Source organism: Thamnophis sirtalis, unplaced genomic scaffold, assembly GCF_051295495.1.
Source record: "Thamnophis sirtalis isolate CommonGarterSnake01/CBP01778 unplaced genomic scaffold, rThaSir2_p1.2 scaffold_5, whole genome shotgun sequence".
Lineage (NCBI taxonomy): Eukaryota > Metazoa > Chordata > Lepidosauria > Squamata > Natricidae > Thamnophis > Thamnophis sirtalis.
In genome coordinates this window covers 10201967-10416993 of record NW_028261385.1, presented here as the reverse complement: position 1 = coordinate 10416993, position 215027 = coordinate 10201967, and the positions used below count along the sequence as shown (strand labels likewise).

The window sequence follows — 215027 nt, the reverse complement described above, 5'->3', positions numbered from 1 at the left end:
AGGGGATCGCGTGGTCCCAGGACACTGCAACCGTCATAAATATGAGTCAGTTGCCAAGTGTCTGAATTTTGATCGTATGACCACAGGGACGCTGCAATGGTCGTAAGAGTGAATAACAATCATAAGTCAGTTTTTTTCAGTGCTGTTGTAACTTTAGACAGTCACTAAATGACTCAGTGGCTAAGACGTAGAGATTGTCGATCAGAAAGGTCGGCAGTTTGGCCGTTCGAATCCCTTGTGCTGCGTAATGGAGTGAGCTCCCGTTACTTGTCCCAGCTTCTGCCAACCTGGCAGTTCGAAAGCACGTAAAAATGCAAGTAGAAAAATAGGCACCACCTTTGGTGGGAAGGTAATAACGTTCCGTGCGCCTTCGATGCTTAGTCATGGCCACGGAGACGTCTTCGGACAGCGCTGGCTCTTCGGCTTTGAAAAGGAGAATGAGTACCGCCCCCTAGAGTTGGGAACGACTAGCACATATGTGCTAGTGTTAAGTTTAAAACCGTGTTAAGTTTAGGACTCCCTGTATTAAATGCATTTGCAAAAGGTCTCGTTTCTGTTCATTTGGAGCTGAAACAACACATTTCAGAATCACGATGAATAATCGTCTGAGCCAAAGGCCGCATCTGGAGTAAACCCCAACCTGTTTGTAAACTTGCTTCCAAAGCACAAAATTATCTATTTCTCTTCCTCCCTACCCACCCTGGGCCTCAGCGTGCAAAGACCATGTTCTAATGCTGCATATTCCAGCTAGATCAGATACCTGCTCCATCTTTTGCATCTGGTCTATCTTACCCTCGCGATAGGCACATTTATATCCCATTTACACTAATGGGATTCACACATGGGTATCGAGGTGAGCAAAATATAACTCAGCTCTGTCATTCTTTACGGCGCTCAGACCGAATTTCTGAAAGTCTCTTTGCTGATGATCCCCAGAAAGGGGAATCAGCTCTTGATGACATGAAACTGCCTCTCCCCAGTTATATCACCCTCTTCCAAATGCTTGCAGGCACAAATGGGATTCTTTTTTTAAGTGCAGGGAGAGGATTAGTTTTTGGGTCTACAGTTGTCTACGACCAACCAATCAATCACTCACTCAGAATAGAGCTGAAAGGGACCTTGGAGGTCTTCTAGTCCAACCCCCTACTCAAGCAGGAGATCCTATACCATTTCAATTTTAATGGTTGGAATGGAATGGATTGGAATGGAATAGAATAGAAAATAGAAAAAAAATAGAAAAAAATAGAAAAAAATAGAAAAAAATAGAAAAAAATAGAAAATAGAAAATAGAAAATAGAAAATAGAAAATAGAAAATAGAAAATAGAAAATAGAAAATAGAAAATAGAAAATAGAAAATAGAAAATAGAAAATAGAAAATAATAGAAAATAGAAAATAGAAAATAGAAAATAGAAAATAGAAAATAGAAAATAGAAAATAGAAAATAGAAAATAGAAAATAGAAAATAGAAAATAGAAAATAGAAAATAGAAAATAGAAAATAGAAAATAGAAAATAGAATAGAATAGAATAGAAAATAGAAAATAGGAATATAGAATAGAAAATAGAACAGAATAGAAAATAGAAAATAGAAAATAGAATAGAATAGAATAGAAAATAGAAAATAAAAAATAGAATAGGAATATAGAATAGAATAGGAATATAGAATAGAAAATAGAATAGAATGGAAAATAGAAAATAGAAAATAAATAAATAGAAAATGAAAATAATAGAAAATAGAAAATAGAAAATAGAAAATAGAAAATAGAAAATAGAAAATAGAAAATAGAAAATAGAAAATAGAAAATAGAAAATAGAAAATAGAAAATAGAAAATAGAAAATAGAAAATAGAAAATAGAAAATAGAAAGTAGAAAGTAGAAAGTAGAAAGTAGAAAGTAGAAAGTAGAAAGTAGAAAGTAGAAAGTAGAAAATAGAAAATAGAAAATAGAAAACAGAAAACAGAAAATAATAGAAAACAGAAAACAGAAAACAGAAAACAGAAAACAGAAAACAGAAAATAGAAAATAGAAAATAGAAAATAGAAAATAGAATAGGAATATATAATAGAAAATAGAATAGAATAGAACAAATAGAATAAGCTGTAAAGGAACCTTGGAGGTCTGCAAAGTCAATAGGGAAGCCAAAATCACTGAACAACCATGAAAAGAAAGGTTGTAAAATGGGGCAAAACTCACTTTACAACTCTCGCTTAGCAACAGAAATCCTGGGCTCAAATTGTGGCCATAAGTCGATTATCTGTATTATTAACCCACAGCTAACCTCTAGCAAGAGCGCCTTCTACCCATGTTCCACTGTCTCACTGCTGTGTTATCACAAATCTTCCTCTCCAAACAGCCTAATATCTGTTGAGCGTTTTTCTCCGATTGAGTAATAAAACCTGCCCGTCATTCAGAATTAAGGCATACGTACATTCTGCGATGATAACAAAATAAAAATCGCAACGATAGCGATGGGAACTCGGCCGCCAATCCAAATGCCAGACGGGAGAAGAAGAACATGTATCTTTTATGCATCGTTAGCGGCATAATATCTCTCTGTATGATTTGCTTTGTTATTATCCATATTACAGAACTGCCCAGAAGCTACATAGAGTTGATACAGCACAAGACATAATTGTTTCAGCCTAGAAACAAGTTATTAATCTTGACACCTGCATTTGGGGTAAATAACAATTAGGACCTGATGAGATTTTTAATTACGACTTCAAACGCTATTTACACCAGCCATTGTTTGGTATATATGTGCTTGCTTTTTTTCTCCCTTTCGCTTTTTAATTGGATGTTTTTAATTGTTGAACAGAGATGTTGTGCTTGTACTGTTGTGCTCTGGGCTCTTTTAAGGGAAAGGATGGTCGATGCCAACAAAATAAAAATGAGGCAGTAATGAAATTAATCAGCTAAATATCATAGCCCTGCTACTTAAAGCAAATGTAGTGGATTAACAATATTTAAAAACTATCCAAGCATTAAAGCAATGCTTTACCCCAGCCCTAATTAAAGCATAATTTTGCTTCCTTTTTTAAGAGTACACCATAAAGCAAAGATTCCCAGAATCTTTGAAAAATAAAAATAGCTTATTGGGGCTTTATTGATGGTTTCTGTATTTTCAATCAGTTCAACAGGAGAAAGGTTTGTGACCGAAGTCGGCGTTATATGTCGTCCTTGACTTATGTTCACAAGTAAGTCCAAGATTTCTGTTGCAAAACAAGACAACGCTTAAGTGAATTTTGCCTCGTTTTCCAACCTGGATTGCCACAGTTGTTAAGTGAATCACTGCCGTTCTTCAGTTCGTAGCATGGTTGTTAAGCAAATCTGTCTTCCCCATTGACCTTGTCTGAAGGTTGCAAAGAGAGATCATGTGACCTCGGGACCCTGCAACCGTCATAAATACATGCCAGTTGCCAAGCATCTGAATTTTGATCCCATGACCCTGGGAATTCTGCAATCACGTTTTTTTCAGTGCTATTATAACTTTGGACAGTCACTAAACAAATGGTTGTAAATTGAGGACTATCTGCAATTTGGGACTTTTTCTAACCATTTTGGGATTACCAGATGGCAAGGCAAACCCAGAATATTCCTAGCTTAACCAGCATGTGTATGTGTATATGTAATGTATATAGTATGTACTAGCTGTTTTCCCCATGCTTCATGACAAAACTATGTGATTGGGCTATGCAGGAGAAATTCAGTTCATAATCCGTTGGCTCAGCGGTGGTCGGTGATTGAAACACATAAGGGAATATCACTCCCATTACCTTGAGTTCGGAAGCAGTTCTATAGGTGGAAGGTGTAAACATTGTGGTGAGGTATTGACATTTAATACTATAAGGAGCCCCAGACCGCTCCTGAGTGAAGGAGTGGAACGTCCGCCAGTTTGAACTGAGGTAACGGAAAGTGAGGCAACTGGCAGTTGGAACAGAGTTCTTTTTAGATGGGGAGGGGGAGTAGACTGTCTAACTTCTTAGCATCAGAGGGTATAAATAACATGTTTCCCAAAGATAAGACCTCCCCAGATAATAAGCCCAATCAGGCTTTTCAGTGCATGTGCTAAAATAAGCCCTCCCCCAAAAATAAGCCCTCCTGAAAATGTTGCAACCATGAGGTGACCACACACACCGCACCTCAAAAATAAGACCTCCCCAAAAATAAGGTCAAGTGCTTCTTTCAGGGGTCAAAAGAAAATAAGACCATGTCTTATTTTCAGGGAAATACGGTATCCAGAGCCGAAGAAGCTTCTTTGTTGAGAAGCGAAATGTCTTCAAAGAAAAAGAAAAAAAGTCCAGTTGCCTCTTGAAAAAGCACCTCTGGGACAGGTTAATGGAAGTTTTTTGGGAGTAGGTCACCCTGGTCTTGGGGTAATTTATGATTGGCTGTCATGTGCAAATCCAGAAAGTGGGATAAGGCAGGAATCCACTTCAGACAAATGCTGCTTTTAACCAGACAGGCAGGGCGGCTGCTGCAAACACTCCCAGCGGCCACCAGGGGCAGCTCAGAGCGTTAGAAAACCAGCGCTGCTGCCCCCTGGCGGCCACCCATAATATTGTAGGGACAGCGAATTTTTGGGGGGGGTATTTTACTTCAAGGTTAACGTTCCAAAGTTTCAAAAGATAGGATAAACATCGAATTAGACGTTTAGAATTGTTTATCGGCTTTATTTGCTGTGTAAAATAAAGCCCGCCCGTCCCCCAGCCTTGCAGAACAAAGAACCCCGTGAGCCTTTTCGCTCGTTTTATGAGGTAGAAATGGAGCCTCCATCCATCCTAGCGTCCTCCTGGCGGGGTCGGAAGTGTCAGAAACGAAGACCCAGGTTGATGGGGGACAATATGCCGACTCTGTAAACCCGTCAGAGGCGGCTATAAAGCACCGCGAAGGGATTATATAAATGCTATTGTTATTGTAGACCATCGTAGCCCGAGGGCGCCAGGTTGGAGATGGAGCGGAGGCGCGAGGCTACGGTCACGCCCTCTTTTTGGCGTGCATGGGGAGGGGGCGTGGCTTCCACGGCCCGGCCGGCCCGCGTCGGTGACGTTCCGTCCGCCCCGCCCCCGCCACGTTCCGGGCGCGCCCCGCGCGTGCGCAGAGCCTAAGCCGGTGACGGCGGCGGCGGCGGCGCTGGCGCTGCCGGGATGGCGTTCACACTGTACTCGTTGCTGCAGGCCGCGCTGCTCTTCGTCAACGCCATTGCGGTGCTGCACGAGGAGCGCTTCCTCCGCAGGAGTGAGTCGGCTGCAAAGCCCCCTGGGAGGGGAGGGAGGGAGGGGGTTCCTCCGAGCGGGGCGACTGGGGTGGGGAATGCCGGAAGTCCTCGAGTTACGACCACAATGGAGCCCCCAGGTTTATGTTGCTAAGACATGGATTCAGGGAGTCTTTGCCCCGTTTTGTGACCTGCTGTTAAGTGAATCGTTGCATTTGTTTGGTGAGTCACATGGTAAGCTGAGTGTGGCTCCCTCATTGACTTCGCTGGCCAGAAGGTCACAAACGGGGATGACATAAGCCGGGGACACTGCAACCGTCGTAAATATGAGTCAGTGGCCAAGCCTCTGAATTTGGATCATGTGACCATGGGGATTCCAGGGTCATGTGATTTCCCCTTCTGACAAGCAAAGGCCATGATGGGGAAGCCAGAGTCACTTAACAGCTGGGTTGCTAACTTATGAGCTGCAGTTGTTCAGTGAATCACTGCAGTTGCTAAGTGAGTAGCATGGTCGTAAAGTGAATCTGGCTTCCCCATGGACTTTGCTTGCCAGAAGGTCGCAAACGGGGATGACATAAGCCCAGGACACTGCAACCGTCGTAAATATGAGTCAGTGGCCAAGCCTCTGAATTTGGATCATGTGACCATGGGGATTCCAGGGTCATGTGATTCCCCTTCTGACAAGCAAAGGCCATGATGGGGAAGCCAGAGTCACTGAACAGCTGGGATGCTAACTTATGAGCTGCAGTTGTTCAGTGAATCACTGCAGTTGCTAAGTGAGTAGCACGGTCGTAAAGTGAATCTGGCTCCCCCATGGACTTTGCTTGCCAGAAGGTCGCAAACGGGGATGACATAAGCCCGGGACACTGCAACCGTCGTAAATATGAGTCAGTGGCCAAGCCTCTGAATTTGGATCATGTGACCATGGGGATTCTGGGCTCGTGTGATCCCCTTTTGCAATCTTCTGACAAGCAAAAGTTGATAGGGAAGCCAGATTCACTTACGGTAACCCTGTTATACCAACTTAACCCCTGTATGTGGAATATGCATAATGGTTATCCTTTGAGACCTGAATATCTGTATTATGTAAGAACTCTTTTAACACTTAAAATGATTCCTAGGTAGGGTAATGAAACAACTACCAGAAAACCACCAAGGAATCCACCCTGAGCTGCAAATATTCTCGTCTGTTGGTGCAAGCTACAACGTTGTGCAAACTGAATGTTGTGCAAACAGCTGAACTGTTTGGCGACAGTCTCTCACTACTGCACCTGCACTCTCTGAACTTTCAGGTTGCCAAGCAACCACATTTTGACCACATGACCGGAGTTCTGAAGCGACTGTGTGAGGACCAGTTGTAAATCACTTTTTTCGCTATAATTAAATGAAGGATGTGTAAGTCGTGGAATAGTTGTATTGGCTAGTTCCCACTAACACGCAGTCCTCGAATTAGCAATAGTTAGCAATAGTTAGACTTATATACCGCTTCATAGGGCTTTCAGCCCTCTCTAAGCGGTTCACAGAGTCAGCATATTGCCCCCAACAATCCGGGTCCTCATTTTACCCACCTCGGAAGGATGGAAGGCTGAGTCAACCTTGAGCCGGTGAGATTTGAACAGCTGAACTGCTGAACTGCAGTCAGCTGAAGTAGCCTGCAGTGCTGCATTTAACCACTGCGCCACTTCGGCTCATTTTGTGACCGCTCAAAGTTATAACAGCACTGAAAAAAGTGACTTACCACTGTTTTTCACACTTGTGACCATTGCAGCATCCCCATGGCCACGGGATCAAAATTCAGACGCTTGACTCATATTTATGACGGTTTCTCTTGACTTGGGGTCGTATGAACTACCTTTTGCGACCTTCTCCCAAGCAAAACCAATGGGGGAACCAGATTCACTTAAGCAACCATGTTACCGACTTAACAACTGCAGTGATTCACTTAACAAACGGTGGCAAGAAAGGTTGGGAAAATGGGACAAAATCTACTTAACAAATGTCTCACTTAGCAACAGAAAGGTTGGGCTCAATTGCAACCGTAAGTCAAGGACTACCTGTATCTTTAAGTTTGTAGTCAGGTTCAATTCCCATCCATTTTCTGGGATGCTGTAGAGATGTGGTAGAACTGGAGTCCATGTCATCATGTTGACTGGTGGTGATGGCTGTGACTTAGTCCAGAGGCTTCCCAAGAGCACTAAAGCCATGAAAAGGTGATCCTGATAAAGAAACCTTCATTGGTCTTCCCACCTTCGTTACTGAAGGAATACTAAAATACGAATGGAATGGAAATAGAATGGAATGGAGAACAATGTAGAAGGGAAGGGAGAATAGAATACAGAATAGAGTAGAGCAGAACAGAACAGAGAACAATGTAGAAGAGAATAGAGAAGAAGAGAACAGAACAACACAATATAGAAGAGAGAATAGAATACAGAATAGAGTAGAAAATAGAATAAAATGCAGAATAGAGTACAGTAGAATAGAATAGAATAGAGAACAATGTAGGAGAGGAGAGAATAGAATACAGAATAGAGTACTGTAGAATAGAATAGAGAACAATGTAGAATGGAGAATAGAATAGAAACAAAATGGAATGGAATAGAGAACAATGTAGAAGAGGAGAAAATAGAATAGAATAGAGAACAATGTAGGAGAGGAGAGAATAGAATACAGAATAGAGTACTGTACAATAGAATAGAGAACAATGTAGAATGGAGAATAGAAACAGAATGGAATGGAATAGAGAACAATGTAGAAGAGGAGAAAATAGAATAGAATAGAGAACAATGTAGGAAAGAAGGGAATACCGAATAGAGTAGAGAATAGAATAGAGAACAATGCAGAAGAGAATAGAATACAGAACAGAATAAAATACAGAACAGAAAAGAATAGATTGGATTGGATTTATTATATTTCTATGCTACCCTATTCCCAGAAGGGACTCAGGGCGGCTCACAACCAAGTCAGGGCAGGGGTGGGTGGGTGTACAAATAGGAAAAAGAACACGAACAAAACAATACCACAATTTAAAACACACAACAAGCATACCATTCGAGGGGGGACAAAAACTCATTAGCCCCAGGCCTGTCAGAACAGCCAGGTTTTAAGGGCTTTGCGGAAGGCCTGGAGGGTGGTGAGGAATAGAGAAGAAGAATTGAGAATTGAATTGCATTCTTTATTGACCAAGTGTGATTGAACGCACAAGGAATTTGTCTCCGGTGCATAATCTCACAGTGTACATATAAACAGCAAGTAATAGATCATAGGTTATCATCATAGTTACAATCGTTAATCACAAAGTTACAAATAACAATTGATAAATCATAAGAAACCAATAGAAAATAGTAGGAAATCTGAGATGACAAAAGATTAGAAATGGGACAGTGCTGGGGGACTTAAGCGTTGTTATTAAATAAATAGTGTTTTAGTATATAAAATTTTAAACTGTATAAACCAGCCTTCTTTAGAATATTAAAATTCTGAAGTAAAGTCATATACTAGCAATTACTACTACTGTGCTTGAGATTTAACAGCTTTCTGATATCAGATTTAAGCAGTGGGGCTTCTCAATAATGATGGGATCATTTGGTATTTTAATTTTCTCTGATCAGTTTTCCATGAAGAACTAATTTTCTGATTCCTGGAAATTCTGCTCTTTGGCCATTATAAATGTTCTAGTTCGTTTCATGTGCTCATTTCTGTTCATTTTGTTCGTTCCTCTGACGTTTAAAGAAAGAATTAGGAGTTTGCCTATTCATTAGGTTTGGGTTTGAGATGGGCCTTTCCTTCTAAGAGGGATTATCGATTTGTATCGCTGATTATTTATCTTGCATTCGCTTTAACCCAAAATAAAAACTTCTCCATACAGTTGGCTGGGGAACAGATCAGGGTATCGGAGGATTTGGGGAAGAGCCTGGAATTAAAGGACAGTTAATGAATCTGATCCGATCAGTACGGACGGTTATGAGAGGTAAGATTGACATAATACTATCGGTGCAAAACAGTTGAGAATTAAATTCCTTCCCAAATATAGGTAGTCCTCGGCTTACAGCCATTCGTTCAGTGGCCATTCGAAGTTGTAACGGCACTGGGAAATTCATTTCAGCATCCCCATGGTCACATGATCAGTATTGAGATGCTTGACAACCAGTTCATATTTATGACACTTGCAGTGTCCCAAGCGCAATGGGGAAGCCATATTCACTTAACAATTGTGGCCAGAAAGCCTGTAAAATGGAGCAAAACTCACTTAACAACTGGGAGCTTCATCACTTGAGACTTCCAGGAAGAGATTGGACTACCATTTGTCAGAAATGGTATAGGGTCTCCTGCTTGAGCGGGGGGTTGGACTAGATGACCTGTAATGTCCCTTCCAACTCTGTTAATCTGTTAAATTTGGGGCTCACTTGTGATTGTCAATCAAGGACCACCTATAATATAATTTTTTTCCTCATTCCTTTGAATCTGTCTTGACGCCTGAGAACGGCCAGGACAAATCCATGCAATTTTCTTGGAAGTATTTTTTTGGAAAGCCAGCTTTCCTAAGGCAGGACTAGAACTCACAGCCTTCCTAATTCTAGCCCAGTGACTTTAACAGCGACACCAAACTGGCTTTCCCCAAACACCTCGGTATTAACTAAATGTTAATGCTCTGCTAACATTTACCAGGCTAATTTCGAACGGCTATATATTAATGGCATATTTGATAGCACTAATGCATCTAATCTTATGATCTTATATCTAATGACCTCCATTCCAAAGAATGGAGCAGATCTTTAGCAAAGACGTATGTTATTATTCCTAAGCTCTTTACCAGTGAGGAAATTCATATATTTTTTTACTGCTGGTTCTGTGGGCGTAGCTTGGTGGGCATGGCAGGGGAAGGATACTGCAAAACCTCCATTCCCACCCCACTCTGTAGCCAGCCAGAGATGGTATTTGCCGGTTCTCCAAACTACTCAAAATTTCCACTACCGGTTCTCCAGAACCTGCTGAATTTCACCCCTGTTCTATACCTTTTTTTTAGAAGAAATTTGATGGAGCATCAATGCTTCCCTGTCTCCAGATCTCTAAATTTTAGTCAAAGAGCTCTCCTTTTTCTAAAGAATAAAAGATTCTCTAACCATTACATCCTTCATGGCCAAATCTGTTTTAAGGACTTATTCCAGCATGCAGTAAATATAATAATGTTGGATTTTAGACAGCTTTTGCTTTGCTACTCAGAAAGCGTGTCTTGTGTGGATAAGTGCATGATATCATAATGCAGTGTATATTAACTATATACCACAATAATAGTGTCATGTTCCACTAAAGCCAAAGATGCTGCTTCAAGAAGCAACGGGACTTTCTTTGTTTTTCCTTGAAGAAGTTTCCCTTCTCATCCAAGAAGCTCAGTCCTGAACTGAAGAAGCTTTTGGGATGAGAAGGGAAATGTCTTAAGACTGGATTATAATCCTCACGACTGGATTATTGTAATGCGCTCTACATGGGGCTGCCCTTGAAGAGTGTTCGAAGACTCCAATTAGTCCAGAATGCAGCCGCGCGAGCGATTGTGGGTGCACCAAGGTACACCCACGTTACACCTATCCTCCGCGAGCTGCACTGGCTACCTATTAGTCTCCGAATGCACTTCAAGGTGCTGGTCGCTACCTATAAAGCCCTACATGGCATCGGACCTGGGTACCTGAGAGACCGCCTCCTGCCGATTACCTCTCTCAGACCAATTAGATCGCACAGGTTGGGTCTCCTCCGGATTCCATCTGCCAGCCAATGTCGGCTGGCGACTCCCCCGGGGGAGGGCCTTCTCTGTTGCAGCTCCGGTCCTCTGGAACGAGCTCCCTGTTGAGATCCGGATCCTTACTACCCTCCCGGCCTTCCGCAAAGCCACCAAGTCCTGGCTGTTCCAGCAGGCTGGAGGTTTATGGTTTTATGGTTTTATTGGGATTTATATGCCGCCCTTTTCCCTGAGGGGACTCAGGGCGGCTTACAACCACAGGGGAGGGGGGTGCAAGGTCAAAAACAAAACAATATGTGCACAAAGAAAAAATAATAAAACACAACTTTCATTCAGCGATCAAACACTCGGGCGGGTAATTGGAAACCTATCCCCAGGCCTGCTGGGAGAGCCAGATCTTGAGGGCAGCGCGGAAGGTCTGGATAGTGGTGAGGGTACGGATCTCCATGGAGGGGGGGGGCTGAGAAGCATTTACCTCCACGGAAATTGTGAATGTTGGTTTTGTTTTTAATATGTTCTCTTTGTCTCGTTCCCCCCTTTCCCTTGTCTTTTGTGAGCCGCCCGGAGTCCTCCGGGAGTGGGCGGCATACAAGACAAATAAATAAATAAATAAATAAATAAATAAATAAATAAATAAATAAATAAATAAATAAATGTCTTCAAGGGGGGGGAGTCCAGTTGCCACTTGAGGAAGCCTCTTTGGGACAACCACAACTTGACTGAGAATCTCCGTAGACATTTAGCTGGGCACTAAACTTTTCAAAATAGAAAAATTATTCTTCAACTTTGAAACACGACCTTGGTACTTTTAGCAGCTGTTGCATATATATATATCATGTATATATATATTTTGTCGTTTACATGATTTAGCTCCCATTAAGCTGGGTGCTTGTATGTATGTTTAAAAAGCAAGAAAGAATATAAGCACAGATAGTTTATCCTTAGAAAGATAAACCACAAAGGTAATCCTCAATTTAGCAACCACGCATTTAGCAACAGTTCAAAGCTAAAAGAGCACTGGAAAAAAAAAGTGATTTATGACCGATCCTCACATTTATGACTGTTGCAAACATCCCCACAGTGAGATGATCCAAATCCAGGCACTTGGCAACTAGCATGTATTTGCGGTGACTGCGGTAGCACAGGGTCAAAAGCAATTTAGAAATACTTTTTTTTTTTTGGAAACAAACTTTGTCCTGGACCGTTTCCTTCAAGTGATATTCTTGTCCTATTAAGTTGTGTTCCAAAAATTATCAAAACCACAAAGAAATGGAGCGAGAGAAATTGTGGGTTTCTCTCCCCCCCTCCCCTTAGCTATTCTTTTGAGTTTAACACAAGTTATGGCTAACCTTTTCTGGACTGAGTGTATTTGTATTTATTTGTCTTGTATGCCGCCCACTCCCGAAGGACTCCGGGCAGCTCACAATAGACAAGGGAAGGGGGAAGACTAGACAAAGACAACACTTTAAAAACAAAACCGCAACATTCACAATTTCCGCGGGGCTGGATGTTTCACAGCCCCCCCCCCCCCCCCCGGCCTACTGGAGCAGCCAGGACTTGGTGGTTTTGCGGAAAGCCGGGAGGGTCGTAAGGGTCCGGATCTCGACAGGGAGATCATTCCAGAGGGCTGGAGCTACAACAGAGAAGGCTCTCCCCCGGGGGGTGGCCAGCCGACATTGGCTGGCGGATGGAATCTGGAGGAGACCTAACCTGTGAGATCTGATCGGTCTATGGGAGGTAATCGGCAGGAGGCGGTCTCTCAGGTACCCAGGTCCGATGCCATGTAGGGCTTTATAGGTGTCCAAAGCATATGTGCCTGAATCCCCAAAATCCCCCGTGCACAAGCGCCCTGGCCCATGCGTGTATCTCCCCTCCACACCCCCCACCCCCCATGTGCGGTAGAGACCTGACAACCAGCTGGCCAGTGGAAGGTGTGAACGGGGGCAACAGCTCACGTGCCCACAGAGAGGGCGTTGCGCGCCACCTGTGGCTCGTGTGCCCCAGGTTCGCCAATAGGCTGTTGTTTGAAATGACGCTTTTCTTTTCTTTTTTTTGTACCAGTGCCATTAATTGGAGTGAACACAGTGACGATTGTGCTGTTGTTATTATTTGGTTGAAATTGTCTTCGGAAAATCTGGATAGCGTCTAAAGCAAGCAAGACTGCAGACCGATTTGCACGTGGGATCCAATCTGAGAGAGCTGCTGAAGAAGCTGCATATTTGTCTCAAATAAAGATGCCGTTTTCTATTTATTGTATTGCTTAATATGCACTCCGTTTCATTAAATCCAATAATTAAATGGAACCAGTTTTTCCCGCACTCTACGTGTTGTGGCAATGGTCTAAAGGTGCTGTTCTTACATTCCCGCCATGAGCCGCGGTGGCGCAGTGGTTAGAGGGCAGTACTGCAGGCTACTTCAGCTGACTGCCAGCTGACTGCAATTTGCAGTTCGAATCCCACCAGGCTCAAGGTTGACTCAGCCTTCCATCCTTCCGAGGTGGGTCAAATAAGGATTGTTGGGGTCCTTATGCTGACTCTGTAAACAGTTTAGAGAGGGTTGTAAAGCACTGTAAAGCGGTATATAAAAGTGCTATTGCTATTCCTTTAAGCTTGGGCCTGAAATTCAGTCACTGAGGGTTTCCCCCCAAAAAAAGGATTTAGTGTCGGTCTGTCTGTCTAGCTAGCTAGCTAGCTAGCTAGCTAGCTATATCTAATCTGTCTATCTAATCTATCTATATATCTTATCTAATCTATCTATATCTAATCTATCTATAATCTATCTATATCTAATCTATCTATATCTATATATCTTGTCTAATCTATCTATCTAATCAATCTATCTCTCGATCTAATCTATCTATAGCTAATCTATCTATCTATAATCTATCTATAATCAATCTATATCTAATCTATCTATCTATCTATCTATCTATCTATCTATCTATCTATCTATCTATCTATTATATTTATCTATTTATATTTGCATACATACATACACACATACACACAATCCCCAGAATCGACACATGAGTTCAAGGAACATACAGGTAGCCGTCATTATATGACCCATAACGGAGCCTGCCCATTACAGTCATATTTTGTAACCATCGTAAAACAGGACGGCCATGTGACCAATCCAATTTTACAACTTAAGTTGTGGTGCTGGTGAAGCGAAGATTGCAGTTTAGCAAACCAGTGGTTCCCTAAGGGAGCAGCTTTGTCAAAAACCAGAAGGATGACTTTGGCAAAGTCGTCATAAAAATGAAGTCATTGGTTTCTGGATAATTCCCATTAAAATCGGGTATCGTCTGGCTCCATCTGATTTTCCAGTGAGGTAAGAAGAAAGGGAAACTAACTGGACAAGTGATTATTTTAGATACCTCAGAATTGAAGTAAGAAGTGATGGCAATCCGAAATTCCAATAGTTGGGTCCCCCTTCTGCAGCCTTTGGACTAAACTTTGGATGGCTTGGCAATATGCCCATATTTACAATGATTCAAAGGTGTTTTTTTTCAGGAGGCAACTGGACTTCCTTGTTTTTTTCTTTTGAGGACTTTTCACTTCTCATCCAAGAAGTTTCTTCAGCTCTGGCAGGACAGTTGGGAAAGGAAGTACAGTAGATTAAAAATAGTCATACAAGTATTACACACGGATGAGTAATAATGAAGAATATTTGTAGCTCAGGGTTGACATGAGGATCCTACTCTACTAGCCCTGATGATGTTACATAGTTTGGGTAATGAAAAGTCTGCAAGAAAACAAGCTCAGCACCTAGGACACGCAAACACGCACACACGAATAGTGTTCGTACCAGATAATTGCATAAAGAACTGTAACCATTGTTCTAATAACACAGGAAGTTGGCACCCACCCCTCTCCTTAAAATAATTTAGGAAATATTAAAAAGGCAGAATTATATTTCCCTGGATAAGAAATGGAGAAATATGTTTTTAGGCAGGAAACAGACTCACTCTTAATAGCCCCCCCCAATAGCCCACAGCTGATGTCCACAATTAAGAGATAAAGAGATAGCTAGGTCTATTCATAGGCAAATGCCCTCAACCAAGATCCAACAAAGGTAGGATTAGCCCTCTACACATCTAGCAACAGAACTCACCACCTGGGAAGATTACATCACCCAGCAAGGCTCAACCAAGCCTGGGGCTGAGGGCACCGTACAAAGTTGCCCCTGCATGGCCCCATGGGAGTCTGACAACCAATCAGAATACAAGCTCAAATTCAAAAGCTCAGAGGGCATAAAACCCAGGCACTCTCAGCATCTCTTCCCTTTTTCTTCTTCACCCAACATCTTCAAGGCGTGTGATCCTGTCCACCATTAAAAACCAACTTTCCAAACAGCCACCATGTTTCCAGTGTCTTCTTCCCCACTTGGAACTGAAGCCAGAAGGACACATTTCTTCCAACAATATATTCCGCATCCTACTTCATTTTTTTTCCCATTTATTTTTAAGTACTTGTGTATATTTATAATGCACACGTTTTGTTTTGGCTTTTTGTGTTACTATTTGTTTTAAGCAATACAAATTTTATTTTAAAAAGCTACCCCTGAAAAGGAGTGACTTTGTTTTGTCTCTCCAAGTTCCAAGTTAATCTCACATCAAAACTGGAAGTCTGGCTGACCAAAAGAAGCTGTGTTTCTTTCCCTCTTTTTGCCATTATTCCCAGGTTGACCGCAGGGAATGGTGGCTTAGCAGCACTTGGAGGTTGATCTGATATCATAATTACTGTTTCTGTATTGCTTTTTCTCCCCAAGGAGTCCAGAGCAGTTTACAAGAGAAGGGGAAAAGTCTTCCTGCCATTGTCATAAAATAAAAAAATATAACAACAGCAAATTCAGAGGCAGTTTGTGTGAATAAGAGTGACTATTTGTACCTAATTCTAAATGTAACTATGGCAGTGTTGGAAGAAATGTCCTTCTGGGTTTGGCTCCAAGTGGGTAAAAAGACACTGGAGACATGGAGGCTGCTTGGAAAGATGGTTTTAATGGTGGACAGGACCACATGATTTGACTCCTGAACAGAAAAGGTGATCACATGCTTCAATGTTGGTGGAGAAGAGAAGGGAAGGGAAAGCAAGGAAGGGAAAGAAGCTGAGTCCCTGGTTTTATGCCCTCTCTGGCCTTTGATCTTGAGCTCTCTGTTTCCTGTTCCTGTGTAAGAAATGTATTCTGATTGGTTGTCAGACTCCCATGGGCCCATGCAGGGGCAACTCTCTAGGCTGCGTTTTGAATCCAGGTTTGGTTGAGTTCTCAGATACCATGTGGCGAGTTGGGTAAAAGGGCCAATATTATCATGCCTTAATCCCATCACTCTGGAGCTGAAGGGGAGAAGTCTTTATTATGTAAAGTGAACTAGCTCAGGCTTTAATGGCTCATTGACAAAGGGGGATGAGCAGGAAGCTGCAGGCAGCTATTCTGTCTTTTAAAACATGTTTCTTCCTTTTCACATCCAGAGAAATACTCTGCCTTTTCAATATTTCCTAGGATATTTCATTTTTCTGGGAGAAGGCTGGGTGATAACTTCCTACAGCAGCAAGAATTATATACGCACAGAATTGGAAAAATAAACATATGCCAACAGAAAACAACATGATCAAAAAGAATTTGGAATGTGCCGAAATGGACAGGCTCACAAAAGAGCTAAAAGACAAAGAGGAATCCGAATACTACTCAGTATGGGACATGGTATAATTGGCTAGAGGAAAGAGGGGGGGGGGGGGAAATAGGAAAGTAATAAAGGGAAGAAAAAAGATCAAGACATTACAAAATAAATACAAAACCGCAGGATTAACCAGAGAGGGAAATATAGGATTGATTGTTGATCAAAATAGTACGAAAAAAGGAAATATAAGAGAATCAAAGGTATATAAAAGATGTATGGAATTAGTGGAGAAAAAAAAGATATGTAAAATGTATATATAGATAAAGATATGTGGGATATATATGTATAGATAAGAGAAACACAATGGATATGTAAAAGATGTAGAAGTGCTGCAAAGATGATATAAATGTATAAATAAAATAAAATAAATTGTGTCTATTTGTTCTCTTAAAGAAATACAGTGGTAATGAATTCATAGAGTTTGGATAAAGTGGAGCAGCAGCAGCAACTGCTGCTATTCCCTGGTTTACATCAGAGGTTCCTATATATCATCTCCTTTGGGATCTAGGGTCCCGTAGACAGGTAGAAATTCAACAAAAATGTATCTTTTTACTCTAGTAGAAAATAGATCACAAACCATAGAATCAATGAGATCAGGTGTTCACCCAACTGCCTGCTCAAAAATGTTAGAGTTGAGCAAAGTACAAAATAAATGTTATCATCTCGATTAAGGGACACATTTATTTGTGCCCTTTAGGAAAATTATATCTCGATTGCTGACGAGGAAAAGGAAACGAAACGAAGGCCCACGCAGGCAGTTGTTTAGACGTTTCTATAAGGTCCTTAAGCTACAGGACCTTCCGTCAAATGCCAATGACGGGTCATAGAAAGAGAAGAGGCTGTTTCGTCCCTCCTGCGTATCGTAATAGTACAACCCAATCGGAGGCGTCCCCAATGGCGGGGACGGTACCAATGGCGTGAAAGGGGGGGGGAGTGTCGCCTCCTGTCTCCTTATGGTCTCACGAAGGGCTCCTTCTGCAGGGATTTTCTGAGCAGCAAAAAGGGACTGTCTGGGGTGTCGAGGTACGGAAGGAAGGAGCGCTGTGAACGAATTCCCTTCCCCTTGTGACATTGGCAAGGAGCGGGGCTGCTCAATGGGGGAGGCGTGTGTGTAAGAAGGCTGAATGTGGGTAATGACGAAGTTGCTAAAACAGTAAGACCAGATAATGCAACAGTGGGGAGGGTGCATGTTGTGCCTCTGCATGCATCTCTGATCTTGCCATAGCTCCTTCCAACCAACCCCCTTTTTTTTTGGAAAGCAGGCTCATTTCTGCCTGCTGCATCAATTGCTTCTAATGCCCCAAGGGAGCGCCACCTGCCACTCCCACCATGGTCTCTGCATGAGTCCCTGTTCTGTCTTTGCATCCCACCAGTTTTGCCTGCATCCCTCCTTCCTGGAGCCCCGCACCACAAAACGGACCCATCCTGCTACTTCCATATAACCTTGTTTGTCAACACTTTTTAAGATGCGTGGATTCTGGGAATTGAGGTCCACACATCTCCCAATAAAAAGTGGTATCTTGGTGGTAAGAGCCGTGGTGTCGCAGTGGTTAGAGTGCAGCACTGCAGGCTACTTCTGCTGATCACCGGCTGCCAGCAGTTTGGCAGTTCGAATCTCACCAGGTTCAAGGTTGACTCAGCCTTCCATCCTCCCGAGGTGGGTAAAATGAGGAGCCAGATGTTTGGGGAACAAGAGGCTGACTTTTTACACCGCTTAGAGAGGGCTGTAAAGCACTGTAAAGCAGTCTATAAATCTAAGTGCTATTGCTATCTTAAATTGCTGTTGAATCGGGTTACAATTGGAACGGCTTGTTTCTATTGTAGCAAGAGAGTTTTACAAAGTATGTGAGTTCAGCTAGGCAATTATCCTCTGAAACCGAAGCCGAACATGATGTCAATTTTCCAGATTTTTGTTTTGTGTGTAACTTTTTTAAAAAAAATTGGATTGGAGGAGAAGGTTCTGATTGATCAATTGTTGATATATTTTTGTATGTTGCCCATCCCCCTCTTTTGAGAGGGCTCATTTTCTTAACAGGGAAATGTCCAAAAGGTGCTTTTTTTTCCAGGACAACTATAACCAGTGCCTCTTCACTTTTGAATTGAATTGAATTTTATTATTTGTTTGCCGCCCTTCTCTGGGAGGGACTCAGGGCGGTGAACAATTCAAAAAGGGAAAAGGGGGAACATAAAACAGAATACAGATAATTAAAATAAGCAAGAATCACGCAACCACACAAGTCGAGAGGGGAGGGAACTCATCAACCCCAGGCCGGCCGGCAAAGCCAGGTTTTGACGGCTTTTCGGAAGGCCTGGAGAGAGGTGAGGGTCCGAATCCCTGCGGGGAGTTCGTTCCAGAGGGCCGGAGCTGCCACAGAGAAGGCCCTCCCCCGGGTAGTAGCCAGATGACATTGGCTGGTAGACAGAACCCGAAGGAGGCCTGCTCTGTGTGATCTAACGGGTCTTTGGGAGGTAATTGGCAGCAGGCGGTCTCTCAAGTACCCAGATCCAAAACCATGAAGGGCTTTATAAGTTACAACTAGCACTTTGAAGCGTACCATCAGGCAGATGGTAAAGCTGGACGAACAGGTTTAAGAACAGCTTCTACCCACGGGCTGTCAGACTCCTAAACACAATCACAATCACTCCATGTACATAGGGGAATATAGGACTAGCTTTCCCCCCCCATCCCAATTACTTATATAAGGATTATTCTCTATACCCATCGTGGCAAACCTATGGCACGCATGCATCAAAGTGGCATATGGAGCCATGACGCCTTACACGCAGCGTCACCCATTCCTCTTCTGGGTTTCTGATGCATATGCGCGCACAACAATGCTCAGTACGGCAGTGCCGGAAACTGAAAGAGCTGGTCTTCCGTTTTCTGGTATGTGCATGCACGCCAGTAACCAAAGGACTAGCTGACTGATGCGCATGTGCGTGCTGGAAACCAGAAGTTCATTTTTTTTTGTGCACACATGCCCCCCTGGGCGGCTTCTCTTCCAGGTTGCGCCCCAGATAAGTCCGCGTGCATGTGCGTGGCACTCCCTTTTCGGCACTCTGTAGAGCACTGCGAAGCGGTATATAAGTAAAAGGGCTATTGCTATTGCTACTACCTAGAGCCGAGGTGGTGCAGTGATTAGAGTGCAGCACTGCAGGCTACTTCAGCTGACTGCAGTTCTGCAGTTCAGCGGTTCAAATCTCACCGGCTCAGGGTTGACTCAGCCTTCCATCCTTCCGAGGTGGGTAAAATGAGGACCCGGATTGTTGTTGGGGGCGATATGCTGACTCTGTAAACCGCTTAGAGAGGGCTGAAAGCCCTATGAAGCGGTATATAAGTCTAACTGCTATTGCTATTGCTACCCCAATTGGAACCCAACATCCAGGCTGCTAAGCAAGACATCTGTTAAGCGAGTTTAGTCTCATCATGCGGCTTTGCTCACCGCAGCTGATAAGGGAATCATTGCGGTTGTTAGGTTGGCAACACGGTCGTTAAGTGAATCTGGCCTTTCCCCATGGACTCTGCTTGTCAGAAGGTTGAATTGAATTGAATTGAATTGAATTTTATTATTTATATGCCGCCCTTCTCCGGGAGGACTCAGGGCTGCGAACAATTCAAAAGGGGGAAAAGGGGAACATAAAACGAAATACAGAGAATTAAAATAAACAAGAGTCACGCAACCATACCAGTCGAGAGGGGAGGGAACTCATCAACCCCAGGCCTGCCGGCAAAGCCAGGTTTTGATGGCTTTTCGGAAGGCCTGGAGAGAGGTGAGGGTCCGAATCCCTGCGGGGAGTTTGTTCCAGAGGGCCGGAGCTGCCACAGAGAAGGCCCTCCCCCGGGTAGTAGCCAGATGGCATTGGCTGGTAGACGGAACCCGGAGGAGGCCAACCCTGTGAGATCTAATGGGTCTGTGGGAGGTAATTGGCAGCAGGCGGTCTCTCAAGTACCCAGATCCAATACCATGAAGGGCTTTATAAGTTACGACTAGCACCTTGAAGCGTATCCGGAGACCAATCGGTAACCAGTGCAGCTCGCGGAGGATAGGTGTAACGTGGATGTACCGAGGTGCACCCACAATCGCTCGCGCGGCTGCGTTCTGGACGAGTTGAAGTCTCCGAATACTCTTCAAGGGCTGCCCCATGTAGAGCACATTGCAGTAGTCCAGTCTTGAGGTCACGAGGGCGTGAGTGACTGTTGCACAAAAGGGGTCACAAGACACCCCATATGGGACATTGTGACCGTCATAAAAATGTGTCAGTTGCCAAGTGTCGGAATTTTGATCATGGGGATGCTGCAACGATTGTTAAGTGTGGGGGGAAAAATCCTACCTCACTTTTTACAATGGTGTTGTAACTATTCATGATGTCTTGTATTTGCCAGTTATGGATTGCACCAGTAGAGGCTAATAGCAATAGCAATAGCAGTTAGACTTATATACTGCTTCATAGGGCTTTCAGCCCTCTCTAAGCGGTTTACAGAGTCAGCATATTGCCCCCAACAACAATCCGGGTCCTCATTTTACCCACCTCGGAAGGATGGAAGGCTGAGTCAACCCTGAGCCGGTGAGATTTGAACAGCCGAACTGCAGAACTGCAGTCAGCTGAAGTAGTCTGCAGTGCTGCATTTAACCACTGCGCCACCTCGGCTCTAGCTAAACCAATTTCATTGTATACATGATGTACACTGACAATAAAGGCTATTATTATCGCTTAGATGTCTGAGAATCCCCATAGACATGTTGCAGGGAGATGTTGTTTTTTTCCCCCTCCTGCTTGTTTTAATCGTCTGTTGTTACCTAATCATTTATGCTCCTTTTCTTCTCTTCTACCACCTCCGTCTTCCCCTTGGCTTGAAGGATGGCAGCTCGGCGTGTGATAAAAGCGGTCTTGGTGGATCTCAGTGGTACCCTTCATATAGAAGACTCAGCTGTGCCAGGAGCCCAGGAAGCTCTTAAAAAGCAAGTTATATCTTCCACATTCCATTGAAGGATGGGCGGGAAAGTGACAAATTTTGCAAATTCCATTTCTTAGCTAAGAAGATGCTTTTGCAGGCAGGGGTATCCTTCCCCCTACCCCGCCCCTTGTTCGTAAAGTTGCATCTGAAATTCCAAAAATCAGGGTTCCAAATAGCATCCAAAATTAAATCAGAGTCCAAGGCAAAGGATTGCTCAAAGTTCCAATTTATTAAGAGAGCCATGTTGGCACATCTGGGAAAACCCAAAATCTGAAAGCTTCCCCGTTTCCCCCACCCAGTTGAAAGTTCAAGCTCTTGACCCCACACCCACAAGTCCATCCCATGGTCCAATCTCCCACTGCCATGCTGGCAGTTCCACCCATCCAGTTCCGGTCAGGTGCAGAGGTACAAAGGATGACCTTGGCTTTCTAAAAAGAATGTTGTTATGGCTACATAGCATCTAACTCCGTACAATCCCCCCTCCCATTTTCCCACAATAGAAAATGCATAGTAGAATAATAGAAAGTGTGGTAGGATCCAAAGATCCAAAAGAAAAGATGGCTGCAGGCCTGACAGTCCTCTTGTATCAAAAGCAAGCAATATTTAAGACTCCTGTTTATTTAGTTATTCATTATTTTATTTATTTGTCAATTTAGATACTCACAGAATGGCTGTGGAAGGTGTCCAATTAAAAACTAAAAATCTAAAAACCATATAAAAACGCAGTACATCAGTAAAAGAGCCAGTAAATAAAACCAGAATAAAATATTCTGTTATTAGAATAAAATTAAAAGTTGAACGGCAGAGGGAGGGCTGCTAAGGCATCAACCACCTCCAGGGTTGAATACTGCTAGGGCAGAAGTGTCAAACTCAAGACCCGGGGACCGGATCTGGCCCGCGGGGCTGCCCTGGAAACAGCAAAGGACCGGCCTGCTGTGCTTCTGCCAGTGAAAATGGGTGTCAGGGTTCCAAATAGCATCCAAAAGTAAATCAGAGTCCAAGGCAAAGGATTGCTCAAAGTTCCAATTGATTAAGAGAGCCATGTTGACGCATCTGGGAAAACCCGAATCTGAAAGCTTCCTGGTTTCCCCCACCCAGTTGAAAGTTCAAGATCTTGCCCCCACACCTACAAGTCCATCACATGATCCAATCTCCCACTGCCATGCTGGCAGTTCCACCCATCCAGTTCCAGTCAGGTGCAGAAGTGCAAAGACAAAGGATGACCTTGGCTTTCTAGAAAGAATGTTGTTATGGCTACATAGCATCTAACTCCATACAATCTCCCCTCCCATTTTCCCACAATCGAAAATGCATAGTAGAATAATAGAAAGTGTGGCAGGGCAAAGACCCCAAAGAAAAGATGGCTGCAGGCCTGCCAATGGGCTCCCGAGCTCCGTTTTCGGCTGACACGGCCTCCTGCAACCCTCTGCCAGTGAAGACAGAGCTCAGGAGGGCGGCCCACAACAAACGTCTAACTTATCAACATAAATTTTGGGCTCAATTGTGGTCGTACGTCGAGGACTACCTGCGGCAGGATTACGGACAAAAGTACTTCTGTGATCGAAACGGCATCCGCTTCTCGTGTTTTTCCCGGCCAGGTTGCGCTCTGCTCCCGTGGCCATCCGATTTGTGACGAACACGACAAAGGAGTGCAAGCGGGACCTGCTGGAGAGGCTGAAACAACTTGACTTTGACATTAAGGAAGACGAGATCTTCACGTCTCTGACTGCGGCCCGAAATTTGTTGGAGCAGAAAAAGGTCCGGCCTTTGTTGATGGTGGAGAAAAATGCTTTGCATGATTTTACAGGTATCCTAATCCCTCGTGGCGTAAATATAGAATTATATCTACACACACAGACAAAGGATGTGTGAATGGTTTAACCATTGCCGTACAATAATGGGACTTGTTTAAGGCCGCAGGCTGGTAGCCAGGAGACTGTGAGTTCTGGTCCTGTCTTGGATTCGAAACCAGAAGGGTGTTAACTGGCAAACCAGTTATCATAGGAAAATTCCAGTAGGAAACAAAGACAACAACACAAGCAATGATTCTTTACTTTAAGATCAGAGGTTTATTGTTTATAATAATTTGGAACATTAGAAATGAATAGATATAAAAGATATAATAGCAGTGATACACTGCATTAACAGATTAATGCAGAGGGCCAGTGAGAAATAGCAAATCCTACAAGGACTGCTGTAAATCAAAGAGCTCTGAGCTGATCGTGAATCCTATCCTTTATACTGTTCTTCTAACCACATACTTGCTTCACAACCTCACTAACTCTCACTTTCTGTGAACACCTGTGTCCATGACTTTCAATTCCTCATTTCCAACAGTTTCATTCTTCCTGTTTTAAACAAATCCATACAAGTCCATATTGTGCAAAAACATATTTCACAGTTAGCAACGGTTCAGCAGATTTACAAATATTTCTGGTAAATTTTGAAATCATCCTAGCTGAAAACTTTGGTTCATATCTCTTTCTTCTGGGGCCTTCTGTTATTCACAGAACGTATTGAATCTAATAGATCAATAGGCTAAATTTCTTGATTCTCACACAGCAGAGCTGGCAGCTGATTCGGACAGTGAGGAGGTTAGGGAGGAACATGGGCCAGTCCTGGAGTCTGGGGAAGGCTCTGATGAGGGCTCTGTGTCGGAGGCAGAGATGGGGCCAGGGCCGTATGCCAGTTGTCAGATGCCTTCGGAGTTGGACATCAGTGAGGCAGGAGAACAGCTGGAGCCTGTTCCCAGAGTGCGCATGCGCAGAGTTGCCAGACGAAGGGAACAGCTAAAGAACAGGGGTCGACTTGAGAGTAAGGCCACAGGTGAATGGTGAATGGCCCCTCCCAGAGGAAATAAAAGAGGAGCGAAAGGGGAGTGGAGTTTGCAGGAGACAATTAGTTCATTCCTGCATTCTTGCCAAGTATTGCGGCATCTGAAAGATCTCGGCCTGGCCACTCTCCAAGCCTGATAAAGGTCGGTAACTGTGAACTATCTTGAAAGACTGGGGGAGGAAAGACTTTGCTGGAGAGGAATTCACGGTAAATTAAATAAAAGGGGTTTATCGGGATGAGGACGAGGCTTCGTGCTGCTAAGGAAGCCTCGGTCAGAACACCGGGTGCCTGGTGCCAGCAACCCACTTTTGCAACAGTCATAAGGGTGAAAAACGGTCGTAAGGCACTTTTTTCAGTGCCGTAACTTGTGAGTTGAGTTGAGTGCGGATCGTCCTCGACTTACAATCGTTAGTTTAGTGACTGTTCAAAGTCAGTGGTGCTGAAAAAATGTGACTTGCGACCGTTTTTCACAGTTACGGCCTCTGCAGCGTCCCCATGATCACGTGATCGGAATTCAGGTGGCTGACAACTTGTTCATATTTATGACCGTCGCTGTGTCCCAGGGTCATCCCCCTTCGGCGACCCTCCCGCAAGCAAAATCCATGGAGAGCCCAGATTCACTTAACAACCTCATTTCTCACTTATCAACTGTTGAGATTCACTTAACAACTGTGGCAAGGAAGATCATCGGATGGGGCACAACTCACTTAAGAAATGTCTCGCTTAAGGACAGAAATGTTGGGGCTCAATTATTATCATTTATTGCCATTGCATGTATGTACACAGTTTACGCATACAACGAAATCCATATAACGCCCAGAGACCAGGCCCAGAACAATCCCCAAACACCCCCCACCCACCAAAAAACTCCCCACCCCTAAACCACCCGAACATCCACACAACAGACCAAGTAGTGCTGTCCAATAGCTCACTTTAGTTCATTGTTGAGTGCAATAATAGCTCTGGGACAAAAGCCATTCAGAAGATGTTTGGTCCTAGTTTTAGTTCTGTATCTTCTGCCAGGAGGCAACAAGATTGTAAGCAGGATGGGAAGAGTCTCTGAGAATGTTATGCAACTTCCTCAAACAGCGAGATGCGGAGATGTTCGAAGAGCAGAGGTGACGCAGTGGTTAGGGTGCAGTACTGCAGGCCACTTCAGCTGACTGTTATCTGCAGTTCAGCGGTTCTAATCTCACCGGCTCAAGTTTGACTCAGCCTTCCATCCTTCCGAGGTGGGTGAAATGAGGACCCAGACTGTGGGGGCGATATGCTGACTCTGTAAACCGCTTAGAGAGGGCTGAAAGCCCTATGAAGCGGTATATAAGTCTAACTGCTATTGCTATTGCTATGTCATCCAGAGCTGGTAGCTGGAGCCCAGTGATATTTTGGGCAATTATAATGATTCTCCGGAGAGCTTTTTTGTCCTCTGCAGAGCTGCTCCCATACAATGCAAGAATGTCGTATGCCAGTCACGTTGGCTCAGGAACTCTGGCATTGAAGCATGCAAGTCTTAAAGCTGTCAAGTTACAAGACCCTTGCACCCCTAACCCTTTAGGAAAAAAAAAACTAGGGGTCTTCAAACCTGACAGCTTTAAGACTTGTGGACTTCAACTCCCAGAATTCCTCCTCCAGTCACGTTGGCTCAGGAACTCTGGCATTGAAGTGTGCAAGTCTTAAAGCTGTCAAGTTACAAGACCCTTGCACCCCTAACCCTTTAGAAAAAAAAAACCAGGGGTGTTCAAACCTGACAGCTTTAAGACTTGTGGACTTCAACTCCCAGAATTCCTCCTCCAGTCACGTTGGCTCAGGAACTCTGGCATTGAAGTGTGCAAGTCTTAAAGCTGTCAAGTTACAAGATCCTTGCACCCCTAACCCTTTAGCAGTGGTGGGTTTCAAAAAATTTCGGAACCTCTTCTGTAGGTGTGGCCTGCTTTCCGGGTCCATTGGTGGAACCTCTTCTAACCGGTCCGGTAGATTTGACGAACCGGTTCTACCGAATAGGTGCGAACTGGTAGGAACCCATCTCTGCTTGCTAGGTATTTTCTTCCAGTTTTGGCATATGTAGGACAAGCTAACTTTGCCTCCCGTCCCATCTGGCCCCGGGTTAGTTTACTACATGAAACGTCTTAATGTAAGGGAGATTTAAAAGTTTAGTTAAATCAGATTGTGTTTCCTGTCTTTAGATCGATGCTGTGTCAAATCCCATCGGGGCGTGACTCTTCCTTCTCTTCACCTAAAATGCTTTAGATGCATTTTTGTGTGTGCCCAGTAGTTTTAAGTACGATGAAAGATGTTTAAGCCCCTGTTAGTAACTACTATGGAATTATTCTTGGATAATCTTCGTTTAAGAGAGCTTGCAGCCAGATGAACATAATCCATTCTTTGCTTAATGGAGCCAGATGCTCCCAGGGAGTGTTGCAAAGTAAGTCAAATAAATGCATAAAATCCACATTGAAGTATCTCTCGTTGCTGCACCTCCATTTTTGGCCTTTCATAAGGACCCCTTCCCTTTCGAAGGATATCCTGGGCCTAGAATTGCCCCAGAAGTTTAACTAAATTCCGCCTTGGGTCACATACTTCCTCATGGACTACAGGATGGGGCTTAACCCTCCTACTGTCAGCTCCAGCCGGCTTGCATTGATGGGTGAGTAGGACACCCATTCTCATTATTACAGTTTACTCCAGCTGAGCCGAATGCTGGAATATCCAGCTGGACATGCCCTGGTAGGCACCAGGAGTTTAGCTTGACTTAAGGAATGCTTTGTCTTTTTCTGCAACAAAGATGATTAGGGGACTGGAGGCTAGAACATATGAAGAGCGGTTGCAGGAACTGGGTATGTCTAGTTTGATGAAAAGAAGGACCAGGGGAGACATGATAGCAGTCTTCCGATATCTCAGGGGCTGCCACAAAGAAGTCAAGCTATTCTCCAAAGCACCTAAGGGCAGGACAAGAAGCAATAGGTGGAAACTAATCAAGGAGAGAAGCAACTTAGAACTAAGGGGAAATTTCCTGACAGTGAGAACAATTAATCAGTGGAACAACTTGCCTCCAGAGGTTGTTCTAACACTGGAAGTGATTGGATAACCATTCGTCTGAAATGGTATACGGGGTTTCCTGCCTAAGCAGGGGGTTGGACTAGAAGACCTTCAAGGTCCCTTCCAACTCTGTTATTCTATTCTATTCCATTCTAATCTTTGTCCAATTCTCAGATGCTGACAAATATGCTGAATCTCCATGCAGGTTCATAGTCTACTGGAATTATGCATTTATTGGATTTTTTAGAATCCTACCTTCATTGCTTAATTTAATAATTCAAGGCAGTAAACATTCCTAATATTCTTTCCTCCTCCTCCTATTTTTCCTACAGCAACAATCCTGTGAGGTGGGTTGAGCTGAGAGAGAGTGATTGGCCCAAAGTCACCCATCCAGCTTTCATGCCTGAAGCAGAACTAGAACTCACCCTCTCCGGGTGATTGGCCTAAAGTCACCCATCCAGCTTTTGTGCTTAAGGCGGGACTAGAACTCATAGTCTCCCGCTGATTGGGCCAAAGTCACCCATCCAGGTTTCATGCCTAAGGCGGGACTAGAACTCACAGTCTCCTGCTGGTTGACCCAAAGTCACTCGGCCAACTTTCGTGCTTAAGGCAAATCTAGAATTCACAGTCTCCTGGTGATTGGCCTAAAGTCACCCATGCAGCTTTCATGCCTGAAATATGACTAGAACTCTCACCCTCTCCTGGTGATTGGCCCAAAGTTAACTTTCAGGCTTAAAGCAGGACTAGAACTCACAGTCTCCAGGTGATTGGCCAAAAGTCACCCAGCCAGCTTTCATGTCTGAAACGGGACTAGAATTCACAGTCTTTGGGTGATTGGCCTAAAGTCACCCAGCTGGCTTTCATTTGCCTGCAGTGGGACTAGAACTCACAATCTTGGACTTGGGTAGGACCTGTTTTAACAGAGGTTTACCATTTCCTCTAGGCCTAGACACCAGCGACCCAAATGCTGTAGTGGTTGGGTTGGCTCCTGACCAGTTCAACTATCAAACTATGAACAGAGCCTTCAGGTAAGCAGGAACCTGCCGCTGTGGCCTAGAGGCGGAGCTCTCCCTTCACAATCAGGAGGTTGTGAGTTCGATCCCAGGTAGAGGCAGTTGTAGGGTCTCCTGGTTGAGCAGGGGGTTGGACTAGATGACCCGCAAGGTCCTTTCCAACCCTGTTATTGATGAAGGAAGTCTCAGAGACTCCTTGCCAAGTATTTTTTTGGTACAGCATTGCGTTTGGAAGATATCGGCCTGGCAGCTCTCCAAGCCTGATAAGGTCTGTGGTTGTAAATTCACCCTTGAAAGACTGTTTGCCGGGACCTTGCTGAATGTGAACGAGAGGAATCCACATTAGCTTAATAAAAAGGGGTTTTGTTGGGACAAGGAGTCTGCTTTGTGATTTTTGGGAAGCCCAGGTCAGAACACGTCTAGGCCTCCCTCGGTTACATCAAAGCTCGTGTCTCCTTCTTCCAAGGTTGATGCTGGACGGGGCCCCCCTCATAGCTATTCACAAGGCCAGGTATTACAAGAAGAAGGATGGCCTTGCCCTCGGCCCCGGGCCCTTTGTGACAGGGCTGGAGTACGCCACTGACCAGAAGGCCACAGTAGTGGGGAAGCCAGAGCAGACATTTTTCCTGGAGGCCTTGCGTGGGACCAACTGTGGACCTGAGGAAGCCATCATGATTGGTGACGTGAGTTCCTGGATCCTTTCTTGCTTGCTTGTTTTTTTAGATATTTATTGGATTTTTATAGCTGCCCTTCTAAGTAAACGACCTGGGCCATTTACAATTCAGAATACTTTATTTTATTTTATTTATTTTTACTTTAGTTAAGTTTAGTTTATTGTCATTGCACATCGTACAACAAAATTAAATGCCATCTTCAGTGTACAACATAACTATACAAACACAAACACACATCCTTCACATGCTATATAAATTGAAATTGAAAACCCGATATTGCATTAATATTGCACTATACCATAGAATTCAATATAGTTTAGTGTTGTGGCCCAGCAGGAGCCGTTGGAGCTGCAAACAGACTCTGCCAGCGAGGGGGCTTATGAGTCGGCTCTGGAAGATGTGGAGGACCCTGGACAGGGTTCAGACTCCGAGCAGGGACCAGAGAGGCTGGTTGGCTACCAGGAGGTGCCTGAGACATGGAGCAGTGGTGAAAGCCAAAGGGAGTTTGTCCCTGACGTCAGGCCCTGGAGCAGTGGTGAAGACGTCAGGCCCTGGAGCAGTGGGGAGGAGCTAAGGGAGTTAGTCCCAGATGCCAGGCAAAGACGGGCAGATAAGCGCCGACAGCAACTACGGAGATAAAGAAGATAATTGGGGCCAGATGGTTGTGGTTAGGCCCCTCCCAAGAGAGTATATAAGAAGAGACTTTGGGAGGAAGCTTTTTGCAGGGCACAACTATTATACTAAAGCTGGAGAAGCTCTTGTGTGTACTTCTTATCTGTGGAAGTCCGGGTTGCTGCCAAAGTCTTCTCGGTGTGTTACTTTATTGTGAATAAATTGTCTAGCAGTAATCTTGTGTCGGCGTGACTCACCGTACGGAGGGGGGTCAGAACAGTTTACTGCCCTGGAATAGAAGCTGTTTTTCAACCTATTTGTCCTGGTTTTTATTGTCCTGTACCGGCTGCCGGATGGTAATAATTAAAAAAAAAAAAAGGAGGGTGCCCAGGATGAGATGGATCTTTAAGAATGTTTTGAGCTTTCTTACTGCAGCGGGAGCCATAAAGCTCTTCCAAAGAGGGGAGAGGGCAACCCATGATTCTCTGGGCAATGGCATTAACCCTCTGGAGTGCTGTCCTATCTGCCACTGTGCAATTGGCAAACCAGACACAGGCGCAGTAAGTTAAGATACTCTCCATGGTGCAGCGGTAGAAGGTCACCAGCAGTTTTTCATTCAGTTGTTGTTTCCTGAGAAGTCTCAGGGAGTATCATCTCTGCTGGGCCCTTTTGACCAAGGCTGCAAGATGAGCTCCCCAGGTGAGGTCCTCTTTTATGAGAACACCCAGAAACTTAAAACTGGCCATTTGCTCCACTCGGTCTGCATTGATAATCAAGGGCTGGATGTTTGATCTGTTCCTTCTATAGTCCACTAGAAGCTCCTTGGTCTTATTGGTGTTAAGGACCAAGTTACTGTCTTCACACTACGAAAGCAACCTGTGTGCTAGTCGTCACTTATAAAGCCCTTCATGGTATTGGACCTGGGTACTTGAGAGACCGCCTGCTGCCAATTACCTCCACCAGACCGATTAGATTCCACAGACTAGGCCTCCTCCGAATTCCATCCGCTGGCCAGTGCCGACTGGCGACTACCCGGAGGAGAGCCTTCTCTGTGGCTGCTCCGACCCTCTGGAACGAACTCCCCGTGGAGATTCGAACCCTCACCACCCTCCAGGCCTTCCGCAAAGCCCTTAAAACCTGGCTGTTCCGACAGGCCTGGGGCTAAAGAGTTTTTGCCCCCTTCTCGAATGGTATGGTTGTTGTGTGTTTTTAAATTTTGTATTGTTATGTCTCGTCTTTTTTATCCCCCTGTCTGTACCCCCTTCCCTGATTGAATTGTGAGCCGCCCTGAGTCCCCTTCGGGGAAAAGGGCGGCATATAAATGTAATCAATCAATCAATCAATCAACCTGACCTGTATATTATTATATACAGACTTCTTAAAACATTTAAGAGGTGTTCATTTTCTATCTGATAATGTGTAATGTACCAAAAGTGCTCGTTTCAAAAGGCAAATAATGGACGTCTTTGTTTTTCCTTGGAGACGTTTTGCTTCTCGTCCAAGGAGCTTCGGAAAGATTGAACCTGAAGCAGCTTCTTGGATGAGAAGCGAAACCTCTTCAAGGAAAAACAAAGAAAAGTCCAGTTGCCTTTTGAAAAAGCACCTGCGGAACAACCAGAATCTGGATGACCGAGAATCTCCATGGAGAATGTGTGAATTAAAGTACATAAATTTAAGAATCAGTGTAACCATTTAGCTTCTGCGAACTGTTATGCAATCGGATTTACCGCATTTTTCGGAGTATAAGACGCACCGGAGTATAAGACTCACCAAGATTTTGAAGAGGGAATTTTTTAAAAAAAAGTTTTTGCACTCTGCAGACCTCCCAAAACTGGCCCCGTTTTTCAAAAAAAGGGCATGAATAGCCTTTAGGAGGCTTGTAGAGTGCTACTGAGTGGGAGGGGCAAAAACTTCTTATACTCTGAAAAATACGGTAACTGATTTAGAGAGTTTAGTTTAGTTTCCTTTATTTGTATGCCGCCCTTTTCCCTGGGGGGACTCAGGGCGGCTCACAATTCAAAAAGGGGGAGGGGGGAACACAAACAGTAGACAATACAACATGTTAAAAAAAGAGCACAACAGTCACACAGTTCGGGTGGGGCTACAATCTTAACCCCAGGCCAGCCGGGACAGCCAGATCTTTAAAGCGGCGCGGAAGGACTGGAGGGTGGTGAGGGTCCGAATATCCACGGGGAGTTCATTCCAAAGGGTCGGAGCAGCCACCGAGAAGGCTCTCCTCCGGGTAGTTGCCAGTCTGCACTGGCTGGAAGATGGAATTCGGAGGAGGCCTAATCGATGCGATCGTATCGGTCTAGTGGAGGTAATTGGCAGTAGGCGGTCTCTCAAGTAGAGAGTGTAATTAAGACTCCTATACAATAGCAGTAGACTTATATACCGCTTCATAGGCCTTTCAGGCCTCTCTAAGCGGTTTACAGAGAGTCAGCATATTGCCCCCAACAATCTGGGTCCTCATTTTACCCACCTCGGAAGGATGGAAGGCTGAGTCAACCCTGAGCCGGTGAGATTTGAACCGCTGACCTGCTGATCTAGCAGTAGCCTGCAGTGCTGCATTTAACCACTGCGCCACCTTGGCTCAGTCACTCCTATACAGCAGGAGTTCAAACTCTTATGCTGTGGAACAATTGTTTTACCATTTCAGTGCAAAATAGGAAAAATAGCACAGGGCAAGGATTATTATGAAAGTAGAGTTCAGTAAAAACACGTCCCTATTTTTTAGGTGCTTTTACAACCTGTTTCCGAGTTTGCATTTCTCTTGCATTTACAGGACTGCAGGGACGATGTTGGGGGTGCCCAGAATGCTGGCATGCTGGGAATACTGGTGAAGACTGGTAGGTAGTGATGCTTGGGCACTAAAAGAACTACACTTTAAACTAGGCTGATGTTCATTTCTGTTCTGCCTTAACATAAAAAATCCACGATCGAGGAATTAGAACATTTTCCCTTAGGAAGAAAAAGAGATAAGCAGGAAGGGTTCCACCACAAAAGCGCGTAGGACAAAATCGCGCTCGACAAAAGCGCGCTGTGACGTCATCACAGCGCGACGAAAAAGTTCGAAAAATGTAAAAATAAAGCGAAAACCTTACCCTAAGCCCCCCAAACCTAACCCTAAACCTAACCCTAAACCTAACTCTTAACCTAACCCTAAACCTAACCGTTAAAGTAACGAAAAACCTAACGCTAACCCTTAACCTAACCCTAACGCTAACGCTAACGCTCTAAAGCTAACCCTAACCCTTAACCTAACCCTAACCCTAAACCTAACCCTAACCCTAACCCTTACCTTTATGTGAATCGGCTTGCTTTAATTTAATTTTTATTAATTTTTATTTGAATTTTTCGATCTTTTTCGTCGCGCTGTGATGACGTCAAAGGCGCAATTTTGTCGATCGCGCTTTTGCCGTCTGCGCTTTTGACGGGTCACGGCAGGAAGATGCTCAGAGATTTATCTTGTCATGGATGAACTGCAGGGATGTGATATCCGCGATGGCAAACCTACGGCATGAGCCCTCTCTGCGAGCATGCAAGCCATAGCCCAGCTCAGCTCCACCGCACAGGTGGGAGACACGCACACGTGTGCTGGGGGTGGGGAGTGCAGGGCAGCCCCCCCCCCCGGCAATTTTTCTCCCAGGAGGCTGCAGGGAGGCCTCCTAGGTCCAAAATGGGGTAGTTGCACGCACATGTGCGTGGGGCGGGGGTTGTGCACGCATGCGCAGGGGGACGGGACACACGCATTGCATTATGAGTGCAATTATGGCTATCGTGCACACACACACACGGACTTTCGGCACCCAACAAAAAAGTTAGTCATCACTGATCTATACCAACCTGTTACTCCTGACTCAATGGAGGCATTGCAATAGAAGGAGCAACACCCATCTTTCCTTTAAAGATTTCCTTGGCAGCTGGCCTCTTCTCTTCCCAAGGGGTCATTTTGTACTTCTTTCAATGCCAGGTGTAAACCATACAGTTTTTCACAGTGGTGAAATCAAAATAAATTTTCCTACCGGTTTTGTGGGCGTGGCTTGGTGGGCGTGGCTTGGTTGGGTCATGTGACTAGGTGGGCGTGGCTATGTAGTCATGTAACGGGGAGATCTAAAAACAGAAACTCACTTCAACAATGTCCTGCTGGAGCAGGGCTGAACTAGATGACCTCCAGATCACTTCCAGCCCCGGACTATCCACTAAAGCTGTGTCTCGGGTCAGGTTTGTAGTCCTTACTTCCTCTCCTTTTCCCTTCCTCTTTCTTTTCCTTCCTTCCTTCCTTCCTTTTCTTTCTTTCTTCCTCAGCAATACCCCCCCCCATTTTTAGCCTACTAAAAACGGACCCCATCAGTGGTGGGATTCAGCCAGCTCGCACCTATTCGGGAGAACCGGTTCTTAACTTTCCAAGCAGTTCAGAGAACCGGATGTTGGAAGAAATCTCCTTTTGGTTTTTCCCACTTGACTGGGCTAATCCTGTAAGGAAGGCAGGAAGGAAACATTCTGGTGTTGTTTCTAGCCTCATCTTTATTGCCCTGCTTATAGAAACTGTCTCTCCGGTTAACCCTCATTATATTGTAATAGCTAAGGCGAAACGCCCATCAATTTGAGTGATGTTGAGTTGGCCACGCCCACATGGTCACATGACCACCAAGCCACACCTACCCAGCTGGTCATTCGGGCAGAGAACCGGTTGTTAAATTATTTGAATCCCACCACTGGACCCCACCCACCCCGCGTTTCCGAAGAACCTGTAGTAAAAAGATGCTTTAAAAGTTAAAAAAAAGATCTGTATTTTTTTTTTACTAAAGAAAGTAAACCATATTGGTTTCTGTGAACCAGTAGCATTTTTTGCTACCGGTTCAGTCAAACCGGCCCGAACCGGTAGCATTTCACCCCCTGGTTTTTCAGCAACTACAGTCAAGCTGCAGTTCGTGTCAGCTTGCTTACACACATTTGTGGAACAGACGTCCTACCTGTAGCACTTTTCTGCTGTTCCCGTCTGGGTTAACCTTCTTCTGCAGATCTTTCCCACCTGAACTTAAAGGTAAAAGGTTCCCCTCGCACATATGTGCTAGTTATTCCCGACTCTAGTAGACCGTGCTCATCACCATTTCAAAGCCAAAGAGCCAGCGCCATCCGAAGACGTCTCCGTGGTCATGACTAAATGCTGAAGGCGCACGGAATGCTCTCACCTTCCCACCAAAGGTGGTCCCCATCTATTCTTTAACAGGATTTCCTTGGTCAGTAAATATTAATAGAAGCGCCTATGCCCACCGGATTATATTTATAAAGCTGAATGCACCAGTGAGAACATTGGAAATTTGTGGTGCCAGCACTGCTCTCTGGCAAAGCTTGATGCGAATTCGGACCTAATTACAGAACTTGTCATGTTTTTTGGAGTATAAGACGCACCAAGATTTTGAAGAGGCAAATAAAAATAAAAAGTTTTTACACTCTGAAGACTTCCCAAAAATGACCCATTTTTCACAATAACAGGGCCGTTTTTTGTCAAAAAAAGGGCACGCATAGCCTTTAGGATGCTCCTGGGGGCTAGTGGGCAAAAAACGGCCTGTTTTTCACTCATTTTTGCCTCCCTAGCCCCCAGGAGCACCCTGAAAGCCTCCTAAAGGCTATGCACGGCCATTTTTGCAAAGGAGGCGGGGTTTGGGGAGGCCAAAAATGCTGTATTCAGTGTATAAGATGCGCCCAGATTTTCAGCCTTTTTTTTAAGGGGAAAAGATGCGTCTTATACTCCAAAAAAATACAGTAATTTATGTATTTCTGGTTTTGTCATTGCAGGGAAATACCGAGACGCCGACGAAGGCAAAATTAACCCACCCCCTTACTTAACCTGCGAGAGCTTTCCCCATGCCGTGGAACACATCCTTCAGCACCTGCTTTGAAGAAGCACTGCCGTTTTTGTGCCACAAAATGAAATGGCCCACAGAGCGTTTGGACTTTCTTGGTGCATTGCCGCTGGATTCTACTCTTTTGGGGACTGTGATGGAATGAATGTTCTCCCTGTAAAAATTGCTTCCCACACCCCAAAAAGTTATCCTGTCCAACAGGAGCCTGTCTTGCCTTGCTCCGTTCCGGGCAGAGAGGGGAATTTGTCAGGTCGAATAAGGAAGGAAATATGCTACTCAACCCTTCTATACCGCTCAGAATCAACTTGAAATGCGAGATGGGTGGCAAATAAATTTGACAATAATAATATATATTAGATTGGCACATTGCATTGCCAGTGGAATCGGTCTTTTACTGCATGACTGTCCATCTTCATGGAAATGCGAAAAAGTGTCCCTATGACAAGACCTTGGTAATACAACTACCGTATTTTTCAAAGTATAAGACGCACATTTTTCCACCAAAGAGAGTGAAAATCTGGGTGCGTCTTATACACTGAATACAGAATTTTTGGCCTCCCAAAAACCCTGCCCTCTTTGCAAAAATGGCCATGCATAGCCTTAATTAAGGAGGCTTCTAAAGTGCTCCTGGGGGCTGGGGAGGGCAAAAAAGAGCGGAAAACAGGCTGTTTTTTTGCTCATTTTTGCCCCCCTCCCCCCAGCAGCACTCCACAAACCTAAAGGCTATTCATACTTTTTTTTTTTTTTTTTTTTTACAAAAACAGGACGTTTTTTGGAGGTCTGCAGAATGCAAAATCTTTTTCTTTTTTAATTTACCTCTTCAAAATCTTGGTGTGTCTTATACTCAGAAAAATACAGTAATACCCTGTTTCCCTGAAAATAAGACCTCCTTGGATAATAAGCCCAATTGGGCTTTTGAGTGCATGCGCTAAAATAAGCCCTTCCCTGAAAATAAGCCCGCAGCTAAAATATTTAAATGCCGCTCCCGCAAACCCTAGCTACTGCGTCCCTTCTCTTAGTGGCGGCCGCAAAGAGAGCGGCAGTCCCAGAGATATTAGGGCTGGCAGGAGTTTGCCAGAAACTGAGTCAGAACTTCTGGCCTTCTCTGGATCAGCTGATCCGCGGGCCGAGGTGAAGGGGCCTCCTGCACGTCAAAAATAATAAGACCTCCCTGAAAATAAAGCCAAGTGCTTATTTCGGGGGCCAAAAGAAAATAAGACCCTGCCTTATTTTCGTGAAAACACAGTATATACTGCAGTCCACCTATCTCCTAACCTAGCAGTTTCTCAATATTTGAACATCTTGTATAGCAGAAAACGGGCATATTTTTAATCTTCCTTAGGCAAAGACCATTGGCATTTTTCCAAGTCGGCTGCTTTAACGAAGACGTCCCTCCAAGCCAGTGATTTTTACGTACAGATGTCTGGGAATGCATAAGTAAAGTTTTGCCAGGCTTCTAATGACACACAGGTGAGAACCAGTGGTGGGTTCCGGATCCCGGTGCAACCGGTACCGTGCAACAGGGCCGGGCGTCCACCGCATGCAGCATGCTTACCACCTGCGATGCTCCAGCTGCTTAGCGAAGCATCGCACAGGCGCAGTACGCTCCGTGCGTGGAGGCCCCAATTGGCTCAAATACCAGTAAGGAGGGCAGGTGGGCCCTCCGAAGCACTGTACCGGAATGGTACTTGGTGCTCCCAGCAGGCATCGGTGCGCCATACTGGGGGCGTACCGGTCGTATCCCACCACTGGTGAGAACTCATTTTAAAAAGGGATTATTTCAGAAACGAAGAGGAGGAGGAGAGGTTGACACGATCTTGCTGGCTTTGTCTCTGAGTGTGTTCTGTGCTTCTTTTTCCCCCCCGGAAAACATTTAACTTCCAGTTCTCTACAAAAACAAAAAACTCCCCCTGCAGACAATGATGGCAACTTTCACTTAACGAGAGTTACCAAAAATTTAATAAAATTCAGCCAGTTAGGTGGGTGTCTTGACTTTAGGACCATTATGACATACAATGGAAATTCCGGGCTATGTTAGGGATCTTAAATTGAAGCCTAGCTGTAAAAGAAGAAACTAGTCTGTTGGATCCAGTGGTTTTTTTTAAATCCATAAAATAGGATTGGCAAGTGTGCAGCTACGTTGACGATACAAATTCAGAAGAGCTGAATGTGTGGGTTGGCCTGAAGAACCTGGATTATGTTGTGGCCCATCGGAGTTGTAGTAGAAGACATTGTAGGACAAGGATTTTTCCTTCCCCGGTAGCTGCTCGGTTTTGATCTGGGAATCTACCAGGTGCATGATTAAAAACTTGTTATACTTGCTAAGTGTTTTCCCCAATGGAATAAAACTCTTGAAAGTGTCTATTTTCAAAGGTGCTTTTTGCAAGAGGCACCTGGACTTTCTGTTTTTTCTTCGAAGACGTTTCTCTTCTCATCCAAGAAGCTTCTGCGCCTTTGAAGAAAAAAACCAGAAAGCCCAGGTGCCTCTTGAAAAAGCACCTTTGGGACAACCTTGACCTGGATCGTGGCACGACAAAACCGCGGTCCACTAAAGCGCGCCCGATTAAAGCGCGTACCTGACGTCATCAGCAGCGCGACAAATACGACCGTGGAGAAAAAAGGGCGCTTTAAAAAGCGCTTTTAAAGCAAGCCGATTCACGTAAAGGTAAGGTTTAGGTTTAGGGTTAGGTTAAGGGTTAGGGTTAGGGTTAGGTTAAGGGTTAGCGTTAGGTTTAGCGTTAGGTTAAGGTTTAGGTTTAGGGCTAGGTTTAGGGTTAGGTTTGGGGGGGTTAGGGTTAGATTTACGCGTTAATTTTAACTTTACCGCTCACAGCATGCTGTTTTTGTCGCACTGTGATGACGTCACGTACGCGCTTTCGTCGAGCGCGCTTTAGTCTACCGCGGTTTTGTGGTGGAACCGACCTGGATGACTGAGGATCACCATGGACATTTGTCTATTTTCAGTCTTCAGGTGACCAAGGGAAGAGAGAGGAGACCTATTGGTCACTGTAAGGAAGCCTCTAAAACAGGGGTCTCCAACCTTGGCAACTTTAAGGAATTCAACTCCCAGAGTTCTGGGAACTGAAGTCCATAAGTCTTAAAGTTGCCAAGATTGGAGACCCCCTGCTCTAAAAAATATCTCTGAGACTCCAAAGTGGTTTATTCTTGAAGGATATTCTTCAAAATCTGCTGGTTTAATGCAAGGATGTCTGTAAAAGTAAAGGTAAAGCTTCCCCTTGCACATATGCGCTAGTCGTTCCCGACTCTAGGGGGCAGTGCTCATCTCCGTTTCAAAGCCAAAGAGCCAGTGCTGTCCAAAGATGTCTCCCTGGTCATGTAGCTGCCATGACTAAAACACCAAAGGCGCACAGAATGCTGTGACCTTCCCATAGGTGGTTCCTATTTTTCTACTTGCATTTTTGACGTGCTTTCAAACTTCTAGGTCGGCAGAAGCTGGGACAAGTAACGGGAGCTCACTCCATTACTCAGCCCATGGGATTCGAACTGCCGAACTGCCGACCTTTCGGATCAACTAGCTCAGCCACTGAGCCACTGTGTCCCGCCAAGGATGCCCGAGAAGGCCCAATTAATGTTTCTCTTTATCCCTTCCTATTATCTGGTTCCACTAAGGAAGAAAAGTATAGCAGCAAATATTAAGTCAGCAAAATGGATCCCCAAAGTCTTCTAGGTAACACAGAAATAAAAACAGCCGGTCGTGTTTAATTACAAAAATTAAAAATGGTCAAAGTGCTAAAATTGGGGGGGGGGGTTTCCGCCTTGTGTATGAGTCTCAAGCTATCGGATGAAAAGATACAACGAGCTTTCTCCAAATCACAATTGGCAGCCTCTTCTCCATCATCAAAACTTCAGTAGCCAGATTGGAAAGCGGCAAGTTTCTTCTCTTTTTTCCCCGGTCAAAATACACTTTTCATAAATGTGTTGGGTGGAGTGGAGGAGCTGGAAACGTGGAGGATTGTTCCAGATCTTAAACTCCGCTCAAACCGACTCAAATTCTCTTTGCCAGTCAACGTATTTTTGACTTAGATTCTTAGCAGAGGGCTTGGTATGAGAAATGACATCGAGGAAGTCTTCGGTTGTGACTGTGTCCAGGTGAATCACTGGTAAGTTTCCACTGTCTGAAGAAAGAAGAACTCCAATTAGAAATTGAAATGCCGTCCAAAATTGGTCCGTGGTATAGAAAGGATTGCAAGTAAAAAGGAATTAAAGGTAGATTAATTAAGGTGAATAAAGATAGTAGGCCAGCTGGTATGTATTAATAATGGAATGTGAAATGATTATACCAGGTTACAAATAAGAAAAATATTAGTTGGGAAAGTTACCAGAGAAGAGGAAGAAAAAATGGAGGGGGAAGTTGGAAAAATGCCTAACAATATATATTTAAAGTTACAACATGAGACCAAAAATATGGGCGTTTAATGATATATAACTATAACAGTATTATGATAGCTGGAAACTTGTATCCACCTCACACTTTGGCCAAAAAAGAGGTTTGAGGGGTGGGGGGGGGGGAGAGGAAACAAATGGAATTTGTATAAAGGTATACCTTTAAAAGGAAAATTAATAATATGGAAAATAGTTTTTTAAAAAATATAATTATTAATGCCACTGATATTAAATGGGGTTTGCTAAAAGGAGGAAGCACACCACGTAAAAAGAGACTGGAAGGGAGATAAAGAGAGGAAAAGGAAGAGAGAGGAGACTAGAGAGAGGGAAGGAGAAAGGAGAGAAAGAGGAAGAGAAAGGTGTGGAAAGAGGAGAGAATAGTGAGAGAGCAAGGGGAAGTAGAGAAGAGAGGGAGGGCAGAGGGAAGAAGGGAGGTAGGGAGGAGGAGAGAGAGAGAGGAGAAGGGTTGAAGATGAAATAAACTAATAGGGTGTATGGAAAGCAGAAGAGCAAATAAAAATTGAAGAGGATGGCAAGAGGAATTATTATTGAATATTCAAAAAACGTTTGTTAAGATGTAATGGTATACTTTGGATTATATATATGTTAAAAAAAATAAAAAAACTTTTGGCCAAAAAAACCCCCCAAATCGGTTCACCAATGGTCAGGGAACTACACAGATCTCCTCTTCAATGGCATGTAACCACGAATGGGATTCAGCCGGTTCCCACTGGTTCGGGTGAACTGGATGCTAATTTTACATTCTGGTTCCCCAAACCAGTAGTTGCAAGGACCGGCTGGCTCCGGCCACCTTGCCTCTCCCCTCCCAGGAGTCTCCACGTGGCCTATTTTGGATGCCAGGTAAGAGCAGGGCCCGCACGGAGGCTCTGGGAGGACAAAAAATGGGCCTCCCAGAAGTTTGGAAACAGGCCCATTTCTGGCCTCTAGAGGGCCTCCGGAGCCCAGGGGAAGTCATTTTCTCCCTCCCGGAGGCTCAAGGAAAACCTCTGGAGCCTGGGGAGGTCCAAAAATGGGCCTCCTGGAGGTTCTGCAACCGGGCCCGTTTCTGGCCTCTAGAGGGCCTCCGGAGCCCAGGGGAAGTCATTTTCGCCTTCCCGGAGGCTGAAAGAAAGCCTCTGGAGCTTGGGGAGGTCGGGAGGGTGAAAACGCCCTCCCCCCGCCGTGGTGCAGGAGGCTGAGTAGGCCACGCGCACCATGGCCCCGCCCACCCAGCAACTGGGCAGAGAACCGGTTGCTAAAGTTTTTGAATAGAAGGGATGCCTCCGAATGAGACTTTCATACCTTCAGTCTTGTTCTGGTTCCTCCAGTTTATCCTACCAGTTTATTCTCACTTATCATTCTATTTCTATCTCATTCCCCAAATTGGTAGCTTCCAATGTGTGCTAGCCATTGGGTAGTTCCAGTCCAACCTCGCCCCAAATACCAGACTAAAGGGTTGGACTAGAAGACCTCCAAGGTCCCTTCCGGCCCTAGGATTCGACAGATAGTCCTCGACTTCCAACAATTCATTTACTGACCATTCAAAATTACAACGGCACTGAAAAAAAGTGACTTATGACCGTCTTTCCACACTTAATGACTATTACATCATCATCATGTGATCAAAATTCAGGTGTTGGGCAACTGGCATGTATTTATGAGGGTTGCAGGGTGCCGGGGTCATGTGATCCCCATTTACGACCTTCTAACAAGCGAAGTCAATGAGGAAGCCAAATTCATTTAACAACTGTGTTACTCACTTAACAACTGCAGTGATTCACTTAACCACTGTGGCAGGGAAGGCTGTAAAATGGGGGTGGGGGTGGTACTCACTTAACAATTTTCTCGCTTAGCAACAGAAATTTTGGGCTCAACTGTGGTCGTAAGTTGAGGACTACCTGTATGATCTTGGGAAGTTTTGTAGGAGAGACCAAATGGGAAAGGAGTGGACAAATCCTAAGTAAACCTGAACGGGAAACAGATGGAATGCCGCCATCTGCTGGTACAGATTTATAAGTTTATCATTTACCTTGATACGCTTCCTAGCTAACCTAGCTAAGACATCTCTGCTTGCTCCACCCTGAGTCTTCTGACCGAGGCTTCCCAAAATCACGAAGGCGACTCCTTGTCCCGACAAAACCCCCTTTTTATTAAGCTAATGTGGATTCCTCTCATTCACATCCAGCAAAGTCCCGGCAAACAGTCTTTCAAGGGTGAATTTACAAGCAGAGACCTTATCAGGCTTGGAGAGCTGCCAGGCCGATATCTTTGCCAGATATAGAATTGGAAAGGAGTCTCTGAGAGTCACGAACAAATTTTCACACTAATTAAATGAACTACTTGTCTCCTGCAAACTCCACTCTCCTTTCGCTCCTCTTTATCCCCTATGGGAGGGGCCATTCACTGTCCACCTGTGGCCTTGCTCCCAAGTCGACCCCTGTTCCTTAGCTGTTCCCTTGGTCTGGCAACTCTGCGCACAATGGGAACAGGCTCCAGCTGTTCCTCTGCCCCACTGATGTCTGACTCCGAAGGCAGCTGATAACTGTCGGAGGGCCCTGGCCCCTTCTCTGCCTCTGACGCAGAGCCCTCATGTGAGCCTTCCCCAGACTCCAGGACTGGCCCATGTTCCTCCCCAACCTCCTCCCTGTCTGAGTCTGTCACCAGCTTTGCTGGTGGGCCACAACACTGAGTACCTGTTCAGCTCGAACACGCAAGAGGATTTTTGCTATACCTGGCTGGTGATTTTCAAGAGCGCTGAAGATTTTTCTCACAGGGCGCATGGCTGCCTCTTTGCAAACCAACTTAATGTCAGATCCCGAGTAGCCTTCCGTCTCCTAATACACAAAAATGAAGAGAAAGGTGTGCTTACCTCCACAGAGGTTTCCCATTGCAGGTAGCTCTCAAGCTAGCATTTAGATTAAGAAAGGACGGAGAGGAAGACGGGCTATGGGGACACTCAACTAAACCGCACCCGATTAAACCGCGTCGCTGACGTCATCAACAGGGCGACAACAGACAGCGCGGAGAAAGAAGGGCGCTTTAAATAGCGCTTTGAAAGCAAGCCGATTCAACTTAAGGTAAGGGTTAGGGTTAGGGTTAGATTTAGGGTTAGGTTTAGGGTTAGGTTAAGGGTTAGGGTTAGGGTTAGGTTTAGGGTTAGGTTAAGGGTTAGGGTTAGGGTTAGGGTTAGGGTTAGGTTAAGGGTTAGGGTTAGGTTTAGGGTTAGGTTAAGGGTTAGGGTTAGGTTTAGGGTTAGGTTAAGGGTTAGGATTAGGTTTAGGGTTAGGTTAAGGGTTAGGTTTAGGGTTAGGTTAAGGGTTAGGGTTAGGTTTAGGGTTAGGTTAAGGGTTAGGTTTAGGATTAGGTTTAGGGGGGTTAGGTTTAGGTTTAGGTGTTAATTTTAGGTTTAGGGTTTATAGCGTGCTTCTGTCTCCGCGCTGTTGTCCCCCTGTTGATGACGTCAGCGACACGGTTTAGTCGGGCGCGGTTTAGTCGGGCGCGGTTTTGTGGTGGAACCGGTTTTTACATCAGGCCACTTCTGACACAACCCAAAAGGTCCCCCGAGCACATGGAACCAGTTCTATGTAGGGGTGAAATCCAGCAGGTTCTGACAGGTTCTGGAGAACCAGTAGTGGAAATTTTGAGTAGTTCAGAGAACCAGCAAATGCCACCTCTGGCTGGCCCCAGAGTGAAGTGGGAATGGAGATTTTGCAGTATCATTCTCCCGCCATGCCCACCAAGCCACACCCACCAAGCCACACCACACCCACCAAGCCACGCCTATAGAACCGGTAGTAAAAAAAATGAGTTTCACCACTGGTCCTACGGATCATATTATGATGGACAAGAGATTGGTGATGAGTTCATTTGCCACCAGAAGAGCATCAAGATAACATTACAAGATCTACAGTGACATCTACAATGTCCCAACTTGGCTGAAAGTGCTTCTAGATGGCTTCAGGAAGATCTCAAAGAAGGCAAGCTCTGCATTCTTTTTCTAAGGAATCTGCAATTAATTACCGTATTTTTCAGAGTATAAGATGCACCAGGATTTTGAAGACGTAAATTTTTAAAAAGGGGGGGGGTTGCACTCTGCAGACCTCCCAAACCCTCTGCAAGCCTCATTTTTTTGGGGGGGGTGAAAAACGGGGCATGCAGAGAGTTTGAGATTCCTGCAAAATGCTCCTGGGGGTTGGGGGGGACAAAAAGGAGGAAAAAACGGCATATTTTTCACAAAAACAGGCCTGTTTTTTTGCCAAAACCAGGGCATGCATAGGCTTTGGGAGGCTTGTAGAATGCTCCTGGAGGCTGCGAGGGGAGGGGGGGACAAAAACAAGAAAAAAATGGCCGCAAGCAACCGCAGAAGAAGTGGCCGCAGAAGAAGGAGATGCAGGTGTCAAGATGTGCGACACCTGGCAAGTAGGGAAGCTCCATCCCACCATCCCCACCCTAGCTTAAATTGTACCTCGCCCCTCCCCCTGCATCCTGGGGTGGGCAGGGTCTCAATTTGGGCTAATTTTGGGGGTAGGGCTTAATTTGAGTGCATGGGTTCAAAAAAACATAAGAGGGCGTGGGTCATATTTTTGAGGAAACACGGTAATAAGTCATATATTCTAAATCAGTGGTAGTCAACCTGGTCCCTACCGCCCACTAGTGGGTGTTCCAGCTTTCATGGTGGGCAGTAGGGCTTTGCTGTAACTTTGCTTTATAAATTTTATAAAGTAAAGTTACTTCCCTACTTTATAAATCACCATTACTGTGGAACCAGTGGGCAGTTAATTTTTTTTACTACTAACAGGGATACAAAAGTGGGCGGTAGGTATAAAAAGGTTGACTTACCCCTGTTCTAAATCATATGATAAAAACATCAAGTGGCAAATCATAAGATACCAATAGGACAAGACAATAGGAAAGATGAGAAGATGAAGAAGATGTGATAGAGAGAGATAGAAATAGAGATATAGAGAAAGATATGTGGACTTCTGTCCAGGTAATGATGATTTAATAGCTGACCAGCTGCTGTAAGGCTGTAAACCGAGATGATGATATGAGGATGTGTCAGCAGGGTTACTGCCACTTTAAGAAGCTGTATATATAAGGGAGGCCATGTGAGGACCTCTCCCTCTCTCTCTCTCTCTTTCTGTCTGTCTCCTTGTGTATCTCTCTCCTCGTATTCTATCTGCATTGTGGTTCCCCGTGTAGAGTTGAAGATTGATTGATTGATATTGCCTGATATTTGCCTAACACAATATGTAGGTGTATATATAAGTCTTGAATATAAACCACTGTTTGAAGGACAAAACCTCTGTGTACTATATTTTGCTCCTGGGTTGTCTCAAAATAGTAGTCACTCTGGCAACTTCAACTCCCAGAATTCTCCAGCCGGCTGTCCACACATCTTAAAGTGGCCAAAGTTGAGAAACTCTGCTCTATAGATTCCTTGACTCCTCTACAAAGGTCATTCATAAGGACCCTGGATAACTTGGGTGGGTTTCTTCCTCACCTGGCTGAGCAAATTATAATCCAGTTCCGTCCTCAGCTCCACTCCTCCACTGTTGCTCACCGGGGGAAGCCAATGCTGGATCATGGTTTGCCGGGCTTCTTGATTTGGGAGGTCAACCAGAATCCTCTTCTCCAGTCGGCGCAGCATGGCATAATCCAGTTCCCTAGGAGAGAATAAGGAAGGCAGATCCTTGTTCTACTAACAAGAGGATCTCAGAACTCTTTCCATCAAGTATAAGTCATAAATGGTTCCTGAAGAAGCACCAAAATTAGGGAAGGATCAGACACACCCAGACCAGAACTGATCCAGTAGAGACAAAGCTTGTTCATATGAGCATGGTGTTATGGCCCGCCAGTGGAGCTGGCAGCAGAGTCGGACAGTGAGGAGGTTGGGGAGGAGCATGGGCTAGACCTGGAGGCTGGGGAAGGCTCGGACGAGGGCTCTGCATCAGAGGCAGAGATGGGGCCGAGGTCGTCTGGCAGTGATCAGGTGCCTATGGAGCTAGAGAGCAATGAGGCAGAGGAACAGCTGGAGCCTGTTCCCAGTGTGCGCATGCGCAGAGCTGCCAAAAGAAAAGAAAAACTCAGAAATCTGGGTCGACTTGGGGGTAAAGCTACAGGTGGAAGGTGACTGGCCCCTCCCACAGGAAATAAAAGAGGAGCAAAAGGGGAGTGGGCTTTTGGAGGAAACAATTCGTTCGCTCAGTCAGACTCATTTCAGGAGTGTGAAGACCTGTCCGTGAATCTCAGAGACTCTGTGCCGCCCAGTCTTTCCTTGCACTTCCTTTGGAAAATATTTACATGGCAGCTTTCTAAGACAGATAAGGTCTGTAGTCATAAATACTCCTTTGAAAGACTGTTTGCCAGGCCTTTGCTGAGTGTGAATGAGAGGAATTCACATTTGTTTAATGAAAGGAGTTTTGTTGGGACCAGGACTCTGCCTCGTGCTTTTTGGGGAAGCCCAGGTCAGAACACATGGATTCGCTTGAGCCAAGATTTGATGTATGAATAAACCATCAAGGTGAACATACTAATGATGGCGTGTAAGCTTATGCATGATGCTTTACAATACAGCCAGTTCATCCTCTCTGTTTTCAGTCGTCAGGTGTAGAGTTGTTACATCCTGAAAGTGTGTGGTAACTAGAGCAGAGAAGCAGGCTGGCTTTATCCAATGCCAACAGGCCATTGAAATAGGACTTTGCTTTCTGACAAGGGGCAAAGGTTGACTTACAACCTTTTGTTTAATGAACTTTCCAAGTTACGGCAGCCCTGAAAAAAGTGACTTATGACTCTTTTTCACACTGAACTACCATTGCAGCTTCCCTATGGTCATTTGATCAAAATGCAGACAATTAGCAACCGGTTCATATTTATGACGGTTGCAGTGTTCCGAGACCATATGATCCCCTCTGGCGACTTTCTGACAAGCAAACTCATTGGGGATGCCAGATTCTCTTAACAACCGTGTTCCTAACTTAACAACCGCAGTGATTCAGCTACAGGTAGTCAAACACGTTACATATTTGCATCCCATAAGATCACCCAAGTTTATTAAAATGAGGTCTAAAGTCAGAAGGGGCGTAAATTGTAAATAAAAAAGTTGTTTGGAGTTCACAAAAGAGATAAACCAGACCCCAATTTGTACTAACGAACTTTTTCTTATCTGGAGCTAGTCTCCAGCTTGTTTATCAGTTTAGGAATGTGAAAAACTAATAAACCTGAACATCGTTTTAAAAGAAAGAAAATAAATTAAAATACAAAGTAACTACTGTATTTTTCTGAGTATAAGACGCACCTTTTTCCCTCAAAAAAGAGGGTAAAAATCTGGGTGCGTCTTATACAATAAAATAGCAGAGTTGGAAGGGACCTTGGAGGTCTTCTAGTCCAACCCCCACTCCAGACAAATGGCTATCCAACATCTTCTTAAAGACTTCCAGTGTTGGGGCATTCACAACTTCTGGAGGGAAGTTGTTCCATTGATTAACTGTTCTAGCTGTCAGAAAATTTCTCCTCAGTTCTAAGTTGCTTCTCTCCTTGATTAGTTTCCACCCATTGCTTCTTGTCCTGCCCTCAGGTGATTTGGAAAACAGCTTGACTCCCTCTTCTTTGTGGCAACCCCTGAGATATTGGAACACTGCTATCATGTTTCCCCTAGTCCTTCTTTTCATTAAACTAAACATATCCAGTTCCTGCAACTGTTCTTCATATGTTTTAGTCTCCAGTCCCCTAATCATCCTTGTTGCTCTTCTCTGCACTCTTTCTAGAGTTTCCATAACTTTTCTACATCGTGGTGAGCAAAACTGAATGCAGAATTCCAAGTATGGCCTTACCAAGGCCTTATAAAGTAGTATTAACACTTCACGTGATCTTGATTCTATCCCTCTGTTTATGCAGCCTAGAACTGTGTTGGCTTTTTTGGCAGCTGATGCACACTGCTGGCTCATATTTAAATGGTTGTCCACTACGACTCCAAGATCCCTCTCACAGTTACTACTATTGATACAATGAATACAGCATTTTTGGCCTCCCGAAACCCTGCCCCCTTCGCAAAAATGGACATGCATAGCCTTTAGGAGGCTTCCAAAGTGCTCCTGGGGACTGGGGAGGGCAAAAACGAGTGAAAAATGGGTCATTTTTTGCTCATCTCCCCCCCCCCCCGGGCCCCAGAAGCACTCTGGAAGCCTCCTAAAGGCTATACATGCCATTTTTTTAAAAAACGGGCCCGTTTACGTAAAAAACAGGCTGTTTTGGGGAGATCTGCAGAGTGTAAAAACGTTTTTTTTAAAATTTGCCTCTTCAAACTCTTGATGTGTCTTATACTCCAGTGCGTCTTATAGTCCGAAAAATACGGTATGTTAGTTAACAAATTACAAAATCCATGTTATTTGCTCCTCAGCAGGGAAGCCATTATAACAATGACAAAAAAAATATCTCAATTCACACACACATAGATCTTTGGGGTGGGGGACGGGATGATATCATTTTCTGTCAAATCAAACAGATCTCAGGAATAATATAGCCCACTGCGTGGAAAGTGTCTTGCGCTGTGATCGTGAAAACAAGGATTTGGACTAATTTCCTCCTTTGTTACTTTTGTACTGTAGGAAGTTAGCACCCACCCTTCTCCTAGGAAAATGAGAAATTTTAGGAAATATTAAAAGGGCAGAATATTTCCTCTAAAAGGGAGGCAGAAACAGCCCTCCCCACAACTTGGTCAATGGACCATTAAGGCCTGACCCAGTCTATTCTACATAACAAAGATCTACCTCCTTCAGGCAGAGCCATAGTAGGAATCCCAAAGCCCTTTCATTTACATCATCACCTAGCAAAAATCAACCAAGCTTGGGACTCAGGACAGCCTAGAGTTGCCCCTGCATGGCCCCATGGGAGTCTGACAGCCAATCAGAATACAAGTTCAAATTCAAAAGCCCAGATAGGGTATAAAACCCGAGACATTCTCAGCATCTCTTCCCTTTTTCCTCCAGGGTCTCAAACCATGTGCTTCTCACCATTAAAACCTTTCCAAGCAACTTCCATGAATCCAATGTCAGAAGTCACTTTTTGCAATGCTGTTGTAACTTTGAACCAGTGGTGGGTTCTGGATCCCATTGCAACCAGTATGCTGCAATGGGGTTGGACATCCACCATGTGCATGCGCATGCATACTTAATGTCCGCCATGTTCCAGCGGCTCGGTGGAGTGTCGCGCAGGCACCGTACGCTCCATGCATGAAAGCCCCAATCAGCTCAGATACAGGTAAGGAGGGTGGGCACTCCAGAGCACTGAACTGGAATGGTACCTGGTGCTCCTAGCAGGTACCAGTACGCCTGTACCAGGGCGTACCGGTCGTATCCCACCACTGCTTTGAATGGACAGTAAATGAACTGTTGTACATCAAGAACTACCTGTATTGTCAGCCTTGCATTCTCCCCATAAGATTGTACTATGTTTTTTTTTTAATTTGCCCAGTAAACTCTGCATCATTATCTCTACTGACCCCAGATGGATATTTCTTCCAACGGTACAAACAAAAACATTTTTTTCTATTATATTGTAGCCCCCTTTTTATCCCAACTGGATCTTCATGTTAAACACACACACACACACACACACACAAAGGAAGGCTTTTCATCCTGAAACTTTAGTGCGCATAATTCCAATAAAACCCAACTCTCCCTATTTTTAGAGAACATATTTTTCTAAAGCACCGGATGATTTAAGCACCTTAAAGAGTTTCTCGGGCGGACAACACTTCTTTAGCTTAACGATAGTAAATAACTTGGCCATCAACTTGCTTTTTTAAATATTAGCAGCTGGCTTGCTCTGGCATCTGCTGATCTTCTGCAGGATTATGCACTTTCGGGTGCAAAACGCAAGAACCAAGGCAGAAGCAAAACGTCAGTAGTCGTAGTAGTAATAATAATAATAACAAAGAAGCTCAAAGCTCTCAATTAATCTTTGAAGGCTTTAGCCAAATATCATGGCTTTTATTGCTCTGGGTAAGTAGAATCTTTATCTGTGTTTAGAGGCTCATGCAGATGTATTCAAAACATATTCTCCGGCTCTCTTACCAGGGTAAGTTGGAAGCTGCCAAAACGAAGACAAGATCATCGGAGCGAGCCAAGCCATCCATCTGCACCAATAATTCCGTTTTCATACGCCGGCTTCCTTCGTGTTCGCCCCTGTCAAGAATATTGAGGGCGGGAGAAAAGAGGAAAGATTATTCCCGGGCACAGGAGAAGGTTCCCCATTAAAGGTGAGACCTCAGCTTACAACAGTTTGCTTAGTGGCTGTTCAAAGTTACGATGGCACTGGGGGGAAAAAATGGCTTTGTTCTGACCTAGGCTTCCCAAGAGCACGAAGCCGACTCTTCATCCCGATAAAACCACTTTTATTTAGGTTAAAGTGAATTCCTCTCCAGCAAAGTCCCGGCCAATAGTCTTTCATGAGATTTCACAACTACAGACCTTTATCAGGCTTGGAGAACTGCCAGGCTGATATCTTCTAAACGCCATGCTGTAGCAGCAATTCCTTGGCAAGAAGTTAGGAACAGATCTTCACCGTCATGAACTGAACTCATTGTCTCTTGCAAACTCCCTTTCGCTCTTTATTCCCTATGGGAGGGGCCATTCACCGTCCACTTGTGGCTTTGTGGCACGACAAAACCGCGCTAGTCAAAATCGTGGTGATAAAATCGCGGCGCTAAAGCCGCGACGTCATCACCGCGCGTCATCACCGCCGCGACAACAGCGCGGCAACAGAAGGGCGCTTTAAAACGGCACCGCGGCAGAAAGCCGACTTCAATTAAGGTAAGGGTTAGGATTAGGTTTAGGGGTTTGTTTTAGGGTTAGGTTTAGGGGTTTGTTTTAGGGTTAGGTTTAGGGGTTTGTTTTAGGGTTAGGGTTAGGGTTAGGGTTAGGTTTAGCGTTAGGTTAAGGGTTAGGTTTAGGGTTAGGTTTAGCGTTAGGTTTAGCGTTAAGTTTAGGGTTAGGTTTAGGTTTAGGTTTAGGGTACTGAGTGCTTGGGAATGCGCGAATTTGCCCTCCGCAATTATGTCATTGCGGTAGGGTCGCGTTTTCCCTTAGCGCTTAGAACGGCGCGAATTAGTCTTCGCGCTTATATCTCTGCGGATAAGGGCTTCGCGAATTTGTGGTGGAACCTTGTGGCTTTACTCCTGAGTTGGCCTTTGTTCCTTAACTGCTCCCTTCTCCTGGCAGCTCTGCACATGCACACATTGGGAACAGGTGCCAGTTGTTCTTTTGCCCCACTGGTGTCCGACTCCGAAGGCAGCTGATAATTGTCAGACGGCCTTGGCCCCCTCTCTGCCTCTGACACAGAGCCCTCATCAGAGCCTTCCCCAGACTCCAGGAGTGACCCATGTTCCTCCCCAGCCTCCTCACTGTCTGGGTCTGCAACCAGCTCCACTGGCCGCTGATGGGCCACAACAGGGCTGTTTTTCACACATAACTGTTACAGCATCCCTACAGTCACGTAATCTGGAATTAAGGAGAAAATTCCTAACAGTGAGGCCAATTAATCAGTGGGACGGTTTGTCTTCAGGAATTGTGGGAGCTTCATCACTGGAGATTTTCAAGAAGACTACCATTAGTCTGAAATGGTACGGGGTCTCCTGCTTGAGCAGGGGGCTGGACTAGAAGGCCTCCAAGGTTCCTTCCAACTCTATGAAATCAACTTTCGGTTGGCCAGTTGAGCCTGTTTTTCACCCTCTCCAGGCTCCGGAGGCTTTCCTGAAGCCTGGGGAGGGCGAAATTGCCCTCCCCAGCCCTCTCGAAGCCCGAAAATCAAGTGGCCGACGCATGCATGCATGCTGGAGCTGATGGCTTGCATGACAGCAGATATGGCTCCACATGCCCCCTGTGGCATGCATGCCACAGGTTCTCCATCACAGCCTTAAGGGGTGGGATTAGCTAAAATAATATGAGTTTTCACCGTAGTTATTTATTGGTAGCAATAGCAATAGCAGTTAGACTTATATACCGCTTCGTAGGGCTTTCAGCCCTCTCTAAGAGGTTTACAGAGTCAGCATATCGCCCCCACAGTCTGGGTCCTCATTTCACCCACCTCGGAAGGATGGAAGGCTGAGTCAACCTTGAGCCGGTGAGATTAGAACCGCTGAACTGCAGATAACAGTCAGCTGAAGTGGCCTGCAGTACTGCACCGTAACCACTGCGCCACCTCGGCTCTTTGTAGAATTTATATGGCTGCCTAACCCAAATTCAGGTTAATGTCAGAGTTCCAAGTAAGACCCCCAACAAAAGAAGACTCCAAGACTTAAGTTTCCCCAGTTCCAGTTTATTGCAGATGTTCATATTGGCACATCTGGGAAAACCCAAATCCGAAAGCTTCCAGGTTTTCTCCAGGTTTTCTGGTCCCTGCCCAGCACCCACATGTCCATCACATGGCCCAATCAGGCACCGTCCCAACTGGAGATGCCTCCCAGTCACACCATCACAGCTGCAGGGCAAGGTATCCTTGACTCCCTGAGAAGGAATTATATCACCCATACTCCATATAATCCCCCCCTCCCGTTTTCCCACAGCAGAAAATGTGACAGGCTTGAAGGCCCAATGCCAAAAATCCCTTCCAGGCCACATTGTGACTCTGGCAGCACACAATAGGCCCCTGACACAAAACAAAAGAAACAACGTCAATTAAAATTCAACCAGACATTAACAGGCGACCAGAAATTCACTTGCTGTTCCAACTGTGGTGCTGGAGAAGACTATTGAGAATCTCTTGGACTGCAAGGAGATCCAATCAGTCGGTCTTAAAGGAAATCAATTCTGTCCGTTCTTTTGAGAGGACAGATCCTGAAGCTGAAGCTCAAATACTTTGGCCACCCAATGAGAAGAGAGGACTCCTCGGAGAAGACGCTGATGTTGGGGAAGATGGAAGGGAAAAAGAGAAGGGGACCACAGAGGATAAGATAGCAATAGCAGTAGACTTATATACCGCTTCATAGGCCTTTCAGGCCTCTCTAAGCGGTTTACAGAGAGTCAGCATATTGCCCCCAACAATCTGGGTCCTCATTTTACCCACCTCGGAAGGATGGAAGGCTGAGTCAACCCTGAGCCGGTGAGATTTGAACCGCTGACCTGCTGATCTAGCAGTAGCCTGCAGTGCTGCATTTAACCACTGCGCCACCTTGGCTCTTGGTTAGATAGAGACATCAGCAGAAATAGTATTCAGATGGTTCGGACCGGTTCGCCCGAACCATTTGCCGAAATCGCCCCGGCTCTATGCTGTCCTATTTAGGTTCTTTTTTTTTTTGAGGCTGGGAGCATGCGCAGAAGGCGAGTGTGTGAGCAAAGTGCACGCATGCAAGGCCGGAGCATGTGCGGTGAACCGGTGGTAACAAAACGTGAAACCCACCACTGGTCATCAGTGTGATGAACATGACTTTGAGCAAACAATGAGAGTCAGGGGAGGACAGGGGAGCCTAGCACAGGGCTGCGATCCTACCGCTTTAGCAACTGGTTTGCTGAGTGCACACTTTGTGCACACGGGCTTCACTCATGTGTGCGCCAGATATGCGCTGTGCAGATATGCAAACGCGTGCACCGTTTACAGGAAAACAGCTGAGGCATGGCAATCTACTCTGCTGTGCCTATCAGCTGGGCTAAAAATCAACGGAATATAGGTGAGTATAGCCTAGGGGTGTGCATGGGGGCCAGGCAAGGATTCCGGCAACTGCAATTGCTGGTTTGCTCATGGTCGCACAGCACGTGCACACAGCCGCAGTACTATAAAGATGTTTCTGCGCATGCGCAGAAGCCAAAAACAAGATGGCGGGGCCTATGGCGCCACCAGGAGAACCAGTTCAGGGGCGTGGCAGGCCTGGGTCGCTGCCGGTTGTAGCGACCCAGGCCGCCAAACCACTACCGGTTCGGCTGAACCAGTCTGAACCGGTAGGAACCCACCACTGATGCGGGCCCACCTGAAGGTCGAAGCAAACCGGTTCGGTCTCAGCTGATCTTCAGAGCTACCGGTTCGCCCAAACCGGGCTGAATCGGTAGAATCCAACCTCTGCCCTAGCATGTTGTGGTCCATGGAGGTTCTGAAGAATCAAGACACAACTTAGCAACTGAACAAGAACAAAAGATTCACTTCGCACCCTCCTCCAGATGGGGGAGTGTGTGCAGTCTTCCCAGCCCCAAGGCCAAAGACAACAAAAGGCACATTTTGACCATCTTTCTGAGGTTCCTGACCCCCGCAAGATAAAATCTTTTAACGTTATGACCCCTGGTTTAGACATCCAAGCTCTGAAGATAGATGGTGATTATAATATTAAAACAGGGGAGCGCCCCATATAAGTCGGTGAGCCAATTAAACAGACCCATAAAAGCCAGGGCAGAGGGCATGTATGCCAGGCCTAAGGTCCCAATCCTTTTCCCCCTGCAGGTAAAAGATTTCCGAGCCATTTGTCCGAGGACTGGAAGTGATAAGGGCTATTAATTCACACAAGGCTTATCTAATCATCTTCTCTTGGCGGTATGATGGGATAATGCTCTCTCTCCAATTAAGAAATATGCGAACCAATTTTCATATCTATGATTCATCACTTGACGACTCTGCAAATCCATTGATGAGTTCGGGAAGCGAAACCACCTTGGCTGACCCAGCCTTGCGGAGGTCTTCTTTGCCACATTCAGCCGCCGGACACTTGACCAACAAGACCTCGAGGGCTGGAGAAGCGTCTGGGAAGTTTTATTTCAGACGTCCCGAAGCCTCCACGCCCCCTCTTAGAAACTGGGGCAGAAACTAAACCTGCAAACGGGATCCTTGGCGTCCATGCTGCGAAGGACTTCTGCTCCTAGGCCTAAACTGGTTGGCTTGGAGAAACAGAGATTCTGCCAGAAAAGGGCGTCATAGTATCCACTTGATGCAATTACAAATTTCTTTCTAGCCCTGCTGAGATAAAACAGGTAAAATAACATCAAGAGCAGAAGTGGGCATCTATGGCCCCTTTGCAAATGATCGGACTTCAACTCCCAGAATTATTCAGCCAGCCGTGCACGGATGATGCTACCTAGTTTGGTAATGAGACACCTGCAAGAAAACAACCAAGCTTAGGAAGCACCAAAGATCCCTCATTTTAACCCCGAGCTACAAATATTCTGATGGGAGAACCAGACCATCTTATTTGTCTCTTGAGAAACTTATACGCGGGTCAAGAAGCAACAGTGAGAACTGGAACCCCTGATTGGTTCAAAATTGGGAAAGGAGTCCGGCAAGGCTGTATACTGTCACCCTGCGCATTTAACACATGTGCAGAGCACATCTTGGGAAAGGCGGGGCTAGATGAATCAAAAGTTGGAATTAAGATTGCCAGGGGGAAATAACAACCTCAGATATGCAGATGATACCACTCTAGCGGCAGAAAGTGAAGAGGAACTAAAGAGCCTCTTAAGGCGGGTGAAGAAATAGAGTGCAAAAGTTGGTTTGAAACTCAACATTAAGAAAACTAAGATCATGGCATCCAGCCCTCAATTCCTGGCAAACAGGGGAAGAAATGGAGGTAGTGACAGATTTTATTTTCCTGGGCTCCAAGATCACCGCAGATGAGGACTGCAGCCAAGAAATTAAAAGGCGCTTGCTCCTGGGGAGGAAAGATATGGCAGATCTAGACCGCATACTAAAAAGCAGAGATATCCCCCTGCCAACTGATTTTCTGAGGTTGTGGATTTGGGGTTTTCATGGGCTGTGGGCCATAGTCATCACAGTTGTGACTGATCGCGGCTTAAGCTGTCTTGCTTTGCATGTGATGAGTCTATCTCATATTTTAGTTTCGCCTTTTGGGTTGCATTGCTGAAATGGATGAACTTTTGCACAATATTCTAGTTTTTCGAGTTTCGCCTGTATAGTAGGGTATAGTATTCTGATATTGCAAAGTAAAGAAGGCCACATCGATGCAAAAACAAATAAGAGTGTATTAATCAAAACGGAGTTACATTTCCACCTACCATCAATATGTTGGGTAGACACATATTATGGATTTTCCTTTGCATCTTTATGATAATGTTAAAACTATAAAACATAAAATTATGCTAATGATCCAGAAAAAGAATTGAGTAATTAATCTGAAACTGTTTATTTTGAATATTTTTGTAAATGAGGAAAAACATATTCAAATATGACATCATAAACAAGTGTGGAAAATCCAAAGTATTTTAGATATTACATATCTAAGAATTATTTTTTTTTCTATTAAACCTGTTGTGAGATTCAAAAGTGCGCCTAGTCAAGGCTACAGTTTTCCCAGTTGCAATGGATGGCTGTGAAGGTTGTACCATAAGGAAGGCTGAGCGAAAGGACTGATCGGTTTGATCTCCTTGCAGTCCTGGAGGAACGTTGTCCATGGGGTGGCAATGGGTGGGACACAACTTCGCAACTAACAACAACAAATATTCTGGTCAAAAGGTTTATACCCAGGTAGTCCTCAACCTACGACCACAAGAGAGCCCCAAGTTTCTGTTGCTAAGCAGGACACCCCGTTTTATGATCATCCTTGCCAAATTGTTAAGTGAAATCCCTGCAGTTGTTAAGTTGGTAACACAGTTGCGCAATGAATCTGGCTCCCCCGCTGAATTTGTTTGACAGAGGGCCACAAAGTGGGATCACGTGACCACAGGGCACTGCAATCGACACAAATCCGAACCAGTTGCCAAGCCTCCAAATTTTGATCACATGACCACAGGGATGCTGTAACGGTCATTAAGTGTGAAAAATGTGGAACGATCTACCCGTAGAGATCCGGACCCTTCCCACTCTCTCGGCCTTCCGAAAAGCCACTAAAGCCACTAAAACCTGGTTATTCCGGCAGGCCTGGGGCTGTTGACTTCATGAACGAGGTCCAGCCCCACTTAGATTGAGTGTATGGTGCTTTGCTTTTAAATTTGCTTCTCTTTTTCTATTTTTTTTAATAGCAATAGCAGTAGACTTATATACCGCTTCATAGGCCTTTCAGCCCTCTCTAAGCGGTTTACAGAGAGTCAGCCTATTGCCCCCAACAATCCGGGTCCTCATTTTACCCACCTCGGAAGGATGGAAGGCTGAGTCAACCCTGAGCCGGTGAGATTTGAACCGCTGAACTGCTGATCTAGCAGTAGCCTGCAGTGCTGCATTTAACCACTGCGCCACCTTGGCTCTTTTAACTCTTTATTTTTAATCTTGTTTTTGTAAGCCGCCCGGAGTCCTACGGGATTGGGCGGCATATAAATTTATTAAATTACAATTACAATTAAAATGGCCCTAAGTCACTTTTTCTCCACTGCCACTGTAACTTGCAACGGTCACTAGGTGGAGTCTTGCAAGTCGAGGACTACTTATATTTCTTTTTGAAATATTTTTTAAAATCCATTAAGAAGATTGACACACACACACACACACACACACCCCACATAAAAAACAAGAACAACAAAACCTAGACTGCTTGAGAATTGTTACCCGTATGGTATAATTGGCTAGAGCCGTGATGGCAAACCTATGGCACACGTGCCACAGATGGCACGTGGAGCCATTTGTCAGGGCACGCAAGGCTTGCCCTGTCAGCTAGCCAGCGCATGTGCACCTTGGCCAGCTGACTTTGGCCTTCTTTTGTGGCTATTTTTCGCCTTCCGGAGGCTTCAGGAGTTTCCCCGAAGCCTCCGGAGCATGAAAAACCAGCCCTACGAACAAACCGGAAGTCTGTTCCCGAACTTCCGGTTTGCCCGTAGGGCCAGTTTTTCGCGGGGAGGCTGTTTTCGCCCTCCCCAGGGTCTTATAAAGCCTCTGGAGCCTGGGGAGGGCGAAAAAAGCATGCCAAAAATGGGGGGGGGAGCGCTGGTCGTGCACATAGCATTATGGGTGTGGCATGCCCGCACATGACCCCCCTGCGCTCCCCCCCTGCTTTCGGCACGCGATCCAAAAAAGGTTGGCCATCCCTGGGCTAGAGGAAGGAGGGGAAAAAGTAGGAAAGCAATGAAGAGAAGAAGAAAGATCAAGAAACTACAAAACAAATACGAAACTGGAGAAGGAATAAGAGGTGGAAATACAAAATAGACTGTAGACAAAAATAGTAGGAAATAAGAGACATAAGATGACTTAAATGTATGTAAAGGTTGTTATATATGGAACTGATAGAAAAGATATATGAAACAAAATATGTATATGTATGTATGTGTATTGAAGTATGTGAATGTATGTATATGAATATGTATATGTATATGTACATGTACATGTATATGTTTATGTATATGTGTTCTGACCCCCCTCCGTCCGGTGAGTAACGCCGACACAAGCTTATTGTTAGCCACACTTTATTCACAGTAATTACTCACAAAGACTTTGGCAGCAACCCAGACTCCCACAGATAAGAGATACACACAAGAGCTTCTCCAGCTTAGTATAATGGTTGTGTCCTGCAAAAGGTCTCCTCCCAAAGTCTCTTCTTATATACTCTCTTGGGGGTTCCACCACAAAACCGCGTTCGACTAAACCGTGTTCGACAAAACCGCGTAGCTGACGTCATCAACAGGACAACAACAGCACGGAGACAGAAGCACGCTGTAAACGCTAAACCTAAAATTAACCCCTAAACCTAAACCTAACCCCCCTAAACCTAATCCTAAACCTAACCCTAAACCTAACCCTAAACCTAACCCTTAACCTAACCCCAAACCTAACCCTAACCCTAAACCTAATCCTAACCCTAAACCTAATCCTAACTCTTAACCTAACCCTAACACTTAACCTAACCCTAAACCTAACCCTAACCCTAAATCTAACCCTAAACCAAACCCTAAACCTAACCCTAAACCTAACCCTTACCTTAAGTTGAATCGGCTTGCTTTCAAAGGGCTATTTAAAGCGCCCTTCTTTCTCTGCGCTGGCTGTTGTCGCCCTGTTGATGATGTCAGCGACGCGGTTTAATGGGGCACGGCTTAGTCGAGCGCGGTTTTGACGGGTCACGCTCTTGGGAGGAGCCAAATCACGACCACCTGAGCCAGATTATCATTTATGTCTCCGTAATTGCTGCCTGCGCTTCCCCGCCCTTCTCTGCCTGGAGTCCGGGACCAACTCCCTTTGCTCCTCCCCACTGCTCCAGTGCCTGACATCAGGGACAAACTCCCTTTGACTTTCACCGCTGCTCCATGCCTCAGGTGCCTCCTGGTGGCCAACCAGCCTCTCTGGTCCCTGAACCCTGCCCAGGGTCCTCCACATCTTCCAGAGCCGACTCATAGGGTCCCTCTCTATCGGAGTCTATCAGCAGCTCCAACGGCTCCTGCTGGGCCACAACATATATGTATATCCACATGTACATACACATAGATATAGTTATAGGTATATAAGATTTACATGTACAAAGGAAACACAATGGATATGTAAAAGAAGTATAATGTGTTGCAAAGATATTATGTTTGTATAAACAATATATATATATATTTAAAAAAGAGAATTGTTACCCTGGAACCGTGCCTCGCTGACTCATGACCGACTCCAGCTCGTCCAGGAAGATGGTGGAAGGCGCATGATAGCGGGCAAGTTCAAATAATACCTGTGGAGACGGAGACAGGACCCAAGGAAGAAATATCAGGTGGGAGAAATGGTCTCTCTGGGATCATTCTCTAACAGCAGGAATCTGGGAAGAGCGCGCTCTGCATGGGGCTGCCTTCAAGAGAATCCGGAAGCGGAAATACACCAATGAGAGGAAGAGTGGGAAACAGAGGAGAGAAGAAAGATGGGAAGAGAGGGATAGGAGAGAGGGTAAGGGGGGAAGATGAGGAGGATAAGGAGGAGTGGAATGTAGAGAGAGGAGAAGGAGAAAGGAAGGGGGAGTAGAGTAGGAAAGGATGGTGGAGGGAAGAAAGGAGGTAGGAGAGAGGTAGAAGAAAGAGGTGTATGGAGAGCAGAAGAGCTAATAATGGGTTTTTATCTTTCTGGGCGTTGATGACAAGAGGAACTGATGTAATTACTACTTAATACAATAGGATACTGGCTATGTAATAGTATACATGTGATTGTATGTTGTGAAAATGGAAAATAAAAAAGTATATTTGAAAAAAAAAAAAAGAGAATCCAGAAGGTGCAGTTGGTGCAAAATGCAGCAGCCCGCATGGTTTTGTGCAGATTTCAGTGTGCACATATATCGCCTCTCCTCTGGGAGCTGCATTGGTTGCCGATTTGCTTCTGGGTGCAATTCAAGGTGCCGGTTGTCACCTTTAAAGCCCGTCATGGCTTGGGACCAGGTGATCTGAGGGATAACTATCAATAGCAATAGCAGTAGACTTATATACCGCTTCATAGGCCTTTCAGGCCTCTCTAAGCGGTTTACAAAGAGTCAGCATATTGCCCCCAACAATCTGGGTCCTCATTTTACCCACCTCGGAAGGATGGAAGGCTGAGTCAACCCTGAGCCGGTGAGATTTGAACCGCTGACCTGCTGATCTAGCAGTAGCCTGCAGTGCTGCATTTAACCACTGCGCCACCTTGGCTCAGTGGCTATCAGTAGAACTGTGGTGGGTTCCAGATCCTGTTGCAACCTGTACAGCCCGCAACGCTCCATGATGCTTCTGCGATGGTCCAGCTGTTCAGCAGAGTGTCGCGCAGGTGCCATAAGCTCCCTGCCCCTGCGCAGAAGCCCCGAAATCTTCAAATACTGGTAAGGAGCACGGGCGGGTGGGTGGGCCCTCTGAAGCACCGTACCGGAACGGTATCTGGTACTCCCAGCAGGCACTGGTACGCACATACTGGGGCTTACCAGTCATAACCCACAACTGCACTATAAGCTTCCGTTAGAGACAGGTAAACTAGGTATCAATTCAATACTGCAAAACGAATGAATATTTTTAAAAAATGTACCTCGGGTACGGGGTGGGTTTCAAATATTTTTTTACTACCGATTCTGTGGGCGTGGCTTATTCTGTGGGCATGGCTTGGCAAATTTACATTTCAGATTGGAGGTGGGAAATAAAATATACTGTAAACATATTTTTTTAAAGGCCAAAGAAGGCAGCAACCTGAACCGAGCCTAGCTGAACGCAGGAGAGCTGATGTGCGTGATTTTGTTCGCTGCCTGTGAGCTCCAGGGGGAGGGGAGCAGCGGCCGAGCGAGCAAGCCAGCAATCTGCAGGCTGTCGAGTACCATGCTCATGACTAAACTTGCTCACGAGTTAACTGCAGATTAGAGACAGCCGACAGATCCTGGCATGCTCGCTTGGCTGCTCACCATCGCCACCACCCCATGGAGCTCGAAGGCAGTAAACGAAACTACTGCCTCCTGCCTCCGTGCATCGAGGAGGCGGGGAGGCTCGATCCCACTTAGGAGGCCGTGGTTGCGAAGCCTTGGGGCTCCCTAAACAGCCCATGCTGCTTACCTGTCTGTAGGCACTAGGGGGCAGTCGTGTGGATGCACGTGGTGAAAACTAGGCAGGGCGAGCGTCGCTGCGAGCCAGTTCAGGGGCGTGGCCGGCCAGTCATCACTACTGCTTCGGCGACCTACGCCCAATTACCACTACGGGGTTCTCCCGAACCCGTCCGAACCGGGAGCAACCCACCTCTGCTCAGGTCATCCTCAACTTACAACCCTTCGTTTAGTGACCGTTCAAAGTTACAACAGCACTGAAAAGCATGACTTATGATCATTTTTCACACTGATGACTACCGCAACATCCCCGTGGTCACATGATCAAAATTCAGACGCGTGGCAATTTGACTCATATTTATGACTGCTGCCGCATCCCAGGGTCGTGTGATCCCCTTTTGCGACCTTCTGAGAAACAAAGTCAATGGGGAAGCCAGATTCACCGAACAAACGGGTGACTAACAACTGTGGGGATTCACTTAATAATCGTGGTGATAAAAGTTGTAAAACTTGGGCAAAACTCACTTGACAGCTGTCTCGCTTAGAAACAGAGATTTTTGGCTCGATTTTGGTCATTAGGTGAGGTGAGGACCCACCTGTATGTATTTTGCCTTCTGCCATGAGATCAGGAAAATGCAGTGGCTATTGTAGTAAAAGGGGACATGGTGGCTCAGTGGCTAAGATGCTGAGCTTGTCGATCAGAAAGGTCAGCAGTTCGGCAGTTCGAATCCCTAGTGCCACATAACGGAGTGAGCTCCCATTACTTGTCCCAGCAGTTCAAAAGCATGTGAAAATGCAAATAGAAAAATAGGGACCACCTTTGGTGGGAAGGTAACAGTGTCCCGTGTTCCTTTGGCATCTAGTCATGCCAGCCACATGACCACGGAGACGTCTTCGGACAGCACTGGCTCTTCGGCTTTGAAACAGAGATGAGCACCGCCCCCTAGAGTCAGGAACTAGAATGTATGTGTGAGGGGAACCTTTACCTTATCATAGTAAAATATTGTAAGCCACCTCATTATGAGAATAGATGAGGAACATGTTAGAAATGCTGCCTTGATATGGACGTAGAAAATTATTCTTAAATCTCCACGGATCACAAAAGAGGAGAGGAAGAGCGAAGAGAGAGAAATAATCCTGTCTTTATAGTTTAAATCTTTTCACCTAAATCCTACTCAAATACGAAGGGAATAATAAGAGAGGAGAATGATTCCAGAAACAGAAGTTGAACAAAATCCTCCTATAACCGCTTGAGACTAAAAGGTCCCTTTACAGCTGCATTTATGGATTTTTAAATACACTTTCATAAGCAAAAATGAATGCAAAGAGAATTAAATGTTGGGTGAGCTAAATAGTTAGGTATATTTTACACACACACACACCTCTCTATTTGTAGAGAGAAGCATGTGTGAAATGTACCTAAGTAAAATGTATTTAAGTATCTTCAGACAAGCCAGAGTTCTGGTGCAAATGACATGTTAAATCTTTGGTTCGGCAAAAATAATTTTGCTAGTCCTTGTGCATGTACAGCTAGTCCTCAACTTACGACCACAATTGAGCCCCAAATTTCTTTTTTAAAAAAATAATAATTCTCTTATATATACCGTATTTTTTGGAGTATAAGACGCACCAAGATTTTGAAGAAGCATATTAAAAAAGTTTTTGCACTCTGCAATCCTCCCAAAAAAGCCCTGTTTTTCACTAAAACGGCCCAGGTTTCCCCCCCCCCCAAAAAGGGCATGAATTGCCTTTAGGAAGCTTGTAGAGTGCTCTTGGGGGGTGGACCCCCCAAAAACAAACCAAAAAGGCCATGTATAGCCTTTAGGAGACTTATAGAGTACTTCTGGGGGCTGGGGGGGGGGGGAATTGAGCAAAAACCAGCCCGTTTTTTGCTCATTTCTGCCCTTCCCAGCCCCCAAGAGCACCCTATAAGTCTCCTAAGGGCTATGCATGCCCTTTTTGGAAAGGGGACAGGGTTTTGGGAGGCAAAAAAATGCTGTATTCAATGTATAAGACGCACCTAGATTTTTACCTTCTTTTTTGAGAGAAAAAGGTGTGTCTTATACTCTGAAAAATACGGTAGTTGCAGGTATACATTCACATAGTGTTCTTATTTATCTTTATCACTGTTACATATTTGTTTTTCCATATAAAAGGTGAAAATATACATTCTGGATTGTTTTGTTTACCATCCCTTACACCTATTTTTTTCTTTTTTTTCTTTTCTTTTCACCCTCCCTCCCTTCTCTACTTTCTTCCTTTCGCCTTTCCTTTCCTTGCCTCTCCCCTACTCCTCTGTTCCTCTTCCCTCTCCTAACCTCTCTCCTTCTCTTTCTATCCCTTCCCTCCTTCCTCTCCTTTCCTTTTTCTTCCTTCTCTTCCCTTTCCTCTCCTTTCCTACTCTCCTTTCCTTTTCTGTTGTTGTGGTTATCTCTTTTCAGCTCTGAACTGGTGTATTTTCGGGATGGTATTCCCGCAAACGCTTTTACAATTTTACGTTTGCTCTTTCCTATTCCCTTTTCTTCATTTTCATACCCTTTTTTTTCCCGAGCCCCAAATTTCCGTTGCTAAGCGAGACATTTGTTCAGTGAGTTTTGACCCATTTTATGATCATTCTTGCTGCAGTTGTTAAGTGAATCACTGCAGCTGTTAAGTTAGCAACACCGTTGTTCAGTGATTCTGGGTTCCTCACTGACTTTGCGGGTCAGAATGTCACAAAAGGAGATCGATCCCATGACCCCAGGACACTGCAACCATCATAAATGTGAGTCAAATTGCCAAGCATCTTAATTTTGATCATGCGACCACGGGAATGCTGCAATGGTCGTAAGTGTGGGAAAAAATGGTAATAAGTCATGTGACCCCGGGACGCTGCAACCGAATCATGATTCGGACCCAGTTGTAAGGGTCCAAAATTTGATCACGTGACCATGGGGATGCTGCAACGGTCGTAAATGTGAAAACCGGTCGTAAGTCGCTTTTTTCAGTGCCTTTGTAACTTTGAACTTGAGTTACAACCATTTGTCATTAAACAAAGGGTCATAAGTGGAGAACTACCTGTATTATGAAAAAGTTACAGTAAGACATAGAGTCAGGCCTTTGAAATCGAATGCAGAAATTGTTATGACCACCAGAGGGTAGCAAAGAAAGGGAGAAAATTAACTCTGCTGCTCTCTAGTGGAATATCTGGGTTTTTACAGCCCGTTTAAAAATCTCTCTGAATCAATATTAGGTCCACTCCATAATTTTTAACCCTGGGTGATTTTCTTGGATAATTTTGGACTTGAACTCATAGAATCCCCTAGCAAACATGCTGGCTGAGGGAATTCTGGGAATTGAAGTCCACGCTCAGGTGAAGAAACACTGCTCTAGAAAGTATTGGGATATGGATTATTATTTTACCCATAGCTTGCATTAGGGCACTGATGGCTAACCTGTTTGTTGTTGCATGGCAAAAGCGCGCATGCGTGTGCCCACACCCATAATGCAATGTGTGCATGAGCCCTTTGCCCTGCCCCCTGCGCATGCGCATGCCAACCCACCATGCTCTCCTCGCCCCCACACATGTCTATGCCACATTTTGGGTCTAGCAGGCATCCCTGCAGACTTCTGGTACAAAAGGTGGGGTGCAGGGGGGGTGCCATGCACCCCCTGCGTTCCCTATCCCCTGTGCATGCACGTGTGACCCCCCCCAACCCCCCACGCATGTGTGCATGTCTCCTGCATGTGCCCTGCCCCCCGCACATGCGTGGCAGAGACCTGAAAACCAGCTGGCTGATGGGAGGCACGCGTGCTGGAGCTGAGCTGGGGCGACAGTTTGCATGCCAGCAGAGAGGGCACCGTGTGCTACCTGTGGCACACGTGCGATGGGTCCGCCATTACGGCATTAGGGCATATCTTAGCTAATTCTCTCTTCAATTCTTTGCATAAAGAAAACAAAAGGGTTTTTTACTCTGACAAGCTTTTCTGAATCGCCTCTCCATTTGCTGACAATGGTGGATGCGGAGATGTTGAAGAATGTTGTGTTGCATTCGGTGGCCACAGCTTTAGCCAGCAAAGTTTTCCCAGTACCTACAAGTTCAAAGAAAGGCAGTGTTTACTCTCCAGTCATCAAACGTATGAAGAATAGTTGAAGGAATTGGGTATGTCTACAATATTGTGGCCTGCTAGCAGCCAACAGAGCTGGCAGCAGATTCGGACAGGGAGGAGGTTGGGGAGGAACCTGGGCCAGTCCTGGAGTCTGAGGAAGGCTCTGATGAGAGCTCTGTGTTGGAGGCAGAAAGGGGGCCTGAGCCATCTGACAGTTATCAGCTGCCTTCAGAGTCAGACATCAGTGAGGCAGAAGAACAGCTGGAGCCTGTTCCCAGTGTGCGCATGCTCAGAGCTGCCAGAAGAGAACAGTTAAGCAACAAGGGTAGACTTGGGAGTAAAGCCACAGGTGGACGGTGAATGGCCCCTCCCAGAGGAAATAAAAGGGGAGCGAAAGGGGAGGGGAGTTTGCAAGAGACAATTAGTTCAATTCATTAGAGTGAAGATCTGTTCCTGACTTTTAAAGCCCTACATGGTATCGGACCTGGGTACTTGAGAGACCGCCTCCTGCCAGTCACCTCCCAAAGACCTATTAGATCCCACAGACTAGGCCTCCTCCGAATTCCATCTGCCGGCCAATGTCGGCTGGCAACTCCTCGGGGGAGGGCCTTCTCTGTGGCTGCTCCAGCCCTCTGGAACGATCTCCCCGTGGAGATCCGGACCCTTACTACCCTTCTGGCCTTCCGCAAAGCAGTTAAGACCTGGCTGTTCCGGCAGGCCTGGGGCTGTTGAACCATCCAGCCCCATTTGAGGTTATGGCTGTTGTAGAATTTTAAACTGTTGTTTTATTTTATTTTTTGTATCCCCTCCCTTTTTATTGTGAGCCGCCCTGAGTCCCTCGGGAATAGGGCGGCATACAAACTTAATAAATACAATACAATACAATACAAGTATTGTCTGCTACAGAGTGGCGTTTGGAAGATATCGGCCTGGCAGTTCTCCAAGCCTGACAAAGGTCTGTAGTTGTGAAATCTCTTGAAAGACTGTTGGCCGGGACTTTACTGGAGAGGAATTCACGTTAAACTAAATAAAAGAGGTTTTATCGGGACGAGGAGTCGGCTTCATGATCTTGGGAAGCCTAGGTCAGAACATACTGTACACATACTTTTCTAGACAAGAAGGACTAGGGGTGTTCCAATATCTTAGGGGCTGCCACAAAGAAAAAGGGATCAAGCTATTCTCCAAGGCACCTGAGGGCAGGACAAGAAGCAATGGGTGGAAATAATCAAGGAGAGGAGCAACCTAGAACTAAGGAGAAATTTCCTGACAGAACAATTAATCAGTGGAACGACTTGACCCCCGATGGGTATCCTGTAATGGTCATGAGTGTGGAAAGGGTTCATTTAAGGCACTGTTTTCAGTGCCGTTGTAACTTCGAGCGGTCTCTAAATGAACTGTTGTAAGTCAAGGTCTCATTCATTAAGGAGATTGTTGGCATTCAGAATGAAAAAGAGTCACATATCATACCTGGAGGCCCATATAGCAGAAGTCCTTTCCAAGGAGAAAGAATGCCTGTAAACAACTGTGGGTACTGTGGAGAAATGAAAAAAAAATGAAAAAAGCCATCCCTAAACAAACGGGCTGTTTGGAGCACGAAGCACATCTGGCAGGTCACTCTAGCACAGGGGTGTCAATCTCAAGGCTTGGGGGATGGATCCGGCCTGCAGGGTGCTTAGATCCGGCACGCGGGGCCATCCTGGAAAGAACGATGGATTGGCCCCTGCTGCGTCTGTCAGTGAAAACGGGGTTGTGGGTTCTGTTTTTGGCTGGGACGGCCTCCTGCAACCCTCTGCCAGTGAAAATGGAGGCTGTCCCAACCAAAAATGGAGCTCAGAACTCCATTTTCACTCGCAAAGGGTTGCAGGATGACATCCTAGTTGAAAACAGAGCGCAGAGCTCCATTTTCACTGGCAGAGGGTTGCAGGAGGCTGTCGCAGCCGAAAACGGAGCCGGGATCCAGTTTTCGTGGCAGAGCGCACAGAACACCTGACACGAGTGGCCAAGCTGGCCAAGCCCCCCCCCCCCCCCCCGGTAAAACACAATCCTGATGCAGCCCTCAATGAAATTTGAGTTTGACACCCCTGCTTTAGCAACTCAACCAGCATTTATTTTTAATCAGAACATTGCTATAGGGAAAACATAGGAAATCAGAGTGGCTGATTCTGTATTTTTCACTTTTATTCATTTAATGTCCCCCTCCCTTTGGGGACATCAAGCTCATTGTTAGATTTTATTTATTGATTTGATTTTTAGCCCACCTTTAGGACTAGAACTCACTGTCTCCCACTTTCTAGCGTGATGCCTTCACCACGAGACAAAACGACCCTCAAACCAGTCGCCAAGTTAATTTTCCTTCCTTCCAAATTGCTTCCTGTTCCCCAATTTAAGTAGCATTTACAAAATCAGCAATGGTAGCTTGGAAAGAATGAAAAAAAAAGATTACAGATAATGCCCAACTTACAACTATTGTTCAAAGTTACAACGGCACTGAAAAAAGTGACTTACGAATGCTCCTCGCACTTAAAACCATTGCATCATCTGTGCAGTCACACGATCAAAATTCAAGGGTTTGGCAAACTGGCATGTTTTTATGACTATGACGGTGTGCCAGGGTCGTGTGATCATCACTTGCAACCTTCCCAGATGGATTCCTGCGAGCAAGGTCAATTGGGGGGAAGCCAGATTTGCTTAATGACCATGTGATTCACTTAACAACTGCAGCAATTCGCATAACAATCATGGCGAGAAAGGTTGTAAAATCAGGCATGACTCACTTAACAACTGCCTTTTTAGCAATGTAAATTTTTGGGCTCAACTGTGGTTGCATGTAAAGGACAGGTGGCCCTTGAGGTACGACCACAGGTGGACCCAAATTTTGGGTCCAATTGTGGCAGACAATCACAATTGAGCCCAGAATTTATGCTGTTGGATTTTATGTTGTTGAGAAATTTCTTAAGCAGGTTTTGCTCCATTTTACGACTTTTCTTGCCAACTTTGTTAAGTGAATCGGTGCAGCTGTTACGTTTGTAACCCAGTTGTAAAGTGAATCTGGCTTCCCCACTGACTTTGCTTGGTCAGAAGGTCACAAAAGGGGATCACTTCAATTGTCGTAAACGTGAGTCAGCTGTCAAGCATTCGTATGTAACTCACACGACCATGGGAAAGCTACAACGTTAAGTGTGAGAAAACGGTCCTCAGTCTGTTTTTTTTCCAGTGTGGTTGTAACTTCAAACGGTCCCTAAATGAATTGCTGTAAGTCGGGGACTACCTGTGTATCTCAGTCATGGGAACAGAGGCCATTTGTGTGACTTTTGAAAAGGTGGTTCAGCCACTCCTTACCCTGATGGGATACACGACAGCTTCCTTGACCAACCGCTTGGCTGCGTCAAGCCCGATGATGCAATTCCACTTCACGTTGGGGCTGTCGAGATAGATATCCTGCAAGACAAGGTTTGATCTTCTTAAAAACAGGCCTCCCCATCTTCTTGTGCAAGCATAATAAACATGTAGCAAAATTAGCTCGGCCGTGCTGTGAAATCAAGTGTGTGTGGAGGGGGGGGGGGGGAGAAGCAACACAACAAAGAACAGGTGATCATGCGGATGCCATTTTGGGGGAGCAGAAGGGAAGAGTCGGCTGTGGCTGAACGGTGACTTTCGGCATCTCTCTCCATTAGTCGGGCTTGGTTGGGACTGCAAGAGCTGTCGCTCAGCAACGAGCTGGAAGTTCTGGCTGGCTCATCCTTCCTTTAATTCAGGGGTTTGTCCAACCTCAGCAACTTTAAGACAGAACAGAATGGAATAAAGAATAGAATAGAATATTGGAATAAAGAATAGAATGGAATAAAGAATAGAATATAATAGAATATTGGAATAAAGAATAGAATGGAATAAAGAATAGAATAGAATATTGGAATAAAGAATAGAATGGAATAAAGAATAGAATAGACTATTGGAATAAAGAATAGAATATTGGAATAAAGAATAGAATAGAATATTGGAATAAAGAATAGAATATTGGAATAAAGAATAGAATATTGGAATAAAGAATAGAATGGAATGGAATAGAATAGAATATTGGAATAAAGAATAGAATGGAATAAAGAATGGAATGGAATAGAATAGAATAGTGGAATAAAGAATAGAATGGAATAAAGAATAGAATAGAATAGAATATTGGAATAAAAAATAGAATATTGGAATAAAGAATAGAATGGAATAAAAGAATGTAATGTAACGGAATAGAATGGAATAGGATTGAATATTGGAATAAAGAATAAAATGGAATAAAGAATGGAATGGAATGGAGTAGAATAGAATAGTGGAATAAAAAATAGAAAGGAATAAAGAATAGAATATTGGAATAAAGAATAGAATATTGGAATAAAGAATAGAATGGAATAAAGAATGGAATGGAATAGAACAGAACAGAATAGAATATTGGAATAAAAAATAGAATGGAATAAAGAATGGAATGGAATGAAATGAAATAGAATATTGGAATAAAGAATAGAATGGAATAAAGAATGGAATGGAATGGAATAGAATAGTGGAATAAAGAATAGAATGGAATAAAGAATAGAATAGAATATTGGAATAAAGAATAGAATGGAATAAAGAATAGAATGGAATAAAGAATGGAATGGAATGAAATAGAATAGAATATTGGAATAAAGAATAGAATGGAATAAAGAATGGAATGGAATGGAATGGAATAGAATAGAATATTGGAATAAAGAATAGAATGGAATAAAGAATGGAATGGAATGGAATAGAATAGAATATTGGAATAAAGAATAGAATGGAATAAAGAATGGAATGGAATGAAATAGAATAGAAGAGTGGAATAAAGAATAATAGCATGGTGTTCTTTTTCCTCTACCTGTCCTAACTGAAAGTCCTATCCATTGTGGAGCCGACCGGCGACAGGGAACCGCAGCAGAAGGATGAAAGAGCCACATGCTGCTTCAGAGCCGCAGGTTGCTGACCCCTCTATTATGTATCAATGTAATGAACATTAATCTATTAATGTTCCTCCTGCGTCTTCTGCTTGACTTTCAATATCAAGATGAACAGTAGGATTAGTTCCCTCATTGAATGAGGCTGGAGTTCAACAACCATCCTTGGGTTTGAGAAGGAAAACTCACCTTGCTGACAACTGTTGCAAGCTCCCTCATTTCAGCTGTCATCCCAAGTAAGGCGCCCAAAGGTTTTAATAGTCGTTCCTAGAGAAAAGGAAAATAGGCACCAGTTGCAGAAAATATGGGTTGACTTCTGCTCTGTCCATTATTGGCTTCCATTCTCCTACCCTAAAGACCTATATGGGAGTCCCCAACTTGCAAGTTCATTTAATGACTGTTCAAAGTTACAATGGCACAGAAAACAGTGACATATGAACGTTTTTCACACTTATGACTTGCGACATCCCCATGGTCACGTGATCAAAATTCAAAGTTCAAAGACTTTATTGTCATTGTACATCATGTATACAACGAAACTGGTTAGCCTCTACTAGTGCAGTTCATACCTTGTTTCAGTGGTGGGTTCCTACCGGTTCAGACCAGTTCGTCTGAACTGGTATTGGTTTGGCGGCCTTGGTCGCTGGAACTGGCAGCGAGCAAGGCCTGCCAGGTTCCACCACAAAACCGCGGTAGACTAAAGCGCGCTCGACGAAAGCGCGTACGTGACGTCATCACAGTGCGACGAAAACAGCACGCTGTGAGCGGTAAAGTTAAAAATAACACGTAAATCTAAACCTAACCCCCCCCCCAAACCTAACCCTAAACCTAACCCTTAACCTAACCCTAAACCTAACCCTTAACCTAACGCTAACCCTTAACCTAACCCTAAACCTAACTCTAACGCTTCACATAACCCTAAACCTAACCCTAACCCTTAACCTAACCCTAACCCTAAACCTAACCCTTACCTTTGCGTGAATAGGCTTGCTTTAAAAGCGCTTTTTAAAGCGCCCTTTTTTCTCCGCGGTCGTATTTGTCGCGCTGCTGATGACGTCAGGTACGCGCTTTCGCCGTGCCACGGGCCTGCCACTCCCCTGAACTGGTTCTCCTACGGTGGCACCATATTGGTTTTTGGTTCTGCGCATGCAAAACCAAAAATATTTTTTGCAGAAATGTATTTCCCCCCCTTTTTTAACATTCTGCGCATGCACAGACCCATTTATGTGCAAATGTGCATGCGCGCAGACTGAACCGGCGGTAATGCCGGCGGCAAGCCACCCCTGCCCTGTTTCCTGAAAATAAGACCTGCCTGGATAATAAGCCCAATCGGGCTTTTGAGTGCATGCGCTAAAATAAGCCCTTCCCCGAAAATATTGCAACACAGCAGTAGCGATGAGGTGACCACGCTCACCGCCTCCTACATCTCAACAATAATAAGACTTCCCTGAAAATAAGGCCAAGTGCTTATTTTGGGGGTCAAAAGAAAATAAGACCCTGTCTTATTTTCGGGGAAACACAGTACAGAATACAAGACTGAATGATATAAAGAATAATACAAGTAGTTAGGAAAAAAACTAGTCATATGCACGTCATATTCTGTGTAATATGTATATTGATCTGGCGTATGATTTTATATCAGGGCATATACATATTACACACTACATTGGCACCAGTGAAAGTCATTATATTAATCTGTTTGTGGTTGGCAAACGACTCCTATTTATGATGGTCGCAGTGTCCCGGGCTCACGTGATCCTCTTTTGGGACCTTTCTGACAAGCAAAGTCAACAGGGAAACCAGATTCACTTAACAACCGGGTTACTAACTTAGCAACTGCAGCGATTCACTTAACAACGCTCGCAAGAAAAGTTAAAAAAAATGGAGCAAAACTCATTTAAGAAATTTCTCACTTTGGCAACATAAATTTTGGGCTCAGTTTTGGTCACAAGGTGAGGACTACCCATAGAAATGGAGATGCAAGTATTTTGAGGAACATCTGGATCCAGTTAAGGCTGACCCTTTTCTCCTAAACAGTGCATTTTCTCTTTGGCAAAGCAAAAATTATTTGGCCATTCTAATTAATTTGGGGAAATTATTTAAGTGTGAGCAAGACACAAAATAGTGTATTCTGGTTTTATATGCTGGAAGACATTCTCACACATGCACAATTTTATTTCTAATTAAAATAATTGTTTTCAAAGAACTACCCTAGTTTTCAGAGTATAAGACGCACCTTCCAACCCCCCCCCCCCCGCAAAAGAGGGTGAAAATTTGGGTGTGTCTTATACACCAAATGTAGCCCCACCCCTCACCCCCACCAGAGGCCAAAAACATGAAGCATGGAGGCAGCAATGGTCTGTGGCAATCCCTGCAGCCTGGAAAAGCTGATTGAGGGTATTCTGGCAGTCCGATCCACCTGCCAATCAGCTGTGCTGAATCAGGCTGCAATAAGTGCTGAAGCTGACCTGGCTGGTCAGAGTTTGCAGCAGCAATCACATTCAGAAAGCACAGTAACTGATTCAGCAGGATTCAAAATAATCATAATATACAACGTGACCCGTCAAAAGCGTGAACGTCATAAGCGCGCCGACAACACCGTGGCGCTAAAACCGCGATTTCAAAAGCGCGCCGACAACAGCGCACCGACAGAAGCGCGATTTCATTTAAGGTAAGATTTACAGTTAGGTTTAGGGTTAGGTTTAGGGATAGGTTTAGGGTTAGGTTTAGGGTTAGGTTGAGGGTTAGGTTGAAGGTTACGTTACAGCGCGCTTCTGTCGGCGCGCTTCTGTCGGCGCGCTTTGGGGCTAATTAGTTGCTCATTCATCGCACGGTTTTGTCACCGCGCTTTAGACACCGCGGTTTAGTCAGGCGCGCTTTTGTTGTGCGCACATTTGTGGTGGAACCAATATACATTACCACAAGCAGGTTTTCCAAGGTAGCAGTAAATACAAGCAAAGCACAAGCAGTTTCACTTTCAGTTCTCGGCTAAGCCAGGCTCCTTCCTGTCTCCTTGCTACTCACACGGCAAATTTCAAAGTCCAAATAGCCCTCATTGGCTGACTTAGTTGCTATGCCTATTCATTGGCTGACCTTGTTAGCGTGTGTCAGCTGAATACCATGGATGCTGGCAAGCGGAGGCAGAATTTTTTTCCTTCTTATTTTCCTCCCCAAAAACTAAGCTGCGTCTTATACTCCGGAGTGTCTTATACACGGTAATAACTTTTGCCAACTATTGGTTAGGGGGAAAAGGACACTCACCGAAGGATCTGGATTGCAGTTAAAGCTGTGTAAGGAAATTTCACTGGACGCCCCTTTGATAGCATCCTGAATCAGCCCACGGAAGTCAATGATTTGGCCCTGCAGGAGAAGCACAAACACCATTCGCTCAGCTTGGACTCTTGCAATACCTGACAGATGCAGACTTCGACGGATAATTAGAACTGCAGAAAAAACAATTGCTACCAATCTGCCTTCCGTTGAGGACTTGTATCAGTAGTGGGTTGCTGTTATCGTCGCTAGTGATGTGCACCTGACGTGCGCTGTACACACGCTCGACGTGCGCTATGCGTGCATGCGCAATCCACCGCCCCTGCGACATCCAGCTGCTTGTCGGGGTGCGTGCAGGTTCCGCAGCTGTGTGCGCATGTGCAATGTACCTGTTGGCATAAATACAGCTATAGAGCGCAGGCGGGCGGGCGGGCAGGCCAAACGAGTGTATCGGTATGCTCTCCACTGCTCTAGACCACTACCGGTACAGCCATACAGCTCAGGACCGGCAGCAACCCACCACTGACCTGTATACTGTGTCAGGGTTTTAAATAATACACCTGTAGCACACAGAACACCAAGGCAGGTCGATTCCTCACAGAACAGTTTGATTGGATATATCATATTGGCACAGACTGGTGCGGTTTTCACCTAATTAAAAGTAAAAATTTGTCCCTTTCTCAAACAATCAGTCACATGGTTCAATCAAGGTGCTGTCCGGTTGCTTGGGAACTTCACTCTTCCCTTCTTCAGCCACCTGTGGGGAATGTCCTTGGTTCAAGGAGAAAACTATTTTGTTTTGGCTACAAAACCCCGCTATCTCTATTTCCCCCTCCCTACCTCTCAGCACCATTTTTGGCAGCACTGAAGCCTCCCAAATGGCCTTGATCAGCAGGCCAGCTTCAGAGCTGACATACTGCACGAGTCGAAAAGAGGGCTGTGAAAATATCTGCAGACCCCTCTCGCATCCTGGACGTAAATTGTTTCAACTCCTACCCTCAAAATGACCCTATAGGGCACTGCACACCAGAATCACCAGACACAAGGACAGTTCTACCCCACGCCCCCCCCCCATGCCATCACTCGGCTAAACAGCTAATTCCCACAACACTGTCAATCTATTTAGTAAGACTGTATTACTATTACTATTAATCTTCTCATCTTTCCTATTACTTATCTCCTTTTCTACTAATGGCTATAGCTTTGTTGCTTGGACTTTTACGATTTATATTGTTTTATTTAGTTTCCTAGTATGATTTATGTTCATTGCTTATTTAGTATCCTATGACTATCACTAAGTGTTGTATTTTATGATTTATGAAGAATGTATTTTTATGATGACTATGATCATGTTTTATCCCTTATAGCTTTTATGTACAATGAGAGCTCATGCACTAAAGACAAATTCCTTGTCTGTTCAGTCACACTTGGCCAATAAAGAATTCTATTCTATTCTATTCTATTCTATTCTATTCTATTCTATTCCTGTACTGTACTGTACTGTACTATTACTATACTATACTATACTATACTATACTATACTATACTATACTATACTATACTATACTATACTATACTATACTATACTATACTATACTATACTATACTCTATTCTGCAGTGAACCAAAATATATCAAGCTAAACCAGAGAAGAAACCACTATTGATACCAAAGGCCAGAGTTGATCATCCAAAGTTATTCAACCATAGCAACTTCAAGTATGTTTATGAATACAAGTAGTCCTCGACTTACAACAGTTCATTTAGTGACCGTTTGAAGTTACAACAGCACTGAAAAAAGTGACTTGTGACCATTTTTCACACTTATGAATGTTGCAGCATCCCCATGATCATGTGATTTATATTTGGATGCTTGGCAACCGATTCACATCTATGACAGTTGAGTGTCCTGGGGTCATGTGATCCCCTTTTGCAAACTTCTGACCAGCAAAGTCAACGGAGAAGCCAGATTCACTTAACAACGGTGTTACTAATTTAACAACTGCAGTGATTCACTTAATAAAGGCGGCAAGAAAAATAGTAAAAAGGGGCAAAACACACTTAACAAATTTGTTGCTTAGCAATATAAAATTTTGGACTCAATTGTGTCTGTAAGTCGTGGACCATTTATATATTAAATAACACTCAAGATGTCTGCAAGTCTTTCCCCTTGGACACCTTAACGTTACATAAGAGCCTTAATGTTTGTAGGATTTTGACTAACTCTTTTAGAATGAGGTCCTTCTCCATCTCCTTTATGGATTGCAGATACATTTAAACCAAATTCCGATGCGACCCGACTTAAAGGACCTTCGTTCTCCTGTAAGGGGAAAATATATATATATTTTGAAGTTAGTGAGAGCCAGTTTGGTCTAGTGATTAAGGCACCAGGTTACAAAGTGGGGGGACCATGAGTTCAAGTCCCATCTTAGCCATGAAAGCTGGCCAGGTGACTTTGGGCCGATCACCAGGTGGCTCGGAGTTCTAGTTCTGCCTTAGCCATGAAAGTCAGCTGGGAGACTTTGGGCCAGTCACTCTCTCCCAGCTCAACTCCACCTCACAGGGTTGTTGTTGTGAGAAAACAAGAAGGAGAAGGTGTATTGGAAAAATTCACCACCTTGAGTTATTTTATTATTATTATTAGCAACAACAGAATTGTATCACACCGGCCAGTTGTTTCGCCGGATTTGGCATTGGTTACTAGTCGGGCCCCACCCAGGGGCCTAGGACGTCGTAACGTATTTTCGTAATATGCGTGCAGATCCAAGCAGTGCGGCTTTTTGCATTTGACTGATGGTGATTTTGTCAATTTTTAAGTGTTTTAAATGTAATTCCAGTGCTTTTGGAATAGCACCCAGTGTGCCAATTACCACTGGAATTACCACTGCTGGTTTGTGCCATAGTCGTTGAATTTCGATTTTTAAGTCCTGGTATTTCATAGCAACCCGTATCAACCATTAACACCAGTCAGTAGTATCTGTTCTGCTTTTTTTTAATGTTCAGTTGACTGAGTTTCATGTTTAATGAATAAAGTGTAATAATAATGACGGATCGTCATTTGGAGCACAACATGCCAGATATCACGGTTGTAGATGGCCAAAGGGTACGGTTTATTGATATCGCTAGTCCAGAATGTGGCCACGCGAGCGATTGTGGGTGCACCTCGTTTCACCCACATAACACCTATCCTCCGCGAGCTGCACTGGCTACCTGTCGATCTCTGGGTGCGCTTCAAGGTGCTACTTGTCGCCCACAAAGCCCTTCATGGTAGTGGATCTGGGTACTTGAGAGACCGCCTACTGCCAATCACCTCCACTCGACCAATTAGATCCCACCGATTAGGCCTCCTCCGAGTTCCATCTGCCAGTCAATGTCGACTGGCAACCACGCGGAGGAGAGCCTTCTCGGTGGCAGCTCCGACCCTATGGAACGATCTCCCCGTGGAGATTCGTACCCTCACCACCCTCCAGACCTTCTGCACAGCCCTTAAAATCTGGCTATCCCGTCAGGCCTGGGGCTAAAGACTGTAACCCACCCGAATTGTATGAATGTTGTGTTTTAATGATGTATTGTTTTATATGTTAAACGTCTGTTTCCCCCCTCCCTCTTGAGTTGTAAGCCGCCCTGAGTCCCCCCAGGGAAAAGGGCGGCATATAAATAAACTTAAACCATAAACCATAAACCATCGCTGTTCCAGGAGATGCCAGAGTCGAAGAAAAAGAACTAGAAAAAATAGTAAAATATCGCAACCTGGTCATCGAAACTAGCCGATTATGGATGAAGCATATAACAGTGATACCCATTGTCATCGGGGCACCATGTCCAAGAATTTTAAAAAAGACTTCCACAAATTGCAGCTTCCTGCAATAACACCAGCGAAACTGCAAAAAACTGAGCTACTCGGAACATCGTATATTGTGGGACACTGGCAGCAATCCGTATCAACCATTAGCACCAGTCACTGGTATTTGTAATGCATTTTTGAATGTTCAGTTGGCTGAGTTTCATGTTTAATGAATAAAGTATATAATAAATAATAATAACGTGGAATACAAATAAATAACATACTCAATAATTTTAAAATATCGCTTTCGTAGGTAGTCCTGACTTGCAATCAGTGGTGGGTTGTACTTATTGTCCCTACCGTTTCGCTGATCGCGCGTGCGCACGATCCGTTCGTTCGCCTGCCTGACGCGTGCTGCACGTGCGTGCACAATCCACCCACCCCCCTGCGACTGCCAGCTGATTGTCGGGACTTGCGCAGGTGGCGCACACTGTGCGCATGCACAATTTGCCTTTTGCCATAAAAACAGGTATAGAGTGCAGGCGGGCCAAAAGAGCCACCGTACCGGTTTGCTATCAGCTGCTCCGGGCCACTACCGGTTCTACCGAACCGGGCCGAACCGCCAGCAAACCCACCTCTGCTTGCAACCATTCATTTAGTTATAAAGGCCCTGAAAAAAAGTGACTCGCAACCAGTTCTTGCACTTAAGACTGTCACAGCATCCCCACAGTCACGTGATCAAAATCCGGGCACCTGGCATGTATTTATGACGGTTGCGGCGTCCAACGACGGCCGTTTGTGACTTTCCCAGCTGGCTCCTGACAAGTGAAAGCAGCAGAGAAACGAAATGGAGCTTTACCTGCTTCGAGTTTTCTTTGAGCTCTGCTACTCTTCTGGGTGACACTTTGGACTGGGGTCTCCCCTGATGTTGGCCAATCTTGGGAAGAGTCCGGCATGTGCCGCTGGGGCCCCTAGATGGGAAAAAACGGATTGTAGTTGAGCACGTTTCTTAAAGAGGGAAAGATTCAAGATCCGGGTCATGGATGGTGTGTGTGCGTGTGTGTGTGCGTGTGTGTGTGTGCGTGCTGTCAATTAAAGTCCCAGTGGTTGCCACAATAAGGCAATGAAATCCCCTCCCTTTAAATCTCTATGGCAGGGATGTCAAACTCAACTTCATGGAGGGCCGCGCCAGGGCGGTGGTTGACCTCGGGGGCGGGGGGGAATGGCCAACTGGGTGGGCGTGGCCAGCTTGACTCCACTCCCCAAACTGCTGGCATGTTTCCTCTTCGCATTGGGTAGACTAGGCTGAAGCGATGTGGATAGACTGGGCCGAAACGACACAGGCCAGCCCCTTACATTTACCAGGATGGTCCCGCGGGCCAGATCTGACCACATGGTGGGCTGGATCCAGCCCTGGGCCTTGAGTTTGACACCCCTGGTCTATGGAGATTCTCAGTCCTCCAGATCATGTTTGTCCCAAAGGATATACAGTACAGGTAGTACAGTGCAGTGAGCCATGTGTAGATCTGTACATTGGAGAAACAAAACAACCACTTCATAAAAGCATGGCACAACATAAGAGAACAAACGCATCGGGACTAGATTCAGCAGTCCATCTGCATTTAAAAGACAAAGGGCACTCTTTGGAAGATGGCAAAATCCACATTTTGGACAGAGAGGACCGCTGGTTTGAAAGAGCAGTCAAAGAGGCCCCATCTATGTCCAAATTGAACAACCCTCTCTCAACAGAGTGGGAGGGATACGACATTATCTATCTCCAGTCCACAACACAGTCCTTCCAAGAAGGGAGCACACCCATTTGCACCACTCAAAGTAACCCTGTGGACACAAACCTCCAAGTGGACTCAACATTAGATCGCATAGATTGGGCCTCCTCCGAGTTCCATCTGCCAGTCAGTGTCGACTGGCAACTACGCGGAGGAGAGCCTTTTCAGTAGCAGCTCCGACCCTTTGGAACGATCTCCCCGTGGAGATTCGTACCCTCACCACCCTTCAGACCTTCCGCACAGCCCTCAAGACCTGGCTATCCCATCAGGCCTGGGGTTAAAGATTATAATCCATCCCCGCCCGAATGTTGAATGAATGTTGCTTTACTCTTTTAATTATGTATTGTCCTATATGTCTCTGTATGTTTCCCCTTCCTATATAAGTTGTGAGCCGCCCTGAGTCCCCTCAGGGAAAAGGGCGGCCTATAAATAAACTTAAATGAAATGAAAATGAAACAACTTTCTAAAAGGATGCAAAGGACCAGCTGTCTGTAAGGAATATAAATCCTTCCATTCCCCACCATCCAGTCAGAGCTGAAGAAGCTTCTTGGATGAGAAGCAAAATGTCCAAAGAAAAAAAGCAGAAAGTCCAGTTGCCTCTTGAAAAAAGCACTTTTGGGACCCCTCCCTTCAATTTTTCTTTCTTTCAACAACCCTGCAATCCCTTTCATCGGGGTGGAGTTGGAGAGATTGAGCAGAGTTTGAGCATTTACTGGCCGGATTCTCTTCTTGACGCCTATAGGGAGCTCACAGCAGATATTTTTTCTTTGCACCCAGAGAGAGAAATATCTGCCGCTATATCTCCCTATATCTCCCCAGCCCCCAGGAGCTCTCTGAAAGCCTCCATAAGGGTATGCACAGTCATTTTGGTGAAGGGGCAGGGCTTCAGGAGGCAAAAAATGCTGTATTTGGTGTATAAGACGCACCCAGATTTTCAGCCTCTTTTTTGGGGGGGGAAAGTGCGTCTTATATTCCAAAAAATATGGTATTTTCACTCCTGGTCGTAACCGAATCCCTTATGCCGCCAGACTTGAAATTTTGGGTTTAGACAACTTAGAAGTACACCGCTTTCGGTCTGACCTAAGCGTCGTACATAAAATTATCTGCTACAATGTCCTATCTTTCAATGACTACTTTAGCTTCAACCACAACAATACACAAGCACACAATAGATACAAACTCAAGGTAAACCGCTCCAAACTCGATTGCAGAAAATACGACTTCAGCAACAGAGTGGTCAACGCCTGGAATGCTGTACCTGACTCTGTGGCTTCTTCCCCAATCCTCCATAACTTTAACTTTAGACTGCCTACTGTCGACCTCACCCCATTCCTAAGAGTTCCGTAAAGGGGGCATGCATAAGCGCACCAATGTTCCCACCGTCCCTGTCCTAATGTTTCCTTTTATTCCTATTCATTTCATGTATTCATAATCATGTTTATACTTATATCTGTTATCTAATACATGCTTGATGAAAATAAATAAATAATAAATATAAATAAAGTTATCTATCTATCTATCTATCTATCTATCTATCTATCATCTATCTATCTATCTATCTATCTATCTATCTATCTACCTACCTACCTACCTACCTACCTACCTACCTACCTACCTACCTACCTACCTATCTACCTACCCATCTACCCACCCACCCACCCATCCATCTACAAGACTTAACATGTTGAATACAACACCATTTGCATTTCAGAAATGGGGAAAAAAATTAAATGAATCAATAAAAGTGGCTACTAAAGAATTATTACCTAATGCCATCCAGCAGCTGCATTTCTCTTACCTTTTTGCTTTCCCTCCACTTCTTGATTTATTGTCTACTGTGGAAGAGAAAAAAAGACAGCATTTAAAATTAAAAAAGAAAAAATAATACTCTGAACAGAAGCAAAGAAGTTCTCAAGTTTGTGTTAAGCTCAGGTTTGCTCTGTGTTTATGTGTGTGTCTGAGAGAGAGAGAGAGAAAGGGAGGGAGGGAGAGAGGGGGTTTCTGGTTTATTGAACTCAATGCCCACTGCTACACCATACCTACAGGAATTTAGAAGGAGAAAGGCCAACATTTATTCCAGATGAATATTCCAAGGAACTTGGACTTTATGCAGTAAAAATCCGGAAAGAACCTGTTGCACAGTTATCTTGCCCAAAGCAAACACAAACGCAAGGCAGCTGACAGGAAAGGAGTTCAATTAAGTCAGTGTTTCCCAAACTTAGCACGTATGGACTTCGAGTCCCAGAATTCCACAGCCAACATGGCCATTGCTAAGGATCCTGGAAGTTGAAGTCCATACATCTTATAATAGGGAAATAGCAATAGCAGTTAGACTTATATATCGCTTCATAGGGCTTTCAGCCCTCTCTAAGCAGTTTACAGAGTCAGCATATTGCCCCCAAACAACAATCCGGGTCCTCATTTTACCCACCTCGGAAGGATGGAAGGCTGAGTCAACCCTGAGCCAGTGAGATTTGAACAGCCGAACTGCAGAACTGCAGTCAGCTGAAGTAGCCTGCAGTGCTGCATTTAACCACTGCGCCACCTCGGCTCTAATATTTGATTAGATGATCTTCAAGGTCCCTTGAAAATCTTGATGCCACAATTCTCGTCTTTCATTTGGCATGTAAACTGGCTGGGTGACTTTGAGCTAATCACCAGGAGCTTGGGAGTTCTAGTCCTGCCTTAGGCATGAAAACCAGCTGGGTGTCTTTGGGCTGATCATCAGGTGACTGTGAGTTCTAACCCCGCCTTAGGCATGAAAACCAGCTGGGTGTCTTTGGGCTGATCACCAGGAGCTTCTGAGTTCTAGTATGATATTGGGAATGAAAGCAGCTGGGCGACTTTGGGACAATCATCAGGAGACAGTAAGTTCTAGTGCCCCCCTCCCCTTAGGCATGAAAGCCTGCTGGGTGATTTTGGGACAGTCACTCTTTCTCAGTCCAACCCACCTCACAGGGTTGTTGTGGTGGCAAAAAAAAGGAAGAGGAAGGAGTATGTACATTCACCGCTTTGAGTGATAAAGTTGGGTTAAAAATCAAATAAATAAATAAATAAAATGAGCCACACCGATATGCGTTCCTGCTCCACCATGTAGAGAGGCCAATATTCAAGAAGTATGAAATTCAGTGGCAAACCATTCTCGCTTTTAAACAGGGTTCCTTTGCAGGTGGAGGTTGGGAGGGAAGAGGCATTAAGTATTAGTGGCGGCGACAACATTTAAAACACAAAAAGTTCTTTCTGAGCAACGCAACGTACTGGTGTCGACAACTTTCCTGGTAATCTTGGGGTACTTTTGGAACTTGACGTAGTAGTAGCTTTCATACTCCATCAAAATGGTCTCCAGATCAACGTTGTCGCACACTTCAAAACGGCGCAACCCACATTTTGTTTCCTGTTCCAGTGCGCTAGCAGCATCTACATACCTGGGAGCGACAGATTTAGAAAGTTTCAGGGTGTGATTGAGGATTGAGGATGGTCGTCATTTACGACACGAGTTTTATACAGGAAAAAGAGAGAGGAAAAAGTATAAAAACAGGATCAGGATTGCCGTGCAGGAATCAACTATTTCTGCATTTTTTGCATATGTGTTAGATTTCAGGTCCCTATCATGCTGAGTCAGATTGGCTGGGACTGATGGGAGCCCTCAGTCAATCCAGTACTGCTATGTACCGAATTGTTGTACGCATAAGGCAAGAGGTCAGCCCAATTATCTTGTTGATAATTGACATAGCATCTAAGACAGTGTTTCTCAACCTTGGCAACTTGAAGATGTCTGGACTTCAACTCCCAGAATTCCCCAGCCAGCGAATGCTGGCTGGGGAATTCTGGGAGTTGAAGTACGGACATCTTCAAGTTGTCAAGGTTGAGAAACACTGATCTAAGATACTGCTCTAGAATTGAGTTAGCCCTTCACAAGCCCCATTTGTCTGCAGATGGTGGGCGGAGCTTAGACCCTGGGCAAAGCCTATTAACTTCAGGAACTACTTCCAGAAGAGGGAGGTGAATTGGACCTCCAGTGATCATTAATCAACTGCATAAAAATGGCTGGTGCCCCTTGCAGTACTCCCGAATGGGAGTACTCTAAACTGGAAGCACCCCCAGAGGGCAGTTGAAAGCGGTCTTCCACTCATCCCCCTGCTTTTATGTGGACTCTGTAGTATGCCTCCCTTAAATCCAATTTTGTGAAAAACTTCCCCTTTGCCAAGTGAGCTAACATGTCCTTCATGAGGGGTAAGGGGTACACGTTTTCCACGCAAATTGATTGATTGATTTGATTGATTTATTATATTTCTATGCCGCCCTTTTCCCCGGAGGGGACTCAGGGCGGCTTACAATCCAAGTCAAGGGGGGGGGTACAAATAAGGGAAAGAAAAAAGCAAAAAAAAACACAAAACAGTACCACAATTTAAAAGCACACAACAATCATACCATTCGAGAGGGGACAAAAGCTCATTAGCCCCAGGCCTGTTGGAACAGCCAGGTTTTAAGGGCTTTGCAGAAGGCCTGGAGGGTGGTGAGGGTTCGAATCTCCACCGGGAGCTCGTTCCAGAGGGCCGGAACAGCCACAGAGAAGGCCCTCCTCCGGGTGGTCGCCAATCGGCATTGGCCAGTGGATGGAATTCGGAGGAGGCCTAATCTGTGGGATCTAATTGGTCTATTGGAGGTAATTGGCAGCAGGCGGTCTCTCAATGGCATTGAGGTTTTTGTAATTTACACATAAGCGAAGAAACCTGAACTTCATTATCAGACACTCTATGAAGTTCACTTATGGCAACTATTAGAGCACTGGTCCTCAAACGATGGCCCGTGGGTTGGATATGGCCCGCAAATGCAAAGTATCTGACCCGCGGAGTGGTGGGATTCAGCCCTGTTCCTCGCGCCGCCTCTCACCGTCAGCATTATATTCCAGTGAGCATCCACTCCAGCTGCACTTCTGGTTAGTTATTTCACTGGTTGAGATGCACTTCTGATCACACCGCTGCTGCCGAAGGTAAGGCCGAAGGGTGCTGAGGAGGACCAGCTGAATGAGGGGTGATCTCGCCAGTGCAGCCACGTGATCCAGGGCCAGTGGGTGAGTAGGGAAGGGGCTGCTGCTGGCTTGAAAAGCAGCTCTGCTGCCAGCTTGTAAAGTAGTGCTTTAAAAGTCTTTAAAAACGCTTTAAAAACAGCCTTTCAGGATGTTTTTCACAGCCATATGATCCAGGACCGGTGGGTGAGTAGGGGAGGGGCAAGTACAGCAAGGACAAAGGCAAAATGGACTGCTAAATTGGCCGCGCCCACCTAGTCACATGACTACCTAGCCGCATCCACCTAGACAGTCCGGGCCCCCAACAGCCTGAGGGACCGTGAATCGGCCCCCTGTTTAAAAAGTTTGAGGACCACTGAATTAGAGTTTTGTAATATGTTGTTGGCTACCTTTAAACCCAATGAATGCTTACCCTTCTTCCGTTAAATAATGTAAAATCAAAATAAGGAGATTTTTGCGCCGGGCTTCTGTTCGTATGTGTTCCTAGGAAACAAAAAAAGAAAATAATAACATATATGGCTCTATAAAGCATGCATTGATGACTCTAGATCAGGGGTGTCAAATTCAAGGCCCGCAGGCACGATCCGGCCCTCGAGGTGCTTAGATCTGGCCTGCAAGGCCTCCCTGGAAACATTGAAAGACCAGCCCACAATGCCTCTGCCAGCAAAAACAGAGCAATCAGGCATAGGACATGAGAGAAAGGTGTTGAATAAGAGACGAGGATGACCAACAGAAAGGTGGATGGGCTCACGTTACAGTGGGACACTGCTGGAAAACAGTGAAGGACCAGGTTGCCATGGAGAAAAACTATTTATGGGATTGCTAAAAGTGAGCAGTAAATCTGATGGCACATAATCCAATCAATCAATCAATCAATCTGTTGGAAGAAATATCCGTCTGGTTCAGTTCCAAGCCGGGAGAAAGGCACAGGAGACAAAATGGAGGCTGGAGGTGGATTGTAAAGATGGTTTATGATGAAGCAGAGCCAGCAAGCACATGGTTCTAGTTTAGCTGAGCACATGGAATTCAGAGAGGGTGTCTTTTATAACCTCTCTTGGGCTTTGCACTTGAGCTTCCTGTTCCTGTGCAAGAACAGGTATTCTATTGGTTGTTGTCAGACTCCCATGGGGGCCATGTAAAGGTCATAGCTGGCTATGTAGGTTGCTAAAGCTCCCCGGTTTGGTTGAAGTTTCTGAGGGTGATGCAATGAAAGGGCGTTGGGCAATTCCTATTGTGGCTGAGGGATCATCCTACCATTGTTGGAAGTGAGGGTGAGGGTATTTGCTTATGAACAGAGCTATCTACCTCTTTATCTCTTAAGTGCTGACATCTGTTGAGGGCTATTACGAAAGGTGGGGGCTACATTCTTCTCTCCAAGAGCATATCTGTCAGTCGTGCCTCTTTCAAAATCCAAGAAAGGAAACCCCCAACTCCATTGGTTTAGAGAAAAGGTAGTTTTACTAGATGTAAAGTGATAGCAATGAAAGTAAAGCAAGATCTGAGGCTAAAGGTGCGAAATTGTACATATCAAAAGTTTACCCAAATCCCTCCCCTCAACAATCTCAAGATGAATGTCCAATCTGCAGTCTCCAAGGCTGTCGTGTGGGGTGCATCTTCAGGTGGCTTCATCCATCTGGTATGCAGACGGCTGTCCTTGACCAGACTTAAACAAGTTCATTCAGCATGCGCAGAAGATGGTGAGAACCAAAGCTCCCTCTTCATCCGAAGACATCTCCACCAGCGCACTTCCCCTCCCAAATACTGAAAACCTCTCATCCCCCTGTTACTACGGCAGCCGATAGCAAGCAAGCAATATAGGGGTCAACATTAATTCTCCCTTTAGGGAAATATAATATTCTGACTTTTTAATATTTCCTAAAATATTTCATTCTTCTAGGAGAGGGGTGGGTGCTAACTTTCTACCAATCAATCAATCAATCAATCAATCAACTGAAACAAACATTCTATCCTCTGCAGGCTTCTAAATCACAGCACTTATCCTCAGCAAGATAATCCTCTTTTACTTGACAATATATAAACTATTCACTATTCGGAGTCAACTTCCCTAATACAATAAGCAAGAATTTCTTAGGGACTGGAGCACCACCTAGTGGCTCTAAGTGGAAACCCTAATTTTTATTTCAACGCCGTTTAGAAAATTAGTGTTTTAATACTGGAAAAGTTGGAAGAAAGAGGTCAGCCGGCAGCAAGGTGAATTAACTCAATTGCAGCAGCCATGGGGGCATCACTGGAAGATCTGAAGGGCCAGATTGGGAGACAGATCTATCCGCATCGACTTGACGACACATCAATCCGGCAAGCATAAACTGAGTTAAGAACCATAATTTCTCAGGTTAAGTCTCAGCAGCCAAGGGTTAGAAGGCAGGAAAAGGGAAACTATATTTTAAGGGGCTCTCAAAGATCACCAGGACTTAAGCTCCTGTTTAGAGCCGAGGTGGCACAGTGGTTAAATGCAGCACTGCAGGCTATTTCAGCTGACTGCAGTTCTGCAGTTCGGCTGTTCAAATCTCACCGGCTCAGGGTTGACTCAGCCTTCCATCCTTCCGAGGTGGGTAAAATGAGGACCCAGATTGTTGTTGGGGGCAATATGCTGACTCTGTAAACCGCTTAGAGAGGGCTGAAAGCCCTATGAAGCGGTATATAAGTCTAACTGCTATTGCTATTAAGCTAAAATCCGAATAAAATAAGAAGAAAAATGAAGCTAAACTTGGTTAAGATTCAGAAGATTTTCTGAATGAAGATCATTACTTTCTGGATCATGGAAAATTTCTGCAGCCACATCGCAAGCAGTGACAGCGCCAAACAAGACGTATATTTGTTGGAAGAAATATACTTCTGGGTTCAGTTCCAAGTGGGGAGAAAGACACTGGAAACATGGCGGCTGCTTGGAAAGATGATTTAATGGTGGACAGGACCACATCAGCGGTGGGATTCAAATTTTTTTACTACCAGTTCTGTGGGCGTGGCTTCACAGGCATGGCAGGGGAAGGATACTTGAAAATCCACATTCCCTCCCCACCCCACTAACCTGCTTTCCTGCTCTGTTCTCCTGTTTAGGGCAACAAAAGAAGATTAGCCGGGACGCTGGGAGGCAGTGAGGGCAGGGCCAGCCTATTTACCGGGTCTCCAAACTACTCAACATTTCCGCTACTGGCTCTCCAGAACCTGTCAGAACTGGCTGAATGCCACCTCTGGACCACATGCATTGAAGATGTTGGGCGAAGAAGAAAAAAGGGAAGAGATGCTGAGTGCACCCTGTGTTTTATACCCTCTCTGGGCTTTTGAATTTGAGCTTGTAGTCTGATTGTCAGGCTCCCATGGGTCCATGCAGGGGCAACTCAATAGGCTGTCCTGAATCCCAGGCTTGGTTGAGCCTTGCTGGGTGATGTAATCCTCCCAGGTGCCATGTGGTGAGATGGGTAGAGGGCTAATCCTATCATGTCCTGAGGGCCATGTCTTAATCCCATCACCCTGGAGCTGAAGGGGGCAGGGAGCTGTTTTGTCTTTAAAAACACATCTCTCCTTTTCTCATCCAGGGAAATATAATATTCTGCCTTTTTAATATTTCCTAGAATATTTAATTCCTCTAGGAGAGGGGTGGGTGCTAACTTCCTACAATAAGAAGAAAAATGAAGCTAAATTTCGAAGATTCGGAAGATTTTCTGAATGAAGATCATTACTTTCTGGATCATGCCAAATTTCTGGAGCCGCATCGCAAGCAGTGACAGAGCCAACCAAGTCATAGTATGTTGCGGTTGTGGTAACAAAAGGGAAATAAAGGGAGGGATGCTGGCAAAACAGAAATGGGTACTTCTTACAAGGATTTAAATGCAAAGAGGAATAATAACCCAAACACTTGATTTATCCCCTTTTCATCATCCGTCGAACTCTCTCTATGGGAGAAACTGCTGTCTGCAAAGGACTGTCTCTCTTTTCAAGGGTTCCACCACAAAAGCACGTAGGACAAAATCGCGCTCGACAAAAGCGCGCTGTGACGTCATCACAGCGCGACGAAAAAGTTCGAAAAATGTAAAAATAAAGCGAAAACCTTACCCTAAGCCCCCCAAACCTAACCCTAAACCTAACCCTAAACCTAACTCTTAACCTAACCCTAAACCTAACCCTAAACCTAACCGTTAAAGTAATGAAAAACCTAACGCTAACCCTTAACCTAACCCTAACGCTAACGCTCTAAAGCTAACCCTAACCCTTAACCTAACCCTAACCCTAACCCTAACCCTTACCTTTATGTGAATCGGCTTGCTTTAATTTAATTTTTATTAATTTTTATTTGAATTTTTCGATCTTTTTCGTCGCGCTGTGATGACGTCAAAGGCGCGATTTTGTCGATCGCGCTTTTGCCGTCCGCGCTTTTGACGGGTCACGCTTTTCAAGTCTTTGTTCTGTTGGAAGAAATATCCATCTGGGTTCAGTTCCAAGTGGGGAAAAAGACATTGGATTCATGGAAGTTGCTTGGAAAGGTTTTAACGGTGGACAGGATCACATGCCTTGAAAATGTTGGGTGAAGAAAAATATGGGGGCCATGCAGGGGCAACTGTGTAGGCTGTGTTAAGTCCTAAGCTTGGTTGATTTTTGCTGGGTGATGATGTAATGCAGTGGTTCCCAAACTTGGCAACTTTAAGACTTGTGGACTTCAACTCCCAGAATTCTTCAGCCAGCAGAGCTTGAAGTCCACAAGTCTTAAAGTTGCCAAGTTTGGGAACCACTGATGTAATGCAAGGGCTTTGGGATTCCTATTATGGCTTTGCCTGAAGGAGGCAAATCTTTGTTATGTAGAATAGACTGGCCCAGGCCTTAATGGCCCATTGACAAAGGTGGGAAGGCCCCTAAGTTTCCTCCTCCCTTAGGGGAAATATTCTGCTTTCCTTTTAATATTTTCTAATATATTTCATTTTTCTAGGAGAAGGGTGGGTGCTAACTCCCTATAGTTCCTTGCCAGTTTTGAACCTTTATTCACTCCCATCTCTAGCTAGAATTTATACTACATTCTTTCCTCTGTGTATTAGGACATCAACGCTGCAGTGGTTTGTAAATTGCAATATAATTTGAGAATTTAGGAAACCATTTTGCAGATAATACGAATAATCCTTGACAAACACAAAACATAAAGGAGCCTGCCCACTACAGTTGTATGTCGTTGTGGTCGTAAAATGGGTTGGTCACATGATCGATAAATTGGACCATAGTTTTTTGTGGTGGTCATTAAGTGAACACATGGTCATAAAGCAAGCCAATGATTCGCGGTGGGCTCTTGTTAAAAATCAGTTTTCAGCAAAACATCAGTGTGTGGTCACGTGATCGCAGGAGGCTGCAAATAGTCATAAACATGGTACTGTTGCTCAGTGCCCGGAGTTCGGTCACCTGACTGCAGAGGGTGCCCATTGGGACTTCGAATCTGAATTAGTGTCCCCATTTTCAGGTTGGTTGCAACTTTGAATCATTGTTAAGTGACCGGTTAAAACTCAAGGACTACCTATATAGGACACGCTATCCAAATCATGTTAACCAATGAGTAAGCTGCGTGTTATCCTTAGTGAAGCATGTAAACCAGAACCTGCACTTCCTGCATAGGATGAGAACACACCTTTCTCCATCCATCCTGGCCACTTTTTACAGGGCCACAATTAAGAGTGTTTTAACCAACTGCATCCCTATTTGGTTTGGTGGCAGCACTTCAGATAGAAAGTCCCTACCGAGAGTGGTGAAAACAGTGGAGAAGATTATAGGAAGCTTGCTTCCCATTATTTAGGGTGCTGCTTAGATTTGCTTAGAGTTCAAAGCATTGTTAGAGACCCTACACGCCCATTTCAGTCTGTTCCTGTTGCTCCCCTCTGGGAGGAAGTTTCAAAGTATTTCTAGAAGGACTTCCAGATTCTGTAGCAGCTTTGTTTCCTATGCCATCTGTTTGGTAAAGTCACAAGATTCTTTTTTCTTGCCATGTATATGTATACATTTGAACTAGAGTGTGATATTTCTCTGTCATATAATATAGGTGGGTATGTGAGTATATGCATAATGGTTATCTTTTGACACCTAAATGCAATGAAATGTTATTTTAATTTATGCTGATTAGTGTACATTTAAACTGTTTTTATTCCATTCTATTCTATGTTATGGAAAGGTCTTGTAGAAAGTTAGCACCCACCCCTCTCCTAGAAGAATGAAATATTTTCAGAAATATTAAGAAAAGGCAAGATAAAATATTTCCCCTAAAAGAGAAATAAAAATCTTAAGGGAGACAGAAACTCAGAGCCCCAGTTCCCTGCCCCAAGCAGATACTAAGCTCAGATGAACATTTAGAAATACAGATTTGGTAATCCATTACACCTTGCAGCAAGATCTGAAACAAAGGTAGGGTTAACCCTCAGCCACAATAGGAATTGCCCAACAAGCCCCTTCATTGCATCAGAATCCAAACTTCAACCAAACTTAGCTCAGACAACCTACAGGGCCAGCTATGACCCCTGCAACAGCCAATAGAATACATGTCCTTGCACAGGAATGGAAAGTTCAAGTGCAAAGCCCAAGAAAAGGCATAAAAACCGCCCACTCTCAAATCCATGTGGTTGACTGTACCAGAACCAGTGGTTCTACTTCATCATTAAATCCTCTTTCCAATTGGCCTCCAGTGTCTTTTTCCCAGCTTGGAACTGAATCAGATGGATATTTCTCCCAACAATCTATTAACTACTTTTGAAAACTACAGACATCCATACTAGTAGGAGTCAGGGAATGGATTTATTGGAAAATGAATGCTACAATTGCAAGATCATTTCCAATATCACTTGTTCAGCAGTGAGGTTCATGCTGGAAGAAGTTTAGCAGAGTACATGAGAAGAGTCTGCTGGGGCATTTCTGTCCCTTCTGTTTTAATTGGCTTCCCTCTTGGTTCTGCTACATCCATCAGCTTTTTTCCGAAATTCCAGGCCCAATCTATATATATAAAAGCGAAATACCACTCATGCATCATCACAAAAACTCCAGAACCGTAAAGCCTACAAACTTGAAATTTGGCACATATGTTCCTCTTAACTTCTAGGTGCTTACTAAGAAAGGATTTTTCAAAACGACCATCAGATCATTAGTATTTCTTATTTTATTATTAACATGCTCTGATGTCAAGGAGTTAGACATTCTATTCCCCCTCCCCACCTGAAAAGAATTCTGTTCCAACTGCCACTTGGGTATGGGTTTGGGTGTGGTAGGCGTGTAACTCATCCAGCTTGTGGGTTGGGAGTTTAGACATTCTACTCCCCCTCCCCACCTGAAAACTGCTCGAATGCTAAGGAATTAGACTGAGGGAGAGAAGGGGGATAAGATAGGAGAGGCCTCTGTGGGGCAAGCCTGAGGGAGAGAAGGCGATAGGATAGGGGAGGATTCTGTGGAGCAAGCCTGAGGGAGAGAAGGCGATAGGATAGGGGAGGATTCTGTGGGGCAAGCCTGAGGGAGAGAAGGCGATAGGATAGGGGAGGATTCTGTGGAGCAAGCCTGAGGGAGAGAAGGCGATAGGATAGGGGAGGATTCTGTGGGGCAAGCCTGAGGGAGAGAAGGTGATAGGATAGGGGAGGATTCTGTGGGGCCAGCCTGAGGGAGAGAAGGCGATAGGATAGGGGAGGATTCTGTGGAGCAAGCCTGAGCGAGAGAAGGCGATAGGATAGGGGAGGATTCTGTGGAGCAAGCCTGAGGGAGAGAAGGCGATAGGATAGGGGAGGATTCTGTGGGGCAAGCCTGAGGGAGAGAAGGTGATAGGATAGGGGAGGATTCTGTGGGGCAAGCCTGAGGGTGAGAAGGGGAGAGGATAGGGGAGGATTCTGTGGGGCCAGCCTGAGGGAGAGAAGGGGATAGGATAGGGGAGGATTCTATGGGGGCAGCCTGAGGGAGAGAAGGAGAGAGGATAGGGGAGGATTCTGTGGGGTAAGCCTGAGGGAGAGAAGGGGAGAGGATAGGGGAGGATTCTATGGGGCCAGGCTGAGGGTGAGAAGGGGAGAGGAGAGGGGAGGATTCTGTGGGGTAAGCCTGAGGGAGAGAAGGGGAGAGGAGAGGGGAGGATTCTGTGGGGTAAGCCTGAGGGAGAGAAGGGGAGAGGAGAGGGGAGGATTCTGTGGGGCCAGCCTGAGGGAGAGAAGGGGAGAGGATAGGGGAGGATTCTGTGGGGTAAGCCTGAGGGTGAGAAGGGGAGAGGATAGGGGAGGATTCTGTGGGGTAAGCCTAAGGGTGAGAAGGGGAGAGGAGAGGGGAGGATTCTGTGGGGTAAGCCTGAGGGTGAGAAGGGGAGAGGATAGGGGAGGATTCTGTGGGGTAAGCCTGAGGGAGAGAAGGGGAGAGGAGAGGGGAGGATTCTGTGGGGCCAGCCTGAGGGAGAGAAGGGAAGAGGATAGGGGAGGATTCTATGGGGCCAGCCTGAGGGAGAGAAGGGGAGAGGATAGGGGAGGATTCTGTGGGGCAAGCCTGAGGGAGAGAAGGGGAGAGGAGAGGGGAGGATTCTGTGGGGTAAGCCTGAGGGTGAGAAGGGGAGAGGATAGGGGAGGATTCTGTGGGGTAAGCCTGAGGGAGAGAAGGGGAGAGGAGAGGGGAGGATTCTGTGGGGTAAGCCTGAGGGAGAGAAGGGGAGAGGAGAGGGGAGGATTCTGTGGGGTAAGCCTAAGGGTGAGAAGGGGAGAGGAGAGGGGAGGATTCTGTGGGGTAAGCCTGAGGGTGACAAGGGGAGAGGATAGGGGAGGATTCTGTGGGGTAAGCCTGAGGGAGAGAAGGGGAGAGGAGAGGAGAGGATTCTGTGGGGCCAGCCTGAGGGAGAGAAGGGAAGAGGATAGGGGAGGATTCTATGGGGCCAGCCTGAGGGTGAGAAGGGGAGAGGATAGGGGAGGATTCTGTGGGGCAAGCCTGAGGGAGAGAAGGGGAGAGGAGAGGGGAGGATTCTGTGGGGTAAGCCTGAGGGAGAGAAGGGGAGAGGAGAGGGGAGGATTCTGTGGGGCCAGCCTGAGGGAGAGAAGGGAAGAGGAGAGGCCGATTGTTACTTACTCATTAATTTTCAAGCTGTAAGTGTCGATTTATCAAGCTCGATCACATAGTTTCATAGCAGAGCATGGGTATTCAGCTAGTACTCTATAAAGTATTCTTCACATTCTCAGACCAAACAAACATGTCACCCACATCTGCATCCAAGAGTGAAGTGTTCACTCAACAAACATCCATGTGGATTTGTACATTCTACATAATTTGTCCCAGGCACAAGATTAATTCTTTATAATAAACCCCCTCCCACCAGAATTAATATGAGCCTTTGAGCTGCTAAAAATAAAGTTACTATAGAAGCCATGGTTCTTGAGCATGCGTAAAAGAACCCAAACACTTAAAGAACAAAACCTTACTTAAAATTCAGTTTAGGTTTATAGTGATTTACACTTGCTCCCCTAATTGCTGTGTAGAATGCCACGCTCTTTACAGCTATTGGTATTTCAATAGAGGTTTAAGTGTTTAAAGTTTAATAAGCTCCCAGTCCTAGAACAAAAAAAAATGGGTGTAATTAAAATTTCAATTACTGTAAGGGATTTTTGGTCCATACGATTAATAAAAGCTTAAGGCACTTAAACAGGAGCTGGTTTTAAATGCTAAAAGCTCTCCCCTAATTAGCTTGAATGCTTACAGAGCACACATTATTCATTTCTTAAAATGCCACACATTGTTTCCCTTTGCAGCTGCCAGTAGATGAATTAGGGCGCAATCAAGATTTAGCCATACAATCAGATAATTTCTTCCAGGCTCTTTTTTTTAAAATTCCCCCTCTTAAATGGTGCTGAGGTTGTTCTTCCAATTTTAATAGCCCGAGCCTAGTTTGTTCAGCATTTATCATGGACATTCTGCTGCCTCTTTTCCATCTTCAAGAAGGCACGCGAGTCCTATTAAAAAAATCGATTAGTGAGTTTAAATGAAAATAGAGCGTGTTCAATGCATGTGCGTCAAAGCCTTCAGAAGAATGTTATTGGCGGTATTCTCTAAAAGCCGCCTTTCCTTAACGGGGCACTCGTCGGATAGTAAAAGAATAACAGAGTTGGAAGGGACCTCGGAGGTCTTCTAGTCTAACCCCCTGCTCAAGCAGGAAACCCTATACCAGGGATGTCAAACTCAATTCCATTGAGGACCGCATCAGGGTTGTGTTTGATCTGCCGGGGGGGGGGGGGGCTGGCATATCCAGGGGTGTGGCCAACTCGACGTCACTTGTGTCAGGGGCACCTGTGGTGGCCTGCGGTGCAGGTACCCGAACTCCATTTTCACTGGCAGAGGGTTGCAGGAGGCCATGGCAGCTGAAAAAGGAACTCGGGAGCCCGTTTTCACTGGCAGAGGCACCGTGGGGCGATCCTTCACTGTTTTCAGGGCAGCCCCGCAGGCCAGATCTATTGCTTATTTGTACCCTATTGACTATTATTAAGTGTTTTATCTTATGATTCTTGACGAATGTATCTTGTCTTTTTATGTACACTGAGAGCTTCTGCACCAAAGACAAATTCCTTGTGGGTCCAATCACACTTGGGCAATAAAGAATATTCTATTCTATTCTTCCATTCCATTCCATGTTTCCCTATTCTGTTATGTTCTGGTTCTATTTCTATATTTCTAATTCTATTCTACTCTCTTCTATTCCATTCCACTCTCCCCTCTATTCTATTCACCCATCTCCTCCCACTTATGACTGTATGACTATAACTTTGTTGCTTGTGTCTGTACAATTTATATTGTTTCCTAGTATAATTTGATTGCTTATTAGTAACTATTCTGACCCCCCACCCCTTCTCTGTCCAGGAATGAACGCCGAAACCAACGTAAATGAGAATGTTTTTTAATCAGTCCAGACTCTCGTTGGCTGCAAGCCACATAAACTAAGGGATAAGCACTCCGGCAGCAAGTCCTACAACACTTGGCAGCAATGCAAACAAACTCTGGCAGCAATCCAGCCTGCCAAGTTTGTTTCTTGTTAATCGTTAACGTTGACTTCTGCAGCAAGGCGTGGCACAAGCAGTCTCTTTTATAATCAGGAGAGGATCTTAATGAGCATCAGCTGAGCATAATCACCTCTGGTGATTACGCAGTTGTTCTTGACGGAGTAGCCCTTCGACGGCATGCATCCCGGAACAATTCACAGGTGTTTTCTGGATCACTCATTCTTGTCTCCTCCCCACTGATCTAAGGCTCAGGCGCCACCTGGTGGCCAACCAGTCTCAAAGGACATGTCACAAAGGACCCCTTTTATGTATTGTAAATGCTTCCATGACCCCTTTCTTGATCAGTGGTTGCAGACCTATGAGTTCCCCAAATCCTTGCAGGCAAATATGCCTTGCAATGTTTCTGCAACGTAGGATGAACTATGCAATCTTGTTGATTGCACTACAGAGTGAAAAGCTGAGTCTGGAAATTTTACAATGCGGGATAAAGAGAAGAACCTGAAAGGGGAAGATATAGATCAAAAATATGTCATTATTCCTAGGGTTTGCTCCATTCAGAAATCAGGTCTTCCATACGGTTTCTTTTCCTACTTCTCTGCTGGTGACATGACTCAATGAAGGCAATTTTAAAATACATGAAAAGCAACACATGCCAGAGATAAGGTTCCACTGTACAGCCCTCAATGTCTATAAGAATATTTCTTTGCTATTGTTCAGAGTCCCTCTTTCTTGTAAAACAAATACCAAATGATCATTGCAATAATTATGTTTTTCTCAACATTGTGCTCCTTACTTCAGCACACACACAAAATAAAATCCACCACAGTACCCAGAACTGGGCTTGCATGTCCATCACAGTTTGTTGTTGTTAGTTGCAAAATCATGTCTGACCCATTGCAACCCCATGGACAACGTTCCTCCAGGTCTTCCTGTCCTCTATCATTCTCTGGAGTCCACTTAAGCTCAGGCCAACTGCTTCAGTGACTCCATCCAGCCACCTCCTTCTCTGCCGTCCCCTTCTTCTTTTGCCCTCCATCTTTCCCAGCATGAGGGTCTTCTCCAGGCAGTCCTTCCTTCTCATTAGGTGGCCAAAGCATTTGAGTTTCCTCTTCAGGATCTGGCCTTCTAAAGAGCAGTCAGGGTTGATCTCCTCTAGGACCGACCGGTTGGATTGCCTTGCAGTCCAAGGGACTCGCAGGAGTCTTCTCCAACACCAGAGTTCAAAGGCCTCAATTCTTTGGCGCTCAGCCTTTCTTATGGTCCAACTTTCACAGCCATACATTGCAACTGGAAAAACCATAGCCTTGACTATATATACTTTTGTTGGAGGGTGATGTCTCTGCTTTTTAGTATGCTGTCTAGATTTGCTGTAGCTTTCCAGGAGCAAGCATCTTTTAATTTCTTGGCCGAGGTGGCGCAGTGGTGAAATGCAGCACTGCAGGCTACTTCAGCTGACTGCAGTTCTGCAGTTCGGCTGTTCAAATCTCAGGGTTGACTCAGCCTTCCATCCTTCCGAGGTGGGTACAATGAGGACCCGGATTGTTGTTGGGGGCAATATGCTGACTCTGTAAACCGCTTAGAGAGGGCTGAAAGCCCTATGAAGTGGTATATAAGTCTAACTGCTATTACTATTGCTATTGGCTGCAGTCCCCATCTGTGGTGATCTTGGAGCCCAGGAAAATAACATCTGTCACTACCTCCATTTCTTCCCCATCTACTGGTATTTGCTGGGAATCGAGAGGGCCGAATGCCATGATCTTAGTTTTCTTACTGTTGAGTTTCAAGCCAACTTTTGCACTCTCCTTCTTCACCCGCCTCAAGAGGCTCTTTAGTTCCTCTTCACTTTCTGCCATTAGAGTGGCATCATCTGCATATCTGAGGTTGTTGATATTTCTCCCGGCAATCTTAATTCCAACCTTTGATTCATTTAGCCCCGCCTTTCTCATGATGTGCTCTGCATATAAGTTAAATAGGCAGGGCGACAGTATACAGCCTTGCCAATTTTGAACCAATCAGGGGTTCCATATCCAGTTCTCACTGTTGTTTCTTGACCCACATATAAGTTTCTCAAGAGAGAAATCAGTTTCGTGCTAAATAAATTAAATACACAAAACTGCACTATGCTGAACTTGAGGATTCTAATTTATTTCCCCCATTACTGAGTGGTCCACAGCCTTTTGCAATCCCCTACCAATTATACAGCATTTGGACTACAATACCCCAAATCCCTAAGCCATATGGCCAAAGAGCAGTCAAGTGGAATATTTTGGGAGTTGCTCTTGTAGAAAGCTAAACCCACCCCTCTCCTAGAAGAGTGAAACATTTTGAGAAATATTAAAAAGGCAGAATATTAGATTTCCCTGGATGAGAAATGGAGAAACGTGCTCTTTGAAAGCAGCCCCCACTTTTCTTAATAGCCCTCAGCAGATGTCAGCACTTAAAGAGATAGAGAGATAGAGAGCTCTATTCATAAACAAACACACTCACCCAAGATCCAACACAGGAAAAAGCCATTAAGCCACAATAGGAATTGCACAACACCCTTTCAGAACACAAGCCTAGAGGTGAAATTCAGCAGGTTCTGACCAGTTCTGGAGAACCGGTAGCAGAATTTTTGAGTAGTTTGAAGAACCGGCAAATACCACCTCTGACTGGCTCCGCCCCTTCTATTCTCTGTCTCCCAAGTGCCAGCTGATTGGGAGGAATTGGGGATTTTGCAGTAATCTTCTCCTGCCATGCCCACCAACCCATGCCACGCTCACAGAACCGGTAGTAAAAAATTTTAATCCCAACTCTGCACCCTTCATTGCATCACTCTCACAAACTTCAACCAAACTTAGCTCAAACACCTAGGATTTGTACTTTGCCTATAGAGCCAGCTATAGCCCCTGCATAACCCCTACATGACCCCATGGGAGGCTGACAACAGCCAATAGAATACACGTTCTTGCACAGGAACAGGAAGCTCAAGTGCACAGCCCAAAGAAGGTATAACCTCAACTCCATGTGGTCAGCTCCACCAGAACCATATGCTTGGTGGTTCCACTTCATCATTAAACCCTCTTTCCAATCAGCCTCCATGTTTCCAGCGTCTTTCTCCCCACTTGGAACTGAACCCTGAGGGACATTTCTTCCCACAAGACTTTTGCCTGGCCTGAAATTAAGGGAATGGGAAAGGCAGGGCATTTGGAAGGATGCGGAAGCTCCAGCCCTTTCTATCCCGTTGCAAGACCTGCTCTTTAGCGGGAGCTCGAAGGAAGCAAAAGCCAAGGCCCAACTGAAAGGCCAAGTTCAGCCGCTCAAACTGTTTCAGATCAAGATTAACTGCAAGCCTCCCTTTTCTTTTTTTCCTTCAATGGCGTTAAAACGCATGCGCAGCGCGGGCGCCACTCTTCCCAGCGAGCGGGTGCCAAGAGCCCCGCCCCTTCGCCTCACGGTTGCCATAGTTACTGAGCAAACAGGAACGGGTTCGCGTTTCACTCACATCTTCTCTGGCCTGGTGCGTCGTTCTCAACGACTGATACGTCAGCTCCATTTCCGAGAGTGCGACTGAAGGAAAAGAAGGGGGGAAAAACCCCCAACCCTACAGGGACTCCGCGTTTGCTATTTCGTCAGGGCTTTTAGTAAAGCTCCATCGCTTCCTTCAGCGGCGCTTTTCATCCGAGAAAGAAGGCGGACCAATCAATGTACCCCAATAGCCAATAGTGACAGGCGAGGGGTGGGATTAAAAGCGAGCCGGCGAGCCCAAACAAGAAAAAGCCGCCAATCGATTTAGAATGTAAAGCAGCGGAAGGCGGGGGTTGTTTGGAAGGTGGCCAATCACGACGGGGCGGGAGAAATTAGCCAATGACGGCACTGCAAAGGGCGCTCATGCAACCAACTCGCCTGTCGCCTCTTGGCTGTATTTCCTTCTGCCAATGGAGCATAAGCTGGTGACGTAATAGGGATGGCCTGGGTTGAGTTGGGCGGGGAATGTATTTGATTGACAGCGGCCGTAGGTAGAGTTCGCATGGTGCAGAGGTCTTCAAACTTGGCAACTTTGAGACTTGTGGAGTTCAACTCTCCGAATTCTCCAGCCAGATATGCACTTGAGCTATGCTGGCTGCAGAAATCTTTAAGAAGAGATGGGTTAACTGTTTGTCTGAAGTGGTGTAGGGTTTCCTGCCTAAACGGGGTTGAATTAGAAGACCTTCAAGTCCCTTCCAATTCTGTTATTCTAATTCTAAAATGGAAAGATATCATGGAAACAGCTGTAGGAACAACAGATTACTTCCCAAATGTAAAAAATTGAGTTGGTCAAGAAATTTTATCCACTGTGTTCACACACTATGCTAAGCCATTATTTAATCACAATTCACTGAAACATTAATTTGATTCAATTCCACATGCTTATCATAAAGTACTGTTTAATAGGTAATGTCATCCAACCTCAAACAAGTAAAGCATGTATGGATTGAGCGTGTTGTTTGAATGCTGCCTTTCTATAAAATATTCCTAAAGGAATAAGTAGGGAGTTTGTTCATATTGACCATTATGGAGGCTATATTCATACAATATACTGAGAAACAGAGAATGAGGTTGTTTGCACCTTTAATACCCCAATAAATGCTGCCAAAAGAATTTTTTTAAAAAAAACAGCCCTTAACAACATGGTAGTCAAATTGCACTATATCCTTACCCACATCATTTATTTCATGCTTTCTTCTAACAGTTATTTTGAAAGTACATGATATATTAAGTTGTACAATAAATTCACCAAGTAGTCTGAATTCATTCAATGCAATAAGTTAATATGTGATTGGCAAATGTATGGTTCAGGATGTTTCTTGTAACATGCAAGAAAAACAACTTTGGCTTAATGTTTTATGTTGATTACGGACAACACTTTTGACAGAAGTATAAGCATGGTTGCACAGTATTGCTTCAGCAATATACTTCCAAATTTCATTTTAGTCTATTAGGTTATACAGAAACAGCCCAAGAAATTACATTTCAGTATGTGTTATACAAATCCTGAAAACGGGTTTAACTAATCAAATTGCTTCAGTTAATCATGGATAAGACTCTTACGTAATAAAATTATTTTTAAAAAACTTTGGTTTTACCTTACCAGCTAAACCTGAATTAGTAAAATATACTGTAATTGTTACATTCAAATGACAGGATATGCTCAGATATATTTGTGGTGGCTTAATTGGATAGCCTGTTCATACATGCTAAAACAATCGTTGGCTTCCTAACATAACTCCCTACTAAGTCATTTTAGTTCAAACTACTGTGATGTGTGAATCTATCCCATGGATAAGCTTGTGATTCATTGTGTATTGCAACCCCAGGCAACAGTGTATATTAAACCCTGAGTCCATTATACAAACTCAGCAAAAAGTAAATATGGTTTAAATAGAGAAAATAAATCATCAGTCAAAATTAACATGTCCTAGTAAAGCTGACGGTAGAACTGTTGGCTATACTAAACAGTTGATTTTAAGTGGAGAACAGTTTTGTGGCTTTATACCTCTAATTTGAATAACTGCCTGTGTAACATTATGAAAACTTTCCCAGGTGTTGTAATAGGGTTTCTTTAATTCTAATATAAATTACTAGCTTTCTTATCTTTCTGTATTTGATTTACACTAAAATCACAGACTGCACCAGTTGGAGGAAATCAGGGAGATCATCAAGTCCAACCCTCTGTCCAATGCAAAAAACCCCAAACCCTACTGTTCCTGAAGGATGGCCATTCAGCCAGTTGAAACTTCCCAGCAACGAAGAGTATATCAACTCCCAAGGCAATCTGTTTTATTTGTTGAACAGTTCTCACATTAGGTTTTATTTTTCACAATGTCTGACCAAAATTTACTTGCCCATAATTTTAAGTGTATTTGTTGTATTTTCTGAGACTAAAAGTGCAGAGAAGAGCAACAAAGATAAGTAGGAGATTGAAGGCTAAAATGTGTGATGAATGGAAACTAGCTATGTCTAGTCTAATGAAGAGAAGGACACTAGCAATCTGACAATGGATGGAAATTTATCAAGCAGAGATCTAACCTAAAAATAAGAAGTAATTTCCTGAAAGTGACAACAATCATTGACTGGCTTGCCTTCAGACATTGTGGGTGCTCCATTATAGGAGGGTTTAAAAAAAAAAAGATTTGAGCAACTATTTGTCTGAAATGGTTTAAGGTCTCCTGCGTGAGAAGGGAGCTGGATTAGGAGACCTCCAAGGTTCCTTTCAACTCTGTTGGTGTGGGACAACCTAATAAATCTGCTTGGTCTTCTATCCAAATCTCCATGTAGTCTTCTCTTTGCCAGGCTAAAGTTTACCAGCCACTGTATATGATCATTTAGGTGAGATCTGACCAATGCAAAGTAGAGAAGAAATATGATTTTTTAAAATGATCACATTATTATTCTGTTTATGCAGCAGTTGGAAGACCCCTGCTTATTTTTCAGCTGGACCATTGTTCACTAACAAATGTATTGCCCAGTACAGAAACTAGAATAAAGTTACTAAATGATACACCATTTAACACTGTCCAACTTGGCACGAAACCAATGACACACTTGAATAGGACAGTTTTGACTATTAGCATAAGCCAGTTCACATGTTGTCAACTTTACTAGAGATTTAATGGGCCAATTAATTAAATACTTTGCTAAATTCAAGCTAAACTACATAATTCCTAGAGTCCCTTATCAAATAAAGAAACTGTTCTGGTTTGGCTTAATTTATTCTTGACAAATCCATGCTGGCTCCTGTTAGAAATGCTCAAAACCGAAGTCCTGAATTTTACATAATTACGATCAGTAATGATGTCAGGCTGACCGGTCTCTATTTACCCAGCTCCTCCTTTATTTTATTCTTTTTAAAGTAAGGAACATTTACCCTTCTCCAATCTTCTGGGTCAGAACCCATTCATGAATTCTCAAAGGTCAGAGGAGATCTCTGAAAAAACATCCATAAATCCATCAAGATTTGCTGTAATTGAGCTGTTCCTGAGAGGTAAACTCATTTATGGTAGCTAGTAATCACTATTGACTAACTTGGGTTGCTACTTTCCTATCTTAATTGCTCTGCTTAGGATTTATTTGAAGTTTCCCCTGGGGAAGACAGAAGCAAAATAGCAGTTGACTAGCCCTTTCCTCTATCATGCTACTCTCCTACAACCTTTTGATCTTTTGCAGGATTCAAACTATTTTTCTTACTTTCAACAGTCCACTTATTTCTGTGTCGATTCATGTAAAACCAAAGTTGATGAAGATTTTATCATAATTCCATTTCTGTTTGAGTTTAATCTCTCAAATTTTATAAGAATCAGCAACTCTGCAATTTGTTTTTTGTAGTTTGTAGTTAATGATGTACATCTTGAAACATGTTCATGTTATATTAAAATGTTGACTTAATTTTAAAAAAATATGCATGAATATACAGTACAGCTAGGATGAGTGTTGGCATGGATTATTTTGCATTATGAATGTCTGGCTGCAGCTATCTAACAACCCACCCCACCTCCACACACTTCTTCCTTCTAGTGACAAAACAAATGGAAGAGAAAGTATCTAGGCAGGAATGGATGGCTGAGTCTCCTTAGGTTTTATTATTATTTTTCTTTTTAATTCCTTATAGCAGTGGTTCTTAACTTTTTTTTCATCATAGACCCTCTTTAAATACCTTTTGTGTCTGTGGACCATGGACACGGATCCCCAAGACTTAACTTAAGATTTAAAGCAATATTTTTTTCAAGCCTTCGCAGACCACCTGAGAGTCAGTGTACCACAGATTAAGAGTCATTTGCCTCTTTTGGTCTGCAGAACACTTTCAATTCTCTTGACAACCCTAATATTCTTTAATCAATTTAAAACAAACTGTTATGGCAGTCCTTGATTTACAATCATTCATTTAATGACCAAACTTACAAAAACATTGCAATCTTGCACTTAATGACATTTACAGCATCTCCAGTCACATGATCAAAATTCAGGTGTTTGGCAACTGGCTTGTATTTATGACAGTTGCAGCACCTTGGGATCATGTGATTGCCATCTGTAACTTTCTCATCCAGCTCCCAATAAGCAAACAACAAAAATCATAATAGGATACTAAATAAAAGCAATCCGCATAAATCAAGAGATACAAGTTATAGTCATAAGAATATAAGGAAATAGGTAATAGGACAGAGAAGTACTTTATAATAAGTAATACAGCCCTGTTAGATGGTTTGACATCCCAGGGCATAGACAGTATTGAGGGAAGCATGGGGGGAAAACCTGTCTTTGTGTCTGGTTGTTTTGGCATGCAATGCCTTGCAGCATTATCTTGAGAGAAGAAGTTGAAACAGTTTATGTCCAGGATACAAGGGGTCTGTAGAAGTTTTCACAGTCCCCTTTCTGGCTCATGCATTACAGGTTCTCAGTGGAAAGCAGGCTGGTTGCAATTATTTTTTCTGCAGTCCTAACTATCCAATGAAGTCTGTGCCTGTCTTATTTGGTTTCTGCGCCAAACCAGAGTTATACAGGTGCAGATGGCAGACTCAATAATTCCTTTGTAGAATTGTATCAGCAGTCCTTGGGTAGTCTAAGGTTTCTGAGCTGGCACAGGAAGAACATGACTTTTTTGATGTTGTCCATTTTAAGTCCTGGGATATTATAGAACCTAGAAACTTGAAGGTTTCTACTGTTGACACCATGTTGTTTAATATTGTAAAAGATAGTAGGAGGGCTTCTCCTAAAATCTATTATCATCTCTAGTTTTGAGTGTGTTCAGTTCAAGGCTGTTCCCACTGCACCCAATTGTTCAACTTCCCATCTGTATGCAGTTTTGTCATTGCTCCTGGAAACTGCCTGGATCAGTGATGTGATTTTTTGCCAAAATATTTGCCATTATCTTCTTCTTAGGGCTGAAACAGACTGACTGGCTCAATGTCACTCAGCTGGCTTTGGGCCTAAAGTGAAACCAGAACTCGGTCCCAATTTTTAGCCTGGTGCCTTATAGAAATAAAAGAGTTGCCTTGGGGCAAGATGGGCAACAAATTTAAATAATAGTGAAAAAGAAACAGTAAAATCAAAAACAGAAAAACTTGATGTTGCCACACTTCCCTGATGAAATTCTCATTATCACACACTGACCTAATAGTGAGATTTTAAATGGTCTCCAGATAATTAACAGGTGTGGGTGGGTGGCTGTCAGATCACAGAAGTTATATCTTGTGTAGCAATTAGGTCTATTCCTAAAGTGGGAGTCACAACTCATGGTTACTACTTGATTTGACTACTGCAATTATATCAGGCTGACCTTGAAGACAATTTGCGAGCTGCAGCTGGCCCAGAATACGCTAGCTTCTAATCTAGTGTGATTAGCATATCCTATACTGGGTGCACACAATACAGTTGTCCTGGAATTTTATGTTCATCAGAGTTCCCTGGGCAGGTGGACAGCTATGTAAACGTGTTAATACTTCCTTTCCAAACCTGTTTTGGAAATAAACAGGATTGCTATAGCCTGTGCCACTTTTTGAAATCACCTCCTCCTTCCTTTCCTTCTTTTTGGAATGTAGGCCAATCTCACAAGAGATAAATAGAAGCATTTTCATTAAAACAGAGAGATTGTAAAGCCTCTCCCCCTCTCTTTCCCCTCCTGCAGTCAGTAGCTTCCCATGGAACGGTTCCTAACCTTGCCAGCTTTGCAGGGGAGGGGGAGGAGGGGATGGTTATGCAGGCGGGTGGGGGGATGAGTTATGCAGTGCATGGCAGAGGGGATGATTCCACAGGTGTAGCCCATGCTCCATGTGTGAGTGGCATACATGTCATCTGTCACTTGCACAAATGGAGCTTCATGCATGAGCCACTTGTGCAACTGGAGCTGTGTCCACTTGCCGGGACCCTGTCATACAACATCCAATGATAAAGCAAAACAGGAACACTAAAAGTAGTCTTTGCCTTACAACCACAACTCAGCTCAAAATTAGAACTATCAAGAAAGAAACGAAAGGTTTACTGGCTACTCAAGACAAGCACTACAAACTAATGCCATAAAAACGAAGATATAAAAATCCACTGACAACCCAAACTGCCGACTTTGCAATAACAAAGTCAAAAATGTTTCACATTTAACATGTGATATGCAGCAAAATCGCACAAACTGATTACAAAGCTAGACATGACCGAGTTGTTAAATTAATCCACTGGTCATTATGTAAAAAATAGGATTTACCTGTATCCAGAAAGTCATGGGAACATGAAGTGGAAAAAGTTATCAAAAATGAGAAGGTGAAGATCTTGTGGGACTTTCGAATACAAACGGATCGTCATTTGGAGCAGAACACGCCAGATATCACGGTTGTAGAGGACCGAAGTGTACAGTTCATTGATATCGCTGTTCCTGGAGATGCCAGAATCGAAGAAAAAGAACTAGAAAAAAATCATGAAATATTGTGACCTGGCCATTGAAACGACACGGCTATGGATGAAGCTTGTAACAGTGATACCCATTGTCATCGGGGCACTTGGCACCAGCTCCAAGAATTTTACAAGATACATGGAGACTAAAACATATGAAGAACGGTTGCAGAAACTGGGTATGTCTAGTTTGATGAAGAGAAGGACTAGGGGAGACATGATAACAGACGTCCAATATCTCAGGGGCTGCCACAAAGAAGAGGGAGTCAAACTATTCTCCAAAGCACCTGAGGGCAGAACAAGAAACAATGGAAGGAAACTAATCAAGGAGAGAAGCATCTTAGAACTAAGGAGAAATTTCCTGACATTTAGAACAATTAATCAGTGGAACAGCTTGCCTCTAGAAGTTGCGAATGCTCCAACACTAGAAGTCTTTAAGAAGATGTTGGATAGCCATTTGTCTGAAACGGTATAGAGTCTCCTGCCTAGTCAGGGGGTTGGACTAGAAGATCTCCAAGGTCCCTTCCAACTCTGCTACTGTATTATTGTATCCACAAATTGCAGCTTCCTGCAATAACACCAGCGGGACTGCAAAAAACTGAGCTACTCAGAACATCTTATATTTTAAGAAGGTACTTGGTTGATACCTAGGATGCTGGCAGCAATCCATATCAATCATTAGCACCAGTCACTGGTATTTGTAATGCAGTGTTTAATGAATAAAGTATGTAATAATAATATCTCTTCTATCCTGCTCTACGGAGTAGAGGGTCAGTCTCTGACAGAAAGCCACTTGAAGAGATTAGAAGCATTTGAAATGTGGCGTTACAGACGGCTGTTATGTGTAAGCTGGGTTGACAAAATCAGAAATAAGGAGGTGATAAGCCGCCTGGGAAAGCCAAGGGAAATCATCAAAGCCATGAAAAAGCAGAAGTTAAAATATTTTGGACATGTGATGTGACACCTGGAAAAATATGCTACACTTCACTTAATGCTCCAAGGAGAGGTTGAAGGCAAAGGAGGTCCAGGCAGAAAAATATCATGGCTTGGGACTGGTTTGGACAAAACTCAGCAGCACTTTTTCGTGTGGCTGTTGACAAAAATAGGATTGCCAACATACTTTGACAGATACGGCACAAGAAGAAAATGATGATTGAATTGAATTGAATTTCCTTTATTTGTATGCCGCCCTTTTCCCTGGGGGGACTCAGGGCGGCTCACAATTCAAAAAGGGAGGGGGGGAAAGACAAACAGTATTCCAATATGGAAACAATACAACATATTAAAAGAGAGCACAACAGTCACACAATTCAGGTGGGGTTGAAATCTTAACCCCAGGCCAGCCGGGACAGCCAGATCTTTAAAGCGGCGCAGAAGGATTGAAGGGTGGTGAGGGTCCGAATCTCCACGGGGAGTTCGTTCCAGAGGAATGATGATGATGTGACTAATACCAATGTAATGAGCATTATTGTAATTACAATTATTATTTCCCAAAATTGCTTGTACCCAGACAACACAGTTTATTTAGAAATGGAATTTGTATATGTAAATTTTTTTTAAGGGTGTGTGTTTGTGTAGCCCTTTTGCTAGGAACCCACAAGGCAGGAGCTTCAATACGGTCACGGGGACCAGGGTCGTTTTCCTCCCTTTTTCTCTGGAGGACGATTTCTCTCCATCAAATTATTAATCCATTGTCGATTAATTCATCACGTTTCTCCATCCAACCCCCAGTGAATTCCGACGAGCAAGAAGCGCTTTCTTTCCCCTCAGCTTCGGTCGCCTAACCGCCTCAGGCGCGGGAGGCTCTTTAATTTTTTTTACTTCCACCCCCCCTCCCACACCCAACCGCCTCGCTCGAAAAGGGCGGGAAGAGCGCGCTCGCGCCCCGCCCCTTTTAACGGCCGGCGGCCTCCGCAGTCGGGTGGGCGTGGCCACGGGCGCGGGCCCGTCCCCCCCCCCTCCTCGCGTCAGCGGCATCGGAGGAGGAGGCGGCGGCATCGGGCGACCCTGCAGGATGGTGGCGGCGGCCGCGGCGGCGTCGTCGGTGCCGGCGGCGGAGGCTGAGCCAGGCGGCGGGTAGAAAATGGCGGATTTCGAGGAGCTGAGGGTGAGGGAGAGCGCGCCGTCCCCGCGGAGGATCCTTCCCCCTCCCGTGAGCCCCGATTTTTTGGGTGGGGTGGGGGTGCTGTCCTCTTCTTTTCTTCCTCCCTCCCTCCGGCCTCCCCGAGGCTGATGGGAATTGTAGTCCGACGCCTGGGAGTCGCGCGCAGGGGTCGGGGCCAAGCCTGGCGGCTACCTTGCCTTCCCTCCCTCCCATTCCTGGTCTCTTTTTTTTTTTTTAAACACCCTCCCCGACCTTCGTTTCCTTCCGGTCGCCCTCGGACTACAAGGCCCATCCTCCTGTCCCTGCCGGACTGGTCTTGGCGGGCCAGAAGGAGCCTCTCGGCGCTTCAGAGAGCGGGTGAAAACAAAGGGAGGGCTGCTGCTTCCCACCTTCTCGGGGGGCGGGAGCGGGAAGGAAACCCGTGTTTTTTGCTTTAAATCCCCTCAGGAGCGGAGCCTGGACTGAACTTGGCTGCCTCACCTAACTCCCCCCCTCCTTATTTCCTAACTCACCCCCTGAGTCCCCCCTTTTTGTCCTAAGTGACCCCTCTCAATCCCTCTTATTTCATATGTCACCCCTATCATCCCCCCTTATTTGTTAAGTTACTCTTAGCAGCCCCCCTTATTTTTTAACTCATCCTAAACCCCTCCCTTATTTCTTAGGTCACCCTATCAGGCCCCCTTATTTCCTAAGTCGTCCCATAACCCCCTCCTTTATTTCTTAATCACCCCTATCAGCCCCCACCCTTATTTTCTAAATCTCCCCATAACCCCTCCCTTATTTCTTAGGTCACCTTATCAGCCCCCCCCCTTATTTCTTAAGTCTCCCCATAACCCCCACCCTTATTTCATAAGCACCCCTATGTGCTGCTTATTTTTTAGGTCATCCCTACCAGCCCCCCCCTTGTTTCCTAAGTCTCCCCTAACCACTTATTTCTTAAGCACTCCTATCATTCTCCCTTATTTCCTAAGTCACCCTCTGAGCCCCCCCCCCTTTTGTCCTAAGTGACCCCTATCAGTCCCTCTTATTTTCCAAGTCACCTCTACCAGACCTCTCTTTACTTCCCAAGTCACCCCTATCAGTGTCCCCCTTATTTGTTAAGTTACTCTTAGCAGCCCCCCTTATTTTTAACTCACCCTAAACTCCTCCCTTATTTCTTAGGTCATCCTATCAGCCCCCCCCTTATTTCCTAAGTCTCCCCATAACCTCTTTCCTTATTTCTTAAATCACCCCTATGTCCTGCTTATTTTAGGCCTCCCCTCCTTATTTCCTAAATCTCCCCTAAATCCCTTATTTCTTAAGTCACCCCTATCAGCCCCCTTATTACTTAGGTCTCTTAGCCCCCCTTATTTTCTAAGTCTCCCCTATCACTTAGCCCCCCTTATTTCCTAAGTCTCCCCTAAACCATTCCCTTTATCTTAAGTCACTCTATCAGCCCCCCTTATATCCAAAGTCTCCCTTAAACTGTTCCTTTATTTCTTAAGTCATCCCTATCAGCCACCCCTTATTTTCTAAATCATCCCAACCCCCTTTTTAAGACCCCTCTTACCCCCCCTTATTTTCTGTCACCACCCCCTCCCTTATTTCCTAAGTCTCTCCTAACAATTGCACTTATTTCTTAAGTCAGTCCTATCAACCCGCTCCCTATTTTATTAAGTCACCCCTAGATCACGCCATCCTCTGAACAGCACCTCCTTTTGTGTTTCTCAGATATTTCCTTTCCCACCAGCAATCCACTCAGTTTGGCTTCATCTGTGGCCCATAATGATGAGCTTTTGTGTCCCTTCATAGCCTGCAACTCCGGAGTTACTCAGTCCACGTTTTTCCCTTGCCTCCTTCCCAGCATCTCTTTCTACTGGAGTTCATCCCATGCCTTTCTTTTGGCAAGAAAAAGAGCTTGGCTTCTCGCTTTCATAAAGAGGGATTTTTGGAGACTATATTAATATTTTTTCCTGTGCGTATTATCCACCTAACCCTTCTCGGATCCTAATTCTGTTCTCCCTTTGTTGCGTTCTTTTTCTCCCCTCCATTTTCAGAAAGGCCCTTTTCTTTAAGCTTCTGCTTTATCCTGCTGGGTTTCATTCCCTCAATTGAACCACAGAAAGTTCCGGGCTGCCTCTGAGTGTCAGGATCCAGTATAATATTCTACAGTACATACTTGAGAGGCAGTCCCATCTGTTGTTGAGACCTGTTTTTAAAAAATAGGCAAGGTTGGGGTTTTAATCTCTGGGTTTACTCTTGGGAGTCCTGATGCGAAGATACTTTCCTGAAGAAGTCTGAAAGCCTTTATAGGCAATCTGCTTTTGAATTCATTATTGTTAGATACAGATCACTGAGCTGAAGATAATACTTATGTCACTTCAGTTAACAAATCTAACAATGCTTTGTAGATTTAACTATAGGTAATTTTCACTTAATGACTGGTCACTTAACCACCTGTTTGTAGTTATGATGAGCTCCTCTCTCAAAAGGTCCTTGAAACCCAATTCTAGGTTTCTGAAGGTGGCAATCTTCCTGGTAACAAGGCAACCTTGGCCTTGCCTTAAAGCCACATATTTATATTTATTTTTCACACTTCTTAACCTGCTATCTCTTCAAATTTGGACGCCTCTGCAGTCATGTGATACTGTTCACGGCTGTTTTAGCCAGAAGTTGGCCTTTTCAGTCAATTTCCAGGAATAAACACCCATAGGAATGCATTAACTCACTTAACAATTGCCACCTTTGTTTAACAACTGCTACAAAAAAGATTGTAAAATCAGATTGGTCGCAGGGGTGTCTTGATTTACAGCTGTCATGATTTTTGACAGAAATTCTGGGCTCCATTTTGGTCATAAGTCAAGGACTATTTGTATGCCACTATTTCTTGTATACTTTATGACTTCAAACTTTTTGTATTTTGTTTTGTTTTTTATTTCCTGAAGTTGATTGTATTGGGGATGGTAGATATGCAGGTTCTTACTTTTTTTAGTTATGATTTTATTCCGACGTTAAAGTAATACATTTTAGTGCACATTTTTTTTATTAATGGTCAAAGAGAAGAATAAAAGTACAAATATGATTTGAAAGAGTCTTCTTGAACTGCTATTTGTTTTCCCCCAGTATCTTCTATTTAATTTGATCTTAGTGTTTCAGATGAAGCTCACATTTTAATTTATGGCACGGAAAGTTTGTTGACCTAAACATAAAGGTAAAGGTTCCCCTCACACATACAGTGGGGCAAAAAACTATTGTCAGCCACCAATTGTGCAAAATGAGAGAGGCCTGTAATTGACATCATAGGTAGACCTCAACTATGAGAGACAAAATGAGAAAACAAATCCAGACAATCACATTGTCTGATTTGGAAAGATTTTTTTTGCCAATTATGGTGGAAAATAAGTATTTGGTCAATATCAAAAGTTCATCTCAATACTGTGTTATATCCTTTGTTGGCAATGACAGAGGTCAAATGTTTTCTGTAAGTCTTCACAAGGTTGGCACACACTGTTGCTGGTATGTTGGCCCATTCCTCCATGCAGATCTCTAGAGCAGTGATGTTTTGGGGCTGTCGCTGGGCAACACTCCCTCCAAAGGTTTTCTATGGGGTTGAGATCTGGAGACTGGCTAGGCCACTCCAGGACCTTGAAATGCTTCTTACGAAGCCACTCCTTTGTTGCCCAGGCAGTGTGTTTGGGATCATTGTCATGCTGAAAGACCCAGTCTTGTTTCATCTTCAATGCCCTTGCTGATGGAAGGAGGTTTGCACTCAAAATCTCACGATACATGGGCCCATTCATTCTTTCCTGTACACGAATCAGTCATCCTGGTCCCTTTGCAGAGAAACAGCTCCAAAGCATGATGTTGCCACCCCCGTGTTTCACAGTAGGTATGGTGTTCTTTGGATGCAACTCAGCATTCTCTCTCCTCCAAACACAACGAGTTTTGTTTCTACCAAACAGTTCTACTTTGGTTTCATCTGACCATATGACATTCTCCCAATCCTCTTCTGGATCATCCAAATGCAAACTTCAGATGGGCCCAGACATGTACTGGCTTAAGCAGGGGGACACATTTGGCACTGCAGGATCTGAGTCCCTGGCGGCATAGTGTGTTACTGATGGTAGCCTTTGTTACTTTGGTCATTCACTAGGTCCCCCCGTGTGGTTCTGGGATTTTTGTTCACCGTTCTTGTGATCATTTTCACCCCACGGAGTGAGATCTTGCGTGGAGCCCCAGATCAAGGGAGATTATCAGTGGTCTTGTATGTCTTCCATTTTCTAATTATTGCTCCCACAGTTGATTTCTTCACACCAAGCTGCTTGCCTATTGCAGATTCAGTCTTCCCAGCCTGGTGCAGGTCTACAATTTTTCTGGTGTCCTTTGACAACTCTTTGGTCTTCACCATAATGGAGTTTGGAGTGTGACTCTTTGAGGTTGTGGACAGGTGTCTTTTAAACTGCTAACAAGTTCAAACAGGTGCCATTAATACAGGTAATGAGTGGAGGACAGAGGAGCCTCTTGAAGAAGAAGTTACAGGTCTGTGAGAGCCAGAAATCTTGCTTGTTTGTAGGTGACCAAATACTTATTTTCCACCATAATTTGCAAAAAAATTGTTTCCAAATCAAACAGTGTGATTGTCTGGATTTGTTTTCTCATTTTGTCTCTCATAGTTGAGGTCTACCTATGATGTCAATTACAGGCCTCTCTCATCTTTTTAAGTGGGAGAACTTGCACAATTGGTGGCTGACTAAATACTTTTTTGCCCCACTGTATGTGCTAGTCATTCCTGATTCTAGGGGACAGTGCTCATCTCCATTTCAAAGCTGAAGAGCCAACACGGAATGCTTCCCACCAAAAGTGTTCCTTATTTTTCTACTTGCATTTTTACATGCTTTCGAATTGCTAGGTTTGCAGAAGCTGGGATAAGTAACGGGAGCTCACTCAGTTATGCTGCGCTAGGGATTCAAACTGCCTAACTGCCGACCTTTCTGATCGACAAGCTCAGCTTCTTAGCCACTGAGCCAACACGTCCCTCTTTTGTTGGCCTAAAAACTGTTAAAAAATGGAAATTTAGATATTATAGTAGTTTAACAATACTTCCATGTGTATACAGTACTCTCAACTGAAAATTCTGTCCTGATTTTTTAAAAACATGTTTTACATATTTGGTTTCTCTCTCCATTGAAAATTTCTCCCTTGAAACATTAAAGGGCAACCTGACATGTTCAGTATTGATTAAGCAAATAATACCGTTTACCTACTTTCTTTGTTGAAGTGAAGAGATGGTTATTTAGTTTTGTAATGTAAAGAACTTGAAATTGCAAAAATATATTTCTACTCATTTCTTTTGTCACTTATCCCAGTGCTATTATGGCCATTCTGTGTTTTGGAGAGAAAATTGTTTTAGGGTGATTGCAGGTGCCCGATAACAGTTGAGAACTACTCAGATTAAATGAGACTTTTCCCAGGACTGCATTGTAGCTATGGAAGTGTAATCCTGGGAAAACACACAGCTTCTTTAAGGAACTGCTGACAGGTTCTGTATACGGAAGGTCCTCGGTTATCTCTGAGCTTGGTTGCTTTCTTGCAGATTTTTCACTACCCAAACTAGGTAACATCAGCCCTAGCATTGATGCTACCTATTTTGGGTAATGAAACCTATGCGAGAAAACAATCCAAACTCAGAGAGCACCAAGGACCCCTCATTTCAATCCTGAGCTACAGAGTTTCTCCTTTAATGGCGCTGCATGTATTCCTGCACACCTGAAAACACTAATTTCTCTTAAAATTGGCAGACTAGACACCATCCAAATAATATAAAGTCAAAGTGGAGACGAGGTTGGACTTTACAAGAAGATAGCAAAATATGTCCCCAAACTCCAAGAGGAATAAAGTTTAGAAGTCCCATAAATATGTAATAATATACAGATAGTCCTCACTTAACGATGGAATTAGGAGTAGGAATCTTCATAGCATAGCACTACAGGTGTAAAGTGTGACATTGTGTGGCTGATATGGGGGGGGTACTAAAAAATAAGAAAAAACATGACATGTGTCTCTGCAAACACATCAGTTAGAAAACTGTGGAGTCTAATAAAAAGCATTAGGGTCTTTCCCGTGTTAATTTTTGGGGAAACCCAAGCTTAAAAATTGGGAAAAAGAGAATAAGAAAAAATTTGGATGGAAGCAGGAACTTTTTACTAGTTGATAGATGATGAAGATGTATTTTTAACATTCTCTGTGTCAAGAGACAAATGTCATCTACCACAGTAATCCCCAACATTTCCAACTTTGGAAACCAGCGGAGGGGAGGGAGGAAATGATAAGCAAGCGTGCACGCAACTCTGTTTGTGCAGGTGGCAGCACACACACACACACACCACTTGCACAAATGGAACTCCACGCATGCACTTGCCCCTTGCTTTTGCAGCCTGGTTCCGAACACGTCAAGGCCTGCTAATGGGCTGTGGCCTGGGGGTTGGGGACCCCTGATCTACCAGATGAAACCCAGTGGCAATTTGTTAACAACATTGGTTGCCGAGCATTTGAATTTTGATCACATGTCCATAGAGATGCTGTAATGGTCGTGAAAAAAATGGCCATAAGTTATTTTTTTCAGTGCCGTAACTTTGAACAGTTGCTAAATGAACTGTTGTAAGTTAAGGACTAGAAAGTTTTGATTGTTGTTAGAATAATGAGAGTAGATTGACAATCATGGTATATGGAAGATTGCAACTGGGAATGTAAAAAGGAGTAAATGAGAATTGAGTTGGCAAATAGAATGAATGAAAATAGATGCATGTAAAACCAAGAAAAAGAAGCATGTGATAAATCTCAGAATATGGTGCCATGAAGTTCCTTTCCAAATGAAGGAAAGTAGGTTTATCACGAATTAAAGAGTGAATGTATACAACAGAAATCTGCTTTATATCTTTAGTTTTTGTGGGAACATATGCTAGCAGAAATAGATTTGTGAGAGTTGTGTGTTAACAATGGAAAAAAAACAGAAATAACCTAAGGGGAAAAAATGTAACAAACAAAAAGCAAACAACTGCAGGAATGGAAAGTATGAATTCTATATTAAAATGTACTAGATGACATTAATCTCCCCAAAAACAATGGAAAATATATATAAGAAAAGAATATGGGGGATGCTTTTAACAGCATGGAAAAATGGTATCACCCATTGTTACAAGAATGTGTGATCCTAATGAGAATGACGAAAAAGGATGGCTGGTGGGCCTGTGATTGAAGAAAAATAGCGTATAAGAGAATGCTGGAAAAGAGAGAGATGAAAGAATATTGTAGGAAGAAGGCTCCATGAAGAAAGAAAGTTTTGATTTAAATGCAAAGGAGCTCCTCTCTTCCCATCTCCCCACAAACCATTAAATATAAAAATAATTTCAACTGCACAGAGTTGTCCAAATTGCCTGGTTAAACTGGAAGAACTACAAAGAAACATAGGACCCAAGGCAGCAAATTAGGAGAACTTGTTGCAATTGGTGTAAGACCTAAACATATTTCGCCATTCTTTAAGCCAGAGTTTGCAAGGATGAAAGGCAGGAGAAACAGAGAAATGATAGCAGAGAAATAATATGGATGAGAACAGAAAAATAAGGAGGCTTGACCCTTGATTTTTAACAATTTCCCAAACCAAATCAGCTTTAATTGAAATAATTCCAGGAAGAGGAAAAAGAAATGCCATCTGGCTAACTTTTCTTAATATCCCTAATACTTATATTTTCTGCATCAAAAATAAATAGATGACTTATGTGTGTGGTATATTTTCAGTTTCTTCTAATAATTGGTTTAGGAATTATTTAGGCTTTAGGAATTCTTATTAGGAATTCGTCTTGACTGCCCACATACTGTCACGCTATTATCATTAGCATCTGAATTTAATCAAGCATTTAAAAATAATCATTTTGTATCTTGTAGCATAATATAACATGAAATTACAATGCTCTGAAGGATCCCCTAATTCTCTAGAACAGTGTTTTTCAACCACTGTGCCGCGGCACACTAGTGTGCCGTGACATAGTGTAAGGTGTGCCGTGGGAAAATTACTTTATATATAGTCAGTATAGGCACAGAGTTAAATTTTTTTAACATTTTCTAATGGTGGTGTGCCTCGTGATTTTTTTCATGAAAAAAGTGTGCCTTTGCACAAAAAAGGTTGAAAAACACTGCTCTAGAAAACGTTTTGGTAGAGAGAAATAGAGAATTGCCCCCTCCAATTTTACTTCTGGAGGTCTTTTTCTAGGTGGAGATTTATTTATATCATTTACAGCCCAACCCACCTAACAGGGTTGTTATTATGGTGAAAACAGGAGGAAGAAGTTGTGTTGGATATGCCTTGAGTTATTTGTAAAAATAATAAAAGTGGAATACCAATAAGTAAAAATAAAATGTAACACCCATCTTTCACAAATAACTCTTATATAACTTAAAAGATTAATAACAAACACCCCCCCCCAAAAAAATCCCTCCTTTTCTGGTACTCAAGATAGACACTGAACAATTAATTGCCTATGGTAACAGAGCTCATCTCCACCCTGATTCAAGTGCCTGGGGAACAGCCAGGTCTTCAAGGCCTTATGGAAGGCTCACAGGATTGGGGGCTTCTGAATCTCCAGGGAGGGGGTTATGCTGTTCCACAGAGCAGATGCTACTACTGAGAGGACACAGATCGGGGTCCAACAAGGTGACCTTGTTTAATAGAAGGGACCTACGAGGTTTGCAATAGTGGCGAATATCTGTAACTCAGCTGTAGGATGAGGATCAAGGTTCATTCTCTGTTATGGCCCAGCAGGAGCCGTTGGAGCTGCCACCAGACTCCGACAGCGAGGGGCCCTATGAGTCGGCTTTGGAGGATGTGGAGGACCCTGGACAGGGTTCCGACTCCGAGCAGGGTGCAGAGAGGCTGGTTGGCCACCAAGAGGCGCCTGAGCCTTGGACCAGTGGGGAGGAGACAAGGGAGTTGTTCCTAGATGCCCAGCACCGGAGAGCTAATAGGCTAAGGAACAATTACGCAATTACAGGAGGTAATTGCACTCAGCTGGTGGTCATTAGGCTCCTCTTCAGACTATAAAAGGACTGCTTGTGCACACACCCCTCTTGCAGAAATCAACGCAGGAACTAATATTGAAGAACATTATGGTGAGCTTGGCAGGCTGGATTGCTGCCATGGTTTATCTGTGCTGGATTGCTGCCAAGGACCTGTCTGTCTGTTAATTAATTTATCTTTTGCTCGGAGTGTGAGTTGGTGTGGGACGAGGGGGGTCAGAACAGTTCTCCAAGCTTGTGGGTTGGTTTCCGAACATTTCATTATCAAGCTAGGTAACATCTTCAGCGGAGTTTAGAGGATTGTCAGTGTTCTTCTGTTTATTAGGGCTTCAGGTGTGGGTATGTCAGGTGCGGCCTCTTTACAAGGTCTCTGGAGACTCTTAAAGCCAATTCTCAGGAAGCATTTAAAGACAGATTCCGATGAATCCAAGGAAGGGAGATTTCAGACTTTTGGGGTAGCTTTACAAAGTCTTATCATTCGTTTGTTTTTGCTGTTTGAGTATTGCTTATAGGAAGAATATTCTAGACCTGTGATGGGAGTCCTGCAGTCCTCCAGGTATTGGCGAACTACAAGTCTTGGTAGCACAAATTAGACTTGTTGATAAGGGATGCTGGAAGTTGTATTTTGGTAATATCTTGGGGAATAGAAAATGGCTTTTGAAAATGGGGATGGAACAATAGAAGCCTATCACGGTTGGATTTTGCGGCTGGTAACTGACACATTGACTTGCTTTTTTCTCAACTCTCTGTAAAACTAATGTTATATTTTCAGATCTGTAGTTACAATCTCACTGAAATAAGTGACTTTCAACTGGTTCTCACACTTAGGACCGTTACAGCATCTTTGTGGTCACATGATTGTAATTCAGGTACTTGGCAACCAGCGGTGGTTGCTGTGTCCCAGGGTCATGTGATTGCTATTTGTGACCTTATTAGCTGGCTTCCGGCAAGCAAAGCCAAAGGGGGAAACTGGATTTGTTTAAGGACAGTGTTCAAAAATGGCTCATAAAATCAAGCAAAATCAAATGCAGTGCATGACTCATTCGTCAAAATATGTTCCAGTTTCAGTTGTAGTAACTTAAAGACTATCTGTATTCAGAGGAAAGCCGATTGTGAAAGATGAATAAATATTTAGAAGAGTAGGAACATTTAGCCTTGAGAAAATTTAAGGAGGTAATCTTGTGCTCTGTTTTATTTTATTTTATTTATGTGTTTATTAAATAGAATTCCACCTCAAGTCACTAGTTTAGTGGTCCAAGGAATGAGTGCAGATTTACTGATATATTTAAGCTGATTCACGCTGTGCCATAGTCACAAATATTCTGCATGGAACAAGACAATGGGTACGAGACACCCTGTAGCTATAAAAATCTGAAAAACTGTGGGAAAAAACAATACAGCAAACAGTACACTGTTTGGGCTTTTAAGTCTGTGCTATAAATGTGTCACCATTAGAACTTATATTTTACTTTATTGCTGCCATTATGGAGGTTAATGTTGCTTGTTCTATGAAAAAATATACTTATGTGTGGGACACAATTTGAATAGGGCTTTTAACTACATCCCAATTGCAATACCATCAATATTTCAATGACCAAATTGGTTAAAAAAAACCCCACCCCTAAATCATAAAGGATTTGTTGCCCATTTATGGTATGACACAATATTATGATGTAAATAAAACTTGATCATATTTATTATAACTTTTTAACCTAGGGCTGTCAGTCCATCCTGCCACTGCCCATCATTTCACCTATTCTTGATCTGTTGTTACTCCTAGAATATGGTATCGAGTTTTCGGGTGTCTGAACTGCAAGTGTTGCTGGGTTTTGCTGGACGTAATAAAAGTGGGCGCAAACATGACCTCCTAATGAGGGCTCTGCACTTGCTGAAGAGCGGCTGTAGCCCAGCAGTTCAGATCAAGATCCGGGAACTCTACAGGCGCCGCTATCCCAGGACAATTGAAGGCCTTTCTGACTTGACTGCTCTAAAATCTTCAGTTTTCAACCTGGACAGTAGCTCTTCTCCGGCGGAACCTGACTTAGCCGTGCCCGGATTGCATCCTGCACCTTCAACTTCGGTCGCTCCCCAATCACCTTCCTCTCCTCTTGGTTCAGTGTTACTTCAGGACACCAAGCCTCGTTTTGAGATGCAGCAGCCGTCCCCTTCGGTTCCTCCAGTGCATCCTGATGTTCAGTTGAAGAATCTCCCTTTTTATGATGTGCTTGACGTTCTCATAAAACCTACCAGCTTAGGTAAGTGCGCTAAAATACACGGGTTTGGTACAAACCCTTAGTCAGGACAAAAAATAATGAGGTGATGTGTCAAACTGGTTTGCCTTGATTATTGTTTCCAATCCAGACAGAGACTAACTTAGAATTGCTTGCTTGTTAATGTTCCAATCTGATCAGCAATCCCGTTTTATGTAGCCTTTCAGGCCAAAATTTATGTTGATAAATGAAGCGTTTGTTAAGTGAGTTTTCCCTATTTTATGACTTTTCTTGCCATTGATGTTAAGTGAATCATTGTATTCATTAAGTTAGTAACACAGTTGTTAAGTGATTCCAGATTCCCCATTGATTTTGCTTATAAAAGCAAAAGGGGATCACGGGCACTCCAACTGTCATAAATATGAACCACTTTCTAAGCCTCTGAATTTTGATCATGTGACCATGGGGATGCTGCAATGGTCGTAAGTGTGAAATAAGGTCTTGAGTCACTTTTTTCAGTGCTGTTGTAACTTTGGACGGTCACTAGGAACTGTTGTAAGTGGAGGACTAGCTGCTGTCTAGGATATTGAATTGTTCCTATGCATTACATCTCTCAGCTAAATCAGCAAATGAAGCTTTACTATGTTCCCTTAGTCTGCATGTTATCTGACCTTATGGCTGAGGAAAGCTGTTAGGGTAGATTGGGATCATAAAGGAAGTTTTTCTTTTGTACAGGTGTGGGAAAGAGCTGTGTGATTTTCAGCAGTTGTGAATATAAGGCCATGGGTGACTCAGGAAAAACTGCAATCTCCCTGGTCTACTCCAGGCTCTTCCATTTCAGCCATAGTCATAGAAGTGACCCTGGAAATCATCTAGGAGGAGGATTGCATTGGTGTGGGCACACAGGCGTGTGCGATAGCATGTGCACACACAATGTTGGCACGCCATAAGAAAAAGGTTCGCCATCACTGATAAACTTCTGAAGGCAAGCCATTCCATTTGTTAACTGTCTTCACTGTTAGGAAGTCTCCGCTCAATTCCAGGTTGCTTCTCTTTGATTAGTTTCCATCCATTATTTCTTTTCCTGCCTTCATTTGCTTTGGAAAATAAGTGGACCCCCTCTTCTTTGTGGCAGCCTCTCAAATACTGCAATACTGCTATCATGCCACCCCAGTCCGTTCTTTCTCTAGACCAGCAATGCCCAATTCCTATCTCATAACTCTGTGATGGCGAACCTGTGGCACACGGAGCCATTTGTCAGGGCATACGAGGCGTTGCCTTGTCAGCTGGCCAGCGTGCATGCGTGCACTGGCCAGCTGACTTCAGCCTTCTTTTGAGGCCATTTTTCACCCTCTGGGAAGCCTACAAAGCGTAAAAAACCGACCCTACGGGCAAACCAGAACTTCAGGAATGGTGACTTCTGGTTTGTCTGTAGGTCTGTATTTCGCCCTTTGGAGCCTTCAGGGAAGCCACCTGAAGGCTCCGGAGGTCGAAAATCGGCCCTATGGACAAACCGGAAGTCACGATTTTTGAACTTCCAGATTCCCCGTAGGGCCATTTTTTGCCCTCCGGAGGCTTCAGGGAAGCTCAGGAGGTCTCCGGAGGATGTCAGGGGGGAGGGAACTGTGGCAAAAGCGGGGGGTGTCGCTGATTGTGTGCATGTGCACATGCCTAGCATTATGAGTATGGCACGCCAGCGCACAACCCCCCTGTGCTCCCCCGCTTTTGGTATGGCAGCCAAAAAAGGTTTGCCATCACTGTCATAAATCATGGAGAACTTGCAGTTGGACCTTCTTTTCTGTAATTTTAACCCAGTTATCTTGGCCATTGGATAGTACAGTCCATTCCCTGTCTGTGTGGCAGCCCTTCAGATACTTAAAGACTCTATCCAATCTCTTCTCAGGTATCTCTTCTGAAGGCTGAGCACACTCAGATCTCTTAACCTTGTCTCATAGGGCTTGGTTTTCAAACCTTCAGCACCTTGCTTGAATTTGTCACAATTCTCTTTGAAGACTGTTGCACAGAACCAGAAACAGCACTCCTGATAGATGGAATGCAGCAATTATTTTCCATAATCTGCGCCCTTGCCATTTGCCTTTTTAGCAACTACATCACAATACAGGTAGTCCTCGACTTATGACCACAGTTGAGTCCAACGTTTCTGTTGCTAAGCAAAACATCGTTATGCGTATTTTATGACCTTTCTTGCCATGGTTATTAAGTGGATCACTGCAGCTCTTAAATTAGTATCATGGTTGTTAAGTGAATCTCTCTTCCCCCTTGGCTTTGCTTATTAGAAGATGGCAGAAGGAGATCACATGACCCCAGGTCACTGCAACTGTCATAAATATGAGCCAGTTGCCAAGGGCTGAATTTTGATTATATGACCATGAGGATGGCGATTATGTGAAAAATAGTCATAAGTCACTTTTTTCAGTGCCATTGTAACTTTGAATGGTCATCAAATGAACTGTTGTAAGTAGAGGACTACCTTTACTGGCTTATGTTTAATTTCTGGTTGACAAGGATACCTGTATCTAAGCGTCTTCTCACTACTTTCATTTAGATAATTAATAAAAATCTTGGAACAGCACAGGATCCCTGACAGAATTCTATTGCTTTTTATTTTAATATGTCTCTCCAAGATGAAATGAAGCCATTACCAATACACATTTCGGGCATTGTTATTTAGCCAACTGTTAAGTCCATTTAGCACTATTATCTACCCCATATTTTAATTAAGAACATCATTAAGCAGTCTGTCAAAGGCTTTGTTGAGGACCAAACACAATATGTTTATAGCATTCTGTGACTTGCCATCTTCGTTTTTCTCCTATGATGAATATTTGAGAAAGGTCCACTTATTCTATCAAAGAAGGAGATGTAGTTAATCTAGCCAAGATTGTTTGCTACAATTCCCATGCTGGTTTTTAATTGTGGCCTGCCTATCCCAAGTTCTCACAAACATGCTGAACCTATCCCAGGATTGATATCAGGTTGCCTGTCTGTAGCTTCCTGGAACCTCCCCCACCTTTTTGAATATGCAGATAAACATTTGCTTTCTTTCAGACTTCTAGGACCTTATCAATCCTCCAACAATTCTCACAGATTAAAAAGAGTGGGCTTTTTAAAATTAAATTTTCTTTTTCAATAGCGAAATGCAAATAGTAACTGCACCACCAACAAAAAAGAGGTGGTGATTATATGTTGCAGAAAGAAAACCAAAATATAATGATTAAAATAAATTAAAACAAAGCTAATTAACAGAAAAAAGGGAACCATATAATAATGCAAAATTAATCCAAACTTATTGCTAAAGCTTATTAAATCTGGACCATACGGAGGCATATTACATTATCTTCTCATTTTTAGAACAAAGAAACGTTTAAAAAATTAATTACACATCAATATATGGGATCGTTTTCTTAGAATCAGAAGAATTAAGTTTTTTAGGAGAATAAAATAATCCTTTTTACTTTGCCCTAAGCCCGTGATGGCAAACCTGAGGAATAGGGAGTGGTTGCCTCGGGGGTAGGGGAGGCTTGTGTTAGGTCTCCAAAGCCCTTCCCTACTCTTGACGCACCTGATACTCCACTTAATGGCCCACGTAATTCCTTAATGATTGTACTGGGGAGAGCCGGAATGGTGGGTCATTAGGTGAGATGCTTCACTTAATGGCTGTCACAACATGTGACCATAATGGACAGACTCTGTTATGGTTGTATCTTGTACAACTACCTGTACAGCCTTTTTCTTTCCTACATTTTGGCTCCTATTTCTGATTTTCCTTACCATCATATTATTTCTTCCTTAGCTTTGGTTCATCTCTCCCACATCTCTTCTTTCACTTAGTGTGCTCCACGCCACTTCTTTGCTGTCCGTTGCTTGTTTCACTTTTATTTACCGTATTTTTCAGAGTATAAGACACACTCCCCCCCTAAAAGAGGGTGAAAATTTGGGTGCATTTTATACACGAAATGTAGGGAAAAATGCGAGGCATGGAGGAGGTGATGGACTGTGGAAATCCCTGCAGCCTGGAACAGGTGATTGGGGGTATTCTGGGAGGCCCATCCACCCACCAATCAGCTGCTCATGCTGAATCAGGCTGAAATAATTTGCTGAAGCTAACCTACTGTATATACTCAAGTATAAGCCTAGTTTTTCAGCCCACTTTTTGGGCTGAAAAAAGCCGACTCGGCTTATACTCGAGTCAGTGAAAAATTTGCCCGAAATGGAGGAGAAAAAGGGGCGGGGCCATGCCGCTGGGTGAGGCTCGTGAATGGCCCGGCGCCCCTGTGAGTTTCCCCTCCCTCTGTGTCAGTTTGCCGCGCAGTGCGCACCGCACCATCCCCCCTCCTCACGTTCTAATGTAATGCAGGGCTGTCTTATGATTCCCCTTCCTCCCCCTCCTGCCGCTCTGCAACGATGTCCCACCTCCTCCTTGTTATGGCAAGCAGCCACATAGCGATGTCCCACCTCCTCTGGTACAGTGATCCAATGATAGGAATCACTGTGCCGTGTGTCATAGGAGGCGGGACATCGCTCCCGCGGCTGCACGGGACATCATCATCACAGCGGGACATCAGCATCATGAGGTGAGTGAAGTATTTCATTGAATACACCGCTAGTTTACTGTTTTTCTTTGAAATAAATATTCAAAAACATTATTGGTATCTATTTTTATTTTTGAAATTTACCGGTAGCTGCTGCATTTCCCACCCTAGGCTTATACTCGAGTCAATAACTTTTCCAGTTTTTTGTGGTAAAATTAGGTGCCTCGGCTTATATTCGGGTCGGCCTATACTCGAGTATATACGGTAGCTGTTTGCTATTTGCTGCAAGGATGTGTCAGAGTTTGCAGCAGCAATCCCATTCAGAAAGCACACACAAGTAACTGATTCAGCAGGATTCAATAACTTCTCTTTATATATAATATAACACATTAAGTAAATATACAATACCAGAAGCAGGTTTTCCAATATGGTAGTTCAGCAAAGGAGAGAAATTTCACTTTCAGTTTTAGTTTCGGATATCGGCACAGCATGCAGCTTTAGTACAGAACAAGCCACCCCTTGGCTCCTTGCTGTCTCCTTCTTTGCTGCTTACACAGCAAATACTGTTTCTTTCCAAACAGCCACACACACACACACACACACACACACACTGACAGGATGCTAGCCAGATGAATACCATGGAAGCTGATAGGCAGAGCCAGAATTTTTTTTCTTAGTTCCCTCCCCCAAAACTAAGGTGTGTCTTATACTCCAAAAAATATGGTATCTGATTCTGAGGAAATGGGGGAGCCAGCAAAGCTTTCAATCTAGAGTTAAAGGAATATAAATGATCGGGGAAATTGAGGAAACACAATATTGTTGCAGAAAATAATAGGGCCTAGACGTTTCAGGATCAAGGAGAAGTTTATTTGGCAGCCAGGTTCAAAAAAGCTAGTCAAATGCAAGCATGTAACTTCTGAACAACTCTTCTAATGGAAGCACGCATTCTTATACTTTCTCAAAAGCAGCACAACACAGAAATACTTAACCCATTTCTGATTGGTTACCTTGAGGAAAGAATCCTTATAAGCAGATACTGTCTTGCTCCCCTTTTGTCTGGCCGCAGGTCATAATGGCTACATGGCTTTGTAAGAACTTTAGCTGAACTCTGCGGTTTTGACATTCACACTTGTTCTTCCGCAAGCTTCAAACTCCGTCTTTTACTTTATAATAACAAGATGAAAGGTACCCCGAGAGGCTATCCAGCCTGACCCCATATGTTCACTCTTAATGTCCAAATCTCACTTTACGTCCTACTTTAATATGTCCTCTAGAAATTAATTTTGAAATTATATTGGAATGTGCTGATTATGTGATTGTAAAGCAAGTATGTGTTAAATATGTCATTCAAAGTCCTTATCCTACATACTTAAGTAGGTACATAGCATTCTATATGTGGTCATGTTAGAAGTATTTATTATCAATATAGTTTCTTAGCCATCCGTAAGTAGAGAACATTTTTCTTGGTTAATTCTGCATGCAACTTATCACTCCTCTCATAATTACTTTAAAAGTGAACTTATCAAGTACCTGAAGAATGTCAATACAGCGGTTTTGGGAAAGGATAGAGGTATATGAGTTTTAGAGCTTTCTCAATGCACATTTGATATTTATGATGAATGTATTTTTAATGTATCTTTCTGTATCTCATGATTCTTGATGAATGTATTTTTTTAATGTACACTTAGACCATGTGCATCAAAGATAAATTCTTTGTGTGTCCAATTACACTTGGCCAATAAATAATTCTATAAATAATTCTGTTCTGTTCTATTATCCTATCCTATGTGTTGAAGCTTTACTGTGCATTGATAGTTCCTTCTAAGGTTTGATGTGTTTTGTATCAGTCAGAAGAGATTTTCTGTATTCAGCTCAAAAGATCTCTCTCTCTCTTTCTCTTTAGTACAGAGCAGTATTCAGAGATTCCAGGAGAAGTTCTTTATTTTTGCTTTAACACCTCAACAAGTCAGAGAAATCTGCATTTCCAGGTAATAACGGAAAACTTGAGCCAAATTTCCTTGTACACAATTTCGTATCATGAAAAACTACCTTAAACATTTTATGTCCCAATACTTGCTGGATATTGGACATTTTGTGAGTTCTTTCAAAGCAAAATTATTACTTCCTTGGGTTTATTATCTTATATTAGTTGCCCTCCTCAGAGCCTGCAAGTATATAATTCAAACTTTTATTATGCTAACAAAACTGAAAACAATTATTGCTTTATACACTTTGAAAATATTTGAAAGTAGCACATTTTTGCTATCTATTAAAAAGTTTGTTGTTTACTTTGTGCACCATAGCTGAAATTTGGGGAGAATTCTTCTTAATTGGTTTGGTGAAATTTTGGATCGAATGTTACTGAGCAATTCCTGCCTGTTTGAAACCAATGGCAGTAACCATTTGATCCATGCATGCTATGTTTCTTTCTAGAAAATAGCCCCTGTTTATACAGAAATGTAGTGGACTTTTTTAATACAATGCCTATTTTTTAGTTATAGAATATTTATTATATGAATGCAAACTGAACTGTAATTGGATTAGTAGGCCATTTAATATTTGTTGTTCTGTAGGATACCTGAAACTCTGTCAGAGGAAAAAATATATGTATCATTACCTGCATACACTATTTGTTAGGGACGTATATAGAAGTGATAGGTACATGTTGAAATAAGTAAATAAACTCAAAATTAACCATTAATTTATACCAATTCTCATACAACATGTCCAAGAAAACAGACCAATACATCAAAAAGAGTGAACACAGCAAAGCTGAACTCTAGGGACAATTATTTATCCCAAAAATTTCTGTTTTTTTCATTACAGATTCAAATATTTACGCCGATGGAAATGCTTATAAACTTTGTTAAAAACCTTTATGCTCAGAATATTTCATTTATACTGTTTTAAGGCCTTTTCCTCACTACAACTTTGATTGCCCTAGATCTCTGGAACAGTTGGCTCTTCAGCAACATTTTTCAAGCTTCCAAAGCCAACACAGTTCTAGGCTACATAAACAGAGGGATAGAATCAAGATCACGTGAAGTGTTAATACTATTTTATAATGCCTTGGTAAGGCCACACTTGGAATACGGCATTCAGTTTTGGTCGCCACGGTGTAGAAAAGATGTGGAGACTCTAGAAAGAGTGCAGAGAAGAGCAACAAAGATGATTAGGGGACTGGAGACTAAAATATATGAAGAACGGTTGCAGGAACTGGGTATGTCTAGTTTAATGAAAAGAAGAACTAGGGAGACATGATAGCCGTCTTCCAATATCTCAGGGGTTGCCACAAAGAAAAGGGAGTCAAACTATTCTCCAAGGCACCTGAGGGTAGAACAAGAAGCAATGGGTGGAAACTAATCAAGGAGAGAAGCAACTTAGAACTAAGGAGAAATTTTCTGACAGTTAGAACAATTAATCAGTGGAACAGAAGTTGCCTCCAGAAGTTGTGAATGCTCCGACACTGGAAGTCTTTAAGAAGATATTGGATAGCCATTTGTCTGGAATGGTATAGGGGGTTGGACTCGAAGACCTCCAAGATCCTTTCCAACTCTGCTATTGTATTATTGTATTTAATATGGCCTTTTCCTTGTTTTAATTTTATTTGTTCCTGTCTGGTTTATTCTTTATTTTACATTTTTATTTATACTCACTGGTGTTTCCTGCTTTTTGCCAGTGGGTATTTTTACCCCTCCCAATGGTGTGTATGGCCTTGAGTTTCTGTAAATCTGTACCACGTGGCAATAAATATATCCTACATATAAGCATCTTTGTTTGAGCTATTCAGAAAAGGAGTATGTTGCTTATTAAGGCTTGCCAACAAAAGCAGGATTCATCCATATGTCCCTGGCCTAAATGGGTGCGGGTGAAGACGGCTTTTTGCAATTGTGTGTTCCAATGGAGAGCGTCTCCAGAAACAAGCATGCAAAACAGGAGACAGTGCCAAGATTTCTCATACACTGCACTGAATAAGAGGCCCTCATATACTTACAGGGCAGTTTTAAAACCTAATTTGCTTCCAATACTGCGGTCTGACCTCTTGTTCCTACACTACAGATATAGATCCGGTTTGGCCCACAAGAAAGGACTTAATTGCAAACTTGTAGTAGGTAATTTCATAACAAGCCAAGCAATCCTAGTAAATTGATGAAGCATTCTGCTCCAGTTTCAATAAACCTAATACAAAAAGAAGGCAGGAATAATGGTCATTGTCACTAACTATTTTGATTGGTTGTTTTTGTGCCAGCCATTGCTGAAATGGAACCGATAGAAGAGAATATCTGTAACTCAGGATTGAACTGTGGGATCCTTGGCGCTATGAGCTTCATGGTTTCCTTGCAGACGTTTCATTACCAAACTTTAATCCTGACGATCAGATATTTTGGTTCCTGAATGTTTTACTCGGCAACGTCAGAAAGCAGGTTTTATAAAAAAGTGAATCCTAATAAAGGAGAGGATTTGTAGCTCAGGGCTGACATGAGGGGGTCCTTGGTGTTCTCTGAGCTTGCTTGTTTTCTTGCAGGCGTTTCATTACCCTAACTAAATAACATAATCAGTGCTAGCACTAGCACTGATTATGTTACCTAGTTAGGTTAATAAAATGTCTGCAAGAAAACCAGCAAGCTCAGAGAGCACCAAGGACCCCTGAAAGTGAATCCTACAGGTCTGGACAATAGCACTTAGCTTGCAATCTTCAGTTCCGTATGCAACTGATAAAGCCCTGATGAGTAGCAGTCTATCACAGTTAGTCATGGAGTCCTTAGGTTGCAGTTGCCCATGGTTTCAAATATGACAGACTAACGTTAACAAATGTGGTCATTCATCCGCCAAGACATCAGACCTGAACAAATCTCTCACCTTTTTTCAACGTTCATTTCTGCCACTGGGAAAGATGGTTGCATGTTGTCTGAAAATAGCTCGTAATGTGGGGAGTGAAACTGTCTTTATCAAGCGCGTCTGCCCCTCTGATCTTTATGGAAGCGATGGATCATAGCACTGGCCAAAGCAAGTCCATGTTGAAAGATGAAGGTCAGAAAAACCAGTTCTGTCTAAACCATTTCTGTTTCCGTTGCTACAGGGACTTTTTGCCCGGAGGCAGAAGAGACTACACGGTGCAGGTTCAATTGAGGTGACTTCCATCTTCTTACGATAACGTATTCATAATGCCTTCTTTTAACTGGAATGAATGGTAACTTAGATTCATTGACTGAACAAATTTTTCTTTTGCAAATAGGCTATGCCTAGCAGAAACAAGCTGCTCTCAAGAGGATAACTACCCCAATAGTTTATGCATAAAAGTGAACGGGAAGCTCTTTCCATTGCCGGTATGGTGACTGAATTATATTGAAGTGATTTATTATTTTTATGTATATGGATGCCTATCTCAAATTCATGATGCTGGGTGACTCACCATGCTAAAAAGAAAATATAAAAGTTTATCTTTAAAAAAAACACCAACCAAGTGTTTGCAGTTCTTCTGTCTGAAACTGCACTTTGTTCTGTTTTTGAACTTAAATCTCCTGGATTTAATGTCACATAGATCAGAGGTGTCCAACACTGGCATCTTTAACACTTATGGATGTCAACTGGCTGGGGAATTCTGGGAGTTGAAGTACCACAGGTCTTAAAGTTGCCAAGGTTGGATACTCTGATGTAGATTGTCCGCTGAAATATATTTGGGTCTGTTCTGAGAACAGTTAATATAACAAAAGTTCTGGGAACCGGGAAAAAAAGAATCCTGCGATTACAGATAGTCCTTGATTTACAACTATCATTTAGTGACTGTTCGACGTCCCAGTGGCACTGAAAAAAGTGACTGGTGACCATTTTTCACACTTGCAACCATTGCAGCATCAATTCACTTAACATCTGTCTCACTTAGCAGAAGAAATTATGGTCATAAATCGAGGATTACCTGTATTTGCAAAAAAAAAAGTGAACACCTTTTCTCTGATTATATTTGCATTTCTTTTTCTACTTTTCCTTTTCTACACAAGAAGAGAAGGGCTAGAAAGAGGTATTTCCAGGACTGCCTATAATGTGTGATAATAATGCTTGAAAGACCCTTGTGACTCCAGATGCTTAAGGCATTCGGGCCTTTTTACTGTCCCTGAATATGACATTAAGTCATATGAACCTCAGCCCTTACTTATGTGAGAATGAGCTCCAGGGCGGCCTATGAATAAACTTTTCAAATAAACTTTTCAAAAAGATTCACTCAGCTTTGTAGCAAATACCTCGAAAGAACTAAATGCACACTTAATGTTTCTGTGGCCATCAGTTGAACATCTTCATAATTTTAGATGAATGTACTACGACTCCTATATGTTGTGGGGGAAAATAGAAGAATGAAACAGTGTTGGATAATATTTGCTGCCTTGAGTTATTTCTAAAAATAACTAGCTGATAACCGGGCATCTGGGTATTTATTTATAGGGGGGAAATGTCCAGACCAAACGTAATTTCTAATGTTGGATTTTCCCCCTTACTAGAGGGAGCCCCCTTATGGAGTGCTGTGAAGCCATTACCATGGCAATTCCACTACGCTGTACAGTAGAAGCCATTTTACAGCAGTCTAGTAGAAGCCATTTAAAGGCACAACTGGCTGTATTGTAACAGAAAACACACCCCTAGGGATTTTAGGGGTGTCTTACCCCACAGTATTTTTTTCCAAAGAGTAAGCCATCTGTGTATCAAGTTTGGTTAAAATTGCTCAAGGCGTTCCAGAATTATGCTGGAACACACACACACACACACACACACACACACACACACACACACACAGCCATTTTTATATAAATAGATAAAGGTGGGGGTAAAAATAAATCCCTCAAGGAAAATATATGATTGAGTAAATGCTGTGTTTTTCAGGGATACGCACCTCCACCTAAAAATGGAATTGAACAAAAGAGGCCTGGACGTCCCTTGAATATTACATCATTAGTTAGACTTTCCTCTGCTGTGCCAAACCAGATTTCTATATCGTGGACATCGGAAATTGGAAAGGTAAGCAAGCTGTAAGCAACAAGATGTTTTTTTTTTTCCTTTAAGTTACCATGGTCCTTTCTGTATCTGCTATAGATCAGTGTTTCTCAACCTTGGCAACTTTAAGAGGGGTGGACTTCAATTCCCAGAAAGCTTTGCTGGGGAATTCTGGGAATTGAAGTCTACCTATCTTAAAGTTGCCAAGGTTGAGAAACACCGCTGTGGATTAAAGTTCAATGTGTTAATCCTTCAGTACATTCTAGAACTCACTCCTTCTTTTATGATTTCCCCCGTGTAGAATTACTCAATGTCTGTGTATCTCGTGCGCCAGCTGACTTCAGCAATGTTGCTACAGAGACTAAAATTGAAGGGTATTAGGAATCCTGATCATTCTCGGGCACTAAGTGAGTAAAGCCATTCTTGTGTATATATTTTTTTCTGATTTGAGGAATCTGCTATTGGGCTCCAGTTTTCTCCAGCGAATGTACTCAGATGAAAACGATTGGGTAATATACTTGGGAATGCCACATAAATATGAATCTATTATTCTCTTAACAAGATTGAAGCCGGAATAAAATGATGGCTTTTCTTTTTAGAGAAAGCTTGAAAAGAGATGAAACATAAAACAGACTAAAAAGTTTCCAGGCAACCTTTAAAATGCAAAGAGATTAAGTTTATACAGATAATTTTCAGCTGACGATCACAATTGAATCCAAAATTCCCATTGCTAACCTATTTCTCCTCCAGGTGCATTTCTCCTTCAGATAGAGACAGCACGTTACAGGTAGTCCTTGACTTACAACCACAATTGAGGCCAAAGTTTCTGTCGCGGAGACATTTTTCAGTGAGTTTTGCCCGATTTGATGACCTTTCTTGCCAAAGTTGTTAAGTGAATCCCTGCATCTGATAAGTCCATAACCTGGAATCTGGCTTCCCCATTGACTTTCAGAAGGTCGCAAAAGGTTATCACATGCCCTTGGGACACAGCCATGGTCATAACTATGAACCACTTGCCAAGCATCTGAGTTTTTTGATCATATGGCCATGAGGATGCTGCAAAGGTCGTAACTGTGAAAAATGGTCGTAAGTCACACTTTTCAGTGCCATTGTAACTTTGAATGGTCATTCAGTGAACTGTTGTAAAGGACTACCTGTAATTGTACACTGGGAGGTAAGCATTTGGATGGTGAGGTTTTTCAAAAGTTATACCACGGAGCTTCGCTGTTTTTTTTTACATAGGTTGTGCAGTGACAAATAAAGGAATAAATAATTATAATTAATATTATGTTGGATTTTCAAATGATAAGCACGTAAAGCAGAACTTTTATTAGCCATTGTATTTAATATTACAGTCATTCTGCATTTTTAATTACTTCTCTCTCTCTTTTTCCTCTCAGTTAAAGAAAAACTCACTGCTGACCCAGATAGTGAAATTGCTACAACCAGCCTCCGGGTATCACTGATGTGTCCTGTAAGTAAAACTAGAAGAAAGTACTTGACTTTTTTTGGGGGGGGGGGGGGAATTAAGCTTCTATGGGGGGAAAACACATTAATAATGTGCACGGATTGCTGTGGTTCCAGTTTTATGGGGAACATTATATGAAATATATATTTTGAATTGAATTGAATTGAATTTATTGCACTTATATGCCGCCCTTTTCCCCGAAGGGGACTCAGGCCGGCTCACAATCCAAGTCAGGGAAGGGGATACAGATAAGGAATAACAAAGACGAACAAAACAATACACAATTTAAAAGCACACAACAACCATACCATTCGAGGAGGGGGGCAAAAGCTCTTTAGCCCCAGGCCTGTCGGGACAGCCAGGTTTTAAGGGCTTTGCGGAAGGCCTGGAGGGTGGTGAGGGTTCGAATCTCCACGGGGAGCTCATTCCAGAGGGTCGGAGCAGCCACAGAGAAGGCCCTCCTCTGGGTAGTTGCCAGCCGGCATTGGCTGGCGGATGGAATTCGGAGGAGGCCTAATCTGTGGGATCTAATCGGTCTATTGGAGGTAATTTTCTGCTTGGGATTCAAAGCTTCCAGTAATAGTAAGAAATAAATAGGTTGACCCCTCCTTCTTTGTGGCAGCTCCTCAAATACTGCAAGGCTACTATCATGCCATCCCTTATCCTTCTTTTCATTAAACTAGATGTGCCCAAGTCCTGCAAATGTCCATTGTATTTTTTAGCCTCCAATCCCCTAATCATCTTTGTCACTTGTCTCTGCACTCTTCCCATTTAATCTTAATTTATTACTACAAATAAATATGAACCGGGTGTGGAATTCTGAAAGTAGAAGTCCACCCATCTTAAAATTGCCAAGATGGAAAAAAAAACATTTCTCCAGTTATTAGAGGCATTCATGCAGCGGCAGGACCCTGGTCTGTGGGAGATGCGATCCTTGTATTTGGGAGGGATTTGACCATTCGTCCTAAACGAGGGCCTTCCGTTTCATTTCCTGAGAGTTGAATTTCTTCTTCGTCCCTGTTCTCTTTCTACCCTATTGGGTCACCAGCTGGGGAAAATGAGACTGACTATCCCCTGCCGTGCCGGCACATGTACTCACCTGCAGTGCTTTGACGCCGCTCTCTATCTTCAAATGAATGAGAAGAAGCCGACCTGGATCTGTCCTGTGTGCGACAAGAAAGCGACATATGAAAATCTCATCCTGGATGGGTAAGAACCCAGATAAGGCCCGTCTTCCAAGCCTGAAGTTTTATAAAAATAATTCTCTTCTTCAGATTACAAAAGGCAGTTGAACCACTGTACTAAAATTTCCCCCGTATGCTTAAATAAAAGACAGCTTAAGGTACAAGGTAGGTTGTAATTTTTTTTTTTTTAAAGGAAAGAGTAGACGGGGAAAAAATCCACCCAAAAAATAATCCTAGTTTCCCTATCTCTTCCTGATTCCCTTTAATGATAACTTTGCAGGTGCAATGGACTTACATGCATGCTCATATATGTATCTGAGTTTATGCGCAGAAACGACACGTCAAAAAAGAGTAAAAGAAAGAAAAATAATTGAAAAATAACAGCTAATTAAAATAATTACCATAAAATAAAATACTCCCGCTTATACGCTGGTGAGCCACCCACCCACAGAAACATAGAAGTATAAACATTCTCCTTTCTTAAGAAGAGCTAGAGATGGAATAAGCTACTGGTTACTGGTGATTTCCTCTTAAAATCTTCCTTTTTGCTGTTTTCTTTGGAAGATTTAGGTCAGGGGTGTCCAATCTTGGCACTTTAAAGACTTCTCAACACCCAGAATTGCTCATGCTAACTGTCTTCAAGTTGGCAAAGTTGGACCCCCCCCCCCTGATTTATTTAGGTCATTAGCAGTCTTGGCTCCTGGCCTGCTTAACAAACCCTTTCTGAAATATCTCAAGGAGGCTTGATAGTAGTTCGTCATCTGGGTATCATGGCTTAATATTTGTAGTGAAGTTGCAGAGGGGAAACTATGTTAACATTTGCCAGGGCCTTCTGCTGTCCATCAGTTTTTCTAGAATCATTCATAGTTTTACTGCAGGGGTGTCAAACTCGATTTCATTTAGGGCCACATCAGGGTTATGTTTGACCTGGGGGGGCGTGGCCAACTCGACGTCACTCATTTCAGGGGTTCCTGTGGTGGTCCAAGTGCTCTGCCAGTGAAAATGGGCGCTTGAGCCCCATTTTCAGCTGCGACAGCCTCCTGCAACCCTTTGCCAGTGAAAACAGGGTTGCAGGAGGCTGTCACAGCTGAAAATGGAACTTAGGAGCCCATTTTTGCTGGCAGGCACTGCGGGGCGATCCTTTGCTGTTTCCAGGGCGGCCCCACAGTCCAGATCTAAGCACCCCTCAGGCTGGATCTGGCCCCCGGGCCTTGAGTTTTACACCCCTGCTTTAGTGTCTCAATATGTGCCTTGTGATAGCGGCGAATATCTGTAGCTCGGGTGGAGGGTGAGAGTGGAGGTTCATTCTCCGAGTTTGTGGGGTGATTTCTGAATGTTTCGTTAACAGGTTGGGGGTAACATCTTCAGCAGAGTTTAGGGAACGTTCCCTAAATTCAGCTGAAGATGTTACCCCCAGCCTGGTAACGAAAAGTTCGGAAATTGCCCCATGAGCTCGGAGAACGAACCTCCACCCTCAATAGTTGCCTTTTTAAATAGCATTTGTTCTTCCCCCTGTATCTTTCAAACAATTGAAAGATAATGGGAAAAAACATTTTGTGTTTGGATAAATATATTGCTACAAAAGAGCTCCAAAAAATCAAACGGGATAGTCCTCGACTTAACAACGGTTTCTTTAGTGACCGAAGTTGCAACATCATTTTAAAATGACTTATGGCCATTTTTCACACTTATGACTGTTGCAGCATCTCCATGGTCACGCGATCAAAATTTAGATGCTTGACAACTGACTCGTATTCATGAGTTTTGCAGTGTCCTGAGATCATGTGATCCCTTTTTGCGACCTTCTGGGAAGCAAAGTCAAAAGGGAAAAATCAAATTCGTAAAACAGCCATGGTGCTGATTTAACAGCTGCAGTGATTCACTTAACAATTGTGGCAAGAAAGGTCGTAAAATGGGGCAAAATTCACTTCACAACTGTCTTTCTTTGAAACAGAAATTTTGGGCCCATGTGGTCGCAAGTCAAGGACTACCTGTAGCATTTATATCAGTCACCTTTAGTAGGTAACTAGTAGTTCATATGACTAATAACTGCTGGCTATGGGAAGGATGCTCCAGAGTGTTTCCAAGGAAAGTATCTGCACGATTAATGGAAACACGTCGATAATCACAACCACAATCACTCCATGCACATGATAGGTTTTTTTTTCTTTCTTTTTTCGTTTCTGTTATAATTTTGCACCAGTGAGGTTAAAACCAATTTTGTTGTATTTAAGTACAATGACAATAAAGATTATACTTATATCGTGTTTCCATGTCTTATTTTCTTTTACTCCACAAAATATGGCCTTGGGCTTATTATAGGGGGAGGGCTTATTGTTTTGGGGTTGCCGGGCAGCTGCTCCCTTGCAAGCAGGCTCCCGAAGAGCCAGGCACAGCCTCAGGGGTGAAGCAGCCATGAGGTGACCACACTCACGAGCAAACGCTCGTCAAACCCCCTCTCTAGCTGGGCAGAGCGCCATTCACTGACCTAGGGGGTATCCCTAAGGCGCCAAGGTACGTGGCACTCTGCCTGCTCCCCAGCTCCCGTGGCTTGGCACATTAGGGATACCCCCTAGGTCAGTGCATGGAGTTCTGCCTGGCTGGAGAAGGTGGTTGCGCGAGCGCCTGTTCCACCCCCAGCAAGCATGCCTCCCAGCCTCACCATGCCCTGGCCCAGCTCTCCCTGCAGGGCCAGGGCGCCGCTGTCGCTGCGCTCCGAGCATAACTTCTTCTCTGGCTTCCATATTCCAAAACTCGACTGTCGAGTCTTCCAGCAGCGGCCGCTGTAGGAGTGCGCTCTATGGTTGTGGGCTGGCTGCCGGACAGAGAGTCTTCCGGACAGTCTTCCAGCAGTCAACCATAGAGCGCACTCCTAGAGCGGCCGCTGCGGGAAGACTCGGCAGCCGGGTTTTGGAGTTTGGAAGCCGGAGAATAAGTTATGCTTGGAGCCTGGCGCCGGCGAAAGCAGCGCCGGCGCCGTGGCCCTACAGGGAGAGTTGGGCCAGGGCATGGTGAGGCTGGGAGGCATCCTTGCTGGGGGCGGAACAGGCGCTCGCACAGCCCCCCTCTCCAGCCGGGCAGAGCTCCATGCACTGACCTAGGGGGTATCCCTAATGTGCCAAGCTGTGGGAACTGGGGAGCAGGCAGAGCGCCATGTGACTTGTCACCTTAGGGATACCTCTAGGTCGGTGCATGGCGCTCTGCCCAGCTGGAGAGGGGATTTGCCGGGCGATTGCTCGTGAGCATGGTCACATCATGGATGCTTCACCCCTGAGGCTGTGCCTGGCTCTTTGGGAGCCCGCTCGCCTGGCAACTCCCCCCTCCGGCCAGGCAGGACACCACTCCCCAACCTAGCGGTATCCCGAAGGCACCAAGCAACGTGAGCACCTCCCCCCCCCCCCCCGGCTCCTGGGCTTGGCACCTTCAGGATACCACTAGGTCGGTGAGCGGTGCTCTGCCTGACCTGGGGGGTGTCCAGGGAGCTTATTTTCAGGGGTGGGCTTATATTTTTGCCCACGTGAAAAATATGGCACAGCGTTAGTTTCACGACAGGTCGTATTTTCAGGGAAACACGGTACTTAATGTTTAATGTGGTTTTTTTTCCAGGCTCTTTATGGAAATTTTGAATGAATGTTCAGATGTTGATGAGATCAAGTTCCAGGAAGACGGTTCCTGGTGTCCTATGAGGCCCAAGAAGGAGCCTTTGAAAGTCGTTAGCACACAGTGCCCCAAAATAGAAAGTAAGTAATTTGTAGGGATTTGTTTTTTCTGTTGGGCTGGGAAGTTATCCCTGCTGATCTGGGTTGAACTTGGTACTCCTCCAGCTTGTCTGAGGGACAGAGACCTAAACACACTCTTCCTGGAGCACAACAAGGTTAACAGATGTGGAAGGGAATCCCCCAATTGGGCCTCTAGGTTTGAAATGGGCTGCTGGCTGAGACGAGTGGCTGCAGCCCTGAATATTATAATATAATATACTAGTTGATAACCTGGCGTAGCCCGGATACATATTTATCCCAATCCTGTATTAAAGGGAGCCCCTTGTGGAGTTCTGCGAAGCCGTTACCATGGCAACCCCACTATGCTTTACAGTAGAAGCCATTTTAAGGCACAATAGGCTGTATCTTAACAAAACATGCACACTATCACTGTCAAAAGTACTGTGACTTGACACTATAGATATAATTCAGTCCTTTTCATTTCAACAGCTCAGGCGTTCTGGAACACATGGACACACACACACACATGGACACACTGACTGAGGGGTGTCTTACCCCCACAGTATTTGTTTCCAGAGAGTACATCTGTGTACCAAGTTTGATTGAAATTGTTTGAGCCTTTCCAGAGTTATGCTGGAACACACGCAGACTTACAGATATATATGTATATATATGTGTGTGCAAGTCTTGGTGTATTCGGGTCTTTTCCCGTTTAAGATTGAGAGTATCTTGACGACGTTTCGACGAGGTCCCACTCGCCATCTTCAGGCTGGATACTCTCAATCTTACACGGGAAAAGACCCGAATACGCCAAGACCTGCATACCTGTACCCGTGAAAATCTACGAAAACAAATAGATATATAGATATATAGATATAGATTAAGAGGAACTGCTGTCTTAACCAAAAAGCTTCCTTCCTTCTGGTGGATAGAGAAAGTCGTCTTCCTGAGTTTCCTGCTATTTCAGTTTCTTTATTTTTATTGTATTTGTTTATTTGTATCCTGTCTTTACAAACATCCCAAGGGGAACATATCTTAACACATCTTCTTTCTCCTGTTTTCTCTACAACAACCCTGTGAGGTGGGTTGAACTGAGAGGGATTGATCCAAGGTCACCCAACTAGCTTTCATGGTTAAGGCGGGACTAGAACTCTCAGTCTCCTGGTGATTGGCCCAAAGTCTCCCAGCTCTTTCATGGCTAATATGGGAGTAGAATTCACATTCTCCTAGTCAAAGACACCAAGATGACTTTCATGTCTAAGGTGGGACTGGAACTCATAATCTCGTGCTTTCTAGCCTGGCGCCTTAACTACTAGACCAAACTGACTGCTATTTTCACTCCTTTTACTAACATCTGTCCTAGAGTCGACAAACGCTCCCAAAGAGTTCTCCTTCCACTAACTTTTTATTAATTAAATAATGCAAAACAAAAACCAAGGAACTGGGAAAGTACCATATTTTTCAGAGTATAAAACGCACCAAAATTTTGAAGAGGCAAATTTAAAAAAAAAAAAATGGCACGCTGCAGACCTCCCAAAAACAGCCCGTTTTTTTGGCCAAAAAAAGGGGGCATGCCTAGCCTTTAGGAAGCTTATAAAGTGCACCTGGGGGCTGGGGAGGACAAATATGAGCAAAAATCCCTTTTCCACTCATTTTTGCCCTCCCATGCACAGCCATTTTTGCAAAGGGGGTGGGGTTTCGGGAGGCCAAAGATGCTGTATTCAGTGTATAAGACGCACCCAGATTTTCACCCTCTTTTTTGAGGGAAAAACGTGCATCTTATACTCCAAAAAATACGGTACATCTGTACAAATAAAATAAAATTTGTACTTCAGCAAAGATTGAAATAACACTATGATGATGAAAACTTATTTTCTGGATGTCTACAAAATTGTAAGGCTTTAATATAAACGGTGTCCCATGATGGAACTGGATGTGATTAATTTTGGTGAGCAAAAGTTTGACCAAGTAAAAACAATAACAATTTTTGCACCTTAAGAAGAAACTTTTGCCAGTGGGGCCCTTGATGCTCTCTGAGCTTGGTTTTCTTCTTGCAGACATTTCATTACCCAACTAGGTAACATTATCAGTACTAGAAAGGAATTGGGTTTGCTCTCCAATTATATACTAGTCTTGTTCTCTTAATTCTGGTGGGTCCTCATTTGACCAACCTCAGAAGGACAGGAAGCTGAGTCAACCCAGTTGAATTACAACTTCTGTCTCTTCCCCCCCATAGTCCTGCACTCTCCAGGATCTGCCATGGTCGGTAAACAGGGCTCGACCCCTGCTGGCGAAGTCAGCAAGAAAAAGGTGGACGTCATCGATCTCACTGTCGAAAGTTCGTCGGATGAAGAGGAGGATGCCCCGCCCAAACGGAAATGCATATACATGTCGGACACCCAAGCAAGTCCCACAAAGGGGTTGGTTCATTTTCCTCTTTGTAGGGCCGCCCTCGACGTTGGGTTGGATGTTTTGGGTTGGCTCGTAGAGGTCAGGAAGGCTCCTTGCCTTTTGAACCCCAGTTTTTCATGGGCTTTCCCATGGGGGGAAAATTGTTTAGATCAAGCTTCCTAATTTAACAATAGAAGAGAATGCTGGTAGTCCCTGACTTACAGTATGTCCCTGACTTATGACCACAATTGGGCACAAAATTTCTATTGCTAAGTGAGACAATTTCTCAAGTGAGTTGTTGCCCCATTTTACAACTTTTCTTGCCACTGCTGTTAAGTGAATCAGTGCAGTGGTTAAGTTAGTCACCCTGTTGTTAAGTGACCTTGGCTTCCCCATGGACTTTGTCAGAAGATCGCAAAAGGGGATTATGTGTCCCCAGGACACTGCGACAGTCATAAATATCAGCCAGTTGTCAATGATCCAAATGTAAATCATGTGACCACGGGGATGCTGCCACAGTCGTATGAAAAACAGTCATAAGTCACTCTTTTCAGTGCTGTAACCGGACAGTCACTAAAGGAACTTTTGTAAGTCGAGGACTACCTGTGTTTGTAGCTCGGGGTTGAACTGTGAGCTCCTTGGTGCTCTCTGAGCCTGGTTGTTCGAAAGGGGGACCTAGCTGAACCTGTACAAATAGGATGCTGTTAGCTTTTCATCCTCAGAGCTCTTCTTATATTGGCAATTGCCTGCCTTTTTGCGGGCCCTTCTGCCTTTCACAAGGATGCCCTTGTGCTCTGCTTTACCCCACAGCTGCATTTCTTTCCATAGCTCAGCAGTGGTTTTACTCTAAAATTAGCCACTCTTAAGAAATCTTCATGGCTGTGAGATGTTAGAAGATCCTGTGGCCTTGGTTTTCCAGGAAACAGGCTTGGTTTCATGGTTTTTATTACTCATAAAGGAGAATATTGGTAGCTCAGGATTGAAGTGAGAAGTCCTTGGTGCTCTCGAGCTTGCTTGTTTCCTAGCAGATGTTTCATTACGCAAACTAGCTAACATCATCAGTGCTAGTCATTATTTATTAGTCATTTAGTAAAGACATTTACTAGTAGGGATGCGGTGGCTAAGATGCTGAGCTTGTTGATCAGAGAGGTCGGCAGTTGGTTTGAATCCCTAGTGCCGTGTAATGGAGTGAGCTCCCGTTACTTGCCCCAGCTTCTGCCGACCTAGCAGTTCGGAAGCACATAAAAATGCAAGTAGAAAAATAGGAACCACCTTTGGTGGGAAGCTAACAGCGTTCCGTGCGCCTTTGGCATTGAGCCACATGACCATGTTAAGCCACATGACCACGGAGACGTCTTCGGACAGCGCTGGTTCTTTGGCTTTGAAACGGAGATGAGCACCGCCCCTTAGATTCGGGAACACCTGGCACATATGTGCGAGGGGAACCTTTACCTAAATTAAAGGAATCTTTTTTTAATTATTGTTTTGCATTTTTAAAATAAATTGAGAGTTAATTATGGTATTAATACATAATTATTAATTATTTTAATACTGCAGTATATAATAGTGATTAATAAAATCATTACTGGGGACTCTCCTGTTTAACAGATATAAATTCAAACATGACAAATTTATACTTCTTCCAGTGACCTACACAAGTGCTTTGGTGTGATATTGTACAGGTAATCCTCCGCTTACAACTACAATTGAGCCCAACATAAGAGCCAAGGTGGCGCAGTGGTTAAATGCAGCACTGCAGGCTACTGCTAGATCAGCAGTTCAGCGGTTCAAATCTCACCGGCTCAGGGTTGACTCAGCCTTCCATCCTTCCGAGGTGGGTAAAATGAGGACCCAGATTGTTGGGGGCAATATGCTGACTCTCTGTAAACCGCTTAGAGAGGCCTGAAAGACCTATGAAGCGGTATATAAGTCTACTGCTATTGCTATTGCTATTGCTATTCTGTTGCTAAGCGAGACATTTGTTCAGTGTGTTGCCTCATTTCATGACCTTTCTTGCCCCAGTTAAGTGAGTCACTGCCGTTAAGTTAGTTACATGATTATTAAATCAATCTGACTTCCCAAACGACTTTGCTTGTCAGAAGGTTGGCAAAGGGGGTCCCATGACCCTGGGGATGCTGCAAAGGTTATTTAGTGTGAAAAAATGGTCATAAGTCATTTTTATCAGTGCCGTTGTGTCTTTGGACGGTCCCTAAATAAACTCTTGTAAATCAAGGACTCCCTGTATTGTAGTGAGTTTACAGACAACAGGTCAGTGTTGCACGGTGCATTACATCTGTTTCTGGTAACTTCTGCTTTATTTTAATGTTTTTGCCTGCTTTTTGTCCCCAACCAGTGTCCTTGTGTATCAGCCAGCAGCCGTACGAGTGCCAGGAGTCAGCACGGTGGATTCTACAGCCATCGCCCCATCATTAACAGACTACTCTGTGCCCTTCCACCATCCACCAATATCAAGCATTTCCTCTGACTTGCCTGGTAAGTTTTTTATGTGTTTTTTTTTTTTAACTGATTGGGACTGTGGCTGGAATGACTTAACAGTTGGAAGGGACCTTGGAGGCCTTCTAGTCCAACCCCCCTGCTCAAGCAGGAAACCCGATATCATCTCAGACAAATGGTTGTCCAATCTCTTGTTTAAAACTTCCAGTGTTGGAGTGCGCACCATGTCTGGAGGCAAGTTGTTCCTCTGATTAATTGTTCTCCCTATAAAAGTAAGATGTCGACGAAAACGTCTTTCTTCTCACCCTTTGTTGAATGTATATCAAGCAGAGATTTTGGTCAGAATCTGTCCAATTCATTTCCTTGCTGATTACCAAAGTCCAAAATAAAAATTTTGGAGTTGGTATTTGAGTCTAATAGAGAATTTTCCCTTAGCCTTCTTTCACTCCCTTTTCATGCTAAATAAGAGACTTCTTCAGTTCCCAAGCTCTTTGCTGAAATGTATTGGCTGTTTATTAATTAAACCTACAGCAAGTCCTTGACGTATAACCATTCGTTTAGTGACAGTTCGAAGTTAAAATGGCACTGAAAAGACCATTTTTCACACTTGTGACCATTGCAGCATCCCCATGGTCACATGATCAAAATTCCGATGCTTGGCAACTGGTTCATATTTATGACCTTTTCAGAGTCCCCAGAGTCACATGATCCCCTTTTGCGACCTTCTGACAATGTCAGTGGGGAAACCAGATTCACTTAACAACTGTGTGACTAACAATAATTGCAGCGATTCACTTAACAACTGTGGCAAGAAAGGTCACAAAATGGGGCAAAGCTCGCTTAACAACTGTCTTGCTTAGCGATGGAAATTTTGGGCTCAATTGTGACCGTAAATTGAGGACTACCTGTAGTTTAGCCGGTCCCAGGTCTCTCAATGGGTATCATGATTCAATGTGGTTTTGAATTTTCTCTTCTTCTCGCCCAGTACAGGTAGTCCTCGACTTATGACCACAATTGAGCCCACAATTTTTGTGGTTAAGTGAGATATTTGTTAAGTGAGTTTTGCCCCACTTTATGACTTTTCTTGCCATAGTTGTTAAGTGAATCACCACAGTTGATAAGTTAGTAATAAGTTAGTTAAGTGAATCTGGCTTCCCATTGACTTTTTCAGAAATATTAATCAGATTTCAAGTGTCTGAATTTTGATCTTGTGGCCCTGGGGATGCTGCAAATATCGTAAGTGAAAAACAGCCAGAAGTCAGAGTCTTCAGTGCTGTTGTAACTTTGAACGTCACTAAATGAACTGTTGTAAATAGTGGACAACCTGTATTTCATCTACTGGATCTATGATCACAGCATGTAATCTAATGCAGTGGTCTCCAACCGTGGCAACTTTAAGCCTAGAGGATTTCAATTCCCAATGGGAGTTGATTGATTTGATTTATTGGATTTCTAGTTGACGTCCTCCAGGCTTAAAGTTGCCAAGGTTGGAGACCCCTGTTCTTCGAGTGTGCTGAGGAGAATCCAAGGAATGGGTTAACTCTGCCTTCCTGTTCATTAGATTGAGTCAATCAATCTTTTGTAGCCATGCCTCTTGTGTCTACATCCCCAGTTTTTGACTCAGTCTTCAGCTCAACAGATGTTTTTCTACTTACCTCCAATTATTCAAACCTCAGAACTAAAATTCAAGAACTACTACACTTCTATACGGAAGAAGTAAAGTACAGGAGAACGAAACAGGCAGGCTCCCCTGTCTAACCGGCAAGGGCGCCATTATCCAGTTCATTCTTGTAAAGTCGAGGTCCCTTTGCAACATCCCGCAATCTGCGGAGGGGACTTGAGGCCGGGTTTTGGAGCATACTTGCTTTGTGGTGATCAATCAGCCGTGGCAGCCGTGTTTCCAAACGAAACCTATCTGCCTTTCAGAGGGGCCCAATCCAAAAATGTTGGAACGTTGTTGCAACCTCTAACTGAGGTCAGGCAGATGATTAGCCCGACTACCCAATCTGGGTCACCAGAGGGTGCCCGAGAACAACTTTCTCAGTCGCAGCTTCCAATGTTAGAACACAATGAGCTGTTCCTTCCTTCAGTTTCAGATCTACTCCCATCGGAAAGACCTTGGAAGCTGGTTCCTAAGAGGGCAAAGCCTAGCCCAGAGGCTACCTTCACTCCTACAGCAGCAGGACTCCGCCCAAGGGGGACACAGAAACCAGGCATTTCCCCCCAACTACTGAGTCGAATAATTTCAGAGTCTATCGCTCAGGGCATTGCCGCAGGCCTTCAGCAAAAGCGACAGGCAGCCACCTTACGCCGGGGTCTCCGTCACTGCCAGGCAGACATGAAGTACAAGTGTAAGTTGGCTTCTGCTCCCTTCAAAGGTGACAAACTACTTGGAGATGCCTTAAAGACCAAAGACAAAAAGAAAATTCTACCCTCTATGTCCAGACGTGCTGACCGCCGATCCTCGCATTGCTTTCGGAAGCCTTCCTTCAGAGCAGTGGACACTGCAAATGACTTCTCACATCCGCAGAGGGCAGTCTTCCAGCGACATGATCACCAATCTTATAGAGTAGGCTATAGAGGCAAGCATAGACAGCAGTTCCAGTCCAAACGACCATTTCGAGACAAAGGAAGTCGTCCCTTCCATCGCTCGTCCAGATAACTGCAGATACAATCCTCCCATTGGTGGCCATCTAGATCTCTTTGTGGCTCAATTGGAGGAAACAACCACAGATGCTTGGGTCTTAAACACTGTCCGACAAGGCCTCACTCTCGACTTTCTCTCTACACCCCTGAGGGCCTTTATTCGTTGTCCAGTTCCAAGAAATGGAATAAGAAGATTCCCCCATGGAAGTTGCAATCCAACACCTGTTAGACATTAAAGCCCCCAAGTCAGTTCTAGAGGACCAGCAGCGACTTGGGTTCTACTCCATCCTGTTTGTAGTCCCAAAGGCTTCCAGGGGGTAAGGGGGAATGATTCTTGAGCTAAAAAGATTCAACAGGCATCTGGTATACAGGGCGACTTGCTGACATCAGTAGACTTAATGGAAGTGTTTTGTATTGAATGTATATAGTTGTGTTAACTGCTAAAGCGAAGCTAACATTTAGATGACCCCAACTGTTTTAGAGGGAAATTTAAAACATTTATATTTGGGCGGGCTTTTTCTAGTTCTATGATTGGTTAAGGGCCCACAGGGCCTAGAGTATAAATCACAGGCATTTGCCTGCAGTTCCTCAGTTCCATTTTTGAGTCAATAAATGCTGTTGCAGCTATGCTGGTCTGGTTCTTGCCTACTGAAGTCCACTACACAATAGGAAACATACCTACACATTCCTATATTGCCGGCTAACCAAAGATTCCTACGGACCTGTCCATTATATGGTCTGTGACTTTCGACCACATTTGCAAACATGGCTGATGTCGAGCTCTGCTCAAACCATCGAGTTTAGTGCTAATGAACTTTCAGAGCCACCATGTTCCTGTAAGGGGCAAAGTTATCATTAGGGTACAATTTAGAGAGCTTGAGGGTCCTCTCAGCATAGTGGTCGTAGAAGGGCTGCGCATCAGCCGCATAGTGGTTGTAGAGGGGTTGCGCACCAGCCGCATAGGACTGAAGTGATTCAAGGCCCTGGGCATCAGAGTAACGGGCATTCATTGAACCCAAATAGGTGATCTAAAAGTGGTATGCCACCAATACGCTGACGTATTCAGCGCTGAGCTGGGACAATACAAAGGGGCACCCATTTCACTTAACCTTGATCCAGCAGTAACTCCAATCTGATTAAAACCGTGCAGGGTTCCTTTTGCATTGAAACCTAAAATTGATGCGTAACTAGAGAAGCTGGTACAGCGGGGAGTGCTCCAACCTGTGGACTGTAGCCATTTGAGGCTCCCATAGTCACCCCAGTTAAGCCTAATGGGAATGTTCGCATCTGCGCAGACTACAAGTGCACCATAAACAAGGCACTACAGCATGCTTACCCTGTATCAGTGATAAGCCTTGCTCCAGGGAGGCAGAATTTTCACTAAGCTAGACCTCGCTCAGGCTTACCAGTAGCTGCCGGCAGATGGTGCTACCACAGAGGCACCGACAATAATCACACACAGAGGTGCATTCTGAATGCACCGCTTGCAGTTTGGGGTAAGCATAGCACCAGGGTTGTTCCAAAGTATTATGGAACGAACACTGAAGAATATTCCTGGTGTCTACCCATACTGTGATGATGTCCTGATTGTGGGGGAATCGGCGGCAGTCCTAGCGGAACGTCTCCATGTAGTACTCCAACATTTCCACGAGATAGGCCTAAAACTCAAAAAGGAAAAGTACTACATCAACACTGCTGGAATCAACCCATCTGAAGCAAAGCTAAAGGCAATTCAGCAAGCCCCCACACCAAAATCCAAGTGGGAGCTTCAAGCATTCCTGGGCTTGCTCAATTTTTACCACTTACTGCATAAGGCTGCCCTGGCAGAACCACTACACCACCTACTGGACAAAAAAGCACTCTGGGTCTGGTTGAGCACTCAAGACAAAGCGTTCAAGGCAATAAAATCATTGCTATCTTCGGACTCCGTACTAGTTCATTTCAATGAAACCCTACCAGTAACACTAGCCTGTGACGCTTCACCATATGACATTGGGGCAGTACTAAGCCACAGGATGCCAAATGGTAGCGAGGCCCCCATTGCATACTATTCTCAAACGTTATCAATGGCTGAAAGGAACTATTCCTAAATAGACAAGGAAGCCCTTGCCATAGTGGCTGGCATTAAGAAGTTCCACGATTTCTTATATGGACAAACCTTCACCATCTTTATGGACCACAAACCTCTGCTTGGTCTGTTCACAGCTGACAGACACTGCAGGTCCTGTCACCATAAATGCTATGATGGTCCATTTTTGTGGCTGCATACTTGTACCAGCTAGTACATCCGGGCAAGGAAATGGACCATGCCGACGCTCTTAGCCGATTGCCTCTACCACAGACTGAGCCGGATCCAGCCCCAGCTTGTCATATTCTCACGATCCAAGAGCTGTCTGAAACACCCCTACATGCAGGGACGTTGCAGCTGAAACCACCATGGACAAAACACTTAGCTGTGTTCTCAACTGGGTGTTAAGGGGCCACTTTGTCATCTGTGTTATCTTGTGTGGAACTGGAATCCCTTGCATGACACCCTGTTGTGGCCCAGCAGGAGCCGTTAGAGCTGCCGCCAGACTCCGACAGCGAGGGGTCTTATGAGTTGGTCTTGGAGGAAGTGGAGGACCCTGGACAGGCTGTCGACTCCGAGCAGGGCGAGGAGAGACTGGTTGGCCACCAAGTGGCGGCAGAGCATTGGATCAAAGGGAATGTTCCTGAAAGCATTTGGGAGTTGTATCAGGAGGCAAGCAGGCTTAGGTCTACTCAGCGTAAAGGACAAAGGAGGTGATTGCGAGCAGCTGTTGCTCATTGGGATCCTCGCCTGTGTATAAAGAGACTGCTGGTGCCACGCCCTGGTTGCAGAAGTCAACGTTCCGTTCCTGTTCTAGTGATGGTTCTTGTTCGCGTTTACTAACTAAGAGAAGCCAACTTGGATAAGTGGTTTTGAGATAAGAGAAGCCGGGTTTGCATTTTGGTGTGACTTTCTGCCAGAGCTATTAGGACTTTTTGCCAGAGCTAATTATCTGTGTTTATTTTGGGCTCGCAGCCAACAAGAGCCGGGACTGATAAAAAACATTCCTTTGAACGTTCTGTTTGGCTTTCGTTTCTGAACGGACAAGGTGGGGGTCAGAACCGCACCCTATTGTGGGCAGCTTTATCAGAGGTGTGACTAACTTAGAGCCTCTTATGGTACAGCAATATCCCACCTGGGAACTTCCTATGGTCCTCCAGTCTCTATGTTCTACACCCTTTGAAACTTTCCACTCCCCCAGCCTTTGCTTCCTCACTTGCAAGGTCTCCTTTCTCGTGGCTATCACCTCGGCGAGACGCATCTCCGAGCTAGCAGCCTTCTCAATAAGAAAGGATCTATGTGTTCTCCATTCCAACTGTTATTCTGCAACTGTTATTATTCTCCTTCATTCCCTCCCAAGGTCAATTCTTTATTTCACAGAGCACAAGAACTGATTTTACTGGACTTCTGCCCTAGTCCGAGCCCTGACCTAGAGAGGAAGTTGCACACCTTCGACGCCAGGAGGGCTCTCCGCATCTATATCAAGAGGAGAGCTTCCTTTCGGAGATCGGAGTGCCTGTTCGTATCATTTCAACCCTCCACATTGGGTAAATAAAGTCACAGCATCAACAATAGGCCGATGGATACGGGCATGCATCACCAAATCGTATGAACTTCAGGCTCTTCCGTTGCCTCGGCAAGTGACGGGCCACTCCACTAGAAGCACAGCCACTACAGCTGCGTAGGCCGCACAGGCCTCCATTGAGGAGATATGTAGAGTAGCGATGTGGTCCTCTCTATCCCCGTTTACACAGTATTATAAGCTGGATGCCTTTGCTTCTACTGAAGCGGCCTTCAGCAGATGAGTTCTCCAAAAAGTGTACTCAGACTCAGAGACTCTGAACCAGGCTGCTGCCCACCCTTAGGACATGCCGGCTTTGGTATGCTCCATTCCTTGGATTCTCCTCTGCACACTTGGAGAAGGGGTGTTGGTCTTGCCTGACACGCTCCTTCTCAGTGTGCTAAGAGAGAATCCAACCCCACCCTGGCGGCCGTCTGGCCCAGAGTCCAGACATGGTCAAGTCAATCATCACACCCTCCTCAAAAACTGGGGACGCAGATGAGAGAGGTGTGGCTACCAAAGATTCATTGACTCGGTCTAATGAGCAGAAAGGCAGAGTTAACCCATTCCTTGGATTCTGTCAGCACACCAAAGAAGGAGCATGTCAGGCAAGACCAATGCCCCATCTAATGTATCCTTTCATACAATGTTGTATTTACTGAAGGCAACATCTTTCTCTCCCCAGGCTTGGATTTTCTCTCTTTAATCCCAGTCGATCCACAGGTAAGGCTCTTAACTGCTTCTGATCAGCTTCTTAACATTCATAGAAACCTGAATTTAGCCGGAATAATTTTGAAAATGAAAAATGGAAGGCCCTCTGAAAAGAGTTCAAAACAACTGTTGTAGTGCAATTAAACTTCAAGGCTCCTGCAATTTCACTCTAATCCAGACGTGTTAATTTAAACATAGAATATCTCCCATCAAGGAGATAGGAATAGAGGTTGGGGCAGCTGTTTTAATTTTTCTTATTTCTTTGTCTGCCCATCTCTATAAGCATCCCTGGGCAGCATCCCCATCATAAAACATAAGAACAAAAACAATTAAAACAATACATAATAAATATATGTGGCCATTGTGTAGATTCCCACTTTTTCTGGAGCTTTCATCAGCTTTTGATAGCGTCTGTCATGGTATCCTCCTAGGAAGAGCGTGGGAGGTACTGTGATGGTTCTTCTGCCATGACCGGTCCCAGTCAATATTGGGGGAGAAGAGGAGAAATCAAGTGTTAAGGATGCCAGTGGCCCTTCCTGATGGTCTCTCTCCTCTCCTCTAATATCTACACCTGAGGTGTCTAACCTTGGCCACTTTAAGACTTGTGGACTTCAAGCTGGCTGGGGAATTCTGGGAGTTGAAGTCCACAGGTCTTAAAGCGGCCAAAGTTGGACAAAAATGTACAAAAAAAAAGCCACTGAGAGGGGACGTCCATTGCCACAGGGTGAGGGATCAGTACAACAATGATCCTCAGCAGTACAGATTAGAATTCTTTATTGGCCAAGCGGGATTAGACACACAAGGAATTTGTCTCTGGCTAATAAGCTCTCAGTGTACATAGATGTGGCCCAAAGCATTGGGTCTCTCTTAATTGTTTCCCCCCTCCCAAAGAATTCCAATTTGTCGTAAACAAAATTAAAACTGACAGAAATGAATGGCATCCGCCGTTCTTTATCCCATGGCAGACTTTTTAAAAAATATATGATCTTGTAAATAGGAAAGCAAATGAAAATGGCACAGACATATTTTTTGGAGTATAAGACGCACCAAGGTTTTGAAGAGGCAAATTTTTTTAAAAAAAGTTTTTGCACTTTGCAAACCTCCCTGGAATCAGGAATGGTTTATGTAAAATCTAAATTAGGGGGAAAGGTTCCATAATGAGAGACCGTCTATAGGTTTATAGGCGCAGGAGTCTGTTGGCAGGATAACAATGTAGATGTGGAATTTTAGGACTTCCTTCTCTTGGACTCAATCCGGATGACTTTTGTCAATCCAGACAAAAGTGTCCCATGGGTGCTTTTCCAGAAGGCAGTTGGAGTTTCTTGGGGTGTCATCCCCCCATCCCCCAAAATGTTTCTCTTCTCCGAGACGCTTCTTCAGTTCTTGGCTGAGAAGTGAAAAGTTTTCAAAGAAAGAAAAGAACCAAGAAAAACTTTTGGAAAAGTGCCCTTGGATGATTGAGAATCTCCGTAGACCAGGAGGGGCGTCAAACTCGATTTCATGGAGGGCTGCATCAGGGTCGTATTTGATCTTGGGGCGGAAGGCGGGAGGGCTGGCATGTGAGTGTGTGTGAGAGTGGACGTAGCCAGCTCAACGTAACTCGCATCAGGGGTGCTGGTGGTGCCTGAGTCCTTTTCCCGCAAAAACGGGCTCCCGAGCTCCGTTTTCGGCTGCGATGGCTTCCTGCAACCCCCTGCCAGTGAAAACGGAGCTCGGGAGAGCCGTATGCGGCACTACGGGCCCAGTCCTTTGCTGTTTCCAGGCCGGCCCCATGGGCCAGATCTCAGTATCCCACGAGCCTTAAGTTTTGACCAGGGGTGGGTTGCTAATCCCGGTTCGGTTGGAACGGGGCCGGCGGCGTCCTCGTGCACGCGCGCAGTTCACGCATGCGTCTTAGCGCCTGTGCGATGCTCCAGCTGCTCGCAGAGACTTGCGCAGGCGCTGTATGTGCCATCCAGCTGCTCGCGGAGAATCGCGCAGGCGCTGTATGTGCCATGCGCCTGCGTGGAAGCGCAGAAGCCTTCAAAGACCGGTAAGGAGCGCGGGCGGGCGGGTGGGCCGTTCCCGGAAGTTACTTACTTACGGGTTCGCCGACCAACCGGTTCGCGGGGACTGCTGTGAACCGGTTGAAACCCACCCCTGGTTTTGACCCCCTCTGCCATAGACAGTCCAGAGCAGTGTTTGTTACCTTTGTCAACTATACGATGTGTGGACTTCCAAACTCCCAGGAATTCTGGGAGTTGGAAGTCCACACATGGTGTAGTTGAGCAACACTCCCTTGGCAGAAGCTTGGTGCAGTTGGCCCCCCTGTGGCTCAGGTGTGCATGCTGTTCTCCCCGCTTGCATCTAGTCTCTCTTCCTTACCCTCCATCATTGTTTGTTTCAAGCAGTACTGTGCTCCTATGTTTTTGGATAGTCTCGCCTCGACCTTGCCAGCAAACACCACCTCTGGCAACCTCCTCACCTCAGCCAGCCCCCTCGACAGCAGCAGCAGCAACAGCAGCACTCGCGTTAGCTCTTCGGGCCGGAACGAGACGGCCGTGCTCACCAGCACCACCGGGAGCAACATTCCGGATATCATCTCCCTGGACTAAAAAAAAGCTGGACTGCTTTCTTTGCAGCTTGGAAACTTATTTTACAATATTTATTGGGAGAAGACAAAACAAAAAGCTTTGGATTCCACAACTCTTTACGTGCAGGTTAACGGGTGGAAGCAAACCGACTGGAACAATTTTTATTTTATTTTAATCCTGAATGTTTCTCTCCTTCCGCCTCTCCCCCCACCCCTTTTAGGAGACTTTATTTTCCGACAAGCCAGCCTTTCTTTATGATGGGTGAAACTGACAAAAAGTTTTTACTCTGTGGATTCGAAGGATGAATCCCCATGTGCTAATTATAACTTTGGCTTAGATCTAGCAATAATGTTTAAAAAAAAAAAAAGCAGTGTTTTGAAATGCATTTAATTACTCGGGTGATAAGAACCTGCCTTATCCCGGATCTTTAAGGACAAGAGGAAGGAGTTTAAACGTTGAGGCATTCTTGACCTTTTGCTGGGACCCGAAAAGAAATCCTTAACAGAGAGGATGCAACTTTTGCAAACTCAACGGTTGTATGAATTGTTTGCCTCCTCCCTTCCTCTTGGGTGAGATCACAAACCCCTCTGGTGAAGATGAATTGGTGTTTCTATTTAGGAGTTTGTGTTCTCCTGAAACTGCTCAGTTACATGTGCAAAAAAAAAAAAAACACCCTATGAGAACTGGGGGAAAAGAATGCTATGCAAAGTCCCTTTCATGCATCTAATCTGTGTTTGTAAAAATGTGAATACGATGTTGGGCAGTTAATTTTTAGGATGGGTCGTCGGTTCTCGCTGAGAGGAAGGAAAGTGGGGAGGCAGAGACAGCTGCTTCAGATCTTGCAAAATAGCCTTTTTTATCTGCTTAAGGATCATGCAGTTGAAGGGCTCACAGTTCATCTCACTCCGGTCATTGCCACCAGGAAGATTGGCCCTCAGTTGTCTTAAGAGTCGTTTTAGGAGTGTAGCTAAATTAACGAGAAAGGATCGTCACGCTAAAATCTTCCCATCAATTTGTGAAGTGGGGGGGGGGGCAGAAACTTCAGCAAAAGAAATAAATGGATGCTTTAAGCCAGGGGTCCCCAACCAATGGGCCATAGGCTGATTGCCCATTGGTTGGGGACCCCTGGCTTAAAGCATCCAGAACAATGTTAGGGAAGTTGCTTACTTATGGAATACTTGGAAATTATCCCCCAAGGACCATACAGTTGAGCGTGGCTGTTCCCAGGAAAGTTTCAGCAACTTTCTTTGGGTCAAATGTGAGTGGCTGGCATGGGTGCCCATCTCTGCGTGCGCACAGCTCCACTCGCCACAAACGCTCATCATCCTGCTCATGCTTCACGGGCGCACATGCGCTTGCCCTTCCCACAAAATGACCGCCCCCGCTCTGGACCGCCAATTCAGCAAGGCTGGGGAACTCTTGCTTTAAGCATCATGAGTAGGTGTGCTTTTCATTTTTTTTGACCCAAAGAAACTTTCCTGGGAACAGCCACGCTCAACTGTATGGTCCTTGGGGGATAATTTCCAAGTATTCCATAAGTAAGCAACTTCCCTAACGTTGTTCTAATCACACACACCCATTGTACAGAATCTGTCATACCGGGAAGTCCACAGGTTTTAAAAACAGCCAAGGTTTGGACATCCCAGTCCTAGATAAAGAAAAACCCTTGAGAAAGAAAATGGCAATTGTAGTTGATATTCTAGAAGTCACCTGGGCAGGTAAGGAGTGAAATCACTTTGGCCATTCATGCCTTAGGGCTGTGATGGCGAACCCATGGTGTGCCACAGGTGACGCGTGGAGCCATATTTGGTGGCACACCAGCCATCCGGTCCGGCACGCATGCGCGCACTGGCCAGCTGATTTTTCACCCTTGTGGAGGGCGAGAGAAGGCCATTTTTCGCCCTCCCTAGGCTTCAGGAAAGCCGCCAGAGGCTGGGGAGAGCGAAAAATGGTCCCAATGGGCCAACCGGAAGTTCGGGAACAAACTTCCGATTGGGCCGTTGGAGTCATTTTTCGCCCTCCCCAGGCTTCAGGAAAGCCTCCGTAGCCCGAGGAGAGGTTGTGCGTGCCTGTACAGGGGGGTCGTGTGCACATGTGCAGGTGAGCGGTGAGATTGAGTTGGCACGTGCACGATAGCAGCGCATGCAATTTTGGCACGCTGTAAGAAAAAGGTTCACCAATCACTGCCTTAGGAGGGTCCTGCAAACGTTTTGATAAAACGCCCCGTCTTTTTATAATACGGAGCATTTTAGGCAGAGTAGATGAGATTAGAAAAGCTCTTGGTGTTCTCTTTTACCCCCAACTGTTCGCTTAAGGGTCTCAGAAGTTGTGATGATGAAAGCCACCACGCTATTATCATGCCTGCGCGGCTCTTTCCTGCTCTCTCTCTTAACTTCCTTGCAAAAGTTCCTTTGTCTCGATTATCTAACAGTGTTCTTAAACTTGCAAAAGGCATTGCCGGGTCCATCTTTTGCTCCCCTTAACAAAGTCTTAATATTTTTTAGAATTATCTGGGCCAGGCATACCTGATGATGATTTTCCCTTTGGCTGTCCTATCCCAAACGACACTTGTTTTGTATCGTTACGGCCACCCGAAAGAATTTTTCGCTTGCGTTTCATTGATCTCCACGTTATCTGCCGATTTTTTTTGTTATTGATTAAAAGCGATCCGATTCTTTCTATCTTTCAAGTTTAAAGGAAATAATGCCTTTACTTTTGAGGTTTTCTTTTCAATGCTGTTCGGAAGGACTCCCCCCCCCCCCCCACATCGTAGTTTTCCTCTTGCTGTGCTGTAAATTCGAAAGATCCCGGAGAGATTCACTAAAACTCAGGGCGCGTCTCTTGAAAAATTTCCTCTGGTTCAGAGCCGAGTTTCAGGATTCTGACTCAGTCAAAAAAGAAAAAAAGGTTTTTAAGCCATACTCTTTTTATTAAGCGATGCAATTAAACACATGGAACTTTTTTTTTTGTTTTTAAATGCCACGCTGGATTGTTTCGGCAAACTGTTCTCCAAACCTTTAGAAGCAGCATTTTGTGTGCGAAGCAAGAGACGCTACATACCGGGTCGGCCTAAAAAGCCACTGAATCTGCATAAACTGAGCTTGATATGTAAATTGACCTGTCTCAGAAATCCTTGCCGTAAAAAAAAATAAAACAAAACCCATCGAGCTGAACCGGTCTTGTTTCCAGAGGAAAATAAAAACCCGACTCGATCGTTCTATTCAACAACACACTTTTTATTTCTCGTTATGTGAACATGACATAATTGCTAGAGGCTGGTTTTCTTTTGTGTCTTTCTTCATTTCGGGTTGTCCAGTTTTCTCGTCTCTTCCTTTCGCATTTTGGTGAAGCAATCCCGATTCCACGGTGGAGTTTGTTGGGTGTTGTCGTTAAGACGCTCCTCGCCCGCGTTGAGGGAGGAAGCCGTTACAATTTGTCCAGGAAGTTGTCTAGGGGTGGGATGCCTTCCTTCAAGCCTTTGCGTTTACGGGTTTCGGCCACCACTTGGAAAGGGCGTGAATTGGCATCGTAAGGGTCTCCGGGTAAGATCTGCCAGTGGTCGAAGACGCACTGCGGGAAAGCCTGGCCGCCCGTGTTGGATCTCAGGTCAGCTGTGAAACCTGTCAGGGGAGGAGAGAGTAGACGACTTTGTACCACCGTCCCCCATCACAGGAAGCCTTAGGGGGGTGTTTTACAGGTAATCCTTGACTTTAGACCATAACTCAGCCCAAAGATTTTGTCTCTAAGCAAGACATTGCTGAGTTTTGCCCCATTTTAACCACCTTTCTTGCCACAAGAGAATCACTGCAATGGTTACTGCTAGTAACCCGGTTGTTAAGTGAATCGGGTTTCCCTATTGACTTTTGCTCGTCAGAAGGTCGCAAAAGAGGATCACATGACCCCGGGACACTTCCACCCTTAGAAATCCATGCCAATTACCTGAATTTCCATCACATGACCACAAGGATGCTGCAATAATCATAGGAGTGGGGGAAAAATAACGGTCGCTAAACGAAAGGCCGCAAGTTGAGAACTACCTGTACTTTTAATATTTGTGCAGGGCAGAAGGAAGTCATTTAACTATGTTTTTCCTTTCCACAAAATGCAGAACTTCAGCCATCCCTATTCTGCCTCTTCCCGAGATAAACCTCTGTCTTGACATCTGGACAATTGATGGTTTCAGCCCAGTGTCGGACATTTCTATTATTTGATACTGGAGGGATGGAAGAACATGCAATTAAGCTGTATGCAGAGCCCACCTGTATGTAATATAGAGCAAGCAACTAGATTGTTGGGAAATAAGATACTGATGCAGGTAATAATTAGCAGATCACACGAGGCTACTGCACAGGTGATCTCTTAGCAACCGTGCAGAGTTACAACAGATTTTCTCCAGGCCTACTTGCCACTCGGATTCAAAGTTTTGATGGCCACCCCCACCCCCCAGTCACAATTTTGGGCGCTTGGCAATTAGCCTCCCTTTATGGCTATTTGCAGGATCTCGTCGTCCCGTGACCATAATTTACCGGAGAGTGGGGCTTCACCAGAAACTGGCATTTACATCCAGTTTCTGACAAAATGTCCATTGTGGGTAACTGACTCACTTAATGGCCACAGCAATTCACTCAATGACCACTGCAAAAAGAAAAAGGTAAAATCAGTCAAGGTCAGGGGCTTAACAGGCACAACTTGCTGTCATAATTCTGGATTCAATTATACCAAATAGCCACAAAGGTGCTTTTTCAAGAACTTTGGGGTTTTTCTTGGAAGACGTTTCCCTTCTCATCCAAGAAGCTTCTTCAGCTCTGGCTGGATGGTGGGGAACGGAAGGATTTATATTCCTTGCAGACAGCTGGTCGTTTGCATTCTTTTAGAGGGTGGTTGAGGCCCGGGGCACGACAAAACCGTGGTCCACTAAAGCGCGCCCGATTAAAGCGCATCGCTGACGTCATCAGCAGCGCGACAACAGCGACTGCGGAGAAAAAAGGGCGCTTTAAAAAGCGCTTTGAAAGCAAGCCGATTCATGTTAGGGTTAGGTTAAGCGTTAGGTTTAGGTTAAGGGTTAGCGTTAGGGTTAGCGTTAGGTTTAGGGTTAGGTTTCGGGGGGTTAGGTTTAGGTGTTAATTTTAACTTTAGCGCTCATAGCGTGCTTTTTTCGTCGCACTGTGATGACGTCAGGTATGCGGTTTTGTCGAGCGCGCTTTAATCGACCGCGGTTTTGTGGTGGAACCGTTGAGGCCACCTGGAAGTTATCCATATCCTCAGGGTCACCCAAGTGGTGTAAACTGATATGCAGGATGAGATAGTCTTGGCTGCAGGATGAGAAGAGAAATCTTCAAAGAAAAAAACCAGAAAGTCCAGTTGCCTCCAGAAAAAGCACCTTTGGGACAACCGTTACTTGAATGACTGAAAATCTCCATAGGCATTCATTATACCAAGAGGCCTTAGCCTTATATCTCTCTCCACGGTGCTTTATAAGCAGTCTTTGAGGGGTTTATGATCATAAGCTAAGGACTATCTTTAAGAATTGGCTGCACTCATTTCAGGGAGATTCTGGGCTCACAAGAGGCAAACTGGCTAATTAAGAAAGATCTCTTACCAAAAGACTCGTTCACCGGAAGATACGCTTTGACCACAAACATCGGGGTCCCGGCTACCTGAGACTCCTCAAAAACATGGCCACGTTTCCGGTTCAGGACACCGTAGATGCCCCCAACCACCTGTTCTGGACACTAGGGGGAAAAAAACACATTTTTAAAGCATATTTTTTACTTGCTTCTTGCTGGAAAGACTGGTTCATAGCATCTCACAATTTTTAATAAGAGAGGATTATAATTCATGCATATATTTTTTTTAGTCATTTTATTGACATTTATAGGCCGCCCTTTTCCCTAAGGGGACTCAGGGCGGCTTACATTTCATAGGAGGGGGTGTGTGAGACAGGACACAAAAAAGAAAAAAAAATGTGAATAAAAGAAAATAACCAATAAAACACAACATTCATTCGACATTCGGGCGGGGCAAAATTAGGGACTTATCCCCAGGCCTGACGGGATAGCCAGATCTTGAGGGCTTTGCGGAAGGCCTGGAGGGTGGTGAGGGTACGAATCTCCACGGGGAGTTCGTTCCAAAGCGTCGGAGCTGCAACCGAGAAGGCTCTCCTCCGCGTAGTCGCCAGTCGGCACTGACTGGCGGATGGAATTCGAAGGAGGCCTACTCTATGCGATCTGTTGGGACAAAGGGAGGTAATTGGCAGGAGGTGGTCTCTCAAATAGTCAGATCCACTACCATGAAGGTAGTGCAACAAGAGTGAATCTCAGACTACAATGTTGATCTAAGGCAAAGGTTTTCCCCTCGCACATATGTGCTAGTCGTTCCTGACTCTAGGAGGCGGTGCTCATCTCCGTTTCAAAGCCGAAGAGCCAGCACTGTCTGAAGTCGTCTCTGTGGTCATGTGGCCGGTATGACTAAATGCCAAAGGCACACGGAACGTTATTACCTTCCCACCAAAGGTGGTCCCTATTTTTCTACTTGCATTTTAATGTGCTTTCGAACTGCTAGGTTGGCAGAAGCTGGGACAAGTAACGGGAGCTCACTCCGTTATGTGGCGCTAGGGATTCGAACCACCAAACTGCAGACCCTTCTGATTGGCAAGCTCAGCGTCTTAGCCGCTGAGCCACAGCGTCCCTAATGTTCGTCTATGTTACTGCAATTCATAAAACAAGTTTTTGCATATTATGGTGTTGCCATATTCATTTTATGGAATAAGCTAGATTTCTTTGCACATTTAGGAAAGCAAAGCGTTTGAACAACCGCGGATATTTCTCTCTAAATGATGCGCTGAAACTCAACTCGAAATTCTAAAATCTTCCCACTCAAACCAGTCAGAGAATCTTTCAGCTTGCTAAAAAGCCTCTTTTAAACTATTGGGAGGATCTTGATGATGGGCTAGAAATAGTTGATTAGTGAAAACATGGTTTAGCTCAGGGGTCACCAACCGTTCGCATCTCAGGGACCACTAAAGTCATGTAATATGATCTGCCTAATGACCGGCTGGGTGGGTATGGCTAGGTGGGCATGTGACTGGGTGGGCACAGCCAACTTGATGTCACTCACGTCAACGGACAGCTTGCCAGCCTCTACTTGCCCCTCAGTTCCTAGCTATTCCTCGCCTGCCCACCCGGGCTTCTTAGGGCCCCAACAGGAAGCTAAGCAGCCACCAAGAGAAAGAGTTTGCAAAACAGCTCAGTTCAAATTGGATCTGACCAAGGAGGCTCAGCAGAAGCAACTCACTGAGGACTACAAGCATAGGCTTTCCAAGCAGAGGGAAGACGTGCGGGAGTGCAAGGCCAAGTGCTGGCGCCTGGAGGCTCAGTGGGCTGAGATGGTCAGCCAGTTCCAGGCCATGATGCAGTCCCACTGGAACGAGGCCCTCCGGCTCTTCACCAACAGTGGTGTTTCCCTCCAGCCTTCGCCCAAAGCCCCCCACCAGGAGGCCAAAGCAGACCCCAAGTCGGGATTTCTGCCCCCCTGTGACCCACCCAAAAAGACCCCGAAGGGGGAGACTCTCTGCAGCAACACAAATGTTCATTGCACATTATCCATCTCAGGGGCCGTAGTTTGAGGACCTGGATTTAGTGCAATATAAAAAAATGCAAATAATTTTTCTGCGGACCACCAAAATTTTCTTGTGGACCACCAGTGATCCATGGAACACTGGTTAGTGACCACTGCTTTAGCAGAACAGGAGACAGGACTGATTATCCTCTAAATGCATCTTTCAATCCCCAATTTTTTATCGGGATCTGAACACTGAGAAATCACAATGCTCTTCAAGGTTGTTTTTACCCTTAGCAGCACCTGGTGGCAAAAACAGGAAACATTTTGGAGTCCAGAGGGAAATATTGTTAACACAATTTGTGTAGTAGCCAATTTATTGCACATTTTGCATAGGGTTTTACTATACTGTAATATACTAAATTACTAAGAGACACGGTGGCCCAGTGACTAAGACACTGAGCTTGTTGATCAGAAAGGTCAGCAGTTCAGCGGTTCAAATCCCTAGTGCTGCGTAACAGAGTGAGCTCCTGTTACTTCTCCCAGTTTCTGCCAACCTAGCAGTTCAAAAGCATGTAAAATGCACGCAGAAACAGAGAAAAAACCTTTGGTGGGAAGGTAACAGAATTCCGTGCGCTTTCGGCATTTAGTCATGCCGGCCACATGACCACGGAGACTTCTTCGGATAGCGCTGGCTCTTCGGCTTTGAAACAGATGAGCACCGCCCCCTAGAGTCGGGAATGACTAGCACATACGTGTGAGGGGAACCTTTTATTATACTGCTCTTTCCACTCATTAAAAACTGTAGCTTAAACTATATTGTGGAGGACCTGGATGAAGGACATCAAGAAATCCGACCACAAACTGAACACAACATGAGCAAAAATAGCCGTTGCGGAGAAGTGTGCCAAGTGCCAAGTAGCTTGAGGGACACGTGGCTGAGTTTGGAACTGAGAAGAGCTGGATGACCCTGTATCTCATCTCAGAATGACCGTAACTACGTCAAACCTGCCACGGGAACATGGAAATAGCACCCTTGGCTGGCTCTTCGGGATGCCAACAAGGATCGTCAACTCCTCATCCCAAGTTGACCCAGGGTTGTACCTGAATCTCGACAAGATAGATGGGCTCCATCAGACGAGGCTGGGCAGTCAAGGCAGAAGCATACAAGACCCTCCTGGCAGTCGGGATGATCTGGCCTCCCCCACGATGGATCGCATCGGCGTGGAGAGTCACGTCTTGAATGTCAAAACGGACCCCTCTCATGTTCTCTTCGCACAAAACGCCCTGCGTAGAGAAAGAAGACTAGGTGGTAAGGACACCTTTCCTGGGTAAACAACAGAAGCAGGAGGACTTTTTACAAGGACGGTTGTCGCAGCCTTGCAAACAATCATTAACAATCCCAGCTAAATCAGGTGTGAAATTCAGCAGGTTCTGGAGAACCGGTAGCAGAACTTTTGAGTAGTTTGGAGAACTGATAAATACCACCTCTGGCTGGCCCCGCCCCCATCTATTCTCCGCCTCCCGAGTCCCAGCTGATCAGGAGGGAATGGGGATTTTGCAGTAACCTTCCCCTGCGATGCCCACCAAGCCACCCCCACAGAACTGGTAGTAAACAAATTTGAATTTCACCACCGAGCTAAATGCAACCACAGTAATCAAAGTGAAGTCCTCATGCGAGACACAGTATATACCCGTGTTTTCATGAAAATAAGACCGGGTCTTATATTAATTTTTGCCCCAAAAGACGCATTAGGGCTAATTTTCTGGTTAGGCCTTACTTTCTGGGAAATACTGTACTAAATGCGTCCCTCTAACTGACCATCTTAACAGGCTTATTTGGGGAGAAATATAGTAGGAAATTTGCTGTATTCCAATGACGATTTGTGGGAAATGAAGTACCGTATGCAGTGAGACAATCATTCGAGATACTGGTGGTCCTCAGCTTACGACCACAATTAAGCTCAAAACTTCCATTGCTAAGTGAGACAGCTGTCAAGTAACTTTTGCCCCATTTTATGACCTTTCTTGCCACAGTTGTTAAGTGAATCACCACAGTTAAGCTAGTAACATGGTTTTTAAGCAAATCTGGCTCCTCCCCACTGATTTTGCTTATCAGAAGGTTGCAAAAAGGGATCACATAACCCCAGGACACTGCAATCGTCATAAATATGACTCGGTTGCCAAGCATCTGAATTTTGATCACATGACCACAGGGATGCTACAACGGACACGTCAAAAACGGTCATACATCTTTTTTTTCAGGGCCCACCTATCTTTGAATGGTCACTAAACGAATGGCTGTAAGTGGAGGACCACCTGTAGGGCCTTAGATGAAATTCTGCAGCAGACCCACCTCCTTAGTGGCCCACTGGAAACCAGCCACGACGCTGTCTTTGATTTCATTGAGATACTGGACGCCCTTGGTGATGTCCACCAAAATATTGGGCCCCGTCCCGTCGGGTCCGAAGCACCAGATCTTCCGGGCTTCAGAAACATCCCACTCATACTTCTCGGCCAGATAGCGAGCTCGCTGCTTCAGCTCTTGGCGGGAACTAACGTCTCCTTTGTCTATGTCTTCTGCCAATCCGTCAGGGAAAGGGCGGGCTTTCATATAAAGCCTGTTGTGCTTGTTAGGCGATTTGGATAAGCACAACTGGTTCGATTCTTCGCAGACCGTCTCCCGATAAGATACTACTGGGTCGGATTTCTGCAAGTAAACAAATCTATCATTTATCTATTGTTAAAATACTCATGACTGGGAGAGAAATGGGAACAAGGTCAGCCAATGAATAGGCATAGCAACTGTCAGCCAATAAGAGCTTAAACAGATCTGAATCTGTGCAGAGAATTGAAACAGAAACTTAAGCAGTCTGCTGCTCTGAGAAGGAAACTAGCAGTCTGTCTGGGCTTGTCTGCTGAAATGAAACCAGCTGCTTGTGTTTGCCTGTAACTCTCCTGCCTTGTGTTCACGCGGAAGAACCACCTGTTGGTATTGTACATTTATTCATCTATTCAATTTATAACGGAGAATGGTTGTAGCTCAGGGTTGGAATGAGGGGTTCCTTGTGAGGTGATCTCTGTGTTTTCTTGCAGACGTTTCACCACCAGACTAGGTACCATCATCAGTGCTAGAAGAGAATGGGGTTTGCTCTGTCTTCTATATATAGCAATAACAGAATAATCTATTCCTAATCAATGAGCTATCAAGGAGAAAGCAAGCCACTTGTATATAAATAGACAGCAAATCCCAGTTCCTTTTGGGACTGATGGGAGTTACCTAGTTTGAGTCATGAAACATCTACAAGGAAACCAACCAGTCTCAGATAGCACCTCCAACCCCCAGTCCTCCTCCTCCTCCTCCTAGCATTGATGTTACCTAGTTTGGGTAATGAAATGTCTGAAAGAAAATAACAAAACTCCCAAGCACCCAAATTCAACTTGCCAATCAACCTACGCCCCAATTTCCAAACCCAGCATTCTTTTTAGAAAATGGGAGAATGTTATGTCCAGGTTTCCCACTCTCATTAAAAGGCCAGGATCTCTAGAAGATCTCTCAAGATATCCCATCAGGTTAAACACTCAAAGAGCCATTTGGACCCGTTTCCCACGGAAAAGAAAACACCAGGAGTCAAAAAGGTCCTAACTGGAAGCCCCCTGTTCAATTCTGGAGCTGACCGGAAGTTGAGTTCCCCCACCAGAGTGTCTCCTCCTAGCGTGGAATCTTTTTTCCTCTATCTGTCATAACCGAAAGCCCTATCAATTGTGGAGACAACTGGAAAACCCTCCCCTTGCCATAGTTTTCTCCTGGCGCACTGTGCTTCTCTCTCCCCCCGGTGACGGAGCCGCAGAAGAGGGAGGAAGGAGCCACATGCGGCTCCAGAGCCGCAGTTTGCTGACCCCTGCCCTAGTTTGTATCAAAGGGAGAGCTTAATTCTCTATTGGAACCAGAATCGGACAATTTACTGCAGCCAGTTCGCCACGGCCATCTCACCGCAGACAATTCCATGTGGGATAACCCTAGGGGATTAAAAAGTTTTCTCCCATTATTTCTATTTTTGTAAATGGAAATAATGTGGAAGAAACAGTGGTGGGTAACATGTATTGCGCCAAGTTATCCTGCGTGGAACTGTCCGCAGCGAGTTGACCCTGGCAAGGTGGCCACAGTGACTTGTCCTAGGCCCATCCAGAAGGTCAGCTGGAGAATGGCCGTTGGTCTTCAGCGCTCAGTGGAGAACCCTTGAATTCCCTTTTGGAGGTCAACCCACTGGCTGGGAACCGTTTGGTTCCTCCAGGAACAAGGCGACCAGGCAAATACATTTGTAGAGGATGAAAATGATCTTCATCTACTCCAGAAGCAAAGAGCTGAAAGTTGTGCAAGACTGCCACAAATGTACAAATGTTGTCTATTAATACAACTCTGCATATTCTACCCACACCTTCATGGACAACTCTGCATTATGTCTTCTATCTTCTATGTGTTCTTCCTTACACTTTTACATTTTGGTTTTTGTCAAGGCAGAACCAAAACCTATTTATTAATGTCAGGTCTGGAATAAATATTCCCTCCCCCCGCCAAAAAAAGAATGTTATCTTTAATTGTAATTTTTTTAATTTAAATTTTATCTGGAGGTTGTTTTCAAGAAGGGAATGGGCCATTTGTCCAGAAGGATATAGGATCTCCTGCTTTGGGCAGGGAGTTGGACTAGAAGACCTCCAAGGTCCCTTCCAAGTCTATATATTCTATATCAGGGGTGTCAATCTTGATTTCCACCTCAGGGTTGTGTTTGACCTGGGGGGCGGGGGGGGAGCACACATGCATGTGGCTGGGGGGCGTGGCCAGCATGACATCACTCATGCATCTATGGTGGCTCAAGTGATCTGCCACCAAAACGGGCTCACGGGCTCTGTTTTTAGCCCTCTGCCAGTGAAAATGGCGCTCGGGTGGGGGCCCGTACGAGCTTCATTTTCACTAGCAGAGGGCTGCAGGAGAGCCAAGGTGGCGCAGTGGTTAGAGTGCTGTAATGCAGCCACTTCAGCTGACTGTTATCTGCAGTTTGGCGGTTCAAATCTCACCGGCTCAGGGTTGAGTCAGCCTTCCATCCTTCCGAGGTGGGTAAAATGAGGACCCGGATTGCTGTTGGGGGCAATATGCTGACTCTGTAAACCGCTTAGAGAGGGCTGAAAACCCTATGAAGCGGTATATAAGTCTAACTGCTATTGCTATTGTCGCAGCCCAAAACCGAGCCTGGGATAGCTGTGCATGGCCCTCCCAAGCTCCCTCCCTTTTTGCTGGCAGAGCCATCACGGGCTGAATCCGAACTCAGGCCTTGGGTTTGACACCCTTCTTCTATATTCTTTTGGGGGCGCAAAAAAACAGAACTGGGACCCTTCTTTCTTTTTCTTTCTTTCTTTTTTTAAGTTACTGTCAATTTATCCCGCCATCAAATGTTTCCATCCAGTCAGTGGAATCGGATACCTTGATTGGAATGCAGGCGTGGTCTTCCTCCAGATCTTTCAGGCAGATCTCCAAGTGCAGCTCTCCAGCGCCAGCAATGATGTGTTCCCCAGATTCCTCAATAATGCACTAGGGAACAGGAAAGGCTTGTGATAGGGATCCATTCTGGTGTCAGGATAAAAGAAAATTCTGGAAGCGTTTATAAATCTGGTAGTTCACACCAGGCAACAGCACATGTTTTTGCAAATCACGTTTCGGAGGATTTCAAGGTTAGGTCATTCTAAACTGGGCATACAGAAATTATCATAAGATTACCGTAAATGGCTAGAACTGTGATGGCAAATCTATGGCACGCATGCCAGAAGTGGCGTTCAGAGCCGTCGCCCATTGCTCTTCCGGGTTCTGGCGCGCTAACCAGCACGCACGGGAGAGCTGGACGCCAGAAGAGCAGCCGCCCCGGTGCGCATGCATGCACCAGGATGATGATCTTCCGGTTTCTGGTGCTTGCATACACACTGCCCACCTGCTCTTCCGGTTTCTGCTGCACATGCACATGGGAAGATCAGCTGACCGGTGCGCATGCATGCGTCACAAACCGGAACATAATATTCCCGGTGCGCACATGTTCTTCTGGTTTCTGGCACACACGTGAACGCGCTCCCGTTTTGGCACTTGATGCCGAAAAGGTTCACCAACAGTGGCCTAGATACTCCATGTGTTTCATCTTTGAATTCATACAATACAGGTATTCCTCGACTTACGACCACAACCAAACTCAAAATTTCCATTGCTAAGCAGGACAGTTGTTACGTGAATTTCACTGTGTATCTCTCCAGGCAGGTGGAATGTTTTAATTCTTCTCTATAATTGAGGGCCTTTCCTTTTTAGATTCTCTTCTAACCCTAAAACACATTTTGGATACAAAGGAAAAATCAAGCAATATGCCTTCTTCCTAACACTATAAAAACTTCCTTTTTATGACCTTGTAATCCCTTAACTTGGGGTAGAGTGGGGTTCGTGGTGAATGGATATATTCAGCATTTACTGACCTGATTCCCTTCCTGACACCACGCGGAATTCGCAACAATTCTTTGGCCCCTCGGCGAGAAGCATCTGCCGCTACCTAGGATTGAACTCTTAACCATCCGAGTGGGAGGCAGATGTCTTCATCCCTAGAGCAACACACCGCTCTCCCTCTTCCTAACACTACCCCACATGAACGAGAGATAAAGCGCTATGGGGCCGTATGTAAGTCCAAATGCAACTGCTATATGCGTAAGGGCCGCCTTCCACTTAACGATTCCAATGGAGCTTGTCCATCACAGTCATAAGCATTAACTGTCGTAAAACAGGTCATCCATGGTGGCTGACCGTACTTTAATATCAGTTTTTTGCAAGCAGCTTTAAGCAAATGCTGCAATCGTTAGGTGAACCAATAGTTTGCGATGGACTGGTTTTGCTGAAAACCAGGCTGATTATTATTATTATTATTGGCAAAACTATTATGAAATACATTCGTGTGACTGTGGGATGCTACAAATGGCTATAAATATAGCCATTTGCTGAGCCCCTGGCATGCAGTCCTTTGAAACCTGGACCACTAAGTGATTTGGTTGTAAGTCAAGGATTATCTGTACTTCCCAAGTTTATGGTTTTCTTTCCTCCTTCCTTCCTTTGCTTTCTCTTTCCTTTCTTCCATTCCCTTCCTTTCTATCTTTCATTTCTTTCCTTCTGTCCTTTCTTTCTCTCATTCCTTCCTTTTTCTTTCATTTTATTCCTTTCTTCCTTTTTTCTTTCATTCCTTCTTTCTCTCTTTCATTACTTCCTTCCTTCCATTCTTTCCCTTTCTTTCGCTTTCATTTTTCTTTCCTTTTCCTTCCCCCCTCCCTCCCTTCCTTTTCCACGAATATTACTATCACTTCTAATCAATCAATCAATCAATCAATCAATCTATCAATCTATCTATCTATCTATCTATCTATCTATCTATCTATCTATCTATCTATCTATCTAATCTATCTATCTATCTAATCTATCTATCTATCTATCTATCTAATCTATCTATCTATCTATCTATCTATCTATCTATCTATCTAATCTATCTATCTAATCTATCTATCTATCTATCTATCTATCTATCTATCTATCTAATCTATCTATCTAATCTATCTATCTAATCTATCTAATCTATCTATCTATCTAATCTATCTATCTATCTAATCTATCTATCTAATCTATCTATCTATCTATCTAATCTATCTATCTATCTATCTATCTAATCTATCTATCTATCTATCTATCTATCTATCTATCTATCTATCTAATCTATCTATCTATCTATCTATCTATCTATCTAATCTATCTATCTATCTATCTATCTATCTAATCTATCTATCTATCTATCTATCTATCTATCTATCTATCTATCTATCTATCTATCTAATCTATCTATCTATCTATCTAATCTATCTATCTATCTATCTATCTATCTAATCTATCTATCTATCTATCTATCTATCTATCTATCTATCTATCTATCTATCTATCTATCTAATCTATCTAATCTATCTATCTAATCTATCTATCTAATCTATCTATCTATCTAATCTATCTATCTATCTATCTAATCTATCTATCTATCTATCTATCTATCTATCTATCTATCTATCTAATCTATCTATCTATCTATCTATCTATCTATCTATCTATCTATCTAATCTATCTATCTATCTATCTATCTATCTATCTATCTATCTAATCTATCTATCTATCTATCTATCATCTATCTATCTATCTATCTATCTATCTATCTATCTATCTATCTATCTATCTAATCTATCTATCTATCTATCTATCTATCTATCTATCTATCTATCTATCATCTATCTATCTATCTATCTAATCTATCTATCTATCTATCTATCTAATCTATCTATCTAATCTATCTATCTAATCTATCTATCTATCTAATCTATCTATCTATCTATCTATCTATCTATCTAATCTATCTATCTATCTATCTATCTATCTATCTATCTATCTATCTATCTATCTAATCTATCTATCTATCTATCTATCTATCTATCTATCTATCTATCTATCTATCTAATCTATCTATCTATCTATCTATCTATCTATCTATCTATCTATCTATCTATCTATCTAATCTATCTATCTATCATCTATCTATCTATCTATCTATCTATCTATCTATCTATCTATCTATCTATCTATCTATCTATCTATCTATCTATCTATCTATCTATCTATCTATCTAATCTATCTATCTATCTATCTATCTATCTATCTATCTATCTATCTATCTATCTATCTATCTATCTATCTATCTATCTATCTATCTATCTATCTAATCTATCTATCTACCTATCTACCTACCTACCTACCTACCTATCTATCTATCTATCTATCCAATGAATAATTGGCTGTGTTTTGAATGTGGCAGGCTTTCTATTTTCAGATGATTCTGTTATTTTTGTCTCCATATTTTAAGGCTGGGAGAATCTGAGCGAGATTTTGAGCTAGGGCTGACTGCATTGAGCAGCAGGCTTGCAAACGCAACTAGGCAAGACATTTTGAGGCGAATTCTGTTTCTCTTTTCTTTTTCTGTTTTACATAAACCTACACTGCCAACCGGTTGCGCCAACTCACACCGCACAGCTACCACACTCACCTGCACCATGGGGTCAGACTTGGCAAGGCGCTTTAGGCCCTCCACTAGCTTTGGTAGGTCGGCGGGGTTTTTGGCTTCAACCGCAACGCGCACCACTGGGCTAACGCTAAACTTCATCACTCTCATGTTGTGGGCGTGTTCAAAGGTGCTAATGGTGCCCGTCTTCACCAAAAACTGATCGACACCAACCAGGCCAACAATGTTGCCACAGGGGACATCCTCAATGGGCTCAACGTAACGACCCATCATCAAAATGGTTCTACAAAGACAGAGGATGAGTAACCAGACCTGTTTTATCACCGGAAGTATTTTGTTTGTTTGAAATCAAACCTTTTACAAAGAATGTATTCTCTTATCATTGCCTTCTTTTCTTTTCTTCTTGTCTTTTCTTTCTTTTAAATCACATGATGAAAGCTGCCTAAACGAATTGACGTAGGGAAAAAGTCTTCTGGGAATGCAAAATAGCATCTTCTTTCTAGCAGCCTTCCATTCCCTCTCCCAGAGGTCCATTTTCAAGAGGCAACTGGATTTTCTTTTTTTTTCCCCTTGAAGACCTTTCGCTTCTCATCCAAGGAGCTTCTTCGGTTCTGACTGGATGGTGAGGGAAATGGAAGGATTCAGTCAGAACTAAAAAGAAGTTTCTTGGATGAGAAGCGAAACGTCTCCGAGGAAAAACAAAGAGAGCCCGGTTGCCTCTTGAGAAATCACCCGTGACAACTAGGACCTGGATGATGGAGAACCTCCAAAGACGCTTCTCCATTCTCTACACCAGTGTTTTTCAACCTTGGCAACTTGAAGATGCCTGGACTTCAACTCCCAGAATTCCCCAGCCAGCGAATGCTGGCTGGGGAATTCTGGGAGTTGAAGTCCAGGCATCTTCAAGTTGCCAAGGTTGAGAAACACTGCTCTACACTTCCAAAATACAAAACTTACTTAGCTCGTGCAGAGTTAGAAATTGTCACACAAGCAGGAGAAAAGAGTGTTGCCCTCCCAAGTCACACCGGTGACGTTTCTACGCTCAAACACATCCCTGTCTTCGCGCAGTGATCTAAGAGTCTTCCAGCTTCCTAGGGGTTCTCCTTAACATGAAGCCGTGGTGGCACAATGGATGCAGTATTGCAGGCTGACTCTGCCCACTGCCAAGAGTTCGATCCTGACCAGCTCAAGGTTGACTCAGCCTTCCATCCTTCCGAGGTGGGTAAAATGAGGACCCAGATTGTTGGGGGACAATAGGCCGACTTTGTAAACTGCTTGCAGAAAGCTGTCAAGCATAAGTGCTGTTGCTACTGCTATTATTCTACCCTATCAGGGCTGCCACGGAGAGCTTTAAGCATACATGTCTACCAGGGATGGTGTCTATTGTGAGTGGGGGAAGAGGGGCAGAACTCATCCATACTGCTTGGAGAGTGCCTTGCAGCCCTTTTTGTCCTGGCAAACAGGGTGCTGGATTTCGTTCGCGTGCACCGTTTAGAAGAGGAGGGAAACCCTCATTAGCTACCTCTGAATAGGCTTCAAGTAGAGGTCTTCCTTCTTTCCAGGGGTATAGTTGGGTCCCATAATCCGCACCTTCTGGCCGGTGGAAACTATGCCCGAGAAGACCCTCCCGAAGGCATAGAAGCGGCCTTTGTCTGACGTGGGTACCATTTTTGAGATGTACATCATCAGAGGGCCCTTTGGGTCACAGTTTTTAACCCCTGCAGCAAAACAAAAAGAGCACATTGTGAGGTCCCAGGCCATTCCCTAAATTGAGTCAAAATTGGCTGTGGGACCTTCCAACTGATATAAATGAAGTCCTCGACTTACAATTACTCAGTTGTTAAGTTAGTGGCACAGTTCTTAAGTGAATCTGGCTTCCTCATTGACTTTGATTGTCAGAAGGTCACAAAAGATCATCACACTACCCTGGGAGACTGCCACCGTCATAAATATGAAGCAGAGGCCAAGTATCCGAATTTTGATCACGTGACCATGGGGATGCCACGATGTTCGTATGTGTGAAAAAAATGGTTGCAAGTCACTTCTTTCACCGCCATTGTAACTTTACACTAGACACTAACCGTTGTGAGTTGAGGACTATCTGTATATTCATTTGAACTGCCTGCGTTGTGGCCTGTCAGCTACCAGCCCCTCCAGCAGCTGAATCAGAAGAGGAGGAGGCGGGGGAATCAAGGCCAGCATCAAGGCAACCTGAGAGCTCCGAGGGGGAAGAGGGAATGGAGCTGTCAGAGAGAGAGAGACAGAGACAGAGCCTGGGCTATCCATCAGCCCTCAGATGGAGGGTCAACAACCCCCAGGTCGGAGGTGACTGATGAGGAAGAGGTGGAACAGCTGTGTCCAGTGCCTGATGTGCAGATGCGCAATGGCAGATGAGAGGAGAGTGGTGGAAATCTATGGGCCAGAACTTGGGACAGAAGAGCCACTGCTGCTTGCGAAGCTCCACCCTAGCTTTGGGGATGAAAGGCAGGGGGTGGAGATCAATAGATGTGGCAGACAACTATTCATCTCCTGGATAGATGGACTTCTTAGCCTGTGGTGAGAGAGAAACTTATTGTTGGGGCTGCTGGCGCTCCGAATAAAGGAATCTTTGAGTTAACTTCAGAGGGTTTGTAAATGTTTGGGGAGCTGGGCCATAACTGCCTGGACTCCCGATCTCCTGCACATGACGTGACATGGGAAGAGTCAGAAAGGAGAGAGAGGCTTGGCTCAGTCTGCTGAAGGTCCTCCAAGGCCTTACCCATGGCAGCTTCATCGTCGGGTGGCCCCTCGTACAGAAGCTCACAGCGGTACTTCTGAGCAGTCACAGGGGAGGGCAGGTGAATGGTGATCATCTGAAGTAAAGCCTCTCCAGCAGGTAACCAGCGACGCATAACGGCCTGGAAAACACAGACGGAGAAGCCCTCAAGAAATGCCACCTGAGATACGGATCAGTACCGTAGCTTTCCCTCTTTGAAAAGGTAAAAAAAAACAATGGGGCACCCCCCGTTCTTCCAAAATGCAGGGCAGTTTCCCCCTAAGGCTGCCGCGAAGCTTTGCAGCGTCCCTTGAACCACAGGACAAGTTCACGCCCAGCTTGGCTCCCTCAAGACGGCACCTGCAATTCTCAGATCAGCAGTTCAGCGGTTCAAATCTCACCGGCTCAGGGTTGACTCAGCCTTCCATCCTTCCGAGGTGGGTAAAATGAGGACCCAGATTGTTGGGGGCAATATGCTGACTCTCTGTAAACCGCTTAGAGAGGGCTGAAAGCCCTATGAAGCGGTATATAAGTCTACTGCTATTGCTCAGGGCACCCGGCTGCTTACCACTCTTGTGTTAAAAGGGCACACATACACACGCCATTTCAAAAAACCTTGAGAAGCGGCTTTCCTTCTTTCTCTCGATCTTCCGCGTCTAGCTTGATGTCCAGTTTTTCTATCAGCTTGGACGTTTCGTCTTTCTTGAAGTTCATGAGGGCATCGAAGACCTGGGGGGGGGGGGAAATAAAAGAAATTACCGTATTTTTCGGAGTATAAGACGCACCAAGGTTTTGAAGAGGCAAATAAAAAAAAAAAGTTTTTGCACTCTGCAAACCTCCCCCAAAGGGCCTGTTTTTCCTGAAAAAGGGGCTGTTTTTTTTTTTTAAAAAAAGGGGGGCATCGATTGCCTTTAGGCAGCTTGTAGAGTGCTCCTGCGGGATGGGGCCCCCAAAAACGAGCAAAAAATGGCCCATTTTGTGCAAAAATGGACCCGTTTTTTGTTTTAAAAAGGGCATGGATAGCCTTATGGAGGCTTGTGGAGTGCTCCTGCGGGCTGGGGAGGCAAAATTGAGCAAAAAAAACTGCCCTCCCCAGCCCCCAACAGCACTCTATAAGCCTCCTAAAAGCTATGCACGGCCATTTTGGTGAAGGGGGCGGTGTTTTGGGAGGCCAAAAATGCTGTATTCAGTAAGACGCACCCAGATTTTCAGCCTCTTTTTTGAGGGGAAAAAGCGTCTTATGCTCCGAAAAATACAGTAAAGGTCATGATCAACTCTGCTACTTAAGAACCGATATCTGAAAGATAAGCCCCTCTGAGAATAACGTCCTCTTATTTGGGACTCAGGTCTACTGACTTTTACCCGTCTTACTTCTAAGCTGATAAGTATTTCATTGTATCACCTAAGTCAGGTTTCATCAAACATCAGTTGTGCTGACAATTGATAAAAGTTTCCTTCCTAATGAGGCAGTCCACCAGGTTGTGCTCTCTCTCAGGAAGTTCTTATGAAGGCTCTTGGCATTCTCAGGTTCATGAAACTGGGCCCTGCCATTATGTAGAGTGGCCCCCCTGCTCCTTCTACAGTCTTTGCCGAAACACGCAAATGAAAGGGAATACACGTGTCCTTGGATAATGTTGCAGGATCCAATCTGAGTCGGTCCCTGGGATCAGAGGTTTAGTCTTTCAAACTTTCAGGCTCATGCTGGAACCCGTCCTCAAGGAACTTCTCTCTTTTCAGAATAGGTGCTACGCGTTGTATTTATATGATTTCTGGGTGTAACAACTAGCTTTTAGTTGCTAATACAACAATCATTAATTGCTGTTTTCTTGTGCCACCGTGCCATTGGTCCTAAGTATCTGTTCATTGCTGATGGTAAATCATCATTCCTATCGACTGACAAGGAGCCTGTTTCCCAGACGTCAATTGTTTTTCTGGCTGTTTTTGTCCCTGCTCGACCAACAATCATAATAGCTGTGAAAATGAATGAATTGCAAGTTTTGAATTCAACTGAGCTCATTGCAATGTGAGGCTACCACTGAGTCCCTGTCTAACTGCTCATTTGTGTTCTCACAATCTGTGCTTAGATTCCTTCCCAACTGTCCTACATAGTCAGTTACAGGGACAATCCATATAGGATTGGTAGTCTCATATTGCAATGAACAAGGGCATGCATTCAATTTTGCAGCTACTACTATTATTGGCCGAGCAGGGACAAATATAGCCAGAAAAATGATTCAAGGTTGGGAAATGGGTCCCTTGTCAGTCAATAGGTGTGCTAATTTACCACTAGCCTACCAAGTACTTAGCAGTCAAGAGCTGGGCAGCACAAGGAAACAATTAACAACTTAATAGTTAGCCATCAACACCCTAATTAAGTTGTTAAAAGCTACACACAACTGGGCACCATGTAAATACAACACGTAAAACAGCCCAGTGCACATTTTATGAAACAGGCTATAACATTCATTTAAATCCAAGTACCTTGGCTTAACTTGAGCGGGAGGGATAGGAATAAAATCAGGCTACTTCAATGTGAACTCAAAAGCATTTTTTTCCAGGACAGCTGCGTTAAGGCAGCAGAAGTCTGTCCATTGGGAATAAGAATATTTCAAGCTACACCAAAAGGATGTGGCCACCAAATTATGAATACTCATGTAAAGATTTGTCATTCGTAGGTGTTCTGCCAATTATACGTTCTTGGAAATATGAATGTTGTAAGCAAAATGTATGAATGTCAAAGTGTGAAGTTTGAAAAGCAGATTAATTAGCATTCAATGTTATAGCACTGTTTTGGCATTACCTTAAAAATGGGATCCAGGATAAGTTGGCAGAAAGTACGTGGCAACTTCTTTCCATCAGGATCAGCTGCGGATTTGCTGAATTTCCCTGTTGCCGGGTCAAAATACCTAAATGAAAATTGTTACCTGTTTTACATTCATGGGCTAAAGAAGAAACAAAACAGGCCTTGATGCTACCCCATCTGCACAAGTGGCTCATATATCATTAATCTAGACAGCATACTAAAAAGCAGAGACATCACCCTGCCAACAAAAGTGTGTATAGTCAAGGCTATGGTTTTCCAATGGACGGCTGTGAAAGTTGGACCAAAAGGAAGGCTGAGCAACAAAGAATGGAGGCCTTGGAACTCTGGTGCTGGAGAAGACTCGTGGGAGTCCCTTGGACTGCAAGGCGATCCAACCGGTCAGTCCTAGAGGAGATCAACCCTGACTGCTCTTTGGAAGGCCAGATCCTGAAGAGGAAACTCAAATTCTTTGGCCACCTAATGAGAAGGAAGGACTCACTGGAGAAGAGCCTCATACTGGGAACAGTTGAGGACAAAAGAAGGAGACGACAGAGAATGAGGTGGCTGGATAGAATCACCGAAGCAGTCGACATGAGCTTAAATGGGCTCCAGAGGATGGTAGAGGACAGGAAGGCCTGGAGGAATGTTGTCCATGGGGTCGCGATGGGTCGAACACAACTTTGTAACTAACAACAGCAACATCATTAATACCAATCAGTCCAATACCACAGGACCACACATTATTCCACTCTACTTCGGTGTTCAAAACACAAAGGAAACCGAATATTGTTGTTGTTGTTTGTCTCACAGTCAGCCAAATGTTTAGACTGGATTTGGCATTTTTGTCTATCATCCTATTGAGTTATTTTCAAAGACTTGGAATAAGCAGATGTTGATGTTTGATAGTGTCACATTTATCATTGCAGGATGGAACCTGTTGTCAATAAAACTGCCTTTTGCAATTGACTGATGGCAGATTTGTCAATGCCAATCAATGGTGTTCAAATGGTGCTCCAGTTGTTCTGGGATTGGACCCAAGGCACCTATTACTATTGGTACTACCCTTGCCAGCCTTTGCCACAGTCGTTCTATTTCTATTTTCAGGTCTGCACTTTTTTGTCTTCTCCAGTTCTTTCTCTTCTCTTCTGCTGCACAGGTAGTCCTCAACTGACAACAGTTCACTTAATGACCATTCCAAGTTACGATGACACTGAAAAAAGTGACTTACGACCGTTTTTCACACTTATGGCCTGCGGTCACATGATCCAAATTCAGGTGCTTGGCAACTGACTCGTGGTTTATGGCCGTTGCAGTTCCCCAGGGTTATGTCATTCCCCCTTTGCCACCTTCTGACAAGCAAAGTCAATGGGGCAGCCAGATTCGCTAAACAACCGTGTTTACTATTTTAACAACTGCGACGATTCACTTAACAATGGTGGCAAGAAAGGTCGCAGAATGGGGCAAAACTCATTTAACAAGCAATTCTGTTAGCAACATACATTTTGGGGTCAACTGCAATCATAAGTTGAAGACTACCTGTATTACCTCGCCATGGGGGGTAGCTTACAACAATATAGAAAAAAATGGCCTTTATCACAGTCAGAACGATGCCGTTTCTTCTTAGACCCGGGGTCGGCAACCTTAAACACTCAAAGAGCCACAAAGGTCCTAACTGGAAGCCTCCTGTACAATTCGGGAGCCGACCAGAAATCTGGTTCTCCCACCATAGAGTCTCCTCCTAGCACGGTGTCCTTTTTCCTCTGCCAACTGGAAGTCTGGTTCTCCCACCATAGAGTCTCCTCCTAGCACGGTGTCCTTTTTCCTCTGCCAACTGGAAGTCTGGTTCTCCCACCATAGAGTCTCCTCCTAGCGCGGTGTCCTTTTTCCTCTGCCAACTGGAAGTCTGGTTCTCCCACCATAGAGTCTCCTCCTAGCGCGGTGTCCTTTTTCCTCTGCCAACTGGAAGTCTGGTTCTCCCACCATAGAGTCTCCTCCTAGCACGGTGTCCTTTTTCCTCTGCCAACTGGAAGTCTGGTTCTCCCACCACAGAGTCTCCTCCTAGCACGGTGTCCTTTTTCCTCTGCCAACTGGAAGTCTGGTACTCCCACCATAGAGTCACCTCCTAGTGCGGTGTCATTTTTCCTCTGCCTGTCCTAACTGAAAGCCCTGTCAATTGTGGAGCCAACCGGAAAACATAGAGTCCTCTCCTGGCATGCCGTGCTTCCCTCCCATCACCACCACTCAACCGGAAGCTCCTCTCAAAATTGTGGCACTGACCGGCAACAGGGAGCCGCAGCAGAGGGATGAAAGAGCCACATGCAGCTCCAGAGCCGCGAGTTGCTCACCCCTGTCTTAGACCAATCCTGTATTATGTCGCTTTAGCAAAAGGAGCAGGCGCATCACACTGCAAACCTGCGTCAAAGGGCCTCCTTCCCCTGAAGTGTACCCACCTGAGACCAAAGGTAAGGATGCTATTTACTCACTTGTCTCCCCACAGCTTCTTCATCATGTCCTCCACTTTCTTGGCCCTGTCAGTTGCGGAGAGCTGGGCCTTTTCTCCTCTGGCTGCAAATTTGGCCACGTACATCTCGGCAAACTGCTTCAAGGTGAACGCCCAACCGTGCAAGCCAGAGCCAAAGCCAACAGTACCGATGACGGGGTCGATCTGCAGGCAAAGGGAGGGGTCCGGGCGTTTTAAAAGAACATGGAGACCCAGTCCCTCAATTAAAAGTGTTCTCCAAGCAAGCAGAAACCTGTTCTGACCTAGGCTTCCCGACACAGTAAAAAGCACACGCTTAGTTCCCCCAAACCCTCTTTATTTCAACGGCTGTGAATTATCTTCATTCACATCCGGTAATGAGTCCCGTAATAGTAGTAAAGAGTTCTACAGCATGCTGCCAAAGTCTTTCGGGATAAGACGGATAAGCACCCACCTTTGCCTTCTTTGAAAACGCTGCCAAAGACTTAATTGGCAGTTAGCCACACGGAGCAGAGTCCAAACGGAGCTTCAGAAGGTAAACTGACCAGCATGAACCAAGTTGCTTCCTGCAAAAGCTCATGTGCCTTTGTTCCTCCTTTATATCCTATGGGAGGGGCCAATCACTTCCAAGCCTTACTCCTGAATTGCCCCTCCCAGGAGTCTCCACGTAGCCCGTTTTGAATGTGAGGTAAGTGTAGGGCCCGTGTGGAGGCTCAGGGAGGGGGAAAAACGGGCCTCCTCGAAATTCCAAGAGGCCAGAAACGGGCCTGTTTGTGGCCTCCGGAGGGCCTCCAGAGCCCGGGGGAGGGAGTTTTCGCCCTCCCAGAGGCTCGAGGAAAGCCTCCAGAGCCTGAGGAAGGCGAAAATGTTCCCCTTGCTGTGGTGTAGGAGGCTGACTAGGCCACACCCACCATGGCCACACCCACCCAGCAACCGAGCAGAGAACCCATTGGTGAAATTTTTGAAGCCCTGGTTCTGCTCCTGCCTTGGGCATGAAAGCCAGCTGGGGTGACCATGAGTCAGTCAGTCTCTCGTGTCAGCCCATGATGCCATGCTCAGGCAACAAGCCCTCCGGTCAATTCCTGTCACAACCAATAGATCAAACACTTGCTTGATCAGAAAAACGACGGTTCCTGCAGGAAAATGCTAGGAAGGGAACAAAACTTTTTTTTTTTAAACTTGGCACCTTTTAGACTGGTGGACTTCCAACTCCCAGAGTTCCCCAGCCATGTTCCCCACAAGTCTAAAAAGTGCCAACTTTGGAGATCGCTGAATAAATTCAAGCAAATGTTTAATTGAACTCTCTGGCTTCTTGTTATTCTTTAATTCTGACCGGCTTCACCAGATTATAATTTTTTTAAAAACTGCACATCGATGAGACTAGTGCCTCTGCTGCCCAAAACAGGGTGCTGGGGGGAGGGGCACGTTTTCAGCCAGCAGAGTGCTGTAGGAGCAATGGAGGCCAAGAACGGCCCATAGTGGGAGGCATGTGAGCGCCCCCCTCCCCTTACAGCCCATTTTCAGCCAGAAGAGTGCTGCAGGAGACCCTTGAGGCCGAAAAAAGGCCTACAGGGAGCCGCACGCAGCTCCTCTGCACCCTGTTTTGGCTGGCAGAGGCACCGCAGTCTGGTCTTTTTATATTTCCCACGGGCCAGATCTAAGAACCCTGCAGGCTGGATCTGGCCTGAGTTTGACACCCCTGATATAGAGGATTAAAGAACTATAGCAATAGCAATAGCAATAGCAGTTAGACTTATATGCCGCTTCATAGGGCTTTCAGCCCTCTCTAAGCGGTTTACAGAGTCAGTTATATCGCCCCCACAGTCTGGGTCCTCATTTCACCCACCTCGGAAGGATGGAAGGCTGAGTCAACCTTGAGCCGATGAGATTTGAACCGCTGAACTGCAGATAACAGTCAGCTGAAGTGGCCTGCAGTACTGCACCCTAACCACTGCGCCACCTCGGCTCTGAGCAACTAAGCATTGCTAGCTAGGGAATTCTGGGAGTTGAAGTCCACGCATTTTAAAATGACTGCAGTTGGGAAACACTGGTCTAGAACAACACCATGCAAACCAGTGGTGGGATTCAAATAATTTAACAACCGGCCCTCTGAGCTAATGACCAGCTGGGTGGGCGTGGCTCGGTGATCATGTGACTGGGTGGGCGTGGCCAGCTCAACATCACTCAGGTTGATGGGCACTTCACCTTAGCTGTTACAATGTGATAAGGGTTAACCGGAGAGGCAGTTTCTGTAAGCAGGGCAATAAAGATCAGGCTAGAAACAACACCAGAATGTTTCCTTCCTGCCTTCCTTACAGGATTAGCCCTGTAAAGTGGAAAAAAAACAATCAGATTTCTTCCAACAACCAGTTCTCTGAATTGCTTAGAAAGTTAACAACCGGTTCTCCCGAATAGGTGCGAACCGGCTGAATCCCACCACTGATGCAAATGCAATCCTACGGAACTAACTTCCTCCTTGCTCCAATCTCAATGTAAGTTCTCTTTACCATAATATTACCCATGGGTCCAGTTTCACCCTCTCCGTAAGTAGAAATGATAACATTGACGTTTTCCACAATGCGCTGGAAGGTCTGGTAAAGCTCCTCGGGTTCTAACTGCAGTTCCAGCAAAGCCCGGTCCATCTTGTTCATCATCAGGACGGGTTTGATGCGCTCAGCAATTGCCTGGCGAAGCACAGTCTCCGTCTGCACGCAAACCCCTGGAAGGAAAGTTGACACTGGGTATGTGTAGCTCCCGAGAAGAACTGGTTGCTAAAAAGTTCCAGTATTCTCAAACTGTCAAAAGGTTTGGGGTAACTTTGGTGGAAAGAAGAACAACAAAGTGGCTTCCTACCTAATGGCCAGAGATTAGCAGTAGCTAATCTTATATATTTTAATTTAAAAGATACTGTTGTGGCCTGCCAGCCACGGGCCCCTCCAACAGCTGAAAAAGAGGCTTGGGAGTCAGGGTCAGCATCAAGGCAACCTGAGGGCTTTGAGGGGGAAGAGGGAATGGAGCTGGTAGAGAGAGAAAGAGAAAGAGAGGGAGGGAGAGAGAAAGAGAGGGAGGGAGAGAGGGAGAGAGAGAGAGAGATGGAGTCTGGGCCATCCGTCAGGCCTGAGATGGAGAGTCACCAGTCCCAGGTCTGGAGGTGGCTGATGAGGAAGAGGAGGATCAGCTGAGTTCAGTGGCTGACGTGTGGATGCATAGAAGGCAGAGGAGAGGAGAGCAGTGGAAATCTATGGGCTGATCTTCGGGATGTAAGAGCCACTGCTTCTAGCGAAGCCCCACCCTAGCTCTGGGGATAAAAGGCAGGGAGGAGGCAGAGATGACTAGGTGTACCAGACAACTATTCATCTTCCGTCCAGACTTAGCCTGCAGTGAGAGAGAAACTTGTTGCCGGGGCTGCTGGCATTCCTAATAAAAGAATCATTGATTTAACTTCAGGGAGTTTGTTGTGTTTGGGAAGCTGGGTCAGAAGAGATACATATCCCATTTCTCAGCACTTAAAAGAGAAAAAGACTCTGGTGTTCTATATCCTCAAGGCTGTGGCAGGCTGGCATTTGTGTTGCTGAAATTTTGCATGCTGCAGAAACATCGAATACCCCCTGAGGTGCCCATCTCACCTTATTTATTCTGAAGTTTTCCTGGGTGAAAACTCTGGTGAACAATCCAGACCGGTGTTCTCCAAAATTTAAGACTTGTGGACTTCAACTCGCAGAATTCCATACTCGCCGGGGAATTCTGGGAATTGAAGTCCACAAGTCTTAAAAAGTTGCCAATATTGGAGACCCCTGATCTAATCTGCCTTGCTTTGAGGTGTCACCAAATATTCAATGTTACTTGGGAATAAAGGCCTATTTTGGAAAAGTGCTTAAAAAGATAAGAGTGGAAAAACAGCCTTCTTAGAACTGGAAGGTGAAATATTGGGGGGAGTTTATTGCATTGCACCCACATATTAAACAAGTTTGTTTCTACATTTTCTCATAAAAGTAGGGAGTGAGAGATTAACACTCATAGATTTAACTGACATGCATAATAGCCTGTGATGTAGGCTAGACTAGTAATTACCGTATTTTTATATAAGACGCACCTTTTTCCCTCAAAAAAGAGGCTGAAAATCTGGGTGCGTCTTATACACTGAATAACAGCATTTTTTTGCCTACACAAAGCACGCCCCCTTCACCAAAAGGGCCGTGCATAGCCTTTAGGAGACTTTCAGAGAGCTCCTGGGGTCTGGGGAGGGCAGAAATGAGTGAAAAATGGGCTGTTTTTTGCTCAATTCCACCCCCAGCCCCAAGGAGCACTCTATAAGCCTCCTAAAGGTTATGCATGCCACTTTGGTGAAGGGGCGGGGTTTTGTGAAAAATGGGCTATTTTTTGCTCATTGGGGGGGGCACCGCCCAGGAGCACTCTACAAGCCTCCTAAAGGCTATTCATGCTTTTTTGGGGGGGAAAAACCACAGTCCCGATTTTGCAAAAAATGGAATGTTTTTGGGAGGTCTGCAGAGTGCAAAATTTTTTTTTTAAAAATCACCTCTTCAAAATCTTGGTGCGTCTTATACTCCGAAAAATACGGTAAGTGGTTTGCCCAGAGGAATCTAGAGAGTTTTGCTGCCAGGGAGAGATTTAATCCAAACTGCCGCATCTGTTTTACCTTTCCATGGTATACTGAATATACACAATAGAGAAGTGGGTAAACTGCACTTTGTTGTGACACTTGTGAATTTGAGAGGAGACAAACACCAGCCAGATATCTTGTAAATAATATTGCCAACTTCCAAAATGTTTTATTGTCTTTAAAAAAATCTAAATACTTGGCGCTATCCATAGGGCTCAGGAATTCATAGATTGCTAATGGCTTTTTTTTTTTTTTTTTTAGCAATAGCAGTAGACTTATATACCGCTTCATAGGCCTTTCAGGCCTCTCTAAGCGGTTTACAGAGAGTCAGCATATTGCCCCCAACAATCTGGGTCCTCATTTTACCCACCTCGGAAGGATGGAAGGCTGAGTCAACCCTGAGCCAGTGAGATTTGAACCGCTGACCTGCTGATCTAGCAGTAGCCTGCAGTGCTGCATTTAACCACTGCGCCACCTTGGCGCTTTGTTAGTCATCCAGCAACTTTGATCGACAGGAGCGACACAGAACCGAGGAGCATCTTATCCTTGCTACTATGCTTTGCTTCGGAAAGTCTGAGTAAATCGGGAATCTTCCTTGCCAGACGGATACTAAGCACAAAGGTGCTTCTTGATCACATATAACAGTGAATGAATTTTGTGGATTCCTTCAGAATCAGATGCCAAGATACAGGTACGTAGTCCTTGACTTACAACAGTACCATTCTAAGTTACAACGGCAATGAAAAAGAACGACAACTCATGATCGTTTTTCACACTTATGACAGTCACAGCACCTCCCTGGTCACACGATCAAAATTCAGACGCTTGGCAACTGACTCATATTTATGACGGCTGCAGTGTCCCGAGGTCGTGTGATCCACCTTTAGTGGCCTTCTGACGAAAAAAGTCAATGGGGAAGCCATTAACAACCGTGTTCCTAACCTAACTACTGGAGTGATTCACTTAACAACCGTGGCAAGAAAGGTCATAAAATGGGACCAAATTCACTTCACAACCATCTCGTGTAGCAACAGAAATTCTGGGCTCAATCATGGTCGTAAGTCGAGGACGACCTGTATTTTCCTTCAGAGTCTACCAGTCTATCAGTACTTACTGGCTTTCTCTGGAAAGTCCAATGTTCCCGCGCAATGAAAACATCTTAATTTTAAGTACATTCACCTGAAACACAGTCAACGACTACAAGAGCTCCATCAGTGACGCGAAGAGCTGCTGTGACTTCGGAGGAGAAATCCACATGCCCAGGGGAGTCGATTAAATTAATGAGGAAACCGGAGCCATCTTTGGATTGCCTGATAAAGGCCAAATCGTTTTCTGAGAGCTCATAGTAGAGAGAAATGGCCCTACAAAAGAAGACAAAGGATTTTCCTAAAGCAGATTTAAAGTCCCGTAAAACATCTGTCAGGAAAGAGGGGGGGAGTGCATTCCACGCACACCTTCAGCTAGAGTCGGATCTCAGATTACTACAGCAGGCTTGTGAGGTGTGTACCTCGTTGGTGAATGTCATTTATGACACAGATTGAGGGGATGGAAGAAACAGGGGCAAAGTTCAGCCATAATTAAAATGAGGTCAGATCTGACTGCAATAGGGTATTGCTGAAGGTGTTCCTAATAAATGACTGGATTTCTTTTGAAACTTGGCTCGAGGCTCATGAATTAATTAGGGCATCTTTCGGAAACCTGACAACATCTGCATAGAACACTGTGCCTTCTGGGTGCGCTGGAACCACAACTCCCCTAATCCTCAGGCACCAGGGTTGGGTGGGCACTAAAGAAAAACTAAGGCACCACTGCATAAGACTCCTTGCTTTATTAAAATGCAAATCTCGGAAACCAGACGTTGAGTTTTTACTTTCTCTGTCATTGCCAAACTCCCCTCTAGAAAGTAATAACTTCCAAGTTTCCAGCTATAAACAAGCCACTGCATTTTAGGAAAGTTTTGCTGACATGGCCATTGAGATTTTAGCTTTATGGATTTTTAAAAAACATATACAATCACTAAAATTAAAAAAGGCAATTTAAACAAGAAATGTTGATGAGGAAGAGAGAAATAACAGGATAACAGAATTGGAAGGGACCTTGGAGGTCTTAATCCAATCCCTTGCTCTAGCAAAAATCCCTGTACCATTTGAAGCAAAGTGTTGTCCAATCTCTTCTTAAAAACTTCCAGTGTTGGAGCATTCACAACTTCTGGAGGCAAGCTGTTCCACTGATTAATTGTTCTATTAGGAAATCTCTCCCTAGTTCTTGATTCTCTCCTTGCTTAGTTTCCATCAGTTGTTCCTTGTCCTGCCCTCAAGTACTTTGGAGAATAGGTTGACTCCCTCTTCTTTGTGGCAGCCCCTCAAACATTGGAACGCTGCTATCATATCCCCTAATCCTTCTTTTCATCAGACATCCCCAATACCTGCAATTATTCTTCATATATTTTAGATTACTGAATTTGAATTAAACTGCTGAGTTAAATGAAACAAGCTGACCATCTCCATACAGCGCATTTAACTTGCTGCTGAATTAATTCATGTTCGCCATTTTCACAATATACTGAACCATAAATCAACCAATTTAGTAAATCCCAAAAACTCTTGGTGAAGTTAAAATAACCAAGTTTAGTGTGTTGTGCACATTCATTCATCCACAAGTCTTTACCTCATTTGCTTAAACATCTTTTGTAAAGATGTAAAGCGGTGCTTTTAACAAACTGCATCCCTGTTTATAGCAATAGCAGTTAGACTTATATACTGCTTCATAGGGCTTTCAGACCTCTCTAAGCGGTTTACAGAGTCAGCGTATTGCCCCCACAGTCTGGGTCCTCATTTCACCCACCTCGGAAGGATGGAAGGCTGAGTCAACCTTGAGCCAGTGAGATTAGAACCGCTGAACTGCAGATAGCAGTCAGCTGAAGTGGCCTGCAGTACTGCACTCTACCCACTGCGCACCTCGGCTCTTTGATTTGGTGGCAGCAGTGCCTCAGATAGAAAGTCCATACAGAGAATGGTAAGTGACAATAAAGATTCTATTCTATTCTATTCTATCCTATCCTATCCCATTCCTATTCCTATTCGTCTCTAGTCTTTCCTCTCCTCTCCTCTCTTCTTATTATGAAGTTATGTGGAATTCAACTCTCAGTATTCCCAAGCCAGCATGACTGACTGAGGGATTCTGGGAGTTGAAGTCCACACATCTTAATGTTGCTAAGGTTGAGAAACATTGATGTAAAGTAATATCATGACATTTCTTTATTGTGTATGCTGCTCATACAAATAACACATAAATACATCCTTACTTGGGAAGAATAGTGTGGCCTTCATCCTAACCATGTTTGATAAGCCGATGTCTCGACTTACAACCATTCGTTTAGTGACTGAAGTAACAATAACACTGAAAAAAGTGACTTATGACCAGTTTTCACATGTACGACCGTGGCAGCATCCCCTGTGACCAAAATTTGGGTGTTTGGCAACTGACTCATCGTTATGACAGTTGCAGGATCCCGGGTGACACCATGATCACCACTTGTAACCTTCCAGCCGGCTTCCAACAACCAAAGTCAAGGGGGAAGCCTGATTCGTTTAACAACGGAATGGTTCACTTAACAACCCTGGCGAGAAAGACTGAAAAATGGGGCAAAACTCACTTAACAACTGTCATGTTTAGCAATGGAAATTTTGCGCTCGATTGTGGTTGTAAATTGAAGACTACCTATAGAAATTCTAAGCCGTTGGACCTAACATATTTATGATCCCTCATATCTTGTGTGCCTTGCACGAGACACACTTTGTGAAACAGACTATAATGCAGAAACACAATCACAAAATATTTTATTATTGCTATCACAACTCGCATGGCTATTTCTCTAAAATCCATCTTTTTTAGTTTAAAATTTTAGTATTTTAAAACAGCGGCCCCCCAAAATTCTAGCTTGGCAGACTGGCAGGGGTAAGGGAGAGGCGATGGTGCGCACAACTCCATTTCAGCAAGCAGTGGTCGTGCATGCCCACCACTCGCACAAATAGAGCTTTGCACGCAAACACGAGCACCTGCTGCTCACACAAATGGACCTCCGCGTGCATCGCCTGCCCCTTGCATAACCCAATACCGGACATGGCCCGGTAGTGGGTCTTGGCTCTGGGGTTGGGGCCCCCTGTTTTAAAGAGCATGTCAACTTCTAACTGAACCTGGCCGCAGCCATCTTTCTATTCCTCAGTTGCCACACAGAGGGGAAAGTGGGGAAGGAGGTTGGAATGCCTTACTAGACAAAACAGAGAGATTTCTCCTGAGAACCAAGGTCATCCCTATTGGTAATGGATGCGGTTGGGGAAGGGGTACCTGGAGAGCCCGCCAATTGACCTAACTGGTCAACGTGACCTGTGACACTTGGAGATGGGGTTATTTCCTAGTTTAATTATACTGAAACCGCGGGAAAGATTTAGATTTGGTTTTCCGTCGAGGCTGTGCCGATATGATGTATTCATTAAAGAAGACCTTTGAGAAGGAGCCCAGTCTCAGAATCCTGATTTGTTTGAGTTTGTTAGTCGGAGCCTTGATAGAGCATTTTAGTGGGTGCTTCTCTGAGCAAGAAACAACTTGGCAAGTCTAAGTTACAAGAGTCAGATATTCTGACCTATAAAATCAGTCGAGAGAGTGAATTTTTCAAAATAAACTAGCATAAACCAAATGGAAGTCTGCTATCTTCGGAACACTCCATTTGTAACTGATGTCCAATTGATAGTCGAAAAGGACTGCAGAGAAAAGTTAACGATACTCACGTAGATTTGATTGTGATGCACCTTTCCTGCTCGTCTTTCCGTGTGTCAGTAAATCGTGTTTCACCAGCCCTGGCAGAAGCGATGATACCCGCTTTACACACTAAGGAATCTGTAAGCGTGGACTTGCCATGATCAACATGAGCAATCACCGACATGTTTCTGATGTTGGACTTTTTGTCCATGATCGCTCGGATCTGTTCTACTGTAAAATTCACCTGAAAGTGAAGAACAGAAAGTAAATAAAAGGAGACAGGGAATGTAACTGGGGGAGGTTTTATTCCATAAACATTTCACAGAAACTAAAACAGAAAGCTTTTGTGGCATTTAATTACGCGCTTTCAAAGTGGTGTTGGCTCTAAGCAACCACACAGAATTTCTCCCTGACAATCTCTTGCCTGGTGCTTCAGGTCATCCAACGGTGTATCTATCTTTGCTGTGATTCCGTGGTCCCCAACCTTTCTGGCTCTGAGAACCGGTGGCAGCAATGGTGGGAGGAGGGAGAGGGGATGGTTTTGCCTGTGCGCACGCCTCTTGCACAAATGCAGTTTTGTGCGTACACACACTCATCCACCGCTTGCATGACCCAGTTCCTAAAGGGCTACGGACTGGTACCAGGCTGCAGACTGGGGGGGTTGGGGGTCCCCCTGCTGTAACTGATTCTATCCTTGCAGCTGCACTTCCTCTCCTCCCCCTCGTTCATTCCATCTTTCCCATCATCAGAGCCTTCACTAGAGAACTAAGTCTTCACATAATGCATTAAGGTATTATCTCAGGTTTCTGTAATATCAATCAGGTGGTTTTTAAAAAAAAATGCTTTTATTGGAATAATACGGTACTGTAGTCCAACTGAAATGAATTTTGCAATTTTCATTTTCAATTTATCTTGGGATTCTAGTCACAGGCTAGCATTGCAAACTGTTATTTTTCAACAGAATTAAAACAATGAATTTTAACATTGATTGTTGCTCAGGTATGCATAGTTAATTCAGTGTCAGCAGCTTTCTGCTCTGCTAGGGGCTCACTTCTGGCTTTTCAAATTTTTTTTTTTTAAACTGACATCATAAAACTATCAAATTAAGCTGCCAGACAGCAATATTCCTGCTTTGTGGAATACAGGATCATAATTATTTCACAGATAGCTAATTATCTAGTGTACTATTCCCATATGAGCAGAACATGCTATGGTGATCTCAAATCCTACCTTTTTAATAACCAAAACAAGTTATAGCAACTGTATTATCTATCTATAGTATCTTCTGTAATTGACTTTCATCAATAATACCTATCATCACACAGCTGAATTATACTGGCATTGTTGGATTTTGTTGCTAAAAATCAGGCTTTAACCCAAAGGTGTCCAACCTTGAAAATATTACAATTTATGGACTTTAACTTCCAGAATTCCCCAACCGACTTGGCTGGGGAATTCTGGGAGTTAAAATCCACAGGATTTAAAGGGTTCAAGGTTGGATACCCTGCTTTAACCATTCCTCCCAGCAAAGCAATGATATCATTAGCCTCTTGCTATAGCAGAGCAGTTCCCATATTATTATTATTATTATTATTATTATTATTATTACATACTATAACTGCGCAATTTTAAATAGAATGCTGAGTGTATGGGAGCTGGCTGGAATTGAATGAATGGCCCACTTTTAGTAATTGTTACCCTTGTATTTTATATGTTTTAAATTTTTACGTGGGAATTGTTAGAGTGGATAAATGAGTATGTTTGACTCGGAGGACCTGCTGGGGAAGGCGGGAGGAACCGGGGTGGTTGGGGGGACCATGGACATGGGAGTGGGTCGGAGCATAGCGGTCGTGACAGGGAGAGGCAGATACGGCGGGGACCTTAGGGCTGGCCATTACCGGGGAAGGAGGGTTCGCTACATTGCAGAGATCCCTCCTTCCGGCCCTAGGAGTCCCACTCCAAGACCAGATGGCGCGAGTAGTCAGGACCCTGGTCTCAGGCTGTTGTCGCTAAATGCCAGGTCTGTTGTTCACAAAGCTCCCCTCGTCCGGGACTTAATTGTTGACGAGAGGGCAGACCTGGCATGTATTACTGAAACCTGGCTGGGCACAGAAGGAGGAGTCCCCCTTGTAGAGATGTGCCCAGAGGGATTTCAGGTGCTTCATCAGCCGAGAGCCCAGGGAAGGGGTGGCGGTGTGGCTATTGTAATCCGGGAGTCTCTGTTACCTCGTAGGGTCCCTGCTCCGGAGCTTGTCGGGTGTGAGTCTCTGCTGATAAAGTTGGACCTCAAGGGTCAAGTGGGTTTGCTGCTAACGTACCTGCCTCCCAACTGCGTTGCAGCATCCCTCCCCTCGCTCCTCGAGTCAGTAGCCGAGCTGGCAGTTGAGTTCCCCAGGCTTATAGTTCTGGGGGATTTCAACTTGCCATCGCTCGGTGAACGCTCTGATGGGGCGCAGGAGTTCATGGCCTCCATGACGGCCATGGGCTTGACCCAAGTAATTCGGGGCCCAACCCATGCAGCGGGTCACATGCTCGACCTCGTATTCCTCTCGGAGCAGTGGATGTGTGATCTTGGTCTGAGGGGTAATGAGATCATACCCCTGTCGTGGTCAGACCATTGCCTACTGAGGCTTGACTTCCGGAGGCCAAACCCCCACCGTAGGGAGGAGGAACCGACCAGGTGGTTCCGCCCCAGGCGACTTATGGACCCTTTGAGGTTCCAGACGGAGCTTGGGGTTATTCCTGATACCCTCGCCCACAGTTCGGCGGAGACTCTGGCTGCCGCCTGGTACTCGGCGGCGTCGGAGTCTCTCGACCGGATTGCGCCACTACGGCCCCTCCGGGTCAGTGGATCCCGGAGAGCTCCCTGGTTTACCGAGGAACTCCGGGAGAAGAAACGCCGGAGGAGATGCCTAGAGCACCAGTGGAGGTCCGATAGGTCCGAGGTAAACCGAGCACTCTTAACTACCTGCACCAAGGACTATGTCCGAGCATTAAGAACTGCAAAAAGATCATATATTTCTTCCTTGGTTGCGTCCGCCGAGTCACGCCCAGCCGCCCTGTTCAGGATAACCCGCTCCCTCCTTAATAGGAGGGATGCGGGAGACCCCTTGCAGGGTAGGGCTGAGGATTATGCTCAATTCTTGGCGGACAAAGTAGCTCGGTTGCGATCGGACTTGGACTCCACCGCAGTAGATCCAGCTGAGACACAGGAGGATCATTTGCCACATCAGTTCTGGGTTGAGTTCCAGGAAGTTGCCTCTGGGGATGTGGACAAGGCCATCCGAGCTGTAAGTGCCTCCACTTGTATTCTGGACCCGTGTCCCTCCTGGCTGGTGGCTAACAGCAGGGAGGTGACACATGGCTGGATCCAGGCGGTTGTCACCGCCTCTCTTCGGGAGGGGCACTTCCCCGCCGTACTCAAAACGGCGGTGGTGAGACCCCTCCTAAAGAAACCATCGTTAGATCCAGCCATCTTAAACAACTTTCGTCCTGTCTCCAACCTTCCCTTTATCGGGAAGGTTGTTGAGAAAGTGGTGGCCTTTCAGCTTCGACGGGCCTTGGAGGAAGCTAGCTATCTTGACCCCTTCCAGTCCGGCTTCAGACCTGGTTACAGCACAGAAACCGCTTTGGTCGCATTGACCGATGATCTCTGGAGGGCCAGAGATGGAGGCTATGCGTCCATCCTGGTTCTCCTTGACCTCTCAGCGGCTTTCGATACCATCGACCATGGTATCCTTCTGCGACGACTGCGGGAGGTGGGAGTGGGAGGCACTGTTTTGCGGTGGTTCTCCTCTTACCTCTCGGACAGGTCGCAGTCGGTGTTAGTGGGGGGGCAGAGATCGTCCCTGAGGCCCCTAACATGTGGAGTACCTCAGGGTTCGGTCCTATCCCCCCTACTATTTAACATATACATGAAACCGCTGGGCGAGATCATTCGGAGGCACGGGATAAAATACCATCAATATGCGGACGATACACAATTGTATCTGTCCGCCCCGTGCCAACTCAATGAAGCGGTGGACGTGATGAACCGGGGTCTGGAGGCCGTTAAGGACTGGATGAGTGCTAACAAACTGGTGCTCAACCCGGATAAGACCGAGTGGCTGTTGTGTTTCCCCCCCAATAATTTGGCTAATACACCAACGCTTAGGCTGGGGGGTCAAATTTTATACCCCTCAGATAGGGTCCGCAACTTAGGAGTCCTCCTGGATCCACAGCTGACTTTTGACCACCAGCTGTCAGCTGTGACCAGGGGGGCATTTGCCCAGGTTCGCCTGGTCCGCCAGTTGCGGCCCTACCTAGATCGGGGGGCCCTCACAACAGTCACTCGAGCCCTTGTGATCTCTAGACTGGAATACTGCAATGGGCTCTACATGGGGTTGCCCCTGAAGTGCATCCGGCGACTACAGCTAGTCCAAAATGCAGCCGCGCGAGTGATAGTGGGCGCACCTCGGTTCGCCCACGTTACACCTGTCCTCCGCGAGCTGCACTGGCTGCCTGTTGGTCTCCGGGTGCGCTTCAGGATAATGATGACCATCTTTAAAGCACTCCATGGTAGTGGATCTAGGTACTTGAGAGACCGCCTTCTGCCGATTACCTCCCTAAATCGACCAATCAGATCGCACAGACTGGGCCTCCTCCGAATTCCATCTGCCAGTCAATGTCGACTGGCGACCACACGGAGGAGAGCCTTTTCTGTTGCTGCCCCGACCCTATGGAACGAGCTCCCCATGGAGATCCGCACCCTCACCACGACCCAGACCTTCCGCGCAGCCCTCAAGATCTGGCTCTCCCAGCAGGCCTGGGGATAGGCTTCCAATTACCCGCCCGAGTGTTTGATTGCTGAATGAAAGCTGTGTTTTATTATTTTTCTTTTGTTCACAAAGTGTTTGTTTTGACCTTGCACTTCCCCTCCCCTGTGGTTGTAAGCCGCCCTGAGTCCCCTCAGGGAAAAGGGCGGCATATAAATCCCAATAAACCTAAACCTAAACCTAAACCTAAACCAGAGCAAGTAAAAAAAATTCTTCAATCATGAGGATTGTTATGCAGCCAATCACTTGGACAGTTTTTGCCCATTTCTGTTGGGCAGAAAACTTTTTACTTGCCATGCTAGTGAGATGCTAATGATATCATTGCTTTGATGAGAGGAATGGTTAAAGCAGGGGTATCCGACCTTGGAGAAGTTAAGACCGATGGACTTCAACTCCCAGAATTCCACAGCCACATTTCAAAGCTGGGAACAGTATATTCTCAGTTCCTGGGCCTTTCGCCTTCCAACTCATCTAAAGCATGGTCTAAAATAACCCATGCCAGCTGCTTCTTGAGATGAGTGACCCTTGATATTGACACTGCAACTGGAAGGGGCTTGAAGCATAAAACTCAACCAGCACAGGAGATGGGAGTGTATGGATGCTACATATTTCCATATATGGTGGACTTGCAAAAAGGTTAAAGCATTTTGGATTAAAATATGGTGGATTATGCAAAATGTTCTTTAAAAAAGGATAAAGTTTACCCCTCAGTTATTTTTGTTAGGCATAATTACTGATTGTACAGTTGTAGAGACTAATCTGATATTGCATTTAATAACTGCAGCTAGATTGTTGGTGGCGCAATACTGGAAGAAGGAAGATTTGCCTACTATTCAAGAATGGACATTGAAAGTAACAAACCTAGCCGAGATGGCCAAAAATATCTGCATATCTTAAGGACCATTCAAACAAGAGATACAAACTGGAGTGGCGAAGATGGATTGATTATACTCAAAACAAATACGGGACTAAGAAACTCCAGATAGCTTATGATTAGAGATCAGGGATTATAAATTATCTCGAGTTAGTCCAGGAAGGAGAAGCTAGAGTTCAATGGAAATACGTTGTTCACCATCTCTTTTGGTTGTTTTTTTTCCTTAAACTGTATCTTAATTATTTTTGCTAAAGATTTATACCCTGTATTGATTCTGGGAAGTGGGGGGGGGGAGGGGGAAGGTTGGGAGGGCTTGGGGGAGGGGTGGGAACTAAACACTTGTAACAGTTTGTGGTTTTTTTTTTACTGGACCAAGAAATTCCAGTTAGCCTATGCTTAAGATCAGAAATGATTTAAATTGTTTAAAGTTAGTTCAGTAAGAAGAAGCTAAGGTCAATGTAGAATGTCATTAATTTCTTTATTTCTTTTTTCTCAATAGATTTTAGACTGTGTTAGTTAAAAATCCATACCGTGTACGGGTTCTGGGAAGTCGGGGGGGGGGGAAGGGGGAGGGGGGTTGGGGGGGTGGAGGGAGGGAGGGTCATACAAAAAAATTGTACTTCAATGTTTTAATGATTGACGAATGATGAAATATTTGTGTTTTTTAAAAGAAATAAAGCCCTTTGGAACAAGAATGTTTAATAAAAAGATTTATTTTAAAAAAAAAACTCAACCAGCACACACTCCCCTCTCTGACAATCCCGTTTCTCTAGAGCAGGGTTGTCCAACCTTGGCAACTTTTAAGACTTGTGGACTTCAACTCCACAAGTCTTAAAGTGGCCAAGGTTGGACAGCCCTGCTCTAGAAGAAGGGCCACCAACCTTTCGGATCCCAGGGACCACTAAATTCATAATTTTAAATCCCACGGACCATTAATATGATCTGCCTAATGACCGTCTGGGTGGGTGGGTGTGGCTAGGTAGTCATGTGACTGGGTGGGCATGGCTAACTCGATGTCACTCATAGAGAGAGGGCTGCCTCGCCAGCCTCTACTCGCCTCTCCTCTCCCAGCCACTCCTCACCTGCCTGTCCGGCCTCCTTAGGAAGCAGTTGTTGGAGCTAAGCAGCCACCAGGAGAAAGAGTTGGCAAAGCTCAGTTCAAATTGGATCGGAAGGAGGCTCAGCAGAAGCACCTCACTGAGGACTACAAGCATAGGCTTTCCAAGCAGGGGGAAGAACTGCGGGATTGCAAGGCCAGGTGCCGGGGCCTGGAGGCTCAGTAGGCTGAGATGGTCAGTCAGTTCCAGGCCATGATGCAGTCCTACTGGAGCCAGGTCCTCTGGCTCTTCACCACCTCCAGTACTTCCTTCCAGTCTTCACCCAAAGCCCCACACCAGGAGGCTGAAGCAGACCCCCCGTTGGAATTTCTGACCCACACAAAAAGACCACAAAGGGGGAGACCCTCTGCAGCAACACAGGCCTTCATTGCACGTATCCATCTCGTCCAGAACGCAGCCGCGCGAGCGATTGTGGGTGCACCTCGGTACACCCACGTTACACCTATCCTCCGCGAGCTGCACTGGTTACCGATCAGTCTCCGGATACGTTTCAAGATCGTAACTTATAAAGCCCTTCATGGTATTGGATCTGGGTACTTGAGAGACCGCCTGCTGCCAATTACCTCCCACAGACCCATTAGATCTCACAGGGTCGGCCTCCTCCGGGTGCCATCTACCAGCCAATGCCACCTGGCTATTACCCGGGGGAGGGCCTTCTCTGTGGCAGCTCCGGCCCTCTGGAATGAACTCCCCGCAGGGATTCGGACCCTCACCACTCTCCAGGCCTTCCGAAAAGCCGTCAAAACCTGGCTTTGCCGGCAGGCCTGGGGTTGATGAGTTCCCTCCCCTCTCGACTTGTATGGCTGTGTGACTCTTGCTTATTTTAACTGTTTGTATGTAGTTTTATGTTCCCCTTTCTCCCCTATTGAATTGTTCGCCACCCTGAGTCCTCCCGGAGAAGGGCGGCATACAAATAATAAAATTCCATTCCATTCCATTCCATCTCAAGGGCCGTAGTTTGAGGACTCCTGATTTAGTGCAACATAAAAAAAATGCAAATAATTTTTCTGCGGACCACCAAAATGTTCTCACAGACCACCAGTGGCCCAAAGACCACCAGTTGATGACCGCTGCTCTAGAAGGCACAGGAGGGAATTCTGGGAGTTGAAGTCCACAAGTCATAAAGTTGCCAAGGTTGGACAGCCCTGCTCTAAAAGGCACAGGAGCCTAAGTGTTCATTTGTGAAAGCTCTCACAATGCCTTGGTTTAGCAGAGTGTGCGTGTCCCTGGGCCAGAGAAAGAAGGACAACCGGCTGACAGTTACAATTGTGGAGTTAACCAGCAAAGGCAGCCAAAGTCTGTGAAGCCCCTCCATTTCTACAAAGAGTTGTCAGTTATGATTAAAGTAACTGCAATTTTTTTTTACTTGCTAAGTCGCCATGGAGATGATGGGCAATGAGGATGATATATTAAACATGTAGGCCGTCCAGCTGTGGATCTTTTGCATGGAATAAGATATTATTACAAAGCAAAATGGTAATGGAGGATTATAAAAAGAAGAGAATCTTTTTGGAGAATAATCTTAATAAAAAGCACAAAAGTCAGGAGGTTTGGGGTGTAACTAAAGCTTTCGTAAGTAGGGTACTTTATACAATACAATAGGAGATTTAAAAAGAAAAAGGGAAGAAAATATACTAATGATTTTGAGTGAGATTGAAAAAAAAATCTTTAAATTCTCCAGGGTTTGACAACTATTCACCAAATTAAGCTTTTACAGCTGCAATTATCTATGTTAGCAGTGAGAGAGATGGAATTAAAGATGAACTTGTAAGACAAAGAAATTTTGCTGCAAAAAAACCAGAGAGATGGTTGGCATATAAGATAGAAAAAGAAAAGAAAATCATGTTCTAACTTTAGAAAGAGGTATATTTGCATTGTGTTGTATTTATAACCGCTGTAAAGAAGATCTGAAGCCACCCTTTTTCCTTTTTTTTTCATTTTCATTATTTTTCTATTTTTCTCCGATTTCTTTTTTCTTCCTTACGTTACATTTCTTTGCATTAGATCTTATCTTATTGTTTAAAAGTTTCAATAAAAATTATGTATATATTAAAAAAAGGAATTGTCTGGCTATTTTTCTATTGCAGCTTTTAGTAGCTGTATGTGTAAAGAGCTTACAGGATAAACTTAGATAATAAAAGTTTATTGAACTGTACCTCTCACTGTGAAAATATTTTATAATATTAGTTTTCAGCCCCATTACAATTTATTAAAAGTGTAAAAATCCCACTAGGATTTATTTCTGGGTAACTGAGCAGAATAATCCTCCTATAACCCAAAGTATCTCTACCACCCTCTTAATGTCAGTATTTGTTAAACCTCAGCCTTTAAAGAGATATATTTGATCTATGAATGAAAGCCATTATTGAAGATCCATTCTGCTTCTTTCCCACCATTATTTTACTGCTAAACAGGGAGAGAGAGAGAAAGAATAGATACGGTGATATTTCTGTCAATGGAAGAGACCTGCCTATGGAGATTCTCAATCATCCAGGTCATGATTGTAACAAAAAGGTGCTTTTTCAAAAGGCAACTGGACTTTATTTTTGCTTGAAGACGTTTCACTTCTCATCCAAGAAGCTTCTTCAATTCTGAAGAAGCTTCAGAAGTTCTGAAGAAGCTTCTTGGATGAGAAGCAAAACATCTTCAAGCAAAAACAAAGTAAGTCCAGTTGCCTTTTGGAAAAGCATCCTTGGGGCAATGGGACAGTTACCGTATTTTTCAGAGTATAAGACGCACCGCAGTATAAGACGCACCAAGATTTTGAAGAGGCAAATTAAAAAAGAAAGTTTTTACACTCCGCAGACCTCCCAAAAATGGCCCGTTTTTCATGAAAGCAGGCCCATTTTTGTCAAAAAAGGGGGCATGCATAGCCTTTAGGAGGTTTATAGAGTGCTCCTGGGGGCTGGGGGGAGGCAGAAACGAGCAAAAAACAGCCCGTTTTTCGCTCATTTTTGCCCTTCCCAGCCCCAGGAGCACTCTGGAAGCCTCCTAAAGGCTATGCACGGCCATTTTTGTAAAGGGGGCAGGGTTTTGGGATGCCAAAAATGCTGTATTCAGTATATAAGACGCAGCCAGATTTTCACCCTCTTTTTTGAGGGAAAAAGGTGCGTTTTTAAGTTTGAGAAATACGACAGCTTATTGACTTGGAAAGCAATTATTTTGGCTTGGCGGCCTTTGCCAAATGTGTGAGCCTGGTCTTCTATATACAGAAGAGACACTTATTTGTTATTTGCTTATTTATTAAATCTAGAAGGTTGTACAACTCTATCAAGACTCTGTGCTGGATATAATATCAATACTTCAATCCCATTTGAAAGAACCACAAAAGTCTGGAGAAGAATAAACACGAAGTCCTGTTTTAAGGGCCCACTTAAACAAAAGCAGTGAGAAAGTCAGAATACAAACAATGAAATTAAAACAAACAAGATGTTCAAGTTACTCCTCCTTTTGGTTTCTCCTCATCCAGGCTAAGGAAGCAGCTGAGAACGACTTCACCAGAAGCTGGATATTGTTATCCCATCACCTCTGATCACTGCCCATTGAATTTATAAGAGTTGCAGTCCAGTAACATCTATACAAAAGCAGGTTCCTTACACCTGATGAGAATTTGCTGCAAACATGCTGCAAAAATCCGTAACCCCCGAAAAGGACAATAAAATAATGCTTAAAACTAATAAAAAAGTCTTGTCACAGACAACATCTCTCCTCTTCATGGCTGTTTTCGGCACTCAAGAGATACAATAAAAGAGAGAAGTGAAGAAATATGGGTGCTTTTCATTACACGGTGGTTATAGGCAGATTGCGATTCATATTCTGATTAATAGTCAGGTAGGAGTTCCAAGAAACAAAATCCTTTTTTAAAAAGGATAGGGGGGTAGGAAGGAGGGAGGGAAGGAGGGAGGGAAGCAAGGAGGGAAGGAAGGAGGGAAGGAAGGAGAGAAGGAGAGAAGGAGGGAAGGAAGGAGGGAAGGAAGGAGAGAAGGGGGAAGGAAGGAGGAAAGGAAGGGGGAAAGGAAGGAGAGAAGGAGAAAAGAAAGGAGGGAAGGAAGGAAGGAAGGAGGGAAGGAAGGAGGGAAGGAGAGAAGGAGGGAAGGGGAAGGAGGGAAGGAAGGGGAGTAGGAGAGAAGAAACGAGAGAAGGAAAGAGGGAGGGAGGGAAGAAGAAGTAGGACCGTTGTAAGATAAGATGGATCTATGGGATGTTAAAAAAGCAATCTTCAAGTATATTGTCAACAGTAGGGAAAAATTGTTATAAATACATATTATTAATAACAGTTATGAGATCATATAATTGTGAATGTATATATGAAATTGATAAAATTAAAATAATTACTTTAAAAAAATTAATAAATATACACAAATGTTTTACGCCAACCAGATAAAACAATCTGGTAAAGTAGCCAGACTAACTAACTTAGCCCTTAGATCAGGGGTCACCCAACCTCTGGACTGTAGCCCACTACCGGGCGGTGTCCTGTTGAGTCTGTCTTCTGCACCTCTATCACTGTCTGGTTTGGCTCTGCAAACAAACAAGACAGACACAGACTTCAATGGACAATTAGAACTGCAGTTGCTACCAAGTTGCCTTCCATCGAGGACATACATTACGCAAGTCAAAAAGAGGGATGTGAAAATAACTACAGACCCCTCACATCCTGTACATAAATTGTTTCAACTTCTACCCTCAAAATGACGCTGTAGGGCACTGCACACCAGAACAACTACACAAGGACAGTCCCCCCCCCCAATGCCATCACTCTGCTAAACAACTAATTCCCACAACACTGTCAAACTATTTACTAAGACTACATTACTATTCTTCTTCTCCTCCTTCCTATTACCTATGGTATTTCCTTTTCTACTTATGACTATTGGTTTGTAGCTTGTATCTTTACAATTTATATTGTTTAGTTTAGTTTCCTATATGATTTAGGTTCATTACTTATATAGTATCATATGACTATCACTAAGTGTTGTATCTTATGCTTCATGATGAATGTATTTATGACTATGATCATGATTTATCACTTATATCAAGATGTACACTAAGAGCTTAGGCACCAAAGACAAATTCCTTGTGTGTCCAATCCCTCCCTCCCTCTCTCTCTCTCTGCTGTGGCCTGGCGGTGCTCAACTCTTTCTGAAGCATTCCTGTCAACGATGTGGGTGTCCAGGTGAGATCTGCCAGCATCATGACCACTCTGAAGCATGGCTGGTGCACTTCCTAGGGGGAGCTCTTCCTGAATTGGTCCACACTGAAGCTGCATCCGATGAACTTGTGAGACCTCTGGGCTTCCCTGCTACAACATCGGCTGCTTTTTTTGCCCCACCCCTCTCACTGTCACTGAGCCTCTGCTATTTCCAATGCTTCTCTACCCTTTCAAAGTTGCATAGCAGGTATTTCCTTTCCTCCTTGACCCTGTTTCTTTTAACACTCTTCTTTCTCCTCCTTCAGCCTCCCGGCATCTCAGTGGCCGAACCCTGCCACAAAACTCTCTTTTGAAGCAAAGAGGGTCCTTCCTAAAGCTCTTTCTTCATAGAAAGGCAGGGCCCTTAAAAGAATGCAGGAAGTGGGGGCACAGGCATTCTTGGTGCCATGCAGCCCACACTTTCAAACTGACGCAGGCTATCTCAGACTCTTAGTTTATGACACATTGATTTGGGAATATGGAATGGGATGGAATGGAATAGAAATTAAATAGAAAAGAATTACAAGTAGAAGTAGAATCAGGAATAGAATACAAAACATGGAATGGAATAGAATACAAAACATGGAATGGAATAGAATACAAAACATGGAATGGATTAGAATACAAAACATGGAATAGAATGGAATGGAATGGAATAGAATAGAACAGAACAGAAGTTAGAAATAGCGCAGAGAAAAGCAACAAAGATGATGAGGTTGAAGGCTAAAACATATGAAGAACAGTTGCCGGAACTGGGTATGTCTAATTTAATGAACAGGACTAGGGATGACATGATAGCAGTCTTCCAATATTTTAAGGGGTGCCACAAAGAACATGGGGTCAATCTATTTTTCAAAGCACCAGAAGGCAGGACAAGAAGCAATGGATGGGAACTAATCAAGGAGAGAAGCAACTTAGAACTAAGGAGAATTTTCCACACAGTTACTAGACTTAACTAGTAGAACAGCTTGCCTCCAGAAGTCGTGGGTACTCCATCACTGGAGGTTTTTAAGATGAGATTGGACAGCCATTTGCCTGAAATGGTAGAGTCTGCTGCTTAAGCAGGGGGTTGGACTAGAAGACCTCCAAGGTCCCTTGCAATTCTGTTAATAACACAAGTTTTGCCTCAATTCACAATGCGCATTTGCACCTGTTAACGCTGGATTACAAGGGAGTTGGACACACTGTGGTTCAGAATCTTTTCCAGAATGCAGCCACTGTCATATGTTCATTACCTTAAATTATAACATGTATTATTGGGGGGAGGGAATGCATAAAGCAGTACATTAAATCCGGCAAATGTGGTTTATCCACACAAATTGAAATGCTACCTGAAACTCAGCCATTTTGTGCAAATTTCTGTGGCAAAACTCTAGACATTTATTAGGAAACTTGCTCTATTTTAGACAGTTCAAGACATTTCAGAATAAACCCAGCAAGGATTAGGACACATGAATGTAAGAAATTACTGCTTTCTGTTAAAATATGCCAATACTATACTAAATAAACCAGATTAGAGCCACACAGAGTCTCAGAACAAGGATGATGTTATGAGTCTACCTTACAGGTAAGGATTACTGAAGAAGCATGTAACACAGTTAAGACTTTAAACACTCTAAATATGAATTCTCATCCTTGCAATCCACCTTCATTCTGTCTTCGGGTAAAATGCAAAATCCTGATTGTGTTTCTTTAAATATGCTTGGTACATTTTGCAGCTATTTAAAGCTATGCAGATGTGGGTGGGGGAAACTATCCCCCCCCACCACCACCAAAAAAACAACAACATTCTTGCAGTTCCTGCTGCAGTATAAAAGATAGTAAGAAAACACAGCTAATTTTTTTACTGGACAACTCAGAGAATTGGCATACAAAAAGATAGCAATTTAAAAGAGAAAATACATAATGTGTTCTCTAGTTCACTACCTCAAATGCTGCAGTTCCTTAAATAACCTTGTGCAGTGTTTTAGAGCACCCACAAAAGTCACCGCAATGAACATATATTAAGATGAGCATAAACATATGATTTTTTTTTTAGTAAATGAGTAATAGAAGAAGGAGGTCATTTACAAAGATATTTAGAATATCAAGAAAGAAGTCCATATTTATAATATAAATTATTGGAAGGGGGGGAAATATAGCAAATATATCATCTTTGGGGTTCTGGATACATACAGGACATTCTTCCGAGTTCCAGAATAGCCCTTTTTCAGACCAATACTGTAAATAATGCCAACAATCAAAGGAAAATCTCCTTGACTCAAGGAGGGGAAAAAAAGCCACAATCATACAATAGTGTCCAACTCACAGTGAGATTTTGAAAAATAATATTAGAGAGAGATAGTGGCAGGGGAACAGGACTTTCACTGCTAAGATGCTTCAGCAAATAATTACAATAATCATAATAGTCTGGAAAGGGAATATCGCAATATCGGGAGACAGCAGCCGAGAAGAGAAATAAGGGTAGAAAAATCGCAAAAAATCCAAAGAGCCACACACAGAAGTAAGAGAACAGCTGTGGCAAAAGGAAGCAGAGATAGTAAGCATCCACAGCAATAGGTGCCCTTAGGTGCAATCCCAAAACATCTGGAGCATTACTTGAACCACCATTGGCTTTGACAAAACCCTCAATTGCAAAAGACAGCTTTGCAACACTGGACATCCTGCGGCGATACCTTTACTATCACCATTATTATTATTATTAAAGCACATCTGCCTATCCCGGGTGGTTGGGAAGGACGTCCCCCCATAGGTGGACTCAAAGGCCCAAATCCAGCCCTGAACATCTGGCTGGCTGTTGCAACCAGCCCTTCAACCCTCATAAATTATGCCACGGGTGCCCGAGTTAACTTCTTGGAGCTTCCCACCACCACCACCACAAGAATTCCCCCTTCCCTGGTCGTAGCAGATAAAAGATCCAAGTGGATCTTTGATCAGCTGGGTTGGGCTCGTCTTCAGCGCAAGGGATGATGGGCTTTGTAGTCCCCCCCCAAGCAGTGCAAGGAGACCCCCCTCTACCTTCCCTAGCCCACTCTAGTATGAGAAATGGGTGACCCACACTGGCAATTCCTCTCCCCCCCCCCTCCCCATCATGACCCACGTCCTCTAGGGAGGATGTCACTGACATCATCCTGACATGGGTCCTGCAATAGGGATGACGGCGACGGCGGCGGCGGCGGCGGCGGGGGGGTGGGAGGGGATGGACAGACAGAGACCAACTGCCCTGAAAATGGCTGTCGGGAGAGGCCGGGGCCAGGGTGGGGTCTCCGGGAAAGAAAGGCTGGTACGGACCCCCGAAGGAGCCCGCCTCACAAAATGGGGCCGCGAGGGGGTCGCCGGCCTCCCCCCCTCGGGGTATCGCGCCTTTCCGCCCGGGGGATCGCTCACCATTTTGGCGGATGGTTCTAGATTGCCCCGCGCCGCCTCAGAAACCGCCGCCGCCGCCGCCTCAGACCGCGGAGGTCAGAGAGAGCCGAAGAGAGGAGAAGGAGGGATAAAGAAAAAAACAAAGGCCAAGACTACAAACGGGTGCGGGGCGGGGGAATCCTAGAGCGGACACAATAAAGGCGGAGGGGGGGGGTTAGGGAGACCCTCTGGCATGCAGATTTGCAGTCTATGGTCTGCAGCTCGGGCTCTGGAAGGGAGGGAGGCGACGCGCGGTCCTCCGGAGAGCGCGTTCGTGTTGGTGTCGCCGGCGGCGGTTTTCCCACGCTTCCCCCCCCCCGCCTCCCCGCCGCGCCGTTATCTTCACGGCGCAGCGCCGGGTGTACAAAGGGAGGAAGGGAGAGAGTGGCACGTCCTTCTGTCACATGCGGTCCAGGCAGCTTACAACAGTCCCCTTTAGTGTCCGTTCAGAGTTATAACGGCACTGAAAAACGTGACTTAACTTAGGACTGTTTTTTTCGCACTTACGACCGTTGCGGCATTCCAACCCCCCCCCCATGGTCACGTGATCGAAATTCAGCTGCTTGGCGACTTGTTGATGCTGATGACTTTTGCTGTGCCCCCAAGATCATTGCGATCCCTTTTTGTGACCTGACGAGCAACAAAAGTCGTAAAATGGGGCAAGACTCCCTGACCAAATCTCTCTTTTTTCCCCATTTTTTTAAAAAAATATTTGGATTCAAGCATCATCTTCCATTAAACAGTGTGTCGCCTGGGTACAAATGGTTTGTGCCAATATTTTATACAATAACAATTACAACGTACAGTCATGTTTATTATTATATCTATTCTTGACTTAATACTAATATTAATATATACCATGCCTAATACAAATAACGGTCCTTTTCTTAACTTATTTAATTTTATTAAAACATTCTATTTCACTCCTCTGATTTTTTCCACTTTTCATATTTATTCTCTTAACCATTGATAAAATAATTCCCGTATGTTAAAATCATCAAATTGTTCCTTCTCTTTCCTATTCCTATTCATTTCTGCACATTCTAATATTTTCCTAACCCCATTCTCATCCAAATGTTTCTTAACTCACTTAATGTTGTGGGAAGTTATCATCCAGCCCTCTCCCAGAAAAATGAAATATCCTAGGAAATATTGAAAAGGCAGAATATTTCTCTGGAGGTGAAAAGAAACATGTTTTAAAAGACAGAATAGTTGCCTATAGCTTTCTGCCCATCCCCAGCTAATGGGCCATTAAGATGGCCAGGCTAGCCCACTTTACATAATAAAGACTTCTCCTCACTGCAGCTGTAGGGGGAAGGGATATTACTCAACTCACCACATGGCATCTGAGAACTCATCTATACCTGGACTCATCACAGCCTAGAGAGTAGCCCCCTGCATGGCACCATGGGAGTCTGACAACCAATCAGAATACATTTCTTACACAGGAACAGGAAACAGAGAGGTGGGACTAAACAGGGTATAAAAAGCCTAGCAAGCCCCTCCCTCAGCCCTTCTCTTCTTCTCCACCAACATTGAAGCATGCGATCACCTTTTCTGTTCAGGGCTCAATAGCAATAGCAATAGCAGTAGACTTATATACCGCTTCATAGGGCTTTCAGCCCTCTCTAAGCGGTTTACAGAGAGTCAGCATATTGCCCCCAACAATCTGGGTCCTCATTTTACCCACCTCGGAAGGATGGAAGGCTGAGTCAACCCTGAGCCGGTGAGATTTGAACCGCTGAACTGCTGATCTAGCAGTAGCCTGCAGTGCTGCATTTAACCACTGCGCCACCTTGGCTCAAGCCATGTGGCCCTGTCCAACAATAAACCATCTTTCCAAGCAGCCTCCATGTCTCCAGTGTCTTCTTCCCCACTTGGAGCTGAACCCAAAAGGACATTTCTTTCAACAATGTCTATGGAGATTCTCAATCATCCAGGTCACTGTTGTTCCGAAGGTGCTTTTTTTTTCAAGAGGCAATTGTGAACTTTCTGGGGTTTTTCTTTTGAAGACATTTCCCTTCTCATCCAAGAAGCTTCTTGGATGGTGGGGAATGGAAAGGTTTATACTCCTTGCAGACAACTGGTCATTTGCATCCTTTCAGGAGATTCTTAAGGTCACCTGGAGGATTATCTGTGCTCTCAGGGTCACCTGAGTAGTTCAAATGGGCGTGGAAACTTCTTGGAACTGTTCAAAGGACTGTTGTAGACTGGAGATAGATGATGTCGTATCCCCTCCCCCTCGGGGGTGGGTTCCTGCAGACATTATTGCTGGTGTGCTTGTGTGCGCGCATGCGCAGTGCAATTAAAATTGTTCTGCGCGTGCACAGAACTGAAAAACGAGATGGCAGCACCTATGGCATGACCTGGGAAACTGGTTCGGGGGTATGGCAGGCCTGGGTCGCTGCCAATTCCAGCGACCCAGGACTGCCATACCAAACCACTACCGGTTCGGCCGAACCAGCCCGAACTGGTAGGAACCCACCACTGCTTCCCCTCTGTTGAGGAAGGGCTCTTCCATTTTGACATACAGGTGAAACTCAAAAAATCAGAATATCGTGCAAAAGTTCATTTATTTCAATAATGCAACTTAAAAGGTGAAACTAATATATGAGATAAGACTCATTACATGCAAAGGAAGATAGTTCAAGCCATGATTTGTCATAATTGTGATGATTACGGCTTACAGCTCATGAAAAACCCCAAATCCACCATCTCAGAAAATTAGAATTTTACATGCAATCAATAAAACAAGGATTGTACATAGAACAATATCAGAACTCTGAAAAGTATTAGCATGCATATGTACTCAGTACTTGGTTTGGGCCCCTTTTGCAGCAATTACTGCCTCAATGCGGCGTGGCATGGAAGCTATCAGCCTGTGGCACTGCTGAGGTGTTATGGAAGACCAGGATGCTTCAATGGCGGCCTTCAGCTCTTCTGCATTGTTCTGTCTCATGTCTTTCATCTTTCTCTTGGCAATGCCCCATAGATTCTGTATGGGGTTCAGGTCAGATGAGTTTGCTGGCCAATCAAGCACAGTAATCCCACAGTTATTGAACCAGGTTTTGGTGCTTTTGGCAGTGTGGGCAGGTGCCAAGTCCTGCTGGAAAATGAAGCCAGCATCCCCATAAAGCTCGTCTGCGGAAGGAAGCATGAAGTGCTCCAAAATCTCCTGGTAGACGGCTGCGTTGACCCTGGTCTTAATGAAGCACAGTGGTCCAAAGTCCTCTTTTCTGATTAGAGCAACTTTTGCCAAAAGCACCAAAATGACCGTGGGATTACTGTGCTTGATTGGCCTCTCCATTCTTCCTCCATACTCTGGGTCCTTGGTTTCCAAATGTGATGCAAAAGTTGCTCTCATCAGAAAAGAGGACTTTGGACCACTGAGCAAAGGACTTTGGGCCACTGTACTTCATTAAAACCAGGGTCAACGGAGTCCTCTACTAGGAGATTTTGGAGCACTTCATGCTTCCTTCTGCAGACAAAATTTATGGGGATGCTGACTTCATTTTGCAGCTGCCCACACTGCCAAAAGCACCAAAACCTGGTTCAATGATTGTGGGATTACTGTGCTTGATTGGCCAGCAAACTCGCCTGACCTGAACCCCATAGAGAATCTATGAGGCATTGCCAAGAGAAAGATGAGAGACATGAGACCGAACAATGCAGAAGAGCTGAAGGCTGCTATTGAAGCATCCTGGTCTTCCATAACACCTCAGCAGTGCCACAGGCTGATAGCTTCCATGCCATGCCACATTGAGGCAGTAATTACTGCAAAAGGGGCCCAAATCAAGTTCTGAGTACATATGCACGCTTATACTTTTTAGAGTTCCGATATTGTTCTATGTACAAATCTTGTTTTATTGATTGCATGTAATATTCTAATTTTCTGAGATTGTGGATTTGGGGTTTTCATGAGCTGTAAGCCATAATCATCACAATTATGACAAATCATGGCTTGAACTATCTTGCTTTGCATGTAATGAGTCTTATCTCATATATTAGTTTCACCTTTTAAGTTGCATTACTGAAATGAATGAACTTTTGCACGATGTTCTAATTTTTCGAGTTTCACCTCTTTAACCCCTCACAAATGACCTGCAAGTCTGCAAGTAATATCAATCCTTCCATTCCCCCACCATTCAGTCAGAGCTGAAGAAACCTCTTGGATGAGAAGTGAAACCTCTTCAAAAGAAAAGAACAAGAAAGTCCAGTTGCCTCTTGGGAAAAAAAAAATCACTTTTGGAGCAAATGTCTCACTTAACGACAGATATTGTTGGGCTCAATTGTGGTTGTAAAATGAGGAATACTTGTATGATCACCATCGGTGTTTGCAAGATCAAGGGGCACAATGAGCCCCTAGGTAGTAAACAAGGTTTTGAGGATTCACTGGGCACCCAAGGCACGAAATACAGATGGTGTCAGCCTCTGCTTTGCTGTTGCTTCGGCTGCCATGAAACGGGGAGGGAGGGCATGGTATTTGGGAGGGGTTACTCATTGTGCTGGAGGAAGGTTCTGGAGTTCACCGGCTGATCGGACTACGCATGCGTGGGAGTTTCCCGCCAGGACTAACGGCACCGACATTCCATCTTCGTGATGCCTTTTGAAGTTATCTCACACCTGACACTTGAGAGAATTATGATTGGACTGTAACTGTGATGCCAAGGGGAGGGGAATGGGCTATTCTATATATCAATCGCTTTCGCGCCTAAATATTCAGATTTTGCTACGCTATGCCTTTAATCATTTATAATTAGTAAAAGTACACTTGATTTCCACTCATGGAGTCTCGTGGTCTTTCTTTCCTAATTATCTAAATGGAGAGGTGCTGACAGATGGGCAGCGAATGGGAGCGAGGTGTAGCCCAATTTCTCATTTGGGGATGTTGGAAGAAATGTCCTTCTGGGCTCAGTTCCAAGTGGGGGGAAAAGACCCTGGAAGCGTGGAGGCTGCTTGGAAAGACGGTTTAATGGTGGACAGGATCACATGAATTTCTGAACAGAAAAGGGGGATCCCATGCTTCCAGATGTTGGGTGAAGAAGAAAAAAAAAGAGACTGAGATGCTGAAAGTTCCTGGGTTAATTATGCCCTCTCTGGCCTTTGATCTTGATCTTGTATTCTGATTGATTGTCAGACTCCCATGGGGCCATGCAGGGGCAACTCTCTAGGCTGTGAGTCCATATTTGATTGAGCATTGCTTCTTCCCACGTGTCCAGTGGTGAGATGGGTAAAGAACTAATACTATCATGCCTTAATGCCATCACCCTAGAGCTGAAGGGGGAGACCTGTGTTATGTACAATAGACTGGCCCAGGCTTTTTAATGGCCCATTGACCAAGGTGGGGGCTATTAAGAGTGAGTCTTAATAGAAAGAAACAAAAATCAATGAAGGAATATAACAAAACTCAAAAAATAATAATAATGAGTAAAATAAGAGGGTTTAAGAATGGTGAAATTCAAATGAAATACAAGAGAAGGGGAAATAATATAAGCTGAGCGGTATCGATTGATAATTGCTATTATAAAGAACAGGAAGTTCCTGTTCGTATTGTATTGTGTAAATGTGGTGTACGTCTAAATTTTTTTTTTGTGTGTGTGTGTATTTTACATGTTTGTTAATAAAAATCTTTTTTAAAAAAGAGTGAGTCTGTTTCTTGCGTAAAAACATGTTTCTCCATTTCTCATCAAGGGAAATATAATATTCTGCCTTTTCAATATTTCCCAGGATATTTCATTCCTGTAGGAGAGGGCTGGGTGCTAACTTCCGACAGGGAAAAGATAAAATTCGCTTGTGCTAAAAGCCATCTCACTGTTTAGGCAAAACGCAGGTGGCTTGATGGGGACAATATCTAGTTCTTAGAGGAATCCGTGTTATTTATGTATTTATTTTACAATATTAGATTTGTTTGTCTCGAAGCAACACAGGCAGTAAATGAATCTAATAAAGAATAGATCTCAGAAGAACACGTTCTTTAATTGTATTAAATCTACGGTATTCGATTGATTTGCCTTAAAGTGAGATGGACAGCAAACAAATCTAAATAATTTGTTTTAAAAAAAATAGTTCTGAAAGGAATACATGTTAAATTGTTAGGTTTTTAAAAAGTGTGTGTATAGAGACTAGCATGTTTACCTCTTAATATGCCTCCAGTTGAATGTAATTAATCATCTTAAAACATCTAATCATCTTAAATCTTCTCATGTACCTAGAGGTTTAGTTTACTCTGTGTGCTAAACCATGAAACATGATTCATAGTGTTGTCCCTTGAGATACAATGTCAAGAATGACAGAATAACAGAGTTGGGAGGACCTTGGAGGTCTTCTAGTCTAGTTCAAGCAGGAAACCATATACATTTCAGACAAAGGGTTGTCCAATCTCTTCTTAAAAACTTCCAGTGTGGGAGCATTCACAACTTCTGGAGACAAACTGTTCCTTGATTAATTGTTCTAAATGTCAGGAAATTTCTCCTTAGTTCTAGGTTGTTTCTCTCCTTGATTAGTTTCCATCCGTTGTTTCTTGACCTGCCTTGAGGTGCTTCGGAGAATAAGTTGACCTCCCCCTCTTCATTGTGGCAGCCACCCAAATATTGGAACACTGTTATCATGTCTCCCCTAGTCCTTCTTTTCATTAAACTAGACATACCCAGTTCCTGCAACCGTTCTTCCTATGTTTTAGCCTCCAGTCCCCTAATCATCTTTGTTGCTCTTCTCTGCACCCTTTCTAGAGTCTCAATCAGTGGTGGGTTGCAGGCGGTACGCCCCAGTACAGGCATACCGGTGCCTGCCGGGAGCACTGGGTATCGTTCTGGTATGGTGCTCCCACCTGCCCGCCCAAGCTCCTTACCTATATTTGAGCTCTTTGGTGCTTCCACACACGTGCACGGAGCGTACGGCGCCCGCGCAATGCTCCGCCAAGCATCTGGAGCGTTGTGGAGGCATTGCGGAAGCGTAATTGAGTGTAAATGTGGGGTACGTCTAAGTTTTGTCTGTGTGTGTATGTGTATTTTACATGTTTGTAAATAAAAATTTTTTTTTAAAAGAAGGATTCCGCAAACAGAAATTTCCAGCTACAGAAAGTTGTAGGTCAGAAGTTAAATGATGATACAACTATGCTGTGAAATAATTTAACAATGATACAATGAAAAATTAATATATCAATGAATTGAATATTTTAGAATTTTTTTGCTTTAAAAAGGATAAGGATAATAATGATTTTATGTATATTTAATAGAGGTCTGGTGATATAATGTATAATGTTAAGAACGTATTATAATGATATTTCGCTGCTGATAAACAATTTTAATAAGGGAATAATTGAAAACTGGTATATATATGCAGTGACGTTTTGTTGAAAAATGAAGGAATAAGATCTCTGTTTGAAGGTATGAAGTACAAGGATCATAATGAACATAAGTATATTTTCTGGAAAAAATAATACTAATGGTAATTGAATATATATTGTAGAATGAAAATGAGGTTTTTAGTTATACTAGATGAAAAGTTTGAGATGGTAAATATTATTCGAGGATGTGGATGTTAAAACACTTGTAACCGAACGACATGCTGTATGTGATGATGGTTTTTCTTTTTCTTTTTTTTAAATTTTATTGTTGTGTCTATTAAATATATAACAGAGAGATACGGTGTGTGTGTGTGTGGAGAAATGTAGTTGGGATGGATTGCCACAGGTAGGGGAATAAGAAACGATACTAAATTATAATCTATTAAATGAAACAATAAATGTATAAGAATGATAAATGTTAAAACACCTGTAACCAAACGACATACTGTATGTGATGATGGGCTTTGTTGTTTTGTGTGTGTGTGTGTGTGTGTGTGTGTGTGTGTGTGTGTGTTTCTTTTCTTTTTTTTTCTATTGTTGTATATATATGTTGTCTATGTAACAAATATATATATATATATATATATATATATATATATATATATATATATATATATATATATATATATATATATATATATATATATATATATATATATATATAAGAAAGTTGTAGGTCATTGTGAAGGCATTCCCCTCTCCCTTTCCTCAAAATGCTGAATCCAAAGCACAATAATTCCTATTTGTTATTTAATTTTTATTGTTTCTCGGATGATAGATATCTGTTGATATCAGTTACTGGGATGAAGGCATGTTTAAATAAAACTCAGCTTGAACTCAGTTCACCAATGATCATTCGAAGAAGGCGGCCTTTTCCCAGGTACCAGTTGTTTTCATTGCGTGATATAGGATGATATAAGAATACCAAGGTTGTTTTTTTTCTATATTTGTAGCAACGTTGCAACTATTTTCCATTTTAAAAAAAATGAAAATAGAATCACTCGCCAAATACTGCTCGTTGAACAGCGAAATAAAAACCAGTATCCATACCAGAGGTGGGTTCCTACCAGTTCGCACCTATTCGGTAGAACCGGTTCGTCAAATCTACTGAACCGGTTACAAGAGGTTCCACCAGTGGACCCGGAAAGCAGGCCACACCTACAGAAGACGTTCCAAAATTTTTTGAAACCCACCACTGGTCCTTGGATATGATTATTCTACACTATCATGCTCCTATTTATAAAACTCAGTGCCTCTGTGAAAGGTAAGGATGACTACTGCGTTTGTGGTGCAATCAGAACATTGCGTGTGTTGAAGTTGTTTTAACGCAAACCAAAGATGCCTTTTAAAAAACAAGTTTACATCATATTCTTATGCATGCCAGTGCTGTGTGTGAGATCATTTAAGGTGGTTCAGACAAGTGTTGTTGGCATCTTCATATCCGGTCACATGGGCAGCAAGCCACTCCCATCTGGTCATATGGGCGGCAAGCCACTCCCACAAAGGAGGCCACACCCACAGAGTAGGTTCGAACAATTTTTGAAACCCACCACTGATCCATACTGTTTCTCTTTTAAAACTGCTGCTTTCCGACTGCTCAAATCTTTTTTTATTGAATTTTTTTAAAAAAAAACCTTTTACAAATGTTTACTTCCCTCCCCCTCCCCTCCCCACCCAAACCCCACCCCTCCCAACCTTCCCTCCCCCCGACTTCCCAGAACCAATACAGGGTGTAAATCTTTAACAAAAATATTCTAAAGTAAGCTTAAAAGTAAAAAATTAATATCCTCTATCATTTGAGCTTTAACTCCTCTTTGCTAGGCTAACTCTAAACAGATTATGTCATTCCTTGTTGCCTCAGTCATAAGATATCTGGAGTTTCTTAGTCCCATGTTATATAGACAATCCATCTTCTCCACTCCAATTTATATCTCTCATTGGAATGGTCCTTGAGATATGCTGATATTTTAGCCATCTCTGCTAGGTTTGTTGCTCAAATCTTAAAGCTTTTTAAAGATGGGAACTTTATACCAGCAGAGGGTGTGCAAAACACACACTATTTTGTCTCTGGGCAGCTCTCCCACTTCTTTTCGGATACCAGCAGAGATATATATCAGGAGCGTCAAACTGGATCAGCATTGTAGTTCTCCTCCGTGGGACGGAGTGGAGGGAGGGGGAGATGGGACAGACACAGTGGTGGGATTCAAATAATTTAATAACCGGTTCTCTGTCCTAATGACCAGCTGGGTAGGTGGGGGCACAGTGGTCATGTGACTGGGTAGGTGTGGCCAGTTCAATGTCACTCACATCGATAGGCGCTTCGCGTTGGCTGTTACCATGTAATAAGGGTTAACCGGAGAGGCAGTTTCTGTAAGCAGGGCAATAAAGATGAGGCTAGAAACAACACCAAAATATTTCCTTCCTGCCTTCCTTACAAGATTAGCCCTGTAAAGCGGGGAAAAAAACAAAAGGCGATTTCTTCCAACAACCGGTTCTCTGAACTGCTTAGAAAGTTAACAACTGGTTCTCCCAAATAGGTGCAAACCGGCTGAATCCCACCACTGGACGGACACCTCCTCCAGCACCCTGCTGCTAGGCTATATTTTAGACTGGGGTCCCCAATCCCTGGCACTGATCCACGGCATGTCAGCAACTGGTCCACACAAACAAGAGAAGGTCCATCTGCGGGATGCAGGCAGCATTCAAAACCACAGAAAAACTGCTCTCCACTGAACCGGTTACTGGTGGCAAAAAATTTGGGCCCACTGTTTTAGACCAACCTTTCCAGCTTTGCAGACAGGAGTGGATGGTTCTGTGTGAGTAGCTGGCAAGCATATGTGCAGCTTTATTCGCACGAGTGCCATGCATGCACCACCGCTGCTCACGCAAATGGAGTGCACGTACATGGGGCTCACCCATTGCTCGCGGAAGTGGGGATGAATACCTGTGTACATGCGCTCGTCTGCCATTTCCGCATCTCAGTTGCAAACACCTTTGTTGTAGCTCAACAGCAGCCAGCGAAGCTGGCAGCAGAGTCGGACAGTGAGGAGGTTGGGGAGGAGCATGGGCCAGTCCTGGAGGCTGGGGAAGGCTCAGACGAGGGCTCTGCGTTGGAGGCAGAGACGGGGACGAAGCCGTCTGGCAGTGATCAGGTGCCTACGGAGCTAGACAGCAGTGAAGCAGAGGAACAGCTGGAGCCTGTTCCCATTGTCCGCGTGCGCAGAGCTGCCAGAAGAAAAGAACAATTCAGAAATCAAGGTAGACTTGGGAGTAAAGCAGTGGTGGATTTCAAAAATATTTAGAACCTCTGTAGGTGTGGCCTGCTTTGTCAGAGTGGCTTGCCAGCCATGTGACCGAGTGGGAGTGGCTCTGCCAGCCATGTGACCGAGTGGGAGTGGCTTGGCAGTCATGTGACTGGGTGGACATGGCCAACTTGTAAAATGTGGTGAAACTCACTTAACAACGCTCTTGCTTAGCAACCAAAATGTTGTCTCAGAAACTCTGGCATTTGAAGCATGCAAGTCTTAAAGCTGTCAAGTTACAAGACCCTTGCACCCCTAACCCTTTAGAAAAAAATCCCCCAGGGGTGTTCAAACTTGACAGCTTTAAGACTTGTGGACTTCAACTCCCAGAATTCCTCCTGTCGCTCTTCATCTTGAAGATGAAGAGCCGAGGTGGCGCAGTGGTTAAATGCAGCACTGCAGGCTACTGCTAGATCAGCAGTTCAGCGGTTCAAATCTCACCGGCTCAGGGTTGACTCAGCCTTCCATCCTTCCGAGGTGGGTAAAATGAGGACCCGGATTGTTGGGGGCAATATGCTGACTCTCTGTAAACCGCTTAGAGAGGGCTGAAAGCCCTATGAAGCGGTATATAAGTCTACTGCTATTGCTATTGCTATTGCTAAGATGTGCGGACGGGCGGGGGGAAGGAGATGGAACCCGTTCTAAACTGCACTGTAGATTTGTGGAACCTCTTCTATAGAAGATGTTAGAACTGGCAGGAACCAACCCCTGGAGTAAAGTCACAGGTGGATGGTGAATGATCCCTCCCATAGGAAATAAAAGAGGAGCGAAAGGGGAGGGTTTTTTTGCAGGAAACAATTTGTTCGTTCAGTCATTAGATTCATTTCAGGAGTGTGAAGATCTGTCCGTGAACCTCAGAGACTCTGTGCCCAGTCTTTTCTTGCATAGCACCTCCTTTGGAAAATATTTACATGGCAGGTTTCCAAGATAGATAAGGTCTGTAATCCTAAATATTCCTTTGAAAGACTGTTTGCCAGGCCTTTGCTGAGTGTGAATGAGAGGAATTCACATTCGTTTAATAAAAGGGGTTTTGTCGGGACCAGAACTCTGCCTCCTGCTTTTTTGGGAAGCCCAAGTCAGAATAACCTCGTGGACAACTAGTGGGCTGCAGTCCAGAGGTTGTGACCCCCTGTCTTAGAGGAAAGATAATATCGTTATATGAGCAGGCGATGGAAAGCTTTTTAAAACAAATTTTTAAAGCCAGATTTGCCTCTTGTGCAATTCTCTAATAGCGGATTCTTCAAGGAAAACAAAAAAGACAGACAGAGAAAAGAACTTTAATTACTACCTCTCTTCCTAGCCTTCTTCTTTGGCTCAGTTGTATGTTGAAGCAACACAAAGAATTCTTTATAGCAGATAATAGCAGTCCTGTTCTCCCCCCACCCCACCTCTATATTAGCATTCAGCACAAGAATATACTTCATTTTCTGTAAACAGCTGTACATCCAAAGCATCAGGGCAACCAGCACTGGTTGTAGCTTTTTTAACTGCATCTGTTTGTAAAACATTCTCCTTGTTCAATCTCCCCCCCTCTTTTTTTGGTTCAGAAATACATGCTTCTACACCAGGGGTTCCTCAACATTTTCCCATTGTGCCACCCTTTACTACAGTGATAGCTAACCTTTTTATTGTTGGGTGACAAAAATGTGAGCGTACGTGTGCAATAGCGCGCATGTGTGCCGGCACTCATAATGCAAAGCGTCCCCCCACAGGCACGCACAACACCCCACACACGCTCTCCTCCACATGCGACACACTGCTTGCCTCCAAGCTAAGCTTGGTATTGTGACTTTTCCAAAGGATGACCTATTTAATTTACCAGCCTCGAGACAAAGTTCAAAAGAAATCAATTCATTTATTAGGATCAACATTTTGGCATGTTCTTCTGTGGAGCCGAATCTGATATCCGCTTAATTAACGTTTGAATTTTACCCCTGTATCCCCTCCCCTCTGTCTGTGTCATAAATCACATCCACCAACAAGGTGCTACGGCAGGCTATGAACATGCACATTTCACATGTCAGCTGTATAGATAGATAGATAGATAGATAGATAGATAGATAGATAGATAGATAGATAGATAGATAGATAGATAGATAGATAGAGATAGAGATGTAGTTGTAGATATAGATATAGATATAGATATAGATATAGATATAGATATAGATATAGATATAGATATAGATATAGATATAGATATAGATATAGATGATATAGATATAGATATAGATATAGATATAGATATAGATATAGATATAGATATAGATATAGATATAGATATAGATATAGATATAGATATAGATATAGATATAGATATAGATATAGATAGATATAGATATAGATATAGATATAGATATAGATATAGATGATATAGAGATATAGATATAGATGATATAGAGATATAGATATAGATATAGATATAGATACAGATACAGATACAGATACAGATACAGATACAGATACAGATACAGATACAGATACAGATACAGATACAGATACAGATATAGATATAGATATAGATATAGATATAGATATAGATATTATAGATATATAGATTGCAGTGTTGATGGCCAGCTATTAAGTTGCTGACTGTTGTTTCCTTGTGCTGCCATGCACTCAACTTCTCAGTACCTGGTGCTTTGCTAGCAACAATGGCTCTTTTGTCCCAAGGACCAGCCCATGGATTTCCACTGCTCTCCTTTCCTCTGCCTTCTGTGCATCCACACATCAGGCACTGGACCCAGCTATTCCTCCTCTTCCTCATCAGCCACCTCCAAACCTGGGGGCTGATGGACGGCCCAGGTTCCGCCTCTCTCTGTATCTCTGACCCGCTCCATCCTCTCTTCCCTTTCAGAGCTCTCAGGTTGCCTTAATGCTGGCTCTGACTCCCACGCCTCCTCCACATCCTCTGATTTGGCTCCTGGAGGGCTTGGATTGCAAAGGGAAGTCAAATCAGACTGTTCTTTGGAAGTGATGAAAGAAATGTCCTTCTGGGTTCGGCTCCAAGTGGGGAAAAAGACACTGGAGACATGGAGGCTGCTTGGAAAGATGGTTTTAATGGTGGACAGGACCACATGGCTTCAGCCCTGAACAGAAAAGGTGATCACATGCTTCAATGTTGGTGGAGAAGAAGAGAAGGGCTGAGGGAGGGGCTTGCTAGGCTTTTTATAACCTGTTGAGTCCCACCTCTCTGTTTCCTGTTCCTGTGTAAGAAATGTATTCTGATTGGTTGTCAGACTCCCATAGGGCCATGCAGGGGCAACTCTCTGGGCTGTGTTTTGAATCCAGGTTTAGTTGAGTTCTCAGTTGCCATGTGGTCAGTTGAGTAAAGGGCCAATATTATCATGCCTTTACTCCCATCCCCCCCTGGGGCTGCAGTAGAGAAGTCTTTATTATGTAAAAGGGACTAGCTTGGCCTTCTTAATGGCCCATTAACAGTGGGGATGGGCAGGAAGCTACAGGCAACTATTCTGTCTTTTAAAACATGTTTCTTTCTTTTCATATCCAGAGAAATATTCTGCCTT

General features: G+C 44.4%; 5 protein-coding genes across 14 annotated transcripts; 3 read left to right on the top strand and 2 right to left on the bottom strand.

Annotated features, from left to right (window-relative positions):
- The first annotated feature begins 5082 nt into the window (after positions 1-5082).
- Positions 5083-13269, top strand: IER3IP1 (immediate early response 3 interacting protein 1). The gene is made up of 3 exons (XM_087715306.1): positions 5083-5240; positions 9086-9187; positions 13013-13269. Exons 1-3 carry the CDS (start codon positions 5150-5152, stop codon positions 13066-13068), a joined length of 249 nt encoding a protein of 82 aa, XP_087571432.1. The 5' UTR covers positions 5083-5149; the 3' UTR covers positions 13069-13269.
- A 4206-nt stretch (positions 13270-17475) lies between these two features.
- On the top strand, positions 17476-35975 carry HDHD2 (haloacid dehalogenase like hydrolase domain containing 2). The gene is made up of 7 exons (XM_087715305.1): positions 17476-17654; positions 21491-21592; positions 23187-23395; positions 28403-28487; positions 28939-29155; positions 32544-32607; positions 35561-35975. Exons 2-7 carry the CDS (start codon positions 21492-21494, stop codon positions 35662-35664), a joined length of 780 nt encoding a protein of 259 aa, XP_087571431.1. The 5' UTR covers positions 17476-17654; position 21491; the 3' UTR covers positions 35665-35975.
- Positions 35976-39328: 3353 nt separating this feature from the next.
- On the bottom strand, positions 39329-98953 carry KATNAL2 (katanin catalytic subunit A1 like 2). Of its 2 annotated transcripts, XM_087715302.1 has the most exons (16): positions 98772-98953; positions 84721-84791; positions 82538-82704; positions 81078-81114; positions 78352-78463; positions 75933-76028; positions 73702-73800; positions 70630-70707; positions 68825-68923; positions 66953-67016; positions 65349-65467; positions 59499-59590; positions 50106-50216; positions 45536-45698; positions 42764-42866; positions 39329-39764 (listed from the first exon to the last, which is right to left on the bottom strand). In XM_087715302.1, exons 1-16 carry the CDS (start codon positions 98820-98822, stop codon positions 39625-39627), a joined length of 1602 nt encoding a protein of 533 aa, XP_087571428.1. In that variant the 5' UTR covers positions 98823-98953; the 3' UTR covers positions 39329-39624. The 2 variants fall into 2 exon arrangements, with proteins under 2 accessions (XP_087571428.1, XP_087571430.1); XM_087715304.1 differs by lacking the exon at positions 75933-76028.
- An 8685-nt stretch (positions 98954-107638) lies between these two features.
- PIAS2 (protein inhibitor of activated STAT 2) lies at positions 107639-195879 on the top strand. Of its 8 annotated transcripts, none has more exons than XM_087715300.1 (14): positions 107817-107834; positions 118615-119089; positions 125501-125585; positions 128678-128728; positions 128834-128924; positions 130471-130605; positions 130883-130988; positions 131982-132055; positions 133098-133258; positions 136840-136973; positions 139189-139372; positions 141697-141836; positions 148758-148795; positions 195730-195879. In XM_087715300.1, the coding sequence occupies exons 2-14, from the start codon at positions 118618-118620 to the stop codon at positions 195790-195792; spliced, it is 1734 nt and encodes a 577-aa protein (XP_087571426.1). In that variant the 5' UTR covers positions 107817-107834; positions 118615-118617; the 3' UTR covers positions 195793-195879. The 8 variants fall into 8 exon arrangements, with proteins under 8 accessions (XP_087571421.1, XP_087571427.1, XP_087571425.1 ...); XM_087715298.1 differs by lacking the exon at positions 195730-195879 and adding an exon at positions 151200-151923; XM_087715297.1 differs by lacking the exon at positions 195730-195879 and adding an exon at positions 151174-151923 and having other exon boundaries at positions 107818-107834.
- On the bottom strand, positions 154572-201112 carry LOC106553824 (elongation factor 2). Of its 2 annotated transcripts, XM_087715292.1 has the most exons (15): positions 200839-201112; positions 185484-185698; positions 181876-182057; positions 178583-178794; positions 176080-176261; positions 173594-173699; positions 171409-171522; positions 170797-170935; positions 169561-169756; positions 168063-168321; positions 164393-164500; positions 161270-161623; positions 160018-160200; positions 156956-157088; positions 154572-154976 (listed from the first exon to the last, which is right to left on the bottom strand). In XM_087715292.1, exons 1-15 carry the CDS (start codon positions 200839-200841, stop codon positions 154783-154785), a joined length of 2580 nt encoding a protein of 859 aa, XP_087571418.1. In that variant the 5' UTR covers positions 200842-201112; the 3' UTR covers positions 154572-154782. The 2 variants fall into 2 exon arrangements, with proteins under 2 accessions (XP_087571418.1, XP_087571419.1); XM_087715293.1 differs by lacking the exons at positions 181876-182057; positions 200839-201112 and having other exon boundaries at positions 185484-185617.
- Positions 201113-215027: the final 13915 nt, after the last annotated feature.

Coding starts and splice junctions, on each gene's coding strand:
- KATNAL2 (XM_087715302.1), bottom strand. CDS start 98,822: ATGGAGCTGACGTATCAGTCGTTGAGAACGACGCACCAGGCCAGAGAA. Junction 84,792..98,771: donor CGCACCAGGCCAGAGAAGAT/GTGAGTGAAACG, acceptor TTTGTTTCCTAG/GAACACATACGAACAGAAGC. Junction 45,699..50,105: donor GCAGCTTCCAACTTACCCTG/GTAAGAGAGCCG, acceptor ATTCTCTCCTAG/GGAACTGGATTATGCCATGC.
- IER3IP1 (XM_087715306.1), top strand. CDS start 5,150: ATGGCGTTCACACTGTACTCGTTGCTGCAGGCCGCGCTGCTCTTCGTC. Junction 5,241..9,085: donor GGAGCGCTTCCTCCGCAGGA/GTGAGTCGGCTG, acceptor TTCTCCATACAG/TTGGCTGGGGAACAGATCAG. Junction 9,188..13,012: donor AGTACGGACGGTTATGAGAG/GTAAGATTGACA, acceptor TTTTTGTACCAG/TGCCATTAATTGGAGTGAAC.
- PIAS2 (XM_087715295.1), top strand. CDS start 107,766: ATGGCGGATTTCGAGGAGCTGAGG. Junction 107,790..118,614: donor CGGATTTCGAGGAGCTGAGG/GTGAGGGAGAGC, acceptor TGTTACTCCTAG/AATATGGTATCGAGTTTTCG. Junction 119,090..125,500: donor CATAAAACCTACCAGCTTAG/GTAAGTGCGCTA, acceptor CTTTCTCTTTAG/TACAGAGCAGTATTCAGAGA.
- LOC106553824 (XM_087715292.1), bottom strand. Junction 182,058..185,483: donor TGCATCACAATCAAATCTAC/GTGAGTATCGTT, acceptor CTTCTTTTGTAG/GGCCATTTCTCTCTACTATG. Junction 154,977..156,955: donor TCCGGTGAACGAGTCTTTTG/GTAAGAGATCTT, acceptor CTCCCCTGACAG/GTTTCACAGCTGACCTGAGA.
- HDHD2 (XM_087715305.1), top strand. CDS start 21,492: ATGGCAGCTCGGCGTGTGATAAAAGCGGTCTTGGTGGATCTCAGTGGT. Junction 28,488..28,938: donor ACTATGAACAGAGCCTTCAG/GTAAGCAGGAAC, acceptor CCTTCTTCCAAG/GTTGATGCTGGACGGGGCCC. Junction 29,156..32,543: donor AAGCCATCATGATTGGTGAC/GTGAGTTCCTGG, acceptor TTGCATTTACAG/GACTGCAGGGACGATGTTGG.